General features: G+C 34.2%; 2 protein-coding genes across 2 annotated transcripts; both read right to left on the bottom strand.

Annotated features, from left to right (window-relative positions):
• Positions 1–54,289: 54,289 nt before the first annotated feature.
• Positions 54,290–217,599, bottom strand: LOC147066492 (leucine-rich repeat and calponin homology domain-containing protein-like). Its single transcript, XM_085955573.1, has 11 exons — positions 217,397–217,599; positions 139,610–139,754; positions 77,451–77,683; positions 73,882–74,018; positions 72,798–73,098; positions 71,968–72,133; positions 71,610–71,693; positions 70,629–71,517; positions 69,388–69,525; positions 68,917–68,994; positions 54,290–54,547 (listed from the first exon to the last, which is right to left on the bottom strand). The coding sequence occupies exons 1-11, from the start codon at positions 217,578–217,580 to the stop codon at positions 54,389–54,391; spliced, it is 2,514 nt and encodes an 837-aa protein (XP_085811699.1). The 5' UTR covers positions 217,581–217,599; the 3' UTR covers positions 54,290–54,388.
• A 4,174-nt stretch (positions 217,600–221,773) lies between these two features.
• On the bottom strand, positions 221,774–285,399 carry LOC147066491 (NFX1-type zinc finger-containing protein 1-like). The gene is made up of 25 exons (XM_085955445.1): positions 285,284–285,399; positions 271,856–271,900; positions 266,632–267,446; positions 265,383–265,627; positions 264,159–264,402; positions 260,771–260,941; positions 258,853–259,920; positions 256,609–256,764; positions 255,465–255,612; positions 254,236–254,319; positions 253,352–253,623; positions 251,775–251,918; positions 244,485–244,659; positions 242,910–243,052; positions 241,756–241,907; positions 240,784–240,964; positions 240,304–240,429; positions 236,705–236,806; positions 235,515–235,673; positions 233,879–234,107; positions 231,385–231,553; positions 231,042–231,153; positions 230,188–230,405; positions 226,236–226,528; positions 221,774–223,479 (listed from the first exon to the last, which is right to left on the bottom strand). Exons 2-25 carry the CDS (start codon positions 271,890–271,892, stop codon positions 222,707–222,709), a joined length of 6,216 nt encoding a protein of 2,071 aa, XP_085811571.1. The 5' UTR covers positions 271,893–271,900; positions 285,284–285,399; the 3' UTR covers positions 221,774–222,706.
• Between the last annotated feature and the right edge of the window lie 2,959 nt (positions 285,400–288,358).

Raw genomic sequence — 288,358 nt, 5'->3', positions numbered from 1 at the left:
TTATATATCTGACAGTGGGTAGGTAGTTACTAATGGCGTATAAGTAAAATCACCACTTCTCAGGGCTCAAAATAGAACGGAGCGCACCGGAGCGCCATTCCGGTTCTTAAAACCCCCAAAATTTTATGTCTCATGGAAAAAATAATTTGACCGTCTAAGCTTGATAGGCCACATAAAAAAAATCTAACACACTTATTTTTCTGAATTAGTAGATAACCTTGTTAATATATTCGTAAAATCGAGCGCTCCGGCTCGTAAAATTTTGTATTTTGAGCGCTTTTTTAGAATAGTTGAATCACATAAAAAACAATGCAATTTCAAAGAAAATCATTAACTCTATAAAGTAATTATTTTATACAATCCCCAGATGTGTGTGAACGTTTTCGCATTTTGTTTTAAATAACTCTTTTTAAAAAAGATAAAGTGCAATAATTCTAGGTAATAATTATTATACGAAATTACGTTAACCCACTAATAAAACAAGAAATCTGTATTCATATGATTGTTATAATTAGGATTAAAATGCAATATTTTTAACATTACCTACATACGTATTAAAATGTCAACTCACAGCGTCGTCGAACAGCGGCGTAGGAAGAAATAACTTTCAGTTTTGTATTAATAACAGATAGACAATTAATTGAGCGTAGTTATTCGCAAAGCAGCCAGTCCACACAAACCTCAAACAGAGAAAGAAGCACTTTTATGTAAAGTGTGTTTCTTTAAATCCACAAGCCTCTGTATACTATTTATACCTTTTTAATGATATATATTATATATCTATATATATATATATATATATATGATTTTGTGTAACTTATAAAGAGATAAAAGCATAAAATCTATGAATTTTTTTAGCAGTCCATGCTGTTTTGTGCAAAACGGGTTTTTTAGAATGTTCATTCTTAAATGCAGCTAACTCTTATTTTTGTAAGAAAAATCGTTAATTTTGCATCTATTTTCTTTAAAAAAACCTTTGAAGTATTATGGGAATTTCAAAGTTCTGAAAATAATTCGAAAAACTTGTAAATTATATATTAATATTTAGCTGCCTGGTACTAATTTTTACATAAAAAATCTATATTTTATTATATATTATAATACAATGAAAAACATATAATGTAATTGATAAAATAATGTTTATTAATTGAATGTAGAAAAACACACATTACAGTCAGGATTTTAATAATTAGGTTAGTACATAATGAGGTAAGTAGAGGTAGGCTGTTAAAATCCTCAATAAATAATGCACACTAAACTTATTCAGTCATATTATGTATTTATTTTCATTGAAATAAGACTACAATTTACAAATGGTGTTGGTTAGTTTTTAAAATTCAATTAAACCCTGCGAAAACCAAGCCATTACAGATAATAGTCAAAAAATACTCTATCTATAAAATACTCGTATCTAATATTAGATATACAATAAAATCAAACTTTCTTCTTTAAGCACTACGGTGCATGTTGCAGCATCAGTCCCGTGCGGCTGCGTCTCGGGACGAAATGAGCATTTAAAATAACTTCTTTCAGATACGTTTAAAGCGTCATGGAAAGCGGCCGTGGTCGGGTGGTCGTGGGAACTTTTTTTTATTATTTAACTTTGGATATTTTATAGATAGAAGAATATTTTTTTATCTATTTTAGTTTGGTTTAGGCAGGGTTTATTGGAACTTAACAAAATGAACCAACAATATGTATTCTTAATCCCATGAAAACAAATAAGTATGAATGGAAAAGTGTGCACAATTTTGTCGTACCTATTGCCCAAAATATACCAAAACTATTATGGTTTTGTTTAGGCAGGGTTTAATTGATTTTTAAAAACTAACCAATACTATCTAAAAATTGTAGTCTTAGTTCAATACAAACAATACGTATGACTAACAAAGTTTAATGTGCACTATTTAAGGCGGATCTTAACAGCCTATCTCCACCCTTCGCTACTACTTCATAGGTACTTATACTATTATAAGAATAAATAAATATTAATCACTGATTGTCGCCAACACTGCAAAAAAATGTTTTTCAATTAACCTCAAAATGACTGCACCTGATTTTTCGGGTTATATAATTTAAAAATAAGTGCCATGGCGAGGTGAGCTATCATTTCTGCAACAAACGATCGACATACCTCTTCGCGAGCGCGCGAAATAATTTCCCGCACATTATACATTTTCTTATCGTATTTGTGTATTTTCAATTAACCTCAAAATTGTTTCGCGCTTTTTTTAATATATTAAATTGCATATGGCGGCCGCGATGACAGCGCGCCAATTATTAATTCGGCGGTCGTTTTTCAATTTACGGAAATTACAGTGCTTTCATGAACAACACCGTCTTGACATATTTTTCATTAGCATTTTATCCACGATAAATAAGTATCTTTTACACCTTTGTTCGTCAACCCATTGTACATTTTTAAACGAAACAAAGTAATATAATATCTAACAACCACCACGTTTTTTAAAAAAAACTATTATCATGGTAAATGCATAACTATCAATAATAAAACATACATAACAATAATTTTTGAATTCTAAGTTTGAAATTGTGTGATGTTGGAGTCTATTTTACAACGTTTTTCTTATGTCGTATTCTTATTTGTCCGGTGGTCGATTGTCGGGTACAAATCTTACAATCGATTTTTAACTAACTTCCCGAGTGGTTAGACATTTGAAACTTTTAGAATATATCAGAACACGATGCCAATGCATTCCTTTAATAATTTTAGCCATCTTTAAGTAGAATTGAATTCATTTTCAGTTAATTCTGTTTTGTATAGAAAGTTATTTCAGAAAAATCCGTAAAAAGTAAAAGACTATTATTGGTTGCTAAATTATTAGTATATACGTGCGTTACTATGGAAATCAAAATGAAATGTCAAAATGACATTTCAGTATTCTGTATTTGTTTGTTTTTTATTTACTTCATACCAAGTACAAGTTTGAGGATATGGAGCATAGTAATTCAACAGAAAATTTAAAAACGTTGTATATAAAAATTTCTTTTTATCTTGTAATTATTTGTCTGTAAATTACCAGTCAATTTTAAGCTATCAAAATTAATGTAAAACAACTGCATATTTAGTAATATATTATAATATTATCATCATCATCAGCTGGGGTCGATCCACTGCTGGATGAAGGCCTCGCTATAGTTTATTTCACTTTTCATAGAAATCAGTATCAATAAGTAGGTACGTCAAAATTTTTGAATCGTTTTCAAGATGGACCCTTCTGCAGTTTCCCTATAAAAGTAGCCGAAGCAACTTCCAATTTGACGTAAGCGCCATTTTTGTATTCAAATATATATAGGTATATAATATGCAAGCATTACTCTCTTTTTAGATTTTGTATTTAAATATTAAAATAGACATCCCAGATGTTATACCTTATTTGTATATTGAACATACATAATTTGAAAATATCTCAGATATAAGTATACCAACTAGAATAAAGTCTTTGATTTTTTCAAGTCCCGATGGGCGTCGTATTTTTTTTTTTAAATGTTTTCGAGTAGGTATATATCTGCTTGGCTTATATACTTATGTTATAAGTAACGTTCCCTCTATTTTTCTATTGTGTGTGCGGATCATCAACGCGTCTGAGCAGTGGCATAACTAGGGTTGGTATCACCCGTTAGTGACGGTAAATTTATACCCCCCCCCCCCGACTTTCTTTTACAATATATTTGTGTGAGGACTGTGCCGGGGATAAAAACATGTGTGCGGAGACATTTTGCTAGGTGTGCGCGCGCACATGCGCACACCTTACAAGTAACATTGGTTATATGTGTTTTAAAATTATGTATGTTCAATATAAAGCATGTTACATTCTCAAGCCTTGTGAAATTATTCGTTGAATATAAAAAAAAATGTTTATTTGTGTATGTTTAGGTTCCATCTTTATAAAAGAATGGTTTCTTCTACGTCTTTGACCTCCCTACATAATTTCAGTTTTAATTTTAATAGTGACGTACCTATTGAAATATTTCCGGACTATTGACCTCGTAGTACCTATTTTTTTTTCTAAAAATATGTTTTTAATCAGATCAGTAGTAATAGATCTAATATATATTTGCTTCCAGTGGCGGTGCGTCAATAATCGAACAGAGCAAACAACAGCGAACGAATACCTTTTATAATTATTATTTACAATACAAAACTTAACTACTTCAGTGCCACGTTGCTAGTTTCGGTTAACTTTTACACGTAGAATTATCTCAAATAAAACTAAAATAAAGCTTTGCCGGAGCGCTAGGCCTTATCATCAAAAAAGGTGCGAAGAACGAGGGCTTCAGCACCGTATATGAAAACGGTATGTGGTGACGAAGGTAGAATAATTATCAGTAAAATGTCTACCATCTCGTATGTGAAAGTGCAGCGACTTCATTGAGCATGCCATATGTAGGTAGTTCAAGAATGGAAGAAGACAATCAACCGCACAAGAAGTTCTAAGGACCAGAGGGCAAAAGGAAAGTCGAAAGACAAAATGAGGTGGATACGCAGCATTATTGAGGCTTGACGCAGATGACGCAATCGATTAGTTAGAAATTTGAAAGGGGCCTTGAAACATTTTAAGCCAGTCATAAAATTAATGAATTGTACCATAGACCTCAAAATTATATCACAAATCGAGTAAGAAATAGGTATTGACCGAAGGGTTTCTAATATAAACACTCATCAAATTTATTTTTATTAAGGTTTATGCAAGAATGATATTTTTTCTAAATAAATTATTGAAATTTTCAAAAGTTCGTGTAGGTTTTATCATATTTTAAATTTTATCAAAAGTACCTAGCCTATTTACAAAAAATATCTGCATTAAGACCAAATGTTATACAAATAAAAGTTAGAGCTTATACTGCTTATAAGTATATGTATTATAAATATGAAAAAATTAAAACACTCAAACAAATCAAAATGATGAGTGAAGTGAACCTATCTAAACTCACCTCACGAGCTAAATATATATATATATATCCAAAGTGATTTGGTTAAACATAGTTATTGCGAAGCCAATTGGTATTATAAATGGTAAGTCTTTTATACATTTGAGAGAATGAACAGCCAGCTGATGGTCCTGATTTTTTAGATCATATTCAGGCACATAATATATAGATCAACACCGGTAAAATACGTAGCCAAATAAAGCTTTCACAAAACTTTTGACCACGTTAATAAATATCTAATAAATATAATATTTTTAAATAATCTAAAAATATATATGGCCGTATCCTTACTGTGTGTAGACATATCTAGTATCCGAAGGGTTAAATAAATAATCTCAAATCGTGGCTCCTAATAACAATTACAATCGTGGCTGCTATCTGATGACAGAATCAAATTATCTGTACGGTAGTGGATTCGAGCCCGGCCCCGCGGACTTGCCGGTCAGCTCGTGCACCTACCACTGAGTAGCCTCGTACTTGACTGTGGCCCATTGTTACAGGTGAAATGGCATATTTTTGAATTCTTCCGATAGCTTTTTAGGTGTGTGTAAACACTGTGTACGTACATACTTAATATAAAAGTTATTCAGGGGATTTCAATGCAATACACCTTGCGCTATAGAGAATTTTCCAGGGTTTTTAAGAATTTTGCTGTCTTGAAATTTTATATGTTAATTGGTTCTTACTGAAGAAAGCAGGAATTTATATTTTTTATATAGAATTTATCCTATCATCCTATCGATTAGGTAGGTAAGTAGATAGTTTTATTATGTATATTACCAAAATGTCCAGTAAATGGTTGTTATATGAAATGTTATTGGTACTAAATTTGAGAAAACTTTTGGCACATAGAACATAAGTCTGTGGAGAGAGTTCCATTTTGAAAAATAACCATTTCACTTATATTGATTTTTAAGGCGGCGGAGGACACGAGGATAACTAAATGTAGCAGGTACCACCGTCAACTCATACAGTGCTGACGACACGGCTGCTGTGTCGGCATTAGATGGTCATTAGATATAATTAGTATGTTATTTAAATATGATAATAAAATATTATTTAACTGGTCCGCAGTGAATGAGTTATTAAGGAACATTCCCTATACCCAGACACTAGCGATAAACACCTGACCTGCAGTATAACTAATGGTGTTCACCTATGAGTTATTGCGAGTACCCACAAATCCGCGTGGCTTAACGATAATAAATAATTAGGATATTTAATGTCCATTTGTGTCGTCCACGTTATCTTGTCTTTTACACGTGACGCATCGAATTATTAAAACGAATATTGGATGCCCTAAACTAGATAGTTGCACCAATTTATGAGTGCCAATGGTCTTACAGCGGCTACAGGCCTCTGTCGTAAAATACCAAGAGAAATTGGGTCAACCCGTTAAGAAGGCGGTCGACAATCAAATCATCCTGGTTATGATCCTAAGTCATGAAGTCCTGACGATAACGAAGAAGAAATAATTTTCCATTTACCTAAATAGTTTTCGGCCCCGAACCCCCTTCCATTGTGTTTGCGCCTGTCAATGACATTATTAATGGACAACGCACTCAATACGGTAGCTAGCAAGTAAATTCGCGCATAGCGACATTCGCACATGTATAGGTAGACGTCACGCAATTTCCATTATGCGATATCACGCATCGGGAAATTTAGGAATATCACCTTTATTGTAATGGCGTTAAAACAGTGTTTCAAGACAGTGTTAATGTTCATTTGAGCGAACCTGTTCAAACCGAACCATTTGGCAGACCCGACAAAAAGCATCGGGAATTTATAGCAATGTCACTTTTATTGTAATGGCGTGAGAACAGATTATGCCATTCGGCAGACCCGACAAAAAAGTGATTGTCATTTTTTTCCAGATGTTTCGTCCATATTAATGTTATTGGCGCCTGTACACTTCTAATAAACCATTTTTGGAGGAGAATGTAATATTTTCGCCCCATATCCGGGGCCTGTCGCACATACTACAATCGGACCTCGTACATTCTAGAACAGGCGTTTAAAATGCAACTCATTTAGATGGCAATAAAATTAACAGACTTCCTACGTCCAAGAAAATTTATATTTTCTTAGAATTTAATACCCCTGTATAATACCAATTCGATTACACAGCTCATAAGCTCGACAGTTAGTACCTAAAAATCTTGCGGTCGTATTGTTGTATCAAGACCACTCGATACAATGCACCAATACATGACTATATAGATAAAGATAGGTAATAGGTAGATAAGTACTTACATATATCATATCTACGCAGCATCAACAAACAGCTGACTGCTTCTAACAATTTAAATAAACCTGTATCTTATTAGATATTACAATCCAAAGCCATTAATGAGGGCCAACATTAATAACAACTATTATCCACTATAACAGTACCTACCTCAGAGTAATGATATATAGAGAGCGCCTATTTTCGGCAAAATGAAGCTGTGTTTCTTCATATAACGCACCGTAGAACCTCGATTTTATTATTATCAACTTAACTACGAAATGTTATCGTTATACCATCGTATTGCTTATCCGTACAGCTACCAAATTAAAACATAACATAGTTAACAATATTTTCTACTAAAATAACTAAAAATAATTACCACTAACTTTATATTTAACATAAAAACATTAAATTTTAGCAACACGCTCTCGCAGTTTTTAAATAAATGTAATCAGTCAAATCCATATTTACCGGCGACGTTTTTATTTTTTTTTTAAATTCAGCCGTAGAAATTCTATCTTACTGTAACTAGTCTAACTACTCTAACTCATAGTGCGAAGATATAAACGTGCCGAATGCTTACTCACTCGCACTTATGGTTCGCTTTTGTTCAGGCCTTCGAACCTACGTATTAAATTGTGAACAGTGATGTGCTGAGATTTGCACGTGTTTTTATATTAATATTTAGTCTACTACATTATTATTGTAAATTGGTTATTGTTCCCTTTATTTTAATTATATTATGGTGAATGTACTCAGGGAGGGAATGGGACGACTGGCCTCCGGACAATTGGATGCCGCACTGTCGTAGACACGTATAGACGAGGTATTTTAATCAGTTTCTATCTACTACTTAGTAGTTTGAATTCATTTTACTCTTAACATAATGTATTCTTTATCGCGGATTGAGAATTACCATGCCGGCTTTATATAAAATAAAAAACTCTTTTTTCGTTGGAACTTACACATATGCACGATTAAATCATTGTTTACGCCTGCATATTTACATTCTCACCAACTATTAAATCATAATATAGTCGTTGAAATATAAATAATAATATTGAATATTTTCATTTACGTCTATTTATTTTCGAATTCCGTGGCGTCCAGTTGTCCGGTGCCAAATCGTCCTAGACCCACTCAGGGACGCGTCAAGCGAGGATATTAGGAAACACGGGAAGCAAGAGTCCGAAAGTAAATATGTTGCATATAAAAATACCTACCGCAATTAATTTCAAGAAAATCTTTTAAGTATGATTAAGTAAGTATGGTTTAATAGCATAATTTTAGATATTATTTTATAGATAAACGATTTTTTTTTACTATTATCCACTACTTATGGCTTGTATTAGGTAGAATTTTAAAAACTAGTAAACACTATTAACACAATTTAGTCTTAGTTCAATAAAAACAAATACGTTTGACTGACAAAGTTTAGTGTGCACTATTTATGTCGGATCTTAACAGCCTACCTCCACCCGTCGCCACTGGTAGGTCGGCACCTCATTTTTGCCGCTAACCTTGGGTAGAAGATGTCACCAGAAAGAGAATACGACGTCCACAAAAGACAATTTATTTTTAATTTAAAAAAAATATAACCACAGAACAGATAATAAATAGAATTCCGATAGGCAATATTCAATACACTAAAGTTTGATTTGGGGTTTGAATGTGTGAGTGTCCTACGTAAATGAAACACGCATTATGCACGTCATATTAAATGAGCGTCAATGCATAAAACGAAAGCAGTTGTCAGTATTCGACGTATGACGTATTCTTGAAACGTGTTGTAAGTTTATCCCGAATTATTCCTTACTCGAGATCAGTTACCTGCTACTGCCTACCCGTTAGGTATTTCAGTTTCTGAGTTCCCTGAATATAACAGAAATCCAATTACTTACGCATAACCATACAGCCATTGTTTACATTGTCTAGCTGAAAATTCTTTATTCACTTCTAATCATGAAAAAATCGATAGATACGACCTCGTACCTAATTCTTATTAAAATAATTCATAATAGTCATTTATTTTTTTGAATCCCACACTAAAATCCAATAATTAAATAAATGGAGAGTAATTTAAAGATTTTAGAACCTCTTTGTTGAGGCATAATGGAGCTTTGTGTATTCTTTTAATTTTCATTATTTACTAAACAATATCACAAAATATATTACATTATTATACTTGCATAGGAGGCTACCGCGGATAATTTCATAATAGCGGCTTCAGAAAGCTCTAAAGTGTGAAAAGGCAAAATTAAATCAATAAAGAAGATTAATTTAACGCCATCTCTCCTCTACTGGCACAATATATTCAACAGTGGCGTAGAGGAGCTAAGTATTAATAATTATTATTGTCGAATATTTTCCTCATAAAAACTAAATGTATATCGTCACCTCAATACTACAACTAGATAACTCTGATTTGGTCATTGTTGGGAAAAACGAAATTTAAACTTTACTTGATTAACAATATAAATTTAGGCTATAATTATTATTAACGTACCTAGTTTTATCATTTCGTAGAGAATGTAAATATGTAGAATCATATTCAATAGCTATCTCAAAAGCAGTGAAATTCAAGTTATCAAGTTGTTGTATTGAATTGACGAAATATTCTTCTTCTATTGAAAAACCACATAACAGATCAATAAACAGAAATCCGATAGGCTATCCCAAATACACTACATTTTGACGCTGAGTTTTGAATGTATGAGTGTCTTACGAAAATGAACCACACATTATAGACTTACAATAGGTACTGTATGTAGCAACCTTCAAATACACCAATATTAAATGAGCGTCAGTGCATAAAATGAGAGCAGTTGTCATAACGAAAGCGAGCGTATTCTTTACACGTGTTTAAGTATCCCATATTATTCCACGCTCGAGATCGGTTGCATGTTTCTCCACACCCGTTTATGTATTTCAGTTCCCATTATTTCATCCCATGGGAGAAACAGTCTAGGGTGGATTTTGTTCGTTTTTAGTAGGTATACGATATACCTACTCCTTCATCATCTTCTGCTTTATTTTCCAGTTATTGACACCGGTTTACGATCAATTATTGACCACGTGGATAATCCCTCTCAGAATATATATAAATTTATTTTAGAACGGGACTGCTATTCGCCTGGTCTTACGACAATATATTGAGATTTGCGGTAGGTTAGCGAAAAGCGACCATAATTAGCCCAACCAATATTTATTTATTTAGAAAAAGAGTATTACGGCATTACAGCGATTGGCCAATGCGCCATAATACATAATAAATACAAAATTATAAAAATATATTAATTACAAATAACAACTAATATAACAAGAAAGTAGAAAAGACAGCATGTGTTTATGTACATATTAAAGAAACATGATACAATATATACAATTATAAATTTAACCTATTTAACACGTCCGCAAAAATTATATAGTTAATAAAAAATAAATCAACATTTATGGTGTACAGCATCATGAAACATAACATCTGTCCTGCGACGTGGTATCATGAAAACCGTAGAGTTACGAGTGATATTGGTGGGAACATGAAAATTAATATTTGCCATTATACGGATTGTAAATGAACCCACGAAGAAGTAAAAAGAAATGCTTTAAAATAACAATCACTCTTCGGGTGGACAGGGATTGCATTAATAGCATACCCAGAAGAAAACGAGTCGGGAAATTCATTTAATTATCATTATCATAAGGAAATAACCCGTATGTTCTTAAGTAGAGAAATCTAATGCCGGGTCCACACTGGCAATATGTCGCCGGCAACCTTGTTAAATTTTACGATAAGTATGATAATTATCGTAAAATTTAACGAGGTTGCAGGCGACATGTTGCCAGTGTGGACCCGGCATAAGAAATCTATTGTGGACTCGATCCAACTTAATTGTGTGGATGGACCTATTAGGACTCCAAATAATGCTGGCATATTCAAGAATACTCAACACAAATGATACGTATAATGTACGTAATACTCGGTTACGTTACAATATGTTTTACGATATCCGCCCATTACATAATATAATATTATGAATCTCGTGAGTAAAGTTCTGCAGATTAGCAAATTATGTATTTATTATATTCAGTTTCGAAGTAACGCTACTGCGCATTACATACGTCCCTAAGATATCGAGGACAATAATTGGTTTTTATAGATAGCTAATTTGCTTTTCAATCAAATGCATCCTGTTGTATTTTTCTATTGATACACTTGCTGGAAGTGTTTTTTTCTGCTTTGAAAACACTTGCTGAGTAAATAAATAAAATATAAAATGAAAAAGTCCAGTCCAAATGAGCGTGGCAATCATAAAATGAATTGGGGATCATGCGTGGAAATTTGTTAATACAACTTTGTGAGTATGCTTCGTGATGGTTGAGTGATTCCTTTTCGAAATAAAGCCATGTATTCACTAGGGGACAAATGGAGCAACATGTCGCGGGACATGACTCTCAACATATACGTCGATGTCGCGGGAATAATGTCGCAGAAATATCGCCCGAGGAGGTTGTGTTGGTCAGTGTTGCTCACATATTTAAGTATTCTACTGAGTATTTTATCTAAACGTAATAGAAAGAAAAGATAGTTCGTCGCTATAGGATTTGTTTCCCGAATAGACCAAATGTCAATTTTTCAGGAGACGAAAAACAAATTTCATTGTCGTATTATGAAATATCAGTAGATGTATCAATCATTTTTTATACACTGTATGATTGTAACATTATCTAAGAATAAATTCCAAGAATAATATACTGGTATAAATCAGTAAATGCACAGAAAATGCGTTTTATTTACAAGTACTCGTTGTGGATATTCGGGAAATTTTTAGCGCTCTCTCAGAATAATGGATATTCGGGACAAAACAAGGACGTTCGGGACTTAAGACCGTAGCGTATTGCTGCACGGCCCACGGATTACTGAGTGGTCAAAAAGTACGCACCTCAAATGTTATATTTATTTAAACGATAATTGTTAATGATTACTTTTACTATTTAAATACCTAATGATCGTAATAACCCAAGTTTGTAGGTAATAATAACACGCGGCATTCGCTTTTTTCGGTTTTTTTCGTAATAAGTAATAAAATAGTTTTTAATAATCTTTTTTTTTATTCAACGAATAATTCACAAGATTTTAGAATGTACCATTCTAATTATTGAACATACATAATTTTTAAAATCACTTCTGAGAAAATATATTATAACCAATAGAAAAAATCTTTTTGAAAAAAGTAAGACACCCGGCAGGAATCGTCCCTGCATCTCCTGGGTTTACGACCCAGTCCACAAATTATCCACTATGCTACGAGGTGACATACTTATGACGACAAACTTTAACTATTGGTCTTTTAATACCTGCTCATCAGTATTCTTCAAAATCAAGCGACTATCGGCGATCGGTTTTGGTTTATTAAATAAAAGTAGGTATCTACTACTTCAATTACTAACCGACGTCACGGATTTCTCCAATATTTTATGACGGTACTTACTCGTACTTGCTAACAATTTTATATTAATACTTTTCCCAAAAAAAAAAAAAAAAATCTATGTATATCTGTATATTATTATATATATATATTTCTATAATTAACAATTAAACTTATTACAAACCACCAAATAAATATTATATATTAACTATCGGAATGACAATACAAAATATTAGCATCTATAAATTAATTACCATTGGCTGCTAATATTAGGTAGGTACCAATATCCTAAGTATATAATATTTACCAAATAAATAGTTACTAACATACATATTAAATTAAATTAACTATCAGCGCATTCAAAAATAAATAATAGCATCGCCTTTATTTTCATAGAAATACCCAGATTAAAAGTAAAATAAAGACAAACAATGTTTAATTAATAATAATTATTTTTTACGTCATAGTAGTTGCCGGGTCACACTGTAGAATTCATATAACCGTTGGGATTTTGTGTCATTTATCAAAACAAAATGCACTTATTTAGGTTAAAATACTCACTTCCATAACTTTACTATAAGTTTAGGGCGAACTGGTGATGTATCAGCTATAAATAATCTCTTCAAATTTGATGAATTCACTATTAAAACAATAGTAACTTTAAAAACAATATCAATAAGACGAAATTTGAAAGAGCATTCCGGACAGCCAAAAAATATGAAAGTGGGCGTGATTGTTTTAGAGCTGGACAGCGTGAATGTGGGAGCGAGATGCACGGCGTCAGCGCGGTTTGATTGGCTAAAAGTCATATTCGGGAAATAAAAACTCAGCCAGAGATTTATTTCGACCGAAATTAACTTGGATATTCAGGTACGAATAGTTGGACATTCGGGAAAACAACACGAAGTAATTGTAACTTAACATGGCGTATTCGGGTTTTTCAAAAAAATATCTCTGTTCCTAGATAAAAATATATTGTTTTTATAAACGATTTCGGTAGAGTTCGATAAAAGAAATTGAACTGCATTAAAATGTCGATTTCGACAAAAATGGATATTCGGGAAACAAATCCTATAGCGACGAGTTGGTGAGTGTGGAACTACTTACTACAAAGACAAAACAGAGTGGATATTATGTTGCGTGCAACGTTGGGGGACAGCGCGCTACGTTGCTGCGTCACGTAGACTCTATGTTGCGCGTCATGTTGCGGGACATTTTTTCCCCTAGTGAATACGAGGCTTTCAGGGGTAGGTATATTTACATTCATAACTTTAATTAGTTGACATTGTATTATATGACAATAATTATAATTATTCATTATCTTCGTTCGTCTGAGATTCTCTCCTATCGAAGCGAGGACATCATTACCAGCCGAAATTTACCGTTATTTTTATTGGTCCAAATTTACACGGAAGCAATTCTATACACAACACGGTTATCAGCGGTTATCGGCGGCTATCTTCAATAATTAGTATATTCGTAATACGACGAAAATTTAAGTTGCTAGACATATCGTGTGAAATACGTCTCTTATTTGTGGACCTCCGTCATGTTCTGGTATGTTCATGCTGGCGTATCTATGGTTTTCCACCGAACCTTAAAATGTTCGAAATTTTGTATTGAAACGCCAAACAAGAATTGTACATATAAATAGAACCTACAATTTTATTAGTCATTACAGTATATATAAAAAATATGTTACTACTCGCCACTCGATAGTTGACAGCTCGCGGGGAACTATAAATTGAGGCGGCGGCCGTCTATGTAATTTACATATTCTATCTCGCTCTAAAAGTCAACACAGCCAAGAGAGGGGGTGTTAAAAGATAGTACTTTTGACAGTTAATTTCTTGTGACAATTAACTGCCTGAATACATAAAGTGATAAATATATTATTATCAGTTTTTCGGTGTTAAGTTACACTTATGTTAGAATAGTCTCGATGAAACCTATTGCATCGTTTTCTTTCGTTCAGCTCATTCTGTAAAAACTAACGAACTTCGCGCTTATGTGGTGCAGTAAATAACCACCCAGCCAGATGTGTCATTTTAATGTAAAATAGTCTTTGACTGAACAGAATTATACGTTTTAACATCCAGCATAACGATTATTAAATAAAAAGTATAGGTAATTAGTAATTTAGTTGAAGAGATCTTACATTCCAAAGTAGGTTATTTCCTTAACAAAAAGCTAAGCAATTGACTGACAAAATGCAAAACGTGTGACTTGGTATACAAGATGGCCACTTCTAGGGTCAATGCTGCCTAGGTGGCATTGCCCATAGCAAATAATATGCTAAATCTGAAGTAAATGCTGTTGCGGGCGAAATCTACAAACAAATAGCCACAACTGAAGTTTTTAAATACCTATTTTTTATGTTTTACTACCGAATGGCCCATCACTGAAGGGTGGCCTACGATTGTACCTCTTACCCTACCTATGTTTATAATAATTAATATTATTTCATAAGTGGACGGGTATCGCTTGCCTTTCGTCAATTCAGCTGCACTCAACATGTTCTAGAAAACTTAATAATACATGTAGGTACCTATCACAATATAATATTTGTTTAGGTATTAGGAACAACAAAAGAATCTTTTCTTATTATGTTTTATAGTAATATTATTTTGTGAAGATAGTCTCAAATTTACCGACAACGCTTCTTAGCCTATCTATGTAGGTAGCTACCTTCTTTAAGTAATTATAAAAAAAACCTCAGCTATGAAGACCTTTTTTTAAAACGTATTAATGGTTGATGTAAAATTGTAAACTAATTACTCGCTACTTACTTGGGCACTCACTTACTGAGTTAATTAACAAATAACTCCTCAAAAGAAAATGATTAATAATAATTTCTGTAGTTCTAATGTAGTTATTTTTTTTAACCTGATTACGTAAAGATTTCCACATTTCTATTAGCTACCTACTATCGTCGACTAATGAATTTTATACTTATATTAAGTATATAATTAATATAAGTATGAAGATTATGGTTCAATTTCAATTAATCTAGCATCTAGCAGAACCAAACTGGCATGGAGTGCATTTGGGCGCCTGAATAATATCTTCAAAAGTGACCTCTCATTGTGTCTTAAGCGTAAAGTGTTCAAACAATGTGTGTTTCCAACACTTACATATGCATGTGAAACATGAACTTTTAATGTAAGAGAAATTTAAAATAATTACAAGATAAAAATAACTTTTTATATACAACGATTTTAAATTTTCTGTTGAATCATATAAACTTGACTTGACTAGCTTAAACGATCAAAAAAAATGTACTTGATAGAAATAATACTGAAATGTCATTTTGACATTCATATTGATTTCCATAGTGACGCACGTATATATTAATAATTTAGTTGCTAGGACCACCCACTTAGCAACCAATAATAGTCGATTGGATTACGGATTTCTTCCGAAATAACTTTTCATACAAAACAGAATTAACTGAAAACGAATTTAATTCTACTTAAAGATGGCTAAAAGTAATAAAAAAATGCATTGGCATCGTGTTCTGATATATTCTAAAAGTTTAAAATGTCTAGCTAGTCGGGAAGTTAGTTAAAAATCGATTGCATTGCATTGATTTGTACCAGATAAACAACCACTGGAAAATAAGAATACGACCTAATAAAAACGTTGTAAAATACGGGTAATACAACGTTGCATGGAAAGGTGCATAACGTGAAAAGATTACAAAAGAAACCAATGGGTAAGGCAGCAGACAAGAGTAAACGATGTGATTAAGGTCACTAAGTAGATGAAATGGCAACGGGCTGGGCCATTGCCCACTGAAGAAGGAAGCCGATACATTACACGACTGGTCCTACTTCTCGCCCTCCCGTTGTCTATGGATGTCATGCCATTGCCTGTCATTGTCTATAGAGTGCTCATACTGACGTGTCTGTCATGTTCACTTGTCGGAGTATTCTTAGTTTCAGATTTCTTTCAGATTATTTTAACGTATCTTGGAGGGCGGCTCTCGTGGTGCAGTGGGTAAGGCGCTGGCCTTCCACCCGAGAGTTCTGGGTTCGATTCCCGGTCACGACAAAAACATTTATGTATTTTTCTCAAAGCCTGGGTGTTTGTGATTGTTCAAAATTACTAACAAACACCTTGTACGAAGAAGCAAGGACATGGTTATTAATAATTCAAAAAAAAAAAGTATGATTTAATGGTTATGTGTTATTAATAATTCTAAGTGACGATCAAAGTAAGTAAACTTCTTCTGTGTATAATAATATCATAATACACTAGGACGTTTGTCAATGTGACAGTCGATTCTAAACGACAATAACTAATAACTTATTTATACTCTTCAGTCATTATAGAATACCAAACTCTGCTTGCAAGTACGTTATCAATAAATAGTATGGCAGTGGCCCACTCGTTGCTCGTGCAAAAAGTTATGCTCAGGCTTTATTAATCTAAAGATGGCGGTGGCCGGGCACGTCGCTCAACGTGTGGGCAACCTCTGGACAACTACCGTCAGTAATGATTCGGAATAGGTAAGTACCTCAGAAACACGAGTATGGGTAATGGTTATTATTTAAAATATTTTGAAAAAAATTAGTACCGAGAGAGACTCGAACCCGCCATTCTCCAGATTCCGGCCAATATCCTATGCACAGGAAACGCGAAAATAAGGAAAGTTGTTCGACTTCTGAGTGGCGATGTAAAAAAAAATAATTCTCCAGGGCGGAGTATTAAAGTAATTTCTAATAATATACATAAACACGTATTAACGATTACCTTATCACACTAAACTTATTGGCATCCTACAAGACCTCCTACAATCCTACAGTTTTAATGGTTTTAACATGTTAGTTGCAGGGATTTTGTTATACCTTGGGTAATATTTTATATTGAATTTGTTAGGAGTGCGCATCTTTTAATGACTAGTTTGAAGTGTTTCGAGGCCCCTTTTAAATTCTATGACAAATCGATTGCCTCATCTGAGTCAAATAGGACCACCGCTGTAGATATTAGTTAATTTCGGCGTGATTATAGTGGAACAACTTTACCTTGAAATTGCGCAGATTGCGATTTCTTCTACTGCGCACGAATTATATAGAATAAATTTAATTATTGTTACCGTATGCATCGTTTTCTCTCGCTCGGTGTCACTCTAACTACGTCATATTTTCTGTCAAAATTATCGAACTTCACGCTTGTTTGATATGTTTATAGGTAAAGCAAATGGAAACGTTTCCTACGCATCAATTCTATACACAAGACTGCTATCGGCGGTTATCAAGGGTAGTTTATCATATGTTTGTATTGAGGTACCTATTATAATAAATTGTTACAATAAGTTAGCCGTCTAAACAGTCAAAACTGTCGCTTAACAGTTAGCATCGCCAAGAGAGGTGCTATTAAAACATAGCACTTATCGTAACAATTACAACTAACTTATTGTAAAAATTATAATACTTTAATACAAAAATATAAAAACTACCCTCGATAGCCACCGATAGCGGCCGATAGCAGTCTTGTGTATAGAATAGATGCGCTGAAGGCGGACAAAACCTTTGGTGCCGAACTAAACGATGTAGCATAAGCGACGTTCAATTAGGTGTGGAGAGGCCTTCAATAACAATAATCGAATCTATTATATCACGACATCGTATTATAAAACTTATCGTTTTATAAATCACCAGTGGCGCCCTCTGACATGTTTCACTTTAAATCCTGTTATAAAAACATAATATCCCCGCTAATAGCATTAGGGTGACTGTGTGTTTTCCTTTCAGGGGGATTCGGGTACCGCCGCCGGGCGCCGCGAAACAATGCGAGTACATTCCCGTTTCATTGTGCCGAAAGTCGAACGGCCCGCCCAGTTCATTACAGTGCGTGGCCACCATTCCTGTCTTCGATGTCAATCACATAATTGCCTATTAGGTGGATCCTGATTTTCAGCAGTAGGTACGTACCTGTTTATTTTGACAGGGCTGTAAAAACTGTGCCAACTAAAGACAGTATTAAAAGCAGGTAAGTACACATATCGAATAAAATCCTTATCTTTGATTAAATTCATTCTATTATGTCAGGGTTTTAAGTCTGTGAGTGTCCTACGAAAATGAACCACACATTATAGACGTGCACTAGTCTGTGTTGCAACCTTCAACTACACCAATATTGAATATGGGTAAGTGTGACGTATGCGAGGCACACATACATTACATACATTATTTGTGTATGGGGGTCGACAAATACGTCACAATGATCTCATACGACGTCATTTTTCGAGTGCCTTCGATTTAATACGTGTTTAAGTTTATCCCATATTCTTTCACATTCGAGATCGGTTGCCTGTTACTCCATACCCGGAAGGTATTTCAGTTCCCATTATTTCTGGGTTCCTTGATAATAACTCAATAATAGTCACTGTGTGTTTTAGTTTATTCATAGGTATATGTACTTATATATTTATCTTGGCTATTCTGTCTTATATCTGTAACGCAGCGCAGCACACACATACAGACACACGCATACTCTCTCTCTCTCCCTCTCTCTCTCTCTCTCTCTCTGCCAAAGTTATGCACGTAAATTAGCTTGAGAATCATTTTGCGTCTTTGTTGCGCGATCGCATAAATAGAACACTCACGTTGCATCACTCTTATACGCGCTGCGCTCAATCGCTTAATTACGTATAATATGCATTTCGTTCACACCCTTCTTAACTCATTCACTATATTATTGTATTACCTACCTACATAAACAAAATGAACAATTGTATACGTACAGTTAAATAATATTTAAAAAAAAAAATACACAGCACATCACTGAAAATATATATGCTTTGGGGAGCGCATTGACTTGTCTTATACCCCTCGCTAATGGTGCCTGATGGGCTTGACACGAGGAAACGGTTCCGACCTAGAATGGGTCATGACTGCGACCACGTAGGTAGGACGTAGGTGATAATTGACAGGCGCATGTAAATTCAAATTCTTTAGTACGCCAGGATTAGAAACAATCCCTCGTGATAGCAGGAAAAAATATCTCAAGAGCGAAAGTGATCTACGAGATTCAAGAGAGTTAAAAGTAAACATGCCTTGTAGAAAGGCAGTCAGAAAATAATCGTTTGACGAATTATTAAAAAGAAAATAGTTAGGTACTTACCTATAAGTTATGTCTTAAAACAAAGGCATCAAATAAATTTCTTCTGGACGCGCACTAAATAAGCTTGTAGGAAATCCCATAAAGATACCCATATTCAAGAATACCAGGCACTAAATTACGCATTAAATAAATAAACAGATATTGCAATTTCAATTTTTTTTTTCATATACAACGTTGGAAATCATGTATATTATAATATAATACAATTTATCTCTTTTCATACTTTAGCTCCTCTGCCTGGTATATTCTTTGAATCGTACGGACAATGAGGAAGGCATGAAACTTGTTTACTTGCAAGAACAGCAAACAAAAAAAACCTTTTTTTTATTTAGTCCCCTTAGTAGCCGTGATGCCGGTGGCGCCATCCGCTAACGACCCCGCGAACAATGTGTATTTATAGGTTAGCTTTATTTAATAAATCATCAACCATTGTGAATAATGTAATGGCGAGGATTTATGGCTTTTATTTTGCCCCGTCAACTAGAGGTGTGGTTTTGCTTTCTCGTGAAAACTGTAAACACTAAAATGGCTGGGTTTTCCCAAAAATAATATCTGCGCATTCTCCATTAAACGATATATTCTCACTCTTGCCCGGAAAATTGTACATGTGCAGTTCGCCGTATCACAGTTCACCGTACACAGATGCGTATGGCATAGATATCAGAATCATGTCCAGTGGCGCACCCAGGATTTAATATTGGGGGGGGCCAAGGAGGAGAATGTAAATTAGTCTCATAGGCTCTTTTTCTTCTTCTCTTTATCGGTCTTTTGTCTATTACCTACACCATGGTCCCCACATCCTGAAACGGGCCCTCAGGCTAGGATTGGTGGCCCCCTACCTACCGCTAAGATTAAAGGCAGTGTGAGACACTACATTAACGTTTTTCAAATTGTGTTTTAGTTCAAATTAAGGGTACTTATACAGTGAATTATTGGCGATTTTTAATACATCTACTTTAATAATGGAGCTGTCGAGTATCGACACATAATAATCAAAAAATATATTGCACAATTATATAAGTAATTTAAAATGTTCATGATCAAGAAGCATAATAGCGCCGCAGGCGACTTTTTTTACTATTAAAGCTAATTTATGGTGTGTGTGTTTATCTCACTTATCTGGTCAACCCGACACACCGCGCCCCCCACAGCCCCGGCCCCCAGGCTAGAGCCCTGTCAGCCCTCCCCAGCCATGACCTACATCACTCCGGAATTCGGGTAAACACCGAGAATTTTTTGACAGTTCCATTAAGGATTGGGTTTTTAAAAAACCTGAGATTAGTGTTGTGTTAGAAATTAAAATCTAAGAAATTTTTCTAAAAGGGGTGCTGGAGAATTACAAATCATTTTTTTGCCGTGTTTTTAGGCCCAAAGGTATAGTTTATTGGCTTTAAATTTCAATGTTTGAAATCATTCTGATAATTTTCATGTTTGGGGGGTGCCAGGGCCCCTTGGCCCATCCCCTGGGTGCGCCACTGATCATGTCTAAATAAAGCACTTAAAAATACGTAGGTAACTATCAAAAAATTCAATGGAATACAAGGGAAGGCAAAGAATTAGAAATAATAGAATTATAAATTATTCGAAAGTAGGTTAGCAAGTAGCTATATTATTATGCTAAATCAAAAGCTATACGGCCATCTGTTTCCGGTAGAATTTCTTACGGTGAACTGTGATATTGCGAACTCTTAGGAAATACATACTCTCGTGATTTATCCATGTTTTTCTCCGAAATCTATCTTCGTCTGATTACTCTTCTTATACCTGTCTAGCTCTGGAGATACTTCTGGCAGTCCGACTGCTTACAGCATACCTATGATAATTCCAGGAATACTCAAGCCTACGGACCATGTCAAGGTGGAGATCCATCGACATTTGGTGTCTCGAGTTTCCAGTGCCTTTCAGATTCGACAATGGCGTTATAAATATTCGGAAGTAAAACTTACCCAAAAAATGGACGCACGCTGTTAGCAATATAGAGCATGTCCAGGAAATGCCTACTCCATCAGAGTCAACAAGGTGACATCTGAATTATTGACCAAGCTATAAATACAGATTCTATTTCTGACCAAGGGTATAAGATGATAAGAGAGATTCTAATCCCAGGGCTTAGAATTTATTAGTATTTTTCCAATCTCAAGATTACATTTATCGAAATTTAATTTACTAGTCCAAATGAATTGTCGTTTTAACTACTTTGTACGTAAAACATTTCACCATAGCACAGTTCGCCGTGAGCTTTCTTATCGAAAAGAGATGACCGTATACTGTAAGGTCTCCAATTTTATTAGATTCAATATAGCTGATTTTGGCTAAATTCATGAATTCAAGAATGAAAACCTAAGCTTACCTAACAAATTTAATAATCCAGTATATCGGCTATTTTTTAAATTTGTTGAACGGTCTTTAATATACGGCCATATATTTCCGATACAACATTTCACGATGAAGTGTGATACGGCGAACTACATACGTACAAATTTCCGGAAACGGAAGTTTCTACGTAAACTGACGAAAAAATATAATTTTAAATGTTATCAAATTTATTTGTAGATAATTTTCTTACCATTTTCAATCATTTTTAGTTCATTTAATATTCTAATATTTCCTCACTAAAAACATTAAATTAGGTCCCTACACTTATAATTTGCAATAAATAAAATCATTCCTGGGGTATTCTTGAATTTTTGTTGCTCTGTGATGGTTAAAAAGATGTTTTCATTTTATTTTTTGAATATTGATATGAAATTCTGGCCCATTTATGGTGAAATGTTAATGAGGTTATGAACAACCTTTTTCACTATGTACGTGTATATTATAATACTAATAAAATACTTACTAAATTCAATAGTTAGGTAAAATATTAATCACCCCTATGTAAATATGTACACCTGTATGTTTATAGGATTATTACATTCTAAAATCTAGGTAGATAAGTATTTACTAGTAACTACCACCAACAGAACAGATTAATAAGATAGTATATATAAGATGTACCAAGTCTTTTGCTTTGTGTTTAAATCAAGCCGTCAAACACAATAAATAAAAAGCCCGCTGACTGTTCTCAAACATAACCAATATCAAACGCTTGCTTCGATTACTTAACAGACTTTAATGGATATTGTGATAGGTAAATAAATATTTAAAATAACATATTCTTTAAAACGTATTGTAAGTAAGTTTATAGTAACATCAATAATTATTGGTGAAAATAATAAATGAAAGCTCGAGCGGTAATGCAGTTTACTGCATTTTCATTTGTATAGTATGAGTCATGCTTTCGCTTTTTGTTTTGAAACTAGTGAGTTTTTCACTCGTTCCTTTTGATTCCACATTAAACATGAATAATTAATAATTACAAGATAAAAACAACTTTTTATATACCACTTTTTTAATTGTCTGTTGAATCATATAAATTTGACAATTCTATGTATTAATAATTTAGGACAAATACGGCAATTATTGTCAACAAATCATATTTTTGCTATTTTGCAACAAACAAACAAATATAGAATACTGAAATGTTACTTTGATTTCCATAGTAACGCACGTATAGATATATTAATAATTTAGTTGCTAGGACACCCCCTTATCAAGCAATAATAGTGAATGAGATTACGGATTTCTTCCGAAATAACTTTCATACAAAACAAAATTAACTGAAAATGAATTCAATTCTACTTAAAGATGGATAAAAGTATTAAAAGAACGCATTGGCATCGTGTTCTGATATATTCTAAAAGTTTCAAATATGTAGCTAGTCGGGAAGTTAGTTAAAAATCGATTGCAAGATTTGTACTGGATAAACAACCACCGGACAAACAAGAATACGAGCTAAGAAAAACGTTGTAAAAAATACGAGTAGTTCTGTGTTTTTATTTTTTACGAATATTCTTCCACATAATAAAAGTTTTAATTTACAGTAGTAAGTAGTAACTAAATAACACTATAAGTTTATCCCATATTTTTCCACACTTGAAAAAATTATACCTTCTTACAGTGTGTTCCAGTGGCGCACCCAGGGGGGGGAGCAAGGGGCCCTGGCACCCCCCAAAATTATCAGAATGATTTTAAACATTGAAATTGAAAGCCGATAAACTATACTTTTGGGCTTAGACAAATAAAAACACGGCAAAAAAATGATTTGTAATTCTCCAGCACCCTTTTTAGAAAAATTTCTTAGATTTTAATTTCTAACACAAAAATTTCGAAACACTAATGTCAGATTTTTTTAGAAACCCAATCCCTAATGGAACTGTCAAAAATTCTCGGTGTCTACCCGAATTCCGGAGTGGTATAGGTAATGGCTGGGGAGGGCTGACAGGGCTCTAGCCTGGGGGCCCGGGCTGTGGGGGGCCCGGCGTGTCGGGTTGACCAGATAAGTGAGATAAACTCACATCATACATTAGCTTTAATAGTAAAAAAAGTCGCCTGCGGCGCTATTATACTTTATGGCCATGAACATTTTCAATTATATAATTGTGCAATATATTTTTTGATTATTATGTGTCGATACTCGGCAGCTTCATTATTAAAGTAAATATATTAAAAATCGCCAATAATTCACTGTATGAGTACCCTTAATTTGAACTAAAACACTATTTGAAAAACGTTGATGTAGTGTTCCACACTGCCTTTAATCTTCGCGGTAGGTAGGGGGCCCGCCAAATATCGTATCCTGAGGGCCCGTTTCAGGATGTGGGGACCATGGTGTAGGTACACCGAGTGCAATAAACAAAAAGGCGATAAACGAGAAATTAGGCTAGAAGAAGAAAAAGATCCTATGGGACTAATTTACATTATCCTCCTTGCCCCCCCCCCAATATTAAATCCTGGGTGCGCCACTGGTGTGTTCCCGACATAGACTATAGATACGTTCCCTAGTACAAACTTATATAATTTTAGTTAACTTTCATCTCAATTCTAGAGCTCTCGAAAAAACTTATCGAAAATAACACACTTGCAAACTTTTGAAATAAGACGTGGGCTGAAAAATGCACGCATAATAATCAGTATAGGCAAAATAGGAATCAGTATATTTGTTCATTGTGTGTGTATATACTAATTATATCTATTTTTCTTTCTGTATTTCGCGCGGACGAAGTAGTTGGACGATAGTTAACATCATTCTTAATTATTTTATTACAGGTAGGTCTGATTTTTACAACGTTTTATTACTCGTATTCTTGTTTGTCCGGTGGTTGTTTGTTCAGTACAAATCTTGCAATCGATTTTTAACTAACTTCCCGACTAGCTAGACATTTGAAACTTTTAGAATATATCCATCATTTTAGCCATCTTTAAGCAGAATTGAATTCATTTTCAGTTAATGTATGAAAAGTTATTTCGGAAGAAATCCGTAAAAAGTAAAACACTATTATTTGTTGCTGTCTGGGGTCCTAGGAACTAAATTATTAATACATACGTGCGTTACTATGGAAATCAATATGAAATGTCAAAATGACATTTCAGTATTCTATATTTGTTCTTTATTTACATCATATCAAGTACAAGTTTGAGCATATTGAGCATATTAAGCAACAGAAAATTTAAAAACGTTGTATATAAAAAGTTCTTTTTATCTTGTAATTATTTTTAGATCGTTTTATCCTTCGGCAGCAAAGTTGACGTTCACTATTAAATTTTGAAATAAGTTTTTGCGGTGTCATCTTCTGTTAATCAAGAATTCGGAACGAGCCATTAGCGAAACCAGAACCTCATTAAAAAGTAAATCCATTTATGACATGTGCTTTTTCACTAAATATGCCTCAATTTATGGATCTATAATGAATATTTTAACGAAGTTTTCAACATAGATTGGTAATATTAATTCCTCAGAGAAATTAATTTTACGAAGAAACTACCTACTAACCAGTTAGTCACTTACATACACTGATGGTTTTCCTTGAAGAAGGTAGCTATATGAAAATTATTCGCTTAGTCAGTAATGTCCAAAAGTTAAACATAAGCGTAGTTTTCACAATCTTTAGTTATATCATCATCAGCGTCAGCCTGTATCTATCCACTGCTGGATGAACGCCTCTCCGAGACGATTCCACTTATATCGGTACTGTGCGTTGCGTTGCCACGTACTTTCGCAGAGCTTTATCATTTCAACGATCAAGCGGCATCTAGGTCCACCTTGCTGATGTCTTCTACCTTTTGTACCACTGGATGACTAGTTTTGTCCAACGATTGTCCCGTATTCGAGCTATGTGTTCATCCCATTTCCATGTATATATTATAACCTAGAGACCTAATTAACTCTACAACGTAGCATTCTAATTAGATTAAAGCAAAATGAAGTGTTATTGAGGCCTCCAAATTTTAGGACTGTGGAAAAATAAATTGAAATAATGCTATGAATACATTCTGCAATGAAATGGCCAAACACATACAATTTGTGAGCGAAACAATCAATATTTAGAAAGTCTCTGATTGCATTTCCATTTTTATTTTAACACTAGAACATGCGTAATAAAAATTAGGATTAATTGAACATATAATAGTTTTCAGTAGGTTAGGAAATATATATATTTATATATAATATGGATGGAGGAAACAAAACATTTTCATATTATGTATGGGTTTTTGTGGGCTTCACTAAGTATTAGTACAAGGTCCCGTCAAGTGTAAATCCGAGCCTGATTGTAGTCAAGTGCTAAGGACATCTATAACAGCATTAAGAAACTTGCAGTTAATTATTAAGGCTTATACATCGGTTGAGGCATGGTCTAAAACAGGGGGGGGCAAACTGCCGCATGTGGCCCGCCGGGTATTTTTTGCGGCCCACCATCATTAATTGTACTTCTGATTACGAATAACTTTTTTATAATTTTTTAAAAAATATTGACTATATCTATATTAAAAATTGAAGAATTTTTTGTTTCGTAAATGTATTATGTCAGTACGTCTTCCTTACGTCTCGTCTCACACTATGTAACCACTATTTTCTACGTTGAACATCGTGACACATTTAAATACTTTTAACTCCGCGTTGCAAGGAAAAAAAATATATGCCCATGATATTATAGTAAAAAGTTTGAATGGATTTCAATTAAAACTCAAGTTATTCCTTCGACAAATATCGAATAATAACGTGGACCACTTTCCAACATTGAAGTTGCTGAATATACCAGAATATAAATTTGAAAAATACGGTAAAATTATTAAAGCTCTGAATGACAATTTTTCACAAAGATTTGGTGACTTCCGAAAAATTGAGACAAGTTTAGCGATGTGCAGATTGTGCAAATGACGCGTACCGAACGAAATATAATTTGTCATAAAAATCCAACATGCGTCCATTTAATGTTATGTTTATTGTTATATTACTAATAATAATAGTATATTCATTGACATGTTTTCTTTTTTAAGTACATATGTAAAGTTTTTTAGTCATCTTTACAGGATTTATGAATATTTTCATCCGACGCCATGACATAACAAATCGACGTGTGGATACCTCGACTGTCCTTCTCCGATTAGCGACTAGTGAGAAATTTCGTCGCACCTACTGTTGAAAATTATTTACCGTTTCACTGAGGTACGCTCTTAATATTTACTTACTAAAAACTCACAAATATTGTTCATTACGTATATATTATCTTAAAACATCTACAATTTATATTATATGAACATTTACAATTTTCAAAGTTCCATTCAGGTCCATTGCCGACAGCACAGCAGTCCTCCAAGTCTCTATTTCGAGTTCTCTCTTACCAATTGATTACACTCAGCCTCTCTGCGTCCTTCTTGACGTTAACCACCCATCCTCCTCTGGGGGTGGCCTAGGAGTTCCTATATAAGAAGAGCCCTACAGCACTCGAAATGGAAAAGTTTACGAACCGGAGCGCTCGACATTTTTCCGAAGATATTTACATATTTATCAAAGTATTTCATAAAAATAAGTGTGTTTGATTTTCTATTTATATGGATTATTTAGTTCAGACGGTCAAATTATTTTTTTCCGCGAGACGGAGCGATAGTCTTACCGATTTCACGAACAGGAACGGCGCTCCGGTGGGCCCCGGTCCATTTCGAGCCCTGGAGCCCTAAATCCATCGCATCCAATGACGTATTAAATGGACAACTCATTTCATATCGGCGAGCTCGAGAAATAGTGCACTAAACTTATTCACAGATGTATAGGTAGACATCACGTGATCATATGACGTTGCATTTCCATTATACGATATCAAGCTTCGAGAATTTAGAGTAATATAGCCTTTATTGTAACGGCGTATTAATGTCATCGCGTTAGAATTCTCGGGTTACTTACGTCTTCCGGAGATTCAGCGAAACGCTTCCAGGCATTCAGCGAAACGATTCCAGACGCAAACTGGGAATTCTGCCCTTAATTAATAACTTTAAATATTTTTGTAACTCGTTATTTATATTATTATTCTTTTTGTTGTGTGTATAATAAATACATGCCTTTTATCAATTAATAACACAGTTTCGAAGTATGAATACAGAAGAAAGTAGGTACCTATGATAATAATACAAGAGAACGGAGGTAGATAAATATAACAAAAAAAAATAGTCAAACACAATTAAATTTTTATTGAACGCCATTTATTCGAGATAAAAACAAGTTATAAAAATATATTATTATTGTATGTTTGAATGTATCTTCGTACATTTATTTTCAAACAGGCGATACCAGTTTCATCATTACGACATTTTCAACTGAAAGTTGATCCGTGGAAAATGTTATAACAACGATACCCGTATATTATCAAATCATGGTAATGATAACAATGGTATTGTTAATTTAATTATTATGACATAAACAATCAAAACAAAAAAATATCAAGAAAGAAGTTATAAAAAATACACGATAAGCAGACCAAACGTTGCTTAGGGGCGCCACATTATGAGGGGCGGCAAATTATGGAAGAAATACGAATATTACGTAGTTTTGAGAAAAGTTGTTTGTCTAAACAAAATATTCTTTGCTACGGCGCTAACAAACCATACAGTGTACAAATAAATATCAACGAATATGTAATTAGATTTTCACGTTTTGATCATATTGCTTTGCTTAAGATGTTTGAGATTAAACAATAACATATTATGATGGTTATTGAATTGCAATATAATAATTTGGTATAATTTGAAGCGGCGTTTAATAAGAATATTTTGAAACTGAAAATTGATCCGTTGAAAATGTTTTAATGACAAAACCAGTATCAGTTTATTGGAGAAAATATTATTTCAGCATGAAAATGATAACAATTCTATTACTATTTATTTAAATATTATAGAATCACAACAAGAAATGACAATAAAATCAAGAATGAAGTTATAAAAAATACACGATTAACGTTATATTATAGGTGCATGTTTTAATAATTCAGAGAGCAAGCAAACAGAGAAAACAACAGAAAGTAAATAGAAATATTCATAAAAAGTAAATGGAGCACATGATATGAGATTATTATCTTTTGTTAATCGACGAAGTCCATTCCTTGTCGTGATGAAATGTTTTCTATCAAAATGATCAGAACATATTACACATTCATCCGATGGTGTCCAACATGGATCGCATCTTAATACTCTAAGTATATATGTCCAATGTAATCGCCTTTCTGCTTTGCGAGGAACTCTAAAATTTAATGAGAGATAATAATGACAATAAAACCGCTAAATCCATTGACATAATACTACTATTCTCCCTTCTTCATTATTTCACTTTTTAATTTGTAGCGATTCAATTATAAAAATATATACTTCACAATACATTTGTCGATTTCGCGACAAAAAGTATTTTAAATTAAACAAACGATGTCAAAAAATATGTTTAATTACATATAATAAATTGAAAATAATATTACCAGTCCGTTCATGCAAATCAATTAGCTGAAGTACGGTGCAAACAGTACTACCATATTTGAAAAATTGAACGAATATATACCTTACTGTCATTACAATACGGACCAAATTTATAAATCACCATTTGTGCGTTGAGCCCTTATAGGAACGGAGAAATCATCGCTGCCTGCGTAAAAATGTTCGGCCATTTCTGTCAAATTGTTCTGTCATTGAATTGCATCGATATTTTGTATGGGCAGACCCAGCGGTGTCGCCAGACCGCTTGCAAGCGGAATGTTCATTTGAGCGAAGGATACCGATATTAAAATATGAATTTCGCCATCCGGCAGACCCGACACAAAGTGAGTGTCATTTTATTTTCCACATGATTCGTCCATATAAATGTCATTGATCGCATCTATCAACGTGATCGGTCCATCAAGGTTTTGGCACCCCCGTGAAATTGACTATAATATTGGGCTTAAATTGTTCGCAGAGATCAATATTTATACGAATGCGCTACCTTTGGTTTTTGTTAACCCAACTGAAAACTTTTCGGAGAATTTTGTTTTGTTTTGAATTTTTATGTTTTTCAAAAATAGTAATTAAAAAAATCGTTCATTTTTCATCGTATTATTTAAAATCTGTGTTCTGAACGGAACACAGAACCAGTGCCTCCAGTGACGTCCTGTGACGGTAGGCAGATTGAGCGTCGCTTGGAGGCGGCAGTTACTCGAAGGGCGGCAAATTGAGGAGAATCGTTTGGTATATATAGAAATAGCTAAAATTATTTTGTTTACATGATGTATAATAATAGCATAGTAAAAATGGTGTGAAAATAATAAATCTGTGTATTGCTAAATGGTACAAACCGAATGTGTCAGAAATATCAACCAAATAGGACCTCAGACTCTAGTGATAATATGGGCAAGTGTCTAACATAATTACCTTATTTATTCGATGTTTTAGTGGTATATAATATTTTGTTAGTAAGGTCTCCATACAACACATTTATTAGATATTTGAGTCATGAAAGGATGTGGATAATAAAACATAGGTACTGCACAAAAAATGGGACGGCATTTTGGCGCTGCCTAGGGCGGCATTTTGTCTACGGACATCACTGAGTGCCTCGATTCTGCACGAGTTGCTCATCGGCTAAAGATCGTCGTCCATGTACATGCGTCGTGTGTTTTTGTCATATCTACTATTAGCCGTGACCCAGAATATCTCTATTTTGTGCAATATGCCCGGTAAAAAAGGTAGAGAGCGGATAGAAATTAGGCGGAGTGACCAAGTAAAGGGATTCACGGAAAAACCGATTGCATCCACCATATTACCAGAGCTCCGCAGTACCTTTTCAGAATCATCGCTTTTCTTATTCATAGGATTACGATTTGATAAATAAAAAATCAAATATGTAAAGGAAACCCTTCTTTTTTTAAGATAACCATATGAAAATAATAAAAGAAAATCAAATCGTTTTTATACAAATTGTAAAATGAGATGATTGTCATACAAGAATGATGCATCATTTTTTATACGAAAACGACAAGATTCAACATCTTTCTTATTATGCCATCCCCTAGCGGAGGTCGGCCATCATCAAGGCGATCTTATCTATGTCGTCTGCTACCCGGAACAGTTTAGTGGAGCTGCACTCGTATCAATCACGGAGGTTCTTAAGCCACGAAATGCGGCGCCGTCCTTTGTTACGCTTCCCATTGATCTTTCCTTGAATGACAAATTGGGGAATGCTGTATTTTTGTCCTCTCATAATGTGGCCGAGGTACTGTAGTTTCCTGGTTTTGATACTTATTGATATATTACTTTTGAACTTCTCGGTCCTTCCCCATTCGATTGAGAACTTCAACATTTGTCACCCGGTCAGTCCAAGGAATTTTGGGGATGCGCCTATATAGACACATCTCGAATACTTCAAGTCTCCGTGACATCTCTTGGTTTAGCGTCCATACTTCCATACCATAGAAAAGAATTGAGAGAACATAACAACGTACCATACGCAGTCTCAGACCTAAGTTAAGATCTCGATTGCTAAGGAGGCGTCTCATTTTGAGAAAGGTTTGAAAAATGATTATTTTTATCATTTAAATGTGATTTAATAAATTCTTTCAAATGTGTTGAAGAGATTTTTGAATATATTATCATAGTTTTGAACTATTTCTATTACAAATGAATTCGAACGTTGATATTGTAACAAAGCTCGATTATTTATAAATAAAAATGACTGTAATGTATTGGAAATACTTTGTGAAGTAGAACTTATATAGTAGAATATATTATATTTCATGAATTACGAGTGTTTACAGTTTCCTTATTTTTTTTATAAATTACTAACGGTTCGAATAAAAAAAATGTATTTTAACAAACTAGTCAATAATGATAAATTATAAATATAAAAAATACTTCAAAAAGAGCCATTCGAATAATACCTAAACGGTATGAGATTACTCAACGTCGCCTAATTTTTTTCTTAATTTATTAAACACCTAAATCGATAAATTGGAAATATGTCTAACATGTGAATTGAAATCGCGTGATTTGAAAAGTAATTGAGAAAAAAATCTCATAGTTAGCAACAATTAAATGTATCCGCGTTCATCGTTAAGTAGAATGGACTTTTTCTCGATTTAATAATCGGGTGAGCCAAACAATACGCAAAGTGAATTTGATTTTAGACATTCATTCAATTTACTTAAACAGTTTATGGAGAAGCAGAGACAATGACTGATTTTGATATTATAAAAAAATAATTACAAGATAAAAAGAACTTTTAATATACCTACAACGTTTTTAAATTTTCTGTTGAATCATATAAACTTGACTTTACTAGCTTAAACGATCAAAAAAATTTGTACTTGATAGAAATAATACTGAAATGTCATTTTGACATGTCATATTGCTTTCCATTGTAAGGCACGTATATATTAATATTAGTTGCTAGGGCCCCGCTAGCAACCAATAATGATGTCGAAATAACTTTTCATACAAAACAGAATTAACTGAAAATCAATTCAATTCTACTTAAAAATGGCTAAAAGTATTTAAAAAATGCATTGGCATCGTGTTCTGATAATATATTCTAAGAGTTTCAAATGTCTAGCTAGTCGGGAAATTAGTTAAAATCGATTGCAAGATTTGTACCGGACAAATAACCACCGGACAAATAAGAATACGAGCTAATAAAAACGTTGTAAAAAATCATAAATTCCAATTACAAATATACCTAGTAAAACAATGTAGGTATCCCTTCAATATTCAATTATTATTGAAAATGACAATGATGAGCCATAATAGTACGAGTGATTTGTTTTTTGTGCAAAAATTCCGTTTCTGCATGTGTGATAATGTTATTTAATAACACATAGACGTGCTTCATAGACAACGAATATAGAAGAGGGATTTTCCAACATGCTGTCTTCAAATAAAATAATTTGTTTTTTTTAAACGGTCACTCGGGTGACCACTCAAAAGTATGAGACAACCATTTTTTAATTAATTTTATATTAGAGATCTAATTTCTTTTGTTTCTTTTTAGTATGTAATTATGTAATTAATTATGTAATTATAATTATCTAGTTAGATTGCAAAAATATGCGATGTTTTTTATCTTTGCATCATACAGAAATGACCAATTATTAAATTAAATTAAATTTAAAACTAACAAACACTATCTGTAAATTGTAGTCTTATTTCAATAAAAACAAATACGTATGCCTGACAAAGTTTAGTGTACACTATTTATGGCGGATCTTAATAGCCTACCTCCACCCTTCGCCACTGGAATATAGATTATAGATAGACCATTCTGATGTTAGTTACAGGATGTAAGATTTTATACAGATTGTCAAGATTCTTATACTTTCATATTCATAGAGAACCAATCAAATCATCTATTCTATGCTCGGCAAAAAAACAGAATATAAATTTATCATAAGTGGGCAGAACATATTATTTTATAGGTACTGAAAAAAAAATAGTAGTGTAAATTTTTAAATTTTAGTTTTAATATTACATAATTCTGTAAAATTATGATATATGCAAAGAGCTAGGGATCAAGAATATTGGAGAGAGCTAGGGGAGACCTTCATCCAACAGTAGATCAACATCAACCAACGATGATGGTGATATATTATTATATCACTTTTAATAATTAATTTGTATATCATTTATTCTTTTGTTTCATATTAAATTATTTACATTTTACGTGTGATTATTGTCCAGGGGATTATTTTCCTGTTACTGGATAGTATTTGTCCTACAAAGTTTACGGATTGTTCTGCTTAGACTTTAAAGTTTACACCCTTAATTCTCCATTTTTGACTTAGTATTATTAAATAATGTAATGTCAATTTGTTACATAATAAATCGATATAATATTATTTATTTAAAAAAAAAAAACGATTTTCGAAGGCACACACTGTATATAAATAGATAATCGAGTAAATTGGCTGTCATAATTCAATGCATAAATTTAATTAATTGAATCACGGCTGGACCGAGCCACAAAGATGCCGCCATGTTTGCTTTTCACAAAATTTATTCCTTTGAATTTGAGAACGATTAATCAATAAAAGCAATTAGTGTATCACTGTGTCTCCCTCTCTCGAATATCTGGCAAAGGAGTAGGTATTATTATTTGATGGTGTTGCCAATGGCGGCAAAAATAATTGCCCTCGTTAGGCATTCAAAAAATAAATAATCATAATTATAATTATTTTAATGGCTGTGTAAGCTTTTTTTTATCATGCAATTTAAAAACGTTAATTATGTTTTCAGTTAACATTTTCTAATGCCTGCCTTCCTACGAATTACATAAATCTCTTCGCTCAAATAATTATTGTGAAATTTGACATCTTGGAAACGTTCAAATGAATAATTAACTTCTAATACTAATATGTAAGCATAATATTTTGTAAACAGACAGTGTGTGAATATTCTAAACGACCATGTTTATTAAATCATTGGAAAAATATTTTGCAATTATAACAATGACTCTATGACTATCATTCATATAGTGACATAATTTTATATAAGTAGTCTATGTTTTACACCAGTTTTCTACATATATTACAAATTAAAACTTCAGGACGTTCATAACATATTAAATGTGGCGGCTCTCGTGGTGCAGTGCGTAATGCACTTACCTTCCACCCGAGAGTTCCTGTGAGGACACACAATATTTATGTGTTTTTCTCAAAGCCTGGGTGTTTGTGATTGTTCAAAATTACTAACAACCACCTTGTACGAAAAAGCAAGGACATGGTTATTAGTAATTCTAAAAAAAACATATTAAATGTAACATATTAAGAAAAATAGCTATCTATCACAATGATAGCAGTGAGATAATACCACAGAACAGATAAATGTTATAAATGCGAAGCCCGTTGCCATAGACATAGAACAAAATTTTGAAACCCTATTTGGTTCATGATTTAATGACGGTCAAGCCATAAAACACAAACAATATAATCCTGCGGCCATGGCCAATATTGAATGCGTGTTTCGATTACGTAACAAATTTTAATACATAATGTAATGAATACAGACGTAGGAAAATATCAAACATTCCTATTCTTTAATAAGTGTTTAAGTTTATCCCATATAATTGTCCCCACTCGAGAAATTGTGCCTTCTTATAACCACACCGAGAAGATAATCACTTATCTTATTTTTGTGTTCCCTATAATCTAGAACACATACTAGGTACCTATAATGCTATTATTTTTATCAAAATATAATATATAAGATGATAGGTAAGTAGGTAGGTACAAATAACCCCTTACACTTAATTAAGCTAAATATACCCTACCTATTTTAATACTGTATAAAACTACTGCCACCTAAACTTATCAAGCAAGTGGAAAATGTCAATATTCTCAAAATTCAATATAAATGTTGGCCACAACACACGGGGATCGATAAAGAAATAATTTATCGGTGGCGGAAACGGAAGAAACATTGGTGACACAATAAGTATTATCCGTCAGGATCTCGAAATTGATATGGATAAGTGATAAATCAATTAACTCGAAAAACAGATCATCGTTGCGTAATAATTTGCATCATCCGATGGGACCCAAAAGATATTAAGAGGCTTAATGAACGACCAAGAGAGCATTGAATCGACGAAATAATTAACTTTATGAGAAATAGGTATGAATGTCAACACAAGACTAAGAACCAATAACATTATTCTACCAAAATACAGTGTTATCTCTTCATCATTCACCATTCCATAACATATTTTAACAGAAAAATAGGTACAAAACTTTTAAAAACCTCTCTAATTATAATTTAGGTACCTAGAGATACATACAATACGTATTTGTAACAATTATCTGTAAAAAAAAATCCTACAAAATAGTATTATTTTGTTTATTTAAAATTTTATTATCAAGGAATCATTCATGGCTGAGGATCGTAACCACTTTTTAATTTTGCCATCCTTTGAGCGGCCAAGACTTTCTTTCAGGGCAGAATGAATGATGTCCCCCAGTCATTTCTTTCACTTGGTCGCTCTTCCTCTGATTCGCCTTCCCTGGAGGCCACCCAAAACCACCAGTCTCTCCAGGTTGTCCGGTCCGCGCCGGACAATATGTGCAAAAAACTGCAGAATTCGTCTCATACATGTTGTCGAGAGCCGTTCCTTAATCTGCAGTCTCTGGGCGATTTACTGGTTCGTCCTTGAAAAAAAAACAATAAAATTGACGTTAACAAAATAAACCAGTTTGGAAATTGACTCTTGTCACAGTGTGGGTAGAATTCATTTTCCCATCAATTTCATCTGTATTAAATTTATAATTTATCTACTTATTACGAAAGAATAAAATATATGAAATGATTCTGATATACTTTCTGGGTAGAAAAAAAAATTGTAGTTACCTATTTTATTGTTCACACTCTTCGTATGCATCATTGCGTAGAACATATTTTCGGCATTTAAAATGTTTAATTAATTTTTTTAAATAACCTCTCTCTAACCTAACCTAACCTAACCTCGCCTAACCAATAACGACAATATCATAAGCGCCGAATAAATAAAAATATTTAACATTTGCGACAACCATAAACTTGCATATTAGTTTATGGATTAAAATTAATATCAATGGTAAAGAATTACGTATTGTTTGACAACCACGCCGCTGAATTAACCAAATATTTTACTAACAAGCTATTAAAATAAAATTAAGATCAGCATAACGAATGGCCTCTCAATAAATAAAAATGTCCGACGACAGACCTAAGAGCATACCCTCTTGCATATTTTAACAATAAATATAACAATATCTATTACTTTGAATGGTCTAGCCTGGCATCGCGTTATAATGTAGACAAAAGACGATTTAATTATCCTAACAAAGCAAATAAAATAAAAACGGAATTCCTAAATTAAAATTTCCCGCGCGCCGGGAAATGCAAATGAGATAGTGTTAACACATTCAGGGACACAAATGTTAATCCGCTATGAATCTACACATCATAATACTGAAAGAGTCGCGGTTCCGGAGTCAAAATGCGAAATTGAATTCCTATAATTTATCTAAGAATCAAGTAGTGTCTTTGTCTAGTCTTCGAACATACATGTTCTATGTGTCTATTGTCCATTGACTTTCTAAGTTTAAATATAGATAAATAAACCTACGTATGAATATTCAATTGAAAATGTCCCTCTGAGGTGGACGAAACCGGTCCAGATTTATTAAATGTGTAAGTGGAATAAGTACTAAAAAAATTGCGTTTTATTAAATTAATCAATAATACAATGTAGGTCCACCATGAATTGACAGTTAACACGTCAATAAAAGAAATATATTTTGTTAGTAATTTATCCATACAATACATTTCTTAGATATTGGAGTCATGAAAGGATGATAAAAAATACTGTATAAAAATGGGGGGCATTTCGGTGCTGTTTAGGGGTGGCATTTTCTCTGGGGACGTCACTGGATATTATAGTCAACAGAATATGGACCCATACTAAGTACCTAGGTACTAGGGATTCCAATCCCGGGATCCCGAGCTATTTTTGATACCTATGAATCCCGGGATTGATAAACATAATCCCGAAACTTTCGGGATTGATTTTTTTTATCAATTTTTATGCAAAATAAAATAAAAACGAAAATATAACAGAAAAAAATACTTTTAATAACAAATAACTACATTAGAAATAAACTGAGTTTGAATGAAGTTTGACTTATACCCATGTGGAAGTTGCCGATTTATTTTATTTTTTCACATAAATAAATAAAATTGAGAAATATTGGAAAAAAACAATGCTTAGCACTATTAACAAAGTAATTCCACCATGATCTCATACATTTTACGGCAGTTTCATATTTGGCTGACTAATTAGATTTATGAAGCGGAAATGCCATAAGTACACCATGCTTTGCTTTACTATTTTAAATCTCGCTAACCCATGCATTAAGTCTTTACTATCAGAAACAGCAATCTCATATTAAATTCACATTATTATTTATATTACAATATTATTTACTCCATTAAACCTATGTACATATTTCCAAGATTGAACGTATACAATATTAACAATAGATGTCTTAAATAGTATAAATTATACTAGATTTATTTTTGACCGATTTTATCAATGTTATTTGTAAATATAAAAAAATTATATTAACAATGGAAAAAATGCCAATCTCCCGGGAAAATGGGATCCCGGGATCAGAATTTTGGCTCGGGATTGGATTCCCTACTAGGTACTAACTACGTGGACTATGGTTTAGCCATTTTCGTCGCCATCTTGATAAAATTATCGCGATTGCTTCCATGTCTAATTGTTAATATCTTTGTCCATGAATAAAGAACACAAAAGGTACAGACCTACAAACTTATCTGGAGAATGAGATGGGGGAGCCACTGTCGAAAACTACCCAATCACGACTCGTAATTGGCAAAATCTAACATTCGAATGACGTTTTTCAATATGGCGTCCTACGATAGTTCATAGTTCCATTTTTGGCATTCTCCATATTATAAGTTTGTAGGTCTGTAATTAAAATCGACGACGCCGTCAACATGTTAAGATGGCGTCCAATCCGTTGATTAGGATTTATAGCGCCGTTACGTCTGACAGGGCGAAGCAGCGTATCGCCCGATGGCCTTTGCATGCACCACGGTCTTCGCTGCCAGCCTGCCCGACCGATATAATTCAATAACGAGTCTTCGTTTATTCATTTATTTACTTAACCAACCAACCAACTACAGACCAGAAGTTTCGTGTTATAAATTTTACCGGCGCTTCTTTGCTCTGCAGACGGTGAACCGTTTAATAAGACTTCAAAATGGACGCATGATGCATTGCCATGTTTATTTAGTCGCATTGTGTATTACAAATTGGATGGCGTTGCACATTTACAGATTATTTATACTTAACGCTTTTGCGAAATCGAGACACTTAGGTAGGTACATAGTTAAGTATCTATTTTTTTCTTTGTGTCTATGGAATCATTTTAGGACATTCCTAGAGGATGTAGTTTGCATCCTCTATTTCTCCGCCGCATGGACATGTTGAACAGGTAACAAGACCAAGCTCAGCGAGCCTGCCAGCGAAGCCACCATGTCCGATCAAGAATTAACTGGTGTAATAACCTGGAGTCAAAGCGGTTATCTTCATTCGCCATTTGATATTTAGAAAAAAAACATATATGTGTGCCTGCCTTTGGTGTGGGCATCCCATTTTTTCTGCCAGGATCAGGGGCGGATCTAGCGGTAAGCGGACTAAGCGGCCCCGAAGGGCCCCGAGATCTTGGAATGTCTTTAAAGAATTGTCTTACAGACGAATTTTGATAATTTCTGATAATTTTTTGATAATTTCTGTGATTGGGTGCAGATCTTCGTTTAGTTTATTATGGTCTAATGCCCTAATGACAGTGATTTGGAATACTATTTTACAAAGACTAAATGCTACTAGTAAATCACTGCAAACAGTGGAATGCGAACTATTGAAACGATCTATCTTATTGAAGTCATTAATTATAAAATTTCATCAATAATTTCCGAGAACAATATAAAAAAAGTTGAAAAGGATGCAACTGATTTATCAGGATTATCCTTTAATGATGAATATGGACAAACTCGCAGACAACAAAAAAAAATGTTTTTTGATGACAACAAAGAAGTCGGACATGAATTTACAACTAGAGAAGATTTCAAAGTAAATTCATTTTATGTCATATGTCATAAGACCAAGGCAGAACTATCGCAAAGAATACAAACATATGAAATAGTTATAGAGCCTTTTAGAATATTTTTTGATTGGAATCTATCAATGGAAGAAAAAAAGAGCGCGTTAAAAAAGTTGATGGATTTACAAAGAGGACATTGGTGTTTGTACTTTTGAAGATGAATTTGACCATTTTTTCATAGTTCTTAAAGAAAACAAGGACACTATTAAAACAACACACGACATCTATCGAGCCGCAAAAGAAGGTTGCTTGGAAGGAAGTCTTGCACATTCCCAGATGTAGAAATAGGTATTATTGATTTTTTTAACAATCCCCTTATCTAATGCGTCAGGTGAAAGATCGTTTTCTGTTTTATAGCGTGTAAAAAAATATTTGAGAAGTACCTACTGTGGGAGAAAAAAGATTAAATTGTATGGCCATTTGTATATAGAGCAAGAAATTTTAAACCGAATTGACTATGTTGTTGTTGTTGAATATGTTTTTTAATTTTATTTCTATTCCTTTGTTAAATTTTATGTTAACAAATTAATGAGAGTTTCTATGTAAAACTTTTTTTTCTAACTTGAATTTGGGGGCCCCGAAATTTTTACCGGTCAGGGCCTCCACTAGACTTGATCCGACCCTGGCCATGTCTTTAACGCCGCATCCAGCGTCATTAGACGGATAGTTCGCTTCCTTAAAAATCCTCCTCAATAGTTTTTCACCAGCAAGGCGGGGAGGCGGCGTAAGATGAATGTCACCGACATTCGCCTCCTCGCGTTTGAGGAGCATCGTGGATGCGCCGCGGACCTGTACCTACACGTAGAATGTAGATCAAGAGATAGGACCCTAGCCAAGACAAGGAGCGCGTAGAGTTGGGTTTCGGGAATTTCCCGATGGGAATTCTCGAGAAATTTTCGAGATTTTCATCCCGAATTTCGAGAATTGAAATTTTTAACATTTCGGGAAATCCCGGATCTCGAGATTCGGGATTCCTTTATTATCAAATATTAATTGAATAATTAATAATAAATAAATTAAAATAATTTAACAGAATTTGAGTTCGAGCAGTGACGTCCCTAGATAAACGGCATTTTACTACAACTAGCCAGCGCCAAAATGCCGCCTCATTTTTTATACAGTATTTTACAACGTGTTTCTTAGCTCGTATTCTTATTTGTCCGGTGGTTCTTTGTTCGGTACAAATCTTGCAATCGATTTTTAACTAACTTCCCGACTAGCTAGACATCTGAAACTTTTAGAATATACCAAAACACGATGCCAATGCATGTTTTAAATACTTTTAGCCATCTTTAAGTAGAATTGAATTCATTTTCAGTTAATTCTGTTTTGTATGAAAAGTTATTTCGACACCATTATTGGTTGCTAGGGGTCTGGGGTCCTAGCAACTAAATTATTAACATATACGTGCGTTACTATGGAAATCAATATGACATATCAATTACATTTTTTTTGATCGTTTAAGCTAGTCAATTCAAGTTTATATGGTTCAACAGAAAATTTAAAAACGTTGTATATAAAAAAGTTCTTTTTATCTTGTAATTATTTACCATCCTTTTATGAGTCCAATATCTAAGAAATGTTTTATATGGATACATTACTAACAAAATATCAGACTAATTATTCGCAAAAATATGCACGTGTCCTTCCTGGTCATCAAGGACGTCGAAAGGCAACGGAAGTAAAACTAGATATCGCGAACCCGATAAAATCAGCGAGCTGATTTTTTTAATGGAAAGATATTTTCCTTATTACATACTAAATTTGGGTAGCTAATTCTATATATTCCAAATGATTCTCCTCGATTTGCCGCCCTTCGAGTAACTGCCGCCCCCAAGCGACGCTCGATCTACCTACCCCCACGGGACGTCGCTGAGTTCGAGTGTGTCACATTGTGTATGAAAAAAGTGGACAGAAAACACAAAACGTTCGAAGACTGATCGGGGCAATTTTTCAACATCATGGAATGGTGTGTCTCTAAAGCGTAAACGATTGTTAGACGCAGCCATTGATGTATTTTTTGAAATTCTATTTTAATCAGTAATGTTTTGAATTATTTTAGTTTTCCTACTTCTATTTGTCTGTGTTCTTACTTAAATAAAAAAATCTATGTGTGTATTTATGTACGCGCGTTAGAAGTTACACTTCTTTGGCGTAACAAAACAAAAATTGTGATAAAGTAGATTCTTTGACTAGCTCTTAATTATCTTGTTAAATTAGGTACACACTCAAGAAAAGGGACCAATTATTGGAACGCCGTTGCTTTATTTCTATACACTTTTACTTATATTACTAAATTCTAATGGATTCCAGCTCTGTACTATTCCATTTAATTCGTTTTTTGCGACCCGGGTTTCGCCTTTCGGCATCTTCAGGCGCCGTGTACACTCACCAAAGGTAAACACACACTGACAACGAACACTCTTTACTCTAGCTCAGCGCTCGAAATGGAAAAGTTAACAAACCGGAGCGCTCGACAGCTTTCTAAAGATATTTACATAGTTATCAATTTTTATGTATGTTTCATAAAAATAAGTGTGTTAGATTTCCTATTATATGGCCTATCTAGCTCGGACGGTCAATTTTTTTTCCACGAGACGGAGCGATAACTTTACCGATTTCACGAACAGGAACGGAGCTCCGGTGCGCTCCGGTCCATTTCGAGCCCTGCTCTAGCTTATATAATAAATCAATACAATATAGTAGGTAAAAACTCCATTACCTACCTATCAAGTCAAAGGTCACAAAAATACAATAAACAAATTATGAATAGTTGAAATGTCAGTAAAAAACGTAATTAGTAAAAACCCTATCTTATTAATAACAATACACTCGTTAATATTATATTACTAAATTATATAATGGTTTCTTTTATTTTGTTAACTGTCAATTCATGGTGGAACTGCATTGTATTGTTGTTTTTATTTAATAAAACGCAATTTTTTTAAAACAATATTTATCAAACAAAATCCAAAGCGACAGAAATAATATAACAATAAGTACATAAATAATTATCCGTCCAATAATACCTTCCCAATAACAGATTAAAATAAAAGATCAGAGAATCAGGGGCATTAAACAAATTATTTTAAATATTAACAAACCACAAAATATGAAACAATCAACACGTACAATAACATTAATATCAACAAATAATTATGATTAGTCAAAATTTACAATAAAAAATAATAAAATAAACAATATTATCAATTGAAGTGAGATCGAATACAAAAACAAATACAACCAAAATATGAGTATTTACCTTATTTGACTCAATATAAATTGACAATAATAAATTCGCTGCATGGCAACGGAACAATTATAAACTATAATAGTATACTGTATAATCGTCACGATTGCAGTATCATACTGTGGCGTAAAGGTAGTGCGTTCGGCTGATTACCGAACAATCGGTGGTTCGAATCCAATCGAGTGCGTTTTTTTTCGTGTGAAAAAATAAATTATGTGTTACATCTCACACGCCAAAAATACACTCTGATCTGGTTTCCCAACAGGTTTTACCTACAGTGATTTTAGGATTTTTTTTTTTTGAATTTTCTCGATATCTTAAGAATTCTCGAGAAATCTTTTCTGGAAATCCGGGAAATCTTCTAGAGATTTTCTCGGGAAATACCCAACTCTAGGAGCGCGTCCGTTGAAGTTGTACGGTCGGCCTATGTGATTGACAACATCGCACTGCGTTGCCAACTTAAAAGAGATCCACTGATCACTACACTTTTTTGGATACGTTTATACCATTCGCTTGCAGCGGAGGCAGCGATCCCCGGAATGTGTACGGGAAGGGATGAGCTGCTCAAGTCGTTCAACCAGCTGTTGGGCCCATCGAACCGTCCGATCTGGTCGCCATAAAGGCCAATTTTATTGCATTTAGAAAATTTGCGACGTCATACTGCTAACATGAAGATCTCTTCACTTAGAATGTTCGGCAGTTTTGTATTAGCTTTAATTTGTTACTTACTACAATTTTTAATATTGCCTCTCTACGTGCTCATCTCATGTAAATTCAGTCAAAAGCACATTTGAGTGCATGGCAACCAATAACTTCATTGTGTATGGAATCGGTCGTAGCATCGTTACAATGGTGCATAATACTATGTGCCTCTATTATATTGACATCTATTGTACGACAACATCTTCTTGGCTTAGGCGCTGCTGTCTACTAAATGGGAGGAGCTTGTTAGTTCACAGTTTTAACACGTAACCAAAAAGATGTTGTCGTACAATACGTGACAGTATTACGTCATGCGCTTTTTGCATGCTGTCTACCGCCAGGTAGGTATTGCAATAGTTTTAGTTCCAGAAACGACGGCGGTGACGTATGTCTCAATATAGAGCCGCAGTCTAGACACAATAAAATGGTTTTGGGGGGGCAACTATTTTGAAAAAAATATCTATATTTTTTTTATTGATTTTTAAGGCGGTGGTGTTAACAAAAATTTAACAGGTGCCACTGACATACACATTTACACCGCATACTAAATCATAGTTTCAACCACAGAATAGTACTTTCCAGATGCATTCCACATACCTATACTTTTTTTTGTCCAGCGATAAACACCTGTCCTGAAGGTATAACAGCTTAAGGTGGTCCCCTATGAGTTATTCCAAGTTGTCGCATCCACAAGTATGTAGTTATCGGTTGCGGGTGGCTTAATTGTTATTATTATTAGGATCGTTAGTGTCATTTGTGTCGTCCGCGCTGTCTTGTATTTTAGACATGCCGCATCGACATATTAAAGCAAGCATTGAATGCACAGATAGTTGCACCAATGGATGAGTGCCACGGGTCTTCCAATGGCTTTCCAAAGCCTTGTGTATCATAGTGGGACCAACCCGTTGACAAGACTAGTCATGATCCTCAGTTATTATAAGCAGAAAAATAATATGTATTTTTCCGTTTCTGGGAGGGGATCCGGGTGACTTTTTGGATTTCGCAGAGGGGTAGCTGAGTCCGGGAGAATGGAAAAATACTGAAAATCGTATGGCATCATTTATGGATGACCTCTTATCATAAAAAATCAGAAAATAAAATAAAAATACCATGTATGTATGAATATTTATTTCACAAAATAATATAGGTAGGCATGTAGATATAATACATAATAATATTATGTATATTATTATTTATTATCTAAAATGTTTATAAAAAAAATGTTTAGGTACTAATTAATATAATACATAAGATAATCAAATAAAAAAGAAGGTGGAAAATCGATGGGATTGACTAAAAATTTTAGCCATTCTTCGACTAGTGTTCAACTCAAAATTAAGGTTGTCACACAAAATAGTCGAATAAAATAAATTATCAGTACCTACCATATCACAACACACCAATATTAAGAATATAATAATCAGCAATGTAGAAAAGCCGTTTCTGATTTGACAGACTGCGACTATTTTACTGTATTTTGAAAATACAACCAATATTTTATTTGACCATTTTCTGACAACCCTAAGTCAAAACATAAAAATACTCCGCAGCATAAAAAGCTACACACATAGTGAAGTAAAGTAAAAATGTAATAAAATAACTTATTAAAAAAAAGCAAAGAATATTAACTAACAGTAACTATTGTAGACTATTTTTAGAGTGTTTGCTATTTTATATTGTATTTACATTACAATATTAGCTAATTCGAACAATTCAAAACAAGATTGCCAACATCGAAATATTTATACACAACAAAAAACTAAAAATATAGAATAAATTAGTGGTTTTACGGTTTAAAATATTTCAACAAGAAAAAAATTGACAGCCCTGAAATGAATTATACAATTAATGATTTCACATATTTTACCAAAATATAACTTTTAAAAAGTAATATATAAAAAAAAACAATTTAACTCATAAGAACGCATAAAAAATATCACTATATTTTCTTATACATAAAATAAATTTATAGTACCTACCTACTTAATAAGTAGGTATATTATTATTATGGTAGGATTGAGGAGTATAATTATGGTAAGTATATTTATATTATTTTTATTGTGTCAACCCGGAAATACAAACTGTAGTTAGAAGTAATCTAAATTAAACAGTAAATAAATTATAACTGGATAATTTGACAAAAAAAAAAACTAATGAAGGAAATGCGGTTAAAATAAATCAATTTTTGTACTTAATCATGAGCATTCTGTTCAAAAATAAAAATAAACTAAACAAGTCTATTCAGAAGAAACAACTAGACTGTAAGTTTAGGTACCGTTAAATAAATAAAGAGATTAAAATTAATTTATGTAAGGAAAGGTAAGTAAATTACCATTTCGGCTTCATTGTGAAGGCCTCTGTGGGTTGAAGTTATCTTTAAAGACCTTTTTAAAGAGGAATATAGTTGTTGACTATTTGCTCAATTCTAGTTGAAACACAAATTGAAAAAGCGAGTCTGATCTGGCTGCAGCTGTGGGTTTCGAACCCGTGACTTACAGATTTAGACTCAAGTTATATCAAAATAAGACAAATAAAAAAGTTTAATTTATTTATTAATGAAACAGCGTTTAATAGAGAGACTTCCATTGTTCTGATATAAATAAAATAATACTATAAAAAATGGTAGCGTTATGTGTTTGACGCCATTTATTCTAACCAAATAAATAGGTACTTAATATAAATTTTATTCTGGAATAAGAGAAAAATTATTTTAAATATTTGATTATAAATTAAATTCATTTAATGAATCCTGGCGTTGTCTGCTCCTCATCAATAAGGAGACATATTGCAAATATATATTATAAGAATTGTTAAGATTACAATAATTTTTTAAGGTGTTGTCTGACAAAATTGCAATGGAAACAGAATATTGCAAATTGTGATTTATAATCTTTGAAACTATTCTCAAAATAAAAAAATGATTATTATATGAAAAAAAAATATGAAAACTATAAAACTAAAAATAATATATTAGGTGCATAAGGTGAAAATTTACGCATTCATAAAAAACTGATTTAGCAGATAATTCCAACTATTTCAAGAGAATACTAGTGTTGTAGTCTATCTAATATTATTCTCTTTCTCTCTCTCTCTCTGTTATAAATACTGAACAATTATTGTTTTTCTAGTAAATCTCTGATATAATATAACAAATAATGTTTAATTATGGCCGTCGTTGACAGGACCGGATTAATGCATGGGCTTTAGGGACTTACAGCCCACGAATCTTCCGCCAGCTAGTGGGAGTACATTGCCGTGCCTGCGAGTAGCGCACGTATACACTGATGTAAAACGATAATTCGCAAGGAAATATCATGCTAATTATAATAATGAAGATTTTTTAAGTGACTAGAGCAGATTTTGCTACTTGATAATAATTTAACGATAGTTAAATTTTAACTATTGAAATTATAAAACTGTCATAATCACACATCAAGATTATAAAACCAAATTGTCCAAAGAAAATTACAGGTTGTTTATAGTTTTATTTTCCTTTCGAACATATTACTCGTGGGTAACAGTACCTATAGCCCGGGACCCAATAAAGTCTTAATCCAGCCCTGGTCGTTGATTATTTTGAGTGTATGCGGTATGGATTTGTCAAGAAAAAGACCTATACTAACAGATTATTAAACAAATCCTAATAATAATGAACCCATCGAATGGTTTATAATATAATACATTTGTATATCGAAACAATTAGATTCAAACAAAACATTCATGTCCATACTAAGATTTCATTTCAATTCATACTATTTACAATGTTGACTAGTTTCATTCTCAATAAGAATCAAATGCCATACAAAACTATTTAAAAAAAAAAATACATCCATAGCAATTATTAAATCTATTTCGATCGATTCATAAATCATATCGAATCACAAATCAATGGATCAATCACAAGGTATTAATAATAATTATTTAGACTGCATTGTGCATCTATATGCATACATTAAATATGACATATTATATAGAAACTATAGTGCTAAATGCATAGTGCAGTTTACTAGTGGCATCTACGGACAGAGTTTGAAGCATACAATGTGTTTTCGTATAATGTGTAAGGGTGAAAGATGTCATTAATATTTTTGAATAATTTGTTTTTCATGGTTTTGATTATTTAATTTAAAAACATTAATTTTTATGGAAAGATTAACCATACTCACAGAACAGATTAATAAATAGAATAATCCAGATAGGCTATACCCCCGATACACTACATTGTAAAGCAGGGTTTTGAATGTGCGAGTGTCCGACGAAAATGAAACACACATTACAGATGTGCAATAATGTGTGTTGCAACTTTCAAATACACTGATATTGAATGAGTGTCAGTGTCAGAACGAAAGAAAAGCTTAGAATGACGTTATTATTGACATGTGATTAAGTTTATCCCATATTCTTGCTCGTGATCGGTTGCATCTTACTCCACACCCGTTAGGTATTTCAGAGTTCCCATTAATTGTGTTCATTTTTTTGTGAACACTTTTTTTTACATCTATACACTAGAACCTTGATTATCTGGACCAATTGCAGATGATAGTCCAGATAACGACAAATTCGTATAATTGAAAAATCAATAAAATTTATATTTTACTTCCGGAACTTATCTAAAACCATTTTTTGAAATATTTCCTTTTTTTATTTACACATTTTTGATTAATATAGGTTTTCGATATTTTACTGTAAATTTATCCTTGAATTAAAAAAATACATATGTTTAGACACTAGGAAAAGTTAATTATCAGTTTATTGTATGTTTCATATTCTGCCGATAGATGTCTCTAGTAAACCTTCATTGACTCAGGTTTACCTTAAATATGTATGGAATCAATGCAATCAAAAGTTTCTCTAACAAACATAGATCTATATTTTTGCCTGCTAAAATTATCTTTGTTTAATTTCAAGCAGTTTACTAGCAGATTATGGTCAATAAATGCATAATGCAGTCCATTTGATACAGCCAGAAGATTCCAGAATTATATTATTGTGAATATTTGTTACTTGAATATAAAGCTATTTGCCATCTCTTGACACTAATTTAAAGTTATCGAATTGTTTATAATTTTGATAAAATGTTTCTTTAGCCATAAGAATCAGAAAAAAAACATTTACTGTTATTCTGTAATAAATTTAAAATGAGTTTGAAACATAGAATAACAAAAATATGGAATGGCCATTACTGCGTGTAGTTGTGACGCTATTCAGACATAACTAAATGTTGTTGAAATTTATTTGGAACACAGCTAAAAACCAATTTTCTGTAATCACTCTAATTATGTATAACCAGTGAAAAATTTATTGTACATCAAAAAAGTGTTTAGAGATGACAAAATGTTTTATGAATACGTTGGATTAGCTTACGTCAAGCACGGCCATAGAAATGACTATAATTTTAGATACATCTGACTAAAATAATAATAGTAATCATTATGCATACTCAATCACAATTTTTATTCTTTTCTTGATTCTATTTTTATTGGAAATTTATGGTATTTTCTGACACTAGAACATGGCAACACAACGAGACATATTTTTTTTATATCATATAGAAATCAAAACGTTAATTAAATGGTAACTGAATACTCATAATTCCAACAAAATTACATCGCTAAATGGTGATTTCATATATAAATCACATTTTTAAGAATCCATTACTCAAGAGTCGCTATCAGTCAATCAATTTATATGTTCAATTAACATTTAATACATCATTCCACTTTGTTATAAATTCACCTATATTTGGGGATTCTACATTAATTTGTATGCTAAAGAAACCTCAAAGTAATCAATGTTTATGAAAATATAGTACCAAAGAGAATTAAAAAGAAATGATTTTTTATACTTTTGTAGGTACACGAATATGACAGTACGTAAATAATTCGAATAATATGCATTATACTGCCACCTAATGTAAAAATAATAAATTAATGCTTTTTGCTTATAAATATCGTTTTAAATATTGTAAAGTGAATATTTTATATTACGCTATTTATTACAAAGACTATTTTTCTCACTACATATTTTTGCTAAGTACACATTTCAACAAGTACGTTAATTTCCATTATTACACTTCGATTACAGGGTTTCTATTTTTTATAGTTAATAATTATCGATTATTTATTAGAAATAGCGATGATATATTTTTAACAAAATAGTTTAGGCTTCGATCCTAAATAGTTCTATTCAATTTTTCTTTTATTTATTCGACATTACAAAAACTATTTTTTCTAATTATTTTTTACAGTCCATTACATCTTTTGTCCGATAACTTCTTTGGCACGGGCTCTCGACGACACTTTTAAATTCGTATTTCGTATCTAATATACAAAAATTACATCAAGAATTAAGTCTACATGATATGCATATAATATTTTATACAAGAATGTCCCTATTTGGGAGAAATGAATATCTAATAATGCAAACTTCAAAGCTGTTTATTTTTACAAAATAATACATACTAAATACTTCCGTAGGTTTTGATTTTTAATATTTCTTCGTAATAAACTATTCCACTTAACGAGTTCCACCTCTGATACGACGATTTATACCATTCATAACTTATAGCAAACAAAATTCATAATTTTTTTCTTAGACTTACTATTCCCAAATTTGGTTCTTTTCAAAATCGGTAACAATACTACGCGTCTATACATCATTCACGGAGATCCATCACGAGTACATTCTATACTAAAATGAATTTTGGTAATACTATTTGTATTTTAATATGGCAGGATTACAAATTGGTACTTCGTTCAATAAATAAAACTTTGTGACATTACTTTCAACCTCCGATTAAATTGGAAACAAAATTTTCCATATTATGACTATTATCTGAACCAATTTGCTAATTGATTTTTAGACTTTATTCAAAATTATTTTCTCTTGTATATATATTATATCCGTGCGATTCACCACTTGAATCGATCCAATTGACAAAGGCATCTAGAGTTTAACAATTCAAGCACTATACTTAACCTACATCCATAAACTTCCAATTTCGATTATATTATTAATTTGTGCAATAGAAATTCATACAGTTGGGATACTTTATACAACTATTCTCATTAATTAATTTTTTTCAACGATAATAATTCAAAATGACAATAAGCTAGCCAAAAAAAAAACTATTCATAGCGTTTACGTTTCATTAAAAATGTCAAATTCATTTACTAATATCAAAGTTACCATCGTAAAAGAAATGTATCTTTTGACGTAGATCACTGATGTCCAATGTCACTATATCATGAAACTATTTTCTATAGATCATAAAGCAAATACTTACACGAAAGTTGACATAAATTACCGAAAGATCATAGATTTATCCTATTGGTAATATTAGTCGTACCATACATCCCATTTTATGGAGCTAATGATACGAACATGGACCAGTTTTTAACTTGCGTTAAAAATAGGTGATATATTATCCTGCTATTATATCGACAGATTTCTCCTGTGACGTTTCTTCATTTATGTAGAAAATGCTGTATAAGTAAATCCTATATAATATACAGATTATGAATAAAAAACAGATAATAACGGAGTTGATCACCATAGAAGTTGGACACTGTGATATAAGCCACGCCACTCTCTGTTAAATATTTATTAATAATGTCAGAAATACTCATTTTGAACTACGTAACTCCACTTCGCATGGGAACGAAAATGGTAAGTAATTTCCCTTTTCGTAATGTCAAAAATGGTCATTTTGGACTACACGAAAGGCAACATTTCTCAGTCTCTGAAATGGGTAAAAACACTCATTGTGCGAATGTAGGCTTTGTTATAAATAATTATTGCTAAATAATCATTTTAGTCTTATGGAGTTGCCTTTTTTTTAATCGACTGACAATATTTGCACCAAAAGATATCATTTAAATTGTGGATACTATAAATGATAATTTGTACACAATTAGCAATGTTGCAATACCACCGAGAAGGTAGGTATACACAATATACATTGAAATAAACAGTAAAAAATAATTTGTGACCAAAAAAACTATAATCACACTAAAAATATACTTTCAGTAGAGGATTATAACAAATAAGCCATAAAAATACAAAGTAATATAAAAATAATGAATAAAATAAAATACTTATAAATAGGTTCTTTATAAATGAATCGGATTATACACATAAAGCCTTTGGTAGTTTCCAAAAATGGCACCTCATATCCGAAGCGAATTACAAAATTTACATTTCAGTAATATATATTATATTATTTGATGGAAAACCAAAAATATTTAAAATGATATCACATGTTCTTCCACTACGCAATAGACAAGTGTATATTGCATTCAAATATACCCAACACAAAAAAAAGTACCAAATCAAATAGAGATGGTCAAATATAAAATAGGAAGATTGATTTCTTGAGGTTTTTAACCAACCGTTCTTCATGGAAAACTATTGTATAAACCTGTGCAGGTTCTACCTACAATAATCAAGCAAAATTTACAGATTAATGAAACAGTTGTCATGTCGTCTGTTTGAGAACACAAAGATTATGATAAAAATAATTTTCAATCAGTGACATCCCATGGGGGTAAGGCTGACCACATTATAAAAAGTGGCGAATGAAGGAATGAATACAGAGAACAGTGGCGGTTTTCCATGAACCAAACAATGTTGTCGCTTCGTTAGAAAGACATCTTAGTTTAAAAAATATTCAAAGCGTAAAAAATCATGACAACATAACCATTGCTGTATTGTAATACCCTTTGTAATACATATTTTAATGGCACAGGTCAGCGCCACAGACCTTCACGTACTTAAAAATTTTAAACTAAAAATGAAAGAGGATGGCATTATAAGTCCGCTCAAGGGCAGCACTTTATCTAGGGATGTCACTGTTTTCAATTATGAATTTTAGGAAACATCTAGGATACATATACAATTGCAATTTAAAAATATTTCACATTAATAAACCTTTATCGTGTTGTATATATATACATAAAATAAATCCATAGGTATCCCATATAAAATTTATTACCTATGTGTTTGACTAATTGTTAAATTTTCTTTTGGATTCAGCACATTTTTGGACAGATACCAACTTAAAAAAAATAATTAAATTTATTGAAACAACAATACTTTATATCAATCGTCGTATCATTGAATGACACAATTCCTATTTACATATCATCGACACAACATATTCTATCAATGTCATCAATCAGTCCGAATTACATAGGTTTATCAAACTTTACCGATCCCTAGCTCCAAAAAAATTGAGCTTATACCATACAAACTATTTATCAATCCATCAGTCCATACAAGAAGTAGATAATGTTCTATGCACCTCTATAGTAATAAAGAATATATTATCATGAAAATCGAATTTAAAAGGTGTAAAATAAGCTGGATTCTCTCGGGGTGTTGAGGATTTAATGAGTAGGTACTCAATATATTATCATGAAAATCGAATTTAAAAGGTGTAAAATAAGCTGGATTCTCTCGGGGTGTTGAGGATTTAATGAGTAGGTACTCATTCAAATAAAAAATTAGTTTGGAGCAGTTTTCACACCACCTCATACATGTCTATACTTAAAACAAGATTCGAACATGTAACTGGTTTATATGAAATGATATACATAAGGCCCTTCGCTCATGGAGAAACTAAAATCCGACAAACTGGTTGCTGATGGAATTCATAAACTGGCCAATGACTGATGCTTCGCACACAGTGCTACTGAACCCACTTACAATGATAATCTCATAACCTCAAACTGTCAAATCCATTGTCTTTCCTACTTCATTCTAAGCTTTTTCCGTATTATCTTTACGGGAATATTCTGGCAGCCTGTAATTATACAGGCAGGAGTACTTGTCAACATCTGCCACATATTTTAAATTAAAAATTGGTTCGCCCATCTTTAACTTTTGACGTCTTGACTTGTTATTGCTTGTTCAGTTCAGTTCAGTGCTACCAATTTTGGTAAGAAAACATGATTTTTCTTCGAATCTACTGATATTGGTACCACTGCTTTATGGGTGACTGGAAACTGAGAGACTGGGAGAGTAGCATGCCGCGTCTCTTCGGTTTCGGTCAATATCGTTTTGAAACTGAGAGATTCCAGTCTTGCCGTCAGCGAGCCGCCATTGAAATATATTAGCTAGATACTCGCATCTTTTTTTAGTATTCTCGTGAGCGGAAGGCCTAACTATTTTATTCCCAACCGTGGAATATATCCCATTGACATAAATTGTTATTATTTTCATACTAATTGTATATAATTTAAATGTTTGGCATTTACATTAATAACCAAAAAGAAATATCAATATTTTTTATTGGAATAGTAATAAAAGATTATTTGAAAATGAGACCATTTATACAAAATATTGAAAGCAGGACTTGGTCACCGGTGTACTGGTATTAGTTCAATCCTCAGCACCTCAATTTACTATCAACATTAAACATCTCAAATCATATTGAAATCTAGAGAGTTTTAAGATAAGTTTGCTTACATGGTAAAAGGAGTATTTTGTAGTTTGCTCTCAATCGCAAACAATACTTGAATTCCTGAGTAACATAAAGACGAATGACTATACGAGATCAATGAATACTACTGAAGGTGTGATGATTCTACACAATGTCAGGATTGTGGTTCTGAATCCGAGTTATAGACAATATGGTGTTCCGGCGCTAGAGGGGTGCGGGCAGCGGGGGTCGCCGGTCGAGGGTGCCGGCCCCTGACAGGGTTTTACCGCCTTGGGGGTGCCGTTTGTGAAGCTCTGTCACTGTGATCGCCACCTGCACCACGCCTTTACCCTCCAACACGTCTGCCGCACAGCACAAAAGTTTCTGGAATAAAAGATAATCGCATGAATTAATTACACAGCTAGAAAATTTTATATTAAAACAGGTTCAACACAGGGATCAAAAATGCATTTGCGTTAATTTCTAACTATCTCTGACAATAATATGACAAGACGACATATGAGAAGGAGCCATTTAACATGAAAAATTGCTGGATTTCCTTTAAATCTATCCCTATTTGTTATTACCATTGTAATCCATCAAAAAATATATACCTAGATATACCTGTCTTAGATCTTCTTATACCGGGTCCAGACTGGATTAAACAGGATTCAAATATGTGACTGCTTTGTATAAAAAGATATAACCATTTTAATCCCAACATTGTAGTAAGTATATTCCGTTGGATATGGTGTATAAAATGTCATTATTTGTATTTCTTTTTGGTCGTTCCCTCATGGCTGAAACACCTTGAAATTTTCAAACATTTTTCACCCCCCTCGATCCTCAGTTTCTCTCAGGACAGAGTGAAGACTGCCCCAGTTAGCTTCTTCACTTTGTCGCTCCAGTGCGCCGACGCCCTTCATCTCCTTCGCTTTCCCTTAACCCAAAACAACCAGTCTCTCCAGGTTATTCGGTCCGCACCGAACAATATGTCCAAAAAACTACAGAATGTGCCTCCAACATATTGGACGAGAGCCGTTCTTTCTGGATGATTCAACTTGGTTCGTCCTGTGCTCTGCCCAAGAAATATGAAGCATTCGGTGCAAACACATTTCGAAGGCATGAATTGCCTTCCCAACCCCATGCCCTCAGGGTCCACGACTCAACACCGTACAAAAAATATGGAGAACACTAATATTTGCACAAGCATCATTTTCGTGTCAATTTAAATTCCCTGATAATTCCATATTAGACATACAAGACGTGTCATCGCATTTTTCACAATTTGTATGCACTTTCTTCACATTTTTATAGCAATGTAGAAATATCAATATTTTTCCGTGAAATTGTATTTTGGATGATCATTATGAGAACGAGACCTTATTTACAAAAATTTTAAAGTAATTATGAAGAATTTACAATCGCATCAATTATATTATAACTTTTGTCGATTTAATCAACTTGCTCACCGGTGGGTGTATTAGTAAAACAATCAAAATAAAAAGAAACCCCATTTCATACTCATAAATAGTTTTATTTCACTTATTAGCAGCATATATATAACATAATAATATAGTAGCAGCAAACATTTCAACAAATATGCGGCGATTCTTCAGCGGATTTAAGCCGTGTAGGTACACATTGCAAATCAACAATAATAATTATTCTCTATAGCTAACATTAAAAATTTCAATTGAATAAATGTCTGTCATATCATATCCCTACCATAATACTACATTTGGCAACAAAACGTTCCTAAGGCAGATATGTATAACAAATAGTATGGAGGTCGCCTCACTCTTTGGCCTGCAAAGCGAATATTATTTAAGCTAAGAACCGAAATCAGTTTATTGTACATAGACTGCTGTATGTAACCTCAGAAAACCTATAACAAATATAGTGAAATAAATACTAAAATAAAAGGACATAAGTGTGATGAAATCTTTCATCAGGACAATGAATATCATAAAAAATAAATTACAACTATATTAGTATGCCGCCGACCATTACCGGTGCAAAAGATAAGCAGGTTTTAAATGTTACATAGTTGAAAACTTAAAATTACAACAACCTCTTTTCAAATGAGAAGCTTCAGCGTTTGTTTTAAGTACCCAATAACCGTTTATTATTTGAGTTAAATTTAAATCTACACTTTATACAAAGATAAAAGAATATGAGAAATTTACGAGTTTAGTAAAAATCGAATTCGTAAATTAATGGTCTTTTTTGTCAGTTGTTTGAACGATAAAAAAAATCAATTAAAACAAAAAATATTACCTTAAATTAAAAATCATTATAACTGTCTTCCTAAAGCTTTCTATGCAGGATTTTTTAAAATTTTTAAATAAATAATAATTGCACTAATTTCGTTGTACATATAAAAAATGAAAAACATACTTTACGTTCAATAATACTGTTTTGTATGCAAATACATATATAAAGCTTTACAATGCCTAAAATTGTTTGGTAAATATTAAAACGTTCATTACATGAAGACTTATTCTAAAATGTGCATTTACAGTGAAAGCTAAAAGTAAAGTGCAATATTACCATAGTACTAATCGACAGGCGTACACATTTTTTAAATAATGCGGATAAAAAAATGGACTTTTTAAAATAAGACTATCACACTTATCCAGGAGTTCTCAATTTAAAAAAAAAAACAAATGTCTTTGGTAAGATAGTAGCCTGTAAAAACATAAATAAAATGTTGAAAAAAATCAAGCCCCACTTCAGTAAAGTAGTATTATCTTGAAATCCTTGTTTTAAGACAATTGAGAATAGATTGCATGTCATGACTCTAGGACCTGATTGCATAGAATGTCAATGTTATACATATAACTAACTATGAAAGCCATATATAAATGAAACTGAAATCATGGCAACATTGCTTCCCTATATGAAATTATTGTTATCACTCATTATCTAATTATTACAATTCCACAATTCAATGTTAGCGCTAAATGACATTTTTGTGCCTCAAACGGAACCAGTTGGTTTTAACGGAAGTTTCTTTTTTCAATCATAATTTCTTTTCAAATTAGAACAATATAATTATGTCCATTTCAATTAGCTGATAAAACCCTTTTTTCAATTTGTGCATGAAAAATAAAATTGGAAAAATATAATCACGTCATAATAATCAGTTTCTGTCAATCGTTACATTTAAAAAAATATATTTTCATATGATTTTTGCGCATTTTAGAAGTTATAGATTTTCAGATTTTAACCATCGGTTTTTGTGATCAGAAGTCTCATTTACTTATTTAATTTCTGGTTAAAATATGTAAAGATATCACAACTGCCATTTTTGTTTCAATCTTTCGATACTAGTAGTACTTGTACGTGTATATCTGCCGTGCATTATTTATTAGTTACCCGAAAATTGACTGTTTAGTCTTTAAGTTGACTTATTTCAATACGTACGTACTACTATGCATACGGGCCCTAGTATCATCTGTTGTCTATGGTATCACGATAATGCTCTTTTTCCGCAGAATAGGCTCAATTGTGGATAATAAAGAATGAAGAATAATCATCGACGTCTATTAAGTATACATGTTCAGAGGTGTAACACTTTTTAATAAAAAATATATTTTAATTTACCATTCGCACACCATTATGGAGTGTGATGAAATGAGGTTTGACATTGTTACTCTTATTAAACAATATAGTTATAACGATGATGATAAAGTGAGAAACAATAGAAATTTAAATCAACTGAATGGTAATTCAAAAAAACACAAACAATAAAATTATAACAAAAGTTAAATTCTTCTACGAGTTTTCTAAGAAAAAACTTATAACTATTGGTCAAAATATCAACAACAAAAAAAACTCACAGATTATTGAATATTAAATATTGAGAGAAAAAAAATTAAGTTTGAAATGTAGTATAAGTATATTATAGTTAGTTTATAAATAATACTATATTCATAAGTACATTATATAATTCACCAACGTGAGAAAAATGCAATGTTGTACTAAAATTCATCTTAGAGATAAAGTGGAAAATTTATCCATACTATAATGGTAGAAGATGCCATAACCTTATAAAGCAAAAATACAACAATCAATCGTAATGCTAAAATATATTAAAAGAATTTAAGTTAATATAACTACTGTGAAACTAATAAAACCAAATAATAACTATGTTTCTATTGGTTATATTATTAACTAAGATAAATTTTATAACCATAGGCTTACACTATATTAGCGAAAACGAGAAAATAATATCTTGAGAAGTTTGACTAGAGAAACTAAAATAATTTGTGTGAAGCAAAACTTGCGATAAATAAAACAAGATTCATTTAAAAATGAGAAATTACACATTTTCTTATTAGAAAAAAATGCATACCAAAATAATATTTACAACTTGGTCAACTTAGAAAATCTATAAAATAAAAACAGTTGTCATTATTTTTTATCGATAATTCTTATTAAACATAAATTATATAATAGATAAAGGTGAAGATTTTTTCATTTTTCAAAGAAATTTTGAGATTATATCGATTGTATTTTAAGCGGCCAACACGCAGAGAATTGACGCAACCTCAACATAATCTTAACTCAGCAAAGTCAATAAAACTTCGTGCCCAATCCCACATAGAGTCGAAACATCAGAATCCTATCTGTCAAACACTTAAACCGACTAAATATTATTTTAAACAAAATGTCATTCAACGAAAAAGCAACAACATTGTCTAATTTGATCGATACATGGTGCATCTATTGTCAGAAGTGTATTTCGCAACCTATTGTAGGTACTAAAAATATTTTTTAATAATAATCGTCAGCCATTGTTGTTGTGCCTGACACTAATCGCTATAAAATCAGCTAAAAATGACAACCATACCATGTCTTTATCCGTGTTCGGAAACTTGTACCTATGCACTTTGCCATATCACACTTCACTGTAAAATGTTGTGTCGGAAATATATGGCCCATTATTAAAGACCGTCCAACCTCTTCAAGTCGCATAGTACTGACATAAAATTCATGTCTACATAAAACACGGTTATTTTCGGTTTACACTTTACAGGAAGCCAGCAAACAAACAAATTTTGAAAATAGCCGATATACTGGATTATTTGTTAGGTTCGGTTTTCATTCTTGAACTCATGAATTTTGCAAAAACCAGCTATTACAATTTAATTAATGTTCATATTGAAACTAATAAAATTGGAGACCGTATATGTAATATACGGTCATCTCTTTCTGATAAGAAAGCTCAAGGCGAACTGTGCCACGCTGAAATGTTTTTAGGTACAATTTACATGTAACCGTCGTTATCAGTTTAGTTGGTAGCTCAACGATTTGAGTTACTTCTATGTGGGTCTGTGCATTAAGTTACATACCTACTTATCGCGTTTTATGAATCACAAATAAAGTACATAGATAATGTTGAGGTTGCGTCCAGTATATATGTGCGAGGCTGCTAAATGAACGACATACATATTAATAGTACAGGATTTTCAGATCTTATTATTCCAAGTATCAAAATATAAATCATAATGTTATAATAGAAATCCCTTCACAGTTTAGGCCTAAATATTTAATTATAAACCAATGACTAGTACTTGTAAGAGATAGTACTAAGTGCTTTAACATTGGATTGGTTATTCTTTGAAATGTGAAAAAATAAAACAATAATTTATTATTTATGGCCACATAAAATTTTATAAAGCTTTCCCTATCCGGAATGGCGGATTCATAATAATGTTATAGTAGCCGATAATATAATACTTCCACGCGAGTCTCATTACATCTAAGATACTTACGTTAATAATGATATATGTTTTGAATAATAGATTACATTAAAGGTATATTCTAAGTATACAGTGTATATTAAAAAATTCATAGGCACATGTCTATCATTGACATTATTATCATATTGTAATTAATGAAATTTCAATTAAGGTTACGTTTTTTCTAAATTTTTAAATAAAGAACTCTAATCGTATGATAATTGAAAAACCGTAATAAAATAAGTCGTGAATGCCGCCAAAAGATAATTGCGTTTATTATTTAGTATATGAATAAGGTTGTATTGCATAGAGGACATATTTTATTACAGGTCTTCAATCAGAAATATGAAATAAGATAACAAGCAACACGATATCTAAAACGTAGACCGAAAAGGCAATCAATTTAAGACAATACTGATAGTGAAATATTTTTATCGTTGCCTTTCTCAAAAGTTGTAATTTTTCTAAATATGTAGGTATCTATCAATAGTCTCAATATTTAAGTAGATTTAAAAATTTTAGAAGTAGAGAAATCAATTGATAAGCCATTCGGTTAATCGAGGAATAAACAGATCTTTAGATATTTTGCATAATACTAATATAAAATAAAAAAATGCATTTTTTATGAAATGCCAAACAAATCGGTATAAGATAAGGTTAATAATAATATACCTTATGTATAAGGCGAAAAGTTTTTGTTAAATCTAAACCCGCTTTGTGAATAGAATCCAAAATATATTCCTTCTCCCAATATTATAATCTATTTTGGAATGTCTTTCTAGCGTTATAAGCACCTGATAATCTGCTCGATTGGTATTTTAATAATTTTGACAAAATATTTCAGTGATAAAATTTATTCAATATGTTTAAAAAATTCAATTCACTCACTACCTACTCCTACCCTATCGAATCCGTCATTTCAATCTTATTTTTGATCACTTTAGAATCACCTCAATACTATAAATTTCAAATTATTAATTTCTTCCGATAGTCTTTTCGTGGGAATGTAAAATATTCCTGTAAAAAAATAAATGCCTAAAGAGTGTTTGTAAGCTCTCCCGTGTACATATCCCACGCAATGGAATCGTAAAGTGTAATAATTCCTGCCAATATCCAAAACACTATTCCTTACATTTTAAAAAGGCAACTATTTATATCACCAAACGCCTCCTGGTGTACATGTATTAAAAGCTTCCATTCCTTTATGAATTTAATACAAAATTAATATATTATTATTCTGTAAAGAACGAACGAAAGTCTTCATATTATGCTTATTTAAATAATTTGTCCTTAAAAAATTAAACGGACTGTACTTAGCCTAGAAAGGCAACGTTGAATCAAAACGAATCCACTTACATTAATTTATTTGCAGCTATGAGAAATATAGTGGCCAAACCCGCAGTCCTTCATATCTCTTTGCAGAGTAAGGTTTAATTAAAAAAAACCTTTACAATTCAGCGAACAGATGGCAGTCATTTCTTGTTGCATAGTGCAATACCTACTTTAAATGTCTAACCTTAATAAGCCACTATGTTTCTCAAAACCTCATTGATAATATTATTCGAGCTTAAAAGTGATCTACCACTATATTAAAAATTACTATCGATATTAGTATAAAAAGACTCTAATAGTCGGTATGTATTATAATTACTATGATACCACGTATTCTGCTTATAAAATCCTAAATATTAAATTGTAATTAAGCATGTACGATGTCCAACATTACTTCATTAATTGTGACACAAATGTATACTTAAAATTGTGCAATTTTGGTCAATGTTAAGTCGTCTTTCTACAAATTACTAATGAATGTACATCAAACATAGATGTCTCTCAACATCAAAGGAATATTTCACGGTACCTAAGGTAATATTCAAATTTTGCAAATAAAATTTTAAAGCCATTGGATATCATAATTGTAATATGTAAACATATCCATAACGCCACCCGCTCACGCAGAAACTAAAATCTGACAAACTGGTTGGTGATGGAACTCATAAACTGGCCAGTGACTGACGCTTCGCACACGGCGCTACTGAAACCTAATAATCTCATAACCTCAAACTGTCAAACCCATTGTCTTTCCTACTTCATTCTGAGCTTTTTCCATAATATCTTTACGGGAATATTCTGGCAGCCTGTAATTATACAGGCAGGAGTATTTCTCAACATCTGCCATACATTTAAAATCAAAAATCGGTTCGCATCAACTTTTGACGCCTTGACTTGTTTTTGCTTGTTTAGTTCAATTCAGTGCTACCAATTTTGGTAAGAAAATATGATTTTTCATCGAATCTACTGATATTGGTTGCACTGAGAGACTGGGAGACTAGCAGGTCGCGTCTCTTTGGTGTCGGTCGCGGATGTTTTGAAACAGAGATTCCAGTCTTGTCGTCAGCGAGCCGCCATTGAAATACATTAGCTAGATACTGGAGTTTCAGACTTGTCTTTTTTAAGTATTCACGTAAGCGGATGGCCTAACTGTTTGAATTGCATGGAAATTACAGAAATAACACATTTTCTTAAACATACATTTGGCTTAGAATTACGATATGCATATAATTTACATCAGTGTTATTTTTGTATTAAGTACCAGTAGAACATTAATTGTATTTTTACTATAATATAATACTCTACATATAAAATGGAATAAGTAAATTTCCTTAATATATCTAATCAAATAATATAGTTTATTATAATAATGAAACACCGTGAGGTGTGGTCATTAGTAAAAAATAAAATCACTTGAATATTATCAGATTTTGTGGCATTGTTTTTGGCATTCTAAAATCTAATGTGGCAATACTACAACGGTCTGTCTGAGAAAAGTCTTTGAATAACTTACATTACGGCTAAATGCAGCCTTTAAAAATAACAGGAAGATACCAAAAGGAGTGTTAAATATTGGTCATAGGTTTCTACATCACCACACCATCGGTACAGTAAAACTCCGTTAATACGAAATCAATGTGACAGAAAATCGAAAAAAACTCGCATCACGAAACACAAAATGAACGGCAAAAAAAAAACAGTAAAATTTGAAATAGATTTTATATATTATCGAATTAACCATGTTTGTTTTAACGGGGTTTTGCTATAAATTTTTTTAGCCTCGATGTGTTTTTAAAAACAAATACGAATTTGGTGGATATTCATAGGAAAAAATTTCTGATTGTCTTTCATCTAAATTGTACTTAACGTTACAGCGATAAATTAAGTAAAATATTTAATAGAACTCAGATGAAGGAATATTATATTAATTCTACTTTGGTTGTTAGCTTATTAATAAAAGATTTAAAGTCAAGTAAATAAAACAGGCGCATAGTTTGATATTTATCAAAAAATATAAAAATAATATATTTGTATTTATAATCTGTGTAACTTTGGCATCAGTTATTTGAATAATAAAAAAACTTTAGAAATAAAATGAAAAAATTTTCCAACGTAAAAACCAAGTAAAATGAACAATTTTTGAATACATACTTTCATTTGACGGTTTTACTTGTTGAGAAAATATTGAGTTTGTCGATTCAAACCACAATATTTAGGAATGACAATAGTTAAAAAAAAAAGGAAAATAAAAACTTTGTTTCAATCGATGCTTTTCAGATCAGTTAACTAAGGGCGCAGACACACAGCATTGCAGTAGATGTGCGTAGACGAGCGTCGACTCAGGGTCTTCTTTGATTCCAATTGCATCCGATTAGAATCACTAATTGGATTTATTTTATCTAATTGGTGATTCTAATCGGATGCAATTTAAATCAAATAAGACCTGCGTCGACGCACGTCCACTGCAATGCCGTGTGTCGTGAAGCCTTAGAGCGCGGTGCAGAACCGTCGACATTAAGCAGCTGTTCTAACAAGAAAAACATGTCACAAGTTCTTTCTCTCTTGCACTTAAGACGTTTTAATAAGAATTATATATGTTTTTCTCACTGAACTTAGGTCGTCGAAATCAGCCCCTTAAAGTTAGGCGCGTATCTTAGGGACTTACGCGCCTAAATATGGTTACGCATCGCACTCTTAGTCTATGATTGAATTAATTCTGACTCAATAATAATAAGGAATAATGGGTATTTTATTTCAATGTTTTAAAAGAAATAAATATCCAAGCAAATTAGTGTCTTTAAATTAACACTAAAACTATGATAATGTATTAATAATATTCATAAATAAAAAGTTTTATATTACTTAAGAGTTATTCATAATAGATGAAAAAACATTTTAATGTTTGGATGAATTAAGGGGGGACATGCTCGTCGACGGTCAAAATTGAGTTTTTATTGTATATTCAAACCATGATCCTGGACACTCCTTAAACGTTGTAGATGATCTATTTATATAATTTAGAAGCCTTATTATCCTTTATAGTTATTTTAAACATTTGATGACTGCATGAAGTATTTTTGTTACATAAAATAGTATTCTTTTAAACCTCTCGCTCTAATGTTTTAGAATATAGTCATATTTCGGTACATAACTGTGCAGTGGTGTTAAGATTTTTTACAATTATTAATTTTTAAACGCATTTATAAAACCATTAGCATAATTTATTACGAGATAATTTTTGTAAAATATTCACGATAAAAAATTATATTGATAATCTCTGTGATCCCAAATTTGACAAGAATTAGGCATTTTATTATTCAAAAAATCGGCAAGATTAACACATTTGAAGATGATTCTAATGATACTCATTATAAGCTATGTCTTTGACCATTCAAGTGTAATAAACATCTTATGAATAATGATTGCTTTATAATAATTATTGACCTAAGAATAAGGTAGTGTTTTTTTGAAATATGCCATTTCTTTTGTCATTCCCCAGTGGTTAAGCTACAACATACGGCCGTAGCCATAAATTGACAAACTATAATTGAAGTAGGGAGTAAAATGATATTGACGCGCGTGTTTGAACATGTACCGTTTAAAAAAAAATAAAAAAAAATTCGGTTAGGTACATGTTCAAACACGCGCGTCAACATCGTTTTACTCCCTACTTTAATTATAGTTTTTCATTTTATGGCTACGGCCGTATGTTGTAGCTTAACCACTAGGGAATGACAAAAGAAATGGCGTATTTCAAAAAAACACTACCTTATTCTTAGGTCAATAATTATTATAAAGCAATCATTATTCATAAGATTTTTATCACACTTGAATGGTCAAAGACATAGCTTATAATAAGTATCTTTAGATTTATCTTCAAATGTGTTAATCTTGCCGATTTTTTGAATAATAAAATGCCTAATTCTTGTCAAATTTGGGATCACAGAGATTATCAAAATAATTTTTTATCGTGAATATTTTACAAAAATTATCTCATAATAAATTATACTAATGGTTTTATAAATGCGTTTAAAAATAATAAATGTAAAAAATCTTAACACCACTGCACAGTTCTGTACCGAAATATGACTATATTCTAAAACATTAGAGCGAGAGGTTTAAAAGAATACTATGTTATGTAACAAAAATACTTCATGCAGTCATCAAATGTTTAAAATAACTATAAAGGATAATAAGGCTTCAAAATTATATAAATAGATTATCTACAACGTTTAAGGAGTGTCCAGGATCATGGTTTGAAAATACAATAAAAACTCAATTTTGACCTTCGACGAGCATGTCCCCCCTTAATACGAAGATGAAATACATCCTTTTTACACAACCATTCAAATTATGCATATTAAAATACAAAGCCACAATATAACAAGCTCAATCGATTTCATACCGAATTAACCACGCCAAGTTTAGAGAGAAAAGAAACACTAATTAGGTATCGGGAAGACATACAAGAGGATGAGAGTTGAAATGAATGCGCCGAGACAAAACCAGGATATGAATTGATCAGACTTCTCATCATTTTGAATAGTCAAAACATTCTCATCTTGAATTGCGTTCAAGTTGTTTTTGATATCCAAATTCATGGCGAACCGTTTATTACTAAAGTATTTTATTCTTTCGGTGACAGCAGACACGTGTCTCCCGTTTTGAATTTGATCGTGATTCAATGTAACATCATTACTTTTTTTATCATTCAAAAGGGGCATTACAAAGTTAATCTTATCAGTTTTACCATAAGGACTGTAAACTTTATTCGGTGTAATTTGGTTTTGATTCTGGGCGGATCCATTTTCCACATAATTCATTTGACATATTTTATTATTATCAAGAATAACATCTGCGTTATTATTATCAAAATGCATATTATCAATTCGGTTAACGATGAAGTTATTCGAATCGACGATATCGGGAATATCATCCGCGTCCGATTGATCGTTGAAAGAATTTGAAAAATTACTTATACATCTATCTTCCGCGTAACGATTCCTATATACTGGCTTGGTTTGAAAGAAATTTAGATTATTACGAAACCTGGCCGACGTATTATTCTCGTATTCAATATTCGAATCAGATCTGTCCGAGGAGATTGAAATTTGTTCATTGACTTGAATCGAATCGGCAGGATCTTGGGAGTCTTCAGCGGTGCACATTTCTCGGGGTTGATATTGATTATAAGGGTCGGCGTTTCGTTCCTGTGATATCGGCACCGTGTGATTGTCAGTGGGGTGTGCTGTGGCGGCCCGGTGGGATAGCAAAGAGGTGACCGTGACGTAGACGGCCTCCGTCCTCTCGTAAGAGAACTCCGGGCGAGGGTCCTCCAGCGGCAGAATGTCTTGCGGATCGCAAACGGCCCCCTGCAACCAACCACAACACACGCCACTGTCAATCACGGCCTCCATTTTTTTTATATCTATATACACCTAAAATATAGCCAAAACCTCTGTAAAAAATTAAACCAAACTAAAGCACATGACCATCCCCGTGTTATAACAGATAAATCAATTAAACTTAATAGAAAGAATTTATTCATATTCAGATATTAATATAATTAGCATGCCTCTACAATAAGAGTTATAGTTATGGGTACAACAAAATTGTATAGAAACACCATTTTGATCAAATTTATATTTCAAATTGTTATTACATAACACTTTCCAACACCTAATTGAAAACGATCACCAAACCAATACAAAATAATAGAACATACATAATTTATTAGTGAAAGTTAATCGACTAGTATACATTATTTCATAGCAATATTGTAGACGACAGGGAGATCATTATAGATCTCCACAGTGTGAAGGTATCTTAAGGGGGGACATGCTCGTCGAAGGTCAAAATTGAGTTTTTATTGTATTTTCAAACCATGATCCTGGACACTCCTTAAACGTTGTAGATAATCTATTTATATAATTTTGAAGCCTTATTATCCTTTATAGTTATTTTAAACATTTGATGACTGCATAAAGTATTTTTGTTACATAAAATAGTATTCTTTTAAACCTCTCGCTCTAATGTTTTAGAATATAGTCATATTTCAGTACATAACTGTGCAGTGGTGTTAAGATTTTTTACATTTATTAATTTTTAAACGCATTTATAAAACCATTAGTATAATTTATTACGAGATAATTTTTGTAAAATATTCACGATAAAAAATTATATTGATAATCTCTGTGATCCCAAATTTGACAAGAATTAGGCATTTTATTATTCAAAAAATCGGCAAGATTTACACATTTGAAGATGATTCTAAAGATATTTATTATAAGCTATGTCTTTGACCATTCAAGTGTGATAAACATCCTACGAATAATGATTGCTTTATAATAATTATTGACCTAAGAATAAGGTAGTGTTTTTTGAAATACGCCATTTCTTTTGGCATTCCCCAGTGGTAAAGCTACAACATACGGCCGTAGCCATAAATTGACAAACTATAATTAAAGTAGGGAGTAAAATTATGTTAACGCGCGTGTTTGAACATGTACTTAGCCGAATTTTTTTTTATTTTTTTTTAAACGGTACATGTTCAAACACGCGCGTTAATATCATTTTACCCCCTACTTTAATTATAGTTTGTCAATTTATGGCTACGGCCATATGTTGTAGCTTAACCACTGGGGAATGACAAAAGAAATGGCGTATTTCAAAAAAACACTACCTTATTCTTAGGTCAATAATTATTATAAAGCAATCATTATTCATAAGATGTTTATCACACTTGAATGGTCAAAGACATAGCTTATAATGAGTATCTTTAAAATCATCTTCAAATGTGTAAATCTTGCCGATTTTTTGAATAATAAAATGCCTAATTCTTGTCAAATTTGGGATCACAGAGATTATTAATATAATTTTTTATCGTGAATATTTTACAAAAATTATCTCGTAATAAATTATACTAATGGTTTTATAAATGCGTTTAAAAATTAATAAATGTAAAAAATCTTAACACCACTGCACAGTTATGTACTGAAATATGACTATATTCTAAAACATTAGAGCGAGAGGTTTAAAATAATACTATTTTATGTAACAAAAATACTTTATGCAGTCATCAAATGTTTAAAATAACTATAAAGGATAATAAGGCTTCAAAATTATATAATTAGATTATCTACAACGTTTAAGGAGTGTCCAGGATCATGGTTTGAAAATACGATAAAAACTCAATTTTGACCTACGACGAGCACGTGGGCCGTTAAACAATTTTTTTGTTTGTGAGGATTGGTTGCTAGTCATTCGCTCAAACCACTGGACTCGATGTCCTGTATTCAAACACACATCTTAATTAGAAAAAAACAACATGTGAAATCAACTCGGCCATAGGATTTGAACCTGCTACACATGAATCAAGATGCAAACGATCAAAGCTCCGCTCAACGGAAAGAAAATAAACATGCTTTTGAAGAAGAAACCGGTGAAATATGTTAATTTTATAAATACATACTGTATATACTACGGTTAAGGAATAGTTAAAATAAAAACTACACAGGGAAAGGAAAGCTTGCAACAGCACTTGGCACGCTTATACGAAAAGAATAATAAATACTTATAGATTCAACCAGGATATTTTACACCACAGTAATAATAATGTAATAAATAAACTATTGTGAATAGATAAATAAATTTAAAAAATCATGAGCCTACCTCATCGACTCCAATTTTCCTGCAAGCCTCGAGGAAGTTGTCTACATTTCGTCTGCATCTCGCCATCGACAATTTGGGCTGAAACATAACATTCAAACAATAGAGTTATTTTCATCGAAGATAATTTAAAAACGATTTGAGATAATGCAGAATGACTAGCGGAATCAATTTTTAAATGAATATATGTAATATTATTATAGACATGAGTCGGGCAGCTGAATCGATATGTTACATAAAAAGTATTTCATTCTTTGGCCAGTACATGACATGAGAATTCAAATACAACACATACTAATAAGTTTTTAATATGACGGATATTAAAATATAATTTGAGTAATTGCAAAGTGGTCATTTCGACCAGACCAGTGGTATAGTAGAAATCTCATATTCTCTCTAATTGGAATATTTCCTATTAACTTCACTTCATAAGCAGCCAATCCATTATTTGTGAGAGCATTATCGCATCAATACCTGTGCTGGTGACGGTACATAGACTGAAGTGACAGATCGAGGCCGCACATTGTTAGCCAAGTGACAGAGAACAACTCCATCTGCCAATACTGGCGCAAGGTCTCGGGGCAACGACATCTTCAAACGGTTTTCGATAATCTGAAATATGAACGGAATAATATATTTTACCAATTATTACTGATAGTAAGATTCTACTTCGACTATTTTTAAAAAGCTACAAAGTGAGGGAAAACAATCATTCTTATATTATAATCTCATTTTTAATAATAAATCTTCTAGCAGATAGATTTGTAATTTTCCTTTAAAAATCGCTGAAGTAAGTTCCAATTTGCGGAAAGTGTCATTTGTTGTAGGTATCCAAAAAAAATATAGTTGTATAGTATTTCCAGTGGTCTTTTTTGCCATCACTTTCATACAAATGTTTAGGCTCCCAACTCTACAGAAGGAGATCTTTTTGAACATCTTTGGATCATCCTCATCATCAGCAGGGCTATTCTAAATAGTTAACACGGATATCACTCAGAGAAAATACATAAACAAGGCGGTTATCTACAATAATTGTTAACACACCGCACTGCGTCTGAGTTGATTCCAAAATGCATCTGATTGTTAACTTTATAACTCAATGACATTTGACAGCTCACGGTTAACGTGGTCATGTTAAAAAATATCACGCCCGGCAGCTATCTTCTTGAAATAATTAACTACCTGAATACAACATATCATATCTATCACTTTTTTTTTAATGATTTTGGAGTTTAATGATGTGTTAGAATTTAGACAACCTCGGTTCCTGGTTTCCTCCAACAACTCTTTCCGCTTATCTCTATTCAAAGTGGCTGCTTTCCAATTCATCACATCAAGAGTACGGTAGTCACTAGTGACTAGAAACTTCGTCTAGGCGTGTTGATATTACATTTTTTTTTTTTTTTTGACCATGTCCGATCCTAATAGGATCATATGGGCCTCTACAGAGTAGAGGTTTGTATTAACAGATTTTGTTTTTACGAAAAATGGATGTCAGCCACTTGCTCAACCTATTAGGTCCATACCCTGACTCACACACAAATTGAAAAACAATATGTGTACTTGCCAGACCCAGGATTTGAACCTGGGACCCACGGCGTGATAGTCCAACGCTTATGCCTTGGATAATTAATGCTTATGCCTTGGTAAATTATCACATAGGATCTAAATTAAAGGCAAGCATGGAAATAAAAGCAAAATATTGCATTACTTACACGTCTGAGTTCTTGAGTAAGCTCTGACTCCTCTTTGGCTCTGTCAAACTCCCGTTTCATCGTGAAACTCAGCTTATCCGGAGGAATATCCTTATTCCAATTAAGTCTCGCCGGGTTTCCAGCACCCGGCCCCGAATTACTCAAATACGCCACACTCGTAGTCAGAAGCTTGGCAGGACTATTTCCACAACTCGGGTCACTTCCATTTGGTAATCCATCAGAAATGGCGATATTTCTTCCGAGCGAGTTTGCTCTATTGACAGGAACATTATTATGAGACATGTATGTACTGGAACCTTTGATGGGCGAAACGGGTTTGACGTATCCGCCGCCATCTTGAGGTGATGTACAGGAATATCTATTACTGTCACCAGTAGATAAACGTGACGTCGAATAATCAAAGTTGGTATTGCCATTAACGGTAGGAGAAAGGGTATTATTACTGTTTGAAACAGGAATTCCTGTCGGTGAATAATTTTTATTTGTACTTCTCGAAGGAATGACTTTTTGAACTGGCCGCCTATTTGTTGACACTTCATCGGTAGTCAATGTCGGTACTCTCACTGCATGATTAGTCGCCGATACAATACTTGGATCTGAACCGTTCGATTGGTGGAAAATACTATTCGATTGTATTCGTCTCTGGGCTGTACTGCTGGCGGTTGAAGGTGTATTAGTGGGAGATCCGGAATTAGTAGCGAGGGGTGTGGAGAGGGATGGATTTGAGGATACAATATTTCTGTGGTGATATCCGTTGGCAACTGGAGAGTGTGGGGTGGAATGAGAGTGGTTGAGTGGGGAGGGGGTGGCGGACGGGGGGGAGGTTTGTTCGCTGCGAGGTCGGTAAACATCTTGCTGTCTTTGTACTCGTAAAGCTTCTTTGTATTGTCTGTAATGTGAAGAAGAAAATGCGTGAGATACGAAACAATCGAAGAATAAATTTCAATAGAATCATCCAAAATCTTTAGAAAAAATTTTAACCTATAAGTTTGCTGGTGGCCGATCGGTTTGGTTTTATCTCCGTCTCCATTAGCAGTACTACCGCCATCAGGAGATACCCGAGAACTGGAAGCAGATAAACAAAAAAGTCAAATAAACATGTCAACAGTTTCAAAAGTTCTACAATATAATAAATAAAAATAAATTTTAGTCATCAGTATTCACAATAGCTACCATATTATTTTTGTCATAATTTTCTCTTTATTTAATTTGTATGTTTTACTGACAGTAGGTATGCACATAAAGTTCATAAAATATATTTTTTAAAATCAATGCAATAATCAAACGAAACGCTGAATTCTAATGGATAAAAATGAAGAAGTGAATCAATGATGCATACCCAAGTGTCGGTGTGAGTGGAGGCGTTTCGGCAGAAAGACTGTGAGCTCGCGACATGTGATTCGGCCCAGGAGAGATTGTGGAGGGGGTGGATGGTGTTGAACGACCACTGCCTGCGGCGCCCACTCCTGTCACACCCACTGGTCCACCACCTTCATCTACCACACCTTCAATAGAAAAAAAAATATTATAGATTAGATAACAGTGCCCATAGTACAGTAGAAGCTAAGATGCATGCTTCTTGTTACATGGGCCGGGAGTTAAGAATCCCCACACTTGAGGTTCATGTTGAAAATTTCTTCAATAAAATCGTCTGTTTCAGATGCAGATGAACTATCCCAGGTGTATATTTGAGGCGCTTATTCGCTAAACCCATTCTGGAGGTATTTTTGAGATTTTAATAAATCACGAAAAACTGTTTTGTGCATTCATGATGATGTTGATGCTAGTATTGGTGACACGTTTGTATAGCGATTTAAACGTATGCTAAAAATAATGGTTTCGATTGTAATGTCTGATTGGTCGGCTATATAGAGCAATTTAGTAACCTGCTATTTATCCTTAGAGCGGGTTTGGCGACTCGAGTCTATATTAATTTTTTTTGACGAAATAGGGCAGAATTGAAAAGTCACACCTCTTAAGTCTGGTAGACCTATCAAAATAGCACATACGTACATTCAAAACTAATTTATTGAAAAATCCCCAGAGCAGGTTTGACGACTAAGCGATTCATTTGACAGTCAACCAGGTTCTGTGTGAAGGAAATGAAAATCCACGTGTGAATAACAAGCTTAGTTAATAATAGAGTAAATTGCAATAATTAATTCTCACCCATTCCATCAGTAGACCATCTCTTCTCACCCCCGTCGCTTGTACTATAACCGCTGTCCACATTGTAGCGCACCTTATGACGTAACCCCTCAACAGCGGCCGGACAAGCAGGTGCGATCATCGGTTGGGTATGACCTGAGGAGAACAGGCCCTGCGACTGTATCTGCGGCAGACCCTGCAGATGGTTGTGATGCTGCTGTTTGACGGATCGACGGGTTTCATCACCGCGCCGCTGGATATTGTCTTTGTTGGCCTGGTTGTCCAAATACTTAAAGATGTGAATGCGGCCTCGTACGCAGATCTGTAATAACAAATATTGGATATTAAAGATATTACTCATTGAATCGCCGTTCTATCTTGCTATCTTGTAAACCTCGTAAATTCAAAAAAAATCATACATAAATATAGATATTATTTTTTTTTATAGAATTATTAATAACCATGTCCTTGCTTTTTCGTACAAGGTGGTTGTTAGTAATTTTGAACAATCACAAACACCCAGGCTTTGAGAAAAACACATAAATGTTTTTGTCATGACCGGGAATCGAACCCAGAACTCTCGGGTGGAAGGCCAGCGCCTTACCCACTGCACCACGAGAGCCGCTAAATATAGATATTGGATAATACTAGAATATTCAAAAAAAAAAACAATTTTTTTCCAAATGGGATATATTTTTACTAGACATTTTGTTTAACGGGGGTGATGTTATTAACAGTTGAAAATCAGTTATTAAAATCATTACCCTATATGAAGCAAAGGATTGTGATGTGTGGATGTGAGAGTTTTGGTCACTCAAAAGATGGCTGCATTTCAAGGTGGTGATGAACCTCAGCCACAAGACAATTATTCATTATGAGTCCAAATAATTTTGCACCTTCGGTAATGTGCAGCAGACCCTTTCTCTGCACACCACAGTCATGGTATTTGCAATTTTAATCTAACGAGTATGCTGTAGCAACTTTTCGAGGAGTTGTCGTCAACATAGGAAATAAACATCCCATAAATAACTTGTAAAAGCAAGACAAAGTCGTTAATGGCCAGATTCCATATATTATTATAAGTATGTATAAATATGAAACTTACAGTGGCTGGAGGTGAGACAAGGGGATTGTGCTCCAAGTCCAGCATGACCAGACTGGTCATGTGCCGCAACTCCAGAGGAAGGGAAGAAATGCAGTTACAGCTCACGTTTAACACTTCCAAACGTAAATAGGTAATTTCTGAAAAGAAAAAATAATTCTATTAGGTAATGTGCATTTAGGTGACCCTCGTAGTCAAATGCGTACGACATGTGCGTCTCATACTGGAGGTTCCGGGTTTGATTCTCAGTGAGGTCACATTACATCAATGTGATATTCTAAGCCGGGGTGTTTCTGTGTGGGTCTGATGTGATTCACTAGGTATTGCCTCGCTTATAAGTGTTCTAAAAAAAGGATAATATGAACAATAATGTCATTCTTCTATAACGGTTCTTAAAAATGTTGTAAGACCAGGTTGTGAAGTTCTTCTATAACTGTTCTTAAAAATATTGTAAGACCAGGTTGTGAAGACATGTAAATAGTAAGTTTTGCTAAGTGTCGTAAACTTTTTCAATCAATCTTTCTACAGTGATAGCCGCCTGTACACGTGCATGGATTTACTGGCAGCAATATTGAGCATTTTAAACTATCGTGACAATAATTTTTTACACGTAAAAGTGATGACTGTCTCTCCAATCTCATTCTTCAAGAGTAAGCGGGACGCGATGTTGTCATTTTATGGTACTATTTGACAGGTAGTGAAAATTGGTTAGCCTCACAATGAGTATAGTTCGTTTTTTTGCCACTATCGTTCTACTGTGCAGGCACAGATCGAAGAATGTTGCATGAAAATTCAGAAGCTTCCAAACTTTTTTGATTCATGCATGCAAACCTTGCAACTGCAGGATAATCCATGTTTACCCATACATTTTCTTGTTATGGCCGCGATAATGCTTACTGACAACAGTAAATCTATGCACGTGTAACCGGGGTATAAGGATAAAATAACTTTGTGTATACAATAAGTGAAACAGTTATTAATTAGAGGCTTGCATATATTTTAATATAACTGCTTTATATATATTTTCAGATATACTTTATGCAAAATGTACACAGAAAAGTAGCAGATTATTTTAATTTATCTTCCATTATTTTACAATTTATTTAACAACATAAAGAACAGCTTTGCTGTGGAGACCTCTATTGACAAATTTTTATAATAGAGTAAGTACTTACTGTAGCGTACTAATAACGAATTCATGAATAATAAATTCGCCAGCGAACAAAAACACACTACACAAATCAATCATCTAAGCTTTCCACCAATCTTTACACCCCCATCCGTCTGATGAAAAGAGCCCCAAATTATTTTACGTAAATAATTACGTCTGCTGGAGGGGTGAGAAGTATATTTGGCACCCTAGCCCAAATAAACATGTGACAGAGGGGGGACGGTTTGATCAATAATATTCACGAGAAGTGAGTTTATATTTATTGATTGCTGGGATGAATGAAATAAATTGGACAAGGCCATTGTCAGGTCGGGATGGCGGTGGACGTGGTTGCACACAATATATTGTGATGACAGATGATTCTCCTTTGGCACAATGAATCTATTTTTAACATAGTAGATTGAAATAATATTAAAGTGATATAACTAAGCCAATGACAATTGCTTTGAAATCCTTTGAAACAGTGAATAAGATTTCTACAGAAATCGAATCATCTAAACTAGCTAGTGGAAATTGGTTGTACCTGCCTATTGATTGTCAAGTTAATACCACAAAAAACATCTCATGAAACCAGTAGTACTGAAATTCCATATAGTGACTAAAACTTGTCGTTGAGGAATCAAAGGATTTTCACTATTTTTGATCCCCCCCTACCTCCATCGTTATACTTCCGTCACAAAATCTTTTACCCCCATATCTAAACAACATCACAAATTATTTAACCTCCCCCCCCCCGCCTTTTCGATAAAAATCTAGTGTACCTATTTCTACTAAAATATTGTCTTGGTTTGTGATGTCACGTTTTTCACAACGTAACCCCCTAACCCAGGGGTGGCGAACCTATGGCACGCGAGATGATTTTACATGGCACGCGAATGTTTCATGTTGAAGAGAAAAGAAATATACTTAAGTACTTACTTACATATAATATTACAGAATAATGACGATGTAGCCATGCGTATTTTCTTCGGTTTTTCATATTATGTTTAGGTACCAATCAATGTGCAAACGGAAACGACTAAATTTATGCATAAATAATGACAAATCGCATTGTATAAAAAATTGCAGGCAAATCATTACGTTTAATGTAATCATACGATTGCATAGGTCGGTCCTTAGGATTGGGGAATTAAATATAAAAAATATACAATCAACAAACTTTATGAAATTAATTATCGGCAGTCATTCAAATATAATAACTGCTTGTGATGGAGAATATAATATGAAAGAAGAGTGGTTTAAATGCTTCCACGATCTCTTTGAGTAATTTGAAAACAAGGGAAAAAATATTCAAAGAATCAAAGATATGCCTTCGGCTAGAAATACTGTGAAAGATAGAATATCAATACATGACTCAAATGTATTTTTTAAACCTTTTTAATAGAATTCTTAACTATTTTTTTAGAAAATTTAAAAAAAAATTTTCGCCATAAAAACTGCTTGGCACGTCGGACAGTTGAAAAATATTATTTGGGAAATTTTGGCACGCGTACTTAAAAAGATTCGCCATCCCTGCCCTAACCCATTCATTACTAATCACATTATATCAGTTATCCCCCACCTTATGATGTAACATCATATATGGACAAACCCATAGGTATAAAAGTGATGCACAACTTTTTTATCAATAGTGAAAATCCATCAAGGTCCACACAGAATATAAGTGTCACATATAATTTTATTTCAAATTCAATATGGTACATATCAAATACTCATACTTATGTCACTTTCGTCTATGTATCAAATACATATTTACCAGATAGAACTCAGTATCAGCAGTGGTGAGATCGCTCACACTGCATGCTAGTACCGTTACCGATATATACCTACCGATCAATAATAACTTGCAGCAAAATAATCTTTAAAAGCTAACTGAGGAAAACATTTTGAATGTTCACGTAACCGGGCAGATAAATTATTTTACAGGCAGCAAGTTGTGTACCATTGATCTATACCTACATTATTTAGGTCCATAATATGCAGGATGTCTGTAATGGATATAGTGGAGTAAACATTACACCTAAAATCTTGGCAACAACCAACTACGGCACATTGACGTGAATTATTATTGTTCTACCAAGGTCTACCATCATTTAATTCACTTCCTAAGAGTATGAAACCTTGCAATTTAGCAGGTGGTAATGAGTAGGTACATAGTCCGACACCCCTCGGAATATGATTAATTATTATTTATGATGTATGGTATGTGCCCAATGGTATATTTGATAGGCGCTTCGGTTGCATGGCAATTGGTTCATTTCATCATAATTAGGTACGGTGCAGGTGGCTAAAATGATAAATCACATTGGCCGGAATCCAAGTCCTGTCAGGCACCATATTTTTTTCAAGATTTTTTTCAAATAGGTATGTTTCCAAATTATGTATGAATGAATGTACTTACGAATTGGCAGTAATCCTAAGTGATTATTTTTAAGGTTCAGCACCCTGAGGTTGGCGAGGTCTCCGATGGTCATGGGGAGGTGCGCGATTTGGTTTCCACTGGCGTCCAGCTCTTGCAGGAGAGTCATCTTGCCGATCTCTTTGGGGAGGGCGCTGAGGCCATTGTTCGACAGCAGGAGGACTTGAAGCGGCAACTGGCATAATTCGCGGGGGACCTCGGCCAGCTGGTTTCGGCTGGAAAGAAAGAAAAGGAAAAGAGGTTAACATAGGTAACTATTGACTGCAATATTTTTTGTATAATGTTTTGAATGGTTGATCATACTCGATTATAAATATTTAACATAGCACTGGTTTGACTTGTTTAACAAAATGATTTAAAAATACAGATATCTTAACTCAACACATGGTACCTAACATATTATTTTATAATAAGCCACAAAAGATATAACTATAATTTAATAAACATCCCCTTCCACCAAACCCAGGGGCGGTCCCCGCGCACACCTGGTCCCAAAATTCAAAATTCTTAAAAAATATGAATCCAAAATATCAAAATCTTTGAAGGTCCTCGACTGATAAACACGAAAAATATATTTTAATCAAAGAGATTGGACTCCTCAGTCTAATGACTTAGAATTATTATTGTCTCTCAAGCTATGCATTGTAGAATCACGAAAAGATTTCTCGGTTATTGAGAATAATGGAATGTTTTTAGTGCAAAGTTTATAAATAATCACGAATACCTGCTATTCAAAAGACAAATGTTTCAAAACATAAAAAGATATTCAACTTGTAACTCGGAAGACATTGATTGCGTCGATTTAATACACCTGTTGGCTCATTCGTTAGCTGTGAACTATGTTTTTATTTTACAAACCTCATAGAAAGATATTACGATTCACAACTACCTATATGTTGTACTAAAAATGGAAAATAATCGGCAAGCAGCTTTCTTTAAATTAAGATATTTGAATATGCACACACGCATACACCAATACGTGAGTCTTTGACAGTTGCATTCATATGCGCGCATCTTGTAACTTACAACATTTAGAAAGGAAAACTCACGAAAATATAAGTAGAATGGGGAAAGAAAATACCTTTATTTTCATGAAGAGATAGATATTGGGAGCCGCACTTAACCCAACGAAGAGCCGCAATTGCCCACGTCTGGACTATATACCTACTTTATTTTAATATATCAATAATATTAAATGATAAAACAGAGCATCAGACAGGCCATGCCAAAATTACTACATACAATAATAAATATCCCATGTGATTTATTCAAAATAATCAAACGAGGAAAGAGCAATAACGAAGATAAAAGCGGATGAGTCATAAATGAACTGAGTGGACGGAGAACCACAGAGATATAGATAACAGAGAATGGAAACATAATACATGAACGAACGGGGGATGCTTCGCGGTTATTTCACTATCACAATACTTTTTTTTACAAGGCCTTCTCGTGTAGGTTTAGTTAAAGGCTGCTGTGCGTCATTAGTCTATTTACAACCTGATCGATAACGGTTCAAAACTAGTTAATCCAATCACCGGCGATAACATTGCACTTTATCAGCTGTCATCGCCAATTCGTGGCCAGTGGTGCGGTAACAAAGATTAACCGGAACATGATAAGACCGGAACGACTGTGTTATTGCGACGCATATTTAAAAATGTTTAGATCAGAATAAAATGATGTAACTAAAAGAAATTATGATAATATATACATACATATTTTTTACGAGTTAGTTAAGGGGACGTTCTACAGAATTGGCCTTGAGAATTGAAAATATGATTTTTTAACATGTGGTCCATAATATCTGGTCTACTAGTTAATATAAAAAGGTCGTGTCAACGTTGTTTGTGTCAATAAATTTGCTCTATGACTCGATCCGACTCATATTTCATCAGGGCTGTCGAAGACATAAATCATAAATATTTATAATTTTAAATTTTGCATCTAATGCCGGGTCCACACTGGCAACAAGTTACGTTGCTGGCAACCTCGTTAGATTTTACGATAATTATGATGATTATCCTAAGTCTAGACCAGTGGTTCTCATGTGCGGCCACCAGCGCTTTACATAATATTTCAAAAAAATATTTATAAAATTGTGAAATTGGTTGATTACATATTATCACTTGTCTTAAATTTCTTTCCACGCTCAAATGATCCATAATGTGTTCTTGTGATGAGACATGTGTGAAATAGTCCGTTTCTGACTTAACGAAATTTCTGCCAGAATACAATTTCACGCATTTGTTTACATGTGGGACCAAGTGTCTTCAATCTCTAAATCTGGAACTTGATTAAAGGTTTAAAGAATTGATTTTTTTAACTCTTTCTTTTGTAACTTCTTGTAATAATAGCACGGTTGAAAAATTTTGGTCGTTATACGTTGACCAAGAATCAAGTCAATCCAAAGAATTGGTAGCAATTGCTTTAACAATATTGTCGATTTTTCCTACTACTGTATACTGTGAAAGATCATTCAGTGTAATACACTTCATAAAAAACAATAATATCGAAGCCAGTTGACAGCTCTGCTGATGTAAACATAGAAGCAGCCATGCGGATTGCATTGGAAAAAAGGAATATTGAGGAATTTCCATTTGCATTATTTTTAAATAAATAGATATTTACTAAAATGTTCAAATGTCTTTTATTAATGTGAAGCCTTTACTGAGCCTTTTTTAAAAAGGCACCTAGCGGAAAAATTATGAAGCTTGAAATTTGAGACATTTTTTTGATAATTTACAATTTCACCTGTATTAATTTAATTAATAAATATGTATCTGAAAACATTAAAAAGATTTTTTTTATTTTAAGTCAAAGATAAACCTACAATTTAAGAAAAATGTTATAATAAAATGTGAATTTTGTTTACGTCCACATCTTATTATAACATATTATAGTTTATGGTCATATTTATTATTAAAATATAGTTTATTAAGTTTTCAATTTTTCTTCGTAAAGATTAAGACTAATTCATAGTTTTAATATTTTTTATATTAATTTTAAAAAACATCGATTTTTATAAAAATATACATGTGTATAACTTGAAATTCTTTTTATTAAACTCAATGAGGTTTCCTATAAGCTTGTTTTAGAGCGTGTTCAGAAAAAAATTCTTCGTCATCTTCATTTTAAAGTTTATAATTATTTTCTTTTTGACACCTTCTCAAACGAGTATTTTCCGACTAACTTTCTTCGAGGCATGCTCGCCTTTCATTCTCTTGAAGCTCGTAGGTCACTTCTGCTCTTAAAGCATTTTCCCTGCTCTCACGTGGTATAGTTTTCAATCCCGATATTCTACTCAACATGTCTTTTTTAAATAAATAAATAAATATAAATCCCATCAATTTTACACTATCTATCAATGAAGTGCGCTTTCTTTCTCGACCTTTTTCATTCTGATAGGATGTGTGGTAAAGGTCAAAGATAACAATAATAAGTCTATTAAATTAAACGCACTTTGTTAGGGCTATCTATTACACAGCATTTATAAATAGAAGCTTTACTATCAATTAATATCAAATAAATGTATGTTAACTGAATTACATTTACACATACACATACATAATATCCATCTAAAAGAGTAGTCTTGCATCGATATTACTAATAGTTTAGTGCATCTTTGTGAGATACATTTAGGTGTTTGGGTAGGTACAAATAAAGATATCGAAATGTTTCAGTTCCGGTTCAAATGCATACTGCACCACTGGCCTTGACAACAGCATGACGCCAACGATTACCGTGTAACGAAAGATACAGATATAGAATAGAAGAAGAATACCGGAAGATGGAGTGAGATCGATTGGACGAAAAATTCGAAAGCAAAAGTTATTAATACGCGGAGAAAAAATAGATCAATAAAGTCGTGACATGCGAAGCGACCTATACCTACCTTATTAACAACTATAATATTAATAACTCTATACTATAATATTACAGTTTGTGAATCGATACAATTCTTACGAATCCATGTAGATGTTCCCATTTCATATCAGTGATGTAGCATGGCACAATTTGTATCATGATTTTCTTCTACTGTTTCTATATAGGTCGAATGTCAGAAGAGAACAAAACACGAAAACGGCCAAGTAATAATTTTATATTATTGACCAAACCCAGATAGATTTACAAAATAGGTATAGATATAAGTAACCATATTAATATCTTCTGCTTTTTTTCGTCAACATGCAGTGTGGGTATATAAACGATTCAAAAATAATATCAGGTACTCAGAGGTTTAGTCATTGTCTTAGTTCCACCCACGGGAAAACAACGAAGGAAGCGGCTAATTTCATGAAACCAATCCTAATGTTTATGTCAAACTATTATTTTTATCACAAACGCTTTGCGCTAAAAAAAATATGATTTTTGCATTGCGGTTACTCAAATCAATAATCTTTCTTTATTTCCTTTGTCTCATTTATTACTGATAATATCTAGCAATCAGTGAAAATACAGAATTACCAGCAATCTCCTTCCTCATCTTGTTATTTCAGGTATTGTCGATTCTCTGATTGCTGTCTAGAATCTAGATATTTCTTAATTTGTAAAGCGCACGCCCTCGCAAATTCTTCCCTTCGACGCCACCTGTGATCACCTTCCTCGCCAATCCGCTTGGATCTCTTCTAACAATGCGACCGAAGAATAGAAAACAAAGCCGCTTGCAAGTAGACGACAACCGATCTTTCAAGCCAAGCCGTCATAATACAGAAACGTTTGTGAACCATCCTCCGACAGCACCATATCTCGAATACGCCCTACCTCTTTCTATCTGATTCTCTGAGAGTCCAGTCGATAATATGTCTTTTTGTGGTTCTTTCATCTACCATAGCCATTGAACCTGGAGCCAAGTTTTATTTTTTCCAATTTATTTACTCTCTGCATGAGGAGAGCGTGTCAGTTCGATCGAGAATCATTTTTGATTAATTTAATAAAACCTTTTAGCACCTACTTATTCCATTATTATTATTTAATAAATCTGGACCGGTTTCGTCCGCCTCAGAGGGACATGAAAATGTGGAAAATTGGGCTAAGCACTAATTCTTTTTTGCGTTTTATTATATTAATCAATAATACAATGCAGTTCCACCATGAATTATTGACAGTTAACACAACAAAAAAAAATGAAAATCATTAGTTTCGTCTTTGATACGTTAAGGCCTAAATAACCTTGGGCGATTTCCACGAGGGTTGGTTTTCTTAAGAATGAAAAGCTAAGTTACATGTTTCAAGCCAGAATCTTGTGAAGGGAATCATCGTGAGAGACCATTAATACAGAAATAGGGCTCCATAGAAATGTCATTAATTTTTTACTTCAATTGCCGAAATAAAATACTTTAAATAAAATGTAAATTTCGTAGGCAGAGAATGTGTGCGGGAAAACAGAATATAATATAACGTATAAGCAGATGGAAGTCGAAATGCCGCAGACTGCATTAGGAAGTAAAGTTCAGACTGCTTCCACTACATGCACGAAAATGCGGCAAAATCCGTCCGACATTGCACCTAACCCGCAGGCGACCGTGAAAATCCAAAAACTAACTAATCGATAGTCAACTTTACAACATTGGTACAATGCCTTTTTGTCCGCATACAGTGGCGTGCGTACATACATAATAACAATAATTACCTATCACAATAGCTGAAGTGGTAATTTTCTTCTTTTATTATTCAGATTAGAATATGAAATATAGATTTTCTAGAATAACGATCACCGGACTGGGTAACCGGCGTATTTTTACACGAAATTGAGGTCTAATCTAATTTTAATCATCTAACAAAAATGGTATATTATTTTTTATAATCAGCGAAAATTAAAAGCTTTCTATAAAATAATTACAAGATAAAAAGAACTTTTTATGTACAACGTTTTTAAATTTTCTGTTGAACCATATAAACTTGACTTGACTACCTTAAACGATCAAAAAAATTTGTACTTGACATGTCATATTGATTTCCATAGTAACGCACGTATATATTAATAATTTAGTTGCTAGGACCCCAGTCCCCTAGCAACCAATAATGGTGTCGAAATAATTTTTCATACAAAACAGAATTAACTGAAAATGAATTCAATTCTACTTAAAGATGGCTAAAAGTATTAAAAAATGCATTGGCATCGTGTTCTGATATATTATAAAAGTTTCAAATGTCTAGGTAGTCGGGAAGTTAGTTAAAAATCCACCGGACAAATAAAAATACGAGCTAAGAAAAACGTTGTAATATGGTATATCCATCTATATTCGACAGTCATCTCTTTCCTCATTGACTGAATCTCGGTAGTGCACATCTACCTTATTTTACTTTGCGATGTATGTTTAGAATTTAGATATAGAATGTCACGAATCACTAAACACTATTTAGCAGTTTGTTGGGTGAATAGTGGTTAGCGTTAGAGTAAACACGCGTAAACCGATGTGCGCGTGTAACTTGCAACTTTCATACCATTGAATGTCAATCAAAAAATATTTTAATAATTAGGTAGAGAAATGGAAATTTAAAAAAATGGCAAGACTTTAGCAGCTATCATTTTATTTCGATCCATGCATAACATATTCCCGTTACTTAAATTTAACTAAACATGATATATCCAACTCGGCCTTAATTATAAAATGATCTATTTAAAAGTAGTGTCACGAACTGTTTTTAAATTCTACTTCACATTTTTTTATTAAGCTACGAAGTTTCAGCTGAAGCTTATTTAGATGTATTAATAATACACTGTAATTAAAATTATATTAGACTAATGATTATAAAATAAAAACAAAAAAATAATATTACATTATTAACTACAACAATGTGGTATTATAATTTATTTTTGAAGGTTTACACTCAAAGAAACATTTGGATACTTACACAAAAACGCTTTGATTTTTGTCTGAGCTATAAACATCTCAAGATTAAGTGGTAATAATTGATCATTTTAATTTGAAGGAGCCTTCGTTTTTTAATATCATAAAGCGGATATTGGCAAACAACGTGATTTACATTTTCATTATCGTTTCAGCATTGACATTTTAAAAAGTCATATTCTGGGAGCCCACGCAGATTATATTAGGTAAAACTTAAGTGAATCAGTTGTTATTAAATATATACCTATCAAAGAAGATATGACCGCTATATTCACTTTGTAGAAATAAGACGATCGCGTGCCATAATATGAAAAAATATGCAAAGATTGCGACAGGAAACAATGATTGGTAAGCGGCGTCGTTATACTCGTGTTATGGGTTGGTTTTAATTAAAAGATATTATTAATTATATTTAACGTTTCTTTTATTCCCGATTTATAACACAAAATCACATACAATTATTATTTCTGGTAAACTAATATAATGTTGAATATTACAAGGTACACAAAATTACAAGGTACACAAATGCGTCCTTCTTGTGAGACGTCCAGCTGTCGAGTGGTTTGTTATTCTGGAATACTTCTAGGAAGGAAACAATAAAAACAAACAAAAGAAATGAACAAGATGCGACATGTTTCAGCCGCTCGAACCCGCTGGGTGACTAACTAACGGTACAAATTTGAATGGCACATAACACCTCCCTTCAAAAGAATAAACTTATGGTACACACACAATTTTTTACCATGAGTTTGGTTAAAGAAATTATAATCATATTAATACATTGGTTTTCGAAAATAGATTTTGTTGTGAACAATAGATTGTGATGTGTGACAAATAGATTTAGAACAATTGAAGTCATATTACATACAGGTATATATATATATATATTTTTTTTTTTTTTTTTTTACATTTAGAAAGACAATAAAATTCTTAATATTAGTACATATTATAATAAAGTAAATAATAACATAATCCTTTGAATGAGATTATTTATTGTGAGGGATCTAAATTAGCTTGCTTAATTCTATTTGTGTGAACCTTAACTAACTTATTCTGAACCTTAATTGTAACATTTAACGGACTGTTAACCTTGACAATTTCGTAAGGTCCTTGGAAATTAGGAGATAATTTTTTTGATTTATTTATTTTAGAGGCGTTATTGGTTAAGTATATTTTATCACCGATTTCAAATGTTCTTAATGTTTTGTCCTTGTTATACCTTATCTGAGTTTTTTCTTTTCCTTTTATCAAATTTTTTCTAGCTATTTCATGTGATTTCGTTAATTTAAGTTTAAGATTATCGATAAATGAATCGTATGTGTACTTGAATTCAGATGTTTTTAGAGCTGTCGGCAAACTTGGTGGATTTCCAAAAACTAATTCGAATGGTGTAAATTTTGTGGCGGTATGCGGAGTAGTGTTATAACTAAACATGGAGAATGGAAGCCATTCATCCCAATCGGTTTGATTCGGAGAGATATAATGTTTTAGATAATCAGCTAAAGTAGCGTGACTTCGTTCTAGGGATCCATTACTGGTAGGCGTATATGCGCTAGTTTGTATCTGTTCGATTTTAAAAAGTTTGGCTACTTCCTTGAGAATATTTGAAGTAAAATCCTTTCCTTGATCGGTAAGTATTTTATCTGGGATTCCATATTGACAAATAAATTTTGAAGTTAGTTCCTTTGCAATGGTTACTGCTTCATGATTCGGGATTGGGTAACATTGAGAGTATTTTGTTAAATCGTCTTGGAGGGTTAATATATATTTGTTTCCACTTTCGGTTAAAGGTAGAGGACCTACTATATCTAAAGCAATACGTTCAAATGGTTTTAGACTGGTGGTAGTAATTTCTATGGGTTGTTTTAAGTTTTTTCGGGATATTTTATTTTTTTGGCATGATTCACATTGTTTAATATACATTTTAATATCCTTTTGCATATTAGTCCATCGATATTTAAGTCGTATACGGTTCAAGGTCCTGTGATATCCTGAATGTCCGCTTAAAGGAGAATCATGGTATTCCTTAAGTATTTGTGGAATTTCATTGTGATTAGGGTTAATTATTGTATTATGACAAATAGTGATATTTATATTTGAGTTATTGAAAACATATTGAATAATCTTTTTAATTTTTTCCCAATTGAGGTTATCCAAACCACAACCGAGTCGTGGAAATGAAATATTTGGTTCTTTGTTATTTTTAAGAATATTTTTTAAATTTGATAATGCCAGAAAAACGGAATTATAGTTTGGTTTTTCCCAAAAATTTTGTTTTGTGATTAAGTGGTAAATATTATTTTTACGAAATTTTGATTCGAGTACATCTCCTATTCTCGAATGTGTACTAACTAATTCATCATGATTGGTAATGATTGTACTTATTTCTAAAGCTATCCCTTTGGACATTGATTTATCATTTGAAATACAGTGCGCAATTGATTGTTTTTGATTTAGAAGGGATTCGTCGATTTCATTTAAGTTGACATTGAAACGTTCATTTTGTTTCTCGAGAAAGTCATTGTATGAATATGAAGGATTATCGGTAAAAGGATTATTTACAAGAACAGTATTTTGATTTTCGATTCGGGACAAAGCGTCAGCATTAGAGTTTAATTTACCTGGTTTATAAATGATTTCGTAATCGTATTCCTCTAATTTTAATCGCCATCTAATGAGTCTAGAACCGGGATCCTTAACATTAAAAAGCCATGTGAGAGGACGATGATCCGTGATTATTTTAAATTTTCGGCCATAGAGATAGGGTCTGAAGTGTTTACAAGACCAAACGATCCCGAGTAACTCCCGTTCAGTCGTAGAGTAATTTGTTTCAGCCCTATTTAGTGTACGAGATGCATATGCTATAGGAAGATCTCTGGATATAGGTCCTTGTGATAATACGGCCCCTATAGCAAAGTTTGAAGCATCCGTTGTAAGGTTAAACGGTTGCGTGAAGTCTGGAAATTGTAAGACTGGTTCAGTAAGTAATTTATTTTTTAATGTTTCGAAAGCATCATCTTGAACCTTAGTCCATTTGAAAATTACATCCTTTTTTAATAAACAAGTAAGATTTTGAGAAATTTTTGAAAACTCTGGAATAAATTTTCTGTAATATCCTACGAGACCAAGAAATGATTTTATATCTTTGGTATTTTTAGGCTTGGGATAGTTTGTAATTGATAAGACTTTTGAGGGGTTTGGTTTAACTCCATCTTCGGAAATGATATGTCCTAAGTACGCAACTTCGTGACGCATAAATTCGCATTTATCCGGTTGCAGTTTAAGATTGTGCTGGTTAAGGCGTTGAAAGATTTCGCGTAGTTTCTGAGAATGGGATTCTATGGAGTCAGCGTATATTACAATATCATCCAAGTAAACAAAGCATTTAATTCCTTGTAAACCAGAGAGAACATTATTCATTAGTCTCTGAAAACACGATACCGCATTTTTAAGCCCAAAAGCCATTTTAGAAAACTGATAATGTCCTTGATCAGTGGAAAAAGCAGTTTTAGCTGAATCTTTAGGAGACATGGGGATTTGGTGGAAACCGGAGGCTAAATCTAGAATTGTGAAATATTTCGAGTGACCCAACTGATCTAATATTTCGGTAATATTAGGAATCGGATAACTATCATTAACAGTTACGTCATTAAGCTTTCTATAATCGATAACGATTCTCCATTTCTTTTTACCTGATGCGTCATTTTTTTTAGGTACAATCCAAAGAGGCGAGGACCATGGTGAATTGGAGTGTTCTATTATATTTTGCGAAAGCATTTTCTCGATTTGATTTTTAACTTCTGTCTTATGTACTTCCGGATACCTGTACGATTTAGTATATATTGGTACTTGAGATGTCACAGGTATTTCATGATGCGTAGTGTTTGTATGGGTTAATAAATCACCATCTAAATGAAATATATTATTGAATTCTTGACATAATGTTAAAACTGAATTGGCTTCTTCCGTATTTAAATGGGATAATCGTAATTCATTTTGAATTCGTTGATTGCGCGATGGATTATTATCTAAAGATTCTAAAGTATTTGCAAAGTAAAGAAAACTTTCGTGTTCATTAAAAGGTTCGAGGTATATGTGATTAGACAATATATTAACCGACTTTTCACTATTATTAAGAACGGTCGCATATACCTTGTTTCCAGGACGTACCTTAGTTAGAGCACGTGATAGGAATACATCTGGAAGAATTTGAACATCTGGTATTATACCTTGGTTAATTTCAGGATTTCGAACAACTAATTCTATAAGTGTTTCAGATCTAGGCTTTAAGGTATACATAGGATTATTGATTTTATTAAATATAGGAATAATTTCATCGTGTATATGTAATGTATTAGTTTCATAGTCAATTTTCGCATTATTATTGACGAAAAAGTCATGACCTAGTAATCCGTCTAAAGGAACATTAGTGACATGGTTTGGAATAATGTGAATAGTATGACGAATTTGCATATATTTTAAAGGAAATGTTAAATTAACTGTTCCGATAGTTTTTACTGGATTCGGAGAGTTATCGATACCTTTGAGCGTGACGAGTTCAGTTTCATTAACAAGTTCGTTTCCATCTAGGGAACTTATTTTTACTAATGAGATGTCGGCGCCAGTATCAATCAATAATTTTAGATTTTTTTTTTCTGTATATGGAAATTCAACATACGCTGTACTTGGTTCTAATGAAAATATTCTGCCTGAATGCTTTGCACGTTCCGGAAGGAGGCAGGTCTCCTGGAGTGCTGGAAGTTTAAAGTGTTTGGATAATTTTGCGAATTTTGTGAATTTTGCGGAGATTGATCGAAAGAAACATTTGGATTTGTTTGATTAGTTTGAAGCTGAGAAGGATTCGAATTATTTTTAAAACGATTATTGTACTGTCGTTTTCTGCACTCTTCGATTAAGTGTCCTGATTTTTTGCAATACCTGCACACTTTATTTACTGAAGTTTTGAACTGATTTATATTTTGATTGTTGTAATTGAAATGATGTGACTGATTATGATTATTATTTTTATAGTTTATGTGCATACCTTTGAAATCATTTAAAATCTTATCCTCGTCTATAGCCACGTTTGCTGCTTCTGTTAATGTTGTTGGCTTAGACAATCGAACTACCATAGACGTTTGAGGATGGATTCCTAGCATGAAGGTATTTAGAGCACTATCCTCGATTTGTTTAATCCGACCTTTTAACTCGTCGTCATTTTTATGTATAAGTCTGATTGCATTGATGAGGTTATTTCTGCAATTCTCTACACGCTGAATAAATTTGATAATAGGTTCTTTATAATCCTGTTTGCAATTTCTGAGTTCTAATTCTAATTGAGACGTATGTTTATTTTCACCGTAAGTAGTATTTAGAAAAGATTTGAAATTGTCATAAGATTCAAATTTATAATTCGAAATTGTATATTTGGCGTTGCCTACTACGCAGTGAATCATGTATTTTAACAGGACGGGTTTTAATTCATTCGGACATATTTCAATAGCCGTATCACAGTCATTAAGAAATGGGTATAGATTTTTCCTTTCTCCATCGAAGGTTGAAATAAATTTCATCAGGGTATCTAAGCTTAGTGACGACATAGTATTATTGTAGTTATTGATAATTTTCATATAAATGAATGAATAATTAATTTACCGTTCTGTTGTGGAGAATAAATACCTACACTTTACACTGTCACTGTTATATACACTAAGCACTTGACACTCGGAGATTATGTCTTGATGATATTGGAGATTTGAAGATCTGATGGACGCTTGAAGAATATGAAGCTGTAGCTTGAAGATTATGAAGCTGTAGCTTGAGAATATGAAGCTGGAGCTTGAAGATTTGAAGTTGGAGCTTGTAGAATTCGAGTTTTGATTTTGAAGAATTGGAGAATTGGAGATTATTCGTCGAATTTAGGAATTTGAAGATATTTGAAGACTCTTGCTTTAATGATTTTGATGATTTAGGAGAATATACAACTTTATATTATTAAATAGATTTTTAATTTCCGTTCGTTTTTCACAACGATGTACTTTAAAAAAACAATTAGTTTATACGTAATATTATTATGTGTTTTATTTTTAGGATTCTTGCTATTTTTAAAGAATTTGAATTCACCGTTAATTTATTTCACGTTATTTTAGCTTTATCCACACTTCCTGACACCAATTTTATGTTATGGGTTGGTTTTAATTAAAAGATATTATTAATTATATTTAACGTTTCTTTTATTCCCGATTTATAACACAAAATCACATACAATTATTATTTCTGGTAAACTAATATAATGTTGAATATTACAAGGTACACAAAATTACAAGGTACACAAATGCGTCCTTCTTGTGAGACGTCCAGCTGTCGAGTGGTTTGTTATTCTGGAATACTTCTAGGAAGGAAACAATAAAAACAAACAAAAGAAATGAACAAGATGCGACATGTTTCAGCCGCTCGAACCCGCTGGGTGACTAACTAACGGTACAAATTTGAATGGCACATAACACTCGTATCAATGGTGATTATATCAAAATGGCTTTATTTTTTTATTTTACGATATTATTTTGCTGTTTCGATATGGGAGAACTCCACTGGCAGAAATTTACACCTCCAACATTTTCTTTAGTGCAGGAGAGAGTAAACGAATAATTTTATTTTTGGGGGAGCTACCCCAACAGAAGAAAACTGCGGAAGGAATATGAAATCGTAGAGGGGGGCCGAATTTTTGTTGCGCTGGAAACACCGACCAAATTGCCGCCAACTGGCGTAAACTATAAAAACGAAAATGATAATTTCGTGCCCACCGGAGGGTTACACACCCAAACACAAGAAATTTTATTTTAAAACATAGCTTGTAATATTAAAACGAAATTTATTTTATTATATAGGTAGCTACTTAGAATTGATAGGTTGACGAAATTGGACGATATCTAATTTACAACATAAGCGGACAATCATAATTTATGATAAAAAATATATAGCTACTTATATATTCTTAAAGTTAAGGTAACAAGTTCTCATTTCTGACGGTGTCTGGAATCATAGTAACGATAGCAATAATTGGGAGCGAAATCTAACGAATTGTTTTCAAACCATACACTTGAAACATGGTCAGCAGACACTTTTAAACGTAGATATTATAATAATGCAAAGACTGTGTTGAATCGGCCAAGCACATAGATACCTACAATGCCGAAGAGTTAAAAACTAGAGTGGTTATGTACACATCCGAGACCCAGATGGCTAAACTGCACATGCTTGTTGAGATTGAAGAATATATTTAGAGTCATATTATCTAGTAAATGTTTAGTAACTGATTGAATCTTGATAGAAGGCCGATAAAATATGGTACTATGGTATTGCAGCCTGGTAGTTTTAATATATTTTGAAAATACTTTTATACGTAGTAAGTATTAGAACAGGCCTGGGCATACTGCGGCCCGCCATGTATTTCTATGAGGACCGCGAGCTTTATTCGAATTTCTGAAAAAAGTTTACTTTTTTACATTTTAACGCCTTTATAGGTACTATAATACATGAATTGCAACGTCGAGAAGCACTATTGCATATTGTACAACACTCTATATTCGGACAGATTCGAACAATTTAAAGATTTTGCTCGAAATATGTTGGTTATTTTTTTAATCAACCTATATAATAAGTGAAAATTATAAATATCAATAAAAACTCTTTAATATCAAGCATCACCGATGAACAGTTTTAAGAATCTCAACTAAGAAGCATAAAAATGTTAAACAGCTTCATTTTTCTCATTAAATTGTTGGCTATTAGAGAATCATTTTTTTTTTATGTTGAAATTCATTTTTCATGTTAATAATAATGTATGTCTAGATCTAGAAGTAGTATTTCTACTTGCGGCCCGCCGTTCATGTTATATTTCTAATGCGGCCCTTCAGCCAAAAAATTTGCACATGCCTGTATTAGAACCTTACGAAGTAAAATTAAAGTTAAATTACCATCCGATTTGTACGTACAATAGATATTCACACAATATTATTACATGTTACTATATCGATTATTTCTGGTGATGCGGAGCATCTATAATTCTACAGCATCTATGGACCGCCGCACACCACTGTTACATAGGTATGAATTATTTTTATTATTTGCCTACACCCTAAAGAAGCTATATGCCCGCTCTCCGTATTGTCTTATCTATGGTTACCACATAACAAAATATGAAGTGTTCCCTGATGATTACAAACCTATTACTATTACGTATATCGGATACAATTTGTTTAAATTATTTACTATCTCTTTTGATTTCTACTGCACAGCAGACCGCAGTCCATCACAACGCAATCCCGTTGTTCCGAAACAGTTCCCTTTGTTAACATAACAGTATCACCTCGCATACAGATAAGGATATCGAAACAGGAAACATGTTATTGGTTCAACGGCAGCTACACAAACCAGGTAATCATACATTATAATGGTATAATGCAATTGCAATGCATTTTACAAAAATGAATCTAGTAGGTTCATACTTAATACGTGGGTACCTAACCAAATATACACACCCAAACCACAATAAATGTATAACCGTCAAGGAGTGAACAAAAAATACCTTACTATCAACATATTTTATTAACACAATAATAAAGTATCAGTTAACAATGTCTTTCTAATGGGATGAAACTGGTTCTGGTAATTAAATTATATACGCAAAGTCTGTTGTATTTATATAAACTGTGCTACAAAAGTGATCTACGCGCCGCAGGTCTGGCATGGCGGTAGGCGCGAGAGTTGGCGATGGATCGAGGAAAGTGCTCGTGCTTTCCCTATGCCCCAATGCTGGGGAGTGATAGGGTGAAGGAAGAAAAAAGAAGAAAGAAAGAAGATGTATATAAACTAAATATTAATAAAGTAATAAAACGTGAAGTGTTTGTTATACATCAGTTTGCATGCGAAACGTAGATCCTCGATATATTGTATAATACGTTAGCTCTAAAAATGAAGAGTAGCAAAGCATGGCATGGAACTAAGAATGCCAAACCACCTCCGTTTCAGGATTCCGGTTAAATCACAGTCGAGATGCAAATACGTATCACGCCAGATTTCAGATTTACCAGGCCAGTCGGAACTATAATACGTAGGTGACCTGGTAAGACCAAGCAAAAAAATCTGTAAGTGGAAAATTAATCATTGTCAAGAAAGCTATCACACAGATATTGGACGGGAATTTTTCATTGGAAAGAACAACTAACAAAAATAAAGTTGCAAGTTTGATTTTGGATGGATTTATTTTAAGAACGAAATCTAAAATTTCCAATAGAGAATTAATTAATTTTAACACTAGTTGAATCTTGGACACGAGACCGAACTGCTGAAATGATAATGACGTGGATATGAATGGAAAATAGCATCATGTAGCGGTACTCATAAGAGAGGAATTCATTCAGAAGTGGATCAACCTTTCTTACAGTTGCGTTTGTGCTAAAGATACTTACAAAATGATAATGACCGTCAAATGCAGCAAAAGTGATTTGTTCACACCAGTGGCGAAGACTCCATACTAGTAGGCGATCAGTGACGTCCCGTGAGGGTAGGCAGGTTGAGCGTCGTTTGGGGAGGCAGTTACTCGATGGGTGGCAAATCGAGGAGAATCATTTGGAATATATATATAAATATGATATATAGGAATAGCTAAAATTATTTTGTTTACATATTGTACTATAATAGCATGATAAAAATGGTATGAAAATAATAGCTCTGTGTATTGCTAAATAGTACAAACCAAATGTGTCAGCAAAATCAACCAAATAGAACCTCAGACTTGGTGATTTGGGTGTCTAACGTAATTATTATATTATATTTATTTGCTTTTTATATCAAAATTTAATGTTATATATTGTTTTAGTGGTATATAATATTTTGTTAGTAATGTATCCATACAATACATTTCTTAGATATTGGAGTCATGAAAGGATGATAAAAATGGGGCGGCATTTTGTCTAGGGACATCACTGTAGGCGATTATTTAATTAAAGCCGACCAATCTTAAGAAAAAGTATTTTTTATTTGTCTATTAACGTATTTACATAGCAACTACTTCATTATTTTATACAACAATATAATTTTCCAACGACATCCGTATTGCATACTGAATATGAACGAAATTCAAGTAGGTACTGTAAATATGGCTGTCCTGTGATTTATTTCAGTTATCTACCACAGCATACCTTCCTCCAACAGGCTCCATTCGGCACTTGTTTACACTGGTATTTTTGTCGATTCCTAAGTGTGAGGCATCAGTGCCTGCGTTCGGCGCAGCGTTGAGCGTTTTGCGCAACTCAAACGTATAACCGTATAAATGTACAACCAAAAAAAGACATTTTCTACGAACATTTTCACACACGGTTATACGTTTGAGTTGCGCAAAACGCTCAACGCTGCGCCGAACGCTGCCACTCAGGACGTACACTTCATTTATGATGTTTATATATATACCTTCTACCGAGTGATGAAGTTTAAACTTTACTATTATTAATATTTAGATTGACAGTCAATACTCAGTTTAAAAACATATAATACTAGCTGACCCGGCAAACGTTGTTCTGCCATATAAATTATTTCCAGTGAATATTTTGGTTGTTAAATAAAAAATAACGAATGTATCGTAAGTGTGTGGGGATGGGATCTATGACAGAAAGAGGAATAGAGCGCTGTAGACGATGACCGCCGATAAAAACAAAAAAAAACATCAACCATTCATTTTCTCAATTCAAAATGAGTAATGATGTTCATAATGAATGAATTACCTGTGACAGGATCTCGTTGTTTAATGTTTATGCAATATCCGTCTTGTCCTTTCCAGAAAATTAGCGGATATTGGAGAGCGTCCTATGAACGGTGTGTGTCAGCGATGAACTCCAGATTATTGTTTCTTCTTCGAATCACGATTTCTCGCGTCGATGTGCGGTCGCCAACCATGATTCCAGCAATGTCATCAACAACAGTTGCATTGAATCGACGTACGTGCTCTCCAGCTGGTGTTTTATCAGGATTGATGACAATAGCGTGATTGTCACTTTGCAATTGGTGCATGTGTGCTTTGAAGAATTTCAATAATTCATTGTGCTCATTCAACAGGGCGTCCAGTTCGCCGACGATCCGCCTGGCATTAGGCGAATTGAGGCTATTGTAGCCGCAACGTGCATCCACATGATTGATGTCCTCACCCGCGCCCATGAAGTAGATTTGTAAAAATGTATGTGGTTCGTTTGGCATTGGCAGCAATGAGCCTACTTTGTGGTATACTTGGCCTTTGATTTTGAACGTAGAATGGAATTGTTGACTATTTGCCGCAGTATTGTGAACTATTTCTGTTGCTCCGGACGAAGTCATTTGGAAGCAAGAATTGAATGTGCGAATGGACTTCAGGAACAGGTTTGAATCTGGAACCGTGCCGATGAGCAAGCCGTTCAATGGTTCTGGTGGTATCTCAATTTCTGGTAGTTGCACTTTTCCTGATGCGCAACACATCTCGGCTGACTCATGTTTGAATTTGAGCGCATGACAATGGGGACATTCTTTGTCCATAGCACCAATCAGCACTTTCGGATGAGCGGAATATTAAATATCTGGCTCGTACTCGAATGCGAGACGAAGGAACGAAGAGGATGTAAATGTTCGATGTACTTGTTAGCGTTGTCGGTCATTAGTTCTGCGTGTGTTAACTACGAACCGGCGCGCTTGGCTCCGTTCCAATTGTCGTTGTTGATTTCGTTCAGCTCGTGCCTCTGACATGCTTACATGCACGTTTTTGTTATCTTGTTGGATTTGTTCGTCTGTTCTTTCTGCTCTACTATTTTACATGTTTGTTGCTTTATTCGTTCGACGGCCCAAATGGCCCCCCTTGCGTCTTGCTGGCACTGTGCACTGTAATACACGCACATAAAAATAGATAAATAAAATAAATCGTACAAAATGTTGCACGCACTGCATTGTGGTATGCCGAATGAAATGTCAAAATGACGCGACGCTTCTCTTGAATTCTTCTCGGACGTAGCGCCATCTGTCATTCAACAACATAAATAATTTCGTTCTGTTTGAAATACGAACGACGGTTAAATTTGTTCATACAAAAATAATAAAATCGCGATTAAAAAATGTAAGGGTGGGGGTAGGAGAGTGAAAATTTGGGATTATAGGTATTTTTTTATGCCAAATAATAAAAAAAATACAAAAAAAAAATTGTCAAAAAAATAAAAGAAAAATTTTCTGGATAGAGATACCCTAATCACCTAGCGGTATGAAATATACTTGTTGACCTATTCTCATACCTAACAAATATACATAAAAAAATTCATAAAAATCGGTCGAGCCATTTCGGAGGAGTTCGACCACAAACATCGTGACACGAGATTTTTATATATATAGAGATATATATATATGTTCACTGTCGATATAAAAAAAAATAAGATAGCATTCGAAGAAATCAGCAGTACACATATTTTTTTGTCATTTTATCGCTTGTCGCACCTTGTGGTTTTATCTTTTCAAAATGGCGATATGGTTCTGACTAATAAACATTTTATTAGGAAAGGCTTATCATATATTTAAAAAAAAACATACATGGTGATTCATGTGGTTATTTTATACAACTGCGCAGACTAATTCCTAGTGTATACAAATTTACAAATACATAGAATGTTGTAAGTATGCGTAAACGATAAATACGAGGGTGGGTCAATAAGTCCTTAGAAAAGCCGACAGGTGGCGCGACTAGTACTGTAAGCGGTTTGTTTTCATGCAGCGGCACTACCGATTCAGTATGCTGCGAAGTTTCAATCAGATTGGTCGGGTTGTTGTGTGTTTCTCGTACATTTGAAAAAAAAATTTGCTTGTGGAAAATGGAAAAATGGAAAATGGAGAAAATTGAGTTTAGAGCTGTTATTAAACATTTTAATATAGAAGGGTTAACAGCAAAGGAAATAAAAAATGAGTTGGATTTAGTTCACGGCATATCTGCTCCTTCACTTGCAACTATTTATAACTGGTTAAATGAATTTAAACGTGGTCGTACATCAACAAAGGATGAACCACGCTCAGGACGTCCTGTAGAGGTGACTACACCAGAAATGATCAATAAAATCCACGATATGGTGTTAAGTGACCGAAGATTAAAGTTGAGTGAGATAATTGAGGTTACAGGGATCTCAAAAGGTAGCGTCATTTCTATTTTACACGACAAATTGGGCATGAAAAATATTTCTGCAAGATGGGTGCCGCGTTTGCTCACAGTCGACAATAAACGCAATAGGGTGGTGGCCTCTAAAGCCCTGTTGTCACTCATGCAACGCAATCCGGATGAATTTTTTCGTCGCTTTGTGACTGTAGATGAAACATGGATACACCACTATACTCCCGAGACGAAAGAACAGTCAAAGCAGTGGATTGCGAAAGGCGAACCATGTCCAAAGAAGGCGAAAACCGTAAAATCAGCTGGTAAGGTTATGGCTACTGTATTTTGGGATGCACGTGGAATTATTTTCGTTGACTATTTGGAAAAAGGAAAAACAATAACAGGGGATTATTATGCATCTTTATTGGACCAGCTAAAAAACAAAATTGAAGAAAAACGGCCTCATTTAAACAGGAAAAAAATCCTCTTTCATCAGGACAATTCCCGTGTTCACACATGTTTACGAACAATGGCTAAAATTGAAGAATTGAAGTTCGAATTGGTCGACCACCCACCGTATTCGCCAGATTTAGCCCCCAGTGACTTTTTCCTTTTCCCAAACTTAAAAAAATGGCTAAGTGGACAACGTTTTTTTTCAAATGAAGAAGTCATCGATCGGACAAATGCTTATTTTGAGGACCTTCCGAAAACTTATTTTTCTGACGGTTTAAAAAATATTGAGAAACGTCTAACCAAGTGTATTGAGCTCCAAGGAGATTATGTTGAGAAATTAAAAAAAAATACAAAAATAAAAACTGTTTTAATGCTTTTTTCTAAGGAATTATTGACCCACCCTCGTACATACTATTTTTGGCAGAAACTGTGCGGTTTTTTTTTTCATAAAAAGCAAATGAGCTTTCGAAGCTTCAAAAAGTTTTGATATTAATTAACATGACGTGGCTGGTTTATCAAATTGGAATTTCTACCGAGAAAATACTAATATGGTTAAGAAAATAATTTATTGATGGTTTGTAAATAAAGCCCCCTGTGGCCTGGATGGTAGATAAACCTTGGGACGCGGGTTCGATCCTGAGACTGTACACAAAAATGCATTTTTTTCATGTGTATTTAGCCCGGTGAAAGGACTCAATGATAGAGCAAATAGATAACAAGCATTCCTCGCAAAAAAGTATGATATATTTATGAAGCTTCAAGTTTTAAACCCCATTCGCTGCGGACCTTTTAATTAATATTTAATTACAACATTTAAATAACATGCTAATTATATCTAGTGGCCACATGATGGGCACCAGTTGCGTTGGACGCAGCGAATGGGTTTTAACGGGTTCGGAATTATGGAGATGGATGCATGACTTTGCAGTTGTACCACGTGATTAGTTTCACAAGCTTATTAAAATAACTATTACCTACTGGGTACATCCTGTGATATAGAAAAAAAATATATGCGCCATGACATTACAAAATGATACATAACGGTGTATTGTGTATTTATCACTTATTTCAGCACAAAGAATGTTCAACAATACAAATTGGACAGAAACTCGAGTTTTTCGTCAATTGAATAAAACGAACGGAGTTTCCATGTATCTATTCCTGAAAAGTGCAGCAACCATAAAGTAAATAATTAATTGGTAAAAAACGTCCTGACATATATCAATTTTCCGTGAGCGCTTGAATTTATAAAATCAATTCATACAACCTTCCACTGAGTGACCCATAATTTGGATTTTTCGGTTGTCTATTTTTTATAATTGTAAAGGTATATTTCACTCTTTTACCCGTATGTTTACATTAATTCAAATATGTTAATACTCATACTCGACACCTTATGTCTGTTATGGGTTTTGTTGTATTTTATGATATCGAAAAATGTATCGTAAATAAATTGCTATGCTAATGCTATTTTTTTGCTGTTTTTCAATAATATGTAAGTATTATTAGGTTGAGCAATTAGCCAACAACCATTTTTGTAAAAACAAAAATCTCTACTCTGTGGATGCCAATATTACGATATTCTTAGGATCAGTGGCGCACCCAGGATTTATTATTGGGGGGGGGGCCAAGGAGGAGAATGTAAATTAGTCCCATAGGCTCTTTTCTTCTTCATATAAATATTTTTACATATTTTCACAATACACGGCGATATATTTGTACAGTTTCTCCTAGTTTTTATTAAATTGGAGGCATAGTGGCGGTAACCGTTGAGCGTGTCATCAGCGACTGGCAGATTGGAAGTGAACAGCGACCATGCTGGACATGTGTACCTAGTATGCTAAAAGATTACTTAAATAATATCGGCTGTGCTACCCGCTTGGTCTTGAGCAGTGTTTCCCGTACCAAGTGTGGTACGCGTACCCCCTGGGGTACGGGAAGAGTTTGGTGGGGGTACGCGCTGCACCGGGCTATGGCTGCGCTTGGTGCAACAAGCATTAATACAACATCCATGCTAGAAGGTTTATCGCATGCGGAAGAAGGGCAATTGTTGGAATTATTAGCTTCAGACGGATTCTTGCAAAATAAATATAAGGAGTGTACTTAAACATCATTTAGGTTGCAAATGCAACATGTGTATCCAGTTTTAACAGAGACATTCCTGAAAATACCATCTTGCCTTTTCCAACTTCATATCTATGTGAAGTTGCTTTTTCAGCATTTATAGACATTACGTAAAAAAAGGAACAGCCTTTTGGCTGAAATTAATAACAAATGAATGTTATTTTTCATAATATAACTTTTATTTATATTTTATTATGAATGAATTTTATTTTTCGTTTATTATTATTTTGTTTATGTACTACAAAAGGAATATATAAATATATTTTGATTGTTATTAAAGTACTTATATGCATTTTTCTTTGACGAGGAGTACTCAGTGTTACGAAAATTGTAGAAGGGGTACACAGATGTCGAAAGTTTGGGGAACACTGGTCTGGAGAGCTACAATATTTATGCCGAATTCCACCGAAAAAAATGTTCTTTTGATTTACACCACCACCGTAGTGGGTGTAGTCGTTCTTTTCGCCGAATGTTTATCGTACATTTTTGGTTTTTCAATATTGAGGTTCCAACATATTAATCGAAAATGGACAAAAAAGTATTATTGCATTTAAATTATACACAACCTACTCAATACAACACAGCCTAATATCTCGTTTATCGGTCTTTTGTCTATTGCACTCGGTGTAACTACACCATGGCCCCCACATCCTGAAACGGGCCCTCAGGCTAGGGCAGTGGTCGGCAAACTGCGGCTCTTTGGCCCCTTGAGTGCGGCTCTGCCACAGATGCTCTCTGCCATATTTGACATGGCTACAAAGAAGAAGCAAAGAAAATGGAAGAGGATAACCGTAAATGTAATGTTGAATAGACCGAGACTTCGCGTTTATTCAAAACTTAAATGGCTTACCGACCTGTATTTATGTGTCGGGAAAAATTGGCGCATTGAAATTTAGAAAGATACAACTAAAAACTCGTAATTTTGCGCTAAATATTCTCTCGATGATGCAAGGAAGAAAGCAGCTAAGGAGAAGAGGCAATAAAAATAAAGTTCAGTATTTAATTAGGTACTGAATAAAATCTGTCAACAACGTTAATATTGCAAGTTTTGTGGTTAGTAAAAAGATTTCCAAGAGAGGAAATCAAGAGTAAATTAAGAAATCGATTTATTGATGAGAACCTGGAATGGTGCTTAAAATTAAATCAACAACATACGAACCTGACTTACCCAAACTTTACAAGGATATGCAAGGCCATTATTCACATTGAGTTTGTCAGTCATTGTCATGATTCAATTTTATGGATACCTGACTTACAATTTAATTTTTATTAATAAATAAGATCATTATTACGCATGATATTAAGTTGTCAGTGTACCTACCTATAATTTAATTAGGACTTAAAACTTTAACTAAAGATTATTAAGCAGTGTACCTACTTACTACCTACGTATATAATTTAAGTTTAAGAAATTTGGCTCTCAAAAGAAATCTCAATCGTTATACTGTTGATATTTGGCTCTATTGACTAATGAGTTTGCCGACCACTGGGCTAGGGTATTTGACGGCCCCCCTATCCACCGCTTAGATTAAAGGCAGTGTGAAATACTACATTTTTTACAACGTTTTTCAAATTGTGTTTTAGTTCAAATTGAGGGTATTTATACAGTGAATTATTGGCGATTTTCAATACATCTACTTTAGAATACGAATCAGAAAATATATTGGACAATTAGATAAATTAAAATTTTCATAGTCATGAAGTATAATAGCGCCGCAGGCGACTTTTTTTACTATTAAAGCTAATTTATGATGTGTGTTTATCTCAATTATCTGGTCAATCCGACACGCCAGGCCCCCCACAGCCCGGGCCCCCAGGTTAGAGCCCTGTCAACCCTCCCCAGCCATGACCTATACCACTCCGGAATTCGGGTGGACACCGAGAATTTCATTAGGGAACGGGTTTCTAAAAAAAACCTGACATTAGTATTTCGAAATTTTTGTGTTAGAAATTAAAATCTAAGAAATTTTATTAAAAATGGTGCTGAAGAATTACAAATCATTTTTTGCCGTGTTGTTTGTCTAAGCCCAAGGTATAGTTTATTGGCTTTCGATTTCAATGTGTAAAATCATTCTGATGATTTTCATATTTTGGGGGGGGGGGGGGCAAGGCCCCCTGCCCCCCCCCCCCCCCTGAGTGCGCCACTGCTTAGGATCGAACATGGTTATAAAAATCTTTAAAAGCTTATTACTTATGATTTACAGACTACCTACTTTATAATAAACAAACGTTTGCTTAGAATGTTACTAATGTGAGAGATCGTGGCGATGTATATGTAAATAATATTCAAACTGCATAAAATAAAAACATATCCGTTTAATATATATTGAACTTGAACAATTATATTTATGGCCGACGCACGGTGCATCAATATGAGCTGCATTCAACCCGGCGCTGTGCACCTTCCGTTGTTTTGTATTGCAACATAAAAGTATAGGTACAACGACGGTGAATGCAATGTCATTTCAGCCGTACCTTTTTTTTAATTAGCTCACGACAAAGTGTTAACAATGAGCTCTGACTAATGCAAGAATAAACTAGCACAGCTTTTCTCCCCCGGCCGCCTACAATAGGTAGAATGAGAATCATTTCCCTCCGGCGTTAGCAGGTAACGAGGAAATTCACCCCTTTCGTTTGAAACGCCGGATGAATCCCCGGGTAAGTGAACGGTGGACACTTTATTATGAATTACGATTTATCACCCGTTATGAAAATACGAATTTTGATACCAGTATGTTTAGACATAAGGCTGTTATAAATTGTAATACGGCATGATTTATTACGGGAATTACGTCCCAATTTACAATGACATTGCAGCAGAGTTTCGTCACATAAATAAACCCTCATAATTAAATGACAAGATGTAGAAAACCGTAGATACTATGTTAGTATTTAATTATTATAACGTGCCTTCGGGCTTAGTGTACAGGGGATTATATGAAGCGTTATTTAATGACATATTTAATTTCGCATATTTTATAATTATTGCAACTCGTATAAGATTGAATGCCCACGCGAATTTAAGTCGACTAGCTCAGTGGTCGGCAAACTCATTTGTCAACAGAGCCAAATATCAACAGTACATCGATTGAGATTTCTTTTGAGAGCCAAATTTCTTAATCTTAAATTATATAATATGTAGGTACAATGTTTGTTAACTTGATATCATACGTAATAATGATCTTATTTATTGATAAAAATTAAATTGTAAGTATGGTATCCATAAAATTAAATAATGACAATGACTGACAAACACTCAATGTGTATAGTGGTCTTCTATAGAATAGTCATCTCCTTGTATAGTTTGGGAAGCCAGGTTTGCATGTTGTTGTTTTTAATTTTAAGCACAATTCCAGGTTGTCATCAATAAAACGACTCCTCAATTTACTCTTGATTTCCTCTCATCGAAATCTCTTTACTAACCACAAGACTTGCAATAATAACATTGTTGGAATATTGTCTTCAGTAATTAAATACAGAACTTGATTTTTCTTGACTCTTCTAACGTTTCTCAACTGCTTTCATCCTTACATCACCGACAAGATATTTAGTGCGAAATGACGCGTGTTTAGTTGTAAAGTGTCTCTCTAAATTTGAATGCGCCAATTTTTCCCAACAAATTATAATACTGGTCGGTAGGCCATTTAAGTTTTGAATAAACGCGAAAGTCTCGGTCCATTCAACTTTAAATTCATGGTTTTCGTCTTCCGTTTTACTTTGCTTCATTTTTGTAAGCACGTCAAATAGGGCAGAGGGCATTTGTGGAAGAGCCGCACTCAGGGGGCAAAGAGCCGCGTGTGGCTCGCGAGCCGCGGTTTGCCGACCACTGCTAGCTTGACGGGTAGACCAGAGGTTCACGCTGTATGATGTTAGGATCCGCCTGTTCTCTTGTATGGCTGCGAGACGTGGAATCGAAGGTCCAACTATTGAGCTGAGCTTTACGTACCGACCTCTGATCCGAATCTTAGGACGACTGGCGAAAGCGCATTACAAATACTCGAGTTCGTGAGCTGGCACGGACTTCTTCACGTGGCTGAAACATGTTCTCCAGATACCACATGCCAGTGCAATACTCCGCACACTTGTGGCCAACTGCACTCATTCCGTAGCCGTGACCGACCCTAACTTACCCTGTGGCAATGCTATAAAAGCGATCTACACGTCTCACAAAGCAGGAAACGCGGGATGTTGCGACGGGGTGACCTTGTGATAGACCTATGCTCCGATACTGGAGCGCGACGTGGCGAAGTAAATAAGTCAGTTTTATAATAAATATTGAATTCACATAAATGTGTGCAGTTTCTATTTTTTTCTTTATTTTTATATCCCATACATCAAGCATGTAGATCTACAGTATTAAAACTAACAGTAATCCAACACACTCTCCCATTGTCATCTTTCAAATTGAACAAATATGTATTATATTTAGCTGAGGACACTGAAGCGTCACCAACACAAAGAAATACTCGATCTCATATTCGTCGTAAAAAATATAAATTGTAGTCTTCTTTTGGGTAATCGTTCTCAAACTATTCACGTGTTGTGCAAAGAGCCTACTGCGCGACGGTAAGAGGAAACTACGCCTCAGTTTCTCACAGTTCAGCAGCAGTCCCTGACTGATGCAATGCGAATCAAATGATACGACGATGACAAACGAGTTGTCTCACGGTTAATTTGAAATCGACTTTCCCGTAAACAGGTTAAGGAAATAATAATTACAAGATAAAAGAACTTTTTATATACAACGTTTTTAAATTCTGTTGAACCATATAAACTTGACTTGACTAGCTTAAACGATCAAAAAGATTTGTACTTTACAAGTCATATTGATTTCCATAGTAACGCACGTATATTAATAATTTAGTTGCTAGGACCCCAATCCCCTAGCAACCAATAATGGTGTCGAAATAATTTTTCATACAAAACAGAATTAACTGAAAATGAATTCAATTCTACTTAAAGATGGCTAAAAGTATTTAAAAAATGCATTGGCATCGTGTTCTGATATATTATAAAAGTTTCAGATGTCTAGTCTAGCTAGTCGAGAACCGGACAAATAAGAATACGAGCTAAGAAATATGTTGTAAAAATAGAATTGGTTAATTCTTCACTTTCAAAATCTCAATGAAATCATATGATATTACAAATGTAATGTAGGTGCCGACCGACCTATAATATTATGTTTTCTTACATTTTATCGTCTCAATACCTGTCTGTGGGGTATGTCCTTGTCGAATTAAATCCATCCCGTGATCGACGAGTTGGACATGTTTGCCATGGATAATAAATACCTCATCAACATGTTATGTTTTTTTATTAGTGTCACTGTCGATACGTTACTTATAAGAACCATGTCAAAATGTCAAAAATATTATGAATTCATAACACGGCCATTCAACACGTTCTTGTTTCTATCTTGTTTTGCTGTTTGTTCTCCGAGATAAAAAAAAAAATACTACGTATTGAAATATTTCATTGTTGAAAGCTCATCTCATATTTTAGTCGGCCGAGGCCGTTGACGGTAAGTTTTGAGTAGGTAGTCACGTTCTTGGACGAAAACTGAGCAATCGCGGGATCGAGACCGGTGTGAATTTACAGGACATGAAGTAAAACTTAGGCACAGGAACGACCGCCCTTGGGCATCGGGGAACAGTGCTTATCAAATATTCACGCGACTAATTGCAAAGTTTGCTCCACCGACAGTAACGGTCTAGCTAGACTAAACTTTTCTAGGTAGTAAATAATGAGGAACTGACTACTTTTTTCTGTATTAGCCTTAATTATGTAATACATATACATACATACTACATATACGTGCATATTATAATATGTCAATTTGGTCAGTCCATATTATGCACGTCGGCGAAACGAGGTGTAAGTACATTGAAAAATGCATAATATACTTAACGGCCCACATGCTCGGCGTAGGTCAAAATTGAGTTTTTATTGTATTTTCAAACCATGATCCTGGACACTCCTCAAACGTTGTAAATAATCTATTTATATAATTTTGAAGCCTTATTATTCTTTATATTTATTTTAAACATTTGATGACTGCATAAAGTATTTTTGTTACATAAAATAGTATTCTTTTAAACCTCTCGCTCTAATGTTTTAGAATATAGTCATATTTCGGTACATGAATGTGCAGTGGTGTTAAAATTTTTTACATTTATTAATTTTTAAACGCATTTATAAAACCATTAGTATATTTTTTTTTTATAATAACCATACCCTTGCTTTTTCGTACAAGGTGGTAATACTAATAATTTATGACGAGATAATTTTAGTAAAATATTTACGATAAAAAAATATATTGATAATCTCTGTGATCCCAAATTCGACAAGAATTAGGCATTTTATTATTCAAAACATCGGCAAGATTAACACATTTGAAGATGATTCTAAAGATATTTATTATAAGCTATGTCTTTGACCATTCAAGTGTGATAAACATCTTACGAATAATGATTGCTTTATAATAACTATTGACCTAAGAATAAGGTAGTGTTTTTTTGAAATACGCCATTTCTTTTGTCATTCCCCAGTGGTTAAGCTACAACATACGGCCGTAGCCATAAATTGACAAACTATAATTGAAGTAGGGAGTAAAATGATATTGACGCGCGTGTTTAAACATGCCGATTTTTTGAATAATAAAATGCCTAATTCTTGTCAAATTTGGGATAACAGAGATTATCAATATATTTTTTTATCGTGAAAATTTTACTAAAATTATCTCGTCATAAAGTATACTAATGGTTTTATAAATGCGTTTAAAAATTAATAAATGTAAAAAATCTTAACACCACTGCACATTCATGTACCGAAATATGACTATATTCTAAAACATTAGAGCGAGAGGTTTAAAAGAATACTATTGTATGTAACAAAAATACTTTATGCAGTCATCAAATGTTTAAAATAAATATAAAGAATAATAAGGCTTCAAAATTATATAAATAGATTATCTACAACGTTTAAGGAGTGTCCAGGATCATGGTTTGAAAATACAATAAAAACTCAATTTTGACCTACGCCGAGCATGTCCCCCCTTAAGTACGGAAAATAATCAATTATTTAAAAATATTATTTTGTAGGTCAGTATGGCGCTAATAACCTACCTCAAACATTAGTTAGTTTTGCGGGGCGAAGCGTGTGGCGTGCATGTTAAATAAGTGCACACAATATGCACGCCCCGCCCCGCTAAACGCTACCACTGAGGCCTTACGTTTAGATATTCGCGTTACTTGTACGTGAAATTAGTGTACTGTTAATCATCACCTATTCGTAGTTAATTTTAAATAACCAAGTACCTAACCAAGTCCGAAAAACTTCAGTGAACAATTTAATATTATTAGGTATATCTATCATCGATATATAAATCACATACCTAATAAATGAGAAACCTTCTTTAATACCAGGAACAAAAAAATCACCGTAGCTCGACCACACACATCCCTATGCCATCGTCATGGACGCAGCATGATATGCACGAGGTGAATCAACGACACTCAATTAATTAACTTAAAGAGAAACACAATATCGGTCTCCTTTTTGCTCTTTTAAAAAGTAGTGTTTTTACCCCAATATCATTTTTCTTTCACATACAATATGTTTACACAACCTACCAGCAAGCAAGATCCAGCACAGTATGTCTTTATGGCTGTAAAAATGTTAAAGTTAAAAAATAATCCCATTGTGCAGTTTTAAAGCCTCTGCCGGCTCCTTCCTGACAAATGCGTCTGCCGCCCTTGACAGTCGCGAGGGCGAGGGCGCAGGGCGGAGAAGGCCAGAGCCGCGCTATCTTTGTGCTACGCCTGCTGAATACACAAAGCGTAAAATAACCATGCACCGGCTACGGCCTACGCCATTATATACCGCCACTTACGCTGCAAGCTTATTCTCTCCGTTTCCGATAGAACAAAACCGAGGACGCATAGGCAAAACACGGTCTGCAGCTTTCCGAAAAGCTATTTTAATTAGTCAAGTACGAGTTGTAGTTTAAATACACGGTATTTTGTGGTATACACAGGATTTGTATGAAATCCAAAGCTTACGACAAAAAGACATATACTACTTACCATAATTTTACACCCCTTGAGTGTAGTATTTTTATTGTTTAGAAATTAAAATTATCTAATATTATTATGTTATTACGACTTATAAACGCTTATCGATTCTATTATTATTGATAAGGTAGGGGTTTTTTTACAAACACTTCAACTATTCATAATTTGTTTATTATATATTTTTTTATTGTGATCCTTGACTTAATAGGTAGGTTATAAAGTTTTTCTTACTTTATTATATTGATTTGTTATATAAGTTACGTTAATAATTTGTATTCGTTGTCAGTATGTATTTACCTTTTGGTGAGTGTACATTGTGCCTGAATATGCCGAAAGGCGAAACCCGGGTCGCAAAAAAACGACACAAATGGAATAGTACAATACTTAAATCCATTAGAATTTACCACAATTATTGCAAGCCTACATAATATAAATAAGAAAGGATTTCTTGGTATCGCACAATGTCACTTAATCTATAGATACATAAACCAGGCCAATATAATATCCAATCTATACAATATATAAATTGATAATATAACTTGTTACCACGATTAACCATAATACATACACGAACAAAAATTTTAAATCCATTCAATATAAACTTCCTTTCTACGTAGGTAACTGATAGCTACAATAGGAAAGTTACAAGACCAAAATTTTCGTAGTGGTGATACTCGAGAATAAGATTGTTACGATGATAAACAATGGTGGAGTTGGCCCGCGGTACAACACACCTGTCATCACAAAGAAGTCGATGCATGAATGCACAAAATTCCTTGAGGTAGAAATCCTTTTTAGTTTGTTATAAATAGTAAAGCTACCCAACACAGTTTAACCCTCTATTGGGGAGGGGCGTTGATAGAAAAATGAGAGGGTCCTATATAAATAGACACATCACAAACGGGCGGGCCGAGTGACAGATGGGTGAATAGAGAATTTGATTCGAGCACATTGTACGTAATATAAATATTACGAGTATGGTGACAGTATCATAAACAGTTTATTCAAAGTGTGATATATTTTTCCTGTAATAATCTGTGTACCAAACTCATCAAACTGTCAATTTATCGAGAGAAAAAATTCGAAAAGCTTATATAATATCTTCGGCGAATATAAATAATATAATATGCCGATTGCGTGGTGGGTAGGTGTAGGTATACCTACATACCTATTATCTCCAATATAACTTATTTATTAATTCTATATTTTTCAGTTGCCAAAACTTCGGCAAATGTTTTGTACATGTTATCAGAAAGTTTATTGTTAATACGAAACAGCTGACACGATATTAACTAAGATGCGCATGCGTGCGCAAGAAATATGTTAGTGTATTATCGCCTATGATCGCTATCGCCGACAATGTTTACATCACGCCTGTTGTATCGCATTGTCTCATTCGGTGTACCTTCCTCTTTTTCTTTTTTTCCTGCCCAAACTATCGAACTTTACGTACTATTACAATGCGGTAACTATAGACAATGGTGGTATAATTCAGACTTTTCACGAGACCCTTGATAATGTCAAGTGACTGTATTTTTATGTGTTACCTACATGTAACTAACTAACTAAAAAATATAGCATGCAGCGCAATTGATGTTTACTTAAAAATACTTGTTACGATGGTGAGTCAAAATCCGACAAGTGTCGTATGCCGCTAGAATGTCGTTACTTCCCTTAACATCAGTCCGCTGATCTATTATTAAAACAGCTTCCAATCTAGGGTACATGGACCGCTATGGCACTCGAGTCCAAAGAGTTACTTAATGTACTTCACACCCCATCAGCCGCAAACTCTTCAAATATGGTAGTGCACTCCACAGTTAAAATTTATTACGACAAATGCACTCCACTCTCTCCGTACATTGTACGCATTATCTCTGATTGAAGAGGTGTGCTTTTACATATTGCCGACACTAGTCTAAGCCATGCAGAACACTTGATTTTTTTGATTAATGGGATATGCATTTGAAAAGAAGAAAAAAATAATAAGTAGGAGTTAGTTGATAGCGGTTTCTACAATATATTCCCACTTGAAACCTTGCGGTAAATTTGTTTGTTTTATTTATTACCCATTAGTGTTTTTTTAAAAGTATATAATAATATTGTATTGAAAGTTATTTGGCATAATGTGATCGCATTTACATTTTTGTCGAAATATGTACATATCTATTGATAGCTACATTATCAAGACTTCAATTAATTCTCCAATATAAGCATTGTTCTAGATTTGGTAACAGACAATGATGTAAACATACATAATTGATTATCCATTAACATCTTAAATGACTCTAAGTAGGTATTTCCGGATAATAAAATATAAATACGTAGGTAATACATAATATATAAATAATATAATATTGTGGAGTAGGAACTCGGCATTAAAACACAAAGCAATGGAATATGAGTACCTACTATAATATACCCATTTAAAAGTGTAATGCACATTGATGATATACATAGTGATATTGATAAATTAAGGTATTCCCAGCATCCACAAACTTGAGGATTGATACAATTATTAAACTTATCATTCGCCTCAGCTAAATATAAAATCTAAATTCGCAATCGCCTTTTGTAGAAAAATGTAAAATATCCACAATATAACATTTTACCAGGTAGGTAGATGTAGGTACTACGACGTAACCAAGTAGGTACCCATTTGAGAAAAGAGTCGAAGGGAGTCTTGCATGAGCGATCTTAAAAAATAGACTCAGGACTAAAGTATTTCAAGCGAAACTTCCTCCATTAAAGTAAGTGTATCACGGTAATTGCCCCAAGGCCTAAAACTTTCCTCATTTTCAATATAATTAAAAACTCCAACTAGCATGTTACAATATAATATATTACATACAAGCGATCGTCCAACCTAGGCCCCAGCCAACACCTATTGAATTTTTGATTCACAAAGTTGGATGAGAAAACCAACTATTGTATTACCAACTTTAAATTCATAAGAGCGTTCTTGACATAACCGATCACAATTCAAACAGGAAGATGCAATTTTTTCATAATATATGAAAAAGAAAACAACGTAATAACTCACAATACTAACCTAAATAAATATATTTTGAAGCGTGGGTGGGCGGCGGTAAACGATTATAATAAATGAAAAAAAAAATATCGGAAAAGTGTATGTAAGTTGGCTGTGTCTCAGTTCACCATGAGATGTTGTATCGTAAGAGATATTGTCGAGTACAAGGGAATGACAGAATAAAATAAGTACCTAGGTAAGTAAATTTGATTTGACGTCTAATTCAGATAAAATTCTGGTGCTCGTAGGTATCAAGTCGTACAAACATCACGAAGACCGACTGGCTTACGTATCGGCTTATAATGTCGTGGGTCTCAGGTTCGAATCCTGGATCCGGCAAATACACATACTTTTCATTAAATTTATCAATGTGTGTTTGGAGTCACAGTATGGACCTATACGGGGTCCACACTGGCAACATGTCGCGCGACAACCTCGTTAAATTTTACGATAATTATCATAATTGCTTAAGAAATTTTACGATAATTATCATACTTATCGTAAAATTTAACGAGGTTGTCGCGCGACATGTTGCCAGTGTGGACGGTTGAGCAAGTTGTCAACAACATCCGTTTTTCATAAAAATCTGTTTCACTCTGTCTGTCACCCATATTATGATCTTCATAGAATCGCACATGGTACCTATTATTACATGTTTGATGTTAATCAATAATCAAATCACTATCAAAGTAGTGTTCTAATTGAATAAAATAAAATAAAACATCGATTATGACATTAGACTTAGAGCCTAAATTTCAAACTGAAAAATGATCACATAATATTTATTATGAAGCAAGATTTTTCAACACAATTTTATGTTGATATATTTTGTCAGTTTGATATATTTTGTCAGTGGGTATGGGGAATTTCAGTTTTCCGGGTCACATGAAAAAGCACTTTGGGTGCTCTCCACTATCAAGATAATATTTATTTTACAGACCTGTGTTTAATGTAATTTCACCTTTTATTACAGACCTACAAGCAGAGCTTTGTAAAACTTACGCGATGATAAATCTTTTATCATGATACTGTTTCACAAAGGGTTAATTAACGGCATCGATTCTTCGCCCTTTGGTTTTAACTATGTAGGTACCTACATTGAAAAATGGTGAATGAATAATCTGTGACCGATCACTGGGTATTAATTTAACTAAACATATCTCGTGAACTATAATTTTATTCAACGAATAATAATTTACAAGATTTGAGAATGTAAGTGTAAGTAATAGGTATGTATGTTTCTGAGGTGTTTTATTATGTATAACTCATTCGATCATTAAATAGATAAATACAATGTAATTGTAACGTTCTGTATTTTAACTATGTACGTAAAATCGTGATTTGAGTGTACCCAAAGTAGAACTTAGACATAACGGACTTCGGATATAACGGACAAAATATCCGGCCAAATGTGAAAATTGTTAAAAACATCCTTTTAATGTCATACACGTTTAAATCTAAGTATAACCGCTTGTAATCTAATAAAATAACATTTATTGCCTATTCGTCAGATAACGCAAGTCAACAATATTACACGCATTTTCTTAATTATAGAGTTGATTAATAACGTCACTCCATAACGGGTGCGTCTGGATATATTTATCATCCGAAGACGAATAAACAGGATATAGTATAGTGTTTTTATAGAACGGACTTTCGGCTTTAACGGACACCCCCTCACCCGCATTAGTCCGTTATATCGAGGTTCTACTGTATTTTGTTTAAGTATATCAGACAAAAAATTGACCGCGTGGTACTTTTTTTTAAATAACCCAACCATGAATTATTTATTGGCTGTAGCTATCTATATTTCGACTATTCAGACATAAGCTACGCGCAGTAACCTAATTAAGGAGTAGGTATTTGTATAGCGTAGCTAAATGTTTACTATCGTGTTCTGCGAAGCGGTAAGTTTAAACAAAAACTTCCGCTAAAAGTTATAATAAATTGAACGGATAATGACCACCCACTCTCTTCCAAGCAAAACATTATACGATACAATGAGCAGTTATAACCAACTTGTATCCAATTTAACTCTAGATAATCTATTATTTCGTTACAATATTTTTTAGATAAAAAAGAGAGATCATTCACTTGTATTGTGGAAGAATTATAGTGACTGAACTGAAGAAACATGAAAAATTACATAAATAAAACTATATTATGTAATCTCATTTTCGCATGTGGTATTTACTATCTATTTAATTAACTATTTTTTTTATTCAACGAATAATTTCATTCTTTTTATTGAACATACATAATTTGAAAACACCATTGTTGTAAGAACCATTACGATGTTGCAGATTACAAACCTTCTTAGTCAAAAAATACAGGGGCAGGTTAAAACTGATTTATTTGCAGCATAATACGATGAATATGACATAGGAGTTTTAATTAAAAGATCAATAACTGGGCTATATTTCTCTTTGACATATGAGGTAAAGTTCAACAGAAGTCAAAATCATAAAATTTTACATAGAAGGTTTGTGATCTGCAGCATCGATTAGTTAAAATTCGTCGCAATTAGATAAGATTCGTATAGCATAGTTGTCAATGCACGTGGGCGCGAATCTCGAGAGACGCAGGTTCGAATCCTGCTAGGTATCATATTTTTTCACATTTTTTTTTCTGTTAGTTATATATTTCTTAGAAGTGTTTTCAAATTATGTATTATCTGTTCAGTTCATTATTGACACTAAACTTTCCACAAATAGTACTTATATTATTACGTTATATCTTGGCTGCGCTGTTAAAACCACCGATGTAACAAGCCTGCCTTCATTTTCGTGCCCATATAGCAATTTATTTATGTCCTGTAAAATTAAAATTTTTCACATCGAAGGTTTCAATAGCTCAACAAAGATAACTAGGTATATAAATATTTACTAGAGTAAATAATAAAGACGATCTCGTCTCTTTCTGTAAGAAACGTATTTGCGTCGTCGGTCCCAGGTTCGAATCCTAGGTCTGGCAAATACACAGATTGTTTTTCAATTGGTGGATGAGTCAGAGTATGGTCCTAATAGCTTGAGCAAGTGGCTGACATCCATTTATCGTAAAAACAAAATCTGTCAATACAAACCTCCACTCTGTGAAGGCCCATATGATCCTATTAGGATCGGACATGGTCGAAAGAAGAAGAAAGAATAGTGTTTTTCTGCAGTATGTATTGATAATGGCGCGATAACCGAAATAGTCATCGACCAATAAACCAATCAGAACAATTTAACATAACTTATATAAATATAAACGTATGTAAAATGGAATTCTATCAGTTAAATGCCAACACAACGGGAGTTTTATTTATATTTTAATCATATTATTAGCTTCATTTATGTAAATAAAAAATAGTACCTAGTTAAGTATAGTCAATACAGATACAAGTCACAGAATTATTGTGCAATTATTACAATATACCCACCTGCTACTAACTGTAGATATTAGACAAAAGCAAATAATCATACATTTTAGGCGTCAGTAGTCAGCTAACAATATACTAATACACCGAAGAAGTGGCAAGTCAATTTACAATATTTAAAAATCTAATACACACCACTATAAAATACCTTCTAGGCAAGTTTTCTTTTCTTGCGATAAAAATCTATTACGTTAATATTGAAAATAAATGACAGTTCAGCTAAGTAACTGCCTGCGTTAGTGCCCACTTTACTCGACGTAGTGACAATTTTATTTATTATCGTATTTGCAACATCAATAATTGGCTTGGGAAAACATTACTCTCCTCCGAAACTGATAGAAAGCCAACATTTAAAAAGCTGAATGGTTACGTTCTCTCAGCGGCAAATCTCTTGACGATTTCATTACATTGCAACACCCAGATGCAGTTAAACAAACAGTACAGTCGTAAAAGTACAAGTATGTGTGCATACCTACAACACACAATATAACAACGGTGTCAAAACACTCAAAGCAAACTTGTAGGTAGGTATAAGCTTACAAAACAGAAATGGATTCAAATTTACCATTTCTTAACAGAGTACCTAACTAAATACAAATTTGATTTCCTCGTACGCTGCACACATTATGCATGTTACGTATTTTATCAGATAGATTTAAAAATAATCAATTATTTTATTCCGTGTGGGCGATTTTGAGGTTTTGATATTTCATATTTATATGCATAGAAACATTTGTAGTACATACCTATCCGGTAGGTACTTTTACTAAATCTGATCACAATACACACAATCACGACCATTAACCACAGCCACTGGTGATAGCCACACGCTGCGAACCGCATCTCCTAAATTATTTGTATAAACGCGACTAGTGGCGTTCACCAGTGGCGGCCACAAACTACTGGGTTGAGCCACCGGTGGCGAAAACTAACTTAGTTCATTCGTTAGAGACAATTGAGAAAGGCGGACGTGTGTGAAAAAGGATTCTCTATCTCTAGGACTTGCGTTAGTACTATTTTTACGAAGTCGAAGAGAACGATAATGAATTTTAAAAAACTAACTAACACCATCTGTACCTAATATGTATTCTTAATTCAAAATTAATTTAATAAGTATAACTGCACTATTTTTGTCGGATCGCCCATATCATACCTAAACTATTATGCCTGGTGATTTCCAAACTTTATGTTACTTCGCCTCCATTTAAAAAAAATCTAATCTTGGCGCCTCCCCCCTTTATTTCATTAAATAATACAGACACCTTTTTAAATAGCCAAAAATGTACTAATACAAAAATGAAAAAAAAAAAAAAAACATAAAAATAAACAAGGTTTTACTACTTAGGTATATTCATTTTTAAATTAATTTATTTTTCATGCGATGGATGTATTTGTTTATTAGCACAAAGTGCTCTTTTTCTACTAAACGGGATGGATATTTGGATTTCATTGCAGCTAATGCAGAAAAACCAGTTTCGTATAAATATGATGTTACAAATCAATGGTAGCAGTACTTTTTATTATAACTTGCATTGCTTTTCTTGACAAAGTATTATATTATTCTTCACTTCGATTCAACCAAAATTGAACTAGGGTTTTTGTTTCAATGAAATATCGCATGATAATTCCATCAATTTTTCCTTTTCAATAGTAGTCAATCCAAATTCATCATCGTTCATTGTCAAATGGATTCTATCATGGGCTCCACATCCTGAATCGGGCCCCCAGGCCAGAATCTTTGGCGGGCCGACCTACCTATCGCTGAAGTTAAGGGCAGCGTGGTGCTCTGAAGTAGTGTTTCCTAAATGGTAACACGGGAGTTATCATTTAAGTATAGCAATCATCATATAGGTATCACATCAAATAATTGCAACGCACAACCACATATTAAAAATATGTAATAGTCGTGAAACAAATAGCGCCGCAAGCGACTTTTTTTAAACTATTGGAGTAAATTTGTGATGTGTGTTATGCCCGGGCCCTCAAGCTTTTTATAAACTATGCATTTGCATACTGCAAACCTGTGGCTACATTTGTGTTAAACTTTTCGCGCCTCCCAGTTTGGAAATCGCTGTATTATGGTTTAGTTAGACAGGGTTTAATTGCTTCTTAAAAATTAACCAGCACCATGTGCAAATAGTATTCTTAGTTCATTGAAAACAAATAAGTATGACTGATTTTTACTGTGCACTATTTATGTCGGATATTAACAGCCTACCATCACCCTTCGCCGCTGATGCATACCTACCTACCTGTAATTTCAAAGTTGTGTCAATCTGACTAACGCCCATTTCACCTTTGCTACACACATAAATGTCTCATCTACAGTGCAATTAAAATGATAAATCGTATAAGTAACTTATCTTTGCAGACCTAAAGCGAATACGCGCACATTACTATTCGCTGTATCACGAATTATGCACGACTGCACATCCGGAGAGGACTATGTTACCCACGTACATGTTCCAATGCAATGTATAATAAATTTGATCACCACGTAGGCAAGTAAGTATCCAACTTCCGTCCGAATGTATTGTGTATATTATTATTCGAAGACAAAGCACGCGCTGTAGGTATCGTCTAACTCTTAACTGTAACCAGGTGTCTGGATGTGTTATTTAATTATACAGCAGTGTTGCCATCTTTTTGTCACCGAATTATAGTACGCGGTCCAAGAAATCATAGTATTTCGGTAAAAAATATATTACGCGTTGTTATATAGTACCTACAGTATATAGTACTATACAGTATTGAACGGTATATACAGTGATGCCACAGCATGCGTGAAACTCCACAAACGGTCGTGGAAATTCCCCATTAACAAAGGTGTCCGGCAAGGTGATACCATTTCACCTAAGCTATTCACCGCTACTCTTGAGGACTTATTTAGGAAACTTGATTGGGAGGAAAAAGGTGTTCCAATTAATGGAGAGCACTTCAGTAACCTGCGCTTTGCAGATGATATTGTTATACTCTTACAAGACACGAAAGACCTCCAAGGTTTCTACCTCTAAGAACTCGCGGATGTCAGTCAAACGGTCGGTCTAAAGATAAATGTCTCAAAGACAAAAGTGACAAACTGTTTTTCGGACCCTGCGATTATCTGTATTTCTGGCACCCAACTCGAGCAAGTCAGCAGCTACGTCTATCTCGGACAGCAGGTGCCCATAGACGGAAGCATGCACGATGAAATTGCTCGAAGAACAAAGCTGGGATGGAGTGCTTTCGGACGTCTGAATAGTATCTTCAAGAGTGACCTACCATTATGTCTTAAGCGTAGGGGGTTCAACCAATGTGTGCTACCCGTGCTCACGTATGGCTGCGAGACGTGGAGCCTCAACACGAGAGATGTCCAAAGGCTAAGAGTCACACAGCGAGGCATGGAGAGGTGCATGTTGGGCATCACGCGAAAGGACCGTAAGAGAAACGAATGGGTTAGGAAGCAGACAAGAGTACGCGATGTAATAGACGTTGCCAAACAGCTGAAATGGAGATGGGCGGGGCACATTGCTCGCCGAAAGGACGGCCGCTGGACAAATGCCGTCATCCAATGGTACCCAAGGGGTACGAAACGGCCACAGGGTCGCCCTAAAAGCCGCTGGATTGACGAACTGGTAAAGTTCGGCGGAAATACGTGGCAGCGAACGACACAGGACAGAGAGAGTTGGAGAAATCTTGGGGAGGCCTTCATCCAGCAGTGTATTGACCCCGGCTGATGATGATGATATAGTACCTACGCTTTATTATTTATTGAAAATGTATGTTTTTGGTTCTCACAAAAAAATAACGAAGAATTTATGAAAATCCGAGCCCCTTTTTTATTTAGGTATGTACATCTTTCCAGAGCGTTGGAGCGGAGCTCGTAGCAGGAGCACGGAGCAGTGGGGCAATGAGATTTTACCCGGAGCACCAAAAACGTGTAGTGCTTTTTTTATTTAGGTATGTACATCTTTCCAGAGCGTTGGAGCAGAGCTCATAGCAGGAGCACGGAGCAGTGGGGCAATGAGATTTTACCCGGAGCACCAAAAACGTGTTGTTTTTTTATTATGAAATTTTCGTCCTAAAATCTAATGAAAATAGTAGATATATTTTGACACTTTGCAACACTGAAATTATTTGAAATATGGCAACACTGCCGAGTGATAAATAACCTCACTTTTTTGATTGAAGAGGCAAATAATGAGAGACGATTTGCTGTCAGTAATTTTGTTTAATAGAATTAATAAGGAAAATGACGATTATTTTAAAACTACTTACTTACTTATTTTTTTAACATTATTTGGATACATATACCTAATACTTAATCAGTCAACGGCTTTTTTTACCTCTCTCGAGCAACTTTTTTTTCAGTTCGCCAAATTTTTTTCTATTATGAAATTATATTATTTTGAACGAATTTATAGTAGGTACGGGAATATCGAAATTTTACTACTTTTGGCGTATTTTGTAATGCCGAAATTAAATCTTAAAAATACATTTTTCACCGATATTCAAAATGATAGTATTTTTGGCGTATGTACTATCGTACATAGTACGCGCACCAAAAACATACTACAAATACTATAATTATAGTACGGTTAGCAACACTGTTATACAGGCCTATGAATAAACCGGGTCCGGCCGTGACTAACTCTTCCGAAAATATACGAAGCGCACGACTTCCTCGCGACTCCCGTGGGCAGGATTAAATTTTACTCCTCTGGACGTTGGGGAAAAACCCAAATATGCGACGGCGAATCATCGCAAAGTTAATTGTAATTTAAATTAATGTCATCCCTTGACGAAGGCCTTCAAAGGGCGGGCTGCTACCTCCCGTAATAGATTCTGCTCTGACCCTTGACCATTAGTTAACCCCGCAAGAGTAAATAAACTTAATTTTGTTTACACAAGCTTTTGTGAAAAGTATTTAAAATATTAACTTAGTCAATGTCCTAGGATAAGAAAAATCAAAGCTATCCATCCATCCGTACGTACACATCCTTCCTTGGGACCGTACCTTCGTCATTGTTAGTAGCTAATTAAAATATCATTTGCTGCAATTGCATACCGTGGGAACCTGACAAAAATAATGTTATTCACTCTCGGGGAGTTTGATAGAATTTAATCCAATACCCCCTATTCCTAGGATACAAACAAATTTTACAGTGATGCCATCGACACAGGTAACTTAACAATCTCAGTTTTCTACTGCAAAGGTTAACGGTGATCAGCAAAACCACAGATCATTAAATATCAGAACATCAGAGTATTTTAGTACATAAATGTACGGATAGAAATGTTCCAAAAGAACTTTCAATGTTCACCGAACCGATGTATCTTAGTCTGGAGTCTAGACCATGCATGAGTCGTAAAAACATATATTTTTAAGGTTGTGTACTACTAATACCACAAAAATTCCCCTTATCACGATTTATTAGTAGGTACTACGATCAAATGTAGCAATTTCGTGCCGTGGCCTGACTATTGTCAAACAAAAACTTATGATCCACGTGTTAAAACTGTGAACCAACAATCCCCTCCAGGCAGCTAATCGCCCTTCCGTTTTCGAATGACGAATGCCCCCAAATTTATCATTTCATTTTACGCTGCCTCCCGTGGTGTACGGATCTATCAATTTACGTAATTTGAAGTTTTTTATAATAAAAATATGTCTAAAACGATCAGGAGTGATGTTAGAATTATTGTTAGTAAACTTTTGCTCTATTGCGAAGGAGAAAAGGAGTCGCACCAAAAAAGAGAGCCAATACATTATTTAAACCTGCCTCTAGCACGAGTTACCGCCATGACAGGTACGTCACTGAGACGTCTTCTACATGCGAATACAGCGACTTCCTGTTATCGCCGATTTCTTGTTGTCGGACACAATAGATATTGAGTATTATATAACTAACAAAAATAATACTATAAACTAAAAAGAAAAACCGTTAGTTTAGAAGATTTCAAGCTTTTAGTTTCTTTGTAAGAGGGTACCTACTTCTTGAAACAGAATTACGTTCAGTCTCCTTTTGCTGTAGAGCTTCCTTTCAGCGAAGATTCGATAAAGACGTACAAGGAATGGATGATTGATTGAATTAATACCGCAGACTGTCGATTGCGATTGTGTAAGGTCATTGATTTCGCGGGCTAACCAGTGGCAAATTAGCTAGCGCGAACGGATTCTCTCGAATGTGCGGTCACGGTCATCCAGCAGCATCATGTAACCAACTAAATACGACCGAACTATAAACGTTGATAGTAAGTATTATTTGGCTCCAAATGTCTGTTAATTTCAGATACCTAACACAAAAATAAATATTCTGCCGTTATATCCAAACATCTCAATTTTCCTGATGGACAGTTCTATAGTTTCCTAGTTTCCATATGAAAATCGCCGAACCAAATTGAAGTTTGATGTGTAGTATTTTTATATGCAACTGCATGCAGAGCATCTATTCTATACATAAGGCTACTATCGGCGGCTATCGAGGGTAGTTTATCGTATTTATGTATTGAGATATTATAATTGTGGGTATACGTTAGCCGTATAAACTGTCAAAACTGTCTATTTCGCTCTAAACGTTAACACAGCCAAGAGAGGTGCTGTTAAAACAGTACTTTTTGACAGTCCAGACGGTTAACTTATTGTAACATTAACAGCCTCAATACATAAGTATGATAAACTACCCTCGATAGGCATCGATAGCCGCCTTGTGTATAGAATAGATGCGCAGAGGCGCGTTTCCGGGAAGACTTAAAACCAGCCACTCAGTTATTAAATTATATTTAAATTTGAAAAAAGATGCATACTTCTCAGAGTGGAAAATAAGTATTTCCCAAAGTATAAGAAAATTCATGCAGTCTGTATCAGTAGATAACTATCCCGGTAACCTTTGAGAGGTTGTATGAAAATTATTAGTCCTGTTTTTCCACCACTTCATACGTTTAGGCTCCATCTACATACAGGAAGGTATCCTTCAACATCTTTGGCTGTTTCTGTATGCCAGTCTACCATGATAAGACGAGTAAATGTATTTTTTTTTTAATTGGTTGGTCAATTTTGGTTGCCCCGATTGGCACAAAAGCACATTTTTCAATATTTTTACGGTTAGATACAAAAAATTTCGTAACAGAATGACAACTATTATAAATTCAGACAGTGATAACAAAAAAATGTGCATCATCAAAATGTCACCGCGTTAAGTAAAAAGGACCATAAATTTTCAAATAATCACTTCAGAATTGGACTGACTAATCGATTCTCTCGAATTTTTACTTCCAGTTTACTGAATACACACACCATTGGAACAAACGCAGATCTCTATTCGTACGAGAAAATGGTCGTTGGCGAAGGCGCTTTCATTTCTCACACGCGGCGTCCACTCAATAAGTCTGTGGCCGTTAAATCATTTTCCGATCTGCCTCTGCACGCGCCGCATTGAAAAGTTTACCAGCGACCGTTTTGTATAAAATAAATGTTGCCACGAGGCGCCAAGGAAATGAAATGATTTGTATTTTATACACGCCTCTGCCGTGTCATTATGTTTGCGTACGGACGCGTCCAAAGCCGATTTAATTCGCGGTTTGGTAGAAATAATATAATTTCCATCAAGCTTTACGGACACAATTCTAACCACGGAAATGTGTCAATGGCAAGTTACTAATAAATGAAATAATTATTGATTATACTACAATTTAAGCGCCGAATTAACAACACACTGACGAATACAACGTACTAATACCAATTCTCCGTTTGCATTTAGAAAAAAAATTAGGCATCCGTTGTTTGTTCTCCCAAGGTGCAGAACTAACCTGCCATTGGTAATGCCAATTGGGAGGGCAATAACTCTGTTCAACCAAATCACTTCGGATATTCACATACTACCTGCGTGAGGATGAGTATAGGTGGGCATTGTTTTATAAATTCTTAAAATAGGGCCTGCTTAGCTCATTCGGTGTACTTCCTTGTATCTAATTTATATTTTTTTGTATTTACACTTTTTTACTGTTTAATGCTGATCTAGGTATTTCTTTTTTTTTATATAAATCTACCTAATACTGTTTTATTAATATTTCTTTTCTTCTAAGTGTCATGTTGTGAATGTGTTAAATTAATAATTTGCAATGTTCACTATATGTATAAAAAAAATTGAATTTGAAATTTGAATTAATCTTATGCGCCATCCATGTGGAATGTGGTTGTGTACAGTCCTTTACTTTTGATTTACATTAATTAATTATAAATTAATCAAAGCAAATATACAAATTCTTTCATACAAAATAGTCACAACTTAACAGAAAACCGCTTTAAGTGGAAAGGGTGGAATCTACTCTCCTTGGAGGCCGGAGGTAAAAATATTTTCTAAAAGAAACAATTTTAATATTACAAGTCCGAAACGTTGAAAAGCTTAAACTTAAAAGGGATTTATTCATAAGTCCTATAATTTATATCACCAACTCCATAAGTATATTATATTTTTGTCGATTCTGTTCGGGAATCTACTATCTAAAGTTTCTGGGGATGCGCCACATCGACGGAATGTATGGACTGCGCGCCACTGGAATGTGGGCACTGGGTACTTTCAGTTGACAATATTTAAAAAAATATCTTAAATTAAATGATCTCATTCTAGTAGATAGATACCTACTGATGACAACATTGTAAACTTAGGAAGTGAAATCCAGGTGATGAATTATGATTTGAATACACATCTTAGTGAAACAAGTGGCAATCTCTACATATTATGAAAGTGTCGAGTAAATTGTAAATATAGCATCAGTCGACGACTCTTGATATATTCTGAAAGATAAAAGATGTAAGTACAAGATTCGGCAATTTCAAATATGTTTATTGTTTGATAACACGAAAGATTAAAACTAGATTACAACAATACTCAATTGAGAAAACAATGCCTAATCGACCCGGATGACAGGATGCTCAAACTACTCCATTGCTCGACTCATACGGCTGTTCAGAATTCGCAGAAATAGTGCTAGATTACTAGGGATGCCATACGTCCCGTATGTGTGTATGTATTTCTGTCCCGTTTTCATACCGTATATTCATAAATTTAACGAAAGCAAACAAGAAACAGGCGAGAAAATACACCCAAACTATCTTCTGCGTACCTCCACTCCAATTCGCTCCACCACTTGCTCGGTAAATTAATGAAGAATATAACTTATAAAGCAGGACTTCTCAAACTGGGGGGCCTGGAGCTCTTGTTAGGGAGCCGCGAAATATTTCAGTATTAAAAAAAATCATAAAAATGTGATACCTGATACAAATCAGTTAAAATATCGGGTAAAATTTTCACGCGATTACAACACTTTATCCGATAGGTATGGATAAATAATCTGCTAATATTTATAAATTATTATATTATTCAAAATTTATGTTGACCTAAGTGAGACAATCATACCTATGCGAAACAGCATTTTTATCATTACTGGTAATGATGAAAATGCTGTTTAAACATAGGTCTTATCTTTCGACGGTGACTTTGGAGCAAACCATGCGAAATATCATTTTAAACATTGTACTGGATATTGCTTTTTTATCTAAAAATATGCGATCATTCCCCTCTCATTAAACTGAGTTTGTAGGCTGTAGCTGTAATTAAATTTAAGTTATTTTTTTTTTGCTTTACAAGCAAGTAAATGGAATGTTCTATTATTTTTAATAGACATGTGCCTATAATAATAATAATAATTAATGGTAAATAAAGTACTGTTGGTTACTAAAGACTAACATTTTGGGGAGGGGAGCCCTGAATTTTTATTTTCTGATTTCGGGGGCCATGAAAAAAGTTTGAGAAGCACTGAAAGTACAACAGTACAAGTGCATGGCTATTACAATAATACAATTATAATGGAGTACATACATACTTATTTTCAACTTGTATTTGTTATTTTAACCGGATTCTTACAAGGTTTAATTATGATATCATTACAGTCAAATTTACAATTTTTATCGATATAATAAAACGCCCTTGAACCAATCCAAAAGCCAGGGTCTGTATCCCTGGGGCGGCATGTATGAAAACCCTGTAGATTACCCTAGTTCCATTAACAGTGTTTGCCACTACCAACCTCGTAGAACGTCGCAGCCTGTTTGAAAAAATCCAAGATAATCTTAATTCAATGCGCCGATGCTCGATCGCAATAATAGATTCGTACGCTGCGGCGCTGTTTACGTACTCCTTATCACATACATCAAGGAAAGTGTCGAAGTAAGATATTATGACTTCACTATCAAACGGCCAATCACACAATCGACACAATTGAACACCAATTATTATTGACAGTGACATCTGATGATAAAAGGAAAATATTGAATTGGCTGTTCAAGACAGATTTTTAGCCGCAACTAAATCGAAATTAATAAATCAAAATATATAGTAGGTACTAATTCCATTTAGTTTAATAATAATTAATTGTCAACGGACTATTTTTTTAAAATGAATACATTACCTATATTTACAGCGGGAATTGATAATTAACAAAACTAAAGGAATCTTTAGTAAAACAAAAAGGTTTAAAAACCAACCGAGTATTTTAACATACAAATAAAATTCTGCCAGAAATTCAAAATCAAAATTTCACAAGTCTACAAGGAAATGTATTATTCTGTCTATAACCAAACTCGTTAAAAGGTTGGAAAACCAATAAAAAATGCTCTCAGGGCAAATCAAATAATGAAAAGCACTATAGTGTTAATAACGTTAACCGTGGGCAGGTGTGGAAAGTTCAGATAGTAACCTCGTTACCATCGGATATTTCTCAATTTCGACTTCAAAATGGATTCATTTAATAATAAACTGGAAGGTGCAATACATATGCATGTGTTACATATTTATATCGGTTACACACGTTTGAATAAACGATACAGAGGCATCCGCGAATAATATTTGGGGCTAAAGTAAAAATAGAAAAATATATGCAGAATCCAATACTAAAAAGAATAGTAAAGACGATGATTCAAATTTTACACATGGAAAGTTTACAACTGCAACGTATTTTATTGTATAACTGTGCTACATGAGCGATCTACGCATATTAATACACAACTGACGAGAGCATTGTGGAGCTCGATCTTTCGCTTGCCATAATACCAGGCCCATAGCTGACTCACCTATGAAAATATAGTCTGCATGACAAAAATGTTCATCGTAACACAGATATTAGACTAAACATTTTACTTTTTACACGGTGACATGTTATTTGGATTACCTACAAAAACACACCTACAGCCTCATGGCACGTGATAGTATGACACTGAAATGTGTGTGTTTTTTCAAAATACGTATGTAATCGTATGTATGTGTTGTATGCGTGAAATGTTTCAAATAATTATCTCTAATTAATATTATATCTTATTAATCTATATTAATAATCTAATTATCCTCAGAAAAATATTAGATATATATATTTTGAGAATATAATAATAAGTTATTATTTAAATACGTTAATAGGCAATTACACGATATTTGTCTTAATAAGGTAGGCTTTAAATAACAGCCTAGTATAGAGTCTTCAACACTGATCAATTATGTTTAGTTGTAAGGCAGGACGAGGATGTACAGTGTACACCGCAGTGAAAGAAGGTACCCGAGTACAGATAGATAACAAGTTACATTGTAGGTAACTAGCAAATGCAGGAATGGCTTTATGTCGCATAGTGCGACGCACAGAACAGATTACTAATTAGAATTCCGATAAGCTATAAGACGTGCAATAGTGTGTGTTGCAACCCTCAATACACCAATACTAAATGAGCGTCAGTGTATAAACCGAGAACAGTTGTCAGTATTCGAAGTGTGACGTATTCTTGACACGTGTTTAAGTTTATCCCGTATTCTTCCACACTCGAGATCGGTTGCCTGCTTCTCCACACCCGTTAGGTACTTCAGTTCCCATTATTTCAGAGTTCCCTGGTGAGGAATATATATTTATATATAAGTTTGCATTATACACGACAAATTCAATGGTGATAAAAATATTCTACAGATAAACTATGATTAAGTACGTAGGTAGTTAGATGGTGATTTGTTGAGTTGAGTTTGAGTGACTGTTCCAATACATAGCGGTATAATATTTTGAAATGATGACACTGCTTGGGAAGACCAAAATAATTAAACTTGACAACGAAGAAGCGATATTCAGAGAGAGCATCACGCCGCATAAAACTTGCAATATAAATAATTCAGATAACTTGATATTGAAACGACCGCGCCAGACAGCGCGCTACTGAATGGCTGCAACATTTTACTATGTAGGAAGATGTTGATGGATTATTAAGTCAAACAGCTGATAGTCCACTCCCACGCGTATCAATAATGAATACAGCCATTACCAACAACTTGTTGCGTATTGACAATAATCGCATTTTACGCAATATTGTGGTAAGTCGATATTTACATCATAGTGTAGTAATAATAATATGCTGCAAACGTTGAATCTTAGCCGAAACAATAATATGTATATTCGCGGAATGAAAACTGCGTAACCCAAAGTAAATAAAATCAGGAGTAGTAAACCACCCACAAACAATTTGAAATGCATTATGCAACACATCAATATAATGTGGATAATAGGATATAAGTTCTAATGCAACACTAAGTTTTCTCCTAAATTGCTGGAACTGATAACCTCTACCATTTCATTTCAGTGTTTTAATTTATTTTATTTGGGAAACAATCACAATGATATATTTGCTTATTGTATGCTCATGCTATCCAAATCCAGGTAGTAATTCAATATAAAAATCAAAATAGACGATATACATTAGTCACTCATTAGTAGGCTTAGGGTTCTTAGATATTTAAAAAAAAATTGAGCGGCCCCACAACAAAATATCGTTTCAGACAATTTTGAAACATTTAAACCCTATCTGGTAGCATCTATTTTTAAATATTTTTGGATAATTACATATTTTTACATATTCTCTGTTTAAGCAAATATTTTCACATAAACACAAAATTTCAATTTCAATCACTACCCCCTCAACCCGTGATAAACTAAGTGGGGCTTGGCTTAGTGCAGTAAATTAATATACTGCGAATTTGGAAAAATTACAAGAAATCATGGAGATGCTTGATGAGGAAGATTCCAACTCTATTTCAATAGCAAAAGAAATAATGGGAAACCGTTCCATAAAAAATGAATTGGCATTCATCACTTATTATGATCATCTGGTAAACACAATTGAAATGTTACAATCATCTACAAAATGACTAGTGGAGCAAATTAATATTTTAATCAATCCTGCTGCTAAAATAAGAAAATGTTCCTGGACCAATTGGAATAAAAATATGTACAAAATTAAAAAAATGTGTTTTAAATAAAAATACTGGACTTCAAATGCTGCAGAATATAATAGCTGTTTTAGAAAATCCAACAGATTCCTCAGATGTTTCAATATTTTCTACTTCAGCAGAAATAGTTTCATTCACACACGCAATAATAACATCTGTAGAAGTGGAGAGAAGTTTTTCCATGCATTTGCTATGATCAAATCGTCAATATTATCTCTTTCGAAAATTTGAAGCAATATTTTATTGTTTATTGTAATAAAGCGTGTTCTGTTTGTGAATAAATAATAAATTAAGCTGTTGAAATTTATATGCTTTATTGTAATACTTAAATTTTTAGCACTTAATTATGAAATTTTAATATCATATTTTCCAATTATATCTACATATTTTAGGTACCTATTATTCTTTTTTTAGCACATAAAAAGTCTACTCATTAGTGTATAATTATCTAATCGGTATTATCACCCAGTGTCCAGCGACTAAAATTGTCAGTCAACGTATTTTGATTTTTTTTCCACTTCTCCACACCGATTATGCAGGCGTATACAGCGATGTAACAAATATTCGGTACTTCCAAAGTTGTTCTGAAAGTGTTCCAGGAGCAACTTCCCAAGACATATTTTCTTGCAGGATCAATGGTAACACTACACTAGCCATAGTAAAGTTATCACAACGTGATACTTATTACAATATGCAAAAAGCAGATTACACACAGCGGAACTTTGATGTTACGGACAAATTCGGGCGAGGGGTGTCCATTAAAGCCGAAAATCCATAATAAAATAAATCAGGTTTCCCGAATGCATTTAAAAAAAAAAAAAACAAGTCAGTTAGGTACCAACCTAGTTTAAACTGATGTAACTAACCAAATATACAATGTTAAAAAAATCCTATTTACAGCGTTAAAACTGCTGCTGAAAGTAAAAAAAAAAAATTTATCACCCACCCGCAACGTCGTATGATGGCGTGCTGATCATGAACCGAAAATTTTGTCCGTTAAATCCGAAATCAATTTATCAAGGTTTTACGTGTACGCAAAGACATTCATTGAATTTTAGCTGCACGTAAATTTCAAGCTTCGACTGAGATGGAATCGATAATCGTTTGAGACGATAAGAATCGTGAGAAGTTTCTATCATGCAAGTCGATTTTAATGCGTACAGCATGTCTATTCATGGTGGGATTCCAATTAATTAAGTAATACATGGATGAAAGAGCGGTTAATTTGTAGCACGCCTTCATAATTAGCCACCGTTTATAAATTCCGATTGGGCACGCCAGTGTGTTGCGGCTGAAAAAGTGAATATTTTTGTTTCCATCATTCAATCTAAACGTGCCAATTCAGATAGAACGCACCAAAGAAACAATAATAAAAGTTTTCCAGTGAATGATATTTTCAGAATGAATAAACTTGCTTGGTATCAAAATAATTTCACAAATATTTACATGAATAACCTGTCTTCGGGCGAACTATGACTAAATGTATGAATTCTTCAACGCGAAGCTTTGGTTTTACCGCCCGATAGCTTTCGACTCATCATATAAACACGAAATTATGCGGTCAAATTTAAACAGTAAATGTTATTTATTAATTATTTAAAATCAATAATCATACCAAGCATATCTGTGAAATGGTTTCCATGCAAGAAAAAATGCAATATAAACTGAGGATATCGAAGTATATGGTCACTGTTAAGTAGATATAATATAAATTATAAAAACTCGTGGCCTATCTCATTAGAGCCGAGCTTTCCGTTCACAACTACTTCACTGCGGTCGCAAATATAGGTACTTGCAGAGCAACATGGCCTGCCCTATACTATATTGTTATTCTCGAACAAATTTAATTGTGGAACAACCAAGACTATGCTATGTAACTTTGCTAAAAACCTTTTGGGGAGGACACACAACTCCAGAAAGGCCAATCATTGGACAAAAAATAGTCACCATATTGCGGTGTCCAAGAGGTAGATACTAGAGGCCGCTGGATCAATGAAATGGTTAAACTCTGCGAAGGTGCGTGGAAACTGGAAATGATAACTAAATTCTAGACTCTAGAGCAGGGTTTCCCAAACTTTTTATGCAATGGAACACTTCGCTAACCCGGAAATTTTAATGGAACACTTTAAGTTGTAGAAAACAGAAGTAAAACAATAATAGCTTGTTTTGAAAAATTGGGGTACTCTTCTGACAAACTCGCCCACAAATCATTTAAAGACTGATCTGTGTATTTTTATTTCAAATCAGAGTCAGTAATTAAATCAATTCAATTGCAAAAGATTTGTTTTCAAGTTATGTATGTGTTCTAAAAATACTTTGGAAACTTCTTTGTCTACTTTAAAATTTAATTGAATGAGAAAAGATGGTCCTCCGCCAGTAGGTACCTAGATAATTGACGTCATAAACATCATTGGAGATTGATCATCACTCGCCTTTCAATATGAAGTAGATTCTTTACTTATTTTAGTTTTACTTATTTTACTTCTACTTAGAAGGTTTCAACATAGTTGAAACATAGTTTGGGAAACCCCGCTCTAGAGGAATGAAATTGGCTCGGAAAAGCCTTCATGCAGCGCATCTATTTTATACACAAGACAGGTATCGGCAGCTATCGAGGGTAGTGTTTCATATGTTTGTATCGAAGTATTATAATTGTTACAATAAGTTAACCGTCTACACAGTCAAAACTGTCTATCTCGATCTAAAATTTAGTACTTGCAAGAGAGGTAACAATTACAACTAACTTATTGTAATTAATTACAATAAGTGCCAATACTTCGACACAAAACTACCCTCGATAGCTGCCGATAGCCGCCGGTAGCAGTCTTGTGTATGGAATTATTATATTATCTATAACTATAAGTATATCTATTATAGATGCACAGCAGTAGATTGATCTAGAATGGTGATTTCGATGACATTTTCTGTGGATACACAGTTTATGAAATGTGAGCACAAGAATGTTCGGTGATTTTTAACAATTTACTATAAGCATCAATAAAACTGAAGTCGGAAAACTATTAGACGGTGCAGGTAGATTCTACTTGTACAAAAACTGTACCTACTCGACGTGTTTTCGCCGGGAAAATATGAAAAAAATTAACATTTTCGCTAATAAGTTAAGCACAGTATAATGGACTTCCCCGACAGGAATACTTCTTTGTAATAATATCGAAAGGCTAAACGATGAAAAACGACGGCAAAATGTGGCGACGAATATTTTGCTCCGTAATTACGTAGATACAAAACATGATACGTACAATGATAAATAACCTTTAACGCATGATTAGTGTCAGAGAACTAGACCGAAAAGTATAGATAAATAGTGGGAAACGAGTCGTAATAGCGTTTTCAGACGGAAGGACAGGTATAAATAATATAAATATAATGCCAACCTGCTCTTGCGGACAAGGCGGACACATTCGCATGGAAACACATCAGCCAGGTGGTTCAATGGACGTTAATTATTAATACCTACTATGAAATATAGATATCTTTTTGGCCGAAATTATGAGGGTGGCTGTAATAAAACTTTTAGATCTTAGGGCAAGAATAAGAATACAAATAAGTACTATATTGTTCGGCTTCGTGCGGCAAGATTTTTATGATCAGTGCAGAAGCTTTGCAGCAGTGTTTTCTCCATCAATTAGGATGAAAGTAGGTATTACCGACAAGTTTAACGTGAAGCTTCGCTGCATAGCTTACACTATGCACCGGAGCCTCACGTTAAACTTGTCGGTCTCTACCTACATAATAATTATTCTGGAATACGTTTTTCTATTGCATTTTTTTTTAATTCCACCTATATAAATCATGACTTATAACCTTATAAAAACTGTTATCATACTGCACACCAGATAAGAGACGACGGATCTTGGCATAATTTTTGACTGCAATATATTTTCACTCGCACAGAGCTCTGCGTGCAAGTAAATTCTAGGATTCATCATGCGACAAGCTGAACTATTGAAGAATTCAACTACTGCATACATACACTCTTACGTCTCGTTATCTGAAGTTTGCTACAAGTTTATTTTAGAGTGCGTCCATTTTTTCGGTGTCTTTATTTTGAGACATATAACTATTATCCTTTCGATAATTCAACAAACGATTATTTTCCGACTGCCTTTAAGTCATGCTAATATTTTCAATCTCTTAGATCTCGTAGGTCACTTCTGCTTTTATTACATTTTTTCTGGTTTCACGGGGGATGGTTTCCAATTCGAACGTCATTTAAGGGGGGACATGCTCGTCGAAGGTCAAAATTGAGTTTTTATTGTATTTTCAAACCATGATCCTGGACACTCCTTAAACGTTGTAGATAATCTATTTATATAATTTTGAAGCCTTATTATCCTTTATAGTTATTTTAAACATTTGATGACTGCATAAAGTATTTTTGTTACATAAAATAGTATTATTTTAAACCTCTCGCTCTAGTGTTTTAGAATATAGTCATATTTCGGTACATAACTGTGCAGTGGTGTTAAGATTTTTTACATTTATTAATTTTTAAACGCATTTATAAAACCATTAGCATAATTTATTACGAGATAATTTTTGTAAAATATTCACGATAAAAAATTATATTGATAATCTCTGTGATCCCAAATTTGACAAGAATTAGGCATTTTATTATTCAAAAAATCGGCAAGATTAACACATTTCAAGATGATTCTAAAGATATTTATTATAAGCTATGTCTTTGACCATTCAAGTGTGATAAACATCTTATGAATAATGATTGCTTTATAATAATTATTGACCTAAGAATAAGGTAGTGTTTTTTGAAATACGCCATTTCTTTTGTCATTTCCCAGTGGTTAAGCTACAACATACGGCCGTAGCCATAAATTGACAAACTATAATTGAAGTAGGGAGTAAAATGATATTGACGCGCGTGTTTGAACATGTACCGTTTAAAAAAAAAATTAAAAAAAATTCGGTTAGGTACATGTTCAAACACGCGCGTTAACATAATTTTACTCCCTACTTTAATTATAGTTTGTCATTTTATGGCTACGGCCGTATGTTGTAGCTTAACCACTAGGGAATGACAAATGAAATGGCGTATTTCAAAAAAACACTACCTTATTTTTAGGTCAATAATTATTATAAAGCAATCATTATTCATAAGATTTTTATCACACTTGAATGGTCAAAGACATAGCTTATAATAAGTATCTTTAGAATCATCTTCAAATGTGTTAATCTTGCCGATTTTTTGAATAATAAAATGCCTAATTCTTGACAAATTTGGGATCACAGAGATTATCAAAATAATTTTTTATCGTGAATATTTTACAAAAATTATCTCGTAATAAATTATGCTAATGGTTTTATAAATGCGTTTAAAAATTAATAAATGTAAAAAATCTTAACACCACTGCACAGTTATGTACCGAAATATGACTATATTCTAAAACATTAGAGCGAGAGGTTTAAAAGAATACTATTTTATGTAACAAAAATACTTTATGCAGTCATCAAATGTTTAAAATAACTATAAAGGATAATAAGGCTTCAAAATTATATAAATAGATTATCTACAACGTTTAAGGAGTGTCCAGGATCATGGTTTGAAAATACAATAAAAACTCAATTTTGACCTTCGACGAGCATGTCCCCCCTTAAGAATTTGAATTTAAATGCATCCGTCAATTAATTGCCTACGTGGTCGCAGCCTAATACCTCTTCTGTGGGTCAGAACCATTTCCACGTGTAGAGCTTATCGGACACCGTTATCGAGGCATGCGAGACTAGTCAATGCGCTCCCCAAAATATAGACATTTATAGTGATGTCCTTTGTATTTTGTTTTTTCAATTTTATTGTATAACATTGTTTTTATTTTTCTTCTCTCTTTTAATGGTAATTTTTTCTATAAGTTCTACATTAGATAAGTACGTATTTATTTTTATTGAAGTTAATTGAATATATTTTCAATTTAAATCTCATGATGTGAAAACGTCCTGAATTCTGATTTGTTTCGTCCACAATGTCTTGTTTTTTTTAACAAATAAATAATCGATCATCTGGATTGTCGAGGTCTGCGGTCTGCATAGTTGAAGATGTTCTGTTTTAAAACATTATATCATATAATTCGGTTACTAAACTTCGAAATAGCACAGCTAACCAAAAATTATTAATGTTTAATCAAAACACACTGCACTACATGACCGATCACCAATATACTTGGTTAGTACACAATTAAATACACCAATAATGTAGCTTGACGGCAGTGAATTCTACGCGTACCTACGTTCCAAGTTGTTTCATCTTACTTTCCGAAAACATTCGTTGTCACACTCCCATACCTGTTTACTTCAGGCCTTGCTTCAGACAAATATTTTATTTTCATACGAAACTGGTAGACATAGATAATAATATGATACCAATACGTTTATTGTCAATATGTCAGCCCTAGGTAGAACGCATATATATATTTACGTCTATGATACGTACGTACTTAGAGGATTACTAATTATTAAACATGACGGCTTATTATACAAGCAATATTATACAAATGCACTTCATACTAAGTATTTTTGTATTTATAAGTTCGTAAGCCACGGTAAGACGGTGTAACTTAATAGTATAATCTCATCCACATAATTTGTGTATCTTGCGGTAAGTAGGTATACCTAGAGTTGGGTTTCGGGAATTCTCGAGAAATTTTCGGGATTTTCCATCCGAAATTTCGAGAATAGAAATTTTTAACAATTCGGGAAATCCCGGATCTCGAGAATCTTTTCTCGGGATTCGGGATTTCTTTATTGTCAAATATTAATTGAAAAAACGATTTTCTATATGGAAAAAAGTGGACAGAAAACACAAAAATCAAGGACTGATCGGGGCATTTAACACAATTAGTATATCAATGTAATTAAGCCAACGTCGAATCAAAATGAGCGCAATTTTTGCAACATCAGGAAATTTTGTGTCTCAAAAGCGTATGCGATTGTCAGACGCAGCGATTGAGTCTGTGTTTTTTGAAATACTATTTTAATAAGTAATGTTTTAAATTATTTTTGTTTTCCTACTTCTATTTTGTTTGACTTCTTACATAAATAAAAAAAAATCATATTTTTTTTGGAATTTGTTTTTAATTGAATTATTAACAACATTGAATATGTTATATCTAAGTGATATCTAATCGTGGCTTGAATGTATTTTACAAGGATTATTAATTGTTAACGAATTGCTAAAATGTTTTCACTCAGCCAAGAGATATTGAAACTTTTTTATTAATTCACGGGTCCATACGACAAAGTATGTCCAAAGTTTGAAATTTAAAAAAAAACATTCAGAATCAGATTAAAGATTTTTTTAACTTTTCCGAGCTTCCATTCGATAGTCTCATCAAAATCAAAAGATATTTTTTTTCTCCGTCAATCTTCCCGCAGTATTTTTTGAGCATTAATTTATTTTTCATTTAAAAAAAATTGCAATAAAAATAAAGTGGATTTAGAAAGAAAGAAAGAACACATGTGGGTTTAAAAAAAGAATAAATCTACTATAAGGTAGCGCACAAAGGACGGACGGGCATCGTCCGTATCGATAAGAGAATAGCAGTTTACATTGTGTTATTGCCTGGTAACAACAGCCACAAAACCATACGAATGTATGATTGTCATCTGAATCAGCGAATCGAATGAAGGTGGCTGTATTATTTGGAACAGACTATAGTTCTAGCCTTATAAATCTAGGAAGAGCGTACATATTGAAATAAAAATTATAGATGTCAAGTATCGTATCGAAAGAAACGTTATCGTAAGGATTTCAAAGTACTTATCGATACTACCCATACGCATATGGTAATATGCTGCAGAAAAGTTAACAACCTAGAAGAACTTGTGATGGTAAGTCGGGTCGAAGGTCGAAGGGGGTGAGGAAGAGCTCCCACCAGATGGACGGCCAAATCACTAATGCGACAAGTTTCACATTGACGAAAGCTGTGCGTGCCGCAGAATGCCGAACGGGATAGAGCAAAGCCGTGGAGAAAAGGCTGTCAGACGGTCAAATCGTCTGGGTCATGAGGTCCTAACGAAGAAGAACACCCACATCCAAAAACACATTGTGACACAAATCATTTGTTGAAATTTAACATTGATTGACATGCAACAGAAGCACAACGCACCATCTTTGCTCCACGGCTCCCTAATAAATCAGTAATGAATATTTAAGCTTTTCATACTCCCTATTAAAAACCAAGAAAAGAAACTGCAATGGTTTCTTTATAAAACTAGTCATAAAAATACTATCAACATTTAATGTGTTCACAAAACTTATTTAAACCCGTATACCAATTTCAAAATTACTGATTTTACACGTATCATTAATTAATTAATAAACGAAAAACGTTTCATATTACTATAAAATATGTTGCTATATTTTCAATGTCTGATTTTTGAAGACTTTTCGGTAGGAATATTGAACCAAATTCGTGCCGCTGTGTTTACAGAAACAAAGTTCTTACAAAATCTTTGAAGACGGACAAAATAAATCTGGTATTCTCTAAAAGGGCCATTGAGAATACTTCTGATTCCGATTCTGAATGGAGGTTATAAAAAGATATCTTTACAAATGCCGCTATTGAATTCGTATCGATTTTCGCGCCTCCGCGTATATTTTCCACAAAAGCAAAAAAAAAAAAACACGACGAATAAAAACACCGATTCAGGCAAGTGGTTGAAATGTTTCCGGGGATATGAGAATCGTGCCGTCGATAGAATAGCATGCCTAATCACACATTTTTAAGGGTGACAGGGAACAAGTTCTTTTTCAAAATACCACGCATTCCGCAGCGGATTTACGTGGGTCGTGTTCACACAAAAGTCACAACCTATCCTATCAATTGGAAGAGCTTTTAATACGCGGTGTTTATGGAAGCGATCTTTTAATAAGATATAGAACACGGGTGGTATAGAATTTTTAAAAAAAACTTACATACGACTAAAACTCGACAAATAAACAAATAGTTACACAGATACATAATTATTTTATAATAATAACCTTTTTGATTCAGAATCAACGAAAGTATTCTCACAACATTAAGTATAGTATTTAAAAATAAACACTGTACCTATATATATTTACAGTGGTTATTCCACATAATTTATCAAGATTAATAAGCCCAGTTTTGCCCATTTAACAGGACATCCTCAACTATACGAAAAAATGACCGTTATAGCCATGTATAAGTATGTAATAAATAGTATTCATATATAACAAGTACCTACGTAAGTATTGAAGACTTGACAGCTAATCAAAATACAAAGTCAATTATTATCCAAAAAACTGTTCCTTTCAAAAATAATTTAATTTAATTTACACGGCTTCACTGTAGTTACTGCAAGCTACATAAAGTGCTACATAAAAAGCTACATAATAATAATATGTAATATCAATTTAAACGTGGGTGTCGTCGATCTACTTTTTCAGATAATGGAACGTAAACTCAAAACTGTATTATCGTCGTTTATTTTACACATGTTCTGAATGGAGAGTAGGGGCTCTTATGGAGAGATTTGACGTTGAAGACGAAGGTCCAGGGAATCAAACTACATAAAATTATTGGTAAATAGTGCTAGATACGAGACCTAAAATGTTATGCTACGTCCATGCTACGAAGTAAAGAAGGTACCAACTCACAAATATAGTATCTACACACGTCACAGTGGTACCAATCAACAAGGCGTATAATATCAACCACTTCATAAAGATGTCGAACAATAAGCATATATTTGGGTGAGTGATATAGAGAAATACAATTATTGTGTGAAAAGAACGTACTTTTGTTGGTAACTTTATCTATTCTATTTTTTAGCTTATCGTCCGTTCTATGTTGTGTTAAAAGTCAGAAGGATGAAAGGGGAAGTCCAAAGCCGCAATAAAAACGAAGTGATAAGAGTGATAAGCAAAATGCGAATTTGCAACAAAACAATGTGTTACAATAATTATTCATAATGCGAACAAGTCAATACCTACTTTTATTGGACTTGTTCAAACTTACGATCTTAGAGCGGAATGCAGAAACATTTGTCATAACTAAAATTTCCTTAGCAGAAAACACTATGCAGAAACACTGTCCTTAGTTAAGATCATTTTTATTGAAAATAATACAATATTTAAAAATTCTCGTTAGGTAAATTAGGTAAATTATTTTATAATTGTTAAACGATGACAAAAATATGACAACTGCATTTTATAAATGCAATAACTATAAATACATAATAGTATTTAATTATAATACTCTTATGTTTCCGTTATAAGTCATTATACGTGATTCCACAGGCACCACAAGATTTTTTTTAAACATGGTAACACTAGCATCAAGTGTCATTCTTCATCTGGTATTTTGTATTTCTGCGGGCTGGCGTATAAAAATAAAATAATACTCTGCAAGTACATGCCAAACGAATTAACACTATCAATATCCATATTGAGATACATTGTTAAATGAATTTGAGTGTATGGACTGTGTTATAGACATGCGAATTTATTTTGACAGTAGCTGTCAGTGGTAAATGGTAATACAGAAGGGGGCGTGTTCATAACAAAAGAGTCTATGGTTAAGGATTCCTTAACTCTATACTCAGGATTGTCTATAGTTAAGTCATGCTTTTCGGCGACTTATCCTTAGGAACGAAATCTTAGATTGTGCATTCCGCTCTTACTTTAAAATACATAAGTAATATACATATTATGTATTTATACATATGCCTTGCATAAAATAATATTTTGATAATTTATTGTAAGGAAATCGACATTTAACACACTCGCTATGGATCCTCACTGCTGTTGAATTCATATTGGGTAAAATTATTGCAAATACGTAGGTATGTAATGTATTTATCATAGAAGTATAACATAAATAGAGGGGCAAGGAATCGGCTTTCTCATACAACTGAATGAAGCAGGCCAAGAATAGCCGACAACTTGCGAGAAATAGCGACGCGATAAAAAAAATGCAGGGCATCACGGAGGATTTACTTTAGTCACGTACCCGTATAATATAATGTTAACATGGTAATTTTGCCGCAAATTGATTACCAGCCTGCCTCACCATACTTGCCTGCTTCACCATACTATCATATAACCTGCCGCCTCTAGGTATTTACATACCTACGTGCTTATATTGTTGATTTTTTCAGAATACAATGCGTTCAATACATATCTTGGAAAACCCTCAGAAACACACATATTATAAGCAAAAATTTCATTAAAAAAAATCTTGGAAAGAGTGTAATTCTAACACACATATTTACTCCACCGAGCGAGAGCTCTCACAACTACTGGACCAGGCATTTTTTTGGGGATCCCGACTCCATATTAAATCAAGGTAACAATCATTACAAAACGAGAATTTTTGGAGAAAATATATCTTCTAGGGACGGCATGCTGACAGGACCAGGGAAGACGCATGAAAACTGGCGAGCGACAGGGATTCTTTGAGGCCCCTCGAGGGCTCCCAACTATGGAGCGGGCACTGATCAAGAAGAAAAGGTACCGGTGTTTCTAAGGTTTGTCTACGTCTCTACTTTATTATTTATTAAAAGATTTCTACGCTTCCCATAGAAAATTTAACAGAAAAACACATGATTTTTTTTAACAATTAGTCAAACAGGTAATCAATAGCTATGTGACTATGTCTTAGATATTTGACTCTAGCACGGTAAGAGTATTTTATGTTCCTACCTACGCATTTCCGTTTAGAACTAAACTATATGTATTTTTTTAATATTCTTACCTGAGATCCAAGTAGCTGAGCGATTGCAGGGAGCCGATAGTGTCAGGTACATTTCGGATAGCATTGTGGTACAGCAGTAGTCTCTCGAGGAACAGAAAAGCTGTCACCTCGTCGGGCACTTCGCCGAAGCGATTCTTTGAAAGATCTAAAAGAAACGGAAAAAAACATTTAGTTAGATTAATTGTCTTCAAATAATAATATAACCAAATCTTGCTATTGCTGGTCATTTTTATATTCGATTACAATACGCTGTGGGAAGCGATAGGTAAATAAATATCAACAAACACACACAAGTAAAAGTAAACATTAAGTGTTATTTTTTTTACCCAATAGCACTTGCACTTTGTTTATTCGTCACAGTTGGTAAGTTCGTAAGCAAGACCCAGTTTTTTTATTTACATATAAAATCTCAGCGATATCGCAACAAGATCGTTTTATTATTGTAAGTTGAAGAAATACTGATAAATCTCAGCCAACATACGTTAAATTAAACCGTATCAGTTACCACCATACATTGTATCAACAACAAAAACCGATAAGACTTGTCATATAATTTAGGACGACACAATTTTCAGTAATTTCTAACACATTTTTAGTAAGATGGAGGGGGGGGAGGGAACTCATAAATAATAGTAACTGAAATACCTAACGGGTAAGAAGTAGGCAACCGATCTCGAGTAAGAAAGAATACGGGATAAATATATACACGTGTCAAGAATACGTCATACGTCGAATACTGACTCTGCTCTCGGTTTATACATTGACGCTCATTTAATATTGGTGTATTACACACTATTGCACGTGTATAATGACACATTCAAAACCTTGCGTCAAAATGTACTGTATTGGTATATAGCCTATCGGAATTTTATTTATTATCTGTTCTGTGGAGGGGAATGAATAAATACATTTGCTACCACGTTTCCATTAGGCGATTGCTCTCCAAATGTATATAATCAAACTCTCATTGGTGATCTCAATTAGGGGGGGGGGGGGATATCTGTATCGATACATTCCACGCATAGAACAGATTGATAAATAGAATTCAGATAGGCTATTACCAAAACACTATATTTTGAAGCATGGTTTTGAATGTGTGAGTGTCCTACTAAAATGAACCACATATTATAGACGTGCAACCGTGTGTATTGCAACCTTCAAATACACCAATATTGAATGAGCGTCAGTGCATAAACCGAAAGCAGTTGTCAGAACGAAGGACAAGTATAGAATGACGCATTCTTGACACGTGTTTCATTGTATCCCATACTCTTCCACACTCTAGATCGGTTGCCTGTTACTCCACACCCGTTAGGTATTTCAGTTCCCATTAAATCTGTGTTCTCTGATTCCACGTAGATAGGTAGAATGGTGTCAGATTTTTCTGGTAGTGCAGGTGACTCTTTTTTTTAGGTGTATCATTATTTTCGTTCCAAACATCGTTCCAAAGTGATTTCGTCGTGGCCGCAATGCCAGAAGAATCTGTCTTTACTCTAACATGAAGGCGAGTCTCTATAGACATCATATAGATTCCTAAATAGGTACGATATGTTTAACTTACTCTTAAAGACGACTGAGCAATGTATTTGTGTATTGTGTAGTTTTATAATTATTATTTTTTAATATTAGGTATGTTGAGAAGAATTTATATTATATATTATATAATTTATAATGTCTATACATTATATAGGTTAATAATGCTCATATTACGTTATTGATATATCCAGTTCGTATGTTTTGAGAAAATCCCAATCGAAATCAATTAAATATCGAATGCGAAATAAACGGAAAATTGAATAAGACAAGATCTTATCAAATACCCTACGGCCTACATGGACATCCAATATTTTACAGCATAAATAAATAAATGTTTGGTGTGTATAATATCTCAAATTCAATAACCAGACATACAATATCGATATGTATAAAAACCTACAATACCTTCTGTTCGTGACACCTACGTTCTAAAAAACATTGACAAATTTTATACGAGCACCGTAAACTAAAATATAATAAATAACGTGGACCAAACAAATAATATAGGACATTCCCAGAGAAGAAAATACAGACGTGACGTCGGGAAAAGGGACGACACTCAAGAGACTTTTCACTGGGTAGCTGTAGTGTTTTCTTGTGAAACAAAATCCCCAAGTGGGCACGACGAGAGCCTACCGAGAGAGAGCCTCTGTTTTTTAGGATAATGAGAATCCAATCTAAACCCCTCCATTACCAAAGTAATTGAATTGTTATGTAAAGGCACGGATGTGGCCTGACCCTGATGATATAATCATTTGTTGGGTTTGTTTGGTGACAAAATATAAAGATTTTTTTCCGTTTGTATTTTGCTTGTATCAGAAACCGACATGAGTATCGATCATGTTACACAGATGAATATAATTAATATGTATCTACGTATATTATAACTTTTCTTTAGGAAAATTCTTATCCCACCCATCAAAATTCACGAAAAATAAATAACACCGTTTTGATTCACAATCTAACATTTTGAATATATTATCATACTTTCCAAGCCTTTGTCTTCGAAGTTTAGTAATGTGAGTTTTTTTCTGTAATTTGTCAATCAGTAATTATTTACACCCACGATGGCCGAGCGCCTTAAGTATCGGCCTATAACGTCGTGGGTCCCAGGTTAGAATCTTGGGTCTGGCAAATATACCTACCTATTTTTCAATGTGTGTTTGAATCAGAGTATGGATCTAGTAGGTTGGGCAAGTGGCTAACATCAATTTCTCCTCACACTCTGTGGAAGCCCATAATTATGATCTTATTAGGATCGGACATGGTCAAAAGAAAATTAGTTATTGATCGAGCCGACCTCCTCACTTGGAGCAAATATACTCCGATATCCAAAAACAGCGGTCGAATTAGCATAGGTACTTACCTGTGATTCACTATTAATGATATGGGACATAGGTGAACGAGAAGTAGAAATTATAAGGCGTACATTTTTTGAAAATTGCGATAACTTCTGCCTGATAACCTACATAATATATGGAAGACTCGAGGAATCTCAAAAATGATATCTGTCAAAACATAAGTGTTTTTCCAATCCCGTTACAGTTGCACTTCGTGGAACCCAAAGACAAGAAAACGCAAACCAATTTATTGATGGCATTTAAATTTGGCGTTAACTGCCAATACTTCGAATTCATTGAGTAGACCCCAGAACAAACTAATCAATCATCCAGACATTGGAAGTAAAGGCACGACTGTCAACAAAATGTCTAAAACAGATTCTGCAATGAATAATACCTTCGGAGAGGGCTAAGCAGAGCTGCAGAGAAAGAGCATCGGCGCGTTGAAGCAACCAAGTGAGTAATTTACTAAAGGCAGCCGAGTAATTTACTAAAGGCAACCTTCACACTGCATTGAGAGAAGCAGAGAGCCGCAAAGAGTGGAAAGTAGTAGTGTTTCCGAAAATAGATGAATTTCGGAGTGTTCACGATCGTCAGCCACGAGGGAACGACTGAAATGAAGAATTGATTCTTCAAACATCGTAAATGATGCATTTTTATAACAGACCAAACCGAACAGAACAATTATTTGACGTGTATTTCCTCCTATGTGGTGACGATATTATACAATAATGATGGCCGAGGAATTGACAGTGCGAAATATGCTGAGATACCTGAGATCGTCATACTTCAATAAAAATAAAAGATTTTTAATTATTTCCAGGGATTACATTAGCGGATTTTCATAATAATATGGTGTAAGAACAGAATTAATGCTAAGCAAATTTACCTTCATTAGTTTTTGACATCAAAGCCCGGGGTGGAACGCGTTAATACTTCCCATAAATACTACGAATACTATGTTAATGGTCGAATCGCTCGGATCATGAAATATATATATCAGGTAACACAAAATATTAATTTTGGTCAATATAAAAAATAAGCCAATCTAGGCCACGAGTTCACTATTCACAAATTATACACAACGATCTAGATTTGAAAGAGCGTGAATAAGGATGACATCCGATCTTTATTAATAAATTGGACGTCGGCTGTAAAGAGATAGAAATCAGTAAGTACCTATATCTATTTTGATGATATCACGTCTGATCATATCGTGACTTTAATCTTACTAAATGGCTACATAATAATATGTAAATCGACATAAGTACCATTGCCGAATAAATGGATAACCAAATATTGATATTAACAGCATTATCTAATTCCCTGAATACTTCAAAATGAATTCCCTGAATTGATAATCCATAGGAAGTAGTGGTTACTCAACGGTGGTAAACTCACTTATCTAATATTGAAATGTTTCCACAATATCCCGCAACGAATTAAATGTCAAAAGGAAATAATACATGAAACAGTAATGTCATGTGAGGTGGGGCGAGGGTGGTTGTTTCGGGCATCGATCGGGAGTGGCTCGCCAAAATAAAGTCTCCTAATTTATTCTTCGCCCGTGCGGTGACATTTAAAGGTGGCTGGCATACATACGTCGCGATCCGTCAGAAAGTCGCCGGGGCAGTTTTGGAGAAGCAGCGTTTCGCCCCTCAACCTGTTTAGAAATTCATATAAGCATTCATCAATAGCAGTTAACACGATGCGATCGTATGTATGAAGACATCGTATTCCTGAATGAAACGTCTATAGCAAGCAAGTAGGCTGTGCTCTACTATGCAGTTATCAAAATTGGCAGTGGTTTACCACACTCTACCATAGTCATTCTTCAACTTGAATATACGTATTATACCTATTTGGTTGAGGACACAGTGGCATTGCAAATTAAACAATGCTGATATTTCATCATCACGTAGAAATACTCAATATCCTATTCGTCGTAAAAAATATTAATTAGTAATAATTAAAGTTTTTGTCTTCTTTTGGTTACTTATCGTCAAAATAAAAAAAAAATAGGAATGGTTAATACTTTACCCAATGCTATTATATAGCAACTGAATGTAGGAACACGCTGTTTACATTTTCACAGCTCAATGCGATCGACGCATTGGACATAACTAGTCAATATGAAAAGCTATGAATCATTTTGTATCGATAACATTATGGGTAATTTCGAAAAAAGCTAATTTTAATATATTATATTCTATACTATAATCATGAATGGCTTAACAACACAGCTGGTCCTAGCTTCCTTTAAGAACTTTTTCACATACCCCGATGCTGGGCCTGTGCCCCCAGGTTGTCTGCAAAAGCAATTCTATTATCATTATTGACACCAACCAACCACCAAATTTTTTTCGGAATCAAACTGTAAGCTGTAGGATGGAGGCAGATGCTGGAGGAGGCCAAGACCCTCATAGGGTTGTAGCTACAGAAAGAAGTAGATTTAACGTAAGCGATAGTAGAATCCGCCAGGACAGCATCATTCATATTTCTAAAACAAATGTGTAGATAGATTATGCAGGTATCAAGCATGGCGGAGAGCATAGAACGATTGAAAACTAGATAACTTTCTAAATGCAAGCCGGCAGAGTATGATGTATATTTTTCGTTTTTAGAAAATATCACCATTACGTGTCCTGACGTGTTCTGCATTTACGACTCTCGGAATTAGCTTAAATTTCATTGCCAATAATTATTAAGTAGCGTGTCTGTATAGAAACATTGCATCCATTTTTTTAATCTTATCTGAGATATGTATTTAAAAAACGGCAATGATTAGGTATTAATTAAGTGATTGAAAAAGTTTCCTACTAATTTCGATTAAGTTGCGATCCAGCGAGGATTTTGACGAAAAGTATGACTTTAAAGTGGAAGCGGTTCAACATTGGAGCCACCTGTTTCTACAAAAAATATTCCTATACCGAGACACCAAAATGTCATGGCCGTGACTTGAAATAAAATATTTGACATACGCGAACGTCCAAAAACGGTATTAGTTGTCAAAATATTTAAATCTCTACCTCTAATCACATCTAATAGTATTTATAGCAGATTACATTAATTTATACAAAATCAAGTATCATAACGATGAAAGTCTTTGGATGAAAGTCACTCATACCATAACTATAATTTTCATTTGGTTGAATTCTAATGCGGGACAGGGAGAGAGTTATCGCGGAAAAGCTTGCGTTGCGGACATCAATCTGGAAATATTTTTTTTTAATAGCGAAGCGTCCGCCCAGCTGTAGGACGGGCTGTCACTCAATGTCAAGCTACACCGTCATCGCTAGCCAACGACTGGGAGGGAAACGGCTATCAATGAAATATCTATACATAAATAAGTTCAGTAGAATCTCGATTATCCGGACCGAACGATTATTAAGAAGGTCCGGGTAACGTAAAATCCGAATACTTGAGAGAAACTGGAATTTGGAACTCACTATGGGTTTTAACCCTTGATTCTTCATTATTTTCGTAAGAGCTATAATGTTTTTATTACACCCTTATCCACTGGGTGTATTATATAATGTGAAATTTTGATATACGACCGTAAATATTTCAATATCAAACGTTTTTATTGACAGGTTGTGACGGCGTACCGTATTGCTTTTACCCATCTATTTAGAGTCCGATGTTTTACTTCCGGAATGAATTGTTTCTCAAGCCATCGTTTAAAAATCTCTCCGTTTATCCATGCCATTTCTGATGACCATAATAATTATGAAACTAGAAAAATTATTTTGTTACTGCCCGTATAGGTACATAGTATTAGTGTACAAACAGTGACACGTTTTTTTTCGATCATATATTGGGACAACATCTCATCCTTCACCCTCGCCCTCATACTTATTATATATAAAATAATTACAAGATAAAAAGAACTTTTTATTTACAACGTTTTTAAATTTTCTATTGAATCATATAAACTTGACTTGACTAGCTTAAACGATCAAAAAAAAATTGTACTTGATAGAAATACTGAATAAATAGACTGAAATGTCATTTTGACACTTCATATTGATTTCCATAGTAACCCACTTAGCAACCAATAATAGTTTTACTTTTTACGGATTTCTTCCGAAATAACTTTTCATACAAAACGGAATTAACTGAAAATGAAATCAATTCTACTTAAAGATGGCTAGAAGTATTAAAAAAATGCACTGCATCGTGTTCTGATAGGCTAGTGGGGAAGTTAGTTAAAAATCGATTGCAAGATTTGTACTGGACAAACAACCACCGGACAAATAAGAATACGAGCTAAGAAAAAACGTTGTAAAATATAATGAATTATATAAAGACCTAAGTGAATAAATTTGCATTTAGGCTTAGATATGGAAAATTATTTAATTTACATCGGTACCTACATTGAAGAAAAATGATGCCGTACAACTTTTAGGGATAAAAAATTGCGCAAAAGTGACAACTTATAGAAATTGGTTTATGGCTAATATTAGTTTATGCCTCGTAACCAACTCTGCTTGGTGGTGTGAATACATATACATGCGTATCGATATAGTATTATGGCAGTCCCAGCGTTGCCAACTTGTCATTTTTCTTGCCACATCTAGCATTTTCTAGTTTGCAAAATACCCATTTGGCGATAGCGATCTAGCGTTTTACGACAACGCAAAGAGTTTAAAATTACTCATAAAAACCCGGAGTATTACACAAATTTTCTTGATAGTCAATACTGGCCTCTTGTACCGGTATACCTTATATTTTATCAATGAATTAAATGTAACATACGATATTTAAGTGACGAACCACTTTTGTACTCCAATATATTCAAAACTATGACTTTTCTTGAAGTGCTAGTTTCAAAACATTTAATTATAAGCAAACTTGCGTTTTTTCCTGTCAACTAAATTATATTTTTGTCAATGGCAATTGGCTGTTACTGTATGTCACTGTCTGCCACGTGTTACACAAGAAATTCGAATTACCGTTGTCTGTCGATTGAAGTATTTGTATTATATAATCTGGATAATCGAAAATCCGGTAAATCGAGGTCCGGATAATCGCGGTTCTACTGTAATAACATAATAACGCGCCCGCATTTAGATCCTTTGATATTTATAACTCAACCACACGCCAAGGAAGCAAACAATTAGGCTTCACAAAGATTGCTAAAAACAGAATATAATCGCAAAATATAAATATTTTTTGTAAGAGTTAATAATTATATAGATAAAATGCCGACTATTAATAAAATGATGGCACATTTATTTTATGTAAGTCGTATTAAAAAATGTGTTTTTAGAAATTCTATTTACGTAAAAATGTCACTAAAGAGCAAAGTTGAGCTTATTGCAACTATTTTGATACTAATAATAAAATATGTATATTATTTCAACATTGATCAAGTTCTATTTGCTACCCGAATTTCGCCATTCGGTATTTTCAAGCACTATGCAAACTCAATAATGGAAAATGCAAAATAAAGTTAATTCTCGCTTATATTATCCCAAATCAATACATTAAAATATTGTCAAAAGAAAGTAGAAGATAGGTACATTAAATACCTTTAGTAAGCCTTTTAAAAGACCATTAATATATACAATGGAAATGGGTAATTTAGTCGACACTTTAAAATTAGGTAATGAGGCATAACAATTTGTAATATTAATTTTCTTATGTGTATATATATTTTTTAACGCCGCATATTTAGTGGATGACTGGGTGATTAAAATTTTACCCTCATAAATAGGGCGAAATGAAAACGAGACCTCTAATCCAGGCATAGCATTAAGGCTCTGTTATGTAACTGTGAACTAAAATTGTTTCCGTTTATATTTTTATGTATTTCAATTACTTACAACATGTCATGTACGTTGTTATTATCATTTTTCCACTGACGCTACAGCCCAATAGGGTCTATAGTTGACGGCACAATCGTCCTCCGTGCATCATGGCATCCCAGGAACCGAATCCTTTTGTTTAAACACCTTACGGAGAGCTCTAGATTCACTGCACTTAACCGTGTCCAGAAACTTGTACGTATACAGTTCACCGTATCACACTTCACCATGAAATGTTTGTCGGAAATATATAGCCGTATATTAAAGACCGTCCAACCTCTTTAGGTAGTATAGTACTGACATAAAATTCATGTTTAAATAAAACACGGTTCTTGTCGGTTTACACTTTAGAGTACTCCAGCAGCAAAGAATTTTTGAAAATAGCCGATATACCTACTGGATTATTTGTTAAGTTAGGTTAAGTTTTCATTATTGAATTTGATGAAAATGATTTTTACCAAAATCAGCTATGAAAATTGAATTAATGTTCATATTAAATCTAATAAAAATGGGAGACCGTATATCTTTCCGATAAGAAAGCTCACGGCAAACCATACCACGGTGAAATGTTTTACGTACAATTTACATGTAACCGCACTTAACAACGTGACCTGCCCAGCTGAGCTATCTTACCATCAACCCATTCATTTTCGAATAGGTACTTGGATAGCCTTATGAGTGAAAAAACGTAATAACTAAAATCGATAATATCGTTATTACAAACTGAAGAATCATCATACAATTATTACGTTCATATTTGGTATGAGAAAACTTATTGAGGAATATTATAAATCTACCAACGGCAATTATCAATACATAGGTAGGTACTATGCAAATGAGCGCAAATTCAATATTTTAGAGGAAAAGCAGGTTTCTAAAAATATAACAGACGCAAAAAAAAATATTGATCGAACGGTGGTAGAGATTACGGCAAGTTTTACAAAAACAACATCATATTGCGAAAATAATATTTCTCTTGTGCCTACGCAAAATGTATACCTACATCAATATTCTACGTAGTGTGATAATTGTAGGTAGTAAGTAAAGTGATTCTTGTTATATAAATGGGTCATGAATCGCCATTATTATAAATTAACGCATTTTTCAGATGTGCAGATACCAAACACACCGATTCCGAAAATAATCATCACATAACCCGGTGGGAAGCTAACGGTGAGCAGAACACGACTCCGCTGGATCGAAGGAGTAGTCGCTCAAGCACAGCACTGCAGTTGCAGCGCATCGACGCATGTCTTACTTTATTCCAAATACATCCGATTAGAATATCTGGTTGGATTTAAAATCCAATTTGAGATTCAAATAGGATGCATTTGTAATTAAGCAAAACCTGCTTCGACGCGTTGCAATTTAGAGCGAAGCCACACGGGCGCTGCGTCCGCGCTGTGGTTCCGCTGTGATTCCGACTGCGAGTGGTGGTGAATACAGCGGTCTCGCGACGCAGCGCCCGTGTGGATTCACTCTGTGTGTCTGCGCCTTAAAGGGGAAGCGTGCACGACGTGCGTAACTGCTGTAACGTAACGCAATGTTGCGCCATTGGACGAGAAGAGAAAATAAGTAGGGTAAAATTTTTAAATTTACTCCATATACGACCGACAAATTAATCGGTACTTAATACATACAATAAACTGAGTGTAGTTTTTCAGAAAACAGCCAGCCCACGTTTTGCACAGAATGAGTAAAGTTGTGTTCAACATGAACTACATAACATGTTTTTCTACGTTCTGCATAAATCTCACAGGCATCCTTCATAAAAAATGTTATAATATATACTTTGTTGCAAAATTGCATTCATCGCAGAATATGCCACCTTTGATTTCCAGAAAACAGTCACACTACACTAAAATAACATAAATATATATTTAGCAAAGTCTGTATAAAAGCGCAAATTTCTCTGTTTTGTGTTCTGTGTCAACTGGCTGCTTTCTGCATACGTACGCTCAAGGTGTTTTTTTTTTTTTTGAGATAACGTTATTTTACATTTATGGTTACATGATAGTCAAACAACGTTATGTCAATCTTTTCTAATTTCTTATTAAATCGTCAGTAAAGTTTAACGCTAACTACATAAGTTACCCTTGTTTTCATATTTTTTTAAAACTATCCCTATAAATTTTAACATCATCATAGGCAAGATAAATGTACAATACACAATAAATTATAAAATATTAACATTAGGTTTTAGATAAACATTTCCCTTGTTGAGTTACAAGAATCTAAAATAACGATTTTTGGCTCTCCTGTAAAGTTGCACTTTTGTAGATAGTGTTGTTTGACACTAAGCCCTCGAAATAGTCTTCACCAGTCGGTCGAGTGCGTATTAAACAAGAAGGTATAATTGATGAAGTGTTGTGATGTCTGTTTGGTTGGATTAAACAAGTCCATTGTAGTACACTTACAAAGTTGATAGCTTACAAAAAGAGCATCTCGAGAATATGGTAAGAGATAATGAGAATTCTTTCACAAAATTATCAGTTGCCCAACAGCCAAGTATGCCACATTACTAAAAAAGCGAGTCGACGTGACGAGTGGGGACACGCAGACGAATCATGCACAATGGAATGACTAAATGGCGTGCGACAAAACAAAAGCGCAGGTAATTGATCATCATCGCGAGCCAAGAATAAGTAATTGATTCCACGTCCATGAAGACGGCCAGCTGACGAGTTAAATTCAATTATTGCCCCGAAGCAAAGCAGATCAAAACATTATACGAAAGCACGATATGCATACTGCTACACGACTAGATACAAATATCTTACTTACCATGAACTTGAATCAGAGATTGTCTTTGATGTGTAAACATATTAAACTTGGCACTTAAGCGATTCCCTGACGGTCACCCTAGTCGTGATTAGGGAATTCAATTCCGGACAATTTTTGATATATATGAATCCCGGGATTAATAAGCATAATCCTGAAACTTTCGGGATTGATTTTTTATCAATCAATTGACATGCGTACAAAATCAGTATGTTAGTGACGTGTATGTACATGCACATGTCACAGGGGGAATTGCCGGATGCTCACGAGTAACAAATAACCATCATTTGTATAAATATAATATATAAATAAATATGTATAAAAATAATAAATCCGTTTATTTAAACCAGTTAGACTCCACGGACGTGTATGACGTGATGTATGTTTTATTTTTCTCATTGGATGTAATTATTAATTAATAATTAACACAATATCTACGAGTGAATAGCAATTGTTAGAATCTCGGATTTTTTGTGAATTTCATTATTTAGGTACCTACCTATTGTATTTATTGTCAACATAATATGTTATTTTTTTAATTTTCATTGAACTTGTATTTGTTATCTTTTCTTGAATAAAAAAAATAAACCAGATCACATTAATATTAATAGTACAATATTATTTACTCCATTAAATCTATGTATTGTATGTACAATTATATCTATGTGTTGTATGTATTTACAAGATTGAACGTAAACAATATTAACAATAAATATCTTAAATAGTAGGTATAAATTAGACTAGACATTTTTTACCAATTGTATCAATACTATTTCTATGTATAAAAATGTATTAATTATAGAAAAAATGCCAATCCCGGATCAAAATTTTGACTCGGGATTGGTTCCCTAGTCGTGATGACTTACTAAAATCAATTGCATGCTAATCCAGTGTGCAATCCCGGACAGTTTCTTCGTGATATACGTTTAAGGGATGCAAATAAACTGTATTTAGGTACATGAAGCCGAAGGTTAAACTAAGGCACCAGGCCCAGGCGGAGTGTGGTCTTATTATTACTAATCAAGTCTAAAAGGTGATAAAAAACGTGCCACGAGATTTATCACCACTTGCGTAATTGACGTAAGAACACGTAATTGCGTGTCATCTAATAAAAAAGGATCGAAAAACAATGAACGTTTAGCGTTTAAAGGGTAAACAACGATAAACAGTACGTTTCGATTATAGATAATCCTGCAAACTGATTGTGATTACACTTTCAATACTGTTATAGGTACACGATAAAACATCGATATTCGTGGACCAGAGGGTAAAATACTCTCATCTTGATCCATGGGGTTCGGGTTTATGTATTTTTATCCAAACAAGGCATAACACAATATATTATGAGTTGAGAGTATGATGATTTTTTTTATCATTAGAAGTTTAATTAATTAATAGAAGTTAGATAAAAATCTTCAACCCTCCAATACAAATCTTGGAAAAACAAGAAAAAATTTGTACTGGAAAAACAAGAATACCAAACCAAAATCTTCTATGTCATATGGTCAATGAGTTTCCAATATTGATGTAAAACCTTTATGTAGAAAAAAAATACTCATTAAGTTGAAAATTACCTCCTAAGCAGTCGAAACAGGTACCGGTAGTAATTATTTTTTAAACCTATAAATGCATAATGAATATGGAACGCATAATTTGCAAGTATTTAGGCTGTAGATATAACAAGTATAATATAGGTATTTTACTTAGTATTATATTTCATTGATTGAATTTGAAACATCATAATATTCATAATAAATGCAAGTAGGTATTAAAGATTTTCGTGACGTTTTCAGTGAATTTATGCTACGCGGAGAATTGAATTGAATAATATTGCTTTGTAAATTGTAACGAAGGCGTATCAATAAGCGAGACGGTCGCAAATAAGCCCCTCCACGCACACGCTGAGCCTGGGCCCTGGATAGAGCAGAACACAATGCCACCCACCCCCCAGACAAGGGAAAAGGAACATTAGACGCCCATAGTTGGGCGACGTCTGCTGCCGTCTGCGAGGCGTCCAGACGTCGGAAGAGCATTGCCCTTGCCCCGAACGACGCGCTAGACATGGAAAATAAACGGCACATTGTACAATATATTTATATGCACATACGTCATTGGTCTGCAACAGAAAATTAGTCGGAAATTTCACTTTTAACAGTACCTATATACCAGGATAATACATTTTTTGATAGTTTGTAAACTTTCGCCGCTACACAAATGCACATGCACACCAGAAAAGTTTACTTTACTCTAAAACGAAATTTCGTTGGAATAAATTTGCGCGCTTTAATCAAAAACAATGCTCCGCTAGTAAATGAGTCGCTACTTCCAATGAAAAAGTAATAGAAAATCTCCAAATACGGCCACACTTGCTTGTTTGTCAATACATTTGCACATGTTGTCAATCCTCGACGGAATACAAAATTACACGGTCATTTGTTTACAAGCAGGTATATAAGTACCTACCCAAGATGACCGAGCGTGTCGAGGGTCCCAGGTTCGAATACTGGGTCTGACAAATACAGATATTGTTTTTCAATTTGTGTTTGAGTCATAGTATTGGATCTAATAGATTTGAGTAAATGGCCTACATCCATTTCTCGTAAAAACAATAATATGTTATTATGCAAACCACCACTATGTGGAGGCCCATATAATATTATTAGGATCGGACATGGTAAAAAATATAAGTATTGGTCTTAACTAGGCACAAGGACGAAGTTTGCTTTTTTTTTTAAATTAATATATTAAAACTCAAAACATTACAAAACAATATATTACAAGTAGGTGCACTTAAGAAATTAATGACTATACATTAACATAATAATTGGATTAGTTTTTTTTTGCGTTCATTCAATAATACTATATTAAGTATACATATGCATCACTTTTGTCTTTGAGACGTTTATCTTTAGGCCGACTGTTTGACTGACATCCGCGAGTTCTGTGAAAAGTGATGAGGAACTGTTTTTCGGACCCTGCAATTATCTGTATTAATGGCACCCAACTCGAGCAAGTCAGCAGCTACGTCTATCTCGGACAGCAGGTGTCCATAGACGGAAGCATGCACGATGAAATTGCTCGAAGAAGAAAGCTAGGATGGAGTGCTTTCGGACGCCTGAATAGTATCTTCAAGAGTGACCTACCATTGTCTTAAGCATAGGGTGTTCGACCAATGTGTGCTACCCGTGCTCACGTATGGCTGCGAGACGTGGACCCTCAACACGAGAGATGTCCAAAGGCTAAGAGTCGCACAGCGAGGCATGGAGAGGTGTATGTTGGGTATCACGCCCAACGTAAGAGAAACGAATGGGTTAGGAAGCAGACAGGAGTACGCGATGTAATAGACGTTGCCAAACAGCTGAAATGGAGATGGGTGGGGCACATTGCTCGCCGAAAGGACGGCCGCTGGACAAATGCCGTCATCCAGTGGTACCCAAGGGGCACGAAACGGCCACAGGGTCGCCCTAAAAGCCGCTGGATTGACGAACTGGTAAAGTTCGGCGGAAATACGTGGCAGCGAACGACACAGGACCGATAGAGTTGGAAGAAGCTTGGGGAGGCCTTCATCCAGGAGTGGATTGACCCCGGCTGATGATGATACATATGCAATCGGACATTATTCAAAACCAGCGTTGTTATTAAGTAAATATTCATACCGAAATAATTGCACAATAGTAAAATTGACGATTACGAAAAATACCTACCACAATTTAGCCCAGGCTTTCATCCTCCCTCTAACCAGCCTCCTAGTAGCCAAAATACAAGAGAATGCGCCGCAAGCAAACCAGAATCGTGATCGATCGACTTTTTATCTTGTCTATAATATAAGATACAGACTATAATATATATTATGTGCGAGAGGAAAAGAGAGATAAGCACGCCTGGATTAACCACTACTTACGTGACCATTGGGCTACTATATATGTCCCTCCCCCAAAAACACTTAGATTCTTGCTTTTAGTTCTAGAATTTATTTACACCTAATTAAAATCTATTAAACTGAATATTTCAGAATTGACACTAACGGAAGTCAATCGGAAGAAATACTTTTCCCCTCGTCAATAAATTCAACTTTGAGGATTTGGGCCCCTATAACCCTGTAGATCAAAACCTGGAGATGCCCAATTACCCATAATAATAAATATATGAGTAAATGAATCGAATCAACGCCGGTGTTGATTTCGTAGATAAAGACACATTGAAATTCACGTAAAAAATATCAAAAATTCAATCTTCTTATGGCTCTCCTAAAAGTATGTAGAGTACATGCTTCATAACTTTGCACTCCAGTTCTAGGATGAAAATGATGTAATAAATTCTAAAAATATTTTCTTTACAAATATTATCTGTCTATTTATTTATCACTACATATATTAATACAAGTAAATATCATTTGATCTAATTTTATGCGAGGTAATTAGGCAAAGAGGCGTATCAGTATAGTAAAGAGTGCAAAAAAAGTGCAAAGTTATAAAACGTAGAGGTACTCTACTACATAGTAATTTTAGACCTATCTGCCTTTTCCATCCGCATACAGATGTCATCTACTTACTTCAATCAGAACTAGATACGTAGTCTCTATAATAATAATATGTATATATGAATTATTATAATTGCATAGAAAGTCGTATTTATTTACGACAACTTTCACTGTGGCCGCACAAAAACGAGGATGCCAACTCCGAACCAATTTCATTGTAATACGATGTTATCTCCTGATAGATTTATGGACAGTAATAATCGGGAAGTAATCTTATCTAGTTTGCAGTAAAGGTACAAATGGAAATAACAAAAAAAGCGAAAACACAAATCTGGCATGTTAGTTATACTATTGATCCTAGAATACAGGCGTAAAACAGAAATGCATATTTTTTGATTTTACACTATATATTGCCATTGAAAGCAGTAAGTCATAAGTATAAGATAAATGTTTTCTCAAATCCTATCGTAATGGAAATAGCACGGTGTATCCAAACATAACCAAGCTCACATATTTCATAAACGACACGTGAATTGATACAATGCCAGACAGTGACATGTTACCAAAAAATAGTAGCAATATCGTATGTTATTATGAATTTTAAATTTCACTCGCGTGTTTCGTGTATAAATAAATACGTAATGGAAATAGGCTGGAATGCGATATCATTCGTCGTTAACATATTTTTTTGATTCACCAAACGAAAAATAACCACTAACCGAACTAGTACGTCAGAATGTCACAGGTACTAAGGGATTATTTTTTTTATTATAAATAAACACTCGTTCAAATCGAGAAACTTATTATTACAATTAATTGATAATTTAAAAAAATATATCCTCAGTCAAATTGAGACCGGTAAGTTAATTAATTATATTTCAACCGTTCCATATTGCAAATATTTACATTAAATTAAATATCATTATTTCATTATTATACCATAATTTATTATTCAGCATCGTTAACGCGGAACCATGGGCTAGTAAAATAAAGGACTAATGCAAGACGTCATAATGGGACATCATGATTAACCGATGTTATACGGTGCGTGTTTTATGTCATGCCTAGCACCCGCGGTGATCTTTCAGGTATTGCGACTGTCTCTATGTCGTATTAAAGAATATATTATTTTCAATATTGACGCCTGTATCATAATAAATAAATTAAAGTTTGTCACGTAAAGACAACGCACATTCAATACTGGTAATATTCGAGGACATTCAGGGGTCTGAATTTTTTGCGCTTAGTGGCTTGCTCCTCATTAAGCCAAACACCCAAATCTTGGCATAATACGGCGACTTGCTTTTGTATTTCTAGCTTTTTAATCTGTTCTGTGAAAGTTGCTTAAGAATGTTCGAAATATAGTACAACCGCGCGATATTCCACAATTTCCAAAATCAACTATATCTATCAATATAAATGTCTTATATACATAGATGAATCGCCTGCACCGTGCACGCGTTTGTTAACAGTGCATCCCTACTACACAAACATCCCAGTCCAATAAATCCTTCTACATAACATTCGATCCGAAAGTAAATAGTGGAACGAATACAAAATAGATTAAACACTTATAATACACATCAAACGGCTTCATTTTTACTCTTCCTATTGCCGTAAAATCAATACGTGTACTGCAGCTTTCCATCTCCGGCCCCTCAATATCGTGAAAAGCTTTTTCTACCCGCTTTGAATGCGGTCGGCTGTGCATTTTTGCTACAATGCAAAAGCACGAGAAAACTTGAGAATGGGGTCGCGTACATTCATCTATCTTTGAAGAGATTCAAATCAGGGGATATACAGACGAGGCATTTCAGATTTAGATAAAAGATGCCATAACTCCGTAATCTGGGGGTGAAGCTAGAAGTTTTTTTGTTTATATAAAAAGTATATAATTAACCCAATAAGTATTCAACATTAACTGTCAACGTTATGTTACTATTATCGTCGCAATCATCCTAATATATTAAATCATATCATGTATGTACTATGTAACGAAAGTAGTTTCTTTTATTGTGTTAACTTTACTGTCAATACATGGTGGAACTGCATTGTATTATTGATTTAAATTAATAAAACGCAAAATTTTTTTGTACTTATTCCACTTTTTTATTTAATAAATTTGGACCGGTTTCGTCCGCCTCAAAGGGACATTTTCAACTGAACAGTACAAAAAGAATGCGTTTTATTAATTTAAATCAATAATTCGAAAGTAGTTTGTTAGTTTACATCCGGATACATGATATTTACGAGAATACGAGTAAATGGCATTTAGTGAATACCTGTAACCGATACTAAATAAAAAATATATATTATAAATATGCATACGAGCCTGACGTCAAAAGGAGAATAGCTATGGAAAAAACGCTATGCCGAAACTAACACCATTTTGAAGTGCTACTGCTGCACACTAGAATGCAATGCGTTTAGTAGGTACCTATCTAAGATCACTCATCTTCCCGATTTGTGTAAATGCCTCTTAGACAAGGTAAGAGAAAGACAAAGATTAAGCCGATCTTAAATGATGTGCTGGAGGAGTATGTTCAGTGCTTTTCAGTTTCAGGGTCAGGGTGGAGGCAAGGTCTGCCAATCTGCGTACCACTGAATTAGAAAAGGAGTGGAGCCGAGCCGTAGAAATCAAGAATTAAAATAGTACATAATCACTGAAACGGTCATCATTTTTTTTACCAACTGTGAAGTAGGTACCTAACAACAACGTATTTTTAATATCGACTACCTCATGAAATAACACAGTAACTCTAAATAATTATCAATTTTTCAGAAAAAAAAAACATTCCAAAAAATATGTAGCAAAAGCCGTTTATTGTATGGAAATATTATTTAAATTATAATTTATATCTTTAAATAGCGAATCATTTAAGCAGACAATCAACTTTCGCATGACATTAATTTACGAAATAAAACTAAATGTGTTTTTCCACGTTATGTTTGAATACTAAAATATTACATCTAGACTTGGTGTGATTTTCTCAGTTAATATTTTTTATGGGGTGTATATCGACACCTCCTACGTATACTATTGTAACTAACAAAATGACGTTTTTCACTTTTTTTCATTTTTCGTATCCATAGTATGTATTACATATGATGCAATTTACAGAATTTCAAAATTCGTATTATAAGTGCGATTTTCAAGCATTGCATATTATTGTATCTCAAATTTCTTGAAATTTTTCCGACGTGAAGTATGGTAACGTATTTAGCAATACTATACGCGGGAAACGCGCGGAGATCTTGCCGCGCGGGTGTATTGTTACTGCTAATTACGATACTTCACTTCGGACGGGAGGTGACAAACCGCTACCACTGTGAACTTTCGGTTATATTGTATTTTTGTATGGCTTGGTAAATATTAAATACCATAATGAAGAGATCTAGACAATGTCAATAAATATTGCGCAATATATCCGCCCCTACAGGACTTTAGTGTCAAGAATACAAAAATTGATAGAAAATCTATGCGTTCACAAAAATGTGTGATTAGGCCAGATGGGACAATTAATAGTACAGCGTATAACATTATAGAAACGGATAATAATAGTAAAACAACAATGGACGAAATAAATTCTACCCAGGGAAACTGTGACTTTATGATTCAAGGTAAGTTAATATTTTTAATCTTTTTCTCGTATGACAACAAAAAGTATCGTAAGTTATACTTACCATTGTCTACGTCGTTTCTTTACTTGTAACTATTATTTTATGTAATATTTACCATATATTACGTCGGAAAAAACTGAAAAAAAATATTGTATCTATCACTTATAATAATTTACGTCGTGCTTATTTTAGTAAAATAAATTGTATGTAGTACTTATCATATTATACGGCGACATACAATTTTAGTTGCAACATTATACGCGTGATAACTTTTATAAATTCATGTTTATTTAGTTGTTTTGCTTTTTACAGAGTCATCACTGCCTTCAGGTGCTGATTAAAATATGATAATGGAACTTTTAGACATTATTTGTGACGATGATGAGACTAGTGCCAGCGTTGCTGATACAAATAGACTACATTCTCTCGAAAAGATTAACAGTAAAAGTAATTGGAGATATTATAAAATATAGAGCTATTTTTGTGAAAAATCACCTCAAGAAGTACTGTTATCATAAACTATGAGATTTATAATGCTTTATAATCATTTTGTTTTAAAACCTTAATTATAATGGTTAAGGTTTCGGGTGATCGAAATAAAAGTGGTAATATGTTGCTAAATTAGCGATAAATGAAAAGCAACGCAGAGTTTTTACTGAAACTCAGTCGCGGCGAAGTTTTACCATTAAATATCATCTGACGAAATATCAAAATGAAAATAACATGGAGCTGGTTAAGGTCTGCAAAAAAAGTTTCTAGCTACATTCTCTATTTGTGACCAATTCGTATTCACAGCTTTGGACAAGGTGGATAATGAAACCGCCGTTTAAACACCTGATCAACGAAGTCGACACAAAAATTGCAATGTTGTATTAACTGAAGATATGAATACCAGTGTTTCCGACCATGTTAAGTCCATCCAACCGGTCGAATCAGATTATGTTCGACAGCGATCAGGCAAACTTTACTTAGATGGCGACCTGGATTTTACCCATTTATTTAAACTATATAATGAATGGTATGAGCCTATAATATACACACATAAAGCTCAAACAGAAAGGCAGTATCAATTATTATTTATAATCAATGAAAATTTTAAATTGTGTTGTGTCACTATGTCCCTAAAAAGGACCAGTGTGACCAATGTCACATTTTCAAAAACTTACAAGTCTGAGTAGCATCCACGGAGCAACTCCCAGTTTATGGCAAGAACCTTGCTCGTCAGTTAAGATTATTTGATAAAAATGATGTTCAATCATTACACGGCAAAATTGTATCTGCGAATTTTGAATGCCCTTCACGGAAATTTGAGTAAGTACATTTTATTATAAACGTAAATTATCAGTTTGAAATTTCACAGTTTTTCAATTTACACAAAAGGTAGCTACATGATACATATAGCAGGAAGCTGAAGGCAAACGAGGTGCAAATGAGGACTCAAGTTGCTTACTTATTGTGGTCTATAAGCAAAAGAATTCAGGTTTTGCTCTAACAATATAGGCCAGAACAGAAATCGCATTGTTTATGACTTTAACATGACTGTATTTGGTCCATAAATACAATGTTAATGTAAAGCACACATTTTTGGAAAGGAGACGTACGCAAAATGAAGAGGACTGCGTTCAAGCCCTGATTGAAAGATGTTCGACAAACAAACAAATTTTTGCACCTCCAGAATGGTACTGTTTAGTTGGATGGACAAAACAAGAAGGAAAACCTGAAGATGTGGTAGAGATCAATCACGTAGTATGTTTGATTTCAGAGCTCTATTAAATTGTCATATATGGACTAATACAAATTAATGTAAATCACAATGATCCGTTTAAGATTAATTACAAATGCGACTTGTCCAGCACTGTCTACTCGACCATGGTCGTGAAAAGTAACACATAGCACACGCAACGAGAAACTTCATTTTCGGTAAAGGTTCTTTATTCACAAATATTGCCAATTCCAAAAGCTAAGACAGATGATTTACTGCATATGTGCAGCAATGGAATCATTCCTGAACGTTATCTTGAGTTTTTCAGTAATTTTATACCTGTTAATACCTACCACTGAAATTCCACCAGCAGTTTCTGAGGAAGATTGATTTTATTATTTGTAAATACGAACACCTATAGCAAATTGTGTTTTTGTAGGATGAAAATAAAATCAGCTTAATAATTAATATGTCAGTGTATAAAATCTCTTTTCGGTTGTATGTTTTAAATTGTGCATGCTTCTTTTTTCGCATCATATAATTGAAAATTAATTCCAAACTAAAAATATAGTTGCAGAATGATTTCTTTTTCAGTTTCACTTATATTTTAACCTGAAGTGCACCCTTCCACTTAATCACCCATTGTTACTCTCTTGTCTGATTTTCCTTTAATATTTGATATATTATTTAACCAAAAACGTTGGTTTTAAGTGATTGTAATTTTTTTTTTTGCTTTTAATTTTATTTCAATATTTACATACTTCCTTGAATTGGATTTTTGATTGAAATTATTTCTTTTCTGTTTTTTTCTGTATGTTTAATTTTTATCATGTCATGAAAGTATTAAATTTATTTAATGTTTTATTAAATGACAATAAAAGCAATTTTATATAGAGTATTTTTTCCAACCTACCTATCTGACGACCCACACCATAACTTTTAATTATTGTTATTACCGAATTATGATTTTAAATACGCAAAAAATCCTAGGTGAAGGATTGTATCTAACATATACAATATATTTCACCAAAACCATGACGACGTAAATTATGATAAGTATCACATACAACTAAATGCATGTAAGAGGTTCCGCCGTAAACTATTGTATGTGGTTTATACAATATTTGGATCAAATTCTTTTCCGCACTATAACATTGTAACTGCATTTTATGATTAACCACACAAAATATTAGATATCCTTTAATGCAAAACAAATCTATTTATGATTTACAATTGACATCCCAAATTTGGTGCAAAACATTCAAAAGGTCGACTTACACCAAGCTTTTGTATCTTTAAACCGCTCTCCTGTAAAGTTGCGATTTTGAAGTTACAATACTCTACGTAGGAGGTGTCGATATATATATAGATACTTGGTGTGTTTTTCCAAGTAATTATTTTTGTATAAGAACATAATATTATGTACAATAACACTGTCATATTATAACTTCCGTAAGCAGGTAAGTTTTAATATACATAGTAACTGCGTGGAACTTTATAGTACATTAATTGAATTACATTTTTGTTTTGAAAACGAATTAATGAACAAAATACGCTGAAAATACTGGCGGAAACAATGAGCGATTTAATGTATTTCAAAAACAAATGAAAACGAAATGAGCCGACAATTTATTGTGCTTTTCCACTCGCGTGTTTTAAGGTCAGACAGACACCGACAGGTTAATGGCATTTAACAATTTGAAACGTTTTGTCTTTATTAGAAAATTTCTCTCGGTATAATGAGTTTGAAAGGAAACAGCTGATAAGAGTGATAAGAAATTGATTGTATTATTATGAATTATGGATACATAGATTGGAGCATAATCCTCAACAACTTTGTAAAAAGAAAACTCATATTTTATGCAGTGTGTTTGTTACATTCTACTATCTCTGTCCTACCTTCCTGTTCCACAAGAATATCACATTACCGTTGTCTTAAAATTCCCGTGTCACCGGCATGTCAAAAAATTTGATTGTGTATCGAATTACTCCTAGCATGCATGACGCTTCGAACCGAAAAGGAATAGGGTACAATCATTATGAGTAGTAAAAAAGATTATTTATAATTTTAAGAGGGAGGCGTATTAATAAAAATCGTAAAGATGATATTATGGCCGTAAACAGCTCAGGATAAAACTGAGCCCACTGCAGTTATTTATAGAAGTTTTATGGTTAAGTATTATATTTCTGGATCACAGAGGTAAGGTGTAGTTTCTGACATAATGGTGGTACAGAAGAAACATATTATTTATTTATAATACAGAAGACAACTCGGTAAGTAGATGTCTTCACAATTTTCCGATATATGTATTAAATATAGTAAACAAGAACAATTTACAGCAGCCCGATTTTCTAACTATCGTATGGTGCCACACGAGACGATAGTTAGGAAATCGGGCCCCAGGTCGCCAATTTGACATGATATGGTAGCAAATTGGAAACATAACATTTTTTTTTAATATTTATAATAAGCAGAAACACGATTTGGAAAGACAAAGAGAAAAACCAACAGTTTATAATATATGTACTAAATTTACCATTAACATCATAAAAAAATATATTATGAACCATCTAAACCAGTGATGCACAAACCGCAGCCCAAAATAACAAGTATTTCATCGCCAAATTTTTCATTGAATACGACCAAATTTTAATTTCCTATATATACGTACTAAGTTCTCTCGTGGAAATACATATGTACGTAATGCAGAGTGGAGAATGATTGCGAGTAGCTGATAATAATATGTAAATACCTAAGTACCTAAGTATTAAATTTAAAATAATAAAATGTATGTCTAGTTTATTATAATATATCAATGCTTTTCAACATTTTTACCCACTGGGGCCCGTGAAAAATTATGGAATTAATAACTTGGCCCTTCTTTCAAATGGGTTGCGCACAATGACATTAGTATGGACGAAGCATCTGGAAAAAAAATACACTCACTTTTTGTCGGGTCTGGCGAATGGCATAATCTGTTCTAACGCCATTACAATAAAGGTGATATTGCTATAAATTCCCGATGCTTTTTGTCGGGTCTGCCGAATGGTTCGGTTCGAACGGGTTCGCTCAAACGAACATTGACACTAGAAACACTGTTCTAACGCCATTACAATAAAGGTGATATTGCTATAAATTCCCGATAATGGAAATTGCGTGACGCCTACCTATACATGTGCGAATGTCACTATGCGCGAATTTACTTGCTAGCTACTGTATTGAGTGCGTTGTCCATTAATAATGTCATTTGTTGCGCACCACTGATCTAAACTAACATAATATGTTATTCCCTATATAGGTATATATATAATATATATATATATATATATATAATCAACTCTTCCCGTTGTTTGTTGATCGTGTAAGAAGTTAGAGGAGGTGTTGATCCACCTTTATAGCCATTTATCTTCGTTGAAATAGAATACGTCTGCGCGAATTGACAACATCGCTTCAATAGTTTCCTAGGTTGCCAGTTTGCCACTAATTCCAGTCGATGTACTCGCCATAAAAATATGCTCAAATTGTTCTAGAAACGGCCATTTTTCTAACAAAGATTGCCATTTTGTTGCTCTATTTATATCCTCAAAGCTGAACTAATGTTGGTCCAGAAGTTAATATATATTATGTATTTGGTAAGAAGGTTGGCATTTTGTGGCTTTATTTATATTCTCACAAAACCAAACTAAAGATGATCCAGAAATGAATATATTTATTATGTATCTGGTATGAAGGTTGACATTTCGTGGCTCTATTTATATTCTTACAAAACCAAACTAAAGATGATCCAGAATGGAATGTGTGTGTAGTAGGTAGACAACAACAAAATAAATTGGTAACTAGACACTTTTATTGCGACGACCGAAAGAATGCAGTAACAATAATATGAACTTTGCTAATCAGAAATTGATGGTACCTACCTAATTGTGAGTAGTGGAAGGCGATTTGAAAAAAATACATGCGTGACTAGTTCTTATCTCGTATCTTTAGTTGATATTGCAATAAATGCCAATGTGTTAATTTGTAGGTGTGTATCTCATGAAACAATATGCGCAAATTTTGATCCACCATAAATAGTGCACACTAAATTCTGTTAAACAAATTATTTTCAAAGTGAATAGGGTAGATTGGTATGGGTGGACAGTAGCGAAGGGTGGAGGTAGGATGTTAATATCCGCCATAAATAGCGCATATTATTTTTTCTTAAACAAATTGTTAGTTGAAGTGTAGCGAAGGTTGGAGGAAGGCTGTTATAATCCACCATAAATAGTGCACACCAGTAGCGATGGGTGGAGGTAGGCTGTCAAATCCACCACAAACAGTGCACACTAAATTCTGTTAAACTCATTGTTCTAAATATAAATAGAGTCGACTGATATGTGTTGACACCAGTAGCGAGGAGTGGAAGTAGGCTGTTAATATCCACCATAAATAGCGCACATAAAGTTTTGTTAAACCAATTGTTCTAAATATGAATACGGTAGACTGCTATGAGTTGACACCATTAGCGAAGGTTGGAGGTAGGCTGCTTATATCCGCCATAAATAGCGCACATTAATTTTTCCTAAACTTATTGTTAGTTGTAGTGTAGCGAAGGTTGAAGGTAGGCTGTTAAAATCCACCATAAATAGTGCACACCAATAGCGATGGGTGAAGGTAGGCTGTCAAACTCCACCATAAATAGGACATTAATTTTTGTAAAACTAATAACTATTCTAAATATGAATACGGTAGACTAATATGGGTTGACACCATTAGCGAAGGGTAGAGGTAGGCTGTTAATATCCGCCATAAATAGCGCACATTAATTTTTCCTAAACTAATTGTTAGTTGTAGTGTAGCGAAGGTTGGATGTAGGCTGTTAAAATCCACCATAAATAGTGCACACCAATAGCGATGGGTGAAGGTAGGCTGTCAAATTCCACCATAAATAGGACATATTAATTTTCGTTAAACTAATAACTATTCTAAATATGAATACGGTAGACAAATATGGGTTGACACCATTAGCGAAGGGTGGAGGTAGGCTGTTAAAATCTACCATAAATAGTGCACACTAAATTTTGTTAAACAAATAACCGTTCTAAATATGAATACCGTAGACTGATATAGGTTGACACCATTAGCGAAAGGTGGAGGTAGGCTGTTAATATTCGTCAAAAATAGCGCACATTAATTTTTCCTAAACTATTTTATAGTTGTAGTGTAGCGAAGGTTAGATGTAGGCTGTTAAAATCCATCATAAATAGTGCACACCAATAGCGATGGGTGAAGGTAGGCTGTCAAAATCAATCATAAGAAGGACATTAATTTTTGTTAAACTAATAACTATTCTAAATATGAATACGGTAGACTAATATGGGTTGACACCATAAGCGAAGGGTAGAGGTAGGCTTTTAATATCCGCCATAAATAGCGCACATTAATTTTTCCTTAACTAATTGTTTGTTGTAGTGTAGCAAAGGTTGGATGTAGGCTGTTAAAATCCACCATAAATAGTGCACACCAATAGCGATGGGTGAAGGTAGGCTGTCAAATTCCACCATAATTAGGACATATTAATTTTTGTTAAACTAATAACTATTCTAAATATGAATACCGTAGACTGATATGGGTTAACACCATTAGCGAAGGGTGGAGGTAGGTTGTTAATATCCGCCATAAATAACGCACATTATTTTTCCTTAACTAATTGTTAGTTGTAGTGTAGCGAAGGTTGGATATAGGCTGTTGAAATCCACCATAAATAGTGCACACCAAAAGCGATGGGTGAAGGTAGGCTGTCAAAATTCCACCATAAATAGGACATTAATTTTTGTTAAACTAATAACTATTCTAAAGATGAATACGGTAGACTAATATGGGTTGACACCACAAGCGAAGGGTGGAGGTAGGCTGTTAATATCCTCCATAAATAGCGCACATTGATTTTTCCTAAACTAATTGTTTGTTGTAGTGAAGCGATGGGTGAAGGTAGGCTGTCAAATTCCACCATAAATAGGACATTAATTTTTGTTAAACTAATAACTATTCTAAATATGAATACGGTAGACTAATATGGGTTGACACCATTAGCGAAGGGTGGAGGTAGGCTGTTAAAATCCACCATAAATAGTGCACACTAAATTTTGTTAAACAAATAACCGTTCTAAATATGAATACCGTAGACTGATATAGGTTGACACCATTAGCGAAGGGTGGAGGTAGGCTGTTAATATTCGTCATAAATAGCGCACATTAATTTTTCCTAAACTATTTTATAGTTGTAGTGTAGCGAAGGTTAGATGTAGGCTGTTAAAATCCATCATAAATAGTGCACACCAATAGAGATGGGTGAAGGTAGGCTGTCAAAATCAATCATAAAGAGGACATTAATTTTTGTTAAACTAATAACTATTCTAAATATGAATACAGTAGACTAATATGGGTTGAAACCATTAGCGAAGGGTGGAGGTAGGCTTTTAATATCCGCCATAAATAGCGCACATTATTTTTCCTAAACTAATTGTTAGTTGTAGTGTAGCAAAGGTTGGATGTAGGCTGTTAAAATCCACCATAAATAGTGCACACCAATAGCGATGGGTGAAGGTAGGCTGTCAAATTCCACCATAATTAGGACATATTAATTTTTGTTAAACTAATAACTATTCTAAATATGAATACCGTAGACTGATATGGGTTGACACCATTAGCGAAGGGTGGAGGTAGGCTGTTATTATCCGCTATAAAAAGCGCACATTAATTTTTCCTAAACTAATTGTTAGTTGTAGTGTAGCGAAGGTTGGATGTAGGCTGTTAAAATCCACCATAAATAGTGCACACCAATAGCGATGGGTGAAGGTAGGCTGGCAAATTCCACCATAAATAGGACATATTAATTTTTGTTAAACTAATGACTATTCTAAATATGAATACCGTAGACTGATATGGGTTGACACCATTACCGAGGGTGGAGGTAGGCTGGTTATATCCGCCATAAATAGCGCACATTAATTTTTCCTAAACTAATTGTTATTTGTAGTGTAGCGAAGGTTAGATAAAGGCTATTAAAATCCACCATAAATAGTGCACACCAATAGCGATGGGTGAAGGTAGGCTGTCAAATTCCACCATAATTAGGACATATTAATTTTTGTTAAACTAATAACTATTCTAAATATGAATACGGTAGACTAATATGGGTTGACACCATTAGCAAAGGGTTGAAGTAGGCCGTTAATATCCACCATAAATAGCGCACATTAATTTTTCCTAAACTATTTTATAGTTGTAGTGTAGCGAAGGTTAGATGTAGGCTGTTAAAATCCATCATAAATAGTGCACACCAATAGAGATGGGTGAAGGTAGGCTGTCAAAATCAATCATAAAGAGGACATTAATTTTTGTTAAACTAATAACTATTCTAAATATGAATACAGTAGACTAATATGGGTTGAAACCATTAGCGAAGGGTGGAGGTAGGCTTTTAATATCCGCCATAAATAGCGCACATTAATTTTTTCTAAACTAATTGTTAGTTGTAGTGTAGCAAAGGTTGGATGTAGGATGTTAAAATCCACCATAAATAGTGCACACCAATAGCGATGGGTGAAGGTAGGCTGTCAAATTCCACCATAATTAGGACATATTAATTTTTGTTAAACTAATAACTATTCTAAATATGAATACCGTAGACTGATATGGGTTGACACCATTAGCGAAGGGTGGAGGTAGGCTGTTATTATCCGCTATAAAAAGCGCACATTAATTTTTCCTAAACTAATTGTTAGTTGTAGTGTAGCGAAGGTTGGATGTAGGCTGTTAAAATCCACCATAAATAGTGCACACCAATAGCGATGGGTGAAGGTAGGCTGGCAAATTCCACCATAAATAGGACATATTAATTTTTGTTAAACTAATGACTATTCTAAATATGAATACCGTAGACTGATATGGGTTGACACCATTACCGAGGGTGGAGGTAGGCTGGTTATATCCGCCATAAATAGCGCACATTAATTTTTCCTAAACTAATTGTTATTTGTAGTGTAGCGAAGGTTGGATAAAGGCTATTAAAATCCACCATAAATAGTGCACACCAATAGCGATGGGTGAAGGTAGGCTGTCAAATTCCACCATAATTAGGACATATTAATTTTTGTTAAACTAATAACTATTCTAAATATGAATACGGTAGACTAATATGGGTTGACACCATTAGCGAAGGGTTGAAGTAGGCCGTTAATATCCACCATAAATAGCGCACATTATTTTTTCCTAAACTAATTGTTAGTCGTAGTGTAGCGAAGGTTGGATGTAGGCTGTTAAAATCCACCATAAATAGTGCACACCAATAGCGATGGGTGAAGGTAGGCTGGCAAATTCCACCATAAAAAGGACAATAATTTTTGTTAAACTAATAACTATTCTAAATATGAATACGGTAGACTAATATGGGTTGACACCATTAGCGAAGGGTGGAGGTAGTCTGGTTATATCCACCATAAATAGCGCACATTATTTTTCCTAAACTAAGTGTTAGTTGTAGTGTAGCGAAGGTTGGATGAAGGCTGTTAAAATCCACCATAAATAGTGCACACCAATAGCGATGGGTTAAGGTAGGCTGTCAAATTCCACCATAAAAAGGACAATAATTTTTGTTAAACTAATAACTATTCTAAATATGAATACGGTAGACTAATATGGGTTGACACCATTAGCGAAGGGTGGAGGTAGGCTGGTTATATCCGCCATAAATAGCGCACATTTATTTTTCCTCAACTAATTGTTAGTTGTAGTGTAGCGAAGGTTGGATGAAGGCTTTTAAAATCCACCATAAATAGTGCACACCAATAGCGATGGGTTAAGGTAGGCTGTCAAATGCCACTATAAATAGGACATATAATTTTTGTTAAACTAATAACTATTCTAAATATGAACACGGTAGACTAATATGGGTTGACACCATTAGCGAAGGGTGGAGGTAGGCTGGTTATATCCGCCATAAATAGCGCACATTTATTTTTCCTCAACTAATTGTTAGTTGTAGTGTAGCGAAGGTTGGATGAAGGCTTTTAAAATCCACCATAAATAGAGCACACCAATAGCGATGGGTTAAGGTAGGCTGTCAAATTCCACTATAAATAGGACATATTATTTTTGTTAAACTAATAACTATTCTAAATATGAATACGGTAGACTAATATGGGTTGACACCATTAGCGAAGGGTGGAGGTAGGCTGGTTATATCCGCCATAAATAGCGCACATTAATTTTTCCTCAACTAATTGTTAGTTGTAGTGTAGCGAAGGTTGGATGAAGGCTTTTAAAATCCACCATTAATAGTGCACACCAGTAGCGATGGATGGAGGTAGCCTGTCAAAATCCACCATAAACAGTGCACACTAAATTCTGTTAAACTAATTGTTTTAAATATAAATAGGGTCGACTTATATGGGTTGACACCAGTAGCGAAGAGTGGAGGTAGGCTGTTAATAACCACTATAAATAGCGCACATTAAATTTTGTTAAACCAATAATTGCTCTAAATATGAATACGGTAGAGTGATGTTGGTTGACACCAGTAGCGAAGGGTGAAGGTAGGCTGTTAATATCCACCATAAATAGGGCATATTAATTTTTGTTAAACTAATAACTGTTCTAAATATGAATACGGTATACTGATATGGGTTGACACCATTAGCGAAGAGTGGAGGTAGGCTGTTAAAATCCACTATAAATAGTGCACCCTGAATTTTGTTAAACTAAATATATGTAAATAGTGCACATTAAATTTTGTTAAATAATTGTTCTTAATATAAATAGGGTAGACTGATGTGGCTTGACGCCAGTAGCGGAGGGTGGAGATAGACTTTAAAATCCACCATAAATAGTGCACACTAAATTCTGTTAAACTAATAACTGTTATGAATATGAATATGGTCAACGGATATGGGTTGACACCATTAGCGAAGGGTGGAAATAGGCTGTTAATATCCGCCATAAATAGCGCTTATTATTATTTTTTTAAACTTATTGTTAGTTGTAGTGTAGCGAAGGATGGAGGTAGGCTGTTAAAATCCACCATAAATAATGCACACCAGTAGCGATGGGTGGAGGTAGGCTGTTAAAATCCGCTATAAATAGTGCACACTAAATGTTGTTAACCTAATTGTTCTAAATATAAATTAGGTAGACTGATGATGGTTGATGTCAGTACCGAAGTGTGGAGGTAAGCTATCAACATCCACCATAAATAGTACACACTGAATATTGTTAAACTAATTGTTCTAAATATAAATAGGGTAGGCCTATATGGGTTGACACTAGTGCGAAGAGTGGAGGTAGGTTGTTAAGATTCAACGTAAATAATGCACAGTAAAATTTGTCAGTGAAACTTATCTGTTTTAAAAATTTAACTAAGAATACAATTTGCAGATGGAGGTGGTTAGATTTTAAATTTCAATGAGACCCTGCCTAAATGAAACCATAATAGTTTAAGTATGCTATGGGAGATCCGACAAAAATATTGCACACATTTTCAGTCATATTTACTATTTGTTTTCGTAGAATTCAGAATACATATTAGGAACAGATGGTGCTTGTTAGTTCATTTCAATCAGGTTTAATTCATTACACCCTGCCTAAACTAAACCATAATCGATAAAAAAATATTCTTCTATCTATAAAATAGGTAAGTTTCTAAAATTATGTATGGTTTAATTTTATATGTCTTATGGATAAACTAATATTTTCCACTAAAACCTACTATGGCTTGGATTAGGTAGGGTTTAATTAAATTTTAAAAACTAACCAACACTGTCTACACGTTGTTTTAGTTCAATGAATACAAATACGTTTGACTGGCAAAGTTTAGTCTTAACTATTTATGTCGGATCTTAACAGTATACTTCCACTCTTCGCCACCGGTGTATTATCAGAATATGTTTAAGTTGTACATATAGTACGTACCTTTCTATAAAGTTTAAAACGTCAATTATATCCAAAATGAATTAAATAAATGCAGTTATCCAGTTATTTAGGGTAGGTATATTTATATAATTAACGTGTTATTTCAATGTGATAATTAAAGGGTAATTAAAAGTTCAGCAGTGATTGTGTTTGGTGTTTTGGTGACCCCGAGTTGTTGGAGCGATTGTCTATCAAAAAGTGGACCCAATCAATTTAAATGTTTGTTAATACAACGAAAATACAAAATGGGTTGGGCGAATGGCTAACAAGTTAAAACCATTCTTCGTAAAAGGTCTGTTAATGAAATCTCTATTCTGTTTAGCCCAATGTGTTGCAGTTTGGAGCAAAAATGTTATTTATTTTAGCTACCTACTGTATTTCGTTTACAAAGTAACACATACATACTTTATAAATATGCGCGTTTCATTTACGTTAGAAAATTATATGCATATTATGATACATAATGTAACTGTAAATTAGAGCTGAAAGTCTGGAAATCACATATTCAATATTTTCCAGGAGAGCAGTTTTAACCAAAAACAAATCAATCAACAAAACAAAAAAATCAGTCTAATGTCTACAAATGAAACTTTTCAGATATCTCTGATTATTTTGCTAAATTAGTAAATTGTAAAGGCCATTCAAGGTTAGACTTTTTTTAATTATTTAATTCATAATTGGGAAATTATCTTCAGCTGCTCTAAGTTGTCTTTTGTATAATTTCTATACTAAGACTTGGGCTTTTGAATATGTAATAAAACGATAAAATAATATCATTTAAAATTATATTTTTGTAATAATAATCATCATAGGTATATTTTAAGCCATTACACACAATGCAAATATAAAAATAATAAAAAATAACAAAACACTTGTGTAATATTGTATAAATTTGATTTATTTTGATTTGCAGAATTTTTTTGCATTATAAAGTTTAGGTATAGGACATATTATTGTATTGTGCTTTCAACCAAAATGTTTTGTCTCCACGGACATAATATCAGATATCGGATTATAATATTTTATTCAATAAAAATACTTCACTCAAGAGGTGTGAAATCGTCAATACTGTGAACAATATCAACGTACCTATTGGGAATTTATTAGCTTTCTTTTGTAGAAACTTTAACTATTGCTTAGCAGTGGTATTGGCAAACACTTTTATAAATCCATCGATTCATGTTCATTTGAATTAAGCATAGTAATCCATTAGTAATTTTGAGAGATGGTGTCAAAGAAGAAAGATTTTCTGTAAGTGCAAGTTATCAGTAGACGTAAAAACAAGCTTTAGTATTATAAAACAAAAAAATAAAAATAAGTTCGGACTACGTAGAATCTGATAATTCTTTTCAGTATCATTGCAATGAGCAATGTAGTCTTGTCATTCAAATCGCTAGTCTGCATCGAAGTTGAGATGCTAGCTACAAATTAAATTCACCATTCACCACTATAGAAAGACAAAGGTGTATGATATTATATAATATAGAATCAAGCCTTGATTAATCAAACTTGTATAACATAGTAAACCATCCTTATTGATTAGTTCATGAAATATTACACCATTTTTTTAGGTTGGTTATTAGTATTAGCATTATCTGTAAACAAAAGTTAGGAACATGATAATAAACGAATGATTGAAAATGTAGGAATTCTTGGCGATAACTTACCTTTATTAAGTTTTTCCCTCACTTCCCGAATAAGGGATGCCCTTCTTGAAATAATATTGTTTGAGACTGGCAAAGGGTGGAGGCAGGCTGTTAAAATCTGACATAAATAGTGGACACTAAGCTTTGCCAGCCATACGAAAGAATTTGTTTCCATTAATTGTCAGATAGTGGTAGTTAGTTTTGAAAAAAATAATTAAACTCTGCGTAACCAAGCCAAATAATATTTGATTGTAGTTTAATTTTTAAACCTTCAACAGACTACAATATTCGACGAGGCGGGTGTTAGCCAATAATGCAGTCCAAGTGTCACTTCAGCATTCCTAATCTATTTTAAAAAAATACTCCCTCGCATTCGGACTAAAACTCCGTATATTGGACTTCCGCACTTTTGCAAGTCTTTTTGCTATAGCTCAAAGCAAAAATGACTTAAAATGGACATCCACTCTTTCAGGTCTAAAGTATAAATTGGTCTACCGTCGTTTAAGAAGTATGTATTTCGAAAACTATGTGACATTGGACTCCCAAAATTTCAGCATTAAAAGAACGTGAATACACTGCAATTGTATTGCAGTGCAATTTACCTAAAAACGATAAAAAAATTATTTCCGCACTTTCATTTTTCAGGTTTTCATTTTAGACAAAGCCTAATTCTGAAAAATGTTTTTTTTTTAATTTTTATAGGTATCGCTTAAACTTTATAGTGGTTTTGTAAGCGGACATCAAAATCTATTCATAGCTAGCTCAATTGATACTAATGTAGTAAAGGATAACCCGGTCAATGATGAGAATATCGTAATAGATCTTTGGGTTTCCCCCGTGTGTACTTCCTTCTTTCCTCGACGTTTCGGGCTCATTGCAGAAGCCATTATCATGCATTATCTACAACGAGCCCTAAACGCCGGGGAAAGAAGGAAGAAGTACACACGGTGGAAACCCAAAAATCTATTACGATAAAAAAACAACCATGAAAGTCTCAAACATTAATGATGAGAATAATTTACAGTTTATCAATTATTAGAACCTTCTTAACTGTATCCATTTCTCGAATAACAATTAATTATAATTATTTACACTATTTCCAAAATACTTTTAAATTATGTCTATATATTAAACCCAAAAGCATTTTATTTATACAAGTTTAAAGCCAAAACCCTTATGTATAGAATTTTTTATTAGCTAGGATCATTATTTTCCTCAATCCATGGTTCAAAGCCATTCACAGCGTGCGGGTGACTTAGTTTAGTCAGACATAGGTATTTACTTATAAATATTATCAATTCAAAATAACAATATAGTATACACAAGGAATTGTAAATATAATGTAATTACTATTTATTTACAATATAATATATTAGTGTTTTAATTTCGGTTAACCTACAATATTCATGTCGAACAATCATACGTTATTGTACCTACTTATGATGATGAAATTATATTTTTTAATCAATATAGAATACACACAAGGTTTTTTATTATAGAAATAACATTATTTTGAAAAATCTCAGAAACATACACGTTGGAATAAATCGTAGCAGACAAAGGGTTACGGCAAGAAATCTGCAATTCGGTCGGGAAATCCCTTTTGTTTTTTTTCAAATGCTATTTTATCGCGGTGAACTCCCGTACGCGCGTTTTATAATTAGAATAACATACTATCGTCGTCAATTTTCTACAAACACGTATCTCAGTTTTGAGTTATTTGATGCAGTGAATTCAGAACTTGAATACGTACATATTCCACGAACACGTACCTATCTCAAAACATACTTTATTTATAAACTAATAGATTGAAGCAATGACAAAAAACTCGTATCACAATACAAGACTTTTATAAATATTATAAACTCGTATCCTGAGTTAGGTGTTTGTAACTATACAGAATACTGAACTCCGACAGATGATTATACAGAAGCACTTTCTCGTCAAGATACGTGTTTACTGCAGTAATATTGTGGAATGACTCACAGTAAATTTGCAAAGCATTCTCGTATCTCCGACAATATGACTGATCGGTCGAAAGTATAGTGCGATAGATTGAAGAAACATAACATTTTTTTTCAGGAAAATATCTGTAACTATTCTAGATGGATATTTCATAGAAGAAAATTTATTTCTGAATTAAAAACTGAGTGAATAAAGTTTTTATTTGCCTCTCCTGAAAAGTTGTGTTTTTTGAGATACGTGTTTGTAGAAAATTAACGACAATATAGATATTAGATCTATTAGGTAGGTACATGATTATTATTCTAACTCGAAATATGACGCCGTATCAAGGCGCTGAAACATCCTCGCCGAACTTCAAAACCAATGGCAATGATAATGAATGAATAATGATACTTTGAGCAATAATGAAAAAAAAATGAGGTGAGTAATTATATTCATTAATTAAATTAAATACGTATTGTTATTTATTTCAAACAATATCTCAAACACACTTATTCACCAGACTGTCAATGAAACACACGATCCCTCCACTTAAGGTGACGCATCAGTGAAACGCCAAATAATTTTCAACTGTACGCGCGACGAAATTTTGTACTTGCTTCGCATTCATTGAGAGAACGTGGAGTGAGACACACGTCACTTTGCTGCGTGATGGCGACGGGCCAATTAATTCTAAAATCGTGTAAAGATGACTAAAAACTTTACCCATTTACTTTAAAAAGAAAACATGTCAATGAATATATTATTATTGTTACTAATAGAATAATAAACAGAACATAAAATGGACGTATGTTGGATTTATATGAGAAATAATAGTTCGTTTGACAGGCGTCATTTTCACCCGCGACCCGCAATCCGCACATCGCCTAGTAACGATCTTTTTAGACCGTGCCTCAACTAATGCATGGCCTTAAGAAGTATCTACCTAGCAGTGGCGAAGGTCAGAGGTAGGCTGTTAAGATCCGCCATAAATGGTGCAGACTAAACTTTGTCAGTCATACGTATTTGTTTTCATTGATTAAAATAAGACTAAAATTTACAGATGGTGTTGGTTAAGTTGTTTTTAAAGTTCAGTTATAGGTGCCCTGCGAAAACCAAGCCATAATAGAGAATAGTCAAAAAATACTCGTATATCTATAAAATATTTAAAATCATGCAATTAAAATCATAAATAACTTTTAATATTAATGATAGAATAATATTTTTTCTATTATAGGTTGGTTTAGGCGGAGCTTAATAAATTTAAAAAATTAATCAACAATATCTGTAATATGTTTTCTTAATCCAACGAAAACAAATAAGTATGAATGAAAAAATGTGCATAATTTTTTCGTATCATCCAAAGTATACTAAAGCTTTTATTTTGTTAACTGTCAATGCATGGTAAAACTGCATTGTATTGTTGTTTTTAAAAAAAAATTGTAGTACTTATTCCACTTTAATAAATAAATTTGGACCGGTTTCGTCCGCCTCAGAGGGACATTTTGAAACTCAGTGGAATAAGTACTTACTACAAAAAAATGTTGTATTTTATTAAATCAAACAACTATACTAAAGCTATTATGATTTGGTTTGGGTAGGGTTTAATTGTTTTTAAAAACAACCAACACCATCTGTAAATTGTAGACTTAATTCAATAAAAAAAAAACGTCTACGCCTGATCTCTGACACAAGTGAAAACAATGACTTTGAAGAAGAAGAAAAAGTACCGAAGAGAAGGAAAAAGGTACACTTGAAATGGACAGAAGAAGAAATTCAAATTGTGAAAAAATATTTTAAAGAAAAAAAATCCAGGAAAAGCAAAATGCTTAGAAGTTTTGAAGAAAGAACCTACACTACATAAACGCTCCTGGGAGCAGTTAAATACTTATGTCAATAACATTTACAAAAACAAATTAAAATAAAGCTTGATTATAATAATATTTTATGTTCTATGACAATGTAGTAAGTAGGTAATTGCTGTTTTTTTACCATTATAATAAGTATTATATTCTTAACGGCTATCTAAAAAATAATGTTGATTAAAACAAATAAGTTAGTACCTATAAACAAAATTTATCAGTTTTCATCTTGGCAAGTCTAGTTACATGCGATAATTTTTCAACAACATTTCCTTTTTAAGTCCAGTTACAATTATAAATTATAAATTTGTGTATCATACATACAGAGTCTTGGATTCTTAATTATTGGTCTTATCTATTGTCTTCAATAAAAATATGTTAATAAGTGTTTACCTGCTTAATTATTGTAGTTATAAGCATAAACATGTTGTATACAACCACTTAATAATAATATGTTTTATGATGAAGAATATAATGCTAATAAATAAAGTTATACAAATTTTGTGTCGATTGATTCATTGGTTTTATTTTAATTTTATGGTTCCTTGAAATGTCCGAGCTGTCATAAAAGCGGACCATTTTTGATAAATGGGTCATAAAACTCATTAAACATAAACAATTATTAGGTGTTATACCTACTGCCGACCTTTTTGTAGACAAGAAATGATTTGTAAGCACAATTTAATGTTTTGGCTATTTTTTACTCCTACCCACTTTCACTTAGTTCTATTAATATGTGCACAAAAATTATTGTTTAACAAACCTCTTAGACATTAAAAAAATATTATTACTTAACTATTAATAATACAACTGAGTGTATTTCTTAATAAACAGCATATTATTTATATAGGTACCTAGTACTTAACATTATTGCTCCAGTCCGGAACACATTGGCTGCACAGAATGGAGATTATCCACAAACATTTAACGAATAATGAATATTACTACTTGTTAGCCAATCTTGGTCTTTACGTTGGATTAACACACATTTAAAAAACAAAATGTATTTTTTGTCCAGTCACGGAATTGAACCCATTTTTTACATACAACCACTCTACCAAGTCAGCTACCATGGGTGTATTATAGTGGCGAGGGGTAGAGGTAGGCTTTAAGAGTTGACATAAATAGTGCACAGTAAACTTTGTCAGTCAAACGTATTTGTTTTAATTATTTAACTAAGAATACAAATTGCAGATGGTGCTGGTCAGATTTTAAAATTCAATTAAACCCTGCCAAAACCAAACCATAATAGTTTAATTATGCTATGGGCTATCCGACAAAAATACTGCAGTTTTTCAGTCATACATGTTTGTTTACGTTGAATACAGAATCGGTACATATCGCCTGTTTAGAACCAATCTATTCTAGCTCACATGTTTAAGTTTCTGTGTCAATGTAGGTAGATCACAGATTCATTACAATAATGTAATATTAAAGGTTAGTTGTTAGGTTAATTAAGGTTAACCTAACAAATAATCCAGTTTATCGGCTATTTTCAAAATGCGTTTTCCGCTGTATTCCGTATAACCGAACAGTACCATTGGAGTTGTTCTGTAATACGTAATAATTTGTATGGAATGTATTGAATATTAAAAACCACAGAAAAGATAATAAAAAGTAACAAACACTATCTACACTTTGTAGTCTTAGTTCAATGAAAACAAATACGTATGACTAACAAAGTTTAATGTGCACTATTTATGGCTGATCTTAACAGCCTATCTCCACCCTTCGCTACTAGTGTCAACCCACATCACGCTCCCCTATTTATATTTAAGTAGTACTTAGATACAATTATTTTTACAAAATTATTATCAAGTGATCGGGATATTTTTACAGCTCTTAAAGGGCCGTCCATCCTATGATATCACATGATTGGGGCTATTTTTTAGCCCCCTTCCCCCATTGTCACAACCTTTTATCACACTGTCCATATGACGAGTATTTTTTACTATTATCTATTATGTTTTGGTTTAGGCAGGGTTTATTTGATTTTTAAAAACTAACCAAAAGGTAGGTACCATCTGTAATTATTTGTATTCTTGGTTCAATGAAAACAAATAAAAATGACTGACAAAGTGTGCATTATTTTTTCAAATCTTTAAAGCCTACCTCCAATTATGGTTTGGTATATGCATGGTTTAATTGAATTTTAAAAACTTACCATCACTATGTGCAATTTGTATTATTTGTTCAATTAATACAAATAAGCATGACTGACAAAGTTTATTGTGTACTATTTATGTCTAAACTTAACAGCCCACCTCCACCTTACATCAGTCTACCCTATTCATATTTAGAACAATTAGTTTAACAGATTTTAGTGTACTATATTTATGGCGGATTTAACAGCCTATCTCGACCCATCGCTACCGGTGTGCACTATTTATGGTGGATTTTAACAGCCTACCTCAAACCTTCGCTACACTATAACTAACAATTATTAGTTTAGGAAAAGTTAATATGCGCTATTTCTGGTGAATTTTACAGCCTACATTCACCCTTCGCTATTGGTGTCAACCTACATCAGTCTACCCTATTTATAAGGTATTTATATTTATAGGGTATATTTCAGAACAATTAGTTTAACAGAAGTTAGTGTGCACTATTTATGGCGGATTTTAATAGCCAATTTTCACAATTCGCTACTGCTATCAACTCATATCAGTCTACCCTATTCATATTTAGAAAAATTACTTAAACAATATTTAATTGTGCTCTTTATGGCGGATAATAACAGCCTACCTCCACCCTTCCCGACTGGTGTCGACCTACATCAGTCTACCCTATAAATATTTAGAATAATTAGTTTAACAGAATTTAGTGTGCACTATTTATGGCTGATTTTAACAGCCTACCACCACACATCAATACTGGTGTGCAATATTTACGGTGGATTTCAACAGCCTACCTCCACCCTTCCCGACTGGTGTCCACCAACATCAGTCTACCCTATTTATATTTAGAACAATTAGTTTAACAAAATTTATTGTGCACTATTTCTGGTGGATTTTAACAGCCTACCTCTACGCTTCGCTTCTGGTGTCAACTCATATCAGTCTACCCTATTCATATTTAGAACAATAACTTTAACAATATTTAATGTGTGCTATTTATGGCGGATAATAACAGCCTATCTCCACCCTTTGCGACTGGTGTCGACCAACATCAGTCTACCCTATTCATATTTAGAACAATTAGTTTAACAGAATTTAATGTGTACTATTTCTGGTGGATTTTAACAGCTTACCTCCACCTTTCGCTACTGGTGTCAACCTAAATCAGTCTAGGCTATTTATATTCAGAACAATTAGTTTCACAAAAGTTAGTGTGCACTATTTATGACGGAATTAACAGCCTACTTCCACCCTTCGCTTCTGGTGTCAACTCATATCAGTCTACCCTATTCATATTTGGAAGAATTAGTTTAACAAAATTTAGTGTGTACTATTCAGGGTGGATTTAACGGCCTACCTCCACCCTCTGCTACTGATGTCAACCCACATTCATATACCTTATTTATATTTAGAACAATTAGTTTAACAGAATTTAGTGTGCACTATTTATGGCAGATTTTAACAGCCTACCACCACACATCGCTACTGGTGTGCACTGTTTACGGAGGATTTTAACAGCCTACCTCCACCCTTTGCTACTCGTGTCCACCAACATCAGTCTACCCTATTTATATTTAGAACGATTAGTTTAACAAAATTTAATGTGCACTATTTCTGGTGGATTTTAACAACCTACCTTCACCTTTCGCTATTGGTGTCAACCCACATCAGTCTACACTATTTATAGGGTATTTATATTTATAGGGTATATTTCAGAACAATTAGTTTAACAGAAGTTAGTATGCACTATTTATGGCGGATTTTAACAGCCTACCTTCACCCTTCGCTACTGCTGTCAACTCATATTAGTCTACCCTATTCATATTTAGAACAATTACTTTAACAATATTTAATGTTTGCTATTTATGGTGGATAATAACAGCCTACCTCCACCCTTCGCAACTGATGTCGACCTACATCAGTCTACCCTATTCATATTTAGAACAATTAGTTTAACAGACTTTAGTGTACACTATTCATGGCGGATTTTAACAGCCTACCTCGACCCATCGCTACCAGTGTGCACTATTTATGGTGGATTTTAACAGCCTACCTGAAACCATCGCTACACCATAACTAACAATTATTAGTTTAGGAAAAGTTAATATGCGCTATTTATGGCGGATATTAACAGCCTTTCTCCGCCCTTCGCTACTGTTGTCCACCCATATCAATCTACCCTATTTACATTTAAAACAATTTATTACCTATTTATATTTAGAAAAATTATTAGTTAAAAAAAGATTGTGTGCACTATTTATTTATGGCGGATTTTGACAGCCTACCTCCACCCATCGCTATTGGTGTGCACTGTTTATGGTGGATTTTGACAGCCTACTTTCACCCTTCGCTACTGCTGTCAACTCATATCAGTCTACCCTTTTCATATTTAGAACAATTACTTTAACAATATTTAATTGTGCTGTTTATGGAGGATAATAACAGCCTACCTCCACCCCTTGTGACAGGTGTCGACCTACATCAGTCTACCCTATTCATATTTAGAACAATTAGTTTAACAGAATTTAGTGTGCACCATTCATGGCTGATTTTAACAGCCCACCTCCACCCTTCGCTTCTAGTGTCAACTCATATCAGTCTACTCTATTCATATTTAGAACAATTATTTCAACAATATTTAATGTTTGCTATTTATGGTGGATAATAACAGCCTACCTCCACCCTTCGCAACTGATGTCGACCTACATCAGTCTACCCTATTCATATTTAGAACAATTAGTTTAACAGACTTTAGTGTACACTATTCATGGCGGATTTTAACAGCCTACCTCGACCCATCGCTACCAGTGTGCACTATTTATGGTGGATTTTAACAGCCTACCTGAAACCATCGCTACACCATAACTAACAATTATTAGTTTAGGAAAAGTTAATATGCGCTATTTATGGCGGATATTAACAGCCTTTCTCCGCCCTTCGCTACTGTTGTCCACCCATATCAATCTACCCTATTTACATTCAAAACAATTTGTTACCTATTTATATTTAGAAAAATTATTAGTTAAAAAAAAATTGTGTGCACTATTTATGGCGGATTTTGACAGCCTACCTCCACCCATCGCTATTGGTATGCACTCTTTATGGTGGATTTTAACAGCCTACCTCGACCCATCGCTACCGGTGTGCAATATTTACGGTGGATTTTAACAGCCTACCTCCACCCTTAGCTACTGTTGTCAATCCACATCAGTCTACCGTATTTGTATTAAGAACAATTTATTATTAGTTAACAAAATTGAGTGTGCACTATTTGTGGCTAATTTTAACAGCCTACTTCCACCATTCTCTACTGGTGTCAACCTACATCAGTCTACTTTATTTATATTTAGAACAATTATTAGTTAATATAATATGTCCTATTTATGTCGGATTTTTACAGCCTACCTCCGCCCTTCGCTACTGGTGTCAACCCACATCAGCCTTTCCCATTTATTCTTAGAACAATTACCAAGTCAAATTATCAAGTAAACTGTAAGGGGCCGTTCATATACGACGTCACATGATTTTAGCTATTTTAGCACCCCCCCCCCCCCCCCGCCTATCGTCACAACCTTTACCACTCTGTTTTTATTATGTCCTCCCCCGCCACATTCGTCAGAAATCATCACATTATAATAAATTAGACCCCTTCTAGAGCGTGACATAATATATGGATGACCCCTGATAGAATAAATCTCAGCGAAGATTCTCTTGAAAATTGCAATCGCAAATATCTATTTATTAGTTGCGCGGTTGTATTGATTTCATTAGAGTGCAAATCATAAAAATGTTCTTGAACGAATCTTTTAGGAGTAAACAAATGCGTCACATGCATTCAAACCAATGCCGAACAAGAAGCCCTCTGATTGGTTCATTCAAATTGGATCAACAGAAGCTAAAAGAGTAAAATGTATATGGGAGGGGAAAATGGGCGGGGCTTCTATTAATAGATCGAGACTTTTGTTGCTCCAAATGGATCAATTTCGTATGTCATCTTTGGCAATGGAGCAACAAATCAGGGTAGATCAACAATTACAAAATGTTCAACAAATACCTGGTGTGCCGTCGCGTAAGATCAACTTAGAACGAGAAGAGATATCTATATATATATATATATATATATCTATATTATAGATTACATAACGTTTTATTGAATAACGGCACCCGTTTTCCAAGATTATTTGACATTTTTTTTTAATATAGTTGGGCGATAAACTGAAAAGATTTATATTGCATCATTAAAAAAATCGTCAAAAAACAAAAACATGAAATTGAAAGTGAATACCTATATCACTATATTATCTCACTGAAAAAAAGAGAAACATTCATTTACAAAATGAGCAAATGGCGAGATAATTTCCGGATTCTGTTTCTGGCCTATAATACATGTTGGGATTTTACGTACGACACTTTACCTCTGTGGTTCAGAGTTACTTTCGCCTATAAATAGCGGTTACGGCAGACGTTAAAACAACCCCTTGTGGTTTCATCGTAGCATGGTTGGTCGTAATAATAGCTTTGTTTCCACAAATTAGGAACCGATATTGATACACTATCTTCTTCACAAAAATATCATACAAAGAACATTAATTATTTAGTGTAAACAACGCCATCAGAAAATACCAATCATACGGTCACTACCCAATTATTTCATTAATTTTGATAAAATGTAGAAACATTAGGTCCTTCGTAAATGTCTAAACATACACCGATTCATAAAGTCAACATAAAAAATATTACAACACTAGATGGCGTAACCGCAAAATCTTTAGTGTGGTTGAATTGTCAGCCAAATTAATATTGTGTAGGTACTTTAGCGAATTGAAACGTGCCAGCTATAAACCATTATTTTAGCTGCCATTTTGGCAATAGTTGCCAAATACACCGAAACAGTTAAGAACTGTTTTTTGCAATAATTTAACTAAATATTCTAAAAAATAGTGATGGTTCGGTATATTTGGCTACATATTATTTGTATTATTTGTACGTATTGGATCATACCAAAGAGATGACGTAGCGGTCGGACATTTCGGACATGGCTCAAGGGATGGTAGAGGGGACATGCTTGTGGAGTTTGCTGAAACCAACAATCTTCACATCATGAATTCCTTTTTTCAACATAAACCTACACGTAAATGGACGTGGAGAAGCCCGACAGGAACGACCAGCGAAATCGATTACATCCTCACACAGAAAATATACATTTTTAAACTGTAAGGTGATCAATCAGTTTAACACCGGCAGTGATCACCGGATGGTGAGATGTAAGATAAGATTGAACGTCAAATCAGAAAGATCCAAACTGCAGAAGAAGTCAAATGCTCGCGTATACCTGCAGAACAATACTGAATGAACTCAAAAATGCACTATCGGCTTTCTTAGATGAGAACGAAACCGTTTCCCTATCCAACGCGGAGGATATAACGAATATTATTCTACAATGTGCAGAAAAAACAGGCGTAAAAAGCTCAGAAGTTACACCTTCCACCAAGCTTTCGAAGGCAACATTGAATCTTATGGAGCAGAGAAGGAAAACCAAGAGCGATAGACAGGCACAAAACGATATGGAGTTTTCATCACTTTGCAAAACCCTCCGAAGGAAGATTAGAGAAGACCTTCGTAAATTCAATGTAAACCTCATACAAGCAATTGTGAAAGCAGGCAGAAGTTTAAACAAAAACAAGCAATGCTTGTCGATAGGAAAACGTCAAATCACAGCACTAAAAGCAAAAGATGGTTCTATCGTCAGAAATTGGGAACACTTGTTAAGCCGAGTTGAAGAGTTCTACAGCGATCTCTACAGTGATGACACTGACAATACGACTATAGACTTAGATCTTCAGAGAAATGGAAATTCGGAAGACCATACTCCCGAAATTACATCCTGGGAAGTAACCCATGCTTTAAATTACATGAAAATTGGGAAAGCCCCCGGGGAAGACGGTTTAACGATAGATATCCTCAAAAAAGCAGGAAAGGATGCAAATGAAGTACTTGCGCAATTGTACACAGCCTGCATATGCAAAGAGGATGTCCCAGAGGTATGGAAAAATGCCAGCATTGTCATTCTTCACAAAAAAGGTGACAGAGAAGACCTAGCAAATTATCGTCCAATAAGTCTACTCCCTATTCTCTACAAGACGTTCACAAAAATTCTCTCAAACCGTCTGCAAAATGTACTAGACGAGAACCAACCGAGAGAACAAGCCGGATTTAGAGGAGGATACAGCACTATGGACCATATCCAAGTCGTCAGAGAAATCATAGAGCGGTACCAGGAATACAAACTGCCACTATGCACGGGTTTTATAGACTATGAGAAGGCGTTTGATTCGATAAAGAAATGTTCAATACTCGACGCACTCAGAAAACAAGGAATCCCTGGACGCTATATAAATATTTTCAATAATATATACAGTAGCGCAACAGCATCTGTAAATCTCCATAAACCATCGCGCAGATTTCTTATCAGCAAAGGAGTCCGACAAGGTGATACAATCTCACCTAAACTATTTACAGCTACCCTTGAAGACTTATTCAGGCAACTTGGCTGGAATGACAAAGGGATCCCCATAAATGGAGAATACCTGAGACATCTGCGCTTTGCCGATGACATAGTAATTTTCTCGCAAGACTCAGAAGACCTCCAAAGCAGAATGCAGCAACTCGCTGAAGTAAGCAACAAAGTAGGTTTGAAAATAAATGTAACAAAGACGAAAGTCATGTTCAACTGTTTTGCAGGCCAAAAAAAGATCCTCATCAATGGCACTCAGCTCGAACAGGTGAAAAGCTACATCTATCTGGGACAACAAGTATCTATAGATGGATGTATATTTGATGAAATTGTTCGCAGAGTAAAGCTAGGCTGGAGTGCTTTTGGCCGCCTGAATAATGTCTTCAAAAGTGACCTTCCACTGTGCCTAAAGCGCAAAGTGTTCAACCAGTGTGTGCTTCCCGTGATGACATATGCGTGTGAAACATGGACCCTAAGTAAAAGAGAGATCCAGAAACTTACAGTAGCACAACGTGGTATGGAGAGGTGCATGCTGGGCATAACGCGAAAGGACAAAAAGAGGAATGAGTGGATAAGGAAGCAGACAAGGGTTTGCGATGTAATAGAGTTTATTAAAAGCCTTAAATGGAGATGGGCTGGACACATAGCTCGAAGAAGAGACAATCGTTGGACAAATCTAGTCATCCAGTGGTATCCAAGAAGTACAAAACGTCCACAAGGTAGACCTAGAGGCCGCTGGATCGATGAAATGATAAAGTTCTCCGGAAGTACGTGGCAACGCAATGCACAGGACCGAGAGAAGTGGAAGCAACTTGAAGAGGCCTTCATCCAGCAGTGGATAGATTCAGGCTGATGATGATGATGATGATTATTTATGGACGATAATTAACACGGTCTGCAGATCTACATTTTGTATAATATGTTTTGGTTTCCGTACAAGTCGACAATTTTTCGTATTCGCAATATAATAAAATAACAAATTCAAGTGTTAATCGTGCTACAATATTTAATAATTCATATAATTAACTGTTGAGTACCTACAAGTAAAATTGTGTTGTAACACTCGCCGTTTTTTGGCAGATGCGTGCGATAACAGTGCGAAATGAATTACAACTAATTTAACCATTGGTCTCGGTAGCTATTTTTTTAATACCACTTTCATATGATCTCCGTGCACTCTATAGGTGGCCATAGACGTACAGTTTGAGTAACAGGTTGAACATGCCAGTTAATACGTAATGGCGGCCATAGTTATCTTTGGTAGATAATATACCTATCTACTGCCAGGTTCAAACTGCCGGCGACCCCCACTCTCGTGTTTTTTGTAAAACTGTTGGAATTTAAACTCGCCGAAAGTTCTCGGGTGACACTAGATGTTCATGACGTTAAGTAGAATATACCACGCGATACAGCTGCGGCTGGTGTTGCTTGTTATAAAATACAAATTCATTTATTATTAATAATGTGATAATAATATTATGTACGCGGAGATCGCAAATATTATATTTTATACAATATAGACTAATAACTCAGTATTCAAATTTAATTTATTATATATAGTGAATATTACAAATTATTAATTTAAGACGTTCACAACATAAATTAATATACCTAATTGTGAATGACAATGTCTGTAAATCTAAATAAAATTTACATATATATTTTAATAATATAGTAATTAATTATTATAATATTGATTAATGTTAATATATAATTTTGTGGCATGTTTAAATTTATTGTATATAAAATCAATTTATAAATATTACTGTATTCTAAAAATATGACCAACTAGATAAATACAGACTCATATGTACCTACATTAAAGGGGATAATTTATTCAAAAGAAAAGATTATAGATCATATTTTATATTTACACGAATGTGTATAGGTAATATTGTTTCGGTGAATCGATAAAATACACAATCCACTAGTGAAATCATGATTTATTTTACCAACGCCATTGGTGTGTATTTTATGTAAATTTGTTTCTAATACAAACAATTATAATCATAATAAATTCAAAGTAAAATTATTCGTGTATCAGCATCGTTCAAGTATACCATACTTTAAACTAATTTAAACACTACCCCTGTGTATTATCTCCGCGAACCTAACCTCCATAGTTTTTGACACTTGCTCTGCCAGACAATAACTACGTATATGGGCACGTCTGTTGACAGTTCTACAGATTTAAATGGGGTAGTTTGAACTGATCTGTGGTGTGCCCACTAACGTAGTTATTGTACAGTTATTGTCTGTGCCATGTTCAACCTGCTACTCAAACTGTATGTGTATGGCGACCTTATAGGTATGGAGGTTTTCTTCAACGTACTTATGAGACATACGTACATAATTGTTAGGGCTTGCGCAGACAGAGAGCGGTCGGAGTTCTGCGTTCAACCGACCGTTGACCGCTAACGTTCAGGGACAGCAGACAGGTGGCGGTCAACAATAAGCGTTCCATTTGTATACAAACGTCGTTGTGACACAGGCGCTGCATAATGCGAGACCGCTATATTCCGACTGCGAGTGGAAGTGAGAAAGCACCGCTGTTGCGTACTCACTCCCCCGTGTGGTTTCGCTCTATGTTGTGTGACTGCTCAAATTCCTATGACGGGACTGGACGGGAGGTACGGCGTTCTTTGTAATTCCGGGCATAGAACTCTAGAACTCTAGCGTTCCAATTGACCGGCGCGGTCTGACCGCCGGCTGTGTACCCATACAGTATGAAGTCCATACAGTACAAAGAACGCCGAACTCCGAACGCGGAACGCAGACCGCCTGACCGCGCTCTGTCTGCGCAAGCCCTTATTGTTTGAATGCAATTTTAAGAATCTGACATTGGTATTGATAGACATTACCTTCCTACAAAAAAGATATATTTTTAAATTAAATAAAAAATGGCACTTTGCAAATTTTAAGTATTGTTCCAACAATTTTAGTACATAGTAACCAATCACTCGACAATGGGACACCGTGTTAATTCATGAAATTTGTAGCCATAAATTTATCTCGTGTACACATCTCTCGTGTGAAGATAATAAGCAAAAGACACATGACAGAATGATTGTATTAATGGATGTAATTTAGGTAATTTCATTGTACCAATCCATCTAATTAGTAACTGTTATCTCCGGAAATTATCAACGAAAGAAAAACCAATTTGCTAATAGAATAATTTCCGATAACATACAAAAGGAATAATCACGATAAATAAACAGATAATTTGATTATTCTGATCCGATTCTAATAAGAGTAATGAGCATTGGAATGGGAACATTTATTTATTATAATACGTGAGATATACCTGCAGGCAGTGTTGCCATCTTTTTCTATGCTGATTATAGTACAAAGGCGTACAAATTATAGTATTTCTGTAAAAAATATAGTACAGGAATATTTTTCGGCTTAAATCCTTTAAAATTATAGTATTTTGGCTTATTTGGCGTAAAATTATAGTATTTTAAATTTTTTGCATAATCAAAATTAGAGTATCGTACTATAATTATAGTACGGTTGGCAACACTGCCTGCAGGTCATTTTAAAAACCCAACTACGATTCCATTTTACAATTTTAACTCTTACCTACCACTGCGCGGGCCAGACACCCAAGCTCGACAGATTTTGATATGACCTAGTACAGTCTTGTAAGACCTACCAGAATCTAGTAGGAGTTCTATTGACCATGCCCGATCCTAATAGGATCGTACGGTGGAGGTTTGTATCAACAGATTGTTTTGTTTTTACGAGAAGTGGATATTAGCCACTTGCTCAACCTGGTTAACTGGTCAACTAGATCTATACTGACTCCTACACTGGTATGTGTATTTGCCAGACCCAAGATTCGAACCTGGGACCCCCGACATTATAAACTTGCAGCAATTCATCAAGAGTATGTAAAGTGGTTGGATAGCAGAGCTGGAGTGGTGAGATGGTGCTGGAAAAGGCGCGCGCATCTAGATCCAACCGTTAGTTAATAAATCTCAATGATTTGAAGAATAAGAAGTATTACTATTTTTTCATTATGTTACTATGTGGAAAGACTGTCCAAGGATGTACGAAAAAATATCTAAATTCTTGCTAATTATAAAACTCTATGCTAGCATCTATAATTTAGGAACATGACCTATGTAAAATAATATAAATAGTACTTAAAGTCTTCCTATAGAGGAGTATAAAGGTTGATAGGTACCTTGTTGGTACCTACCTAATCCCATCATCTTTTTTTGTAAGTATTATTTCCACAATTCATAAGTATGAAAAAAGTCATCCAAATGTCATCTAAAACCTCCCAACAAATCTTTTTCACGATTGGCAAAATGTTCCTCATTATTTTAAGAAATCACTACAACTAAATTATACTATGTATCTGTCTGTAACACAGCACGGCTCAGACACACTATCTCTCTCTGAGCATCGAGCGCATCGACAAGAATATTGACAAGTGGCACTGCTACCCAATCATTATTTTTCTTCTAAAATACATATATATATATATATATATATATTATGCAAGCATAATTTAACTTTTACAAAACTATTTTTTCTGTGCGTAATGCGAACGACAGTTAAGTTACGTTATTTTCATTTTTGTTTTGTTCATCTGTCATCGATTTCAAAATATATATTTTTTTAATTAAAACTGCGCATACGACCCGTGCGCATTCCAGAGATTTTGGGAAAATGTAAAATTATAATATACCTATACCTGTGTAAGGGCGCAGACCCACATCACTGCAGTTGGCATGCGTAGACGCAGGTCTTACTTAATTTAAAATCCATCCGATTGGTGATTCTAATCGGATGCAATTGGAATAAAATAAACCTGCGTCGGACGCACGTCCGTGTGTCTGAGCCCTTGGATGCCTACGTTTTTTATTTCCGTATTTCAAGCCCGCTCTATAATATAGTAAACACCATCAATATGAAGGTCGCCGTTGGAAAGATAATGAAATGAATACTGACACAAAAAAGAGTAGGTAAGTACAAAATTTACTACTGTCGATATTTCAAGAAATAAGAATAAGAAGCAAAAGCCACTTAGGATGAGTAGAACTGCGGATAATATAATATTGTAATGTATTGGCGTATCCGGGCGTTATGAATTGGCACAATGCCAAACAATGTAATAGCGTCGCAATGAAAATAACGCATAAACAAAAAGAAGGAATATCAGTCAGGATCGCTGCTTCAAAAAGAAAATAATAATGCCAAGTTCAAACGGCGTCCAGTTTTAAAAGAAAACGGCCGCGATAAAAAGTGCAGTTCTGGCAGCGCGCCAAGGGTCTGGTACACATACTGTCATAATGCGCAAAACGTCGAAGTTTTGCAAGTTCGACTATAATAAAGTATGTAGGTACTACTCGTATAGACTAGCTACTAAACAGACAATGATATCAATCTATTCATATCTCACACATTGGTGAATACTCCTTACTAGGCGATTATTTAGATTATTACCACCAACACTCATGCGTTCAAAGGCTGTAGTAAGTAAAACTGAAAACTACTGTCCAACAAGAAGATTTAGGCGCTGTCGTCGACTAAATAGGAGGAGCTTATTAGTTTATAATATGTACTTATATCGTTCAATTTTACATCTTTTGTCACTTATTTTGTTTTACTCTTTTATTATTATTATTGTTTTTCCATATGATTTATTAATTCTCTATACAATTATTCACAATGTAATCATATTATGTACTTAACTGTTTTTTTTTACAATAGTAAAATTGAAATTGGTAAAGAAATTTAATTTATTGAAGAAATTACAACCGGTGATTTGTTATTTTCTCATGAGTAGATAATAATCGTGTCTAATAATTAGTCGATACTAAGGAAAATTACCCGAAACTAAAGGCCGATTCTCAAATAGCAATAAACAAAAAGAATTTTAACCCATCGGCACTGATGTGCTAATAATTTATGATTTGTACCTACTAACTTTAGAAATTCGTGTAAGACACGACATTCATCTGAAAACAATGATGTTCCACTTAGATACGAGAATTCAACGTTAATTTGAAATAAATATTTGATAATAATTATTACGATGGGTGCTTGTGCTTGCTTACCTTTAATTATTCTGAATGTTTCTGGTATTTAGTCAATGAATGTCATTGGGTATAGTATAGTATACTTAAATTTTAACATGAGCGGTGAAATTTCAATTATATCAGAAATACTAAATTAAATCCATGTGGTTAAAAGACTGTTTTCAAGTAAATGTCATAACGTGTTTAAAAAATGTTTGTGTCATAAAATGTTTTTTTTTAAATTAGTAACTAAAAATTATCGATTCGTCAAAAGGTAGATCGATGAAACTTTCAGTTGAACAACATGACGTACTACTACACTTACGCCAAAAATTCAGTGTTTACATGATTTTCAAAAAAAAAAATGATTCCTTAGGAACTGAATAAAGATGTGGGCTGTATGTTGTCCACTAATCTAATCTCTATCCATGCATCACTGCAAACGTTTTTTTTTTTTTTTTTTTCGACCATGTCCGATCCTGATAGGATCACATGGGCCTCCACAGAGTGGAGGTTTGCATTGACAGAATTTTGTTTTTTGCGAGAAATGGATGTCAGCCACTTGCTCAACCTATTAGGTCCATACCCTGACACACACAAATTGAAAAACAATATGTGTACTTGCCAGACCCAGGATTCGAACCTGGGACCCACGGCTTTATAGTCCAACGCTTATGCCGCGCGGCCACCGTGACACTACAAATATTATTAATTTAACATTGCTGGAAATGAATCTTCAAATAAAATAAAGATTTCAGAAACTCCAGAGCACTACGATAGAATTTCGTCGGTGCATGGTCAAATTTCTAGTCACGGAACAGGTGTTGAGTTCTCGTCACGCCAATTATTGCCAATTCCGAAAAGTCAAACCGCTTGCCCTCCTCCAAACAACATATTGTCCAAATTGCTACACACTGGTGTCAGGCAAAACAGAGCGCTCGCAAACAACGTCAAACACTTCAATTATTATTATATTACACAAGCGACCTCGTTCATAAATTTTGATTAATATCCATTCATGTTTAAATATGGAGCATGATAAAGACTCATCCCATTTCATCTCGCATCCGTTCTACTCGACACGACGTGCTGTCAAATTACACCACCAGACCAAACTCGACTTTCCTAACCTAACCTATGAAACTATATCACGAACAGACATACTATATCGTCGGTGTTTTATAAAAAGGGCGAATTAACCATTTTGGCGAAAATGAGAATTTAATGAAAAAACAATATGTATCGACCTCACTAGCACCGAATTTGTATCTTCACATGAAAGTACTTAAAAACGATAATCGTAAGGCCGAATATCCACTTTTAGTGTTACGGATAAAAAGCGAATGTGACATACCTAATAGGCTTTTTAACATATTATATTATAAAAGCCTATTATAAATCGAGGGCTTAGTGTCAAACAACACTATCTACAAAAGTGCAACTTTACAGGAGAGCCAAAAATCGTTATTTTAGATTCTTGTAACTTAACAAGGGAAATGTTTATTTAAAATCTAATGTTAATATTTTATAATTTATTGTGTATTGTACATTTAAAACCTAATGTTAATATTTTATAATTTATTGTGTATTGTACATTTATCTTGCTTATGATGATGTTAAAATTTATAGGGATAGTTTTTAAAAAATATATAAACAAGGGTAACTTATGTAATTAGCGTTAAACTTTACTGACGATTTAATAAGAAATTATAAAAGATTGACATAACGTTGTTTGACTATCATGTAGCCGTAAATGTAAAATAACGTTATATTAAAAAAAAAAAACCACTTTTTTTTGTAGATAACGTTGTCTGACTTTAAGCACTCGAAATACAGTATTATTTCTAAGTTTTTTAATTTTTTAAGTTTTTAAATTTAAATAAATAAATAAATAATGGCCAAAAGTTAAAAATCCTCCTTTTGTAAAATAGCATTTTAGTTAATTCGTCCTTTTTACAAAACACCGACGATATATTATGTCCTTTTGGGTAGCCATAGTTAAGACAATTATTGCAAGGCATACTAAAAAAAATACATGTCATAAGGGAACATGAAATAATCCAAATACAATGTAATTTAACGTACATAATATATTTAAAAATGATCTACAATTTCTCAATGCAGTAGTTTCTTCAGAAAGACCAATGGCGATTACAAATTAATTTGACGTTGGAAAAGAAATATAATTTTGAAAAACTATAGAAACATAAATATTAAAAAACGTTGTAGAAAAACTCAAACTCACGTCCGTCACTTTCAGGTCGAGTGCTTTAGCTTCTAAGCTATCGATCCATCTACGATTCATGCGAATTATTTCTTGTAACTGCGTTTTAACCGAGGTAGATAAGTTTATGTTTTTTTTAATAATAAAGAATCTAACATTCTTAGAGGTCCCAAGAGAGGCGATTTTACAAAGAAATTGAATAAAAATAATAATCAGCATATGTTTACATCAAAGAGTCGAGGAAAGAAGAAGAAGACACTCGGTGGAAACCCAAAAATCTATTACCTACGATAACAAACCGCCGCGAAAGTCTCAAACATTATAAAAAGAGTGTGGTTGAATTGAGGCAACATAATAATCAATGCTATATTTTAGTATAGCATATTACATCCGACTATCCGAGATCTAGGCGGGCGATTTTAAATACAGATTCTTATAACGCCGATGCGATAACAGTCCACGATGCTCATAGCGAGATGAAACTGATGGTGTAATTTGGCACCATGGAGACACTGTTGTTATTGTAATCAAGGCATAAACAATCAGATGCCGCAAGTGAGTGTGCCCACATGAAAAAAAGAAGATGAGCTATCAAAGTTGCGTCACCAGATCTTTGATTATCCACCCATGATGTAATGATGTTGTAAAAGATGTCTTCACAACATAATATCGAGCTCGGCTGTGTCATAAACTTCCGCCAGCCCTAGAATTGTAATCGTTAGAGTAAGACTGTCGGTAAAATAATAAAATTACAATATTATATATTATTAGTATTATTACATTTGTCTTAATTATGTATCTGTCTGTAAGGCATAATAACCTGTCTCTCTATGATGCAAGTAAATTTTGATACGAAAGAGTTTGCATCTTTGTTGCGCGATCGCATAAATATAACACCCACGTTACAACCCTCTCATACGCGCTGCACTCAATCGATCAGTCATGTGTATGCATTTCACTCACACACACTCACTGTATTGCACAGTAACGCTATTTTAAGACAAACCCATTGAATCTCAAGTAAAGTACACTGGCTTCATCAAAATACATACTGGCGCATTAATTAGCTAGAATATAAAAAAAATAATACGTATTAATGCGCATTGACAGGAATTTTGACCGGTGGCACTGTCGTATTTTTTTCTAGTTATGCAAATATTAAGTACCTACACCTTCTATATGAAATAATTTATTCTATCTTAGTAAGTAAATAAAACAAACTGCCACTGAAAATGGAGGGGTATTGCCATCTACTCCCGTCTAATATAACCTATTTAATATTTTAAAAAAAAAGTTTTCGTTGCTTTCTGCGGTTGCGGTCGTTTGCTGTAGAAAACCGATGATCTACCACTGTTATCTTTGTGGTATTGTGTTTGTCGATAGCAGTTTACTGTCAAGGAATGTTTGGGAACAAGTTTGCAAAGACATAATGTCGAAGCACTCGACAAACTGTACTGAGATTGAGACAGAACCCCTGAATTATATCGACAGGAACATTACGTTGCTTTCATTTTTAACTCTTACGACTTGTGCTGAGCAGACAGTTTGGCTCGAACGATTCTAATAGTAGGTACCTCCTAGTACCTAGTAGAATCTTGGTTGAATTGAAGACTTGGTTGAATCTACTAGAATACTGTCCATACACTATTCAACATTATATTATTAAACCATTTTTAATAATCAAATCTTTATAGCATGTCACTTGCCAAAACGAATGTTCCATTTCTACTTCACGATGAGAGCATCTATAAATAATAAATCTATACCTACGTGTTTTCAAATAATATAGAATCATATTTTAACGTCCTTAAAAAAATATCAATGTTATGTCGAAAAACCGGTGGAGGGAAAGCGACAATGATATTCGTGTTAGCGAAGTGATAAGCTATGTTGTCGGTATATACATACACACTTATCTGAAGAATGGGATGGGGGAGCCACTGTCGAAAACTACCCAATCAAGTCTCGTAACTGGACAAAATCTGACATTCGAATGACATTTTCAAAATGGCGTCCTATGGTAGTTCGTAGTTCCATTTTTGGCCATTCTACAGATAAGTTTGTAGGTATGTACTAGATTTTTATTTAAAAGAATAACGATTTATTAAAGTCGTATAATATGATGTTTCATTTGATCGGCGATGAATTATTGATTTAAAAATACGTCACCAATATGCCATTTAAAATTTTGTGCCACATTAAAATCTGAATCCCTACCTAATAATTACTATTGGAAAACGTGAACAAAATGAGTGGAAAATATTAAAAGCTTCATATTATAAATTCGTGTTGACGTCCTCGACATACCTATTCTGCTGGTGTCCACTAAAATATTGAGAATTTATACGTAAGAGGTCTAAATAAGTCAACGATGATACGAGTTGAAAATATTATTAGGTAGATATTATCTACCTCATTACTAGATAATAATATGTTTAATGAGATTTTTCAAGAGAACGAGAATACATGCTGGAATGGTGAAAGGTCCCTACCGTTAGGCATAATATGAGGAAAGTTACACTGATGAAAAATGAGAAGAATTCATCAGATATAACTTGGAAAAAAAGATATACATATTATATAACTTGCAATATGAAGTTCGTATTATGTTCGTAGAATCATTAAAAAACGAAAACATTTTAATACGATTAACTTTCCAAGACCCTTGATGTCTCAAATTTATTTTAGAGCTCGCGGCAATACTTTTTCATAACTATCCGACATTAAACGCTGGATAATATTAACTCCCCCTAGTCCACGAAAACACATTAGTATATGCCCGACGTCATAGCCGGAGGAAGTGTACCAGAAATGATAACATCACCCCCACGTGTGTCCAAGTTATTTAGGGTACAGCAGTAATACTTAGTCGTGCACCGGTGACTGGTACAACGGAGATTTTAATCACAGTACGAGATGTTGTACTTACGAACCATAGCAATAATTACAGGGAACTGTATCAAAAATACGCCTGATTATTATGGGCACAGATACTGCCGTAATTTTATGTAATATCATGATGATCATTAGCAGCCACACGCTATCCACTACTGGACAACGATTTCCCCAAGTTGCTGTCAGGTAACCTTTGGTGTATTATTGTGTCACACAATAAGCTACGGTTTAGTGTAGAGACCAGATCATGGCCCCCACATCTTGATGCGGCCCCCCAGGCTATATTCTACAGCGCCTCCCATACCGATTGCTAAGGTTAAAGGCAGTGTGACGATCTACGTAACAGTTGTGTATTCCAAATAGTGTTCGAGAAAAAAAATTGTGTATTTTAGGGATTTTTTGTATTTTTTAATACACCCACTTGAATTATGGAGTTGTCGAATATCGACAAACAATTTTTTCAACATTTATTTTTAAATGTTAGTATGTTTGAAGTGAAATGGCACCAGAGGCGACATTTTTTTAGTATTAATGCAGTTTTGATGTGTGTTTATGTCACTTGACTAGTCGATCAGCCACGCTGGGCTAGAACCCTGTCAGCCCCCTTCTTGTGGGGACCATGGACCAGATCCCGATTTCTTTCTAAATAATGTCGTCCAATTCTAAAGAGACGTCGGCGACAAGAAGAGCAGAATCATAGTGGGAACATAACTGTCCGGCAATGCTAACAACACACATAACATTCATACATAAATATAATAGGTTAAATTCGCTCTTTTAAGTTTAGTTACACAAATTACACGCTATAAAATATAAATGCTTCAATAATCTTGACCAAAAATATGTCATTGGAACAAAATAACTAGGTACCAAAAGAGCCAATCATAAAAGGAGCGAAGAATTCGCAATCAGAGGATGACGAGCACCCATTCTGTTTGGCAGCATGTGGCATTGGTGGAGCGTGGAAGGCAGCAGTTAGTAGTGAAATCATCTTCATTAATTAATTACATATTCTTATTCTCACACTGCGTCACAGGGTCATCACGAAACAATTAACCAAAATTAAGGAATGACGCTGGGTTTTGGCAAATACATTTTTGAATAGAGTATGTACATATCGTGAGTCATGTTCATTGCGTATAATTAACTACCTACTCTGCCTCATCGAGAATCACTAGGCGAACGAATGATCGGTCCATACTTATTCGCATAATATGTATACTCCATAATGATATCTGGCAAACTGTATGGATTCGTCGATGCTGCTGCTTTCGAACCAAAGTACCCTTGGATAACGATATTTATTTAACATGTATCTACTCGCAGAGCGACGTGTCCGTTTCAGCAGTTTGGCGAATTCTATCAAAATGGCATTACATAATATATTCTTACATGCTTTCGTCTTTCAATGGTCAGTGATACGCTCGATTAAAACCGAGTGTGGTGTGGGGCGGGTTGGTTTTGAGGGATCTATGTTTGAATAGTCAGCAAAAGTTACCGAAAAAAATCAAACGTTCTAATAGGGTTAGCATTTGAACGCACAAGTATCGGTAGTAAAGAAATATTCGAAGCAGCACATCTATAGGTAGATAACTGATATTAAATTAAAGTAGACACTACTTGTAGTACTAATTAAACTTTCGTAATATTTTAGACCGGTTTCATCCGCTTTAGAGTGACATTATCAACTAATTAAATTAGTACTATGTACCTATATAATGTGTTTTATTTTAATTAATACAATGCATTTTCACCATGAACTGACAGATAACACCTTAAAAGAAAGAAAGCATAGATGGATATATTGCGACTACTAATAAGTAGATGCATCATAATATTACGTACATTTTGCATCTGTCTGTTACTGATATACCTAATATAATATACAATTAATTTTTACTAGTGTACTTAAGCTGTAAATGATCGCCTAGTAAGGAGTCTTCGCCACTGTTAATCAGTCTCATCGAAAACCCTTACAGAAACACCAATATCAAGGAGACGGATACTAAAGCATTTTTAAAACTATAATAATTATTATCAACGTACCCTTAACGGCCTAAAATCATACTGGGAGATGATTTTTTTTTTTTGCTTAAATGCCATCTATCATAAAAATCTTAATTTAATTGCGATAATATAACATTTATTTTGTGACCTCTCTGTGTGTAGTCGTAATAGACATCTGCTTATGAATGTCGGGCACACTCCATGTGGACCAAATTCTGCAAATAAGTATTTAAAAATAGGCCACGAAAGCTACGATGTCATTTAAATAATGAGTCAGATACCCCAGTATGAAAATGTGTGACGCAAAATATTTCAGGACCAATTTCCGGACGACCAGATTGAACTGATTCAATTCAGATTGATCTATTTAATATAGACATGGCGTGCTTGCACATATTATTTGGAATGGCAACAAACACAAGAAATACGTCCATAGCATGACAAGATCTCATAAATTAGCCAAGATGTATTATCCAGTTTTTCGGGCACGTCGCCAGAAAAAAGTAGAACTTAAAGAGATTTATATTGGTCAGAATTGTAGGGTGAAGGATTCCCAGAGAAAAGGCGTCAGCGTGATAGTCCCGACAAAACTGAGATTTCCAAAGTCTTTGCACGGTGTCGTACCGGAGTGGCTTGGGCAAGTTTGAAGATGCATTCAGATCTAGACTCCCAAATCAAGAATCGACCTGTCGCAGGAGTGAGGGGAAATAGAATAATATGTAAATTCCGGCGCGTTAAACCAATGCAAGTTTCCCTTTATCGTCACGCAGTAGGCTCTTTGCATAGAATTGAATAAAAAAATCTAATTGGAGATTCTAATCGAATGCACTTGGAATCAAGTAAGACGTGCGTCGAAGCACGCAAACTGAACCCTTAGAGTTGACATGCATGTATATTGTATATGACATTGAGCACAAATTGAACATTGAAGGAAAATGATACTGAATTACTTACATTAATAGGGTTAATTAACTATAATTTCTTCAAGTACTATTTAAACAGAGATAAATCGTCTTTATAATGATATGGCAACCGAAATAGCTATCGACTAATAACATAAATGTAATACTAGGTACTTATATTAACATTTTGAAAAATGGCGAAAGTAAAATACATATTATGTTAACTCAATCAATAATCAATGCGTTATTACAATTCCGGAAATAAGGTTGGTGGAGAAGGGTTTTTATTTAACAGAGGACAGTCAACGTACAGTTTATAATATGGCATCTATAAATTAGCATGAATGTTAATTATTGTCAATGTTGCGTTACCTGAGCCTGGATTTCTCCGAATACGGGACCAGGTTAACGTCTCATTAGCGCGAAAAAATCACCTATCATTACATTACAATGATTATGAAAAACATCCTTCAACCGCGTACTCGGTGTATCATTTCAAACGTATTTGCGTACCACCGGAGGCAGCGCTCAACACACAGATATAAAAGACTAATAAATAGTTTCCATAGGTACTTACAATGGATTTAAAAAATGAGGATAATCTATGGACCTATGCCATAGTTGAAGTTAAGTATTGTCGAACAATAACTTCTAAAACTGTGAACTAACAATCCCCTACAGTGCAGCTAATCCCACTTCCATTTTCAAATAGGAAACGCCCCCAAATGTATCATTTCATTTTACGCTCCCGTGGTATACGGATCTATCAATTAACGTAATTTGAAACTTTTTATAATAAAAATATACCTAAAACGATCAGGAGTGATGTTAAAATTATTATTAGTAAACTTTTGGCCTATTTCGAAGAAAAAGGGTCTCATCTAAAAGGAGAGCCGATACATTATTTAAACACGCCTATAGCATGCGTTGCCGCCATGACAGGTACGTCACTGAGAAGTCTTCTATAGCGACTTCCTGTTATCGCCGATTTCTTGTTGTCGGACAGTAGATGTTAGTTGATGATGAGTATCATTGATATAAAGATAATAATATGTAATACAAAAGAGATACTATAACTAATGATAACACAGAATGACATACTCAAATTCGTGGCGCCAATATGTAAGAACAAAAAAGACAAAAGCAACTGGGGAGATAAATGTATCTTTTCGAATAACAATGGATGATAAAATGTTATATTCGTGATTCTGGCAGAAGTACCTACCTACATACAAATTACTAATTTGTATTGTTTTTCGTTCTCCAAGAAGTTGTAACTTGATGCGGTAATTCTTTATCTAATCAAAATGTGGCCAAGGATGTGGCATGACGTTTATAACATCTGATTTTTTACAATACAATATACCTACTTATAAAAAAATAACAATGCAAATTTAAAAGTGTAAATATAATATAAAAGCCATTATTCGTTACACAAGTTATTAATTTATTATGTTTGTTATATTTTTAATCAATAGTAAAGTAAGTACCTACTTTTCCGCAACCTACATCAGTTGAAAATGTCGTAGGACGAAGCCGGTCTTGGTATAATATTATATAAAACCGTGGAAAATATATGAAAAATATACCTTCCAAGCGTAATAATAAATTGTATATTATTTGACAAACGCTATGGAAGTCGGCTCATGAATTCTCAGTTCTCGGATTCGAGTCCCCGGGGTCTGGCAAATTCACATCTTATCCAATGTGTCCTTGAGCTAAGAGCACGGGCCCAACGGGTTAAGCCCAACGCAAAACAAAAATCCTGTTACCTCTTCATGAGGCGGCTAAGATCCACATAGGATTGTAGAGCCAATTAAAAAAGTGGGGTTATAAAACTATGACTACTACTATAAAAAATCAACACGAAATCATGGTATGCGTCACAGCATTTGTCACAGGTACGATTTGCATCGATACCAAACAAAAAATATGTACTAGTATCTACTTACCAACTGAATAACTGTAGGGATTATTATGAACAAAGATGTTGAAGAAACCGTTATTCTTTCAGATGGAGCCGTCTGTTATACATATAATTGTTTATCATCAACATCAACGATCTGCTTTTCAATCGCTTCACAGTTTGTAGGGAAAATGTTAGATCAGGGGTCCTTTTTTGTCTCACTTATATATTAATTTTTGGCTCCATCTATACAGAACAATAATAAGGATTTCTCCAATATCATTGACTTTTACTATGTATTTGATGTCATGTTATGTGGTTGTATTTCGGATTTCGATATGTCCTTGTGTCTTTACCATTTACAATTTACCGCCATAAGAGTGGATGAATGAACTGAGGATAATATTGTTATAATTAATGCTACTTTAAAACAACAGCAAGTTGACAATAAACTAGCGAATTTCGCCCATCAAACAAACAGGTTCGGTCTAGTGATCAGAAGGCAGCGCGCTTAAGTTTGCCTAAGCGATAGTGCCCATAGAACGCGTCGAGCGGGCGAAGTCGGCGAATGAAGCGTTTATTCATAACCATAATCACTCGTCTCTTGCCGCGCATTACCCTTCACCTATGTAATAAGCGGCCCAAGCAGCAAAAAATAATTATTATTACAGCGTCTCTCATAACAAAGCAATAAAAATATTATATTATTTCGGGGCTTGTAATTAATATTTACGACGACATTATTCAACCACGACACGGAATAAAATTAAACAATGACTTCTCTGTTATTAAATAATGACTTCTCGCCCGTCGAACGACGACGCTCCGAGCAGCGTGATTTTGGTAGCCGTGTTCAATGAATGGACTCCATTATATTTTCTTTCATTCGTATCGCCGAGAAGCCAAAAACGATGATTCATGCGGCGGGCGGGGCACTAGGCATCGTCAAGTCCAGTGTGCGCTGGCGTATTTGATTACGTTGTATTTTCGATGATTTACGCGCCACTTGTAGAAATTTTGCGCGAGCGCCGCACTCGCTGCGTCAATGGGCTTTATGCCTAAGGCCCGTTTTAGACGGGACACCGGTGTCGCGCTCGAAATAATATAGGAGGCCATTGTATTAGAATAAACGGGCCTTTGCATTACGTTTATGAACGCCACAGAGCTAATGAGTCAACGCATAATTTCGCGTTATAAATTAGAACATAAAACTGGCTGCGGTAATAAAAACAAGTGTATCGACGGCTTGAGAATGTAGCGGCCGACGGAAAAGTGCACCGGACACGCGTTCACTCATTAGCTCTGGGGCGTTCATAAACATAATACAGAGGCCCCTTTATGCGAATACAAATGCCTCATTATATACGAGCGTGACACCGGTGTCCCATCTGAAACGGGCCTAACTTGACTAGGAGTATTACACATGGACGACTTTAGCATCGCTAAACTGGAGAATTGTGGTAAATACTGTCGATACTGTTGTTTGATTTATTTGTATGCGAGCTGTATAATAAGTTAATAATATGTTCATGTACATATATTATACACACATAACTTTCTCTTGAACGAATAATGATTGATAGGTATAAATGGTTATAATGTGGCGGAGAAAATAGTACATAGGCACTACTTAATGCAAGTCGTTTGATAATCAAATCTCTTGTTTTACCTGCCACGAAGCGAATCGATTCGATATACCTGAAGCGTTCATTTTTCTTGGAACAAAATGACTACTAGTTTGCGACAGTGACGCGCATTTCCCATTGAAATGGAAGTCGTAGTGAAACACTATTATAAAAAAACGTGTTACGGAAATGACCGTCGAAATTTCAAGGCGAATAAAAATGTAAATGAGTATTATTATTGTATTATAGTACCTATACGCATTCTAAAACTATGAGCGTGTCGATAAAGTTGTCAAACTGTGCTCACGCTTATTCCAAATCAAGATACATATTATTATGTCTGTAAACAAAAAATGAACATTGAATAAAAACTGTTCACAAATGTTGTATAAACATACATTAAGTAATAATATTTTTATACAAATGACTGTATTTTTTGTATTTCGCCGCGGCCCTATAATTGGGGGGAAAATTCTTATTGTTTCATCGGAAGTAGTGACGTGTGGAATGTCATTTTGATTAATGTGCGCAAATTTAGACTATCAAAACTACATCCAATATGGATAGCATGTATGCAAGCATGAACGACTGTAGTTTCAAAACTTTCAAACGAATAACCACACCGTCCATTTGTGTAGCGGCAAAAGTTTACAAACTACTGTATAATTTGTATGCTGACAGGCATTAGAAGTAATGTGACATCCTGATGTATACCTGTCAACCAACGTTTAACGATTTCATCCGATTATAGACACAATCCCTCGATAATTCTAGATAATTCTCGATCAACCAAAATGTTATTTAATATTTAGATACCTATCCAGTCCAGTCCAAAACTATCTGTTCAAAAGCTTGGCGACACTTGTCGTCAGACGACACTACAAACATAAATAACATTTGATGATTTTTCAATACCTACTACACGTGTTTACGTACCGGATATCAATCAGCTAGAAGGCGTACGAAATCGGTACGTCTCTTAAAGAAACGTCAGATAATTTTTTGCATTTAAACAAAATAACACCCCGATAACACGATATAATTGCAATATTTAATACAAGAAAACTGTATTTTTATCGTATCACTGATTTGTTTGCAATTTATTACAATACAAAGGTTCGCCATGAACCGTTTGAAATTATTGTCGCGGCACTAGTCCACACCATAGAACACGCCGTTCTAGCCACAAAAAAACACAAATTCTAGACACGCTATTGAAAATTGCATTTACTTATACCGAATTGTAGATTTAAAAAAAAAAACAGTACCTACCTTCTTGTAGTAGATACTAATTAATAACGTAACGACAAATATCAGCAATAATGTAATTCATAATACGCTTAATAAAAATCTTCATAATATTATGAAGTTTGGAAAACCATTCAAAACATAATTTGTATTCAAATAATAAGTATGTTAACTGGTCGGTCCACTATATAAACACGCAAGATGCTCTAGCCTGCTTACGAAGAGTCGTTTGACTGCTCTATTAATTTTAATACAAATTCATAATACTTGATTTAATTATTCTTTAAAATTTGTCTCCGTTAAGTCCGTCAATGATAATTGATAACATTTTATAATTACACCACAAACGTTCATAACCATACCCGACTCATCAAAAAACAGTCAACAGCGAGTTAAATTAAGCTGAACCCGGCAATCTGGTTTTGATGACAATATAGACGCAATGTATTTGAATTTAGCTTAAAATATTCAGTAAGTATAGTATAATATACTACGTATTTTTCCACTACAGTTGACATAGTAATTATTATGTCTTAACTTTAAAAATAAGCCAAATTCATTACACAACACAGGTCTGTCAAAAACTCAAAAAGATAACGATGTATTACGAAAAAGTAAGCGTACAATTTCACAATATTGTAATGATAAGGGAAGAAAAGTAAATATGTTGTTACTAGACAAATTATCTAATATCCACTTCCGGCCAATTCTTCTAAATATCGAACACAATAACGAAGTGAAAAAAAAGTTAGTTAATATTGTTTCCAACGTTCTATGTATGTACGTCAGAATAAACATATTAATAATATTATAGTAGGTATCTATCATATCAATCAATCTATTTATTTACTATATCTATGATATAAGAGAAATAAAAACCAGATAGTTGGCACAGTTTTTTCAAAATCTGCATCTTATCATTCAAGGGAAGATCTCTGATAAGTGAGGCAAAGAAATAAAAATCTCCTAGGTCAAGAAACTTAGATACCGGTTTGAACTCAGCACTCCATCCCTATCTAGAGCAGCGACAGACAGTAAAAAATAGACAAAACGCCCGACAACGGATATGGCACAAAAAGAAGAAGATCCTACATGGATACATCATTATTTACAATTTCGCTACTAAGCTAAGCACACGGGAATCCAGAGTTGAGATCATATTGATGGACGTTTTTACAAGAAATGCTTGTTAACCATTCATAGTCTTTGCTCTGAATTAAACCAAGAGATTGAAAAAGCAACTTGCCATGCCTTTAAAACCGTTGTTATATGTACACTATTTAAACAACTACGTTTGAGTAAGTAGGTATACCTCCCCTGCTATATAATATCGTCGCCCCAAAAACAAAAGGGCACTTGCGCAAAAATAGAGTTTTGAGAAAAACGCATTGTATGTGGTTTCTGAATGAAAAAAAAGTGTGGAGGTTATTTCTTAATATTTCGAAATGAAATTCAGAGCATATGTGACTTATTACGCAAAGATTGAAATGCAATTTATATTTTCTTTTATTTTTCATATCTTGAGAAGATTTTTATCACAAGCCTGCAACAAAATCTTTTTTTTTTAACAAAGGCCTTTACACAGTACCTTTTTCTAATATTATTTTTGTAACCACTGCACATAGACTGGAAAAATAATGTAGGTACATACATGTTAGGTTTTTGTAATACGTTAATTTAATACTTTGGACGCTGAAGACGCACCTGGCGCGTAATGACCAGGCGGTCGATCGATGTAATTAACGTACATTTTAAAGGTGGTAATTTTAAAAATCATTATCTAGTCAGCAGCGAATGACTTTTAAGATTAGTTTACAAATACACAAGTGACGTTTTCATTTTGGTTTTTGAGTTTTCGTAAATTGTGATTTCATGGACTGAGCTCCTTGCCAAATGCCATTTTGCCTGTAATGTAGAGAAAAAAATTACGAACAAAACTACATCCATAACTCAAAACCGTAAAAGTGTCACAAGTGCCTTATTCCTGTGTGGGGCGACGATATTACCCCTCCGCTAAAAATCGTTATTTTAAGCTATGGGGTAAATTTTTTTCCAAGTAGAAATCATACAAGTACATACATACGTAGAGAAATGTTCATTTACTAGGAACAGGTGTATATATTGGAATTGTCAAATAGACTTGGTCTATGAGCGTAATTAATTTCGACAGCGCGCAGACCGTTGCGCAACCGTGCGTCGCCATGGCAACGAGTCAACGTTCACCTGCAAGCAACGGCTGACAAACAATAGTTAGGTAGACGTACCTATAGTATACATACATTATACGCCGAGAGAACAAACAGCTGGCAATGACAGCGTGCGAAACACAACACGACTTGCCAAAAAATGCGAGAAAGTTACACGACACTCGCTCGGGACTCTTTCATCACAGACGTTTTCGTCTGAACCACAGACCATAATGGATATCGTATTGTGACTCTGTGCTTGAAACAATAGTATCTCAAAGTATGCCGGCGCCTGCTCATCTTATCTTCAAAACCTTGTATGTAAATGAGTTATGATGAAACTACATGACAAAAGCCAAGTTGCAGACAAGGAATCTAACTGTATCTTCGATAATAGGTAAGTATACGCCATACGGCGATAATATTAAAAAATAATTACAAGATAAAAAGAACTTTTTATATACCACGTTTTTAAATTTTCTTTTGAATCATATAAACTTGACAATGCTATGTATTAATAAAAACTTTTTATTGTACTTGATAGAAATACTGAATAAATATAGAATACTGATATGTCATTTTGACATTTCATATTGATTTCCATAGTAACGCACGTATAGGTATATTAATAATTCAGTTGCTAGGACCCCCTTAGCAACCAACAATAATAGCTTTCCATACAAAACAGAATTAACTGAAAATGAATTCAATTCTGCTTAAAAATGGCTAAAAGTATTAAATGAATGCATTGTCGTCGTGTCCTGATAATATATTCTAAAAGTTTCAAATGTCTAGCAGAAAATTTGACGTAGTTAGAACGATGCAGAGCGAGAGAAGACAATACAATAGACTTCATGAAAGAGCAATCGGAAATACTGTCCAACAAGAAGATTTAGGCACAAGCCGAGAGACGCTATCGTCGACTAAACGGGAGGAGCTTGTTAGTTCACAGTTTTAACACATAACCAAGAAGTTCTTGTTGGAGAGCAGTATTGGTGACAATAATTAAATTCGCCTTGTGTAATTCGTGCGCACTAGAAGAAATTGCAGTCGGCGCAAGTTCAAGGTTGAATAATTGTTCCACTATAACTGGTTCCCAACCTATGGGTCGCGACCCCAAGCGGGGTCGCCAAGGGTTTTCTGTGGGATCGCCGCTGAAACAGTAATCATAAAAAATATTGATTTTTAACCAAATCGCACCCCCAGTATGAAGGTCCAACCAACAAAATTGTCATTTTGAGTTAGTGTTGGTAAAGTATTTCTCTTATCCATAATTAGGACATATTTAATTTTCAGGATATCTAATGATAATTGAAGGAAATACTAATTTTACATACTTATGTAGTTCCAACTGCATCGGTTTATTTTTAAAGTTGTTGTTACACACCCCAATGCACAAACACTAATTGTGTAAAGACACGAATACTGATCACAAGGTTTTTCATTTTAACACTGCTGTATGTATATGCTGGTTATCGAAATGTAATGTTATCAATCGTGTCTTCGAGTTGAAAGATGAAAATCAAGTTATTCCTGGGCGTGCAAGGTAAACATGATCTTGCGGCTTATTTTATGATGAAACTTGGTTGAAAAGAATTGCTTACCTAGCAGGCATATTGGAACAGCAAAATACTTAGGCTTAACCTGCAAGTTCAATGAAAGGAAACGAACATTTTTATCCAAACTCCAGAACTGGCGAAGAAAAATAAATCTATGAAACATTGCCATGTTTGATAGCAATTTTAAAGAGGAGATTATTGAGTATCTCCAATCCATAGAAAAAAAAACTCCAGCGTTACTTCCTTCAGCTGACAGAAGAAAAATCTACACTAGTACGATGGCATTTACGAAAACTCAACGGCGAATTTTGAAGTTGGTTAACGAATTACAATGTCAACCATCGCATTAAATAATATGTACCTATGTCGTCTGTTAAAATTATATTGAAGTATATTACACTGAAAAATCTATTTTCAGTGCGTTTTCTTTACCCTATTAAACGGCTTTTTAAAATGTATTGGGGTCGCGGGTCACCTGGCTTCTATAAATTCGAAAAAGGTTGGGAATGTGTGCACTATAGTCACAGATCACAGTGGAACCGGCAAGGCACGCGATAGCTTCCGGTTCAGCTTGTTGTATGGTTGAAACTCCTCCGGGGAAGGCATCGTATTTTCACAAAGAAAACAATAATATTATTATGCTCTGCGGATGCCGGACTGGAGAAATCCATACAGTAGAGTATATACTTGTTATGTACAGTCGACAATAGCGACCATAATATCGATTGCTCTCTTCAAAATTGAAAATTGAGATCAATGCTTTACCAGCAAACGGAAATCGGAATAACTGTGATACGGCCAACTGCATACGTACAGATTTCCGGACACGGTTATATTATCTGTCCCTGCATACTGCAAATGTGTAAGGAAAGGGAAGAGCTGCTAAAGTCGATTCAACCAGTTGTTGGGCCTGGTCGCCGCAAAGGTCAATTTTGATGCAATTAGAAAGTTTGCAGCATCATACTGCCACCGTGAAGATCTCTTCACTTATAATGTTCGGCAGTTTTGTATCAGCTTTTGTTAATTTACTACAGTTTTTAATATTGCCTCTACGTGCTCATCTCTCCCATGGGTAAAAATCATGTAAATTATGTCAAAGCACATATTTGCGTGCATAGTGACCTCAGTCTTGGGTAACTGCTCCTGAGGCATTCTTTCATAAAATAAATTATGCTTCACACCCAAACGTAGGGTTCAGCAGTTCTGCTGACGATTAGGCATTCAAAATAATTATTGTTTTTCTTTCTGTATATGCGAAAAAACTCTTTATTAACGGCAGAACTCTATACTTCAATTACGATTAATCCACACCATTTGTTGTGCGTAGTTGTCCACGCGATCAAATAATCATCCATGCGTGCAATTGTACGCCGCGGTCAGCTGTCCGGATGCGATACGATAGACAACATTCACAAATCACTTTGTTTTTAATATATCGCCAGCTGATGTGAAATCCAAACAGTCAGCTGAGGGAAGAATAAAATAGTGGGGACGAGTGTCGTAAATTCTTTGATCGTTTATCGAAGTCCAGAGGATAGGCGTCGCCTGCAAGAGCAACGGACGGCAGCTATAAACAAGTCTCACCAAACAAACACAGTTAAATAATTTATTCTCACGTGTGCAAGAAACAAAGCATACGTAATTTATTACACTTATAGAAAACAAAAAATACAAGTACAAAATTACGTATGTTCATAAATATGGAAAACGGACATGGGACAAATAATAATGATTGTATGCAGCCATACGGTCCAAAATGGAGCATATAGGTAACGGTATTGATTCTACAATAGGCATGTCGTGATGCTTACGTGAAAGCCGTTTTCAAATTAACCACGTGGACGCCAACTTAACCTAGCCGTATCACTTAATTCGTATTGCATCGTTCACGGACTGCCGCAGGAGTGAGAAAAAAATGTGAATCCCTGCGCTTTAAACTGAGGCGTAGTTTCACCTTAGGCTTCAGCCACATAGGTAGGTGCTATGCTTGTCTACTAAAAACACTACTGACACATTGCACGCTACGTGCTTAGGTACAAATTCATTTGACATTTGGAAGCGCTTAAGTCAACAACGATAATATGTCACTCTCAAAACTAACCAGAAAGCTACTTCTCACAGAGAATTTAAGTTTAAAATGTCGAATAATGTTAATTCATCCCATGCGTCATTATTAATAACCTCAAAATATACGGTGTTTGACGTTTATCATACTGAAGAAACATCTGGCATCTTGCAAAATAGATAATGGCAAAATCACTAGGTGACACAATAAAAATAACCAACACGTTTGTTCGCCGGGAGACTCACGAGGTGACTCATAATCACGTAGCGAGGCGCGAAGCGTGCAGGTGGCCATTGTGATAGTATAGTGTGCGTCCGTTCGCTAGGATATGTCACCTAGCACGTAGCCACCAAGCAAGGCATCTGCCTATGTGGCCTTAGCCTTACCGTCGGGCAGTGAGCTCTTTGCACAATTAGGTAGAATAGTTTGATGAGTGCAATGAATTCCCAAAAAATAACAAATGGGATGGGAAATTCGATATTTCTTTGTGATGGTAAAAGAGAAGTGTTGTTGTTTCAATTGTAAAGCCTTTCTGTCATCAGCCAAATATAATACCTAAGTTTGTTCAAGTAACGAATGGCAAAGGGGTAGATCACTGCCAGTTTTCATACTATATAATAGTAAGTACATCACACTCTACTTGAAGTTGGAAAAGCCTGGTATAGATTATACTATCATAAATTGTCCGGTGTTCGAATTTAGAACTAAGCTCATCACACTATAAAAAGTATAACATCGTATGTCAATAATGTTAGCATGTGGCGTCCTCACTCAGCCGACAAGGATTTTTTGACAATAAAGACGTTTAGGGTTACATTCCTGCGAAATTTCAAATGATTTCCACGGGTCTAAGTAATCTCGACTAACGTGATAGATGGATGGTACCTAATATCATCATATTATATCAATACAATATCCATCTATTAATTACACTAATTACAGCATATTAATTATAAGAATGTTTGTTTTGAATTATATAACATTGTGTTTACTTATTTATTATGAATTGCTGTCATATAAAAAATGTGTAGGTTGATAACAATGATATCTATGCAGGTAGGTATACATAAAAACAGAAAGCAATCATTTTGATTGTAATTTCGTTATTATGACGGATGACATAACAAACTATGTAATAATAAAGTGAATTAATATTCAAAGAAAGTACGAGTTCAAACAATGAGGCACGATCGCATACCTTTGCCCGTACACGAATAAAACAATAGGTGCAAAGCCAAATTTAATAACCGTAAGAGCTATTTGAATGCATTCAATTCAATTCCATTGCTTTATAGTCGGTGACAGAACCGCCCAGAGGATTCGGCCACCCTGCGCGAAAACCCCCCAATCGTTAAAAAACACATGAAAAGTATTACTTATCTATAATGGAAAGTTCCGTACTATTGTGTCAATAAATATATTTATGATGAAGTGTAATTGTTTACTAAAAATAAGCATACAGTCGGTCATACATCTAGGGTTGGTAAATTAGTGTTTTCAAGAGATGTAACGCTTACCCAGCGGTACCTAATTCAAGATAATTTTTATTAAATGGGTTATCACTTAGTGTACACATGAGATTTATGTGAACACAGAATCAGTGAGAAACAAAATCTATGCATGGGTAAAAGATTTGATGTCCTCAGGGAAAGAAGACATTCGCAGCTCTGCGATGAATTTACCTACATATAGTAGTACAGTGAACTAAATATGAACGACACAGAGTACAGCTGCGAATTGCGGATATTTTTGAGAATGTCCACGAATTGAAAGGTGCCCTGGCGATGGGTAAGACGGAAGAGCTTGGCAAAATTGTAAAGTTATTCAACAGAATTGGAGTGAGGACCTGATCGGCGAGGTGACAGCGAGTCACAGTCAAAGCCTTGGTAACCCTTAGCTTAGTTTAACTTAGTTCCTAACACTGTTTTATTTTGAAGTTTTGTGTAAAGCTGGCTACAAACATAGTTGTAATTTTTTTATACAAGTATTACGTCATGCAAGCGTGTATGATACTATTGCACAATCTTATTGACTATGTTATGTACTTATACTGACATGCTTCGAGCATAAACTGATACTATTCATGATACTTGTGCCATGTGCAAGCTATGTGGCTGTTATGTATTATTGTGCAAACAATTGCGCAAGAATACCGCTCAAGTACCTATGCAATTAAATTTTGTTACTACAAATTGACAAAGCTAATTTATATTATATACGTTTGGTGCATTTCTTTGCATGTTAGTTGAGTGGTAAGTTTTGTTTCGATGATTCATTTTTTTACCACCCTATAAATCCAGCAGCACTCGTGCAATGCACATATGGACAGATCGGACCTGACCAATCATAATACAACCGTGGTGGGAGAGCGGGGTGTAAAGCATAGCTTTCTTCACGTAGCAGTCAAGTGCTTATTGATGCACTGATAATGTTAAACGAGATACTTTCCTGTATTAGTTTAAAAACACGCTTTGCTCCGAAGTTGTGTACGTTATTCTTGCTCCAGAGGCAGGATGTAAACGAGAAGGCTGTGTCGCATGATTCACATTGGAGGTTGATGACTCACGCAACCTTTAGACTAGTGATCGACAAACTTTTTTGATCGCGCACTTCTTACTCTAATATTTATATCATTACAAATAGCATAACATATTTAGTTAACATTGTTAACTTAACTAAACAATATCCTGCTAACAGGACAAACCCGCTACCGGCATTTAAAGTAAGTAAGTATGTAGAATTAATACTACTTAAATAATATTATATCTCACTGCGATTTATTAAAATTAATTTACAAAACAATATAATGGTGGTTACAGTAAGTACCTACTACCTACTTAAGTGGTTGTATTTACTATATTTCTGTTTCGTATATTATTATTGTTTTCAAAATAATGAATAACAACCGCGCGACTTGAGAGTGGGTCTATCGTTTGGGCCCCGCATCAGTTGAAGTACGGCCTTATGGTGGAGAATCCAAAAGAAATTTTTGAGACTCCTTTACTTTCGGCTGTTTGGATATTATCCGTGGCTCTATCCGACCGATTTTCTCTTAGGGATGCTTACATACTGTAGCTTAAAATTTAGAAGGGATCTTTTTCAGACTCATACACGGCGTAAATGTGAACTCTGCCATTCTTGGTGGTGTTGGCTTGTGTGTCTCTGATAATTACCTTAGGAATCGAGGGCATCCGTTGTTTGTTCTCCTACGGTGCAGAACTAACCTGCCATTAGTAATGCCAATTGGGAGGGCAGGGCAATAACCATGTTTAATGAAATCGCTTCGGATATTGATATATTCCACTTACGTGAGATGAATTTAGGTGGACGTTGTTTTATAAGTTTTTAAGATAGGGTCTATCAAAGTTCACTATATGTGCTTCCATCTACTTTTATTTTGTTATTTTATTTCTTATTTCATTACTTATTGTATTAATACTCACACTTCTCTGTATTTTTATTTTTAACACTTATTTTATGTCATGTCGTGAACGCTTTGAATTTATAATTTGTTATGTTCATTATACGTAAAATAAATAAATTTGATTGATTGATACTTATTATGAAGTCGAACGTCCACATGATAGACGACCTCACGGCAGTCCATCATTTTCAAATCGGGTCTGGTGAGAATAATAACGCTATTCTATTTCGCTCCAGAGTCTCCAGACCTAGGGGCGGCATGGTATATGAAAGAATGGTGAAGCCGGCAAGTATGGTGAAAAAGTATGGTGAAACAGGTTGGTAATCAATTTGCGGCAAAATTTCCACGTTAACATTATATTATATGGGTACGTTATAATGACCAAAGTAAATCCTTCGTGATGCCCTGCATTTTTTTTTATCGCGTCGCCATTTCTCGTGAGTTATCGGCTGTTGTCGGCATGCTTCATTCAGTTGTATGAGGAAGCCAAATCGTTGCCTATCTTTACTTTTAATACATCTATGCTCCAGACCATCCAAACAAATTCAAAGTGTGGAATTTTTAGGATGCAGGTGAACGGACCAGACAGTAAGCGGTGATTGCATCGTGTCGTGCAACTGAGAGCTCGACAATCACGAGGGATGGAAAATAGCTGTAGGATATTGAAGCCTGCGAGGATGGATCATATTATTATCGACAACACCACCCGGTTTCAAAACATAATATCCTCATGTCGGGCGCTATACTTAGTTATCTTCTATATTGTATTGTATCACTACTACGGAATAGAAAAAACTTTGCTGAGCTTAGGAATGTACATAATATGATTGCGCGCGTCGTTCAACATCGGATGCGGTGAACCGAGTAAGTATGCGTTGAATTATTTGGACAGGTCAGAATTTTCAGGTATCTACAGACTACTTTGCATACAAATATCGCGAATCGTCTGCCGGATGGCGGATATCCGCTGACGACGATCAGAATACAGAAACGTTTCGTTAGCAATCATTTATTAGGGGTCGCAGAACATCTTAATACAACAAAATTACATCTAGAATCTATTAGATACTGTGATTTTATTAAAACATAATAGTACCTACCTACATAAAGCAGATATTATCAGGTATGCTCAGGGAACTCAGAAATAATGGGAACTGAAATACATAACGGGTAAGGAGTAGCAGGTAACCGATCTAGAGCAAGGAAGAATCCGGGATAAACTTTAAACACGTGTGAAGATTACGTCTTATGTCGAATACTGACGACTGCTCTCGGTTTATACATTTACGCTCATTTAATATTGGTGTATTACACACACTATTGCACGTCTATATAATGCATGGTTCATTTTCGTACGACACTCACACAGTCAAAACCCTGCATCAAAATGTAGCGTATTGAATATAGCCCAACGGAATTCTATTTATTATCTGTTCTGTGGTATGCTTCAGCATCTTGGCCTATTATATTTTGGTTATATAGGTATATACGAAGCATAATTTATTAACCCCCGTATGCAATCGATCGATGTGAGATGTAGCGCTTTTGAAAAAAATAGAAAATGATAATAAATATTGTTCTTTTCATACACGTTATGGCAAAATTCAAATATAGCAATAGTCGATAGCTATGTCGCTATTTACACTATTACCAAAGCCATGCACCCCACAACCCGAATCGGGCCCCCTTACCTATCTCTAGGGTTAAAGGCAGTGTGTCGCTCTATATAAGCACTTTCCAAATGGTGTTCCAGGTAAAATTAAGGGTATTCAGTGTATTTTAGCGACATTTTATATTTTTGAATAATAACACGATAATCAAAAATTGCATCGTATAATGACATGTTTTTAAATGTTAATACTCTTCTAGTAAAATAGCGCCGCAGGCGACTTTTTTACCATTGGAGGAAATTATTAGTGATGTGTGTTTATCTCACTTATAAGGTAAACCTGGTAAACCCACCACGCCGAACCCCCAGGCTAGAGCCCTGCCAGCCCCCTCCTTGTGGGGGCCATGACCATAGCTATAATGAACGACTTAAGGCTACACCTCAGTTGAGGCATGGTCTAAAACTCTAAAAAGATCGTGACTAGGCGATGCGCGGATTGCGGGTGCAAATGACGCATGCTGACCGAAATATAATTTGTCATATAAATCCAACATGCGTCCATTTAATGTTCTGTTTATTGTTCTATTCATAAGAAAGCGGCCGTGCATATCCACGGTTGTGCATATATGACGGGTGGTGGTGGGCACTTTAACGTATGTTCTATTAGTAACAATAATAATATATTCATTGACATGTTTTCTTTTTAAAGTAAATGGGTAACGTTTTTAGTCATCTTTACACGATTTAAGAATTAATACCCCCGTCGCCATCACGAAACAAATTGACGTATTCACACCTCGACGTTCGCTCTCAGACTGCCATCAAGTCCAAAATATTTCGTCGCGCCTATAGTTGAAAATTATTTGACGTTTCACTGCAGTATCGCCTTCAAACCAAGCTACTTGCATTCTTGCATACATCCAGAAAAAAACTAGTATAGGTAAGTAGTAGTCATTCAGCCGTGTAATTATATACTTAACATATTATATTTGATAATAAAATCATTAATTTATTTTTGTTCTTTTGCCGCCCCCTAAATCCTGCTGCTAGGATGTTTCGCACCCCTAACACCCCCGTTTGGTGCGTACCTGACAACCGTATTATCTTTTCACAATAAACAAAAACATACATTATTATTGCCACCAGAATAATTCGGTGTAGAACGATTTCAAATCAAAACCAACGAAAAAATACTAGGTACTATGAGGAGTTCAGTCTTTTATTGAACGTCTTAAATTATGTCTTCACAATCCACGTCCATATATTTATAAACATTATAATTATTAACCTATCTACATATTTTTTTAAACAAAACAATTTTGTAAACAATAATACATACCTACGTACAAGTCGAGTTTGTAATGCCGACAAACTGTCAAACTTTTTGTATAATATACAATATAACAATATTGTAGTTATTTTTATATTATACAAATAACTACAATATTGTTGCATTAATACTTCTGATATCCAGCGATATCTAAATTTTAAAATTAAAAAGTTACCTCTTCGTTCGGGTCGTTATTTTGTAACGATTGACCACCTACATAAAAAATAACTGTCATTGAAAAATGTATACAATGAGAATAAACATACAAGGTAATGTTTATTATTACGACTTCGTTCAAAATTAAATCGGTAGAAAAACACTGTATTTAAGTGAAACAGGCCAAGTATATTCAACAAATATGTTCAATAATACCTCAGACCGATAATACTGTATTTATATTTTGCTATGGCGGACAGCCGGGCCAGTTTACCTGCCATAATAAATAGTAAATCATGCAGTTTTTCTACTCACCAGCAATTACGGTATCATTTAAGTTGTATTTTCCAGTCTTGGGAAAATCTTTTAATTTTCTTCCACTTAACTTTAATTCACCACTCAAGTTTGCATCTTCTAAAATTCTCTCTAAAGATCTAGTAAATTGACTTTGTATGTGACCACTCATATTAATACTCGCACCCGGCACTACCACAGCCATCTTTCATTTCTAACCGACTGAAGTTTTACAGAGTTGCCAGAGTGTTAAAATAATTATCCTCACACAGAGAATGAATTTTAATAATATATTTATAATTTATTTATTTTTTTATATTACTTTTTCTTTTTTAAATTTTCACTGTGAAATATAATACTCCCTCTGCACATTGTTGTATTTTACAACAGCACTAAAAATTAAACTCCTATATTGTAGTACTTAATATCATTTTTCCCCCTTGTAATACCGATGGCGGCGAATTTGAATTGTTCAATCTTGATCCATTTGTTCGGAATACACTACAAATAATGTTATCAAAACTGTTCAGTTAAGATATCTTTTATCTAATAATTGAAATCTTCAATATGTAGTATTTTTATTGAGCATTAATCCATAAACAGATTATCACGTCACGTTAACTCTTAATTATATTATAGTGTAGTACATAGTTATGTTAGAACCATCAGAACATTCAATAATAAAACTGACAATATCTACAAAAATATTGATTTAATAAATAGGTAACTGTAATTTGTAGCTCTTCTCTAAATGTATTTATTTATAGAACTTCCATGTTCTCTGACTTTTTCAATTAAAATCTCATCCATTTCAAACATAAATAGAACTATGTACCATAAACCAAATAATTATCTTAAATTCTTGTTACAAATACCTACCAATGTGTACAAAAGCGATGTCTTGACATAATGGTACTTTGTGAAGACAATCAACCATTTCTACATATCCTTTGCCTCATTACTGAGGATGGTAATCAGTAAATTTCCAAGCATTACCAAGAATTTCCTTCTATCAGGAACGATCCTGCACTGATCTTGCTTCTGTTATTGTTGATGTAGTCGTTTTCTTGATAGTATTTCTCTACTTATCTCTATTTCTATTCGGCGGACGCCCTGCGACCTTCTCCCTTCGACGCCAGCAATAACCACTCTTCTCTCCAGGCAGCCCGGATCTTTTCTTATTATGTGACCGAAGAATTGAAGAATGTGTCTCTTGCAGTTAGCCAAGATTTCCCGCAATTAAAAAGCGATGGAGAAAACAATGTCTACATCATGGGAGATGGAACTACAGAGTCTCCGAAGTTGCTCGCGTAACCGAATGGGAGTAGCAGGAACAAAATTCAACTCAGTATAGAATTTCTGGGACTCATGTATACTTGGCTAAACAGCCACGTCCCTAGACAAAACGCCGCCCCTAGGCAGCGCCAGAATGCCGCTTCATTTTTTATGATTCTTTTATAGCTCGAAAATCCAAGAAATTGTTGTATTGATACACTAGGCACCAACACAATGTGTACCACTAAAACATACAAAATTAAATTTAAAAATTTTTTACCCCAAAAGTGGGATTTTTTAACGTTGGTAATAGTGGCTTCTTACATATCGCGAACCCGCCAGAAAAAATAGTCTGTTAAACATTTTATGTTAATTAATACATTTTTTTCCAACGAATGAGCTGATTTTTTAATAGAAAGATAAGTTTAGGTAGCTATTTCTATATGTATTGATTCTCCTCGATTTGCCGCCCCCAAGCGATGCTCAATCTGCCTACCCCCACGGGACGTCATTGTGGCTTCAAACTAAATGCCACCTACCTATTTCTAAAGGTGGTGCTTTAAACAGGACTAGTCCTAGCAAGTAGGCGGCCCCGAAGTATATTATTTTTAACTCCAGAAATAAGGGTTCGGGGGTGCTTACTATTGTTTGCTTACGCGCAAAAACTATTTAAAAATTCGTAAGTAGTAGTTATACACATAAAACATTTTTCCAATATTGTTTTGTAATGCATCTCCCTGGATCCTAAATCCTGGGCACTGCGTGACTCAAAGATAGTAAATGACTAAGGGCGGGACACTGGAAAAAATCTTGGTAGGCAGATGAGACCCAAATATATGATACAATAATATATATCATAGTTGCACCTGTTGAATGAATGAAATATTAACAATAACTAAATCCTGGTACCTTGACTTCTTACTTTAGTATCACTGTTTGAGTCATTCAATATTTGACAATATTGTTCATTCAATACTCTTGATTTGAATAAAAATATTTTTTCCGTGTTCATTATAATATAATATATGCACACAATTTGTTGGTTATAATTATCTATAATTATTTATTTATCTACTTAATTCTTCAGATTGTCTACAAAGTTTCCAGGGCTTGTCTCAATGTGATCAATATACCCACCCCTATAATTATTGGAACAGATAATTGGTGAAATTGAAATTTTCAGGAGAAAATTAAAAATGCATTAGAGTATTGTGAATAAAATATATTTAATTATCCAAGTATTAGCACACAAGGATTACAATATTTAAAAATATTATATAATATTACAAATTAAAGATCAAAACATATAAATGCGTTTTGAGGAAAATATTAATATCCTTAAACAAATTTATTTTCACAACACACACAGTTCATAATTCATACCAAGTTAAAATAATAAAAAAAAAAAGGTTGTGAAGACAGGCGCTGCGCTGCGGTGTCTGCCAAAATATGAAAACTGTAGGGCTTAATGAATTTTAAAAACTAACTATGGAACAGTAATTGCAAATATAATTATTGTAACTGATAGTTAGTATGCCCTATTTTTGACACACCCAGCCTACCTCCACCTTCGCTGATGATAGGTAGGTAGGTACAAAGTAATTTAAAATATATATATAGTCGAACTTGGTTATTACGAGGAAGATGGCACCGACTGAATTTTGCTCGTTATAAGCATTACTCATTATATCGTTATATAACATTTTTCACGCCACGTTCTATTTAAGCATGGAACATAAAAAATCTGAAAACCATTGTAAAAATCCCCGAAACAAGCATGGCATTCATAAACTACAAAAGAAGTTGTTCATTGTAATGAAGTGCTGAGCCGCCGGCGCTGGTAGGTAACTACCGACTTCACAAAGCTTGAATTTTATACATGCAATTACAACTATATGCGTGGACACGGTTTCAATATTGTCGGTGAAAATACAAATTAGGTACTTTGACACTTGACTAGTGTCATAAACGTAATCCGATCTCGGCGGCATCAGTCTAATTAACTGCCCGGTCGGATTTTATTGCTTAGGGTCGAAAATGTTGTTTTTAAACGATCGACACATTAACAGTTTTGCTCGGTATACCCAAGGAGTAGCTTGTTATAAAAGTGAATAAATGTATGGAGAAAATCATTAACTAAAATGTCAATGAATGTTTCTTCATTACATCCAAGATCTCACTATTTCCGTAATCGTAATAACCAAGTTCGACTGTATACTAATTAAATAAATTTATTTTCATTAAAATCACAACACACAGTTCTTAATATAATTCATACCAAGTTAAAATAATAATAAAAAAAAGGTTGTGAAGACAGGCACTGCGCTATCTGCCAAAATATGAAAACTGTAGGGGTTAATGAAATTTAAAAAATAACTATGTAACACTAACTGCAAATTTGGAACTGATAAAGTTAGTATACCCTATTTTTGTCAGATCCAGCCTACCTTTACCCTTCGCCGATGATAGGTAGGTAGGTGCAAAGTAATTTAAAATATACATTATATTTACAATCTATTATAAAAAGAATGATATCAGGAACAACTGAACTGCCTATAAGAGGTCATACAACATACTTGTTGCAACAATTAATTATTACCACTCAAATAGATGACTTTTTTGCCTTCCAATATGTATTTTTATAAAGCTAATAATAGTATGGGTGTTTTATTTCTGTCATCAAGATTTTACTACAAATAATGAATTTATAAATTTTTCACGCATCAATATAAAATTAGTATATAGGAACAGGTAGGTATGACATAAATTTGATATGGATATTCAATGAAAATCATTGGACGCTAAAGACGCACCCTAGCGTGCAACGATCAGGCGGCCATTCGATATAATTAGCATGCTATTTAAATGTGGTGATTAAAAAGTAATTATCCAGACGGCAGTCAATATGACACATCATAGGATTGATTTGTCGAATATCCGTTTTTGTCAAAATCGACCATGCCACGCAGAATGTTTTTATTTTTATCTAAATGGACTAGAACCATCCCTTTCTTTAAATTACTTTGTAATGGTAATGAATACATCATTCATATGCTGTAAAAATAACAATTAAAATATCTCCATGTATTTAAATATAGGATTATGAAATTTGTTTTTCGTCTCCTGAGCATTTGGTCTATTCGACAAACCAATCCTACAGCGACGACATTACATTAACATTTACATTAACACTTACTAATTAATAGCTATTTCAAATATGTATATGAAAATGTTTTAATTAAACTTACCAACAGTTATTTAAAAAAAAATGCTATGGCATTGGGAAATACAATATCATACGTACACAACTAACATTTGAAAATTTATATAGGAAGACAGGTTTTTTTTTTAATGATACCATTAATAAAAACTTGTGCTATTGAAGTAAAAACCAGAAGTAAACTACATAGTTCTGTATTAATATGGTGATATGAATGAAAAGACTAAAATTAGACAATATTCATATGTTGGTATAATATTTTGTTATTAGTAAATAATGAATTGACTTCCTAATACTAAATAACCTACATCGTTAAGAAAAAAAATTACATGTGATAATACACTAACGGTCAGTTGAAACTATGACCTAAGAATAATAACTACAGTGAGCCTTCTATATTTTGGCCGACAAATATAAAATCCCTCTACTCTTTCATTATCATCTAAATGCCCTGTTCTTCCGTTTCCGCCCTTTTACATTGTATATAGATTCTAGAAGTTGTCACCATATATTGTGATTAAAAACTAGAAACATAATAGAAGTAATAAACCTATGACAGAAAGGAAATGGGCAATAAGTCTTGAAAATCAAAAAGTTAGAATCAACACCTCTGAATTCCACATAGAAACACTGGAGTTCCGATACAAAATGGTCCAAAAATTAATCTTCTTTTGGCTCTCCAGAAAAGTAGGGATTATAGACTTAACGCCTTCTTCCTTGCACAAGAAATTTTAGTCAATAATAAAAACTTTCAATCATAATTTTACATGTTTTAAATCGGAATATAGTAATCATACTCTAAAATGAATCTTTACAAGGAAAAATTTAAAATGATTTTATTCATCTAAGTCATAGTTATTAAGTTGCGCTGCGTCAGACCACGCGCTATGTGTTGCTCCGTCCATTTCTGGTGCCAGTCTATTGCCAGCAACAAGTGTGTGGCGTTGGCCTCCGATTACTTCCTTGCATTCGGGACATACTGATTCTTGATTGGCTCCTCCGCAATCTCCTATACAGTAAATGTGTCCATTTTGACAAGCATACCAGTGACCCTGTTTTAGGCCCATAGCAGCTACAATTACCTTTCTCTCAGCTTGAGTTAATTGTATATTAACACAGCCTTTTAACTTTTCGAATTCTTCATTGACGATAAGATCCAGAACGTCGGTGTACACTTGGGCGGAAAATAGCATATCATTGATAATGGTCAAGGATGACGCCACATCGGCCTCTTTTCCCTCCTTCAGTTGTGTTTTGCATGCTATCTCTACTGATAATTCTTGGATCATGCGCTCAGTCCTCAGAAGTTCGTTCGTAAAATCTTCACCTTGTTGAAGAGATATGGTTGTACCGGTCTTTTGGATGCACGTAATCAAATTACTGATTTGAAACAAAACCACATGAGATGTAAATACATTTTCCGACTTCTTACACAACGTCACAATTCTGCCCAAAATATTTACCACCGTAGAATATTTCTCCACATCCTGGAGGCTGATACGAACTTCGTGTTTCACTTGAGATTTCTTTTTTTTTTTCTTCAAAGTAACAGGCAAGTTTTTCTTAATTTTCTCTTCAATATCAAGGATGAGTTTTCTCCACTTGGGGACTGAAACCAATTCATAGAAACAGAAATGATGTGAAGAATAATTATTATATAAAAAGCAAGTAACTGGACTCCCCCATTATATAAGTAGGTAAATGGTGCAAAAAATACTTTTTATGCATTTGAATTTAATTTTGTGTGATGATGTAGCCCTCCTGAGAATTCTCAACACACTAATGTCGGGAAATGTAGATTAATGCACATTTTCACGTATTTTTGTAGGTCGCAAGTGCTACACGTAAGATCACATTATTTTTATATCTTTATAAATATTATGGATTGGTATGTCGGCGCGAAACACCACAACACAATAAATTAGCGTGAGTCATCATTCGTTTTAGTTATTTTGTTTATAATTATTTATTTAATTGCAATTATTCTGACCATGTCCGATCCTAATAAGATCATATGGGTCTCCACATGGTGAAGGTTTGTATTAACAGATTTTGTTTTTTTTACGAGAAATGGATGTCAGCTATTTGCTCAACCTAGTAGGTCCATACTCTGGCTCATACACAAATTGAAAAACAATATGTGTATTTGCCAGACCCAGGATTCGAACCTGGGACCCACAACGCCAAAGACCAACGCTTCAGCCGCGCGGCCATCGTGGGAGAATTATATATTATGCAGGTATTTATAATATAATAATAAATAATGAGAATTTTCTATGATGCATGCACCTATGTCAGGCATGTTCAATACGTTGATAGCAGGATGGATTTTGGTCAATCGCACCATAATCCCATAGGAATTGAGCCGTAAAAATATAAAAAATGTATACATTCTGTTGTAATATAATATATTATTGAGATTTTGAAGTTAGGCATTAACCATTCCTAATTTTAATTTCCTTGGCTTTCTCACGTGAAATCAAAGTTCATATTTAACCCTTTCGCTGCGAGCCATTTTCGCGGGAATTTATTTTCAGTCAAGTGATCTGTTAAAACGGTCACTACAGCTAAAACAGATCGATTCCAAAATTTAAAAATAGATTACTAGATGAACTATATATCAGTTATTCCAAATGCACCAAGAAATAAACTATATTCGTTACATTCTCACTAAAATAAATCGAAGAAAGTTAAGACGCTAAAAAATATCCAAGCTTTGACCGCGCGTTCAAAATGGCGGCCGTCCACTCTTCACATAGACGGTTTCAACACATACTACCGAGCAATTCGCCGCGTTTGTATTTGTCATACACAGGGCTGTGCTGAGTACATGCTGCCGTAGTTGGTTACGGTCTATGACAGATATATTACTAAATCACTTGTGAAATAATCAGTGGGTTATCGCTTATCGCATTTAGTAAGTCGTAAACTCAAATTTTATTACCGTTTCAAATTCTGAACCTATATTTATTTTCGTCGCCATAAAATAATGTCATCCACTTATTCATTAGGATGTTTTGGAGAATAAAACACTAAAAATAATTACCGCACTGCTAAAATATTAATATAATATAATTTATGAGGCGCCGTCGGCTTTTTCATTGTACAAAGGGCCTGTCGAATAATCGCCAGGCATAATATGAGCATGTGAACAGAGCTAACACAGTTTTGTGGCACATAAAAATAAAAATTATTACCCATTATAATAATGTAAATATCAAATATGGAACAATGAACAAATCCAAACAAATTTACTGGAGAGCTGTGCATCGATAAAATATTTTCCAGCATTATTTCTTCGATAATATTATGTGGTAGTGACATTTTGGTGGGTGAAATAATTATATCACTTATATTTATAATGACAAAAAATACTAAAAACAAATCTTCAAAATGTTTCTATCGAGATCACAAATCACTAAGAAAAAATACATAACACTAACGTAATCATAATAATTAATTAAAAGGTAAATAAAAATATTATCGATGCACACTTTTCGATGCATGACCAATGTTTTGTTTTGATAACCCTGGTGACGCAACTAGTACACCCGTCTTCGCAATGGCGCGCGATTCAAACAACTGAATAACGAGTGTTCTTTTCAAAAATATATTTCCTTGTGTTTTACTTGACATTTTTATGATCTGTTGCCTGATATGTCTACCTAAAGGTTTGAACTAATTTTTAAAGCATATTATCCACAAGTGTCTCTTCTAGTTTGGTCAAAAATACGAGATAAAGTCTATGGCATGTTTACATGCCATACGCAGTCTAAGGGTTAAATTGTATGTATGTATAAGATTTTATACACAATGACCCTAGCCGGTGACATCCCATGGGGGTGTGCAGGTCATGCGTTGCATAGGGGCGGCGAATGAAGGAATGAATACAAATATTACAACTTTTGAAAGCAGTAACAGTTTTCTATAAAGCAGACGATATGTAAACTTCATTTGAAATTTTAGACATATTAGTTTAAAAAAAATAATCGAAGTATAAAAACCATGACAACATAATATGTCGCTATTATCATATTGTAATGGCGATTTACTAAATTTTCTGAAGGGTGCCTTCAAACCTGTCAGTGCCACAAACCTCCACGAACCTACAATCACCACCATTTGAGAGTAGGTATTGTAGAAATGCTATAAATCTCAGTAGAATGTGTTCATGTAAATTTAAAGATTTTTTGGTGTCGAAAATAAATAGTATAATAAGTGGGTACCTAACGGATTTGCATACAATTTGAAACTAAAACAAAAAGGGATGATATTCCAAATCTGCTTAAGGGTGGCACCTTGCCTAGGGATGTCGCTGACCCTAAACCTTAACTAAACATTTCGTAGAAAATAAACATTTTATACCTCTATCCATGGCTTTGCCTTGATGAAGTAAGTCATTAAAATTTTTCCTGAGATCGATCAACTTTGCGTCAATAGTTTTGGTATTGCCGAAAGTTTTAGTTTTCACCAATCCTATTTGGTGTAGTGATTTCCTCACTAGATCCATATAGCGAGGCGTATTGATGATGGGCGTGCTGCAATAAGGGCACGGCCGGATTGAGATCTTTTGGGATTCGTTCTGGGTCACGTCCATCACCCAAGTGTCCAGACCATTCATCTCCACGCTGTGTGGACAGTCCAGCAATTTAACAAATCTGAAAGAGAGAAACATGAAACATAAAGTGGAACTAATATCCAATATTGATATGAATGCTACTTACGGATGTAAGTGGAATCATTATTTAATTGGGTCCGCAACTCGATGTGCCCAAAGACATTGAAAAATCCTAATATAGAAGACGGCATTGCCGAGGGGTGGCGGTAGGCTGTTAAGATTCAACATAAATAACGCAACTTAAACTTTAGTCAGTCATACTTATTTGTTTTCATTGAATCGATAGTGCTGGTGCATAGATGGTGCTGGTTTAGTTTATAAAATTCAACTAAGCTTTCCAATAGTTAAGATATGCTATGGGCGATCCAATATAAATAGCGCACATTAAGCTTTGTCAGTCATACTTATTTGTTTTCGTCGAAGTAAGAATACATGTTATATTTCAAATTATGTATAGTTTAATGGCATAATTTTAGATAAAGCGATTTTTTTTTTACTATTATCTATTATGGCTTGGATTAGTCAGGGTTTAATTGAATTTTAAAAACAAACACTATCTACACATTGTAGTCTCAATGAAATGAAATGAAAACCAGAGCGTTGGAGCAGAAGCACGAAGCAGTGGAGCAATGGGGTTTTACCAGGAGCAAGAGCACTGAAAATTTGTAGTGCTCCACTGCTCCTGATGTTTTTTTTATTATTAAATTTTTATCCTACAATCCAATGAAAATATTATATTAGACACTTTGAAACACTGGAATTATTTGAAATACGGCAATACTGCTAAGTGATAAATAACCTCACTTTTTTGACAGAAGAGGCAGATAATGGAAGACGATTTGCTGTCGGAAATTTTGTTAAATATAATTAATTATGAAAAGAACGAATAATGAACCTTATTACAAAACCACTCATTTTTTTAATTTTTAACATTTGAATACAGTGGAACCCTGATCTACTGTTCTCGCATAAATCGTTTTTCAGCATGGATCATTCATTTTTGAGAGTCCCACCAAATACCCATTAGAATAATGTTAAATAATCCCGCATTAACCGTTCCCCGATTTATCGTTTTCCTTGATCTATCGTCTAAATACTCTAAATATTATGGTCCCGTCACATATATTATCCCGATTGAGCGTTTTTGTTGAATATCTTTCATTTAGTTTTTGTAGAATTGTTTATGATACTTTTTATGATGCTTTGTTTGCAAATATTATGGACCCGTCACAAATATTATCCTGATTGACCGTATTTTCCATTAAGCTTTAATAGAATTGTTTATGATACTCTTTATTATGCTTTGTTTGCACAAATCGTTCGGCGCTCAATCTCGCCTGACCGTTCAGTCGCGTTGCCTTGTGTCACAAATATTATCCCGATTGACCGTATTTTCCATTAAGCTTACATAGAATTGTTTATGATACTCTTTATTATGCTTTGTTTGCACAGATCGTTCGGTGCTCAATCTCGCCTGACCGTTCAGTTGCGTTGCTTTGTTTGCACAGGCCGCTCCGGCTTATCGCATCTCGTATCACGAAGTCGCAACTAAAATGCCCCCCATGAAGAAAGCTGAGAAACTTTAAATAATTCAAGACGTCGATTTTTTTTTTAGGGTCCCTTGAAAATCGTAGAATCGGGGTTTCACTGTACATATTATAATACATATTAAAATGGACCCTGGAGCGGAGCTGGAGCAAATATTACGTACCGGAGCGGAGCATCTCAAAAAAGAGTCCGCTCCAACCCTCTGATGAAAACAAATATTATGTTTGACTGACAAAGTTTAGTATGCAGTATTTATGTCAGATAACAGTCTACCTCCACTCTTCGTTATTGGAAGACGGTGACTAAATATACATACAAAGCTGAAGAAGGACCACTAATTTAACTGCAAGTAATTTCGCGTTGCAGCAAACTTCACACTATTCTTTGGAGGTAGATACAATAACTGCACGCATTTCACACAAACAGTAAATTCAGCGAATCACAAAATGCTCAGACATCCGACATGCAAACACTAGTGCTCTAATTGTATTGAAAAGGAGAATTTTTAGTTGAGAACAAACGTTTCTCAGAGTAAACAAGGGGGTGATAGTGTACAATGTCAGTTGCGATGACCAGAGATACCAGATCGGATATTGCATTATGCTGAAAGTGCCTGAATCCGTGGCATTTTTAAACAAAGGCTATCGTCCCTATTAATGTTGTCAGGGTTCCTTAGAAATTCAACATCCTTCTTTACTTAACCACGAAAAATATCTATAATTCCGGCCAATATTTTAATCTCAATGTGAAATTTGTGGCCATCCATTGAGTGTTCGACAATTTCCGACATCGGGTAATCTCGATAAGCCTTCTTATGTTACCAACATGCTTTTTCACCTTAGTGAGATACTTTCGCGACAGCTTATTTCATATCCGCCGAAACATTGGTGAAGGAAGGAGAAGAGGTGGGAACCCAAAAATCTAATACGACAAATCACAAAACTTCCAATGTATTATGAATGGATGGTTTATTTTATACTGTCCGTAAATTTTTTGTACGTAAGCAGTTAGCCGAATCACACTTCACCGTGAAATATTGAATCGGAAATATATGGTTGTATATTAAGGCCGTGCATCAGTTGAGGCACGGTCTAAAAAGATCGTTGCTAGGCGATGCGCGAATTGCGGGTCGCGGGTGCAAATGACGCCTGTCAAACGAAATATTATTTGTCATATAAATCCAACATACATCCATTTTAAGTTCTGTTTATTGTTCTATTAGTAACAATAATAATATATTCATTGACATGTATTCTTTTTAAAGTAAATGGGTAACGTTTTGTCATCTTTACACGATTTTAGAATTAATTGGCCCGTCGCCATCACGCAGCAAAGTGACGTGTTTCTGGCTCGACGTTCTCTCACTGAATGCGAGCGAGTCCAAAATTTCGTCGCGCCTACAGTTGAAAATTATTTGCTGTTTCACTGATGCGTCACCTTAAAGGCCGTCCGACCTCTTTGGGTCGAATAGTACTGAGATAAAATTCATGTCTAAATAAGACACGGTTTTTGTCGGTTTACAGGAAGCCAGCGGCAAACAATTTTAAAAATAGTCGATATACTGGATTATTTTTTAGGTTAGGTTACGTTAGGTTTTCATTTTTGAATTCATGAATTTTGCCAAAATCGGCCATGAAAATTGAATTAATGTTCATATTGAATCCAATAAAATTGGAGACAGTATAGTATATGGTCATATCTTCCCGATAGAAAGCCCACGGCAAACTGTACTACGGTGAAATGTGTTACGTACAATGCACAATACGTAATCATTTTATAATCCATGCATTACACACAAACACGTAACATGGCCGACTTGTGTCGAAATCAAAACATTTACATTATTACTGCCCATGACAGAACAGACTGTGTCAATAGATTTCAGCCAAATTACATAATTATGTAAACTGAAATGTCAAATGGCGGCTATAAATAATAATAAATCAATGGCAACCATATTTTAATGCACCGATGCACAGAATATTATTTTTTCCGTTACTACCTATTCAAGCAGAATAAAAAAAGTTCAAGCATTACAATACTAAAACTTCATAAGACTCCCTCTTGTAATAATCCAATTGCTTTGATAATACAAAAACTATTTAAATGAATCAGTCTAGGTGGCGAGGTGTCCGTCAAATTTTTACTGACCTGGCGTCTTCATCGTCTTCGTTGCCGAATAGAATTTCAGGCACTGATTCAGGGTCACAAATTTTGCAAATAGGTGGACAAAATTCCCCGCATAGACCACGACATGGGTGTTGACATTTCAACATATGCATGCAAGGCTCCGAGCAGGGCGGCCAATCGCAAGTCTCGCCGCACAGTTTACTGCACTTCCCGTGCTCACATCGACGATCACATTTCATCTAGATAAAACAAATTGCCCTTTTATATTTAATATATTCCGCTAGACCCTCGACTTTCCAAACGGGTACATTACGGGAAGTGGATAATATACAATATTGTTTAGTTATTTCATAGCAACCAGTGGCAGCTGCACCATTAACATACTACCGCACTGCACTCCTCAAAATTTTATAAAAAAAAACATAAATTTTGATATTCATAACTTACTTATTGCGATGTAAACTATATACCTACAAATAATAAAACAATTAATATACGCTGAACACTCTGCGTAAGTATGAGAAAGAATTCAGAACTGCATTCAGAGCTGCATTCAGAAAATTTTACATTCAATGCTAAAATGCAAGCTTGCAGTTGAAATGGTGATTCCCCATTCAATAACATGGATAATTTGGGTCGTCACACAAAATACATGAAGTGTTCATTTGGACCAGTGCCCATTATAATTATTATAATAATTGATTCAATTGATTTTATTTTTATGGAGTAAATTATTAATTCATTAAACTTGTTATATTTCGTCATATTAAAATTTGTACATGCGAAGAATGTCAAAACTTGTGTATTAGAGCAGTGGTCTTTCAACCTTCATTCGCGAGCTACGGGTATCGTAATAATCATTAATCAAGCAATACCTTGCATGGGCGGCATTGTACTCCACAAGGCAACGGACACTTGGAATGCTTGCATTTTACTTCGCATAACTGCTTACATGGCGGACATGATTCCCGACACGGTTGATTGCAACTGGAAATATTTAAAAATAAGAATTATTGCGTTATCAAACTGTATTCAAAACGAATGAAGGTATAAAATCATTAGTGGTGGGAATCAAAAAAATTTTCAATTAAATATTATTCACTAGAACATTGCTAATGCTGTAATTCGAATTTTTAGTAAAACAAAAAAAAATTATAAACCAAACAAATATTTCTTTGAGCGTTCATAGAAAATTATCAATTATGGAACTTTTATTACCTATGGCCGCACACCAGGAGATGGCCACAATTTTCTTGACACGGCATGTGCAAACGACCACCGAGGCATTGACCGCAAGTCCCTTTGCATTTGTGTTCACATCCTTTCAACACGTGACCGCACTCTTCTTTACAATACTTCATCAGTAAAAAAGAAGACTTCTCATTTTCTATTTATAAAAAAAAACACAGAAACAATATTCATTACCAAATTTGAAAAGATTGGTTCGTAAACCTAATTTTAGACGCCATATTAGCGAATCGCAGAATACTTGGACTGCAATTAATTCATAAAAAAAAATATGTCAAAGCATATGGTTACATATCCAAATCACAGGGAAACCAGACGAAGGGAAACAGAAAAGTCTGTACTACCTTCCTCGTGCCGGGTGATGATAGTTTGTGGAATTAGTTTCCATTGATCAGAAATAAACACAAGCCTATATTGAAACTAGTACTAAGCAACACAATGAGTAAAAGATTTGAAGTCCTCATCGGGAGCAGTAATTTGCTGCAATTGCGATGTGATGTTTAGGATGACATCGCACACAATATTGTAGTACAATACTCAAAATTTTAGGGATACAAGAATAGCGCGCTGCGACTTGCAGATGTCTTTAGAATATTAAGGAACTGAAATGTGCCCTAGCACCAAAGAAGAAAAGAGAGCTCAGTAAAAATGTACAATGTACAATGGAAACAATCAATACAAATTATGCAGAAATTCAGCTGACAGGGTGGTGAGAAAAATTGTATGTACTATTTATGTTGAACAGAGGCAAATCACATTACTGCAGGAAAAAGTATTCGTTATTGATTTTGGAATAGGTATCTAAAAAAAGGAGTTTCGCTGACATATGAATATATTGACTTCTGTTCTGTAGGATTTTTTGTCATTCTATATTTTTCCCCCCAAATACTATAATAAATAGACTTTGTACAAAAAGTCCATTTTAAAAATGTGGCAGCACTGGGGCTGGCATCAGTGATATCCACATATATATAAGTTTTGTAGTACTTTTATAATTTCTCTAAAGTTCTTTGCACATTATACAAAGAACATTCGGTGTTAGGATAAAGTTAAATCAAGTCATTATAAGAACAACAATTTACTTTAGTATCCAGAGTGGTGGTAAATGTAATCTTTTCTGAATGAAAGCTAAAAAAATCTTTTGTGGGGAAAGAAATATTGATGGCAATGGAAAGTATCACGCATGCTGATTATTTATGAAAACTAAAAAAAACTCTTAACTTAGAACTAATATAATATTTTAGCTTTCTGAATGGAAGTTAAATATGCGGTTCATAATATTAAAAGAAATCCCTTCGCTATCTTTGTTAAAATATTTTTTTTAGTTTTTTGGAACCTAAGCATAAAAAGATTCTTCGCCACCTCTGATCTAGTGAACCAAAACATGTGCAAAGTAACGGAGGTAGGTGGAGCGAGTGGGTGCATGACAATAACGGGCAAAGACAGTAATTAAAGGTAATAAAAGACAGCGGTGGCTTCTTTTTCTTCTTCGGCCATGTCCACCCCTTAGCTGGAGCATATGAACACTACACGGCGCCTGAGAGAATCCATGTCACTCGCCAGTCTTTTTGCGACATTAATGGCCTTAGTAGCATCCTGTAGCTTCGCCGTATACTCTAGATATCAGTAGCGAAGGTGGAAGCAGGATGTTAAGATCCGCCATAAATAATGCACACTAAACTTTGTTAGTCATATGTGTTTGTTTTTATTGAACTAAGACTGCAATTTACAGATGGTATTGGTTAGATTTTAAAAATTAATTAAACCCTGCCTAAATGAAACCGTAATAGTTTGGTCTATTTTGGGTGATACGACAAAATTGTGCATAGTTATTTGATTTCGTTGGATTAAAAATACACATTACAGTTTAATTGAATTTTAAAAACTAACTAACACCATCTGTACATTGTACTTAGTGTTATTTCAATGAAAACAAATACGTATGTCTGAAAAAGTTAATGTGCACTATTTATGGCGGATCTTAACAGCCTACGCCCACCATTCGCCACTGCTATATATGGTATTTGGCGGCCTCTCAAGACGCAGGAATCCGGTCCTAGCTTGTTGCGCTGCATTTTTATATAGTGATATTACTTATTCGATTATCGTAATCAAATTGAATGTTAAATTGAATGTGTCAAATCAAATTCAAATGAGACCGTTTTTACTTCGCCTCAAACAAATACATGTACCTACCTGTTGGACGAACATCACATAAGCGAAAACACCACCCAACAGTCCGTTTTATTTTATAGAACACTATGGACTTTCCATAAAAAATCATTATTGGTAAAAATATACCGTTATAAATCGTCAGGTGTTCAAATTTAGAACATATCTCATCTCAGTATAAAAAGTATGACATGATATGTCAAATCTTAACATGTGGCGCACCCACTCAGCGGACAACTTATTCTGGTGAATCTGTAGTGAATAACATTTGAGAAATCATAAACCATCTTACCCATTTTGGTTTTGTTGCACGGAATAAGGAAGTTGTGGCCGCACAGTAACTGTAAGGGGTTTTCTACGAGAACTTGGCAAACGGTCGCATCACAATTAGCACTGCATTGTTTTTTGCATGGATGGCCACACTCCAAAAGTCGGTTACATTTTGATTCACAAGGTACCAATTCAGGATTCCCACTGCATGTTGTTGAAACAGAATGGCCACAAGAACGAAGTTTCTGGACCTGAAATTTTACAAATGGGATTAAAATGGTCTTGCAAATGCCACATATCTATAGTGATTAAATTAGCAGATGGTTGTCAAATCATGACATGTCATACTGATTATTATGAAAACTAACGGTATAGACAACAGAGAGTCAGTCATGTTGTACAGACCTACAAACTTATCTGAAAAATGGTATGGTGGAGCCACTGTCGAAAACTACCCAATAAAGATTCGGTAACTGGACAAAATCCGACATTCAAATAAAATTTTCAAAATGGCGTCCTATGGTTGTTTGTAGTTCCATTTTTGGCCATTCTACAGATAAGTTTGTAGGTCTGTTCTGTATGTATATTTATTACAGAAATGGAAGACACTGAAACAAAACAAGTCTCCATCTCCTTTCCTTAGATAATGAAATAGAGAGATTATAGACTATTTTAGAAAAATTATAAACTTTTTTATATTAATTTAAAACTCTTTCAGTCAAAATGTTAAACATCCACCCACACCCACAGAAAAGAAAAATAACAATCCATATATTAACTGATTAATAAATTAATGAAGCGTCACCACTATAAATGATTTATGGTACATTTGGGTAGTTTTGAGTTGTGAATGCAATAATGATCTTCGTAAAAGTGCTTGAGGCAAATAAACTTTTCTACATGGCAACACTATATATTTTATTTTTATATATTTGTGTTATCTTTCCTGCATTGGTGATGTGTAAAATCAAAATGGTGGACGATATTGGTGCAAGTGTCATTTCCTTCGATATAAAAATGATGAATAATAGCGCCTGTACACATGCATGGATTTACTGGCAGCAATAATGCGTATTTAAAACTATCATGACAATAACTATTTACACGTAAAAGTGCTGACTGTCTCTCCAATCTCATTCTTCCATAGTGAGCGAGATGCGATGTTGTCATTTTATGGTACTATTTCATACTACTTTGACAGGTAGTGAAATTCGGTCAACCTGAAAATTCGTTCGTAGTTCGTTTTTTTACCGGTAGGTTCGCCACTATTGTTCTACTGCGCAGGAGAGTGTCACATGAAAATTCAGAAGCAAGCCCGCAACTGCAGGATAATACATGTTTACCCATACATTTTCTTGTTATGGCTGCGATAATACTTACTGTCAACAGTAAATCCATGCATGTGTAAACACGCGGTATAAAAGATGAAAACGCAAAATTCATATGGAAAATTGGAAAAGACAATATTAATTAAAAAGAGATTGTTTTATATGATTTTCTCAAAAACTCTATTTCTAACCTAAATAATTATTAGGGTTGACGTAATAAAAATAATTAGTGCTAATTTTGCATTCATCTCTTGTCGTTGAAAATAATGGGGGAAAGTAAATGATGTTGTAAAAATAATATTGTAATGGGCAAGTAGATTGATTAGTAACCTTAACATCACAGATATCGCAAGGTTGGTAGCAGGTTCTTTTGCAGAAATGAGTACACTTCATTGCCCTACTGCATTTCTTCAGACACTTGGTTTCATTGATGTCTATATTGCAAGCAATTTTATCAGAATGGGGACAATTGTCCCTCTTTTTCAGAACCTGCAAAACAAATAAATAGATTACAGAAAATCAAGGGCTGTCAGCATAGCTGCGTGTGCAAAAACCAAAAAAAAAAATTCTATAAAGCTTATATGTGGATATAATGTATTTAGTAAAGCTCAAATTACATTAGCAGGTTCTCAGGCCAACCATCTGGCCCGATCGTGAAAAGTCACTCACTTAAGAAACGTTCCCGGGAGTTGTAACTGAATTGGAACAATTCCTATTTTTTTGTAACGATCGTGTCGGAGATTACCGAGAACGTACGAAAATATCCGAGTTAATTTTGAGCTTCCGAGTGTTGCCCGGCACGTGCGGGTCTTCTTGTGTTTGACATAACATCACAAATTTGACATTTACATAATAAAATGAAAGGTGCCTGACTATTCATTATTAAAACAGGCAATACAAAACAAAAATAATATCCTAGTAAATACAACCAGCAATTCGTTACTTGTCTAAATGTCATCTCTAATTAGTATAAGTAACAACATAGTAAGACTGTTTAAAGTTGCCACCAAACTAAACAATACATTTTTTTTTGGTGAACTTTTTAATGAATCAAACGTCAACACGATCAAGTTGGTAGATGAATCGTTCCAAGTAATTCCTATTTGCGATGATTGCTCACGACGATAGTTAAATCAGATTGGGTCTGCGAGTCTACTGGTGTAATTAGGCCTTTACGTTAGTTTTTACACGTTTTTTTTATTTAGACTCATTCCACAATTTTATCTACTCTGTGCCAAGACATTTGCAATTGGATGAAAATGGGTCATCGAGTAAATAAAATTGTGGTTATACCGGTGATATATTGCTAAATACAATGGCAACAGGTCGCTGGTTATTAAACCCAAAAGCACATTATCAACATTAAATTTCAATGTTTAGGTAGGTACCAAAGATTTTAATTATGTAAAATTGTCACTACATACTGTAGTAATTAAACTTTTCTTTTGAATATTACCAACATTAATATCAAACAATCTGAAATTGTCCACCAACAACCAAATAAAACAAGGAAAACTTACCACAATAGTGCAAACGTCACACTCTTCATGGCATTCCTTGGGGCAAGGATGGTCCATCGTGCAATCCTTGTTTTTGACAGTGCATTGCATATGACAAACAAACTGAAAGTTAATTAAAAACAACATTACAGTCATATTGAATTAATATTTGTATAAATCCCTGCAATAACCTGTAATGGTGTGACAATTTGAATGTATATACAGTAAAACTTCGTTAATAAGAACACGGATAATTCTAAATTCGCCGTAATTCGAAATTTTCACGAAAAAAATTCCATTGTACATTATTTTCATATAAGTAGAAACGGTCTAATTTTTAATAGATGATGTGATATGCTAATTTAACCCTTAACCAGGTAATGGTAATATGCTTCCCACTTACAATTTGGCTGTGTTTTATCGGGCAATGGTTTAATGTTACCCACTTATCAGTCAAAATTCAACAACGAATATATTGCCTATGACTCAAACATAATGAAGTGTGAATCTGAATGTGTCCGCGAGTTTGACGGTTAGTTGTTTTACATGTCTCGACTTGTACGTGCGTTTTTAGAGCAAAGCAGTTAAATAATATCATAATGTCGAAAAAACACAATGTAAGTCGGACAATTTTTTTATATTTGGTAGATTATGAGTTGTTCTTCTATATTTGTATTACAATTATGTAAAATAATTTATATTATGTGAAATATAATGCATGAAATTATGTGGGGATTATATGACCTTTGCCCGTTAAGGCTTATTATTTTTCTTACCATGAAACTAAAAAATCCCTATTTATTATAATTTTCAGGTACCTCTAAGCCAAATAGAAATTGATAACATTATAGAAGCCTGGGATTCTTCTGAAGATGAAGATGATGACAATATATTGTCAGTACGAAGTGAAGATTACCAGCAGATCTAGTTGGTACGAAAAAAAAATTGACTGCGCAAGAACAGAGGAAACAAAAAGAAATGCGATTGGCACCGGGAGAGTTCACATATCGATTCTTTCATCCTATCGGTGTTATAAAATGGAGGGATACAAAAGACGTTCATTTATTGTCTACTGCTGTAAACCCAAGAAATATTGAAGTAATTCAAAGAAGACAAAAAAATGGCAGGAAAAAAAGTATGTTTTGCCCATCAGCTATTGCAGCATACACGAAAAGCATGGGTGGAGTTGATCACTTCGATCATTACAGAAGTTCATATGCAATTGGGCGTAAATCGAAGAAATCTTGGCTGAGACTATTCTGGTTCCTCTTCGAAGCAGCCGTTATAAATACATATATTTTATATAAACATGGGAATACGAGTAGAAGTAATACACACAGAGATTTTCGATTGAGATTGGCTAGAAGTATAAAATCAAATTTCAAAGGACCGACGAAACATGCACCGGTAATTTATAAAAACAAAAAGGGTGGTGTATTTGGTGTCCCTGATGAAATACGGTTGGGGCAAAGAGGAGAGCATTGGTTAAAAGAAGGAACATTCAGACGATGCAGATTTTGTAGTACAAAACAGGTGGAAAAAAGGTCCAAATATGAATGCAAAATCTGAAAAGTGCCCTTGTGTGTAACTTCGTGCATGGAAGATTTCCATACAGACAATTATTAATAATTAATATTTTTCCGATTTTCTCTGTGTTTTGATTGATTGTAATTAGGGAATCCAATCCCGAGCCAAAATTCTGATCCCGGGATTTCGGGATTACAATTTGACAATCCCGGGATCCCGGGACTGGTCCCGGGATTGGCATTTTTTTCCATTGTTAATATAAAATTTTTATATTTACAAATAACATTGATAAAATCGGTCAAAAATAAATCTAGTATAATTTATACTATTTAAAACATTTATTGTTAATATTGTATACGTTCAATCTTGGAAATACATAAGTTTAATGGAGTAAATAATATTGTAATATAAATAATAATGTGAATTTAATATGAGATTGCTGTTTCTGATAGTAAAGACATAATGAATGGATTAGCGAGATTTAAAATAGTAAATCAAATAATCATGGCGTACTTATGGCCTTTCCGCTTCATAAATCTAATTAGTCAGCCAAATATGAAACTGCCGTAAAACGTATGATATCATGGTGGAATTACTTTGTTAAAAGTGCGAAGCATTGTTTTTTCCAATCTTTCTCATTTTTAATAATTTATGTGAAAAAATAAAATGAATCGGCAACCTACACATGGGTATAAATCAAACTTCATTCAAACTCAGTTTATTTCTAATGTAGTTATTTTTTATTAAAAGTATTTTTTCTGTTATATTTTCGCTTTTATTTTATTTTCCATAAAAATTGATAAAAAAATCAATCCCGAAATCCCGGGATTATGTTTATCAATCCCGGGATTCATAGGTATTGAAAATAGCTCGGGATCCCGGGATCCCGGGATTCGGGATCCCGGGATTGGAATCCCTAATTGTAATAAATGTATAAAAATAAATGCTTGTTTTATTTTGAAAAATGTCAGGCTGTGGTAATATACATCCCACACTCAACTTGTTAAACCTCTCCCTTACCAGGCAATGGGAAAATCGTTCCCACATAGTTTTTCAGGAGTTTTCTTAGACCTACTGAAATTTCCATAAGTACATATAATTCACAAATAAATAAAGGTTATATTTCATTGAAATTATAATTATTGCTCTGATAACTTCCTGGGGCCTGGTTAAGGGTTAAGATATTTGGTAAATCAGTCTGTTTAAAATATGGTTGCTCAAGTCGGTGCAACCAGCTGTTGTGCCCATCAGGTCATCCGACCCAGTCGCCACAAAGGCCAATTATATTGCAGTGTCCTTTTGCAGCGTCTTATTGCTTATCTTCTGATCTCTTCACATAGTTTTTGTATATCCATATTATTTAGCTTGGTTTTTGTATAATATTTATAATTAAATTCATTTTCTTTTATGTTAGTTCTCCGTGCTATTCTCTCTGGCACTTTTTATTATCTTAAATCAACTCAGTAAACTCGGACAAAGCTCCGCTTGAGAGAATGGTGACCTGTCTTGGGTAGCTGCTCCTGAGGCATTACCGAGTGTAAAAAACTGCTGATGCTTCACAACAAACTTAAGGCCCCGTGATACGCTTTGTCATTGTTAGTGTTGTTTAAAATATCCAAATATAAATAATAAAATAGGTATACATCCACCAGTATAAGTTGTACGCTGAGCGAGGGCACCACATGCTAATATTTGACATATCATTCAATACTTTTCATACAGTGACGAGCTTAGTTCTAAATTCGAACACCTTACGATTTATGATGGTATATCTATAAGTAGGCACCCAACAAATTTGCGGACAATTTATGATGGCATTGTAAGTCTGCTTAAGGGGGAGACGCATGCCAGCAGAGAACCTAGCGGAAATATACGAAGCTTGCAATTTGAGATTTTTTTTTGATAATTTACAATTTCAACTGTATTAATTAATAAATATGTATCCGAAAACATTAAAAAGATTTTTTATTTTTTTTAAACTTACAATTGTAAAAAAATGTAATAAAATGTGAATTCGTTGCAGGGTCAAATCTTATTATTGCATTATATTATTAGTGAATTATAAGTGAATGAAAATATTGTACAGAACTCACATTTTCATGTTCGGGGTCATCTTTCTTGTGGCAATTCAGAGTGCACACATGTCCACATTCCAATCGGTCAATACATTTAGTTTCACAAGCAACATCATCTATATCCTCGTAACAATACTTTGTTGCCTATAAAAAAAGCACTATTATGTATATAGGTACACAAAAGAAACATAAATACAGGATCACATCATTAAATAGGTTAAATCCAAGATATCAATTTTGAAAATATCAAATATTATCATTCAAAAATACTATGTCCGCTCTTTTGATAGAAATTTTGGCATTTGTCCGTTAGTGATACGGACAGGCCTGTAAGTGTCCACTTTTTTATTAAAATTTCAGGGTAGTTTAAAAATTATGAAACATTTTCCATGAATTTTTATTTTCATTACATATTTTTCTTAATCATAGTACATTTTACTTACAATTTTAAGAAACTATCCAAATTGTAATAATTTCAATGGCTGATAACCAACTTACCATATGCAAGCAAAGCGGAAGTGTCACATCAACTCTCTCCATACATTTTATCTCGCAAGGATCTTTGCAGCACTGGGCGTTTTTCGCATGTCCACAGGGTAAAGTTTTCTCGACCAGGACACTACACGGTTTGCACTTTTCACTGCATAGCAACAAGCACTCGTGATCGAATAGACAAGACCTGCATTTAAACATAAGACAAATAGTATTACTTTTCAGAAGATATCTCTCATCATAAATTAATTGTTTTTTGTTTTTTTCTCTCTACTTACTTACCTTACTTTACGTGTTCTTTTCTTTCTAAATGTCATGTTGTGAACATCTTGAAATAATAATTTCTTATGTACTCTATGTTTTTTTGTTAAATAAATAAATAAGCACTAAATTGTACATTTAGCACTTTAAATAATAATAAAGATAGAATATCCTGAATAATATCCCCAATACACAATATCCCAATTAATATCCTAATTATACCCAACTCATGGTACAAATTTCACAGTCCAGTCATTTGTTACCTGCCAAATATTTAGTGCATATTTTTTGACATTATTATCAGTTGAAAGTCTACCGTTCAACACAATTGATTGTTTCTCCACTGCACATATAAAAAACAGAATCATTCTACGAAAATTGAAAATCTTCGACGGTCAGTCGTACTGCGAAAATTATGAATGCCGTATTCGCAAGGTGATTAAAAAGTTTTGAAGAGACTGGTAGTGTATTGAATCGCTAGACACCTGTACATGTTCATCCAGCCCGTTCACGCGAAAGCATTGCTGCCGTACGCTAAAGTGTGACCAAAGGCCAGAAACATCGATTCCATGAAGATCGTTGCAACTTCACTTTTCATATGGTGACTCTTTAGGGTTAATCTTGCATAAAACTATACCAGTACAAAATCCAGCTCACAAGAACTAAAGCCAATGGAAGAAGTTTATTAAAATACAGCAAGGACATACAAATACTCACTTTTGACATTTCTCCTTACACACTCTTTCTTTATGGTCAGTATCAAACACATGACACTTTATCTTGCAATAGTGTCCGCATTCAAGTAGAGTGTTGCAATCTTTATCACAACCGCCGTTCTGAACCAGTTCGAAATCCACTTTGTTTCTTACCTGTAAAACAACATAATTTGCATCTATAAAATAAGATTATATTATGGTCCAGACAGTGGTGTGTACAAAGAATTTGGACTATATGAGGTTATTAGCTTCAAAGTCAGTAACCTCCATTTTTATTTTTCTTGATTCTGTAAGTACTTTTCCATCGCAATATATTCATAAAATATCAAATCCAACTTAGTTTGTTTAGTTAACTATAATTAAACCAGAAGTTGATTGGACGGAGTCATTTATATCCTTCAGCAACCATTTTATTTTCATTAGGTATTATATTCAAAGACTAACTTTTATTATGATTTTTTCAAATTTTTTGGACCTGATCAATAATTGTTATTGATTAATTTTTGCATATCGACCGTATTTAGGAAAAAAGGGCGTAACCCTCACAGAACAAATTTTACAGGGAGGCAAAAAACGTTTTTTGAGAAATTTTAGTTTATTTATAACATAATATTTTTTTTTAAATATACACAGACATTGGGTGCATGATGATTGATGATTTGGTGTAATATATTTTCGATCTAATAACAATTAAAGAAGCTATTACAGAAAAATCAATAAAATTTGAGGATAATTGCTTTTTTCCATAAATAAAAATTAATTTAACTCAATTAAAACCTGAATTTAGATAATAATTCAGCATTTGCGGTTTACTTCCTTTTTATAGAATGTGTATTTAGTTGTATACATTGTTAATATCTAATAAAGCACTTTTCGAAAAATCGAGGGTTACGCCCTTTTTCCTAAACACAGTCGATATGGAAGGGGTCAAAAAAATTTCACAATTATGTAAATAATATATTTTGTGTGAAACTCAACTTACGACCAAAGTACAAGAATGTACTACTGTCATAAGTTGACAAATACCTCTACTTTGTATTCTAACCTAACCTAACTATACACAACGGGTATCGACAACGGGCACTCCGTCATAAGACAGAGTATTTCTATTTGTAGTATTTTTAAAACATGTTGATAAAACCAGTGACAACATACTTCCGTAAGGACATCAGGGTGGTTTTTGCATTTCAATGTAAGCAAAGGTCCAACCGCTTCTTGGTTGACCAAAGTCTTATTAATCTCCTTCCAAATTTCACTACTTTGAGTTAGATTACTCATGTTGCCGATGATGAAAAACCCTGAATCAGACAAAACACACATTATTAAATTGATAGGGCGGTGTTTCTCAAATTTACGTCATGTATCACCCCTTTACACTCATAGATTTCACTGACGTACCCCGTTTTTTATGACTAATTAGGAATTATTCTTTTATATTCTGAACAACTGGAAATTTGCTTTTCAGAATCTTATTCCAGAGGTTCAAACAAAATTATACTACGGAAACGCAAGAAGCAAAAAAGCCCATCCACGGATGTATGAAAAAATATCTAAATTCTTGTTAATTAGGAACTTTATGCTGGCATCCTTATTTTAGGAATATTATGTGCTTTATATTGTAAAGTAATAAATAATAGTTTCCCTATAAAGTTGGTACCTAATCCAATTTTTTAAACACTGCCAAGTAAAATGTGTAAGTGTGTCAAAATAATATTTTTACAATAATTAATGAAGTCATCCCAATTTCTGGTGGGAGTAGACTGATAAGATCCTATATAAATAGTGCATACAAAGCTTTGTCGGTCATACATTTTTTTTTGCAGATAATGTTGGTTATTTTTTAAAATTCAATTAAACCCTACGTAACTAAGTAGGCCATAATACTGATATGTAATAATCAAAAAATATTCATACATAAAATATCTAAAATTATGCTATATAATCATATATCATTTTTCAGATATTTTATAGATAGAAGAATATATTTTATATTATGGTTCCGTTAAGGCAGGGTTTAATTAAATTTTAAAATCTATCGAGCACCATCTGCAATTTGTATTTTTAGTTCAATGAAAACAAATAAATATGGCTGACAAAGTTTAGTATCTACTGTTTATGTCTGATTTTCACGGAAAAATTAATTGAAACAATCGACAGGGCAAGTATTTGTACTTGCCCCCATTATGCACGGAATTGTAGAGCACGTAAACGCGCTTGTGGCATACATCAGGTTATTAATGTCAATGATGGCAACTCTATTTTGATTTGTTGTAACTTCAACATATTTTGATGATTAGAACTGCTCAGAAGACCAGTGCGCATTTCAGGCTTCAAAATTTTCTTCTTTTCTTTCGACCATGTCCGATCCTAATGAGATTATATGGGCCTCCAGAGTAGAGGTTTGTATCAACAGATTTTTGTTTTTACAAGAAATGGATGTCAGCCACTTGGCTCAACCTATTAGGTCCATACTCTTGACTCATACACAAATTGAAAGACAATATGTGGACTTGCCAGATCCAGGATTCAAACCTAAGACCCACGACGTTATAGACCGATGCTTAATCCGCGGGCGCGGGCATCGTGGGTGGTTTGGAAATTTGGAAAATGTAAATTTATATATAAAAGATTACTTTGACCATCCCATGATTAGTTTGTATAATTTAAAAACAAAATGAAATTATGAAGTACATATTTTGTATACATTGGATAAATGAAAAACTTTGTAACCTTCTTTGGCTCTGGACAAGGCGACGCAAACACGATTAGGCGTAGAAAGGAATCCAATCTTCGCTTCTTCGTTGCTCCTTACTAGCGATAGTAAAATTATTTTACTTTCCTCTCCTTGGAAATTGTCCACGTTGATGATGCGAACCGAATCCAACTCGGGATAATATTTTTTCTCCTAAAACATCAGAAAACATCCATGTTAACCAGCGGCGAGGGGTGGAAGTAGATTTAGTCTAGGCAGGGTTTAATTGTTTATTATGTTTAATTTAGTATATTTAACATATCCACGAACATTGTACTATAATAAAAAATATAATATGTATCAACCTACATGGTACCATTGATTAGGTTAATCACATGATACACAGCATCACGAGATATCACAATCGTACTGTGCGACACGGTATTATGAAGACCGCAGAGTTGCGAGTGATATTGGTGGGAACATAACAATTAATACCTGTCAATAAACATGGATTGTGAATGAACCCGCGAAGAGATAAAAAAAGAAATACTTTAAAAAAGCAATCACTCTCTGGTTGGATAGATATTGTACTGATAGAGGAGGACGAGTTGGAAAATTCTTTTGATTATCAATATGATAAAAGAAAGAATCCGTATGTACCTGCTTAACCCGGCACCTGCCTCAAAAATCGTATGACGCACCATAACTACGCATGAATTTCATTATCGTCTTTGTTCTATACTAAAAAAAGCAATAAAAAATATGTCACAGCTCCAGTCGAGAACCCAAAACCATTAAAATAATTTCGACACACTAAAAAACCGTAATAAATCAGTTATAATATCAGAAACACTCGAACAAACGAATGCTATCCAAATTTGAAAGAACTCACCGTAAGACGCCATTTTGTAGCCAATAGTTAGAGCTCTGCGCGGTGTGTACTATTTCGACACTTGTGCATTACGTTCCCACGAATTGAAGTGTTACTAATTTTCAAGTGCATATCGATAAATCACATATTAATGTCTTCGGGTTGAGTCGTAAACAAATATAAAGGGGACCCTTTTAATATATTTAAACTACACAAACACTTAACTTATTGAATATTATTGATAAATTAACACGAACTCACATATTAAAAAAAAAACAAATACAATAATAAACCTATTTTAAAATTCTTTTGACATGTGATATATTTTAAAGCAAGGTGACAGACATAACGCAACATCACACGTTGGGCACATATAGCGAGAGAGTTTTGTTTTTTTCGGATTTTTTTTAGAATTCCCGCATACGAAACATCTCCTTCTAGGCTTATCGGTATTTTGTGTCGGTAAAATGTATTCTGGCAAATGTCCCGTTGCACTTTTGGGCAATTATCGTACGGGATTATCGCTAGTTGACGCTGTCGGCTTGGGCAGGGGTGCATTTGAAATTCTCACACAATATTTGTTCACTAATTGTTTTATTACACAGAGTTGAAAATCGCCCAATGTTTTTTTGTCACATTTAATAAATTTATATAAATAAAAAGCATTTAATAAATATAAGTCGATCATGTGGAATGCGACCTTTTTATACCACTTGATCGACTTTCTCATACACGACAAGTTGCTAAGCATCATGTCGGACTTATCTACCGTACCCATATTTTTGTTATAATCTATAACACATTTTGGTTTTTCGATGTTTTCGCCAGTTCTATAGTTCACTTTTCCCGTTGGTCCAAATGATGCATCGTGGAGGGTGGATAGCATGTGAACATCCCTCCTATCGTGCCATTTCAGAGCCAAAAGTGGACTATTGTACTTAGACTCGGTATCTCCCTTTTTCAGTTTGCTGAACTCTGGCATATCTTTACGATTTTTTCTCACTGTACCGCAAGCATTCGTTTTGTGAGAGTGAAGGTATTTAAAAAGCGCCGGACTCGAATACCAGTTATCACACCATAAGGTGTGACCTTTCCCGATGTAGTCTTTCATTAGCGTTGTCACTACCGCACCGGAAATACCGAGATTTTCATTGTCTTGTATGTCAGTCCCTTCCCCACAATAAATTATAAAGTCAATAATATATCCTGTCATTACGTCACACATCACAAACATTTTTATTCCAAATCGATGTCTTTTGGAAGGAATGAATTGTTTAAAAATTAATCTACCCTTAAACACGATTATGCTCTCATCTATGCAAAGATTCTGATACGGTATCATCGTTTCCCTAAAAATTGTTCTTGTGTGTTCTAACAGTAATCTAATTTTAGCTAGTCTATCATTTGAGGCGGTCACACTAGGATCAGAAAAATGAAGCATTTGTAAAATAAGTTGGTATCGATTTCTAGCCATTATTTTCCCAAAAATGTCTGCATGCAGGTAAGGATCGGTACTCCAATGTTCCTCTATCGACGTGTGCTTATTTCGAGTCATCAGCATTGATACGGCAAAAAATGTATACAACTCCGGCACTGACGTGTCTGTCCAATTGTGTGATCGCGATTTCGGTCCAAGGTCTCCCGCACTGTACGAATGGTTAAAAAATGTATTCGTTTGGTTCACTATTTCCGACATTATATTTTTATTCAAAAAATGTTCAAAGAAAAGACATTCGGGAGAGGATTCGTTCAAGTCGTTCGATGTCACGCCAGATCGACAATCATTGAATTCGTGAACTATTGGAATATACGGGCCAGTTCTCCACGACCGCAAAAATTCAATTGGCTCGTCAGAGTCCGTATCGTCGACGTCATGATCAGTCTCATGCTGTTCCAATTCCTCTTCCGACATATCATAATCTGAGTCCAATTCCTCATTAGTACGCACATTTTCTTCCTCCATATTTACGCACTATAAAACTATGAAATGTTTTTAAAATGTTTAACTACAGTATTAGGGAACGCCAAATCACAGAAACCATTAAACTCACACACAATAGTTATTGATATCAGTATTAATTTTCACATTCACTAAAATGGGACACGGTAGACAGTACAAAAAGTATTTTAAAAATCGCGGTAAAATAAAATCATACATTCAATAGTTAATCATGCCAGTTTTAATGTGATAAGTACACCAGACAGCAAAAAAAGTATTTATCAACGATTGCGGTAAATATTCTACTTGTATGCGATAAATACAATCCCGCGCAATGGCCCGCTCGGTTGAAAGTCTGTCGTATACTGCGCAGTCGCGGCGCGGCATCGATTTATACACATGCGCATTGCGAATTTGGCCGATTTGTACAAGGTGTGTGACATCGGCGCCGGCCGGGTTAAGTAGAAAAATCGAAGAAATCTATTGAGGACTCGATCCAATTTCAATATGTGGACAGTTTCCAAATGATATTGACATATTTGAGAATTCAACACAAATAATAAGTACAGTAAAACCTCGTTAATACGAATTCCATGGGACCGAAAATCGAAAAAAAATTCGAATTACGAATTATGAAATGTATGGAAAAAATTTTGAAAAAAAAAATTATTCATTAATTCATTCATCATCATCATCATTAATTTTGCTTCCAATCATGCCTACCGAATTGGGTCATAAACTGTCAGGATTATTATTATTACCTTCTTAATATAAGTGATTTTGATTTTTTAAGAAAAGTCTCACAATTTTCAATGACTGGCTCATGAAATAGTGTACTTACGATTTATTGAATATTTTTGTATGCCACAGACTCTGAAATCATTTCGAATTACGAAATTCGAATTAAAGGTATGGTTTTATATGAAAATAATGTTCAAGGCACTTTTTTTTCAGGAAAATTTCGAATTACGGCGAATTTCGAATTATCAGTGTTCTTACTAACGAGGTTTTACTGTATAATGTACGTGCACTCAAGACATTTTCGAAAGACCTTGAAACCCTGTTTTACCTTTCTACCGCATTTTAGGTAGAAATCCACACCCCTTACCCTCGCTATAGTCCATAATACTGCATACAGAGCTATAAAATTGTAACCAAGATATGATGGATCTGGTATAGTTGTAAATGAATTCGAGGTCCAACATATTAATGTATACATTGGAGAAGGCTGTATTTGCCACACGCGCACGTTGGATGGGTTGAAAGGAATAGCAAAATTGGGAATTAGATATAAGACATGAAAACCAACCGTATTCTTCATCCAGATAGACATATGTATTTAGTTTTTAGAAAGTCGATATAGACCTAATATTACTGATATTGTAAACATAATGCCATATAATAAATATTAAATTTGTGCAGTATTCCTAACTTCTACATATCGACTGTAGGAAGGAAAAAGGGTGTAACCCACACAGGGTACAAAAAAAAATTTTGTAATGATTTTGAGTCAAAGTCAAAATATAAAATTGATACAAACTTCAATTGCATGATGATTTATATATTGGTATTTTATTTTCCCAGTCCGATATTATTTAAGTTATTAAAGCCATGCATTAGTTGAGGCACGGTCTAAAAAGATCGTTGCTAGGCGATGCGCGGACTGCGGGTCGCGGGTGCAAATGACACCTGTCAAACGAAATATTATTTTTCATATAAATCCAACATACGTTCATTTTATGTTCTGTTTATTGTTCTATTAGTAACAATAATAATATATTCATTGACATGTTTTCTTTTTAAAGTAAATGGGTAACGTTTTTAGTCATCTTTACACGATTTTAGAATTAATTGACCCGTCGCCATCACGCAGAAAAGTGACGTGCTTCTGGCTCGAGATTCTCTCAGTGAATGGCAGCGAGTCCAAAATTTCGTCGCGCCTACAGTTGGAAATTATTTGGCGTTTCACTGATGCGTCACCTTAAATAAAACTCAGCAAAATTTTGAAAAAAAGGTTATGCCTTTTTTCCTTGAAAATTTTTATCATCATGAGAGTTATACTCCGTTAACACGTGCATGGATTTACTGCTGGCAGTATGGAGTATCGCGGACATTACAAAATAATAAGCCGACATATAAACCTGATCTCTAACTATACGGCTTAGTAAAACACCTACAACGCCTTCCTTGTCTAATCATATGTAAATTGTTTTATTTGATCACAGGTTTACGTCACCGTTCGGTATGTAAATATATCGGACGGGACACAATTTGAAACGGACAAGGTAATACCGAATGACAGATGATGTATGCTAAATTGCCTTGTTCTGTACGATAAAACCTGTGAAAATGTCAATATAAAATGTTAGGTATAAGTTGAATTAATATATAATGTAATAGTATGAAAGAAGAAGAATAATTGCCAACATAAAGACGAGGAATGCCATAGCGAGAGATTATTATAAGAGTGTAAAATATAATTAATATATTATGTAATAGTATGAAAGAAGAAGAATAACTGCTAACATAAAGAAGAAGAACGCGGTAGCGAGTGATTAGTATTAAAAATGTATGTAAATAATTAATATGTCTTGTGGGACACACTAATCGAATAATATTTCAATCCGTTAACTCGTTAATAGTAAACTAATAATTATAGAATTAATTTATAACATGGCAACACCAGCCAACGCGTGGGTATGCGTGCGCGTCGGTGTAAGTATGTGAGAATGCTGCAAATGGCCATACTTACAATTATAACGTGGCAACACCAACAAACCGCATAGTAACTGAGCGCGTAGCAACCGCCAAATTGAGGGCATAAATTAAAACCCAACGGCCGGCCAATGCATTGGTATGTGTGTGCATAGGTGTGAGTATGCAAAAATGTTTCCCGCTAGACAAGAAACAAGCGCGCGAGAAAAACAAATAGTATTATAGAGGCTTTTAAATTCAACTTTTATGAAATATTATTCGATTTTTGTGTTCATCATAATTGTATCTGTCGTCTGTAATAAAAATCATAAGGAAATTCGCATATTAAAGAAAGAATAAATTCTTGATGACAACCGACGTGAGCTTCGCCGATTTCTAACAAAATAAATTAAAATCATGACTTTATATAGCTGCGCGGGAAAGAGACAGCGATATAAATCGGGGCCATATCGCCGATCGGTATGGTTTTGCACATTGAATTGCGAATCACCTCTATGAAGAAGTAATATTTTGCTATTTTGTGAAAATAGTAAAATATTATTTCATATTACTATATAAGACGTAGTTTAAAGACTAAATTGTTATTATCATAAATGTATAATTGTTAAAGGTAAAGGCAACAGACAGGTTTACGTCGTAAAATCACAAATATTTATGTGAAGGTCGGTGGAGGACAATTACCGGGCCTATTATTATGTCAATAGGTACCTAGTAAGTAGTTGTAAATGCCTGTAATTTAAACGCTAATAGAATCGTGTGTTTACTCCTGGCATAAGACTAAAACCGCGAGTTTATGCCGGAGATAGCTATTTAAATGCTCTAGATAAATTCATATAAAATCCATAGAATTAGATAGACGATATTTTATAACGTCAATATATCCATCCACGTGCACAGAATATATTATCTCTTGATACTTGGTCCTTCTGACAATCCAGTAAATTCTTATTAAATAAACAAGAAATAACATGTAGTACGAGCTAACGATAATAGTAGAATCTTTGGTCACCCCTTCTCATTATCTCTTTGGACCAATTAGAATAAGGGATGCTGCTATAAAAGAGGACGCATCCGAGAGATTTTTATCAGTCTACCGGATCATCCCTCGGGAACAGCATCTTCTCTACTAGCAGCCTCTCTTCAAACACTCTGGACCAGTTTCATCAGTCTCACCGCGCATCTCTTCGTATTCTTGAACGCTGAAGTACTACCCGGCGAAATATCTTATCCCGTTAACCTACGGGTAAGAAAATTTCTCGCGCTTCGTTCGAAAAACCCACGTGTCTGTCGCCTTCACCTACATTGCCGAAGTATTGTACGCTGTAATTGAAAACCGAACTTGTATATTTGCAGAGAAAATAATTAACAGAGTCATAACCGTACTCTCATTCAAAAAGGAAACATCTTTATTATTAATAACCCCTCACCGACTGAGCTAAGATAATTCAACGAATTACGCTCCACGCGTTTCGCTGAAGGGGGAGTTGTTATTAACCGATTTTTACGACCTGTCAAATAGTACCATAAAATGACAACATCGCGTCTCACTTACTCTTGAAGAATGAGATTGGAAAGACAGTCAGCACTTTTACGTGTAAACAGTAGAACATTGTCACAATAGTTTAAAATACACACTACACGCTGCCAATAAATCCATACACGTGTAGGTACAGGCGCTATTAGACCACTTACAGCCTTTTTCCTCACCAATTTGAAACAGTTTGTTTATAAAATACACTATTACTATGAGTCCATAATATTATACAATATAAATTTATTATATTGTACAGATAGTCTTACCCGTCTCATGTAAAACATCTGTCCAGTGTAAGTGACTAGAATGGTGATGTCATTAGGTTGGTACTGGTGTTGGATGAAGTATCTGGCCAGACAAAGCAGAAAGTCACATTCGTGCGTATTCAGTCGGCTCGATTGTTCATCTCCCTAAAAATAACAATAATCATATCCTTCAGAACATAGTAGTTATTGTCTTAAGACACATATCGAATGGGTTAGTGGTAAAACTTTATAAAATCATTTGGAGACTTATTGCCACTATGGCTTAGTGCAGACAACTGACTGTGACCGGTATTTACAGTCGGCCCCGTACCGATGGCTGACACCAGGGACACATGTCAGGGCCAAACCCCACTTATTCAGAATTTCGTTTCACTACCAATATTGTGTTACCATCTGGTCATAAAAATATGTCAAATATGTACAGTATTTATTAATTACTAGTTATTTGGCAAATAAAAATATCTGAGGGAAAAGACTATTTTTTTTTAGGTCTTCTGGGTAAAAATCGATAGTAAACAAATGTTTTAATGTCGAATCCAGGACTACTTACTTTAAAAAAATTCCGATCAGTTTTTCAAATTTCTTCTTACTTTTAATAAAAATTTCACATGTGACAACCACCTGTGGTTAGGTAAAGCCCATATTCCATTGGCAGATTGCGTCTGGCCCGATCGTCTGCCACGACTGTCAAACTCTATTCTCTATGGTTTACAAGGATCGTGAGCGATCGGGTCGAAAGTGGAAAATTTCCTATTATCCGTCATGCGATCCTTTCATTATCAAGCGAAGATTGCCGAAAGCGTACGAAAATAGCCGAATATGCGCCTGAGTCATGCAAACGGTCGTTCATTTCATTCTACTGGTCGATTTCAACTGAACAACTACAAGATGGCGAAAACTTAAAAAATATATATGGAGTATCACCGAGGACACAGTCCTCGTCGAATAAATACACGCCAAAGATATAGTGTGGAACGTAAAAAAATCCGCCATATTCAATGGCGATCACGCTGTTCTTCAGTTAGCCAACTTTTGACCCAGTGTTTTCGTTTACGGCGAGTCCTGACCACCTGAGCCAGTTGAAATATAGCCATACTTGCTACAATAAATTAGTCTTTGGATTATTCGATTTCGATATTCGAATTACTCAATTGGTTTGGAGATTCAAGCTCGCCCAGTTATTCATGATGTAAATTAATAAGTATACAAACTTTCTATACATGTCAAACGGCCGCATAAATTTTTAACAGATCTGATGCTCGCTAGGTTTGACAGCTGACAGCTCAGTTTTGTTGACGTAAAATTGCGCGGGAATGCGTTCAGTGTAGCCACCAATCTAAGAAATATCTAGTTTTCACTCAACCTATATTTTTAATAATAGCAACACTAGTATTATTTTAACCAATCAAATCAAGGACCAACGAGATTGAATCGTTGCGTGTAATTGCAAATAGCTAGTGACAACGGTTGGCGTCGATCGTTGGATCGGGTTGGGTCTGTGCGTCTGCCAATGGAATATGGCCTTTAGGTTAGATGAAACAAATGTCGAAAAAATATGAATAAGGTTTTATTCTTACTGAAGTTTCAGGAAACTGGTGGTCGATAAAATATAAATTTTTGGTGGTTCCGAGGATGGGTTCATATTTCTCAACGCAGGGGTCGTTGAGGAGGTTTGCGTAAATGGTGGGAGTGATGAGATTCGCAAACTCAGGCCTCATGCGATGCTGCACATTGAGTTGGTAACAATGGCTGCCGTTCTTGACCATCCGTTCAAATAGTGACAGATCCAAATTGAAATGTTTGGCCAGGCGGTACGTCGCTGTCATCGGTTTCAGCTGCAGGTGGTCACCTAAAAAACACAACATTTACCGACATCAAAGAACAATTCATGATGAAAGCAACGGTGTAGCGTAGCAGATTTCGAAGGTTACCATCCGGCAACACTATTCAAAACAAGATTGTTGGGTCACAACTTTAGAAGGTGATTTTGTGCCAATTTAAAATAAAATTTTTGCATAGAATGGTTTATTCATAATAATAAGTCTTTAAGGTGACTCATCAGTGAAACGGCAAATAATTTTCAACTGTAGGCGCAACGAAATTTTGGACTCGCTGCCATTCAGTGAGAGAATGTCGAGCCAGAAACACGTCACTTTGCTGCGTGATGGCGACGGGTCAATTAATTCTAAAATCGTGTAAAGATGACTAAAAACGTTACCCATTTACTTTAAAAAGAAAACATGTCAATGAATATATTATTATTGTTACTAATAGAACAATAAACAGAACATAAAATGGACGTATGTTGGATTTATATGACAAATAATATTTCGTTTGACAGGCGTCATTTGCACCCGCGACCCGCAATTCGCGCATCGCCTAGCAACGATCTTTTTAGACCGTGCCTCAACTGATGCATGGCCTTAATAATAACCAATGTATAGAATAAACCAAATATTACCTATCAGGATAAGGTGCTTGCAAGCACTCGTCAGCGATGCAATAATGTGACTCTCCATAACTTCTGCTGCTTCTTCCACAATCACTGCAAAAATATATAAAAATTAAATTGCTTATTTTTCGAAGGTAATAAAAATAATCCTGACATTTTGTGACCCATTAAAACATCAGTGGCACAACTGCACTCCTATCAAAGGAAAAACAATAACTGAGGAGTCTAATTACAAAAAGCGACAATTCAATATTTTCGGGAAACAACATTTTTATGTTTCAAGCTTCAATTATTTGTATTAACATGAGATTATTTTTTCCGTTGTATTCTATGTCGAAATTAGAACCAAATGATAAACTCTTAAATGTAATAAATATAGGTAAAATAAAATTGGCGGTATTTGTACCTCACTTTTAAATTTATTCCGCATAAGGCACATATTTCCGTGGCACTGTCATGAGTTTACCAGATCCTACATCATGGGAAACGCCCTTTTCAATATTGAACGTTCCCTTATTGGTTGACCAAGCTTCAAATATTATGAAACACGGACTTGGCGCTTTTTGTAATAAATCGAGACTTTTTGTTTTTTTTTCGTAGGGTTATGTCGCGTTTTGGAATTTATAGATCAATACATATTGTGTAAAATTATACAAAGAATACGTATCGTATAAGTGCGTATTTTTTTCTCGATTTTGACTTATCGCTTTTTGAAATAAGACGCCTCAACTCACATGTTTCAGGGCTGTATGTATGTAATTGATTGTTTATTGGATTTTCACATAGTTTTACTAGAGAACCAATGCCAAACAATTGTGTTGACAAATTGGAAAAATAAAAAATATTTCGTAGTTTTTTATAATTCTAGCTCACCACATGGTGGTAAACACCTACCTACATTACTTGGTAACTTCAATAATTAATGGATTAATGACACATGGTATGTGCAGATTTTAATTTGAGAGAATTGTGTCGGAAATTTGGTAGGCACATCTATGATCGTAAACGAATACATTTCATAATTCGAATTTTTTTCGATTTTCGGTCCCGTGGAATTCGTAATGAGATTTTACTGTACAACTATTTTATTGGTAACTGTGACTAGAAAATTTCTTCAGTGCCTTCGGCCTATTTCCGAGACCCTGGTAGGAGTAGGAATTGATGGAACATCTTACGAGCAATCAATCAAGTAAAAGTGTGTTAAAATACCTCCACGAGGAAGAAAATAAAAGACTTGCCAATACGAGACTTGAGAGCTTTCAAGAGACACTGTTGCTGGGCGGCACCAGATGTTGTGATTCCAATCACCTCAGCGTGACGCAGAATATCATAATCGGCAGCCATCAATAACTCATCACATACAGCCCTTTCTGTCTGAAATTTCACCTGCAAGACGAGAATCAAACATTACTTGTCTGTCAAATTCTAAATGAGTTCATTTGGGACAATCATAAACAAATCGAGGCAGCAATCTCTTTAATCTTTTCAGTTTGGTCTTTAAAATGCCAAATCGATTTATATTTAAGGTAAATGCTTACCAAAAGCAAAAAAGCAAGCGGAAAAATGGTGTATGCATTACTAATAAAAAAATAACATTTTAAAATAGTTTTTGTCAGAAGTTAGGTCTATAAGATTTATCGACTCGTCAACATTTTGCAAGAATGGAAACTGCCATTTTTTTCCAATGTTTTTTTGTCTTATTTGTTCAATGCGACTGCTTGAATTAAAATAAATATTTAATAATAGAAAAACAACTGTTATGAAATCATAACGGTTCTAGTCAATCTGCTAATGCAAGATGAGGGGAGCAACCACGGACCAGAGCACATAACCAACCGTTACTACCACACAGTACGGTCTGATGTACCTTTTTCCGATAAAACATAATATGCATGAGACCCACAGGATCCAGCCCAAACTTAAGAAACAAAATCTCACAATGATAGCATTCAGAAACGCATATGTCAATATTATTGCTTATAATTGCTGATTCTCAACCAGCCTTTAGTGAGACAAGTCTCGTGTTGTGCTCAGTATAGGACACAGCAAATGGTTCATACTGAAGTAGCCAGATCGACACAAACTGATACACACTAAAAGCGTTGTGAGATCTGATATTTAAACTTTAGAATCTGATATGACATGTAGGTAACTTATTCCAAAAATTCTCTAGTTTCGAAGCACAATGATAATGATAAATAAAAAGAGTTTCAAGTTATTCAAATTAATATTTTTATAAAAATCAATGTTTTTTAAAATTACTATAAAAAATATTAAAACTATAAATTAAACTGTAACTTTAACTTAGTAAAGACATCGACTTAATTTGCAGGAATGCAGAGTTTGTAGATATGTATTGTAATTTAAGTTAAAAACACTTACTATCTTCGTCATGAGAGCCTTGTTCAGAGGTTCCTGCAAAGTACTTATCCATTGCCAATAAAATGCCCACCGCTCTCCACAAGAATAGAGGTTAGCCGGTTTAGTCGGGGCGTTCATTAATAACCTCGAATTCTTGATACCACTTCCAAGTTGAAGCTATAAAAAAAAAATTACTCCTAATTAGGGATTCCAATCCCGGGATCCTGAACTATTTTCGATACCTATGAATCCCGGGATTGGTAAACATAATCCCGAAACTTTCGGGATTGATTTTTTATCAATTTTTATCGAAAATTAAATAAAAACGAAAATATACAGAAAAAATACTTTTAATAACAAATAACTACATTAGAAATAAACGGATTTTGAATGAAGTTTGATTTATTACCCATGTGTAAGTTGCCATTTCATTTTATTTTTTCACATAAATTAATAAAAATGAGAAAGAGTGGAAAAAACAAAGCTTCGCACTTCTAACAAAATGTTTCCACCATGATCTCATACAGTTTACGGCAGTTTCATATTTGGCTGACTTATTAGATTTATAAAGCGGAAAGGCCATAACACCATGATTTTATTTACTATTTTAAATCTCGCTGACCCATTCATTAAATCTTTACTATCAGAAACAGCAGTCTCATATAATAAATGAAAACACTAAACACAATATTGATTTAACAAAATTTTATAAATGAAAATCGTTTAGATTTGTAAATAGTTTAACATAAATTAAAAATTCCACATAATATGTACGATGCAGGTAACAATCGTAAAGTGAATTTGAGAAATAGAATAAATAAATCAAGAAACATTTAGTTTGACGTTTCAGCCATTTACATCTAAAGCTGTCTTCTTTTTATAGAAAGTAAGCCATTGCGCACTACCAAAAAAATGCTATACTGGAGATAACTTTGAGCATATTATTCAGAATAATGATTTAATTACTTAAATCTTTAAATTTTTTCAACACAATATGTTATTTTTTATTTTAATTGAAACTGTATTTGTTATCTTTTCATAAATAAATAAAACTGTTTTCAACTCTGCTCAAAACTGTGTCCATTAAACCTATCTACCTATTTCCAAGATTAAACGTACAAAATATTGACAATAAATGTCTTAAATAGTATAAATTATACTATATTTATTTTTGACCGATTTCATCAATGTTATCTGTATATAAAAAAATTATATTAACTATGGAATCCCAATATTGTCAAATTGTAATCCCGAAATCGGAAATTCGGAAGAATACTGGTCCAATAACGAGACATTTAGCATATGATTGGTAAGTGTTTATGATAAACTGTCAATATATTTAAAAAAAAAAAAAAAAAGGTTCATTTTTATTAAAAAATTTGCAGCCTCTCACTTGCCACCATACAAAACCTCCCGGCACTTAATGGTAAGTAGCTCCCATCTTACCACCAAATTACAAATAAAAAATAATGATGACATGGCCATGCGTATTTTCTTCGATTTTCAATATTATTTACCAATCGATGCGTGAACGGAAATTTCAAAATTCATGCATAATACAGACAGATTATATAAACTTGTATAAGATTGTGCAAGACGCAATGTATAGATAAAACAAGAGGCGAATAGTCCTCAAGAATAAGAATTACTTGCTTAGGGCTTGAAGAATTTATTGATCGAACAATTAAAATATAAAAATATTTATTCAACAAACCTAAAAACATTTATCGGCAGCAATTCAAATATAATGGTTACTTATTATTTTGCCTCAAATATAATCGCTAAAATAGAAAACCATTCAGTGAAGGAGAATATATTATAAAATAAGCACAGTTAAAATGGTAGCACGATCTTTTTAAAAAAATTAGAAAGAAGTCAAAATTTATTTAAAGAATAAAAGATATGCCTTTGGCTAGAAACATGATGAAAAATAGAATCTCAAGAACTCAATAGTAGTTATTAAACTTTTTTAAAACTTAGATTTCTTATAAAATATATTTTTTCATTTTTTCCCCATGAAAAACTGGTTGGCACGTCAGACAGCCAAAAAGTAATATTTAGGAAATTTTGGCACGCATACGTAAAAAGGTTTGCCAACCCTGCCTTATTGGATCAATCAATATTACCCTCTTCCATGTTCATTGTCGTTAACACTGTGCAAGTGACCTAGCCAGCGCAGTATCCCAATCTTAACTGATCAGACTGCAGAGAAAATTATATACAGACCATCAGCATTGTAATATGAAAATTGGAATAAATTCATACCTTGATCAAATTCAGTTCATTGGTAAGTTTGTTAATCCAAAATGACCTATTTTGGATCGCCTCTGGTTGTACGTTTTCATCGTGTATCATGGATTGGTATTCTTGTTGGCATGCTTCCAAATTGTGCACCAAAGTTCCAATATAAAAGAAATTTTTCGAATTTTTCAACACAAATAAATCTTCATCACCATCCATCGTCGGCCGGTGCACGTTATCACTCTCATCGTAGTCGCCGCATTTTTCTTTGGAAAATTGATCGCTAGGAGTATTTTCCCATGAAAACCCTGCAATATTGCTATTGCTGTCTCCCATCAGAAGCCAAGAAGCAATCGGAAATGTATGCTTGTCGAGATTGAATTCGCTCAAAAACCTATTTATATCAACGTTCAAATATTCAGAAAACTGCGCCACGTTCAAGATTCCCTCGTTAGAATCAATAAAATCGATGGTAGATTGGATATTATTCAGTTCTTCAGATAATGCAATAAGATTTCGTCGAAATTGAAAATTATCATTATTACGGCGCAATACGCTCAACTTGTACTGATTTAAGACTTCACTTTTTGATTGTCCCCCAATGCGCACTAATTTTGAACGAGAAGAATACCGGTGGCCCGGAGTAAAATCCATTACTTTTAATATTCCTTCTAGAAATTGGTCCAACGCATGGTTTGTGTAACACACGACTAACATTGGAGATGTTGACACGCATTCATCGTTTCGTAAAAGAGTCTCGGCTACTTTTAGAGCGAGAAAAGTTTTACCCGTCCCTGGTGGACCCTGGATGGTCACGAATTCTCTGGTGAGTGCCATTTTTAATGCTTCATATTGGGTATTATCAAGTCCTAAAAGTTGTGCGGTTGGCCACCTGTCATATTTTAAAACTGGTATTGTAACTGCGTATCGATCGTCAGCTACTTGAGTTATCTCATTCGAAGAGTCCGAGTCATCGGGTCCATCTAAATCAGCCAATAAGAGCCTATTATGCTCGCGCAGTCTAAAGGTTTCCGGCAAGCTTACTTCGTAAATAGATGAGGCCGATACGCACTCAGGATTCACTTCACAGGGCTAGAACGAAATGAAAATAGTTCATTCATCGCAGATTTTAAAAAAATCAGTGTTTCCCAAACTTATAACATGCTCATACCTTGCCAAAGTCATAGATTTTACCATCGTGGCCAACATATGATAATAATTATCGGCATGGCGATATTGTGGAACCGGTTACAACAATTACACAAGACTACCCAATCGAGTTTTTTTTTAAATAAAATAACATTATTATTTTTAACGTGTTTTACATTTAAAAAAATGCAAAAACAAATATTCCATGCAAAAATAAATAATATACAAATAACCAAAACTGTATAATTGGGATGGTACCCAGAGGGGTATATGCAAGTATATAGAACAGTTTCGAAAACACTGATTATAATATAGGTATTTTACATAAAAGCAGAACCCTCAAGCTTACTAACTACCTTTAGATATTAAATGAAATTTTATTATTCACATTGTAAAGATGTAATCATTTACAATAAACTATAGATTCAAATTTTGCTGATTGCTAAAATAAACTAAAATAAATAGGAATTCTCAGTGTAGCTAATATAAAACATAAAGACAGCTGACTTGTATCATTTCCATGTATTGTGTAACATTTGTGGCAAGCTTGGTGTGACTTGGCATATGCTTAATTTGAGATCTCTCTTCGATCATGCTCCATTCTCAGCCGAACGCATGCACCTGTGCTGACTTCTAACAGAATACACAAAGGGATTCGCATAAAAAAGCTGACAGTGGAGCGCGTGACGCTTGTATTGGCTCGTTTATAATGCTTGAGATATATTGTGTTACACATGGAAAATCATACTAGTCAGTTGTCATAGTCACCTTTATACAAGATAAATTTACTCACCTCCACGTCAATTATATATTTTTTCATTGGAAAATTCTTCTGAAGGGATCTATCCTTCAATGTCTTTAATACATGATGGTAGGGCTGGAAATAAATTTCACTTTCCACCATCAAATATGTTTTATTCAACATATCACCTGTAGGGTAAAATCCATCCATGGATACGGTTACCTGAAAAGTAAAATAAACAGATACAGCCTTGAATGAGTTCAAGCACTCGGGTCACCAATTTGTTTCAAATATCGTGTATTTAAATATGGGTTGTAATTAAATGAATTGACATAAAAATTGATATAAGTTTAGTATATTGTGATGTGTTCAAATGCCATTTGGCCCTGTCTGTCACAATAGTTTCAGGCTACATACCTATCAGAATCATTCTACCTTCATATTAGAATATCAAAAACTAATGGTTTTGAGGCTATAATGTACAAGAGCTTACCCGTCACATTACCTATCGTTTGCCCAATAAAAACTATCAACCTCCACTTTTGACCAGACAATGGCAAAATATAAGCCATTTACAATGAATAAAATCCACCCTTTTGATATATTAGTATCATGGCCCCCAGATCCTGAAGCGACCCCTCAGGCTAGGATCTTTCGCGGGCCCCCTATCAACAGTCAATGAAATTTGACATATATAAATTAATCTTCAATCAGCATGAAAGAAAATAATGGATTTGGCAATCTGACAGCATGTATAGCTGACAAATAATTAGTATGTTATGCTTATTTTATTACCAATCTTTTCAGAAAGCTATGGTTCCATAGAAAATATGTATATTATGTATTACCAATACTAGGGATTCCAATCCCAATCCCGGGATCCCGAGCTATTTTCGATACCTATGAATCCCAGGATTTCGGGATTGATTTTTTGATCAATTTTTATGGAAAATAAAATAAAAGCGAAAATATAACAGAAAAAATACTTTTAATAAAAAATAACTACATTAGAAATAAACTGAGTCAGAATGAAGTTTGATTTATACCTATGTGTAGGTTGCCGATTCATTTTATTTTTTCACATACAATTATTAAAAATGAGAAAGATTGGAAAAAACAATGCTTTGCACTATTAACAAAGTAATTCCACCATGATCTCATACGTGTTACGGCAGTTTCTTATTTGGCTGACTAATTAGATTTATGAAGCGGAAAGTAGTATTTTAAATCTCGCTAACCCATTCATTAAGTCTTTACTATCAGAAACAGCAATCTCCTATTAAATGCACATTATTATTTATATTACAATATTATTTACTCCGTTAAACTTGTGTATTTCCAAGATTGAACATATGCGATATTAAAAATAAATGTCTTAAATAATATAAATTATACTAGATTTATTTTTGACCGATTTTATCAATGTTATTTGTATTATTTTATTATACTATTGTATTAACATAGCAATAAACTGAAAATATGCTGTAAATGTAATATTGTGAAAAAAAAGTACTGTGAACATTCTTTTCATATAAGACCATACTGATAATTTGAAATGGTTTTTGACTGCAACATTACATAAATCGAAAAAAGAAAAATTTCACCTATTTAAAAACTCCTGGCTTGACACATTTTGTTTATTGCTTAGTAAGAAATTAAGTCAGAAATTTAAAAACAGACCAACCACTGCATTGTAGGCATACAGCAAAGATGCATACATCCACATTTCAATACTCAACTTCAGACACATTATTCATGATTGTTTATTGCAATAAGTCAAGTTTAAAACAAACATAGCACTGCATTGTACACACACACAGTAAATAGGAATAATAAAAAATAAAGGATAAAAATGTAAGATATTTTTCATTATGTGGGTAGGTTCATCATAGTTCTTCACCATTCCTTATCATATAGCTCACAGGTTCCCAACCTTTTTTGGGTGGCCACCCCTTTTTATAAAAGCCATGTGACCCGCGACCCCGAAGCAATTGAAAAGGGTATTTTTAATAAGCTAATTAAAAAAACCACGAAAATAGTTTTTTTAGTATAATTTTATTTTAAATTACGCATAATTAATTTATTGCGATGGTTGAAATTGCATGTTATTAACCAGCCTCAAAATTCGCATTTTTGTGAACGCCAACCTCATGTCATTCTCAACATTTAATATATTTCTTTCTTTTGTTTTTAAACAAAGAAGAGTTGAAAATCCACTCTTGCAGATATGTAGACACAAATGAAACTGAAACTCGAAAGGCAGGCATCGTCACATTTGGGTATGAATGATACATAACACACCAAGAATTGTGTGGGTAATTTTTCATTAAACAAGTTACGTGCTGAGGAATCATTCCGCAAATCCAAGAAATCATCTTGTAATTCATCGGGAATGCTGACTACATCGAGGGATGCAGAGAATGGATTTCGTGTCAATGTAGCTTCTTCTTCTTTTAGCTCAGGGAAGTAACGCTGAAATTCGTTTACAAGGGATTCGAGATGCCCGGTAATCTTCTCCTTCAAATTTTCCTTTATTTCACTTTCAGATTCACCTACCACACTGCAGTTTCTCAAACATGGCAATGTTTCGAAGATTTATTTTTCTTCGCCAGTTTTTCAGCTTGGATATGACCCAAGATTATCGTGAAATACGATAATATTCGTTTCCTTTCCCTGAAGTTTCAGGTTAAGCCTATTTTGCTGTTCTAATATATCTGCTAGATATGCTACTCTTTTCAACCAAGCTTTGTCGTTAAAGTATACCAAAAGGTCATGTTTCCCTTGCATTTCCAGAAACAACTTGATTTCATCTTTCAATTCACATTTCCTTTCGACAACCAGCTTACTGCAGTGTAGAAAAGAAGAACCTCGTGATCAGAATCCATATCTTTGCACAGTTCTTTAAACAGACGGGTGTTAAGAGCTCCAGATTTGATGTAATTTACGATTTTTATCAGCGAATCAAGTACCTCTTGCAGAGGAGCAAAGATTTCATAATTCGTAATTCAATTTTTTTTCGATTTTCGGTCCTGTGGAATTTGTACTAACGAGGTTTTACTGTAATTGGACATAGTTATGCAGAAAGTAGCCAGTCCACAAAAAATAAAAAAATGAGATATGATATAGATCAGATGCGAGAAGGTTTTCTCCACGTTCTGCTGAAAATAGCCAAGCTGCAAAAAAATTATTCTTGAAATAAAATACTATTTACAATTTTACATACATTTTTAATATCATGTTGTTGCTAAAGTGCCATTAACTCAGCTCGACATTATTGTGGAATGGCTTCATTCTGCATAACTACGTTCAATTGAAATATGACTCGAATTTCGAATTTTACAATTATTATTATTTTTTGAAATCGGGAGAAACATGTGACATTTCATAAATCTACAAAAGATGGCACCTCTTATACTGGGCAAGTAATTTATTGTCTCACCACTCCCAAATCGATGTCGTCCCTGTTGACCACCGTGGAGAAGATAATATTTTGGAAATTATCATCGGTGAAGCACAACAGAGAGCCATACAAGAACCTCTTCGAGTTGTACATCTTGCGTTCTCTGGGATTTTTTTGGGACTCTACGCTTCTATTGCTGGTCCACTTCCCGTCAAAGTTTACCAACACGCCGACATTATCCCTCGAAAAAGAATACTTCACCAATTTAGCCCTACGGTAAAACCTACAAATAAAAGTGTGACAAAGTTAGTATTTTATTACCAAAATTTCATGTTCGAATTTATATACAGGTAACCTTCTCGTTCATTGCGGCCCTGGTATGTGCGAATTAAAACATTGTGACGATTTTTAATAATATTCTTTTTTACCATACTTATTTTGACATGTCCAACGTGCCAGAAATAACAAGTGGTGTCATTGTCATGCACGTCCGACCAGATTATTTGACAGTGCTATTGCCAAGCAGGTTAAATTATGTAGATTTATTCAGCTAAGCGGAACCAAATTAATGTTATTTTTCAGTTTATTGTAAAGGTATATTATTTTTAATTTGTGTATGATATGTATTCGATCATTAATTTTATTTAGTCAATTAATTTAAATTGTTTTGATTTTCAAATCCCCGTTGATCGCAAAATTTCACATATCTTGTCCAAAACATATCCCCTGCAAAAAAAACTGTTGAAAAAATCTCCAACATTCGCCATAGAGTTGATGTATAATAGCGCCTGTACACATACAAGGATTTACTGGCAACAATAAGGTGTAAATTCAACTATCGCGATAGTAACTGATTTCACGTAAAAGTGCTGACTGTCTCGCCAATCTCATTCTTCAAGCATATGCGAGACGCGTTGTCATTTTATGGTGCTATTTGACTGGTTGTGAAAAATTGTTAACATCAAAATGCTTTGCGCAGTGTAGTTTGTATTTTTTCCCGCAGGTTCGCCACTACCGTTTTACTGCACAAGCACAAATATCACACAAATTTCAAATGTCACGTGAAAATTCAGAAGCTTCTGAACTTTTTTGATCCACACACGCAAGCAATCTTGTTATGGCTGCGATAACACATACTGTCAGCATTAAACCCATGCACACGAAAACGGGGTATATGTTTGCTTAATAATCCCAGTCAGATCACAATGAAGTAAACTAGGTAACGCAAAAATGCAATGAAATAAAATGAAATGTAAAGATCACCTGATGTTGTTGTACTTTCTAGAAGTAGGATCTTCAATGTAGTCAATGATGCCTTCGCGTAGTGGAGATACGAAATCCTCTCGCATCAACCGGAATTGTACATCCAGGTAATGATCCACGCTCGGGTACGCCCCATTTACAATAATGGGCCTCAAGAAGACATGTCCGCGACTTATCAACTCCTCCCGTTTTGGAATCACATCAATGCTACGGAAGTCATTTGAAGACAGCTGCGTGTTCACCTCCTAAATTCCATATATATAAATTTTAAGCATACAGAGCCACAGACCAATACACTATGATAAAATACAGGATATTCACGACGATTCGAACGAGCCCATCAAAATACACTGGAACCCCTGACCATGTTAACTTAAAATTATGTTTATTGCGTATCATAGGTAGGAAGCAGGACATGTAAAAATACGGAATTGCATATTGGTATGTAACACCAAACTGGACAAAAAAGATGGACAGAGTGATATTCGATGAAAAAGAATCTCGCATTCTTATGTCTATTCTGTCTTGAAGAAAATAAATGTTGATAATTGTGTACTTTACTCTAATGTTGTCTGCAAAACGCAGGTGACAGGTATTCAATGTTAATGGCGATTCCACTGTTCTCCAGTCAAGTCGCCTGAATAGATCTCCCAGAGTAGTGTTGAATAATTTGGGTGAGATCGCGTCGCCTTGTCAGACACCCTTGCTAATAGGAGACTTGCAAGACGGCTTATGAAGCTTTACACTGGCTGTTGCACGACTGTATATGTTATTCAGGATGTTTATAATTACTCATTGTTTATGGTTGATATGCACTTACACACACAAAAACAATCCATGTCAGTAATTGTGGTACAAACAGTGACACAAGATAACGAAAATGTGCCAAACAATGTAAGAGTAAGTAGCTAGGTAACACCAGCAATAATTTTCGATACATTTATTTAATATAAAAATAATATTAGTTCCCAAAAAGCTCAACGTGCCAATTTTCAAGCAAATCTGTCTGGAGTGGTGTCTAAATCGCAAGATTTAATGGGGTGTAGGACAGTTCAGTGTTGTCGACAGGATGTCAGGATAATAGGACAATTGGGTGCGGCACAAATGAGTGAAATGTGCAAAGAAATACTACAGCCCATTGGACACCGCCAAATCATTCAATTCCCATTAAATGACGAATGCCTGATGGGTTTTATGGAAACTACATGTCTATTAAAAATTATAGTTATATTAATAGAAAAGATCTCACCTTGTATGTCTGTTTCATGGTAGAAAGAGAAGTTTTGAATTTATCATAAACCTCTGCATCGTCACCTTCGCATTCGGTGTGATTTGTTTGCAATCCTTTGATGCACAGAGTGGCAGCATCTATATACACTCGGGCGTCCACCATAAGGCCTGTCACATCGAAGAGACTTTCACTCACGTCCAGTAAGTTAGAAAGAAATTCAGGTCTATCGTTCCAGAACTGTTGGTTATCGCTCTTCGATTCTTGGCTGGCATACGGCAGACTTAAGATGTATTGAAGCAACGTCCTCGAAAAATTGGAATTGAATGCCTTCTTCAGAATTGAGTTTTTACTCTCGTTAAAATATATCTCGCATATTTTTGTCAAACACTTCACAATTAAAACAATAAAGTTTGGATGCGGGTTTCCGTCGAGCAATACTTGGAAATTGTTGGAATATTCAGACAGTTTCAGCAGGATATTATTAGGCTCCATCTCGGATATACTGAGGAGACTTTTGAAATTCATTCCATGGTTTATGCGTTCTCGATTTGCAGGATTCCGAAGAGACGGCGGCATGTACGCGGCGGTTGCAGTATTTGTTGGAGGTGGTTGGGTCGAACGGTAAACTGGCCTACTTTCATTTGTCCGATAGCCGCTGGACACAGGTCGATCAGTTCGACTCCAAGTGCTCTGTGGCTGGTGTGTAGTAGATTGATCTTCGCCTACATTGTAACCAAAACTTGGCCTCTGACGTGGCCTGGAGGCGAATCCTCCACGACCTCGACTTCCGGGTGGATTAATGAAACGCTTAGCTTCTGTCTGATTGTCTTGCCCTAAAAATATAACAATAAAATTAGTAAAAGTTAGTAAGAATGCAAGGTTTCAAATGATATTCACTATAACTACATTCCATAGAATAGAAATTTTAGTTATTATAATTGTATAAAAGCCTCAATTTTCTCTACAAAAGTAGGGATTGCAACACCGAATGAAAATACCAATACCAGTATTTCCTATTGAATACCAGTATTAACCCTTTATAGGTCATAAGCGAAAAATGGATAGTTTTGAGACAGGCCACATTAAGGTCTATATTTCTATAATTTTACAAGTTATAATCACCCTTATGGGTTTTAATCATTCTCAGATAACGCACAGAGGTCTTGAATCTGACCAATTGCCCTGAAGTTTGCACATATTGAGTAGATTACGAAAAATGTGTCCCAGTCAGTTATCTGACCGGTGTCCATTTAGCGACATGATAGCTGCCAGTTTTTCAACAACAGTGTTTTTAAGTTCTTGTTTTTCGAAAATTGTGACTTGTTTACTGCAAACAAAGTATGTACATTTGTACTATACATAAAAATATATAGTTTTTTGTATTTCACCTATAAATTGTATGTGTTATAGTAAAATAATATCAAATTATTGAGAGGCATGTCGAGAATCTAACCTCAAATTGTATAATTTGGACCCTTTTTAATTTACATAATATAGACACTAAAAATAATTTCTAAACCACAATACATCTAATTTTATATAACAATATAGTGAACTTTCACAATTACTAGTTATTTTTTGTGGATAATTAGTCGCTATCGAGTTATTTGATAATATGTGTCATTCTTTGAAAAAATGATTTCAATAAAAATCGCAGGTAAAAATAATTGTTTTTGTTTTCATTCAAACTGTAATAATTTTTTGAAATACATATATCAGAATGAAATAAAATAGTTATGGAATGTTATATGTATAAGTAGAAGCCTATAGTGCAGAACAATTTTTTTTTTATTGTCCGAGTATGGAAAATGGGAGAAGTGGGGTTTTAGTGCGAAAGACCTTGAAAACATGGGTAAAGACGCATTCCTGAGATTATTTGAAGGAATTACAGAATACCAAGCTGTGTTGAATAATGAAAAAAACCTATTACACATCTTCACTTTAAAAACAAGTTGGCTGATCAGCTGATAGGATCTTTTACTTCACGAAAAAGGGTTTGGCGACCTCCATTCCCTGATGATATCAATTCAAATCATTATCCTGAAAAATGTAAACTTCGTAGATGTGGATATTGCAGTACTACGCTGAAAGTGATACGAAGTTCAGTAACAAATTCCAAAGTATCCCTTTGCATACCGTGTTTTATGCCGTACCAATTATCTGAACAAAAGAAAAAGAAAACAAGGCCTTAGAAATGTTTATTATTTTGAGAAACATCTATAAAATTAATAAAGTAATTATTATTGTTACAGAAATAAATGAAATTATAATTTTTTCCTAAAAAACCTGTGTTTTTATTATTAAAAAAAAATCTGAGAACAAATATTTTTTTTACCTAAATGGACACCGGTCAGTTACTGACCGCTGGGAAATCGATAATTACGAAAAAACTATATATATTTAAAAAAAAAAAAAAAATTTCTGTTAATCAAAATGAATATAGAATACATAAAAAAAATAATTAAGCACATATCTTTGAAAAAAAAAATAAAAAAAGTATGTGGAAAAAAACGGTATCTACCAATATATATATATATATATAAGGTAAGTCGGGGGTATATGCCTAATTATTACTTTGATGGATTACCTACTGATTGCAAAATAATATGCTTATGTTCAAAATAAAAACATAGTTATATTAGAAAAACACTTTATTTTAATATTTAGCAGCAATAGTATTAAAAGGTTAACTGGAACAATATAAAAAAATATAAAAACTAAATATGCCATCTTCCCCCACTTATACCCCAAAATTAAGACTTCAGACACAGTCGCAAATATCCAGATTGAACATGCTTGTTGCATATAGCCATTTTTGGCACATTACACATGCAATCCAATCAACTGTAGGGCCTTCTTCATCAAAGTAATATCCCTTGCAAATGGCGCAATAGTTTTCTGAATTACTCAATTCACTCACATCCGAAAGGCTAATTACGCTACAATACTCCAATATCGAATTTTTATATAATTTGACAGAAATACGTTTTAATGTTAATGCAATAATAACTAAAGATGAGGCTTGACAAAATACTAAAAACTGAGATACTGAATGACCAAAGGGGTAAGATGCCAAGGACAAAAATAAAATAATGCCGGTATGCAACATAACTTCAAACAGTAAAATGTGATGCCAAACAGTGTATTATTCAATGAAACTGAACTTAACCAAGAATCAAATCAAATCTTTATGCTGAGAATATTTTGAGTAAATGTGTAAATAAAAGGTACCACCAAAAAAATGGGTACTTCCTTCGTTTTATAAGCGTATTGTTTCTATTTAAAATTTAACAGGATCGCTTAGCATGTGTTCTCCGGTACTAATGACAGGTCCTAAAAATGGTTACTGCACCGACATGTAGCGATGGACGAATAAATTAATTGAGCTTCCCCCATTAGGCATTTTCCGACTTATCTTACATATAAATCTTTTTAAAATAATAATATTTTATAGCAAAATTATCTAAATAGGTAGGTACCTACATAATATATGTAAACCTATAAAAGTAGGTTAATATTATTATTATTTATTAAACTGGCGCTAGGGGCCGTTCAGGTCCATGGCCGACTGCACAACGTTTCTCCAGGGATCTCTGTCCAGCGCTCTCTCTTCCCAGTTGACTATCCCCAGCCTTTCCGCATCCCTTTGAATGTTGTCCGCCCATCTCCGTCGGGGGCGGCCAAGAGGTCGAGTGCCAGCTGGTGTGCCTTTGTAAATTCTATAGAGAGTTCTAGATCTTTCAGATCGTACAACGTGGCCCGCCCATCTGAGCCTTCTTGACCTCAGAATATTAGTGATTCTAGGTTGGAATCGGTCGAAGAGCTCAGCGTTTGTGCGGATGCGCCACCGGTGGTTCTCATTGACGGGTCCAAGTATTCTCCGGAGGATTCTGTTTTCAAACACTTGGAGCGCCTTTTCTTGTTTTTCTGTTAAACCCCACGTTTCACATCCATACATGACGATTGGCTTGATGACCACGTTATACACCCGGAATTTCGTTTTGATGGACAGCATTTTGGACCTGAACAGACGACTCAGCGCGAAGTACGCTGCATTTCCACTTCTCAGTCGGTCAGAGAGCTCTAGGGACATTTCATTTTTAGAGGTAATGTTGGAGCCCAAGTACTTGAAGAGAGAGGTTCTCTCGAACGAGGAGTTTCTTATTCCAATGTTTCCAGAGGGTTCAATGCCTCTTGTCATTTTCAAATACTTGGTCTTTCCCACATTTACTCGTAGGTTCAACCTTTTCGCTGTGTCCTCCAGAGGAGTGAAAATATCTCTGACTTCTTCTTCAAAATAGCTTCTATAAAAGTAGGTTAAGGTAAGATATTATGGTAGAGTTGCTGATGTTTACTGATAAGTAAGTACCTAGTAGTTGAACTATTGTCACTTTCTTCATCGAATGATCTTTCAATCAATTTATATTATGAAGTGTTCTTCGATGATTTATATGTGACTTACTATAGATCTACCATCATAAATTGGCATTTCAGCGAGGGCGCTAGTATGACATTGAGAATTTTGCCATAACTAACAAAAAAATAGTAATTTATAATTTATTATTGGTAGTAGATTTCTGTACAAATATTATGCAATCCATAATTCGAGAAACATGTTGTAAAATTAAATGGCATTTATAACAAATTTATCCTCGATAAACAATTTTAGTTTCAAATTCGACCGGCTGCCAACTTACGATGGTAGATCTTTAGTAATTCCACCTGTTTTATTAGTTATTGTACTTTTTACACTTATCTTTACACAATATCTTTACTTTTATCCCGTAAGAAGTAAAACAAAACAAAATGTTGATCACTTCTTTGTTAAACAAAATTATATTTCTCCATTATTGTATAAACTACTCTTTAGTAAATAAACATCGAAAAAATTAGGCACCTACATCATGAAATATTCACCACTAGGGCTGAGGGTACAAATGATTATACACAAATGGTATTTTACAGCAATTTTAGATACCTACATCTAAAAATACACCGACAACTACAAAAGCCCGCGAGCGACTGGCGAAACATTAGAATAAATTTTAAATTAAGGAAGTAACTACATATAATGCAAATGTATTTCGAAAATCTGCACTTGTCATTACTCTTCACCAAGGACATCGAAAGGTAACGAAAGTAAACTAGACATAGCGCAATCCGATAAAAAATAACAGTCCTGTTAAACCTTTTATGTTAATTAATACATTTTGTTACAACTTTTAAAGAGTCAAAATAATACCTAATGTCCGCTGCCGCCACCCACGTTGATCAGCCATATTAGGACCTGCAATTAAAAAACATTAGATTTACACCACAAGCAAAAAAAAAAAAAACTTATAAGTTGCCTAATAACACACTGATACCGGATGAAGGTCTCTCACAGGAGACCACCTCAAAGGGCGGACCGAACCATCAACATTCCAATAACACCACAGCCTACGTCCACTCTTCACGGCTCTCGCAACCCCGGCCGAGCAGAGCCTACCTCCACTGAAAATACGAACTTCAAATTCGTCCACGCTCCTGCCACAACAGACGCGGTCTGTCGAAAATGGCCGCTCGCGCCGCCACTAATCAAACCGTCAGTTAAACAGAGTGCGCGATGATGCCGGGAATCTGACAGTTGGACGTGTGCGAAAATCTCTCTTGCCTCGGCCGCCAGCATCGTCTCTACTCGCTTCGGACGCGAAGCCAAGCCACATCTTCCGCCAAAAGGACTGCGTCGGCAGACGTCAAGCATCTCCAGCAAACAAAAGACCACATCGGCAGCACGCCAAGTTGAAGCCACAGGATCTGCTGCAAGGAAAACCACGTTGCCTGCCCGGCAAATACAAGCTCTCGCCTCGGACGTCCTACAGCCAACATCTCTCTCGTATACCACAGCACAGAGCGCCATACCGCCGTGTCCGCCATTTTTGACAATGCGCGCATCACCCTCGAGCCAGTGGCGTACCTACGATCCAGCCAAGCCGTACAACTACTGCCGTGGCCATCAGCATCATTGACATTAATTCCTTGACTTACTCTTCTATAAACCAGCATCAACAGCATACACCGTGCGTTTCTGACCCCCACACCCGCTCTTTTGGCCATGACATTTATCACGGTCTGCCATCTCCGCCTAAAAACGAAGGAGGCCGGTGATAACACCCTCATTAATACGGCACAAGTTTTGGCTAGCTCACTTCTTAGTGCACGTACCATAGGGTGGTTATAATAATTGTGTGATTAGTGAATTGTTTAATCAAATATAATGATCCAGTAGCGGAAGAAATGTCAGTAATAACATATGAACTATATCTAAAAAGGCCTAATGCAACCTAATAACTTACATCATCAGCCGGGGTCAATCCACTGCTGGATGAAGGCCTCCCGAAGCTTCTTCCAACTCTCACGGTCCTGTGTCGTTCGCTGCCACGTATTTTCACAGAACTTTATCAGTTCGTCAATCCAGCAGCTTTTAGGGCGACCCTGTGGCCGTTTTGTGCCCATTGGGTACCACTGGATGACGGAATTTGTCCAGCGGTCGTCCTTTTGGCGAGCAATGTGCCCTGCCCAGCTCCATTTCAGCTGTTTGGCAACATCTATTACATCGCGTACTCCTGTTTGCTTCCTAACCCATTCATTTCTCTTACAGTCCTTTGCGTGATGCCCAACATACACCTTTCCATGCCTCGCTGTGCGACTCTTAGCCTTTGGACATCTCTTGTGTTGAGGGTCCACGTCTCACAGCCATACGTGAGCACGGGTGGCACACATTGGTTGAACACCCTACGCTTAAGACATAATGGTAGGTCACTCTTGAAGATACTATTCAGACGTCCGAAAGCACTCCATCCCAGCTTTGTTCTTCGAGCAATTTCATCATGCATGCTTCCGTCTATGGGCACCTACTGTCCGAGATAGACGTAGCTGCTGACTTGCTCGAGTTGGGTGCCATTAATACAGATAGTCGCAGGGTCCGAAAAACAGTTCCTCATCACTTTTGTCTTTGAAACGTTTATCTTTAGGCCGACCGTTTGACTGACATCCGCGAGTTCTTGCATTCTACCTTGGAGGTCTTTCAGATCTTGTGAGAGTATAACAATATCATCTGCAAAGCGCAGGTGACTGAGGTGCTCCCGATTAATTGAAACACCTTTTTCCTCCCAATTAAGTTTCCTAAATAAGTACTCAAGAGTAGCGGTGAATAGTTTAGGTGAAATGGTATCACCTTGCCGGACATCTTTGTTAATGGGGAATTTACACGACAGTTTGTGGAGTTTCACGCATACTGTGGCATCACTGTATATACTGTTCAATATGTATATAATAACTTACATAATAATAATAAAATTGAAAAGAAACTTACATGTCAAATATTATTTGAATATAATAACTAAATATTAATGGCTGTATATTTCAAATATCATTCTACATGTCAGGGTTCGGAGGAACTTGCTGAATGTATAATCTTGCATTCTCCTTGAGTGCAGCAATGGTATTACTATATACATTCTCAAATTCTTCTGGTGAACATGCTCCCAAGGCAGGAGTATGATTATCCAACAACTCATCAATGGCGGCCTTGTTCTTAGGTACTCTGGTCCAACCTTTGTAATTATCGATTGTGGCATAATCTGGCCCTCCCCATCTCTTGCAGATTTCTTTCCCAACATAAGACAGTGATCTATATTTTGTGGATTTTGCAGGACCTAAATCTTGTCTGAATCTATAATACTGGTTTTCCCCCACTGCAATGAATTCCGCATCTACATTAGCTGTGTCTTCAGGCAGTAGCATTGCTATAGTTGTCCAAGGGAATGCAGGGGCTACAGACAAGGCTTGTCTTATTATATCTAATGATATCATACCTGATCCAACTGTTTGTGTGAGCGTTATTCTTACTCTCAAGGACATAGCCAAGAAATCTCCCTTCCATATTCCAAAAACCACTGCTGTGTTGGTGTCATCGATACAGGTAATCAACTTATGGTATACGTAGTTCACCAGTTGGGCAGAAAGCCCAGGATTCATACATCCTTCTGTTACGAACATGTTGTTGAGCTTCTCGCATTTGGTATCAGTAATAGCTCCTCTTTTGGAAAAGGAAATTAGACCTACAATATACATCGTTTGACTGATGCGTTCAAGTCTGTTTATAGCCTTGGTGTTTGCCAACCATACCAGAAGATTTACTGCTACCTGAGGTGTAATCTGGGCTTTGTTGACTTCAGTCATATTAGTGAAGTCATCCCAGGCAGGAGGTAGTAGCGCTGCGTTTGCATGCAGCAATCCATTGACAGCTATGGCAGCAGCATAGTCATCTGCCTTCACTACATAATATGTAGTAATAATCTAGCTAAAAGAGCCAACACTTCTGCAACAATTCTAATACGAGACTGGTCCCTGGTCAAGAAAGTATGATTAATATTACGAGCAATGCAATTGGCTATTCCTATAGCCATTGCATTATGATTAACATTCCCGGCTCCTAGGAGTAGCGACTCCCCTCTAGAAGCAAGATACAGTACAGCATGTAAGTTAATACCATCTCTATCTACTCCATCAACAGGTGGTATTCCCAAATGTCTACCAATTAAATTACCAAGAACGTTGGTAGTCAAGAATGCATGCTGAATTTGGGTACATTGATGTTTCGCCAACCAACAATGGCATTCAAATCTACAGCATCTTCAGGAGGTGGTTCTGGTGTTGGATCTCGGACCGCTTGTCTAATAGGAGGAGCTCCTCGGGGCATTACAGGTAGGTCAATTTTTGGCTGCACCATATTGTGGTCTGCACGAGGTGGTTGTTCTGGATGATGACCCGATGGCTCTGGGAATTTTGATGAAGTTTTTGGGATTATAGGATTATTCCTGGTTGATCGTCTACGCACTGACACTAACTTAGTCTTTTTACTCATGAATGATCCACTTATATTATCAAATAACTTATTTCGCTATCCTCCTTCGCTTTTTTCAGAGACCTGATTGATGAACCAAAACCTGGTTTATATAAAGTTAAAAAATTAATGTATAAACAATGTGTTCTTTTGTAATGACAGAAACTATGATTATAACAAAAAGAAAATAAATAAGTAAACAAATTTTAATACTTTCTTGAGAGTTAAATTTATCTTTGTATCAATTTTCAATAAATATAAACAATTATTATAACACTCTATGGTACGTGCACTAAGAAGTGAGCTAGCCAAAACTTGTGCCGTATTAATGAGGGTGTGTTACTAACTTATTTTCATATCACCAATTCCAGAAGAAACAATAAACTCCTGTACTGTGTGAGTCCCGTTACCCCAAGCATTATGACAGGAGTAGACTAGAAACTTTGTGGGTGATCATAATAATACATAAAAGTCATACATTTAATCCTTTCTATGCCGCAATTAGTTAATTGATAGTAATTAACATAAGAATTGGTGTAATTAGGGCGTCCAAAGACGCTTTGGGCACTTAACCGGTTAGAACAATTGATTTCAGTTATGTAAGCTTTTGTCAAGATCAGTCCTTGCTCTCAGAACTACCCTTAGGTCTTCCGCTCACGAGAATACTCAAAAAAAGGCGAGACTGAAACTAAAATTCCAGCCAGTATCTAGCTAATGTATTTCAATGGCGGCTTGCTCACGGCAAGACTGGAATCTCTCAATTTCAAAACGTTCGCTACTAAACTGAAGAGATGCGACATGCTAGTCTCCCAGTCTCTCAGTTTCTAATCTCCCATACAACAGTGGTGCCAATAACAGTAGATTTGATGAAAAATCATATTTTCATAATTGCTTACACGAATTGAACTGAACAAGCAATAACAAGTCAAGATGTCAAAAGTTAAAGATGGGCGAACCGATTTTTAATTTAAAATTTATAGATGAGAAATACTCCTGCTTGTATAATTACAGGCTGCCAGAATATTTCCTTAAAGATATTACTTGTCTTGCGTACTTCCTGAGTATTTTCGGATGTTACGGTACTCAAATTTCTTTATAACTCCTTAGTTAGAAGCAGACTTGAGAGTGGGTCTATCGTTTGGGCCCCGCATCAGTTGAAGTACGGCCTTATGGTGGAGTCCAAAAGAAATTTTTGACTCCTTCACTTTCGACTGTATGGATATTATCCGTGGCTCTATCCGACTGACTTTCTCTTAGGTATGCTTACATACTGTAGCTTAAAATTTAGAAGGGATCTTTATTTAGCTACATTTTTTCTGACTTATATGCGGCGTAAATGTGAACTCTGCCATTCTTGGTGGTGTTGGCTTACATGTCTCTGATAATTACCTTACGAATCGAGGGCATCCGTTGTCTGTTCTCCCAAGATGCAGAACTAACCTGCCATTAGTGATGCCAATTGGGAGAGCCATGTTTAACCCTTTTACTCCCACGGGGCCGATATTTCGGCCCACCATACCTATGCGAAAACTCCATCTGGGCCGATCCATCGGCCGAAAGTTTGGAACCAAATTTACGATTTATTCCAAATTTTTTCCCGCCATATTTCGTCTCATGTAGACAAAGCATTATATTCACTCTGTGTTGGGCATGACTAATATTTATTTTAGTGCCGCACTTGTTTATAATTTGGCATACCCTAATAACTCACAAGTCATAATTGCTCTTGCTGTCGAACTCGAGACCAAAGAGGGTCATAAAAATAATAAAACATTATTTTTATGACACATTTTAAATTCTGATATTTCTTTTAGTTGTTTTATGATTCATATATCACATTACAGAATGAGTTTTGTAATTTTTGAACTAACAATGGATGCCACTGTACTTTTTGTAAGATGGTGAAAAAATACATGAATATAAATATTATTATAAATGATTTAGTGCTTTGAGACTTATTTTTTGAAATTACTTCATTCCCATATCAGTTAGTCGTCGATACTGTATCGAATTCTCTTGCGATTTCGTGAATTGAATAATATTCTTGAATACCTTGAACACTATACGATTTTTTTTGATTACTTTATAAAAATTCTATTTCATAGATAAATAATAATTTGTTTATTTTTTTTTCTGTTACTACATAAGGATAGATTATATTATAAAATTTGATAAATCAATTATAAATAAAAAAATGTTGTCACACTTGTTTTGTTGTTCAAACATAGTTTTATCCGTTCATTTCTAAATAAATATTGATACATTATTTTTTTCTTTTGTTTTATTGATGTAAACTATCAATATTATTACTTATTATTGCTTTATACACCATTGAGAACACACAAAAAAAGTTTCAAATTTTTAAAACATGTGTAGAATTAGTTATTTAAAAAAAACTAAATCGACGATTTTTTGTCAAAAAACGCTTGGGAGTTTTCGCATATGCTAGGCTAAATCAGCTGGGAGTAAAAGAGTTAATAAAAACACTTCGGATATTGATATATTCCACCTACGTGAGGATGAGTATAGGTGGACGTTGTTTTATAAATTCTTAAAATAGGGTCTGCTTAACTCATCCTGTGTACTTCCTTGTAGGTACTTATCTAACTAATATTTTTTGTATTTACACTTTTCAATAACTTAATACTGATCTATCTCTTTTTTTATGTAATACTGTTATAATAGTATTTCCTTGTTTCTAAATGTCATGTTGTGAACGTCTTAAATTAATAATTTGTAATGTTAACTCAATGTTAAAAAAAAAAAAAAAAAAAAAATTTATATAATGAATATTTTTTTTAGCCATAGATACTATTAAAGTCCGTTTGAGAAGAATGTTGAGGGCAAGGAAAAAACGTAATAAAAACAATATTTTGCCGCTCGCCAGTCTTCTTGTGTCATTCCAGGTCATCCCATAGCTCCACCGTATATCGTCACCGTTTTAGCAAAACCATCTATGTGTCACTTTTATCAAAAATGACTTTTAAATACCAAGTCATTCCTTATTTTTTTGTCTATAGGCCAGTAAAATGATCTATGTGTTGGGTAAACTCGCTCCGAAGTTATTTCAAAAAATAAAAAACAGCTATGTGTAAGGTTCAAAAACCACGGTTCACAAAAACAACTATGTGTATATTATAGTACCATATAGAATTATAGATGGTATTTTGATATCGAGAGTGTAATGTTTTTTTACAGTTTGGCTACACATAGTTTGTTTCTATGTTATATGCTATGCATTATGGTCTTGCACGACGGTTTGAAAGATGCTTTCTCAAAAAGAGAGACAGGAAATATTCAATAATTTCTGGAAGATGCCTACATGGTCAATAGGGTATAGGCGAGAATTAATTTAAAAGTTGGATAAACAACTACAAACGTCTCGATGACAGTGGCCAATTGAAAGCAACAATGACAGGTAATAAGAATCTGACTGAAGATAAATAATTGGTAGTGCAACCAAAAATCAAAACGGAGAGATTTGTGGAAAAATGTTACATTATGGTTGGATCTAATTCCAAAGTTCCCAGCCATTATTGCAGAGAAAATACCTCCAGGGTATATGTGGAATCGTGTTTCCGATCCAAAATACAAAAGCATGATGAATATAAAAAATGGTCTCTGGAAAATGGTCATAAAGCAGCAGAATATACTCCAGTATATTTACCACCAAAAAATCAGTATCCACCAACCACGTAAAGATCAATGTGCCATCACTGCCATCTGCTGTAGTTATAAAATGAAAAATGTTTCAGAAATGGAATACAATAGCCACATTATTATAAAAAAAAGATGCTAGAAGACCAAAAATGAAATGAAGGAGAGTACCAGAACGTGGACGGTTAGTAATCACAATGGATCTCCAAAGTGTGCTGCTATGTCCAAAACACAGGCACAAATTTATTATAAACAAAAGCTGCAACTACACAATTTCACCATATACATTCTTCATAATGTATCTTCTAATGAATTTGTCTCATCTCATCGAAAGCAGGACAATACAATGAAATAATTCTAATATCGGATGGGTGTGGATATCAAAACCGAAATAAATTATTCGCTACTGCTCTAAGTTATATCTTTAGAGAGAAAAAACATCGAGATTCAACAGCTTTTTCTGGAAAAAGGCTACACCATGATAGAGGCCGATAGTGCACATGCCACCTAAGAAAAGTATTTTAAGCCTCCAATATATTCACCATCTGATTATATAGCACATATGCGGCTAGCAAGACCAACACAACCTTATAAAATTAATGTCATTGATTTTTAATTTTTAAGAATTATGGATAAGATTAAATCTGGATTAAGTTCAATCAGACCAGGAAAACGAACCGGAGATCCTGTTGTATATGATTTTAAAATGTTACAGTATCTACCAGATGGAACAATCTTTTACAAACTCAACTTTATCAGTGCAACCGTTTGACTGCCTTTGTAATATATATAATGAATCATTGCCAATATCGCAGTCGAAATACATACATCTTCAGGAATTAAAAAGTGTAATAGAGAAAGATCACCACTATTTCTACGATAACCTAACATTTAAACCTGCTAATAGAAAGTAAACGAACTTATAAATATAATATCATCTCAGTATTGCATTAATAATTAATAAAATGATATTGCAATTTATCACTAACGCACTATGTATATTTCAACTATTATTTATGTAACAGTTTTTCATGAATTTATTATTATTCACATTTTGATGAATAAATTAAACTATGTGTATTTACAAAACGGTCAAAACAACTTATGTGACATCACAAACTGTATTTTTATTATTTTTGTATTAAAAATAAAAGATTTTTGTAAACAAAATAATAATCTTAGACCATTTTCTGATTATAATAAAGCATTCTTCATAATTTTAATGTTTAAATGTAACATTATTTTTTTATTCAGTTTTATCCTTCTCCTGCACAATTTGAGAAAGTGCACATAGATGGATTTGCTAAAACGGTGACGATATACTCTTAAGTCAATAAGTAGGCTTATGCCTTACATAGAATGGGAACAAGTCCAAGTAACATTGTATAATTCCCAATACAAGTACGCATAAGCCAACATATTTGAATGACTATTTAAAGAAGCAGATAAATTTTAAATGATATGAACAAAGACCGATTTATCGAATTTTATGTTGCTTATATATTATTGGAATACAGAGTTTAATAAGAATTGACATATATATATTATATTGTAATGCAGTGTTAAGATGCTCAAGTGGGGGGAATTTAAGAATTTAGTTCCACTAGTTTTAGATAAATGAATGTTGGCCACTTGCTCAACCTATTAGCTTCATACCTCGGGTTTAAATTTAAACACACATTGAAAGACAACTGCCAGACCTGGGATTCGATCCCTGGACCCACGACATTATAGGGTGACACGTCAGCCGCTCGACCATACATATTTAGCCAAGATTATTATCTTTTATACATGGCGTCACATATCATAATATGATTGTGTGTAATTTTGTTTTAGTTATATAAGTCATTACTAGACAGTATAAACAAGGTTACTGAATTTTTTGGTTTTATCGTTAATATATTATTCATATTTTCCAATTTATTTGGTGTTTATCTTTATTCGACAAAAATATTAAATTTTTTTAGTTTTTTTTATTATCCGGGTTTGGAAAAAAATATAGCAACCCTAACTATACTGCCGTACTAAGCACAGAGGCCGTAACTGACGTATTTAGGTATTTTCATGTTTTTAGATATTTAGATTCTGCAGAGTTTTTGTATAAGATCGGCGAATAAATCCAAGCTGTAACTACTATAGTTACGGAGAAATCAAGGGTTTTAATAGCCGTATCTACGGAGTTTGAGAAAAAAACTCGATAAATACTAAGCGATTCGGTTGTAACTATCATTTACTAAGGGATATTAGCCGTATCTGACATATATACGGCTAATATCAATACATAATATTAATAACATAAATCAAATTTTCACGGTATGTAAACAAATCTTAAACCAAAATTAACTATTAAAGGCAAATAAAATAAATAAAAAGTTCCCCAATTTTAGCAGGAAAAATAAAATAATATGAAAGCTCAGATCTCCCACTTGCCTAAAATGCAGATACGGCCTCTGTGCTTAGTACGGCAGTATAGAGGACATCACTAAATAATTGCAATATAATTTTCGCAGAATGAAGGGGAATTCTCGAATATCAAATGCTCAGTGGCAAAGTTCATATCAGTTGTTGATAAGATTACTCAACTATCACTTATTACAAATAATAATCTACCTTACGGCAGTATAGAGGACATCACTAAATAATAGCAATATAATTTTCGCAGAATGAAGGGGAATTCTCGAATATCAAATGCTCAGTGGCAAAGTTCATATCAGTTGTTGATAAGATTACTCAACTATCACTTATTACAAATAATAATCTACCTATTACATGATAAGATATATTAGTCTTCAAAAGGATTTCAATTATTCAAATAATGGATAATTAGCAAAGTCAGCGGTGGAGAACCTTAGTGAAAATTTTGACACAACACGCGAAAGAGTTGCATTATTATAGGTGAGATTGTCCTAGGAAACAAATCCAGTCAAACCTCAATTTTTAACTGAAATGGATACCCGGACGAGATACCTATTCTACCTAAGAATCTAAAGATAAAAGCTCTACGACTTAGTACGATACTATATATGGGTCGGTTTAGGACGACATCTGATTACATTGTGGTAAATGAAAATCAACATAGTGGCGATATACTGAGGCGCACAATATTGTCGCAGTTGATAAACCACTTCGGTATTTTGGTCTATCAAACACAATACCGGATTCAGACGATATCTTAATATATCACTGTACAGTGTACAGTGATGGGCTGTGGGGGTGGGCAGATCAAGCGTTACATAGGTGCGGCGGATGGAGGATCAAATACAAAATATTACAACTTTTGAAAGCAGACGATGCGATTGTTTCATTAGAAAGTAAGAGTATCATAGTTTAAAAAAAATTCTGCCGACATAACTATTGTTGTAATGTACCTAATACCCATTTTAATACATATCGTAATGGCGGTTTATCGCACAAGCAAAATTTTCACAAGAGTGCCTCCAAACATGTCAGCGCCACAGACTTCCATGTACCTAAGACCACCACTGTATATCAATATGTTAATTTAAAGATTGCTGGTGTATTTGTTTGTTTAACATGGCCAAAAATAAATAATAAAATTGATGTGACAATTTGAAACAGTAGTCATTGTGACATCTTTTGAGGAAGAAGTTCTACTTCTGTTCATTTATACTAAGTTATCATAGTGTTTCTGGTACAAGTCTGTTTACTGGATACCAGGCGGGAACAGCGGCAATTTTCATAGCAGATTTTGGCAAAATTCATAGATTCAAGAATGATAACCTAATCTAACCTAACAAACAATCCAATATAACGACTGTTTTAAAGATATGTTTACCGCTGGCTTCCACTAAATAAACAAGAATTGTGTTTCTTTATGATAAGAGTCAGAATTCTACATTTTTATAAATAAGCAAATTTAAATAAATATATATTTTTCATGAAATAATATTTATTATGTATCCTTGTTCCTACGTACAGGTGGGGTACCAGCAATTGAGTAGTGCATTTTATTTTACAAATTCTATTATAATGTCAACTGGGTTCATGTTATAGTTTGCTTAAAAGTTAGTTCAAAACTTCCCAAATATACCTACTAATTGTCGGGCTTGTGTGGGCAGTCATGTCGATAAACAGTGATACTAACTGTGTGAAAATTTCATTCACATAAAAATATAAAGAATAAAACAGTTGTATGTTTACACCATACAATTAAGGGTTTTAAATTAGGATGGATTTATTGAGGAAAACACTCGGAAGAAGCCAAAAAATGGGACACAATTATTATTATTTTTGTTAATTTTATAGTAAGTACTCCATCTTGGAACGCCACCCTTTTTTACAAATATTTTAGTTTTTTGGCACCTAACCATAAAAAGGTTGGCCGCCGCTGATCTAAGTAATTATTTCTACAATAAAAAGTACCCGTGTAACTATTAAAAATAAAAAATCATGACAAATGCTAACAATATGAACATATCCCAACAATGTGACATAGGTACCACAATGTATTTAATATTATTAAGCATTTGATAATGGCACTTACATCAAACTGAAATTGCCTTCAGCGATTTTTATAGTGGAATTACAGAAGGCTCTATAGCTGGGTAAAAATACAGTACTCCGTATTGTATTTTGTGGTCAAGGTTAATAGAGACCAAAAGCAAACCAAACCAAAACCTAATACCTATAACCTACTTATTTTTAGGTTACGGTAGGTTGTGTTGGGTTGGGTTTGGGTTTAAGGTGTCTTGGGAACATTTCATAGACGATATGGAGTAAATACGTATTAGCTGTATCTTTAGCAGGATGGGCAAAGTATGGATTTCTGTCATAACAGATTGTGAACAGTAAAAATAATATTGAAATAATCGAACATGTCCCCGTCGTTGGTTATTATGTCCATATTATTCATTTCATTGTTCAAATGTTTGACTTTTGCGCATTGTTCACGGCGTAAGAGCTGTTTGTTGGCGAATTTACAATCTGCCTGTAAAGTCGCCCAGTGTAATCATCGAACAAGCTAATAAGCAGGTTGTAAACTTTACACTCTACGAGAAAAGTTGAAAGCCGGTCAACTTTACACGCTACACGCCGGCGTGTGGGCCTACTGCGTCTGCGCAGTAGAGCGCAGTAGCAACCTCCCGGTAACAAAACGAACTACGTTCTGTCAAAATGGTCGCTGGCTTGTGGCTTCTCAGGGAATGGAAAGTTTTGTGTGTAATCAAAATCATCAAATCGCAGTAGCTGAATCGCCCGCTTTTAAATTCGCCAACAAATAGCTCGTAAAGAAGCTCAATGTAATTGACGCTTTACACTCACGTAAAAAGTCCTGTTGTCGTTCCTGAATCTGTCACTGTCAAAAATTTGAACTTTAAGTATGTAGGTACCTACTGCACCACGGCACCAATAAATATTTCAAAAAAATATAATATTCTGACAATAATTCGCTTCGCCTTATCCCCAACACTCACAAAGGAGAGGTATTTTAGGATAAATGCGTCAACGTCCTCTCAATAATTGCCTTAGCCACCAATAAAAACTATTATTGGTGGCTAAGGCATATTGGGCTTCAATTATTAAGGCCCGTTTCGGACGGAACACCGGTATCGCGCTCGTATATAATAAGGAGGCCTTTGTTTTCGAATAAAGGGGCCTTTGTATTATGTTTATGAACGCCCCAGAGTCAATGAGTGTCCGGTACACTTTTCCATCGGCCGCTACATTCTTAAGCCGCCGATACACTCGTTTTTATTGCCGCAGCCAGTTTTATGTTCTATTATATAACGCGAAATTATGCGTTGACTCATTAGCTCGGGGCGTTCATAAACATCATACAAAGGCCCTTTTATTCGAATACAAAGGCCTTCTTATTATATACGAGGGCGACACCGGTGTCCCGTCTGAAACGGGCCCAATTGTCAAGATACAATCAACACTAAATAGCTAGAATAATATTATGTCATTCTTATATGAATCTAATAACAAGTTAATACCGAATATTTTGTATAATATACCTAGCCGAGTACCCAACTACTCACGCGGTAACTGGGTACATTTATGAAGTTAAACACTTTCAAATAGTTGCTAAGTGATAGCATAGGTATAATAGTGTAGTCGATTGGTAGTAGGCTTAAAATAATATGAAAGGAATCATATTTTACTCACAGAATCAAACAATGGCGACACACGATAAAGCACACAAAATGTTTATAACTGAAAGCACTGAAAGTCACAAAACGTATCCGGCAACGTCCACTCCAAGAGCGATTCGCGGATCATTTGAAAATGCAACTTAGTCAGTCTCAGTGTTGCCATATTTTGAAAGTGGAATTATAGTACAGAGCCTCCAAAATTATAGTATTTGGGGATAAAATATAGTATGCGTTGTCATCTGTTGAAAATGTATAGGTTTTTTGTTTCTCAGAAAAAAATAACGGAGAATTTATGCAACTTGCAAGTTGCAATCATCGTTGCCATATTTTCAAAGTGGAATTATAGTACCGAGCCTCCGAAATTATAGTAGGTATTTCGACAAAAATATAGTACGCGTTGAATGACATAATATACTTTTCTGCATTTTAGAAAAATTATGTGTAAATTAATAATTAACGGCTCGTTTTTTTAGACAAAAATTCAGATGTAGGGTAATTAACGACTCGTTTCAAATGTTGGGTAATTTATTGACGTCTAGTTTTTTTAGGCAATAATTCAAATGGAAGGTGATTAACGATTCATTTTTTTAGATAAAAATTTAATTCAGGTATTTTAGATCTCCCGAACAGCTTTAGCCCTTTTTTATCTATTGTTAACTTTTTTTCCGGATTTTCAAAATTATAGTCTTTTGGGCGTACTATACACTATACCTGTTATATATCGTACATCAGTGGTTTCCAAACTTTCTATTACTACGCCTCCCTTTAAAAAAAATCTGACCTTGGCGCCCCCCACCCTTTATTTCATTAGATAATACAGACACCTTTTTAAATAGGTAGACAAAAATGTAGGTACCACTTAATACAACAATGAAAAAAAACTTAATTACAATAATAAACAAGATTTTACTACTTTTATTATACTTATTCATTTTTAAATTAATGTGTTTTTCATGCAATGGGTGTGCTTGTTTATTAGCACAACGTGCTCTTTTTCTACTAAACGGGGCCGATATTAATTGGATTTCATTGCAGCTAATGCAGAAAATCCCGTTTCGCATAAATATGTTACGAATGGTAGCAGTAGGTACTTTACTTACAACTTGCATTGCTTTTCTTGACAAAGTATTATATTATTTCTTCACTTCGATTCAATCGAAATTGAACTAGGGTTTTTGTTTCAATGAATAAATTGCATGATAATTCTATCATTTTTTTTTCGTTTCAACAGTAGTCACTCCATATTCATCATCGTTCATTGACAAATGGATTCTATCATGGGCTCCACATCCTGAAGCGGGCCCCCAGGCCAGGATCTTTGGCGGGCCCGCCCGCCTACCTATCACTGAGGTTAAGGGCAGTGTGGTGCTCTAAAGTAGTGTTTCCTAAATTATACACGGGAGTTATCATTTAAGTACCTACAGCAATCATCATATAGGTATCACATCAAATTACAACGCACAACCATATATTTAAAATATTTAATACTGTTGAAAAAAAGGAACGCATTTTTTTTTTAACTATTAGAGTAAATTTGTGATGACTGTTATGCCCGGGCCCTCAGGCTATTTATAAACTACGCATTTGCAAACTGCAAACCTGTAGCTACATTTGTGTTAAACTTTTCACGCCTCCCTTTGCCAGTTTCCCAGTTCCCAGTTTGGAAATTGCTGTCGTACATAGCACGCTGATGAAAATTATTATAGTACAAAATACTATAATTATAGTACGGTTGGCAGCACTGGCTGCAAGTTGTAACTTGTAAATGTGCAAAATTACCTATCTCTTTCTAAGCCGAAAGAGATACGCGGGAACTCCGGGAATCTGAATAGACCGTAGTGATGTATGAAAGTATCGTCAATTTTACCAATACATACTTTGTGATCGACTCTTTCCTATCAGTAGTATCTGTGTTATCAATACTTTTTGGTAATATTTTTTATAGAAATTTAAATGTTTTTGATGTTTTTAACCAATGTTTTGCAAACTGTGAAATTCAAATACTTATAAATTTTGAGTTAAGTAATTGAGATTCAAGAATGATTAAAAATATTATATATTGTGATACTACCTAGTACAATTAAAGAACACCCCTTTGACCGGTATTGGAGAGTAATAAGTAGATACTTACTGATTTCTAAGAATTTATGTTGGGGTGTTTATCTTACTGTTTGTTTATTTTACTCTTATACTTAATTAAAACCATGGATTCGGAGAAATTAAGTATTACGTGCATTTGGCTTTTCACGAGGGATATAAAACATGGATATACCTACCTAGGTTGAAGTAACAAAACTTGGCGCAAAAAAAGCGCGCGAGTATGTTCGTTGGGCGGTTTCGAATGACGCTTCCTGACTGGCGGCTACCTACCCTCTATCCTTCGAGGCCCGCAGAGTTAAAAACAACGGTAGGTACTTTCATTCACTAATTCTATTTCACTTACTTTCTGACTTTATTCCGTTAATTTAAAATTTTAAAAGTTACAATTACACACGAGTAAGATAATATTGTAATATTTTCCTTCCCAATTCTGTCGACACTCACATCCATAAAACATTGATGCAATGTTTCTCAATAAATATCTATAAAACTTTGCAACAATTAAAGCTTCAAAACTTTTCTCTTGGAAAACAAAACAGCTATGAGTTATGCTTATGATTTTATAAACACTGTTTATAGTAAAAATATATTAACCAACAAAAAGTATGAGTATGATCGATACTTGTATTCGTATCAACTAGTAACTTTTGGCGTCATATCGTCACTCGTTATAAGTACCTATATATATACGGAATCGCCGTGATATAATAATCTTACCGACTACCGAGGATGTATTAGTATCTGATTAAAGGCCAACAATTTAACATTTACGAATTAAATTTCTACTATCTGGCATCACTAATTTGATATACTTATAATGTTGGTATCAGCCAGCGCCATCTTTAGATTAATAAAGCCTGAGCATATATTTTTACACAAGCAACGAGTGGTCCACTGTTCAGCTGTCAAAATCAGATCCCAGATTGCTTGACATATTGATTCGCCCTTTCAACTCCCAGATGAACTCCTAGATCTCCAAGATAGTTTA

The sequence above is a fragment of the Rhyacophila brunnea genome, unplaced genomic scaffold, assembly GCF_057557595.1.
Source record: "Rhyacophila brunnea isolate RB1 unplaced genomic scaffold, BYU_Rbru_1.0 scaffold_5, whole genome shotgun sequence".
Taxonomy (NCBI): Eukaryota; Metazoa; Arthropoda; class Insecta; order Trichoptera; family Rhyacophilidae; genus Rhyacophila; species Rhyacophila brunnea.
The sequence above is the reverse complement of the archived record's forward strand: the minus strand, read 5'-3'. Positions and strand labels throughout refer to the sequence as shown.

What these genes read in the sequence shown, in the direction of transcription:
- LOC147066492 (XM_085955573.1), bottom strand. Translation starts at nt 217,580, where the DNA reads ATGGCTGTGGTAGTGCCGGGTGCGAGTATTAATATGAGTGGTCACATA. An exon ending in AAATGATACCGTAATTGCTG is followed by an intron (nt 139,755 to 217,396) that starts GTGAGTAGAAAA and finishes CGTTTCTTTTAG; the next exon opens with ATCTTTCAAAGAATCGCTTC. An exon ending in CCACTCACACCGACACTTGG is followed by an intron (nt 71,694 to 71,967) that starts GTATGCATCATT and finishes ATCTGCTTCCAG; the next exon opens with TTCTCGGGTATCTCCTGATG.
- LOC147066491 (XM_085955445.1), bottom strand. Translation starts at nt 271,892, where the DNA reads ATGGCTGATCAACGTGGGTGGCGGCAGCGGACATTAG. An exon ending in GTGGCGGCAGCGGACATTAG is followed by an intron (nt 267,447 to 271,855) that starts GTATTATTTTGA and finishes TTATATTTTTAG; the next exon opens with GGCAAGACAATCAGACAGAA. An exon ending in ACCAGTTTCCTGAAACTTCA is followed by an intron (nt 251,919 to 253,351) that starts GTAAGAATAAAA and finishes TGTTATTTTTAG; the next exon opens with GGAGATGAACAATCGAGCCG.